This window comes from Myxocyprinus asiaticus, chromosome 2, assembly GCF_019703515.2.
Source record: "Myxocyprinus asiaticus isolate MX2 ecotype Aquarium Trade chromosome 2, UBuf_Myxa_2, whole genome shotgun sequence".
NCBI classification, from domain to species: domain Eukaryota; kingdom Metazoa; phylum Chordata; class Actinopteri; order Cypriniformes; family Catostomidae; genus Myxocyprinus; species Myxocyprinus asiaticus.
Window position 1 is genome coordinate 19086830 of NC_059345.1, and position 288358 is coordinate 19375187.

General features: G+C 38.3%; 5 protein-coding genes and 1 pseudogene across 6 annotated transcripts; 5 read left to right on the top strand and 1 right to left on the bottom strand.

Moving 5' to 3' along the window:
* Window positions 1-40253: 40253 nt before the first annotated feature.
* Window positions 40254-114717, bottom strand: mllt3 (MLLT3 super elongation complex subunit). Of its 2 annotated transcripts, XM_051649972.1 has the most exons (14): window positions 114587-114717; window positions 113946-114126; window positions 82010-82092; window positions 79922-80065; window positions 78644-78682; window positions 74798-74926; window positions 69105-69683; window positions 46778-46850; window positions 46546-46605; window positions 46229-46367; window positions 45870-45969; window positions 45572-45640; window positions 44286-44357; window positions 40254-42068 (listed from the first exon to the last, which is right to left on the bottom strand). In XM_051649972.1, the coding sequence occupies exons 1-14, from the start codon at window positions 114596-114598 to the stop codon at window positions 41937-41939; spliced, it is 1812 nt and encodes a 603-aa protein (XP_051505932.1). In that variant the 5' UTR covers window positions 114599-114717; the 3' UTR covers window positions 40254-41936. The 2 variants fall into 2 exon arrangements, with proteins under 2 accessions (XP_051505932.1, XP_051505938.1); XM_051649978.1 differs by lacking the exon at window positions 46546-46605.
* Window positions 114718-127942: 13225 nt separating this feature from the next.
* focad (focadhesin) lies at window positions 127943-227356 on the top strand. Its single transcript, XM_051654093.1, is given in 41 exon segments — window positions 127943-128173; window positions 129805-129892; window positions 130586-130792; window positions 131476-131735; window positions 149010-149114; window positions 150061-150119; window positions 150121-150160; window positions 150510-150544; window positions 150546-150626; window positions 152732-152858; window positions 153712-153846; window positions 154378-154428; window positions 154535-154618; window positions 154714-154852; window positions 155543-155634; window positions 155636-155732; window positions 155871-155992; window positions 156831-156923; window positions 157374-157462; window positions 162234-162291; window positions 162405-162479; window positions 162481-162644; window positions 163267-163356; window positions 163586-163736; window positions 164981-165100; window positions 168048-168170; window positions 170310-170387; window positions 172049-172065; window positions 172067-172118; window positions 172501-172603; window positions 173967-174047; window positions 175988-176116; window positions 176976-177091; window positions 177439-177699; window positions 179049-179138; window positions 179583-179760; window positions 225200-225297; window positions 225583-225745; window positions 225748-225827; window positions 226713-226788; window positions 227283-227356. Coding segments are annotated over 41 exon segments (4512 nt in total).
* Window positions 182689-188511, top strand: LOC127413195 (putative C-type lectin domain family 20 member A). Its single transcript, XM_051650075.1, has 2 exons — window positions 182689-182813; window positions 187378-188511. Exons 1-2 carry the CDS (start codon window positions 182798-182800, stop codon window positions 188043-188045), a joined length of 684 nt encoding a protein of 227 aa, XP_051506035.1. The 5' UTR covers window positions 182689-182797; the 3' UTR covers window positions 188046-188511.
* Window positions 208585-209283, top strand: LOC127413202 (lymphocyte antigen 75-like; annotated as a pseudogene).
* Window positions 227357-230337: 2981 nt separating the features above from the next.
* On the top strand, window positions 230338-231090 carry LOC127413201 (secretory phospholipase A2 receptor-like). The gene has a single exon (XM_051650089.1). The coding sequence runs from the start codon at window positions 230338-230340 to the stop codon at window positions 231088-231090; it is 753 nt and encodes a 250-aa protein (XP_051506049.1).
* Window positions 231091-285964: 54874 nt separating this feature from the next.
* LOC127415381 (snaclec 5-like) lies at window positions 285965-286708 on the top strand. The gene has a single exon (XM_051654100.1). It carries the CDS (start codon window positions 285965-285967, stop codon window positions 286706-286708), a length of 744 nt encoding a protein of 247 aa, XP_051510060.1.
* The last annotated feature ends 1650 nt before the right edge of the window (window positions 286709-288358 follow it).

Below are 288358 nucleotides of genomic sequence, written 5' to 3' on the forward strand. Positions count from 1 at the left end.
CGGCATAAGAGTTTTATCGAGAGCTCCTCTATAGGCACAGTCATGTGGGAATTATGAATAGAGAATATGTTGCTCTGCCAACGTAAACCGTTTTGTATCTTATAATTCAGTCTGTTTACGATATAACTTTTATTTTGTTTGTTTTTATAACGTTCTAACAAAACACCATATGTTTTAATTCCCCCGCTCTGTGGAAGGGTAAAACATTTTCATGCATAAAACATCTTTTTTGGAGCAAGATCAGAACCACCTATGTGGACAGCTCCTTGGCAATAGACAATGCGTCATTTGTTTGTGGCTCTTAAAGCAGGGTAGGTATTAGTGGTTTGGTTAGGGATCGGTCTTCCCTTCCTTTAATCCCCCTTTCAATAACCATTAAAGTTAGATTACAAGTTAGTCAGAGCGCGTATTTTTACCTGATGCCAAATAGACGCTCCCTGAGGAGATATCAGTGGGCCGTTTTCGATAATAGGCCTATCAGTATCGCAGTACTGTCATTATTTATCATTTGACTTTTCTATAATTATAAAATTGTATCACTATAACAGGGTAACTATAAGGACAGCATTTGACACGTTTAGATTTTAATAATAATAATAATAAAAAAAGATGGACTGGTATAGTAGTGCGGCTATCCTTATGAGGACTCTCCATAAACATAATGATTTTTATACTGTACGAACTATAGATTATATCCCCTAAACCCTAACCCTACCCCTAAACCTAACCCACGCAAAAAACTTTCTGCATTTTTACATTAAATAATAATAATAATAATAATAATAATAATAATAAAATCATAGTTTAGTATGTTTTTAAGCAATTTGAACTATGGGGACACTAGAAATGTCCTCATAAACCACATTTATAGCATTATACCCGTGCAATTACCAGTTTGTAACCTAAAAAAGTCCTCGTAAACACACACACACACACACACACACACACACACACACACACACACACACACACACACACACACAGTCTATGACAAAATTTAAAGGAATATTCTGGGTTTAATACAAGTTAAAGACATAATTCACCAAAAATGAAAATGATCTCATCATTTACTCACCCTCATCCCATCTAAGATCATGTTTATGCTTTCTTTCTTCTGCTAAACACAAACAAATATTTTTAGAAGAATATCTCAGATCTGTAGTTCCATCTAATGCAAGTGCACATTGATTAGGCCTTTGAAGCTCCAAAAAGGAGATAAAGTCAGCATAAAAGTAATCCATACGACTTTAATCAATGTCTTAAGCGATCCAGTTGGTTTTAGGTGAGAACAGACCAAAATATAACTCTTTTTTTCCACTGTACTTCTTGTCATAGCAGTCTCTAGAGTCTAGGCACAATCGTGATTTCAAGCTCGATTACACTTCCTAGTGCTTGACACTATGACGCTATAAGAAGTGTAATCGAGCTTGAAATCATGATCGCCCAAGGAGATTGCTGTCAAGATGTCCAGTGAAAAAGGAGTTATATTTTGGTCTGTTCTCACCAAAACCAGCTGGATAGCTTCAGAAGACATTGATTAAACCACTGGAGTCTGATGGATTACTTTTATGATGACTTTATCTGCTTTCTGGAGCTTCAAAGGCCTAATCACAATTCACTTGCATTGCATGGACTTACAGAGCTGAGACGTTCTTCTAAAAATCTTCATCTGTGTTCAGCGGAAGAAAGAAATTCATCCACATCTTAGATGGCATGAGTGTGAGTAAATGATTAGAGAATTTTCATTTTTGGGTGAATTATTCCTTTAAGCATAATTGACAGCATTTGTGGCAGGTTACAGTGAGGCACTTACAATGGAAGTGAATGGGGGCCAATTTTTAGAGGGTTTAAAGGCAGAAATGTGAAGCTTCTAATTTTATAAAAGCACTTACATTAATTCTTCTGTGAATCTCATTTATTATTTGTGCTGTAAAGTTCTTTAAAACATCATTTACATGGATCACTGGCATTACAGAGTTTAAAGTGTTATGTCATCATGTAAAATTGGATATAATTTTACACAGAAAAGGCTACTTTGTTATCACACTAAAATCATGTTAACATGCATGTTGTTTACATCTTGTGTCTATACTTTTGAAACAGTGAGTAATTTAACGTTTATGGTTCAGTCCCCATTCACTTCCATAGTAAGTGCCTCACTGTAACCCAGACTTTTGCTTCTTTAAAAGAATTTGACGGACAAGTCAAAATGATTTTTTGTGGTATGCTGCCGATTAAGCCTAACTTGTATTGAACCCGGAATATTCCTTTAATGTGTTTACTCGTTATCAGTTAGCGATCATTCATATGTGTGTTTGTGTGTGTGTGTTGTCTTCATCTGTTTGCATGCATTAATTCTGCTTTGTTGTGTTCATTGTCAAGTGTTAAAATGAGTTAACTGATACATTCACATTGCTGTTATTTTAAAAGATAAAGTTATTAATTGCTTTGATTGACACATAGCCTAATATTTTAGTTTAACTTGTTTTTTAATTAGATCAGATTAAAAATGTTAGAGGGGGATTTTAAACTGTCATATGGTCATGTTACAACGTGCCCTACATGAGCCACATTGTAATATTTCACTTCCCTTCTTTTCAGGAAGAGAACAAAAAAAGTATGCACTTATGAAACTAGACTACATTTTGTAAAAGACGTGTAAAATTAATGCTAAAAAAGAAAAATATTTTGAACCCCAAATGCATTTACACAAACTTGAGAAAACCAAAAATTTTTTGATCCATTGTTTGATAATGGGGGAAAGTTAGATAGAGAGACTTGAAAATGTCTTGCAAAATGGTCTTCTGACACAGCCTGTGTTTGTGTTTTTGATATGTCTCTGAAAAGGTCTCATACACGTATGTGTGGAGAACATAGCATACTTTAAAATTATTCAATGGGACTTGTATTGAAAATGATAACCTGTGCTTAAAAAAACTAAATATTAGGCTGGTACCAAATTAAAGTCCTGCTGCTCAGCTTTTGTGAATTAAACTAAATGGTAGCACTTTACAAGATTCCATTTGTTACCATTAGTTAATGCATTAGATATTATGAACTAACAATGAACAATATATTTTTACAGCTTTTGTTAATCTTTGTTAATGTTAGTTAATAAAAATACAATTGTTCATTGTTAGTTCATGTTAGTTCATTGTGCATTAACTAATGTTAACATATATAACTTTTGATTTAAAAAATGTATTATTATGTGTGGAAATAAACACTAACCAAGATTAATAAATGCTGTAGAAGTACTGTTCATTGTTAGTTCATGTTAACTAATGTTAACAAATGGAACCTTTTATAGAGTTTTACCAACAAAACAATATTCAAAGCTGTAAGCCTGTCCTGTACAGATTGTTTTTCCATTTTTCAAATTTCCAAGCACAGTAAACTTATTGTTTGTTTTTGCTGGCATGTTATTTTAGTGACCTTTTACATTTGTTTTACAACCGTTGACATAGGTCAGAGTTCAGACAATATATGAGCAGCATGACATAGCCTACTGCCCTATTGAACTGTTAAGCTTATCACACACAGACAATTATCACTGCATGCAAGGAAAATATGAAGGGAAAGCTTATAGCCTGTCCACCTGACTATATGCATCATCAAAGCCAAGGTTTTTACATGTTTGAAAACCATATACTCAAATGTAAAGGAATAGTTCACTCAAAAATAAAACTTCATTTATTGTTTACTCACCCCTGTTTTGTTATAACCCCATTTGACTTTCTTTCTTTTTCTTAACACAAAGGAGAAATTGTGAAAAAAAAAATCTCAGTGATGTCATACAATGGCAGTTTATGGTGACTACCTCTTCAATCTTCAAAATGATGCAAAAGTATAATTCAGAAGTCTAATAAATTATTCCATGAGACTCACGATTGTTATGAAAGCAAACTATAAGGTTTGGTGAGAAACAACCTGAAATCTAATGTATTATTTAGTGAAACTTTTGCCCGACCGCTGATCTCCTGGGTGCGTTCATGATAGAGCATGAGAGCAACAGTTCACGCAGCCCTCGCTCGCGACATGAGGCATTCAAGCAAAAACTCAATTTGTTTATCTAAAACAGGTCCGCCACAGCGATGGTGACAAAAGAACACAACACAGCTGCGCAAAAACCAGAGAACAGAACTTACTAAACATGTCTGAAGAATTTGTAGTCGAAGAATTGATGCATTTCTATGTCCAGCCTTATTTTTTTGAATGGAGTATTTGGAAATCAAACAGAAACATAGAGGAGGCTACAGGCAGCCACAGTCACACTGTGTCCTAACCTGAGGGCCAACGATATAAGATTGCAATATAAGGTATCTTTACTCTGTTAATCATAGTTTTTATCCTAACCAGCCATGACTAGCGACAGTGTATTCTGTCGATTGCTTGTTTTCTATTTTTTTTCACGGGTAACCGCCGTGAACTGGCACCGGTCCAAAAACGTTCTTATCACAATATATTAAAGCCAGCATCTCATGAAAACTACATGATTTTGGCAGAGAAAGTTACACCTACTGAATGTTTTTGTGGAGGTCTCACTCTCTTCAGGTCTGTCCATCTCTCTCTTTGATTGAGGACTCTGGTTCAAAAAAATAAGGCTGGGCATAGAAATGCATCTATTTTTTGACTACAAACTCTTCAGACATGTTTATTAAGTTCTGTTCTCTGGATTTTGTGAAACTGTGTTGTGTGCTTTTTATCACTATCACTGTGGCGGACCTGTTTTTAGATAAACAAAATTAGTTTTCGATTGAATGCCTCATGTCGCGTGTAGGGGCTGCGTGAACTGTAGCTCTCGTGCCCTATCGTGAACACGCAGAGGAGATCAACGGTCGGTCAACATTTTCACTAAATAATACATTAGATTTCGGTTTGTTTCTCACCAAACCTTATTGTTTACTTTCATAAAAATCACGAGTCTCACGGAATAATTTATTAGACTTCTGAATTATACTTTTGTGTCCTTTTGAAGCTTGAAGAGGTAGTCACCATGAACTGCCATTGTATGACATCACTGATCACAACATTTTTTCACAATTTCTCCCTTTGTGTTAAGAAAAAGAGAAAGTCATATAGGGTTATAACAACACAGGTGTAAGTAAAAAAATGACTGAATTTTAATTTTTGGGTGAACTAATCCTTTAATCTAAATTTGGAATTCATGTCATATGCTGAAAACTGAGTTATGAAGACATTAATATTTGTTTCACCATTCAAATTTTGAGTTTTGTCACCATCATCTTATGGCATATAATTATATATTGAAATGGAACCCAGATGTGATGCAAAAACTTGTGTGAAAAACTAGCCACTGTGAACTCTCTTATAGCGCTCTGGAACGTGCAACTGACGTCAAGTTTTTCACTAAAAATGTTTTAAATTTCTAGCTGTTTCCCACCAAACCTATCGTATGCCTTCTGAAGACTTGGAATATGATGCACCAATTGCATGGACTACCTTTATGATACTTTTAGATTCTTTTTTAAACTTTAAAATGAGACACTGTGGACTGTCATTGTATTGAAAAGACTGATATTAATTAAAACATCTACTTAAGAAAGGTTTAAGGAGGTTTCAACAATATGAGGATAAATTATAATAGAATTTTCATTTTGGGTGAACTTCTCTTTTTAAATTCTCGCAAATTCCCAGATATCATTATCTATTCAATAAAAATGTAATTTATTATTTCACTTTAGCTGTCAAACTTACCATTGTAAAGAATCCAGATGTGTTTTATTTATGCGGTACATACTGTACAGTAAAACCTACTGGAGACCTGAAAAGCCTGGCAAATGTTTTAGACATGTCATATCACATTGCATGCCAGCAGCAGCTGTAGGCTGAATGTGAAGACCACTGTCAAGACTGACTGAGTCTGAGAACTGACCTAGTTTGCAATATTAAAGACTCTTCTTTGCCAAGTCAATGTCAGCTGCCATGTTGTGATATTTTTTGTTAGATCTCTTTACTACAGTATATTGCTATTTGGGAATGTTGAGTTATTGCATTCTCTTACATTTGAAAGACTTACCTTTCTCTTGTATTTTCCCCCCAGATACTCACAAGTGGATAAACACACACAAATGCACACATATGCATACGAGACAGCCACAAACAGGGTAATTTTAGTGTGCTATTTAAATGGCTCCTGTCTCCCCAAGTGTGGTCAGATACAGTTACATTCAGTGGGTGTATTAATCCAACAGGTGTTAAATCATGTCATCTATTAATCATCTAACAGGCAGTTCACACAGTTTAGGCTTGATTAGTTATACACACGCAAATAAAGTTTACTTTCTCAGCCAATTTTGCTTGATTAATTTTTGTCATAGTATTCAGCAGTGTAAACAGCTGTGAATTCTTAAATTGGATTGCAGTGTCTTAATCTACTGGAGGTGAAATACATCTTCATGGTCTGTTAGGGCTCTCCTTTACAGTCTTCTTTAACATACAATATAAGAACTCCTTTTAAAACTGTCGCCTCTTAATGGTGGTAAGACATCTTGTTTATCACTCACTCAAAATGTTAAGGGTTTATTAGTAGAGTTCTGCACCCCTTACACTTAAACACTGAGTTCATTAGCCCTGTGATCTTAGATATACTGGATCTCACTGATAACCCTGAAACCCATCCTGAGTATTCTACCATCTGTACGTAGTCATTTATCACTTATCCGTGGCCTTGGTTAGAGCCATGGCAGGTACTTTCCAGCTTGTTCTGCCAATTATGCCATTAATGTCTGATAAATTATGTCCAAGGTAAGGTAAGGTTTGTCTGCAGGTCAGTTGAACTCAGGTCAATGCAACATTATATGGCTTTTTTTTTTGTCCTTTTTTTAGTCCATGTAACAGTATACGTTCAATATGTTTGCTGAATAGACCGTTTGTAGAAGATAAATGAGTAATAATTAGCAGTTCTTTACTATGTAAATGGATATTACAACTTAAGTCATTTTCTCTAGATGGAAATGAGAGTGGTGTGAGTGAAACTTGCATGACCCCCAGAATAGACGTTTGGTTGAATTCGAAGTGTCAGTTGCAAAAATTCCTTTGAGGCCTTCTCAGTCTAAAAATTCTAGTTAGGTGTAGACAGGATACTCATAGAGAGCATATATTACTTTAATGGCTCTAAAGTAACTTTTCTGGTTTTGAGAATGGTTATGTTGACTTATTACACAGCTGTCTGGATTACTTGATGATTATTGGTCAATTCTGTATTTTAGTGTATAATGACTGCTAAACTGTATAACTGACCATTGTTCCAGGCAGTCAATTTCCAACATACAGTGGTTATGCTACACTATAAACAGTTTTTTGCATTGCTTTTGTACCTTAACCCTTGTGTTGTGTTCATTGTGCTAACACCTTTTGTGTTTCCAGTAAAAAAAATAAAAAAACCCTCCCATGAGATAAAGATTGTTAGTAAATTTTGAATATATTATCCCAAGATATTGCATTAGATCTTTTTTTCAACTTATTTTTTAGTAACTATGACAGGCGTTGTACTTCTTTTGTAAACATATTTTAAAAACTATATTTTTACAGATAGAAGGATTCATTTAACTGATTTATACTGGGCAAGTGGGGGGCAATCCCTGCTGAAAAAATTCAAAATAATAATAATTATGTTATAAATTAATAACCACTGGCTTGATCTAAACAAAATAGGTGTCATTTTAAAGCTTAGAATCTGGACTTTACAATGCAAATAGCTGATCCAATTCTTAAATAATCCTTTTTAATTTGCTGACAAATTTAGAACTGTTTTGTTCTCATAATTTGTAAATTTGTTGTCAGAGTTGGTAAAAACATAAAAAACAAAAGATGAGATAGCCATGTGTTATATATTGTTGGAAAGGTATCAATTAGTAAAATGCAATGAGCAAATTTGTTTCACTCAGAGACCAAACTGCAGTGAGTATGAAATCCCACTGACACAGAAAGATAAAAAACAGGAGTGTTTTTTTGTCACGTTTTTACTTATTACTTCAATACATGTTTTGTGTGTGTGTGTGTGTGTGTGTGAGTATGTGAGTGTGTATGTGTGTGTGTGTGTGTGAGTGATTGATTGAGTGAGTGAGTGTGTATGTGTGTTTGTGTGTGTGTGTGTGCACATGTCCGAGATCTTTGTGTGTGTGTGTTTGTGTGTGTGTGAGTGCGTGAGTGTGTATGTGTGTGTGTGAGTGAGTGATTGAGTGAGTGAGTGTGTATGTGTGTTTGTGTGTGTGTGTGTGTGTGTGTGTGTGTGTGTGTGTGTGTGCACATGTCCGAGAACTTTGTGTGTGCAAACACATCCACATGTGCTCATCTAAAGGATTGGTATGCTCCTGAACACTGAATATTTCTTTATTTTGTAGACTAATCCATTCATTTCCAATGGCCGGTCACTTTAGGCCGGGAATACCACAGGTGTAACAAAGTGAAATAAAACCAATAAAATTTTATGAAAATGATCTAAAAAAAAAAGTGTGCTCATATGCACTGTGTGAACAAAGTAATGGAATTTTATTCCAATTGGATGAAATAAACTACAGTTTTCAGAAAAAAATGTTAATCGGTCAGTTTTGACCGGAACACAATATAAGGGTTAAGGAGCTATTTCTTCCTGATCTAACCCTTAAATGAATATTCTGGGTTTAATACAAATTAAGCTCAATCGACAACATTTGTGGCATAATTTTGAATACCACCCTCCTTTTCTTAAAAAAAAAAAAAAGAGGTTACTTACAATTGTGAATGGGGCCATTATTACTATTATTATTTTTTTAACTTTTAAAGGCTGTAAAGCTTATTATTTTATAAAAGTACTTACATAAATGTTTCTGTTAAAACTCATGAATTATTTGAGCTGTAAAGTTGTTTAAAATGTTGTTTTTATGGTTATTTACGTCGCCATGTCAACAAAGCTGCAAAATTCTATATAACTTTATAGAAAAGGTTAGTGAGCGATTTACATATTGTGGCTATACTTTTGAAACAGTGAGTATTTTAATGTTTATGGATTGGCCCCCATTCACTTCAAGTGCCTCACTGTAACCCAAATTCTTGCTTTTTTAAAGAAAAGGAAGGATGAATTGAATTATGCCACAAATGCTTTTGATTGAGCTTAACTTTATTGAAACTGTAATATTCCTTTAAAATGAGTTTTGTTGGTGTAACCTAATGTATTTAAGTTGCTTCAGTAATGTTAAGTAAAATTAATATAGATGTTACCACATGAAGCACATTTTTTAATTTATATTTCTTTTCAATTTATAAAATTGCATACATATCTAATTCCCATTTATTTATTTAATTGGTATGTTGCTGTGTAATAAGCAGGATTATGTAGAGTCAGCCAGTCATTATCGCAAAATAACTCCCTTCAGGGTGATATACTGTAAGACCCCTCTATTTCTTTTTTTTTCGATAATGACTGGCTGACTGTGCATTATCCCTTACATATTTTGATAACAGTATTTTGTAAAAAGCATTATTTTTGTCCTTTAAATAATAATAATAATAATAATAATAATAATAATAATAATAATAATAATGTTAATAATCCTGTTTTTCTTTTTTTTTTAGTTTACTGCCAAATTATTGAGACTGGTCAGCAGTCCCCTTAACAACTCAGTTTAAATTTGGACCACCCTGATGTCCTGTCAGTGGTCCCCTTCATTTGTGAGCAGTGGTTTTAACCAGTCAACTCTTGGCACATAGCCTTCCTGCCAGAATGCGTTGGTTGTCTGGAGGACTATATTAAGTCCGGCTTGCAACCGAGACTTTGTTTGCACAGAAACTCTATTCTGTGAGCAGTGCCGTAGCTAGTGGGGTGAAAGGTGGTAATGATTCTAGAGGACCAAAGGTACAGGAGGAGCCAAAACAAATTCAAAACTGTATTTCTTTAATATGTAAGGGGCCCAGAGCAATATACAGTCAGGGGGCCCAGAATTCCTTGTTACAGCCCTGTCTGTGAGTAGCCATGTTGAGCGAATGCCACAAAATGTGTCTGCAATTTGATAGTAAAGTCGATGGACTGGACTTGTCATCAGTGTCCCATTTCACAACTTTTTGGCAGCTGCATGTCCGCTGTGTATCTGGAGGTCCCTTAACCAAATTTACAGCATTAAAGGGTGAACTGGTGTTAATGCGTATAGCTGACATACTGCCTGCAAAATGTCTGAGGCTGAAAAACATTACAGTCTTGCTGTACAATGTGCTACAGCCTAACTTGGTCCTCATTTGTTATCTGTGTAAGAGTAGAGAGGACAGGAATCTGAAATAGCCCGCCTCTTTCATTTGAATGTGAGGCATTTATTATAAAAGACAGAGACACTAACAAGACATATTCATTGCTCATTTTATTGTAATAGTCTTTTTCCCATGTAATAAATGATGTGACACATATGATTACAGCTACATCTAGATTAAATGTAATTTGGCATCTCTACACAAGGCATACAAAAGTTAATTTAGATTTTTAAGGTTTAATCGGAGATCTTATACAGTGCCAGTCAAACTCTTCAACAAGGCTTTAGACTCAATGCAAATACCAGGTGTCATATAAGTGTCTGGGACTCCCGCTATTGTTGTTGTCTGAAGGCATTTTCAGTTGTTATATCAAAGGGATAGTTTACCCAGAAATCTAAATTCTCTCATCATTTACTTCAAAGTTCTGGTCACCATTCACTTGCATTGTATGGACCTACAGAGTTGAAATATACTTCTAAAAATCTTTGTTTGTGTTCAACAAAAGAAAGAAGTCATTCACATATTTTTTACTCCCCTTCGTGTTGTTGCAAACCCATATGACTTTCTATATTTTCTGGAACACAAAAGGAGATGTAGGCAGAATGACAGCCTCAGTCACCATTTACTTTCATTGCATCTTCTTTTCCATACAATGACAGTGAATAGTGACTGATTATGTCATTCTCTTTTAGTGTTCCACATGAGAAATAAAGTCATATGGGGTTTCTTACAACACACTGGTGAATAAATGATGACAAAATATAAATTTTTTGGGTGAACTATCCTATTAAATCTGTGACATTATAAAGCACGCTAGTTACAGTATATCTACAATAAACAAAAATAGATATTACATTGTTGACTATCTGGTCCACTAAAGCATGCTAAACCTGCGGGTGTCCCTAAAGGGAGACAGAAAGATATAGTGAGCTGTCATCAAATCTCAAAGCAATGGCAGGAATGCTTCATCTTGCCTTTCAGAAACTACAAATACACACATGTACACAGGTTTTTATTTATTTATCTCATTTTTATTTATTTATTTTTTTACTATAGACCTTTTATTTATTTATCACAAAATGCTACTATAAGGAAATATAATAAGGCCTATAATGGCAGAGCTTTTGAGTACTTTTATGTCTAGAGTGTTGAATAGATTGTACTGATTGTGCTAGAATTAATTTTAACAGTAATTTAATTAGTAATTAAATCTTTCAGTTTTATGACTAAATGACATGAAACATACCCTTTTATAAATAATTGTAAATAAATAAATAATTGGAAAAAAAATAGGGGAAAAAAACGAAAGAATTTTTGATGTGTAAAAAGCAACATGTGGATGACAGCTTAGGGCTGATACTCTTTGAATTTCTTTCAGCTATACGTAATAAAACACATATACATTTATTGTTCCAATTCTATGCTGTCTTTTAGTTTGACTACAGAAAACAATTTGTTAACAGGACACAATATTAGAAATAAGTGGACCAAGTATTATTCTCTTTTCACCACTAGAGGGCAGTCGAACTTTAAGGATTTAACGCTTATACCAGAGAGTTCTCAAAGTGTCGCGCTTTTTGTTGTCCATATATTAGCATTGTACAAATGTAGCTGTGACGAGCTGTTAGCTTAACCCTTGTGCGTCAATAAAATAAAAAAAACGGGGGTGACACAAAAAATTAATTATTTTCCATATACTAAGTGCTAAGGGTTTTTTTGGGGGGGATTATCACAGTCTGTGATATGTCAATGATTAGCAACAACATTGATTTGGATGCATTATTGTTTTTTGTGCATAATGCCACATAATGTCACTGTTGTTTTTCACACACACACACACACACACACACACACACACACACACACACACACACACACACACACACACACACACACAATTTTAGGTGCATCATTTATTCAATTGGCCTGCAGTGCTCTATAATACAGCAAACAGAAAATAGAAAAAAGCATGTAATTGCTCCATTGGCTAAACATGAGAAAAATGGCGCCATCTGGTGGAAAATATAAAAAAAATTACATTTTGAAGCCAGGGCTCCAGAATGAAAGCATAATATCGTAGAATTCGTAATTTTATGCTTTAATGGCACTGGGATCAAATACTGCAGTTTTAATGGGTTTCAATGAGGACATTTTTGTCCTGAAGGTCCTGAGTGTAACTATTCTGTGTACATAGTGTATTATAGATATATTATAGGAACTGAGGTTGAAATATCAAAATTCCCCCCAAAATACACACCTTTGGCAAAATATATGCAGTTGGCATTAACACAGCCAAAATGATCGAAAAAACAAAAATGAAAAAGACAAAAATGTCCCGAAGGTCACACAAGACATAAACAGTTGTATCTCTGTTCACTTAGTTTCCTGTTATTGAGACTTAATGTACTGAAATTGAGATGGGTAATGAGTTTTAAATGTATTTAATGGCATGTTCTGCTACATATTTCATAGCAACATTCACCAAATCTAAATAAATAAATAAATAAATAACTTGACAGTTTTCCTATTTTTATTATCTTTACATTAATACAGTGATTAAATTAATCAGTAATACAAAATTAGATGAGATTTACAAGATTTCTCAAACATATAGGCTGTACTATGAGCCTTAATGTGAATTTATCCCAGTCAGTAGTGTTCACAAGAATCGATGGCACTCACTCCAGGCAAGAAAGTTCTATGTACTTTGGGCACGCCAGCTCTTTTTGTGAGTGACAGGGACAGATTGGCTCAGGTTGAGACCGCATTAGGGAAGAGAGAGTACAAATGTAGCACAGGTGTGGAGGATGATGGCTACAGGCCCTGACTTGACTGCTGACTTTTCTTGTGCCATTATCTTTGTCTAGAACATTTGTTTTGTGGGAGATTGTCATTAGAGAGGGATTAATTTGTTTAAGGTCATAAGTGTTTGCAGATCCTATTTGTGGGCTTGCAGTTGCCCACAGAAATCACTTGTTACACATGAAAGTGTATAAGATTGAATGTTTACTTTACATTATGTCTGCAAATAGAAATGGGAGCACAACACACTTTTGAGAGGATGTAAGTCATTCATGTCACAATATGTTTGAGAGAGGTTTGATGTGTGAGCAAGCAAGCTGGAGCAAGATTTTATAGACAGTAATGGGCCACATTCAATCAGTCACTATTCATAAAAACAAGTCTTAAGGTGCTGAGATTCATGATAAAATAAAAATTTATAAAAGGTAGCCCCAGTGATAAAAGATAAATACTAAATACCCAGTAGCTCTCTGGAGCTCTCACACTCATCCCCAGTAGGACTATAAAAAATTATTGGAAAATTGTTGTTAGGCTTGGTACTTACCCGTTAACCATTCATAGGGGACACTCTTAAAAGTCTCTGGCAAAATGTCCCACAAATACAAGTATATCCATAATTATTTTCTAAGCACTTCTCAGTTGCACATTGTTGTTGTTTACTATTTACTATTTATTATTTGCTATAAATTATTAAAAGAAATAATGTGTGTCATAGATAGCGGAGCTATAAAGAAGTGTGGCAATATGTGTTGAAAACAATAGAGCGCAACAATGCCTGCCCACTTTTTCACCCTCTTCGGTTACGGAGGTATTTTCCCCATTAATTTCTTCCATAGGAATTTCATAAATCCTTCATAAAAAAGTTTTAATCCATGGACCAAACTAACCGGCTCCAAGGTGAATCACATAAAAAAACTTTAATTCGAAGCAAAAAAGTATTTGAAAATCAGACAAAAAGTCAAAGCTACAAGACTTTAATAAGGGCATGAACTACAATGCTATGTATTATTGTGAATGATGTAACCACATTAACAATGATGGAAAATATAAAACTATTGATTTAACCTCCTGAGACCTGAGCATGACTGCTATGTGCATTTTCCATTTCCCTTTTTGATTTGTAAATAGTAGCACCTAATAAACATGCAAAAAAAAAAAAAAAAAGAAAGAAAAAAAAAATGTGTGGATAGCTGGACTAAGTTGTGAAATTTTAAATAATTCCAAGGTATAGAAAATCTGATTTTTCTTATTAAACTGTTTACAGGTGCATCTCAATAAATTAGAATGTCGTGGAAAAGTTCATTTATTTCAGTAATTCAACTCAAATTGTGAAACTCGTGTATTAAATAAATTCAATACACACAGACTGAAGTAGTTTAAGTCTTTGGTTCTTTTAATTGTGATGATTTTGGCTCACATTTAACAAAAACCCACCAATTCACTATCTCAAAAAATTAGAATATGGTGACATGCCAATCAGCTAATCAACTCAAAACACCTGCAAAGGTTTCCTGAGCCTTCAAAATGGTCTCTCAGTTTGGTTCACTAGGCTACACGATCATGGGGAAGACTGCTGATCTGACAGTTGTCCAGAAGACAATCATTGACACCCTTCACAAGGAGGGTAAGCCACAAACATTCATTGCCAAAGAAGCTGGCTGTTCACAGAGTGCTGTATCCAAGCTGGTTAACAGAAAGTTGAGTGGAAGGAAAAAGTGTGGAAGAAAAAGATGCACAACCAACCGAGAGAACCGCAGCCTTATGAGGATTGTCAAGCAAAATCGATTCAAGAATTTGGGTGAACTTCACAAGGAATGGACTGAGGCTAGGGTCAAGGCATCAAGAGCCACCACACACAGACGTGTCAAGGAATTTGGCTACAGTTGTCGTATTCCTCTTGTTAAGCCACTCCTGAACCACAGACAACGTCGGAGGCGTCTTACCTGGGCTAAGGAGAAGAAGAACTGGACTGTTGCCCAGTGGTCCAAAGTCCTCTTTTCAGATGAGAGCAAGTTTTGTATTTCATTTGGAAACCAAGGTCCTAGAGTCTGGAGGAAGGGTGGAGAAGTTCATAGCCCAAGTTGCTTGAAGTCCAGTGTTAAGTTTCCACAGTCTGTGACGATTTGGGGTGCAATGTCATCTGCTGGTGTTGGTCCATTGTGTTTTTTGAAAACCAAAGTCACTGCACCCGTTTAAAAAAATTTTGGAGCACTTCATGCTTCCTTCTGCTGACCAGCTTTTTAAAGATGCTGATTTCATTTTCCAGCAGGATTTGGCACCTGCCCACACTGCCAAAAGCACCAAAAGTTGGTTAAATGACCATGGTGTTGGTGTGCTTGACTGGCCAGCAAACTCACCAGACCTGAACCCCATAGAGAATCTAAGGGGTATTGTCAAGAGGAAAATGAGAAACAAGAGACCAAAAAATGCAGATGAGCTGAAGGCCACTGTCAAAGAAACCTGGGCTTCCATACCACCTCAGCAATGCCACAAACTGATCACCTCCATGCCACGCCGAATTGAGGCAGTAATTAAAGCAAAAGGAGCCCCTACCAAGTATTGAGTACATATACAGTAAATGAACATACTTTCCAAAAGGCCAACAATTCACTAAAAATGTTTTTTTTTTTTTTATTGGTCTTATGATGTATTCTAATTTTTTGAGATAGTGAATTGGTGGGCTTTTGTTAAATGTGAGCCAAAATCATCACAATTAAAAGAACCAAAGACTTAAACTACTTCAGTCTGTGTGCATTGAATTTATTTAATACACGAGTTTCACAATTTGAGTTGAATTACTGAAATAAATTAACTTTTCCACGACATTCTAATTTATTGAGATGCACCTGTATTATGTTTCCAGGAGTGTTGGTTATTCAGGTTTTTGAAACTTTACATCAGAAATTAGCATAATTAATTCTGATTCAGAGTAATAGTTAGCATCATCCAATCACTGCCAACAATGTTAAAATAAAATGATACATTATAAATTCTAAATCTATGTACTGTCTGCCAAACATCTTGATTGGTCGAAACATCATCTGCAGCCTAAAACTGAACTTTTGGTTGGATTTTATGTGAGTGAATGCACTTAGCTGCATAGGAAAGTGATAGGATGCTGATGCTCCCTTGCTCCCTATTTACTGAATTACTTAACCTCCAGTGTGCTGTCTTTCTGCACTGGTCTCAGAACAGTTCGAAATGCAACTTCAGTGTGATAAAGGGAAATATGTGCTAAAGTTCACATTAGTGTACATTATGTTTAGCAGTGTGGCATTTCGCAATAAATCGCTCAAATTTAAAGAATGGCATATCAGATTAAACTAGAGACTCAAACAGGTTTTAATGTAAAAACTTAATGAGATTTCTTACCAAATGTAATTTTGTTGGCATTTCTCCCAAAGACAAACTCCACTCTGATCAGTGCCATGTTGTTTTGTCACATGACTTGGTGCGTCAAAAGTTTAACCCTTTACTGACAGCACAGATTCTTCTGAACTGAGATTGGAATCAGAATCAGAATCAGCTTTATTGCCAAGTATGCTTACACATACAAGGAATTTGTCTTGGTGACAGGAGCTTCTAATGTACAACAATACAAAAACAATACAAAAACAGCAGCAAGACATAGATAATAATAAAAAATAAAAAATAATCCTCTCAGCAGTCTGAACTGTCCTTTGTAGACTTCTGATGATGTAGCTGAACCAAACCAGACAGTTACTGAACTGCAGAGGACAGACTCAATGACCTGTGGCAGGTTGAACTTCCTCAACTGGCGAAGGAAGTACAACCTCTGCTGGTCCTTTTTCACAATGGAGTCAATGTGTGTCTCCCACTTCAGGTCCTGTGAGATGGTAGTGCCCAGGAACCTAAATGACTCCACTGCTGCCACAGTGCTGTTTAGAATGGTGAGGGGGGTCAGTGTTGGGGTGTTCCTCCTAAAGTCCACAATCATCTCCACCGTTTTGAATGTGTTCAGCTCAAGGTTGTTTTGACTGCACCAGACAGCCAGCTGTTCAACCTCCCTTCTGTATGCAGACTCATCATCATCTCGGATGAGGCCGATGACAGTGGTGTCGTCTGCAAACTTCAGGAGCTTGACAGAGGGGTCCTTGGCGATGCAGTCGTTGGTGTAGAGGGAGAAGAGTAGTGGGGAGAGCACACATCCCTGGGGGGCACCAGTGCTGATTGTACAGGTGCTGGAAATGAGTTTCCCCTGTCTCACAAGCTGCTGCCTGTCCGTCAGAAAGCTGGTAATCCACTGACAGATAGACATAGGAACAGAGAGTTGGTGTAATTTATTCTGGAGTATAGCTGGGATGATGGTGTTGAAAGCCGAACTGAAGTCCACAAAAAGGATCCTTGCATATGTCCCTGGTCTGTCCAGATGTTGCAGGATATGATGCAATCCCATGTTGACTGCATCATCCACAGACCTGTTTGCTCAATAAGCAAATTGAAGGGGATCTAGAAAGGGTCCAGTGATGTTCTTCAGGTGGGCCAACACCAGTCTCTCAAATGATTTCATGACCACAGACGTCAGGGCGACAGGTCTGTAGTCATTAAGTCCTGTGATTTTTGGTTTCTTTGGGACAGGAATAATGACTGAGCGTTTGAAGCAGCATGAGACTTCACACTGCTCCAGTAACCTGTTGAAGATCAGTGTGAAGATGGGGGCCAGCTGATTAGCACAGGATCGAAGACACTCTGGTGAGACGCCATCTGGGCCTGAAGCTTTCCTCGTATTTTCCTCGAAAGACGCGGCCCACGTTCTCTTCACAGATCTTAAGTGCAGGTTGAGTAGCAGGAGGGGGGTTGCAGGAGGTGTTGGTGTTTGTGTGAAGTGAAGGTCAGAGTGGGTGTGGGGTGTGAGATTGGGCCTTTCAAATCTGCAGTAGAAAACATTCAGGTCGTCAGCCAGTTGTTGGTCCACAACAGGGTTGGGGGTAGGAGTCCTGTAATTTGTGAGTTGTTTCATGCCACTCCACACTGATGCAGGGTCGTTAGCTGAAAACTTGTTTCTTCTTTTAGCCACTCTGATTTCCTTGTTCAGTGTGTTCCTGGCCTGATTGTACAAGACTTTATCTTGTTGGTTTAAATTAATTTAAATTATATGTTGCATATAGCAAAGCCATAATACAACCTCCACGCCTGTGTATGCAGGGTCGCATATTATGTTAAGAATGCTGGCCAACTCTGAGAGCCTTTATTCACTATGGAGTTGTGAAAGTCGAATAAGTCAGATGAATGGGATACGTATCTGAAGACAGTACACAATGTTTCAAATATCCTACATCCTCCTCAGATAGAAGATATCAATATAACTGCAAAGGCAAAGAAGACATAACACTGCAATAACACTTTTATGTAAAATACTTCTAAGTGTGCACTGACCTAAATCATCCTAGGTTAGCAAATGACAGGCTATCTACACAGTGGAACTTTGTGTGGAGCACAGTGGATTCCGCAAGGCAAAGTAAAACAGTAAAATCCATCTCTATGTTTCCAACTTTGGTGTTTTCCTCCAGTTATAATTTTTATTCAAGACACATTTGCCCCACAACCACCTTAAAATGTTTTATCATGTCACTCATGATATTAAGATAGTTTGTCTTTATGGCAGCCACTTTCTTATGAGATGACCAAAAGAACACGACTGATTCCACATATCTTGTCGTCTGTGATTCATAGAACTCCTAAAGAGAATGAAACTTGATGGAAATATACTATATCAATGATATGAACATTCTACACCACACTGTAGTGCAAAGGCAAAATGCAGTAACTACACATTTTGTCCAAACTGAGTGATGACTGAAATGGGTTCTCTTAGAGTATGATCTGTCCAGTGACAGACAGGTTTGGCTCAACTAGCTCATACTCAGGGAAAACAGAGTGAGTGAAAGGTGAACTTGGAAGCCATCACACATAACTTTATTTTAAGATTATTTTACTATCTTCAGTGAGCTGTGTTACCAATTGGTGGCATATTACATATGTTTCAATCCCAAAATATGAGGCTTTGTAGCTAGGAACTCTACTCCACTTAAACTCAGTGAAAGGTTCTTACTTCTTGGGCTTTGAACTGAAATCAACCTTTTTTTTTTTTTTTTTTTTTTAAGTAGTTTCATGGAAAACACATACTAACACAATAACTAAACATTAAAGAAAAATATCAATATTTAAGTCATTTTTTACTATTAATTCTCCCTGCCCAGTAGATGGCGATATGCACGAGGAATGTGAGTCGCTAAAAACAAAAGAAGAATGTGAAAGTGAAAGTGGAGATTTTTAATAACAAAAAGGACTTAAATATTGATCTGTTTCTCACAACACCTGTCATTTCACTTAAACCATTGGAGTCATGGATTAATTTTATGCTGCCTTTATGTGCTTTTTGGACTTTGAATGTTTTGGCCACCATTCAATTGCATTGAATGGACCAACAGAGGTGAGTTATTCTTCTAAAAAGTTAGTTTGTGTTCAGCAGACGAATGAAAGTCATACACATCTAGGATGGCATGAGGGTGAATAAATGACGAGAGAATTTTCATTTTTGGGTGAACTATCCCTTTAATTATAATCTCAAGCAAAGGTGTGCTTATTAAAACAGATAAAGATTGATGTGTTTGGGTGATTATCTGGACAAATACTGTCAAACTATACTTGTTGATTAGAGCATGGCCTTTCAGAGGCACAGCAGGAGGGAGGTGATTAGTAATTCGAGTTCTGGCAGGGATGACAGCATGTATGAAGATTTTGATACACAGAATAAAAATATTATTTTGTGCCATGTCACAGAGCCCATATTCTCAATAGGCTTGAGGAGTATTCCAGCTGGCAAATGGCATTCGTTGGAAAGTTTAGCAGCATTTTAGGAGAACAATATCAACATTATATTTGTTCAAATTGATTTCTAGCAGTATGAACCAGAGTACAGTAAACAAACTAGATTTTAGATACTACTTAGAGGAATAATTTCATGTCTGTAGTATAATAAGTTACATGCCCAAGTTTAACACATAATACTTATGGCTTTGTTCAAATCCCGGAGTCTTTGTATGAGCAATAGTAATAGTGTTGTTTGCCTTAGAATTTACATTTCAAGAACATTCAGGAGACAGAAAACTCCAGACAACATGAGTTGTGGAAAATCAGGTGTGATCTAGGAGCTTTTTACGGCTTTATACCATGCGTGCCACTGAAGAGGTGTAGGTTTATCCCTCACAGCCACGTTGTCAGTCCCATTAAAAATCAAAGATGGCGCTATCGTGAATAAGGTCTATTCAGCGAGGTAATGATCTGCACACAGATAATAAATAATTCTAATGTTTTTTTGTTTGTTTTTTCAGATATCTGCAAGAGAATAAGAAGAATACAGACGTTTCGGCTCTTAGGTCTTCCTCAGTGCATAAAACAATTAACATGCCTACCCTCTTATATAGACAGCCTACGTTCACAAACATGATTTGTCACAGAATACACACAAAACAATTAGTACACAAGTGATCACATAATTCAAACATGATTAGTCATATAATATGAACAATTAACATAAACATAAAAAAATAAAAAATAAATAAAAAAAAAACATTAAAGGATGATCTGGTCATTGAGACATCAGGCTTACACCATCATAAATCAACATTAGTCCTGACAATTCAGGTTTTTATTGATTTCCATTGCCACAAGTATGTACCTGTAAACTCTCATTAAGGCCAGACTACTTGGATAAATATCTAGCTATAATGATTTTATGATTAGAGAAATATTGATAGATTTAGTTCTTCATATAAATTAACATTTTAAAACCTTGGTAAATTTTATATGTACTGTCTGCCACCTGAACCGCATCGAAGTGCCCTTTGTTTGATACCTGTGCTGTGTCCTACCCATGACGCCACGTGGCGTGGTGCTTCTTGTCCGGTGTGTGACCGCCTTAATCGGTTAATGGCTTAATCGAGTTGATGGCAGTTAAAGGCTTAACCAAGTGATAAATGAAACTCTTAAGGAAACTGGTCTCCAAACAGTTTGAAAAGCACCATATTTCATCCTACCTCCTTATTCAGCCTCCAAAGGCAGCATTTTCCAGTTTTGGATGAAGCATGTGTCTCAGAGGTTGCTTGTGCAAAGTGCTATCAGTAGTTGCAAGAAGGTAAGGTGATCACTTTAGAATTAATGCAAAAATATCTGTTGGGGATGGCGATTGTCAGTATCCCTGCGGAAATGACCAGCATTGCTGGTCACCAGCTTATATTGTGTTTTGGGTGTTGTTCCCCCAGCATGGGATGCTGGTGTGCTGGTGTGCTGGTGTCCCAACTAGGCTTTTAAACTAGTTTAAACAGCTTCATCAGAAAGAACATCTTGGTTAACCAGTTTTACCAGCTTGGTTTTTGCTGGTGAAAAGCATGGCTATGCTAGACCAGCACTAGCCAGAATAAAGCAGCCAAGACCAGCATGGGAATTGCATGCTAGTTAAACTGGTCTTTTTAGTAGGGTTATTAAGCAGTATGGGGCTGATATCAGGATACATGAACTTTCTGAAGCTACATGTTGCTTTCTCGTGTGATCGTGATGATTCCCATCAGTATTGAAGGAGCATTTCAGCTTAAAATTGCATCCAAATGCTTGAGAATTTTAGCAGCATTTTGGGGGTGCCATATCAACATTGTTAAAACAGTAAACATGCAATTCTGACATTTCATTTATTCATTCATTTTTATTTTTAATGAACCTGCTTTTGTTTGTTCAGTATAGCTGGATGTTTCCATCACACGCTTGCTTAATGTACACAAGATAAAATTATTTTCTCAGTATTATTGTACAAGGCACATGGAATAAGATAATGATAGAACTGTTAAAAACTGATTTAAAGCAAACCATTGCACACTAGTAGCAGTGTGGATTTGATCTCTGACAAGAGGTTGCAACTTATGACATGATTGAATCACACCGTATTCCTCCTTTAATCTTAGCTGCTGCTTGACTTTGTAATGAAATATATCAGAGCAGTCGAGGTGAAGATAAGGCTGGACTGAAGTTTGAGCCAGTGAGCGAGAGGCCACGGACATGCTTGTAGTGATTGATGGCACGTGTCAAACTGGCTTAACTGAAACAGCCTCTGTCAGTTTTGCCCTCGTCAGCCTTTCATGCTTTGAAAATATGACTACAGCCACAGAGAGAGTCCATCACATCTACATTATTGTACCTTCCAGCAGATTCCAGGAGAAATGATTGCTTCCATTTGGTGGTAAGTCTCTGACTTTCATCTGATGCGTCGCTGACTTGAAGCACAGATGTCCTCAATTCATTAGGTAGCGAGCCCGCCCAATAGAGTAACTGGCAGTGGTTAGCATTTCCTGTCAAATCTGTTGTTCTGTGCAAGAGGGGATAAGAAGAGAGAGCAAGCTTGAGATCTGCCATTTGTCAGGTTACTGGGAAAAGCTTTGGATGGGATTCAAGAAGAAGAGATTGTTCCTTTTTGGATCCTTTCAATAGCTAAAAGGAATGTTGTTTTTTTTCTACTTGCTGTATATTGGATTTGAGCATTTACCACATTTCTGCATTCGATTAATGTTAGGAATGGACAATGAAGCAACTTTGCTCCTGCTCTAATATACATTCTGTCAATATGCAGCATCTGTAGTGTAGATAGTGTAATTTCCAGATCACATTATGAGATTCATAGTCAAAGTACTCACATGATGTCATTGAACACTGAACAAACTCTTTTCTTTTAATTTGACAACTGTGATCAATATTATGGAATTAAGAACAAAAAACAAGTTTAAAACCAGCCAGAGGCAATCAGACTGAGCCATGAAGTCAATTAGAGCCTCTGTAGTAAGTACACTTTACATTGCTTTAAAGCTGATGTCTTTTTATCGCTTTTTAAAATCTTTCTCATATAATTTCTGTTTGTACAACCAATTAAAATTGCAGGAAGTTTTCTGGAATCTGTTTAAAAACAGTTATTATTTTTGCAATTCCGTCTGATGAACAGTATGCAACAGTGCACCACCCACCCCCATTTATTTTTTTTATTTTTTTTGCCATTCCTTGGTTCTGGAAGTATTTTTCCCATTAATTTTCTAATAAATTTTTCTTAGCAAAGAACTAACTCAACCAGCTCCAAGGTGAATCACAACATTTTGATTGGAAGGAAAAAAATATTTATTTGAAAATTGGACAAAAAGACAAAAATACAAGACTTGAAAACGGTTTAAGTGCATTGAGAAGGCAAAGTGCTGCAGATTCAACCATTCGTACAATTCCAAACATTTGAAGCTGCTTAGTAGTTTTCCACCAAAATTAAAACTCCAGGTGAAGGTGAAATAAATATGACAGAAATATACAGTATTACTATTGTATAAAACAAATCCTCAAAATAATAATAATGATTCACATTCATATTATAATAATAAACTTGACAAGACAATAATACATTATATTCAACTGTGTTCCAAATTACAAGTGAGTAAAGTTGTAGTTTTTGCACACGGTTCATTTACAAAAAATATAAATATGTAGGTAAATATTGCTTTTTTATTACTGTATTTTTATATCGTGCATATAAATTACAACTGCCTGGCCAATATTTCATTGGACTGCCTTTAGCCTTGATTACGGCGCACATTCGTTATGGCATAGTTTCGACAAATTTATGCAACGTCACAACATTTATTTCCATCCAGAGTTGCATTCATTTTTGGTCGAGATCTTGTATTGATTATGGGAGAGTCGAACCACTCTGTAAAGTCTTCTCCAGAACATCCCAAAGACTTTAAATGGGGTTAAGGTCAGGATTCTGTGGTGGCCAATTCATGTGTGAAAATTATTTCTCATGCCCCCTGAACCACTCTTTCACAATTTGAGCCCAATGAATCTTGGCATTGTCATCCTGGAATATGCCCGTGCCGTCAGGGAAGAAAAAATCCATTGATTGGATAACCTGGTCATTCAATACATTCAGGTAGTCAGCTGACTTCATTTTATTGCTGCATAACATTGCTGAGAATAGACCTGACCAACTGAAGCAACCCCAGATCATAGCACTGTCTCCAGAGGCTTGTACAGTGGGCACTATGCATGACGGGTGCATCGCTTCATACACTTCCCTTCTTACCCTGATGCGCCCATCGCTTTGGGATAGGGTAAATCTGGACTCATCAGACCACATGACCTTTTGCCATTGCTCCACAGTCCAATATTTATGCTCCCTAGCAAATTGAAGCTGTTTTTTCTGATTAGCCTCACTAACAAGTGGGTTTCTTGTGGCCACACAGCTGTTTAGTCCCAATCCTGTAAATTCACGTAACATTGTGCGTGTGGAAATGCTCTTACTTTCAGTATTAAACATACCTGTGAGTCCTACTGTGTATATTTTACGATGTGACTTCACCAAGCGTTTTAGTGATCTCTGATCACGATCATTTACAATTTCTTCAGCGAAGCTGACGGTACAACTATCCTTCCAGGTTTTAATAAAGCATTGGACAGTTCTTAACCCAATTCCAATGATTTCAGCAATCTCCTTAGTTGTTTTCTTTGCTTGATGCAGGCCAATAATTTGCCCCTTCTGAAACACAGTAACATCTTTTCCACGACCACGGGATACGTCTTCCAACATGGTTGTTTAAGAAATGAGAAGCTACACACTGCATCAGTTAGGGTTAAAAGAATTGTTGCCAGATGAAACATATTAATCACTGCAGTAATGATCCAATCATAGACTTTTAATTATCTGCTTATTATAATCCAAATGGCAAAAAATGTTGGGCCGGGCAGTGTAGTTCATTATATTAGAAATTAAAAACTATTCTTATTTGTGTTGATTTAGTGAAAAACTCTGGAAAACATGCCTTCATTATCGTTAACTAGATTTTTATTTTATTTAACATTTTTAATTTACTTGGCTACAATGGGTGTTAGGATGAATTATAAAAATTATTATCATCAACAGGCTAAAAAATAAGGAGATATAATTTATGGAGCCATATTTTCCCACCCCAGTTGGACAGTAAAACTCTCAAGGGGGATGCCAAAAGGGGGCCCTGGTTGGACGGTTGCTTCAGGCCTCGGAAATCGTTACCCCGACCCTGGCGATCGCTGCAGAGCTTTTCTGGCACGCTTTGTTAGCCACAATTCTCTGATTGATGTTTTTTCTCTGCAGGATCATGGGTAGTGTATTTATTGACCACATATTCCACTATTAAACACGTTAGCAAAGACTGATGTCTTCAACAGAAGCATATACCTTTAATGAACAACCTCAGAGCTCAGGGTATATCTTTCTTTAAAGATGTATGCTTTATTGTTAATAAATTCCCATACAGAGAAAATGAATGGGATTTTTACTTACGAAACCATCAGCACAGAAATTACACACTTCAGCTTTAAGTTAGCTCAGAGGAAAACAGGCAAATCTCAGGTTCATCTCACTTTCCCTTGATTCAAAACAAATCGTTTTGATGAAAGGTGTCATGTTGGATATTCTGCGACACAAAACCTACTAAAGATAAAGAAAGACAGCACACATATGCAAGGCCTGTGCAATCTTTTTGAAGAAAGCCCTCTATTTCCAGTCTTAACCAGATTGTCTATGTACAAGCATTTTTGGTCATTCTCCCATGGCCCCCCATCCCCTCCTTTGAGGAGGATTTAGCAAGTGCAGCTTTGTGAGTGTGCGAGGGAGAGTGTCTGCGCACTCTCACAGCCGGGTGGGCCGTCTGAAGGTCACGGGTCACTGGCCCGCCCAACTTCCATCAAGGAGAACAAAGCCACCCCCAGCCCAATGAAAGAGCAGGTTGAAGCTGGGCTCAAGTCCAAGGGTCCTAGCTCTCACCAGGGGCTGCTATACGTAAAGAAATAAATAATGAAATAATAATCAAATCCTTAGCCGCCTGGAAAGCCAGTCATGTGGGAACTGTCGGCATGCCCATATTCGGTTCCTCCCATGAAGCTTGAATGAAGATCCGCCCCCCTTTTCACGTTCCTCTCTTTTTCCCTATCACTTTGAAGTCTGCTTACTTTTGTTCTGTACATAACTCAAACTGATTTTTGTGAAACAGCTAATTTGTATGCCTTTCCAGTGACATTCAGAAGTCTTCACAAGGAGCTGGCAGAGAGGTCAAACCAAACAGACATCTGAAGAAGGGGCCAAGGTATGACTAAGCTAAAACATATAATAAGAGACCTTTGAATAATTGTTACTGTGTGCAAATTTGCGCACAATGGGGGATTAAGGGCTGGCCGGACAAAATCACTCAGAGAATAGGAAGTTGGGGGTGGGGCTTTTTGTGGTTTTCCTGCCTTAATCACTTACTCTCAACATGACGACCATGTAGAGTGAGCAGACAGATTCAATAGATGGACAAATATTTGCTCTGGTTTTGTTCCTAGGCTTGAATGTTCTTCAGTTCAAACTTTCACAGGGAGGTACAAGAATTGTTCCAAAGTAGAGAAATTTCAAAATTCAATTTGAATGAGCATGATTTTCTTTCTTTTTTTTTTTTTTTTTTGGCTTTAATTTAAAAATCCAGATTTTTGGGACATTTCACCAACCTTCCATTTTAATGATAGTTTATGCCATTTGAACATTCATAAATGCTCTATTGCCCCTTGTTTATCATCCTTGCTCTTGTGCTAGGATGATGACAAATGTACTGCTATGTTTTCTGTGGGAGCTGATATGTAATGTCTCTTCTATTTTTTTTATAGGATTAAATGGTATTTGAATGCTCAAACTGGATGTCCCACTGCTGGTCCTGACTGTGAACCCCCACCCAACACTGTGAAATGTCTTAAATTAATCCAGGATACTGAAAGTAGTGTGATCTTTTTTCATCCCCTTGTTCTTCGTCATTTAGAAGACTTCGGTAAAAAAAGAGTGGGACACAATGATTTCCTTCTGGTTTGTCTCAAACACAGACAGACTGCCTATGGAGCGAGACTATCTCAAAGAGTGCTGACTATGAACATGAATGGCATTTGTGTCAGGCCCAGCATTTGGGGTGGTGTTAAAGTAAAGGAGACACTGCTCAAAAAACGTTTTATATCAAATGAAATCTGTCTGAGAGTAAAATACTGTGCCCCCCAAAAGTATTTGTCCACTTAAAACACAAGTGTTTTTTTATGAATGTCTTTGCATTAGATCAGGGCTGGTCAACCCATTAGGCGACACAGGCGAGCGCCTAAGGCAGCATCACATCGGGGGCGCCGATCTACCGAGCCAATAAGTATGTGTTCAATCTATGTCGAACAAAATGCGCCCTGTGTGTTCCGATGATGTGTTGTGGTGCCCCACACGGAACAATTAGACCGTGTACTACATGCCTTACTACCATACTACTCTTACTGTTTCTGTTATACCTGTATTTGGCAAAAACAGTGAGAGTAGTATGGATAGTATGGCATTGTGAACACAGCCATAGAATTGTCAGGGTTCGTGAATCGAAGTGATGCCCGATGCGTGAATTAATCAGTCTTTTGAGTCGGTTCTTCTCAATGAATTTGTCTAACGTGCGGGCTGAATCGCTTGAAGCTCTTTGTCATGCAGTAAAAGAGTAACGGGATGCTTTAGAAGACAGAGAACAAAAACAACACTGAATGAAGTGAATATTTACTTACAGTTCATTGAAACAAAACTTGCAGCTGCATTCAATCATTTGCCAGTGATGAAGATCATGTGTGAGTGCAGCCTGTGAACGATTGTCTACTGCAGGTAAAGATACTTTCTTAATAAAAGTGTATCAAAACACTTACATTACATTAAAGCGCTTAAAAGTACCAAAACCAAACCAATTCCATGTTTTTTGGACATGTTCTTTGGAGTAGCCTTCCATATAAATACCATGATATAGGCCTACTGTATATAATACAAATACCAAGGTCTTACCATATTGTACCATCACCGTACCATGATACTGCCACAGCAGGCTTTTGAGAAAGGTAACTTTGATAAACTTCATCTTGTGCTGTGTAATGTGAAAAGGTGACAATATGTTTTTAGTCCATTCATTAATGCTACACAATATATATAGGCTACTAAAGAAACTGTTCAAATGATGCACCTAAAATCACCAGAAATGAATGCTTTGGTGCTGTTTTTACAAAATGAATAAATAAAATAAATTAATGTAAACCCCTCTAGAACATCCTTGTACAATAGATTGTGTACTTGATGTGCCCCAGACTCTCCAGTAATGATGAAAGCCTATAAATGTGCCTGCTGTGAAATATACTGTACAATGTGCATAGATCTTTAGGGCAGTGTGCCTTTTATTTTTTTTATTTTTTTGTTTTTTTATATCTTAGACCACTTGACATGGTTTATGTGCACTTTACATTAAAGGGGTCATGAACTGAGAAATCAAAATTCCCTTGATCTTTTGACATATAAGAGGTCATTATACTATTAAAACTTCCTGTAAGTTTCAGAACTCAAAACTTTCTCATTAGTCTAAAAACAGCTTATATTGAAGCCAATCTGCCAAAACAACAGGATGTGGAATGTGCCACTTTATTAAGTAATAGTGTGGCTAAACACTGCCTCCGCAGAAGAAGATCAATGCCTGCTTCTACATCACTGCCTGTTTAGCCCTGCCCACTGATTCACGCATGTAGTAGGTAAATAACGAGAAAGGCAAACACAGGTCTACACAGAAACCAAACGATAAAGATGGCTCCGAAGACAACAAGACGCTGTGCATTGTCAAGTTGTGGAAAAACACAGTCTTTGCATTGCCTTCCTTCTGATCCCAACATTATGAAAGAGTGAATGAACTTTATTTATAATGAAATTCCAGACCGTGTCAGTAAGAACTTGGTCCTTTGTTCATTTCATTTAACCGCGGATTCGTTTACAAACAAGGCACAATTCGATGCAGGATTTTCAGAAAGATTGAAACTAAAAGACGATGCTGTGCCAACTATATTGGATCTGACAGTAATGTCGCACCACACAAGTGTGAGTAACTGTTTTTATTACGTGGTCACTATTGCTTTGTCTGTTATTACAGATTGTTTGATATGTACTGAGTATTTATGTGTTTTTAACCTAAATCACAGCAGTGTCCATCTATGAAGGATGTAGGATTTTTAAATATGCAAAACTGTTAGCCAATCATACCAGTGGGCGTTTACTTCCAAGTCTACAATCCGCCACGCCTATTCAAACGGTGTGTTACGATGAGGGGGGTCAAAACAGGACAGATAATAGCCTATTACTTCTAAATTATGATGTTTTTTGATGTAAAAATCTTGATAACATTATAAGTGGACCTCAGAGAACAGTACAAAATAAAAAAAGGCAGTTCATGACCCCTTTAAAGTTATTCCTATAGGGGCCTGGGTAGCTCAGTGAGTATTGAATCTGACTACCACCCCTGGAGTCGAGAGTTCGAATCCAGGGCACACTGAGTGACTCCAGCCAGGTCTCCTAAGCAACCAAATTGGCCCAGTTGCTAGGGAGGGTAGAGTCACATGGGGTAACCTCCTCATGGTTAATATAATGTGGTTCTCACTCTCGGTGGGGCACGTGGTAAGTTTTGTGTGGATGCTTCGGAGAATAGCGTGGGCCTCCACACACGCTCCGTCTCTGCGGAAATGCGCTCAACAAGCCACGTGATAAGATGTGTGGATTGATGGTCTCAGATGCGGAGGCAACTGAGATTTGTCCACTACGCTACCACAGTTCTTAGAGCGCATTGGGAATTGGGCATTCCAAATTGGGGAGAATAGGGGAGAAAAAAAAACATTTATTCCTATATATAGTGATACCCATTTATGATGTTGATTTAAGAAACCATAACACGCAGTTGCATATTTCTTCCCAACATTGTTATAATTAATGTTTTGCTAGTTTGGGTTTATACACATTAGGATGTATTATGTGGTAATTTGTACTTTTTTTGTGTAAAAAGTAATACATAGCTCTCTAATAATTTTGGGGTAATCATTTTAGATTGCAATTGCATTGAAAAACATTTTACAAAAAGAAGCTTGTTAGGTTTAACGACGACGTTTTTGTTCAATGTTACAATAAAAAAAATAAAATAAAAAAAAATATATATATATAAGCTTTTGAGAATAAAGTCATAACATTTTGAGAATAAAGTTGTAATGTTCGAAGAATAATCTCATAATAGGCAAATATAGTCAAAGCTTTGCAAATACAGTCGTAACATTTTGAGATTAAAATAGTAATATTTTGACAATAAAGTCAAAGCATTATGAGATTAATATATTAATATTATGAGATTAACATTGTAATATTACAAGATTAAGTAATAATATTTTGAGAATAAAGTAAAAATGACAAGAATAGTCGTTGCATTATGAGATTTAAGTTGTAATATTATGAGAATAAAGTCGTAACATTACGAGATTAAAAGAAGTTCCTAAACATAAATTTGGGAGGAGCGAGCCCATCTAATCTTTCAATTAACAGCCAGGGTATATAAGCAGCTGTTTATCTCTGTTCGGTCTCGGCTGTTTCCAGCATTTGGCCCTGCCCACCCATGACAGATCCATGCGATGTCCTATTACTCCACTTGAAGCATTCATCCTCCTTATCAGATAAGCTATTTTATCACAATCATTATGTTTTTCAACGGAAGCTGCCACAGCAGCTCACTGTTTGCATACATCGTGATAATGGTGGCTGCCACTTTAACTTTGGTTTTCTACCCTGCCTTTCTTCATTTTGAATCATTACTTGCTGAAGCAGATCCTATTGCGTTGAGGCTGCCTCCGCAAGACCAGCCACTGCTTCGCCGTATACCAGTGCTACCGCTTTATATGGCCGTGCACAGGTCCTTTCATCTTAACTTATTCCCATGCGCTTGATTGTTTTAATCCTGTTCTAGTGCACAGGTGGTTCCTCTTAGCTTAACTGCGGCACTTCAGCTGTCTCCTCTCTCTCACTCTCTCGCAACTCCTGAGAAAACTCCTCATGCACTGGAGCTTGAAGAGCCCAGTGTGAAAGCTGGAGGAGCTTAACACGCAGTGCCAGCAAAAGCCTGGGCTCTGATTTCCTGGGGGGTAGGGCGGAGTATCTCCTCACAAAACTATTGCAATTCAGATGCATCACCCATGCAAGACGTATATTGGCGGACATACTCCTAAGGAGTGAATGGCCACAAGTGAATCCTTCAATAATGATCGCAAGTCCATTTCCCCTGCATTTCCGTATGTAGTGCAGAGCTAAAGCACTTTTATTTCTCAGATCATTTTATGCTGTTGTTCACATTGTTTCTAAAGCTGTATTTCCCAGCAAGACCATTTCTCTTTCATTTCCATATGCATTGCAGAGCTTCAGCTCTTTTATTTCTCAAATAATTTTATGCTGTTGTTCACATTGTTTCTAAAGCTGTATTTCCCAGGAAGACCATTTCCTCCTGCATTTCCATATGCAGTGCAGAGCTGCAGCTCTCTTTATTCCTAGATAATTTTATGCTGTTGGTCATATTATTGTTTCTAAATGTCACTAATATGTATTTTGTCTTCTCTCTAGACTTATGTCCCCAAACCGTCAACCACATGCTTTCCCCTCAAATGTTATTAGCAGTCTGAAGTTTTCCCTCTACCGGCGCAAGTTCAGCCCACACTCCAGTGGGCATGGAGCTAACTTTTCACAGATTATTTCATATTTCACAGGGTTGTGAAATGTCTTCCTAGAATAAGTTTCACCTAAATATGACTATTTTGTCTTTTCAACAGTAACGCCTGAAATTGCGCTATTCGTAGGGGTTTCAGCAATATTACTTCCAGCAGGTCTCTGCGAGCACCCATTTAAATTCTTCCCACTGGACTGTATGCAGGTTTTCCTCTCGCTTTCTCTATCTAGGTGTCTTTCCAAGACTTCACCGTTACCTCAGAGGAGCCAAAAGATGGCAAACATTTTAGTTGTTAGAAAGCACAACTGCGGTGCTCCCGCTATTGGCTCAAAACATCCCTAAGCAGCACAAATGTGCGACTAAACCTCCCACTACACCGCAAAACATTGCAAATGCGCTGTCCAAATGCCGCAACAGTGTCAACTATCGGGCCATGCGACAAACTCCCATGACACTGCAAAGTAGCACAAATGTGCTGTCCAGGTGCCGCAACTGCAGAACCTTTCAGGCCATGCCACTAAGCCTCCCACAACAACGCAACCTTTGGCATGTTTTCCCCTTATTAAAAGTCTAGGGGCGTAGCTCATAAATATATACCCATTACAAACTGCAATTCAGCAAGGTTCTTTACTCTGCGCCACCCGCCATTGGAATGCAGTGTGGGCTCTCGCGTTCGGACACAGTGTGAGCCTACACAATTTGGCCACAGATTCTCCTGTTTGAATCACAGTGTGGGCCCTTCCGTTCAAACGCTATGCAGGCTTTCCCGTTTGAATTGCAGGGTGGGTTCTCCCGTTCTAATGTAGTGTGTGCCTCAGCGCATTGGTCGCAGGCTCTCCCATTCGAATCGCAAAGTGGGCCCTCCCGTTCGATCACAATGCAGGCTCTCCCGTTTGAATCGCAGGGTGGGATCTCCCATTCAAATGCAGTGTGAGATTTCATGTCATTCATTCCGTAGGCTCTCCCGCCAGAAACACAGTATGAGCTCTCCCGTACAAGTGCAGTAATCTTAAGAGCCTTTTAGCATTTCCCGTTAGCCTTTGCATTGGCATTTCTTTCGCTCATGGTTAAAATGAGTCTTTTGCTTTCCTTACAGGCATGTATAAATGTAATAAATCTACGTGTACCTCACTTGATACTGCTACAGCAGTGCCCCACTTGATACTGTGCCACAGCACCCACCTACGCTCGATACTGCCACAGCAGTATCCCTTTCGAATATTGATACTGCCGCAGTAGTGCCCCGTCATGACAAACATAATAAAGTTATGTATTCTTAACTAACCTTTTGCTTCCCTTACAGGTGTATATAAATGTACATATTCCTAACTAACTTTAAACTCTGCCCCCACAGGAGGCCCACATTACTCTACTGCCACAGCAGTGTTTTAGCATGCTTCCGCTGAGGCCCTTTGTCTTCGCTACACAGCAGATGTAACGAGCATTACAGCTGCAGTCACCATCTCCTCCTGTTCATTTCAAGCAACATGTTTCCCTGTCTCTGGGTAGACCATTAAGTGAGGCTACATCCGCAATCCATCTGATCTGACAGTATACCTATGGTACAACTCCCTATGGTCATACACAGTTCCTTTAATCTAAACCTTCCACCTGGATTGGGCCCTCCGTAAACTGGCTGATCAAAGTCAGAAGCATTCTGAGATTAAAATAGTAATATTATGAGATTAACATTGTAACATTACAAGATTAAAGTAGTAATATTTTGAGATTAAAGTTGTAGCATTACAAGATTATAGTAACAATATTTTGAGAATAAAGTAAAAATGACAAGAATAGTTGTAGCATTATGTGATTTAAGTCAAAATATTATGAGAATCAAGTCGTAACATTATGAGATTAAAGTAGTAATATTTTGAGATTAAAGTCATAACATTATGAGATAAAATAACAATATTTTGAGAATAAAGTAAAAATTACAAGAATAGTTGTAGCATTATGAGATTTAAGTCAAAATATTTTGAGGATAATGTTGTAACATTAATCTTTAATCTCTTTATTCTCATAACATTACTACTTTAATCTCATTATGCTACAATTTTATTCTCAAATCATTACAATTTATAATCTCACAATGCTATGACTTTATTCTTGTAATTTTTACTTTACTCTCAAAAATTATTTCCCTGTTCAGTATCATCACTGAATACGCAAATGCGATTACTTCCTGGTTTCAATGTGGGATCCAAACCGCTGTCTAGGAGATGACGCTTGTCGGTGAGTCGACATAATATGCCCAATCTTAAGGTACCAGAACTCTCAGAATCATGTTGGAGCTCCAGTTGTCGGGTGAAATGTCCACAGATGGGCACCAAAAGTGAGTTGTTTCTAGTTGTAAAGTATGTAATACAGTGAAGAGTAATGCATATTTTATGACCTCTACCCCCAAACCCCAACCCTAAACCTAACCGTCACTGGAGAAAAAATTTAAACTTAGAGGGAAAATGGAACCTCCAAATTGCGCTCATCACTGATTATACAAACTCAGTTACTTCCTGGTTCTAACGCAGAACGAGAACTTAGCTGACACAATGTGCTTCAGGTCCCAGCACTGGAGAAGGTAAACACACTTGAACCAATGTAAAAATGTCTGTTAGAGATGCCGCTTGTCAGTAACTCGGCATATTGAGTGGATGGGGGGACAACTGGACTTTTTGTCCCAAGCCCAGTCTTGAGGGTGGCCCGGACTGAAGGGGGTGTCCACAAAAAGGCTATTCCATATTGTAGAGCACATCTAAATGCGTTCAGCGGAAGACACGGATATATATATATACATGTATATATATATATATATCTGTGTCTTCCGCTGAACGCATTTAGATGTGCTCTACAATATAGAATAGCCTTTTTGAAATTAAGTTAATAGTATTTAGACACTTTCTGGTTGTCAGACTTAATTCCATAGTTATGTCCATAGTTATGATGAACAAAACCTATTGTTTCTCTTCTTGGGCACCTGTCTGAACTTGAGGGGAAATTACTTCATACATCCTCTAACAATGTCCTTGGGACCAGGTGGCTAGAAGTAATTGCAAAATGGCAAAGAAAATAAGTTAATTCTGAGGAAAGTTCTAGCATAATTTGTTTGCAGATGCCACTTGTTTTGTTAATTTGTTATCTGTTCTAATGCAATTACATTATAAGTGTCTTAAGTGTACAAATACTTTATAAGGTAACTGAATATGATAGTCATTTATTGGTAGCCGATTTTTGACAAAGAGCAAAAGACTTTTCTGTGTGTTAACAGATAGATTGTACCAAAAGAAAAGCTGTTTGTCTTAAAATTACGCTTGGGATATATATTTTTTTATTTTATATTTTATATTTTTTATATTTTTATTTTTTTTTGTCCTTAAACCCATCAAAGCTGTGGCATGTATTGCTGTGGTTCTTTTAATTGGCTATTGCCACATATTTAAGAAGTAATGAACAGGTGTTAAGTGGGAGGGACAGCATGACATGGATTATAAAGAACCCCCACCACCCCATCTCTCACACTTTTCTTTACTTCTGTAGTTCTTATGGGCACTTTCTCACTCTATATTTGTACATCAGCCAAATAATCCTATTTGTCATGCAAGATCAGGGTATTGTATTGAATTTTCGTGCACATGATACTTTTCTATGATTCAGAAACCAGATTTTACTGGTAATTCTGCCCAGCTAAAGATTAAAGTTCAGAATGACCCCTATTATTACTGCTTCATATGCCATTTAAAAGGGAAAATTAATATATTATAATATAGCACATTTTACAGCTTTTCATCTCTATATTGCTTGCTTGCTATTATACTGTATATGCTTACGTGTGTGTATATAGATATGCTACCTGTCAAAAGTCACACCTACTCATTCTTAAATATTGCTATTGCCTGTAGTATAAAAGATTTTAAAAAATCATCAAAACTACTGTACATAATATAACACAAGTGTAAGTATGGGAATTATAAAGTGACCAAAAATTGCAACAAAAATCAAAACTTTCTAGCTTCTTCAAAGTCGCCACCCTTTGAACTGATAACAGCTTTGCACACTCTGGTCACTGGCTCCACCAATTCAATAGATAGGCCCACCACTTGGGTTAAATAATAAATAAATATTTTTTGTTTTGTTTTGCAAAGAAATGTGAAAGTATGTACAATTCATATTTGTCTACATAATAAGTTCAAGCATGTATAAGCCTTCAGATCAAAAGTTTCTTTCTTCAGAAAAGGTTTTAAATGGATAGTTCACCCCAAAATTACAATTCTCTAATCATTTACTCACCATCATGCTATCCCAGATGTGAATGACTTTCTTTCTTCTACTAAACACAAAGAATATCTTAGAAGAATAGAAGAATAAAATTAGGAGAATATCTCAGCTTTGTAGGTCCATACAATACAATTGAATGGTGACCAGAACTCCAAAAGTTCCAAAAAATTGGCACAGTCAGCATAAAAGTAATCCATACGACTCCAGTGATTTAATCAATGTCTTCTGAAGCAATCCATTTGGATTTGTGTGAGAACAGAACAAAATTTGTCTCCTTTTTCACAGTACTTCTTTTCATTTCAGTCAGCTGGATCACTTAAGAACACATTAATAAAAAAAAACACTGGAGTATATGGATTACTTTTATGCTGCCTTTATCTCCTTTTTGGAGCTTTTGGAGTTCTGATCAACATTCACTTGCATTGTATGGACCTACAGAGCTGAGTTATTCTTCTAAAAATCTTTGTTTGTGTTCTGCAGAAGAAAGTAGGCCTAAGTCATATCTCATTCATTAATTGTGAACTATCCAACTTGATGCATGTTTATGTAAAGGTTTGTGCACATCTAAACCCCATCAAGCTCTTGGAACAACTGTAGAAGAGTCCAGTGCAGGATGTTGGATTCAGAGCCAGCTGCTCTCCCATGAACCGTGTGGAATGATGCTAAGTGAAGTAGCTTAGCTGTAAGCCTGTTAGAGATGTGCTCACACTTCCCATCCCTTGGCCTGTGTGAATCACTGAACAAAAGAGGCTTTGTAGAGCCCAAGTCCGAAATGGGACAGCATAGCTTAACAGTACAGGCATTTGAGGCATTTACTCATCTGGTTAAATGGAAAATCAAATAAAATCCTGCCATCCTTTTGTTCCAAACCCATATAACTTCCTTTATTCTGTGGAGATGTTTGGCAGAATATTAGGGTTTGACCTCAGTCAAATAAAGAAAGTCATATTCACCAAGGTGCATTAATTTGATCAAAAATCACAGTAAGGACATTTATAATGTTACAAATGTCTTTCTATTTCAAATAAATGCTGTTCTATCAGGAAGACTCGCAGACTTGAGTGAAATTTAATATGACATTTATTTGATGGATATAAAACAGAAATGTAATGTCTCTCTTTGGCGTAAGCCCTGACTGGCGGTCCGAAGAAGTTGTACTCAGAACCATCATATCCTGCCGGAGATAGGAGGCAGGGGCGAGGAGTCTACCCCCGTGTAGGACGGGACTCACCTGGGGGAGGTGGGGTGGTGGAGGTTGCCGTGTTAGCACACTGAAATGCAATGTGATAGATTGTGAGCAGACATATAAAGCAATGGCTTACATGTGATTGACTAGGAGTTACCTAGCTAATGGTGCGTTGATGTACAGCTGCTAGTTTTCCCGTTAGAACTATGCTGCGTTTACATTTCTTTGAACTCTCTCCTCAGTAAAGAGTCATTGCAGCAATGATAACTGTTCAGACCTCAGGCAATCTGCTTCTCATGGACAGACTTTTCCGCTAAACTTAAATTCATTCATCCATAAGTCTTTTCTAATCTTTTATCATCCCATATTTATGTTCTTTTACCCATTCTACTCTGGGCCGTCCACTTCTCTCTGTCCTGGATTTAGATCTAGTTTGTTTTCTTCTTTTAAGACAGTAATGCATAAAATAGCCTTCATCTCTCAAAAGAAGAATAGACAGATGAGTTTCTAGAGAAATGTTTGTTTTTGGTCATTTTTAAAACCTAAATTTGACTTGCAAGTGTACGGTGACTTGCAAAAAATGCAAAAGTCCTGAACACTTAAGCATCCAAAAAAAAAAAAAAAAAAAAGAAACACTGTATTGTGATTTCCACACTTCATTAAGCAGCACAACTGTGATTTCTCATGGATTATGTAGCACAGTGGCTTCTTAGTACACTAGAGAAATGGCTGATGAAAAAAGGGTCTGGGCCATCACTGGTAAAAATTGAATTTTATATTTACAATATATTATAAAAATACACAATTTACAATATTACTTTTTTCATGCTTTAAAAAAAAAAAAAAAAATGTTGTAGTTTCGATCAATTAACTGCTGAATCAGTGAACAGGAGCACCAGTTTATTCCAGAATTGTAAAAATGGCTTAATGATTCCAAACTTTTGAAAGGTAGTGTAAAATATATTAATGCTACTATAAAATAGGCTTCACTTTCATGCAAATTATACATTTTAAATTATTATTTTTACGAGGGCGTGCTAGTGCTTGCCAGGGCCAGTTGCATTCCCATTGTCACTTCCGGGGCTTTCTCAGGGCCAAAGGCCATGCCGATAACCCTTGGTCCAAAGAAGGCCATCTGGGGATTGAGGTCAATGTCAAAGGCGGAGTTTTGCTGAGTCATGTCAGAGGTTTCAGCACCAAGATACTCATTTCCAAATTTTTCATATCTATACCAGCTAACCTTAACAGATCAATGGAGAATGGAGAATCGTCAGTACTGGTCAGTAGACGAAATCAGGGCTCTTCTGAATATTTAGGCTGATGAAAATGTGCATTGTCAGATCGACACCATCTGCTGAACGAAGATTTAAGTATACTGTCGCCAAACTTGCCAAGTTGTGTATCCAGCGCACAACGGTATCGGTTCAGGAAAAATAACAAAAAATTGGGGGCACAGTACAAATCCGTGTGCATTTCCAGGGCTAGCTTGTCTCCAGAGTCTCATACCTCAGCTTGAGTTTCCCTCTTGCTTGTGAATTAGGCAGGGTGTGAGATGTTGGCACCAGGGCTGGTTTTAAGGCAATGCTGCGGGGCTATTGGCCCAATGGTGGGAATGCAGATTAATTTTGGTCTTGTGGCTCAAGGTCCAAGGCTTTTGGCCCTGGCTGACCAGTTGATAGCCCTGGGTCGTACTGGCTTGATAGTGGAAAAGCGGCCAATAATTTGATTTGAGAGTGAATAATGACTTCAATTTCAGTCTGTTCATCATTAAAAGTGATTGTATGTCTTTAGAAGACTTGGAATATGACACATGAGTCACATGGACCCCTTTTATGACACTTGGTGCTTTTTTTAAGCTTGAATATAAGTCACTATCAACTGCTATTATATGGAAATCAGCTATTGCTAATTTTTTTAAAAATATCTCCTTTTGTATTCTGCAGAAAAAATAAATTTGGACTCACTTTATATTAGGTGTCTTTAACTACTATTTACTAACATTATACTACATACAATACAATGTATTTATTATGTAACTACATGTTGTTCTGCAAAAATTCTCACAAAATTCACATTTGCTGCTTTTGAGGTTTAGGTGGGTTAGAGGTTAGGGTAAGGGTTGGGGATAAGGTTACTACTGTAACTACAGATGTAATTAAATGCATGTATTTTAAATGAAAGTACAATGCAACAACACATATTTATATAACAAGTACACTGTAGCAAATGCTTAATTACGTAGTAGTTAAAGACAACGAATATAAAGTAGGTCCAGAAAGTCATATGTTTGGAACAACATGAGGGTAAGTAAATAATGACAGTATTTTCACTTTTGGGTGAACTATTCCTTTAACATTATTAACAACTATATTCTTTGGGAGATCATGAAATCCTTTTGTCCAAAGAGCAGATTGCATCCTCCTGAATCAAACATTCAGTTGAGGGCTAGCAGTTCCCCAAACAACAATCTTAACATTCAAAATTGGTCGGATTTCACCGCAGAAATCGAGGAATATCTGCTTTAAAGGTAATGCCTTTGGGATGCCTCCACAACTGTAAAGGAATTCTGATGCTTCTTGTCTTCCAAAGCTTCAGTGCACACTTCACCTTAGGTTGCCTTTGAGGATTACATTTTGTATAAACAGAATTTTTGGAGCACTACTAAGCAAACATCTATAATCCTTAACCCAATTTAATAAAGACAGATACCCCCTTCCGATAAAAGGCAACTACAGCTGACACCAAGCTACTTTAGGAATGGCAACGTTTTGGAGCGCCTCCCGATTTCATTGTAAGACCACCCACACTGGCAAACATAAAAAGCTTGAAAGCACTGTTCCTGTCCTTAGTATGAGATCACAGCTCTGAACCCAGGCTAACTAATATATTAATAAACCATGTTCATGAACTTTTCCCCTTGTGCTGTTGCTTTTACATCCAGAGTAGGAGGGTAAAATAATATATACCTTTTGCTAGTGGAAAAAAATAAGTTAAGGTTTTAGACTGCACATATTTTTTCACACAAATTACCAACATGTTATCCAATAAACTTGGATGAAACTCACCATTATTTTTCAAGTAATATACTTTTTCTATCTTTTGCATTTAGTATATTTTTATGTGACATACTTCTTGCAAGCTATCTAGGTCAATTAACAAAAGCAATTATTTTCTGTCAATTTAATGGCATGGATAAAATGTTCACTCGCCAGTAACTGCACATCAATATCAAATCAATTTTGAATTTATATTACGATCAAGAGCTTTCGATTGGAAGCAGGTCAGTGCCTTCCAAGAAAGCAGATAAAGGTAAGATGATTTTTTTTTTTTATATCACATATAAAGTTTATATACACATAAACATTATACGATGATAACTAAACTAAAAGCTCTTTGGGCTGAGAAACTGAATCTGAGAAAATAAACAAAAATAAAGTGTACAAAGCATGATTTCATTCAGAAAAACAAATCAAAACAAATTCCAAAATGTCTTTTTTTTTTTTTTCTTCTGAAAACTGTATACACTACACATAGTGCCAATTATTCAGTCTGCCCTCTCATCCCTCCACCACCCTCGGGTTTCCCAAAATATCTATATGTCCAGAAGACTGGCTAATCGGATTCAACATTATAAAAATAATGAAATTGAAAGATATTACTCTTGTTCTATGCAGAGTTTGTGGGCTATAGCTCAACTGCACAATCTGCTTAATTCGGCCTCAATTAATTAATTCAGTTATTTTAAAAACATCAATCAATTGACCTGAAAAGTCAAGTTCGATACTTTTGATTTCCTCAGTTTAACAAATAACTACCAAGCTACAGTTAAAGAGTAAGCACTTGGCTTGTTCCCATTGGTTTGAGGACAACAAATAAAGTCTTGGGATTTGTGGTCCCCAGAAAAAATAAATAACATTGAAGATTCAACAATACACATTTCTATTCAAAACTTTAAGTGAAACATTTGGGTCAGAGGTCACTGGTTTTTGTTGAAGATATATCCTGCCTTCTTTTTCATAATATCATTAATTATTGACATATCAACAATTTACTGTTGATACCGACTAGAAATAATTAGCTGACAATCTGCAGTTCATTGAATAATAGGGCTGAAAGTCATCCTCACGGTTCATATCAAAGTACAGCTTGTTCTAAAACCATTCATTTTACCTGATATACAACATTAAAGATAAAAAACAAACAAAAAAAAAAAAAAAAACAGTTTTCCACAGCACCAAAATCTGATCAATAAAAACAGTGAAAGAAACTCTCATCTTTTCACATTTAAAGTGAAAAAATGATTTACCAAAACTTCTGATGTTCCTTTACCATTCCGTACCAATGAGATGATTGTTCCCAAGTGCTTGCACAAGTTTAATATCATTTGCTCTAACACACACACACACACACACTTGAAACTCATACTCAATAAATAGACAATGTGGTAAGGCAGTGTTGAAACATGCATTTGTCACAAAAAAACAAAACACAAAAAAAAAAAAAATCTATCAAACATTCATACATAATAACAATATACACAATTGTATTTTGTTTTAGACCAAGAATTTTTGTTTTGTTTTGGCAATGCTGGATTATCAAGGCGTTTTGGGTGAAGTCCTGGTTGACCATAAGAACCTCCAGACTCAAGTCATAATGTTTTGTCAAATTCTGAGGCATACAGAGAAACCAGCGGAGCTCTTGGAAGAAATAACATCCTTTCCATTGCCTTATAAGTTTTTATGCAAGAGAAAAACAAAACGATGTCAAAAAGGAGGTCTGATTGTCCTCCTCATTGCAGCCAGCTGCACAAGTCTTCAAGATGATCCAGAAGTCGCCAGGTAGCTTTGCAGCTTCCGAACTGTGGTTTTGTCCAGAGAGCAGAGATCAAAATCAAACGTTGTGTTTGTGATGTGAAAGTGTCCTGTTTCTTCAATGAGGTTTACAATCTGAAGGAAGAACAGAGAGAGAAAAAAAAAAAAAAAGATCATGAGGGGGCCAAGCAGCAAACATTAAATGATTTAGTGTTGTTTGCTAATGCAATCATGACTATTACTATTACTCATACATAAGGTTAGGGATTGATTTAGGGGCAGGGTTAAGGTTAGGGTTAGCCTTATGGGTAGGGTTTCTTTGGGAGTCCAAATAAACACAATAAACAGTGTATGAATGTCGCTTGTGAGTCTAATGAGACCTACACGACCACCCAGAACACACTGGCAACCGCATGACAACATGCTAACAGCCAACCAGAACATCATGGCGGTGAGTTTTGCCAAAGTCCATTTAAGGAAAGACAGGTCACTCAGCGGCCATGTCCGTAATACTCTTTTCTCTGGATACAAGTACAGCTCTTATCTACTTGAATGGAACAGAACTCTCCAAAGCATTTGGTCAAGATTACGAGCTGATAACATATTTCAAAATCAGCAATAAAATCTTAAACAAACAGATCATAAACTGTGCGTCTTTGGCTCACATCATGAAAAAAAATAAAAATAAATAAAAAAATAAAAAAAATAAAAAAGCTATTTTTCAGGCCGGTCCAGCTACTGCACATGAACGTTATCGATGAAAGCTGACAGATGATGTCACTATCAAAAAGGTGATTGGCTCTTTTAACTGACGAGACTTCCATTCATAGAGCTGCCAAATTCAGTGCTATGATTCTCCCATTCATAAGTACTGTATATCAGTGACCTGTCTCACCCTATACCCATCACTGGTTTTGTATTGGAAATTTAGTTTATTTGGTTACTCTTCATCTCAAAATGCAAGGCAAAAAATGTATCATTGAGTATGTTTACACACACCAATCCACTGATTACTCCCAAAAATCAGCTTATTTAAAAAATCTGACAAAGCGAAAAAAACAGTGTTTACATGAGATTTGAAATAATCGCGTTATTCTCTGCTTTTGATGTCAACTGTGAAGAGACATGCGCTCAACCCATGTGCACATTGGATAAGCCGGTGAGAACACCGGTAAAGGTGATGGGCAATAATCTACCCGTGTCGACCGGTTTATTCATACGCTGATCATGACCTTTCATTTATGACTTGGGTTATATATAGATGTCCCAACACTTTTCTTCTCCTTTGCATCTATACAATGCTTCATTGAGAACACCCCACACCCCCCCCCACATCACACCCCCGCTTTTCCACCAAATCAGTCTGTTATTGGTTCCAGCCCTCGCTGGTTCAGAAGGGGACTGCATTGGTGATTACAGATAGAGGGGGGTGTAGAGTGGCCACGTAGATTAAACTGTGGAGTAATGGGACCCAAACCTGATCCGTTTCACATTACAAAGCAAAACCTGCATATGGAAGGAATTTCTTCCGTTTCACCTGAATGCGGGCCAGAAACATAGGGAGACCCAGAGGCCTGTTATGACATTTTAGATAGAACTCAGCTGTTTCATTGCCCATACTGCTATCTGGAGAAAAAATTAGTGCCATTTTTAAATTTTTCATATGTTGATGTGGACAAAAGGCAGTAAAAAGTTTGTTTCACAGACAATTTTTCGTGGCAGGCTATCAACAAATAAAGCTCACCAGTGACAAACTAATTTTCTAATTAGCAGTTTTTGAAGGAGAAAGGGAAATCATGGAAGGTAATCAATGCCATATCTTATGGCTGAGGAAGTGGAATGTTTGCAAAACTCTCAATGATTAGCTTGATTAAGATGTAAGTTTGCAATGTTTGGACCTCATTTGGGCTGTCTTCTAGACTAAACCACGGCAGGCTTTGCAACAGAAGGGCACAGTAAACCCTTGGAACGAAAGAAGTACTGTTCTGTCAAAGCAAATAGGCCTCAAAGAACATAATCAAAAGAATTATAAGCCACAAATATTTTACCTGGCTAGCACAAGGGGTGGGGGGACCTACTGTTACCAGTATGATTTATTACACCAAGATATCCATTGACATGTTAATGCTGTGGGTAATATCTTGAAACTTTACAGGTTTCTAAACTTTAAGGTGAAGTGCTCCATGATCTCAGCTTCCTTGGAGGGGGAATTTGAGTGTCCTCGGCTCACGTTCCCTCATAAAGGTCATTATATGTTAATGGGATATAACTCTACTGCTCACGTGCATGTGTTCTTCCCTGCAACCATCTGGAAAGGAATCATCTGACTGTACATGTTCACTCATTCTTTACCTGCTGTAATATGTGCCTCTCCCGTAGTGTCATTAGCCTTCTGTGAAGCTCAACTAGTTCATCCAAGTATGCCTGCGGTAATAGACATTACATTAATCAATAGAAAAAGAGATGTAATTCAGATTGATCAATAATACTTTGGCTAAAAGTAGCATGTCTAAAAATGGTCTGGTTTCCTACTCTGGTTTCAAAATGGTCTTAGCAAAAATTTGTATTTTACTACAATCAATTTGTGCTTTACTCCACCACTTTTGCTGATGATTTTCAGAACATTTGCATTTATATGCCATTTTTATAATTTATTGCCTGCTCTGAGGGTGTTTTTAAGGGGGGTGGGGGGCACAAAAAAACAAAACAACGAGGGTCAAGGGTTTGGTATAATTTTAATTAAAACCTTTCACATTTTTAATGATATAGATTATGATAAATTCTGAGACTCTCAGCCTAAGAATCCGCTGAAAAAAAAATATATACTTCAGCAAAACCTTTTTTCTTATTTTTCTTAATTTACATTATATATCTCAGAGCAATCAAAAGTAGGGTTACAAAAACAATTTATTAGTGTCTAAAAACATCAAGGGTCCAAAACCTTTCCAAACAAATAAAACACAATAACTGTTCCTTTAGAACTAAACTTCAGGTTTAATCAGACATGATTTTAGTTTCAGAGAATGTTTCATTATGTGCCATTTGAGTCATCGAGTCTGTGTCGTGTACTTGGCGCCATCCTCTGGTGGCCATATGTAATTAGAGTGATTGATCACATGAATCTCTGCCCAAATATGGAGGACTATCATCACTGGTTGGAGCAATCTGATTCAAATCAGATTGGTTTAGCGTTCCATGATGCTTTAGCATTTCCGATGGAAAGCTAGTGTGTTTGTAGCCAGATAGCAAATTGCCAGATAGCCAGATGCTGTGTGCACATTGTGCTTTGTGTTTGTTATCTAATGACCTTTGCATCCGATTACTTTGTGTGGGGGCTCGTTTTAAAGATACTCACCTCCTCTAATTAATGTTATTTGATATTTCATGTTCTGTTTATTTTTGTGAAGTTATAAGTTTATATTTAGATAATTGTTTTTGTTTCTTGCGGGCCCATTCGAGCTTAAAGTGTTAATCAGTATAAAACCAGTAACACAAAACCAGAATATAATGCAACATAAATGCAATTCATTTATTAAGGCCTAAATTTAAGAAATCTTTTTTTTTTTTTTTTTGTATACTATAACCCCTTTAAAAACATCATAAAAAATTTTTAACAAAAATTAAATACAACTGCTTACCTTGTCAAAATCAATGTTTTTATTTTTGTCTGCCTTTGCTTGTTTCATGGGACTCTTTCCTTCTAGTATCTGCAAAATGTTTCATTATATTTAAAATTAATTACAATTATAACATCAACACTGGTCTTTGTATTTCCAGTTTAAAGTGCACATACACCATTAATCAGGCAATTCTATAGTAGTTCTCAATTCATTGTCCTTTCTTTTCTTCCAAATATGACTGAGAAGAGTTGATGAAGAACAGATCAAAATCACAACTACAGAAATTATTGAGAGGAATATGGTAATTTCAACTAACCTGGCTATTGGTAGCTTTCAGTAGAGGTGGGGGGTCATTATGGGGTAGTGGTGAAGAGGTAGAGCTGTTTTCACTGTTGCTGCCATCACTTAAACTCACCCTATAAATATATGACATTCACCAGTTATTAGTCCCATATGAGCATCTACTGAACATGTCAGCTTAAAATACTGGAATGGACTTTTTTGGATATCTGGTTAAAAAATTTTTTTTCGGTATCTGATATTCAATGTTCTCTGCGACAAATAACAAGTTCACTGTGTCTTTTTGCTGAAAGAAATAAAACAGATTTTACTCTATTATCAGTTATGTGGCGGTGCCAATTACAAACAGGAATAATGTTTTTCAAAGACTTTCACCTGCGGTGGCGATGTGTCATTTGCATGTGTAATGGTCGCTCCAAGTCTGAGTCCATGTCATTACCATCCTCCTCTTCTGATTCCTCTTCATTTTCATCTGAGTGCAAATCTGGGATTACCGTCCGTAAAGGACCCAGCACTACGTGTGGATAAAAGGGAGAATGGCAAATGTCAACAAAAGCAATGCTTTCTCTTGTGTGAAAGAAATTCAGTCAAGTGTGTCCAGATTTGTGTATATATTGACAACCACAGTCCAAGTTCATTAATGTAAGTAAATTAAACTTTTGCATTAGCATTGCATTAAAAATTTAACATACTTCTTGAAACTGAGGCAACTGCCAATATGGGCTCTTTCTTGAAAGTCGCTGTGATCAGATCTGTGTAAACATAATGTCAATGTAATAAGGATTCTGCTTATTAAAATTAAGGGTTCAGGAAGCCTCAATGAATTTTAGTTCTGTCTAGCTGTGTCTCTGACACACTGACCCATAATATGCATCTTTAACCGAGCCAAAAACAACAAAATGTAGTGAATGCTGGGGAGGATACCTTGCCGTTTTTGTGTGCGTCCAAAGCCTGAGCTTGAACTGGAACTGGAGCTGGCTGGGCTGGGTTGATCAGACTAAGAAAGGAGGAGAAATACTATTATGAACAACGGTACCAACACCAAACTGTGAGATGCATACTTAAACAGTTCACACAAACAATAACAAAATTTGGTCTTTTTCCTCACACAAAGGATTTTCTTCAAAATTCCACAGAAGGAAATCATACAGTTTTGGAACGACATGTAAATTGGGTTGTAAATGATATTTAAAAAAATAATATTTTTTTGGGGGTATACTATTCCTTTAATGAGTTTAGCCATGAGATTATGAGGGAAATCTGCAATACAAGACTTCCTACCACCTGCTGTTTCACAGTATAAAGTGAATCACATGCCATTATCACAATCAAAAAGACATTTGCAACACATTGCACATTATTGCTTTATTTCCCCTCATGATACAAAGTTAGGTTTGTAGCATTATAATTGCAAATCCATCTGAGCAGCTTGATTCACACTCTTCAAATGCCATATGTAATACAAGATTACATCTAAATCGGCCTGTGAGGTCTTTTGACACCTAGCAACATTGGTTTAATACAGACACTGAAAAAGAACCAAATGTAGTTACTTATGTGGCCATTTCCATGATCTTCTGCTTCACACTAGAGGCTTTAATATGTCCTAGTGTCACTTCCCTACTATAAATCACTGGGTTCCACCTCCACAAACCTAATGGAGGCTGATATATGATGGCACACATCCCTTTGGGGCAATATTCACACTAAACCTTCCTACTCACACGTCTCCATTCTTTGAGTTCAAAAAAGATATAGAAAGTTAAATATTCACTAATGCTGTGAGTCGATTAAAATTTTTAAATTGCAATTAATTGCAGATTTTGAAAGTGATAAAATTTTACTCTTTATATATACTTTTCCTGTCAAAATGCATTTATTCTCTTCTTAGGAAAGAAAACAAAACAATATGTAACAATAATGTTTTATTCACATTTTCCAAACAAAGCCTTGTATAGTATAAAGATAGAAATGTACTAAAACTGCACCAATTCAAGTAACATTCAAAGTTTCCCAAATTTCAAGTGGGAGTTTGACTGACTGAAAGAACTAGTCGTCACAAGTTGCGTATTCACTGCAATGCGTATTAAATCTCTTAAACTCTCATCCTCACCAATATCTATCAGCTGGCAGACTGTGGCTATCCGCTTTGTTACAGCAATCGTGAAGCCGCGTTCATGATTAATTCAGGGCATCAACTCTATTGTCACATATTGCTTTGAACTTCACATGAAAAGTGCTACAGATGCCTTGTTCTGCTTTTAGCGCTGGCACTGCACACAAATGATACATAATCAGACTATTTTTGTGATATTTAAGAATTGGTGTGCTTCTGTGGTAATTAAATTGTGCCCTACAGAGGTTGCAAAGCACTTGATTTTTGTCACAAGTCCCATCTGGGTTGATTTTGTACAACAAATAGCGTTAAGAGGTCCTTTCCCCATCACTTGATCACTGATTCAGAATAGCTGTGTGTTTGTTTGTGGTATGCATCAGTGTAAAGCTCTGCGTATACTTCCAATTTAATGCGAACGCTCAGCATCTGCGTACTGTCGAACAGGGGTGGACTGGGACTAAAAAGTGGCCCTGGACATTCTGGTCCAGAGTTGCCCACCAAACCCGGCCCGCAACACCACACCATAACACACCGGCTCATTGATTTCATTTTCCAGCTCAATTTCAAGTTGGAAAAAAAAAAAAAAAAAAAAAAAAAAGACATTTCTATTGAATGCTTGTCAAGACAATGAACCCCACCAGTGCAAAAATTGTCATAATTGTAAAATGTATAAAACCACTGTAAATGTGATGAGTGGATTTTTTAGAGAAAGCACTAAAATAAGCACTTTATTGCTCAGACAAATAACTTTTTTATAATAATAATATATTATATATGTATATATAGCTATAAAAGATCATAAAATGTTGTTTAAAATAGTTAGATGAAGAAAGTGACAAACAGCAGGACACTGATGACAATACCTAAAATTTCTTGTAAATTACTCGCATAACTGTGTAAATGTTTATTTAAAAAAAAAAAAAAAAAAAAAAACAATCAATGAAAACAAATTTGGCCAGAAACTTTACATATATAAATATACAAATATAAATATATGTAAAACAAAATAAACATACCTCTTAAAGTGTAGAACTTTACAGATATTTTGCAGATGAATGGCTCATTTTTTCACTTTATGAGAGTTTGTTGCATCTTTATATCTGCAGTGTTTTAATTCCTTCCCCAGATAATTCTTGAGAAAAAATGAAAAGCCCTATGGCTTTGACAAGTGCTGTTTCTGCTATCCTTTAAACAAAGTGAGCCTCAAAGACTCAATTACCTACAAAGTAATATTTTTCATGACTTATTTTGGGCATTTTTATCAGTTGTGAGCATTATTCAGCAAGCCGCACTTCAGCTCCCTGCAGTATGAAGAAATTATGCAAATGACTATGTACTGCTTATAGCTTTACTGTATGCAGATTTTATATACGCTGCTGTTATTGTATTTGTTGTAACTTGCAGTTATTTGTCATTTTGTGATTATTCAGAGCTCATCTTACACTTAATATATTGTCTTTGGTTGCCACCATTATTGTGATTTGTATATCAAATGATGATATCCACTCGAGGTACAGAGTTAATGGCTGTGTCTCATTTGGAAGGATGTGTCCCCCAGAGGTCGCATTTGTCAGCCGCATACGTCATCAAGGCTGCCTCGTTTCAGAAAAGCGAGTAGGACACTTCGAATTCAGCCTTCGAATGCGACCTTCTTTCACAGGAATTCGGAGGATGCATGAGGTGTATCCTTCGTGGGCACTCATAACCCACAATTCTTTGCTTCAACAGAAATGTCTAAAAAAAAAAAAATGGCACCAATTTGCCTGAAAATATGATGTTCAAACACAAGTAATATTAATTCCCAAGTTGAAGTACCTCAGTAGATGGTTGCAGAGTATATACTATGTACAATTATATTGATATAATTAAAATAAAAGTATTAGACTAAAAGTACACCTGTAAAATCTATTTTCTTTTCTCTTTACATCATTATAACTCTCATAAAATGTACCTCATACATTCCCTTCCAGAGGGACTTTGTTCCATTGTCACTCAAAGCACTCGTGCTTGTTTAAGAGTGGCGTGCTGTCATAGCAACCATGTTATGTTGCGTTTCCGTTTGTCCTACGAAGGTTTAAACGAGGCTTGTTAAAAGGAGGACGATCTGTATACTGCAGCCTTCAAAGGATGCGTCCTACCTAGCATGTAGCCTTCCAAATGAGACACAGCCCATGTTCACATACGGAAATGTGCTACGATGTGTAATTTCAAAATAAAAGTAATTTCAGTTTTTCAAAATAAAAGACATTTTATGAGCTTTACCTTACATAGTTTTTTGAATATTCACTCCGTAATGGGGTCCACACGAGCATGTTGGAGCCCAGGGCGGCCGCCTAAATATCGCCAGTAGGACGGGCTGGTACTTGCGCAGCAAGGGGCTGGCCCAAATTACCCAGCGGCCCCAGGGAAAATGCCCAGTGCTCCCGATGCCAGTCAGCCCCTGCTGTCAAATGCCAGCCTGTTAAAAGTATACCCCATATAACTATGCACACAAGCACATACACAGGCGGTTGACGCATGCATGCTACCACTGCTATGAGACACCGGATCTTCTCTTCAGGAGTTTGAGTCAGGACCCATAAAGATGTCTTTATATTCATTCAGACTCGAGTTATATAAATGCAGGTACCTCCAGACCTCTCTTGACTTGCTTTTACCTTCATCTCCTGATGTTCTAGCACTTCTTCGTGACAGCAATGGCTCAAAATGAAAGTGTTGCCACCTTGTGAACCCACTAATTAGTGAAAATAACTCCAGGCGCATGCGCATTCTGCGCGTTCAAAGATGCACTGTTATATTCAGCGTTCACACATTCTGCTGATGACGAGATTTGTCTCACACGTCCCTTTTTGTCTGAGCGAAGCATACTTTGTCTGGGGATTTTCAAGTCCACACCGCAAAGGTTCTGCCCTACTCCAACCAGTGTTCAGAACTCAGACGGAGTTGAATAAAATCTCAGAATATAATGTCAAATTAGTAAATGTGTTAATCATGTTAAAGAACAAACGTGTTAAACATTTAAAATTAATCGCATGTTAATTTTGACAGCTTTAATATTTACACAATACGACATTATCAGAGCAAACAATGTTGCTAAAAGACACACATTTTAACGTAAGAAATTTTTAGTTAAAGGGATAGTTCACCCAAAAATAAATATTTTATTTACTTACCCTAATGTTGTTCAAACCTCAAACCCGTATGACTTTCTTCCATGGAAATCAAAAAGCGATATTAGGCAGAATGACAGCTAAAGTCACCATTCACTTTCAATTTCTGGAAAAAAAAGGCAGCTTAACATTTCCTTTTGTGTTTTACGGAAGAAAGAAATGGGTTTGGAAAAATATGAAGGTGAGTAAATAATGACAATTTTCATTTTTGGGTGAATCATCCTTTTAAGCAGTGACGTCTTTAGCTATCTTTAATGGCGAAAAGACTTCACAGAACCCAAGTAGTAAATGAAAACAAAAGCGAAGGGTATGTATGATACTTATTCAGTTAGTAAGTCCATCAGGACTGGCTTAAACTAGATTTAGTGGAGGCCTTTTTAAACTGTTGCATTTGTAGATTAATTGTTGAGGATGCCACAATTTACGAGGCATCTTTAAACTCATGGGCAATATATCACTACAGACTGAAGCATCTCAGAACAATGGGACTGTGATTAATTTGATCCTATGGAGGCAAAGGAGCAGATGTGTTTTTAAAGGGCCCCTATTTGCTTTTAGAAACACATGCGCCATGTTTACTGAAAATACCATCAAAATGTAACTAGTCAAAATTTGCGCTCATGTGCTGCATGAGCAGTTTTCCTTGTTAAAGCCGAGACATTTGTTTAGAGAAGAATTTTTACCTAATGGTAGTGTTGGGTTAGAGTCCACCTTAGTCAAGTCCGAGTCAAGTCTGAATCTTTAAACAATCGAGTCCAAGTTGAGTCCGAGTCCATAACAGGCAGAGTCTGAGTCCGAATTAATCTGTTCATGAATCTGAATTTAAACTGTAACCGTAAACTCGACATCAATATTTTAAGCTTATTTTAAACTTCACAACTAAGAAAAACAGTTTGTCAATATAAATGTAACAAAAAAACACCTCTATATTTTATGATTTAGTTCCCTGCTGAACAAACTTCAAAGTGGTTTCAGAATGAAAGCATATGCTTTAGGTGTATGAAGACAAAACTGTCCTTCAGCACACTTCTTATTGCGTTCTGTTGACATTTTAATTATTTGTTGCTCCACTCAAACATAAACTAAAGAAAGTGAAAGCTGCATTAGTTATTATGTTTCAAATTTTAATTTGGTTTTTATTTCTACTTCATTTTCAATTTGTTCTTTCAGTTTAATTTACTTTTATCTAAAATGATCCCTATCTAAAGAAATAATAGTCTATACAGAGATTTCTTTCTGAATCTTTTTTCTCTATCTGCTGACTGGTTTGTGAAAATATATACAAATGAGTTAACACAGTAGTACTTAGCACTCGCTGAGAAGTTACATCTCACGATTTGACTACAAATGCTACATCGAAAAACACTGGAAAAGACCACTGCTAATATTAGGGCCATGTCGTCACGGACATGGTTTTCTAGTTAATTTGCAGGAAACCGCACAATGCAGGACAGTTATGTGTGCTGCTCATGTACCTAAATCCCTGATGCATCCGTGTGCGTCTCGCAGCAGCTGCCGCAGAGATAAAAAAAAATATAAAAATTGATATTTACTTGAGCGTCAGCCGCGTTCGTCTGCAATCAGTCTGAAACCTTTAAATACCAACCAAAGAACATTTCATTGAGCTCTTCTTTAACCGCAAAAACATGGAGAATAATAATTTTGAGCCATAAAATTAACATAATTGTCCTTCAAAAGTGTCAGAAATGTAGGCTAAAAAAAAAAAGATGTGCATAACTTACCCAGTGGTTTACAATAAAAATAAAATAAAAATTCAAAATAAAAAAGCCATAACCAAATAAATTCATCTTGCAACATGAAGTTTAGCTTCAAACACAAACTCTGTCATCAAATAATACATTTATTTTACAGTCTATAATTAAATTATAAACAAAAAATTTCACTGCCCGAAATATCCTAATATTTTATTGTGCATGGTTGAATGTTATGAATGGTGGACAAATTCTGTAAAAGAATGTATTTTAAGCAGCTCGTCAATGCTTAAAATATAAAAAGAGTCAATCAATAATAAATAGGTGCTGTTTATCTGTTTAGAGCTGCTGTCTGCTTTAGCAATAACGCTTTTTCCCCCGACTATTTAAAAGGTTACACAGTAAATTCATCAAGCTATTATGGACCAGCTCAAGCCGACAACACTGCGTGGACCACAAGAGACTACGGAAGCCTACATGTGTAGATCCATTACGCCTAAAAAGACTTAATATCCAATATTAATACTATTTTTATGTATTTTTATTTCAATATGCTGTTTTTACTAAACTGTGAGAGACATGATGCGGGTGACTTGACTCAAAGTTTTTAACCATAATGAAACCGCAATGCGAGCACCGTCTTGGCTGCACAAATGCCACATGCAATTTTACTAGTTGTCAGGTCCTGTGTCTTGTGAAACTGCCTTGTTTAGTTTCTATTACATTGGATATATATACCCTTCTTTATGTTTTCGTTGTGCCAGCCACCCTGGCAGTTGATGTTATACAGTAGTCTCTGTAGTAACATTCAAGCGTATTGGATGACTGATGAATGTGCCAGTGCATGTGCACAGTGAAACAACTCTGGCTACGTCTACGAATTCAGGGGCTAATACAGCTGCATGCAGACAGAGATGTGTTCATTAATTTTTGTTATTTATTTATTTTTCATTGCATCACAAATGTCATGGATCGGCTGATCTCCAATTCAAGTTCTAGTAAAAATGCATCCAAGTCCATGACATGTCCAAGTCCATTAAAATTGGACCCATGACTCGGACTCGAGTCCAAACTCGAGTACCCCAACTCTACCTAATGGTGCTGACACTCTAAACAAAATTGTATGTATTGTTAATTATTTTAGATTGAATTAGCGCTTTATTCAAAAGAAAAATACAACTGTTTAAAGTCAACATGAAAAGGCATTTGCAACCTATTTTACTTCCATAATGTGACACATTTCTGAGTGAAACAGGAAATTCAGTGGAAAAAAGTAGGGCAGGACTTGATTTTATCCATTAGGAACCAATTGGATTGTGAAAAGTGGGCAATTAGTTTGCAGTCATTTGTGGAGGACTCCTCTCCTGAAACACAGCCAATAGCTACTGGTTGAATTATGCGCCTTTGTGACATCAGCCAAAAAAAAAAAAAAAAAATCAATTCAGAGACAGAGCAAGTCATGCACTTTGTAATAACATGCACTGATGAATCTTGCACAGTAAGACCATGTACAATATAAATGTGGATTAGTAAAGTAAAAAGGGTCATTTTGGAACTCATGTTGATACTGGTGGTTCTGTTCTGTATCAATGACCCCAATTACGCCCGGTTTTTAGATGCGTTTTAGATATGTTAAATACAGGTGTAAACTGGGTGCAAATCATTTTGTAATTGTGTCACAAAAGCCATATATGGAGGTAGTCAAAATCCCATGTGACCACATCACATTTGAAGTGAAAATGCTAATTTGTCCTGAATGCATCCTGGACAGCAGTGAAGCACTACCACACACCTGTCAATCAACCAATCCGCTAAAACAAGTGTTTTAACTTTGCCAGTTACAAGTGGCTTTAAAGAAAATAACCCTCCGATCGGAAAATTTAAAAAAGGGAATACAACAAGCATGAGAACCTGACGGATCTTCTTCAGTTTGTCTGATATCAACAAGCGAGACAAATTAGAAAAAGCACAAACATCTGAAGATCAGGTTAATACAAGTAACTACACCAAAACGCTGGATAATTCTGCTCGAAATGTTGCGTTTGTGAGTAGATTGAATTTCAACTGCATCTCAGAAAAACAGTGTGCCAGTTTTATTTACGCTTCCTTTGTCTATGACTTTTTTTTTTAGGTTTATGGTAATGCTGTACCACACTGACATATTAATCAGAGACCATCCCCTCGAAATCCGAACACAAGTGGTCACAGGAGATGCATTAAAGCGACCAGGTATAAACAGCGATCTGTCTCGCCTGTGGTCGGATCATCTGAGGAGCATCTTAATATCAGGTGTAAACGGGGTCAATGAGACAGTATGGATGTTATGTAGTAAAACACCAGGGTTGGAAGGGTTACTTTTAAAATTTCCATTACAAATACTGATTACTTGGTAAAAAAAATGTTTTAATCAGTAACCTAATCAAATTACTATTATATGAAAGTAATGTAATCACATTAATCTTTAATTACTTTTGGATTGCCTCAAGGTCACATACAGTATGTGAATAAAGTCAAGAGAAAAGCAATATGATCTTAAAAGACTTTTAATTATGCCTTCTGGATGCAAACAAATCACATTAAATTTGAATAAATAGGACCCTAATAACACATTTTAGTTAACCTAGCTAACATGATTTCCATCCGAGTCTTACCTTCAAATGCATCTTCAAATTATACACTCACATAGCACTTTATTAGCAACATCTGTACACCTACTTATTCATGCGATTATCTCATCAGCCAATTGTGTGGCAGCAGTGCCATGCATAAAATCACGCAGATGCGGGTCAGGAGCATCAGAATGGGGACAAAATGTGATCTCAGTGATTTCGACTGTGGCATGGTTGTTGGTGCCAGATGGGCTGGTTTGAGTATTTCTGTAACTGCTGATCTCCTGGGATTTTCAGGCACAACAGTCTCTAAAATGTACTCAGAATGGTGCCAAAATCAAAAAACATCTGGTGAGCAGCAGTTCTGCGGACAGAAACGCCTTGTTGATGAAGGGTCAACTGAGAATGGCCAGACTGGTTTGAGTTGACAGAAAGGCTACGGTAACTCAGATAACCACTCTGTACAATTTTTAAGAGCAGAATAGCATCTTAGAATGCACAACTCATCGAACCTTGAGGTGGACGGGCTTCAACAGCAGAAGACCACGTCTGGCACTTTATTAGGACCATAGCTGCTAATAAAGTGCTCAATGAGTGTATGTCGGGTCCTTGGAAAATGACAGCATCTTCACAGCTGGAAGACATAAACTGCACTGAACTGTACTGTTGTTTTCCTTTTCTCATCTGAAGAGACAATAATGCATTTTCTCCAGTGGCCATCGCGATGAAGCTGCCCTTTTAATGGCTTGACCATGTTTGCCTCGATAGCACAGTGGTGATGTGAGACAGGGGTTATTTGCGCATGCAACAGTAAATAGCACTCCTGACTCTTGTGAGTCACGAGAGAGAACCTGAAGAGATGTCAAGCATGCATCTAAGCCACTCTAAAGCAAGCAGCAGTCTATATCACTTTATGGCAGTAGGGTCTGTTTAAAAAAATACAATATTTATTTAATAATGCTAGTAAGCCAAATTTTTACAAAAAGTTACTATAATATGATTACGTTGATTTTTTTTTTAGGTACAGTAACTGTAATGGATTAGTTACACATTTTTGTACCCTGATTATGTAACACTGTTACAAGTATTGCGTTACTCCCAAAGCCTGTAAAGCACAAATGCATAGCTAAAATGTCTGTGATTATAGGCCACCACTGTGCCACTATGAAGAGAAACACAAGAGCTTGAAGGGGCTACAGTATTTACAACCTTAATAAATACCTGAGGATTTACTACCATATGCACAAAGGCTCAAAAATATAGTATAAAAAAAAAAAAAGGGAAAAATGGTCCGTGTCAAAATAACTCTGTGCATACAGAGTTCTCTAACAAAGTAAAATTAGCGTAATTGCCTCCTTTTACAACATGGATGCGAACAGTCAGTGGAGCAAATTGGGCCGATTAAATGCAATCCACAAAGACTTCCCCAGCAAATTGAGGTATAATAATAATCAGGCTTACTGTGGTAAATGGGAGCGAGGATAAAAGAGGAAGAACCCAATGCGCTCTGTTACAATTGCCTCCTTGACTCTCCACTTGGCTGAAGTTCTAGTGTTTAAAGTTACATCAAAGTCCATTTCTTATTTATTTATTTTTTTTATTTTTTTATTTTTTTTTTTTGCTGTGTAGCCCTCATGTTAAATTTGAATTTGTCCTCTAGCTGGCTACACATTATACAGGCTTCCAAAAACCTTATGAGGTGGAGAAACTCAGCACACACACACAAAAAAAAAAAAAAAAAAAATTACAGCAAGGAAGTTAAATGCGATACTATTAACCTAATTCCTCTTGGAGAGCAGCCTGAGAGGAAATCTAAAGAAGCTATTAAAGTTAATCTAAATTCATTTGTTTACATTCTTCTCTGATGAGCACTTGGTGAAAAGGAATCGGCTCTCTTGGACAAAATGTTCATGAAGAATTAATTCAGCTCTTCAGCCAATAGGGAAATTGACTCACATGGTGATTATGGCTAATAGCTAAGAAAGTTTTTTACAATACACAGGGGAAACGTTCATTACCATGTTGTCTATTCAATCGAAATGGGTAGACAGAATGGAAACGTGGTGACTAATATCTATCCAACATCGGTTATGTAAACAACAGGTTTTTCAACAGTAATATTTGTAATTTTTTTCTTACCTCTTTTCTTCCTTACAATAATTTAGCACGTTTTACTGTAGTGAATGTGGTTCCTTAAAGGGATAGTTCAACCAAAAAAGAAAATACCAGATGTAAATGTTGAGAGAATTTTCATTTTTGGGTGAACTATCCCTTTAATGGTTCCATTAATGATTCTTTTAATGCTTCTGAGGAAGAAATATTTGGAAATAAGAAATGCAATTCTTATTGGATTTACCGCAGCCTGTTACGAATTGATGAGATAAATTTTTTAATAGAACACACTTTGTTTACACAGACTTAATTAAGATATTTTCTTAATTCATTATTATTATTATTATTTTTTTTATTTTTACAAAATACCACAAATTACATTAAAACTCAATGTGTATCTTTAACTACACATTGTAATATCATCAACCACTCTGAAGGCTTGTAAGATATAAGTCTTACAAGCCTTCAGTACACATAAAATGTTACTACTTTTACTACTAACAATACTACTTTCTTGCTAGAAATGGAATCAAAAGTTGGAAAAAGTAAATAAAAAATGTACATTACTAGTCAAAAGTTTAGGGTCACTTATTCTTTATTATTATTATTTTTCACATTTAAGGATAATAGTAAAGTCATCAAAACTATGGAAGAACAGAAATGGAACTATAGGAATTGTGTTGTGACTAAACAAAATCCAAAATAAATCAAAACTATGTTATATTTTAGCATCTTCAAAGTAGTCACCCTTTGCCTAGAATTTGCAGAAATGTACTCTTGACTTTTTCTCAACCAGCTTCTTGAGGTATCACCCTGGAATGCTTTTTAAACAGTACTGAAGGAGTTCCCATCAAAGCACTTATAGATGCTTTTTTTTTTATTATTCAGTCCAAGTCATTCATTAAAAAAATAAATAAATAAATAAATAAATAGATAAATAAATAAATAATATATATATATATATATATATATATATATATATATATATATATATATTTATTTCTTTATTTTGTTTTTTTTTTAATAAAATATTAGTTTTGTAATGAAATAAATTAATATGTTGGCACAATTATATTTTTGTCTACAAAACTAATTTCATACATTTAAGCATACGCTTTTAAATCAAAAGGTTTTTAAGAGCATGAGAAACATTTTAGTCAAGTGACCCCAAACTTTTGAACGGCAGTGTATATTTATACACAAATTGGCTATCAACTGCCTCTTTGGCTGCCATTTTTTTTGCTTCAGCTCAACCGCCATTGATTCGGGAGTACAAGATTGTGGGATTTCATAGGCAGCGAAGGATACATCTATGCTGCCTTCAGAAATTGATCAGATGAAGGTATCTCAGTAGACAGGATACCTAGCAACATGCCTTGATCCCTTCCTACCACCGTATACAGCCTACGGAGGCAGCATTTTCATTTTAAGTTGCAGCCTATATGTTTCGTGCTGCTAATTTAGTAGTGGTGTTGCAGTGCCGCTGAATTTTAGCACAGGAAGCATTGTACAATAAGTGTATTTAAGTACAGTGTTCCATCCGCATTGGAAGAATACACGTTCGACGACCAAAAGATGTGAAAATCATTCGGTTCCATTGAAAGAAGGACCTAAGCCATATCTAAGGACCAGAATAGATCAGAGACTTGGTGGTGGGCTTTTTTTTTACTTTTTCTGAACCACCGTGCAACCACCCAGAACACCCTAGGCAATGCACTGGCAACCACATAGCAAATGCCTTGGGACAACACCCTAGCACTGTGACAGTAACTTTTACACAGGCAAGGACCACTCACATTTTCTGTAGAAAATGTAAAAATTTCCAAATGTCTTGAGGCTGCACTTTTTTATTGCAAATACACAGTTTGTCTATCAGAAACCATAGTTACAATGTTCTAGCCATGCTGTTAAGGAGTTCTAACAGGTTGAACTGTGGTTATTACAAATACCACAGTTAAACTATGGTTACCATGCAATAACTATGGTAAATTACAAACCCTAAATGGCAGACCAGAATCGACATTCAACCAGACCTTTACAAAAGGCCCTTTCCCACTGGCAGTACTAAAGCCTGTTTTAAGTACTTTCCCCCAGGACCAGTACTTTTCGTCACTTTTTGGGGGGATTTTTAGCTCCTACTCTGGAGCAGGTACTTTGGGGGGATATAGGGAATGTGGGAGATTGTGTGAGGTGCTGCAGCCTGTGATTGGTCAAAACCTATGATGCACAAAGCACCGAGAAAGGAGAGGAGTCCACAGCTACCATTCGTAAACAACTAGCTGCTAGCATGCTACTCAGAGGATTTTACAATTCCCTTAACAGAAATAAAACCAACAAAGTATACAAAAAGAATCACCCGTTTCACATGTGTGTGTGTGTGTGTGTGAACTTCATCGGGAGACACGCTTTGCGTTTTCATCCAGCTGAACTGTTTGTCCTGTGTGACTACAGAAAATAAAGTGATTTCTGGATTACTACATCAAATTTTTCCTGGGATGACGAATATAAATAATCAGATGTTTATCGAGAGTGGGTTACTGAACTCTATTATACACTAAACCATCATGAAATCTAGTTTACATGAGGGAAATATTGCGTGCCTGTTACTGTATGATCACTTTCATCAAGACATATTTTTAAGACAACAAGTGAGTATTTCAGTACAGTAATTTATGTTGAGTCATAAAAGCCTTTATTGTATAAGATTGTGTTGATAAATAGGTTTATAGTGCTTTCAACATGTTGTCCGCTGAGTTCAGTGCATGCTGCTTGGTAGTCTGACCGCTCATCTCTCACTGCGGCTGCAGCAGCACGGAGCTCTGCATGCACAGCTCTCGCGCCCAGATTAAACTGTAAAATGAAGACAGACTGCATCCGAAAATGTGAAAATGCAGCCTTCAGGGGCTGTATAAGGAGGAAGGATGAAATAAGGACCTTTTGAAACTGTTCAGAGACTAGTTTCCTTTAGAGTTCCATTCATCCAAAACGCTGTCGTTTGTAACTGATTAGGCAACTGCCTACATTTTTGGATGCAGCCAAAGCTCATGTAAAACAGCACTAACTAAAATGTAACTCCGATCCCGATGTTCCACGTCAGAAGAAAAATGGTCGATACTAGATTACGTCACTACGGTGGCAACTTTTGGCAATGTGAATGCAACAGGGGAAAAGTATCCTTGGGTGTTCCGTTCCTCAAAAGAGTTCTCATCTAGAAAGTTACTAAAGGAAAAGTACAGGCCTGTAGGTGGGAAAAAAATACAACCACATTCACCATTTCCTCAACAGCACCCACCCAAAACTATTCACCACTAGCATCCTCACAGCATCTTAAATCTACAGAAATACAGTGCCGAATCGATGGCTGGATATAAGAGTGCGCTATAAACATGTTACGGCTCACTCACTCAACTGGGGGTGACGGTGCTAGTGAGAGTTGCTGGCAGGGGGCCGGTGCTAAAAATCTCCCATGAAGTGAGCTGACAATAGGGGCTGCCAAAAGTCCCACAAGCAGGGTGGTAAAGACACTTAACTTCTATCCCTCACCGAGTCAGTGGAAGAGCAAAGTTGTTTCTTTGAAGTTCCTTTCCTTTCGTTCACACTGTTTTTTTCCTTTCTTTTTTCTCCAGTCTGCATTTTATGGCCTGTTTGTCTGTCTGGGAGCCTAGCTGACATCAAACGCATGGTCAGGGTCCGGCGCTGTAAATCAAGCCTCCTTTCTCTTATGAGCACACCCCCTTCCCCTAACTTGACACCTGTAAAAACTCATCGAAAAAGCCCCACACCCCTTGACAATAAAACAGATGTCATCACTCATTGGGGAAAGGCTAGCAGATCTTTAAGTATTAAGATCAGCTTAAGTGTTTGGGCTTCTCAAAACCCTGAGAACTTGAAGTGGGAGATAGAGAAAGTGAGTGAGTGTGTGTGTGTGTGTGTGTGTGTGTGTGTGTGTGTGTGTGTGTGTGTGTGTGTGTGTGTGTGTGTGTGTGTGTGAGAGAGAGAGAGAGAGAGAGAGACAGAAAAAAAAAAAACTGTGCTGTCACCCATACTTGAGTAATGGTAGAGCTGTGGCTAGGCAATAAAATGCTACATTACTCCTTTTTAGAGCTAATGAAAAAGCAACTTCCATCCATGTCGACATGGTTTGCAGTTTGTGGTGATGTGCAGACCACTAAATGAAAACGTTGCGCTAAACCACTTAAGCTCTAAACAACTAAATTATTAAACAAGGAAATTGTCAAATTGCTTTTGCACAAGACAAGTAAATGTGGTGCTTAAACAATATGCTTTTGACAGACAAATGAAACATATGGCATAGAAATAGTCACATTTTGCACTATGATTTAAAATTATAAAAATATAAATATATCAAAGTTTATTTTAAAATTTTCTGAGGAAAATTAGCAACATGAAGTTTTTGCATACACAAACAATGGTTTAGGGTTGGGGGTTGGGTTAGGGGCTAGGATCAATAAAATATGCATTCCTCATTTACTAGGGTGGACAGAAATATACATTTTCTGATTCATCACGATCTTGATTTGAACGACTTCGATATCGATTCTTAAATCCCAAGATTGATTCTTTTACTCTATGCGCAACCCTCCACTACGATGAGGAAATCACTCGCATTTGCAACCAATTTCACACTATGAGATTAAAAATGCACATATATTTGGCAACTGGCTGGTAAATGTTTAGATTTCACTCACTATTGAATGAATTGTGTAGTATAGTGGTGGAGTATTCAGCAGCGAGTGTTGATAGTAAAAGTTGCTCCATGTAATGTGTATACAAAGACGAGAGCCATGCAACCGGTTTGTCATTGAATAATGTCTCTTAATACCCTTTCTGTTCTTTACAGTCAGTTATTGATAAAAAAAAAAAAAATAAAAAAAAATAATTTTTTAATTCTAATCAGGCATTGCACAGATGTGATAAAGCCATTTGAGTCTCTCTTATTCACATGCGCTCATTTACAGATGCTGTTTACAAAAACGCCGGGTTTCCTTAAAGAGACAGTACCAGGTTTTAGCATGTGTTCAACAAATCAATGTAAATACCTGTAAATAGTACAAATTATGCAATAAAACAATAAACATTTAACAAAATATAATACGTGTGCAATATAAATCATATTTATTGATTGAATACATTGATTTGTTCATTTTTAAAAAGCTAAAATGTGACCAAAATGATGAAAAATGAATAAAATATAATTAGTCAAATTAATATTTTCATAATGTACCTAGTTAGAAGGTCCCCTGTATAATTCAAAGCATTAGCGGAGAGAGAATTTATTTTATATGTGAGCAAAAGGGACATTATAACTGAAATATACCCACATGAATCAATATCGAATTGAATCAAAATCGAGAGCTTGTGAATGAGAATTAAATCAGGGAAATTTGTATCAATACTCAGCCCTATCATTTACAACTAAAAATACAACTCGCTTTTAGCGCCACCCTGTGGACATTTCACCCAGAAACAGGAGCTCACATGAACTCATATGTTCAACAATGCTTTCGGCTTCGGCCACTGGGGGCAGCGATTCTAATTTTGGTAAGCGTCGGCCGATTTTTAGCATCAGAACTTTTGACCCCCTATCGCTGAATCACAGTGGGTGCTTCTCACTTCTTAAATTGTGCATCCTCGTTTCCTCACTCCTCTGTCCTCAAGCTCGTGACCCAGAAACTGGTCAAAGTTTCCACCATCATGAAGGACGTATCAATCTCTAAATGCATCGTGAGGAGGCGAGGACGGAGGAAGCTTACAGAGGAGGCTTGATTGTGGAAGCACAGGAGCATCCTATGCGGAAGACTTTTTGGTAGAAACACCTGACGCACGGATAAATCCACCTTCACAACTGACACAACCGTCATTATCATCATGATGGCACAGCGGATGGCTGCCTCGGTGTGGAGCTCCTCAGTTCTTTTGTTGTTTTTGTTTGTTAATCTTTTTCCAGTCAGTTTTACCAGAGAAGAACTGCTGAACATATGACAGCATATACCAGACAATCTTTTCCCGGTTTTCGAATATTCAGACGTTCTGCTGGAAATTTTAGTTGGAGGTGCAGCTCTGCTGTTCAAGAGATGCAGGCGAGGGAGACGAGCCGGTGCGCTGGTCAAACTCTGTCGGCACGGCTTTCGAACAGTGCTGCCGAGTATTCACTTAGTGAATCTCTGCTCTCTTCCTAAAAAAAATGGATGAACTACATCTCCTCACCTGCACAAACAAGGACTTTTCAACCTCTGCTGCCTTGTGCTTCACAGAAACCTGGCTGAGTGAAGCCATTCTGGACATCTGCCGGGCTTTCAGCTGTTCAGAGCGGATCGCATTGCGGAGATAACAGGGAAAACGAGAGGCGGTGAGGAAATTCAACCTGCCACAGGTGCTGCTGAAACAGTTTTACTCAGCAGTCATTGAGTCTGTCCTCTGCACTTCAATAACTGTCTGGTTTGGTTCAGCTACGAAATCAGACATCAGAAGACTACAAAGGACAGTTCTGACTGCTGAGAGGATTATTGGTTGCCCCCTACCCCCCCTTCAAGAACTGTACACTTCCAGAGTGAGGAAAAAGGCTGGAAAAGTCACTCTGGACCCCACTCACCCTGCCCACTACCTTTTTGAACTGTTGCCTTCTGGCCGATGCTTCAGAGCTCTGAGCACCAGAACCGTCAGGCACAGGAACAGTTTTTTCCCTCAGGCTAAAAAATGAACAGTTAAATTGTCCCACTGAGCAATAACTATGTGCAATACACAGTTTAGTCTTTTTTATATTTATCCAACACATCCAGCCTCTTCTGCCATTTCATTCCTCTGAGAAAATTAATAATAATTTGCACTGTACATAAATGATAACAGATTGTATTAGATTTGCACTACCTATGTGTATGCATATATGTGTTTGTCTGTACATATGTGTATAATTATTTTCTATTTTTTATTTTTATCTATGTCTTACTGCTGTTTTTGTATTGTTTTTGTATTGTTGTACACTAGAAGCTCCTGTCACCAAGACAAATTCCTTGTATGTGTAAGCATACTTGGCAATAAAGCTGATTCTGATTCTGATTAATTCATGTTAATTCACATGAGTGAGCAGGACATTCCATTTTACAAATCCGTCTTGCTTTGATTCCTCCAAAGGAAGCAAGGAAAGGAAACGAGGATGCAAAAATACAGAAATTAGAAGTATCCAGTGTGATCAGTCTGAAATTATGGCCATTTAAAAGTTGCTTCCACAATTCTAGAGGGTTATGGGTGGTTGCCAAGGTGTTGCTATGTGGTTACTTACTGGTCCAAGATCACTTAGAAAAGTAATAGCACATCTCTCCTCAACAAGCAGAACAATTTGAAGTATCATTCATGTCCACAAACAGTACAGGACAAGTTATGCAAAGAAGATTAACACTTAGGTTTAGGGATTTGAACAAACCCCCAACCCCCACTAATAAATCACTTAACCGCCTTTTATGTGTAAAAATGTGGTTTCAACTGCTAAGTCTCACCACTGAAGTCTGAATTTATGGTGAAGTGCTTTGTAAAAACGCAAAACTCAAATGACCCTCTTCATGCTTCATGAGTTTAGCAGAGACAAACACACAAAGCAGGTAGTCAGTACTGCCACCACACAGCTGCTCTGTGGCTTTACGACCACTGCCTCTGCTGTGGTGCCATAAATCTAGCAGTGGCTCTGAAACTGGCAACTTCTCTGCTTTAGAGCTATTGTCCCATTCCCTTCAAGTAAAGCTCTTGTCTTATGGAGGACATCATAAACAGATTTTAGGATTGAGTTACATCCACCCCCCACCAGTCTGTTACTCTTCCTGAGGTAGTGTTGCTAGTTGAAACATAAGCTTTAGATTTGGCTAGTGACTGTGGCACTTAACACGGGATACATTTAAAATAAAGGTTAAAGTAAGTATAGTTTGGATGGATAGTTATCAAAGGAAAGGAAAAAAAAGGGGAGAGTTTTAAGTGTAAGGTCTCATACACGATTCTTGGCTAAACACAACAAACAAACCTGTACTTCCATGTGCCCATCAGTAATAACAGATGTCCAGTGTCAGCTTTAGTGCTGCTTAAAATAATGTGGGACAAATACTGTCATATCAACATCGGTTGTATGACAACTTACAAAACAGGAACATATATGGCTAAGAACAAAAATGTGTATATTACTCATCTACCTGTCCATACAATGAAAAATGTACAATGTACAATTGATAACACCCTGACATGCAACTGTTGTAAGAGAAATTACTGCATTTATTCACTTGCTGTTTTACTTATTCTTAATTTATTTCTGACATACTATCTCCTCTATTTATTCTGTTTACTCCAATTGAACTCTTCACCATTACTTACTTATATGTGAGTACAGAATGTATATTATATTGTATACTACATATTGAATTGTATTTTGTGCATTATGTTTACACATTCTATATTATGTGCAATTACATTAGTACTTGATATGGCATGATTACTGTGTTCATTGGAGCAAATCACCATCAAACTCCTTGTAAGTCTAACTTAAGTGGCCAGTAAACTGAATCGGACTCATTTAACCAACCCACTCATTAAAATAAAAGTCCATGCTTTGTAGTTATTAATGTCCCAAAGATATTTATTCACTAATGCTTGTTACAGTGTTCAGGTCTAAAAGTCTGGACAAAAGCAGCAACTTCCTCTACCATCAAAGAATACTTCACCACTAACATTCACAATGTATTTGAGTCTTTTGAAGAGCAGTAGGCTAATGCTTTCAGACTTGGTAACCCAAAGAGAAAAGCACCTGGTATTCGTCAGTTGTCATAAACACTGAAGTTTCTTCCCGTCCCTCTAGTTTTAAAGTGGGGGATTAAAGGAAATCTCTTAGCTATTCATTGTGTCCTTTCTTCATTCTCCTCGGGTGCCATAAAACCATAAATCTCATCTCAGCACTTGCTTTTTTACCAATAAAACAGCCCTGCTTTATGAGCTGAAGGTAAATGAACCTTCTATATGAACTCCTATATTTCAAAGCAAGGATCAGCGACAAATGAAATCAAGACTAATTCAGTGACTTGGCAATCAGCAGTGGAGTCAACGAGGTGTGGATCTCACCTAAATTGCAGTGCAATTTTGTGACTTGCCTTGCAATTTAACTCCCCATGGCTGTCGGTGATTCAGTCTGAAACACATGCAGTCTAATGTTGAGGGACAAGCCAATCTACAATAACATGAAATTAGATTGGTATTACATCAGCGCTTTTGTTTTGAACAAAAGCCTAGCAGTATAAACGTTGTATGCCTTCGTCCAGATACCAGATTTCCTGAGAGGTCTAGCAATGGGCGGCACTGATTTCCTGTATCCAACCCAGACAAATGGGGCCTCAGCTCCTGGACACCCACCAAGTTTATTGGCTCCCCTCTCACACCAGACCTCCATTATCACAGTCCTCTTAGAGCCAGTCTCAACTTCTTTGTTTGATGTTCACAGAGAAGCCCGTGTCCCAAGAACACTCTCCAGTAATAGCCAAGCACATTTCAGCAAGACCTCATCTATCGAACACAAGAGCTTATACCAAATACAGTGTCCTGAAATCCATTGTTCTTTTTCCTTTAGAGATAAATCTGTGCCAACTTACAAGGCACTTTCAAAGAATAAGGTACAAAATAGGGCCCAAAACTCAGAGTAAATAGTCAATGGTAAGTATTCTTTTTTTCTTTTTCAGCAAATGGTCAGTGAAATGGAGATGCTTAACCTTCAGGAAATGTTGATTGACAACGTAAGTCAAACTAAATTTCACCTTTTTTTTTAAGCCATTTTTCAACTGTGTTACCAAAACATGTCTACTTACAGTTTAAAACCTTGATTTGTGTGAATTTGTAATTTTCCAGTGAGAAATGTTAAGCAAACAGCTAAATTATTTAAAAACATGGGATTGGTGCCTGTAAATCACCAATGTGTACCATAATCGTGCTAAGTGCCACACATTAACCTTGCAAAATGCCTTCAACAATCATTATGAAATCCTGATTTTGGTTACGCCACTGTTAAATGAACTGTATTCCAATTAAGAACAAATGCTCTTTTGATAAGATAGTTGATAAACAGCTCATCAGAAGCCAACATACTGTAAACTGGAGAAACATCATGGTTAAAGACACAATAGAGTGCAACAGTGCCCGCCCACTTGCCCATCTTGGTTCCAGAAATATTTTGCACATTAATTTTTTTTTCCATAGGGGATTTCATAAAATCCTTTATAAAAAGAGTTTTGAGCCATGAACCAAATCAACCAGCTCCGAGGTGAATCACAACATTACAAACTTTAATTTGAAGCACAGAAGTGTTTGAAAATCGGACAAAAAGACAAAATAAACAAGACTGATTACTTAACGTCTTTAATGAGGGAATGATCTACAATCCCATGAAATATTGTGTTGACGAAATCAAATTAAAATCAATGTAAAAATCGAAAACTATTGTTTTAAATTTGTTGATTATAAGTATATAAACGGAATTCAAATTTTTAATATACTAAAAAAAATCAGATATATGCAAATATACACTATATGGCCAAAAGTTTGTGGACACCATATGTGCTTGATGAACATTTGATTTTAAAACCTTAGGCATCAATTTCCCCCTTTGCTGTAATAACAGCTTCCACTCATTTGGGAAGGCTTTCCACTATAATGTATGTAGTAACATGGCTGCAGGGATTTGCTCTCATTCAGACACAAGGCTATCAGTGAGGTCAGGAACTGATGTTGGTCGATGGGGCCTGACTTACAGTTGCTGTTCCAGTTCACCCCAAAAGTGATCAGTGGGGTTCAGGTCTGGGCTTTGTGCAGGCCAGTCAATTTCTTCCACGCCAGACACAGTAAACCATTTCTTTATGGACCTCACTTTGTTCACAGGGGCATTGTCATGCTGGAACAGAAAAGGGCTATCCCCAAACAGTTGCCACAAATTTGGAAGCACACAAAGCCCAAGCCATTACATAAAGAAACATTAAGATTTTTCTTTACTGGATTTAATGGAGTAACCAAATTCATTTATTAGAAAGGGGTGTCCACAAACTTTTGGCCATATAGTGTATAAGTCATTTAAGAGTGTAGGGAGACAGAATTGGTTCTGTCCTTCACAGTGTGTCATTAGAGTTGGTGGTCGCTGCAGAGCTTTTTGGTGCACTTTGTTTGCCTTGATTCTCTGATTGGTGGTTCATTTCCCTTTAGGATCATGGGTAGTGTAGATCTTCACCAGAAATTCCACCATTAAAAACATGTATTTTTTAAATTTTTTTTTGAAGTTGAAATAATGCAGACTGGTGGCTTCAAAAGGGGCATATACCATCAATTAACAAGCTCGGAGCTCATGGTAGGTCTGTCTTTAAAGGTTTATACCTTTTCGTTAAAAATCTATTCCCCTATGGAAAAAGTGAATGGAATTTTAACTTTAGTAAAAATCAGGGAACAACTAACAAACTCGACCAGTCTTTGTAGCAAAAGTATGATCATTGGTAATGCACTTACATCTGATCTTGTGAACATGCTGTCCTCCATGTCTGAGTCATTTGGGTCCAACACATCCTGGAAGGGAGGTAATACTGCTGGTTTCCTCTTTTCTGAAAGTTCACTATTTTGTAATTTACTCTGCCGGATTTGTGACTTGTCCTTCAGAACTTTTTTGTCCAAATGGTGGTGCTGGATCAAGGTGGGACAGGCATGCAGCTTTTGCGAGCTCTCAGAAAAACTGCTTTTCCGCTTTTTGGTAACATTGCCTTCACTGTCCAACACAGGCCGCCGTTTACTCTGTCCCAAGTTTGAGAAGCTGACCTCTGATGGCTGCTGCTCCTTTGACAAGGCCTTGGGCTCCTTGAATCCCATCTGAGGAACGGGGTGATCTTCCTGAAGCGGTTGATTCTCTTTGGGTTTTTTAGAATCTTTAGAGAGTTTTCCGGAGTCCTTGCTGAAATCTCTGAAGGCACTTTTGGACTCCTTTGAGTCTTTGGAAGGCTTGTCCTTGTGCTCCTTGGATGGTTTGTGGAGCTTTAGGGAGCTGCTGCTGATATTATTTGTGGTAGTAAGAGCACTGCTGCTTTTGGACCCATCCTTTAAAAGAGAATATTGCAATATTAAGAAATGCATATGCAAATATACTAGTAAATCTGGTTCTACAGTTGCAATCGAAATTATTCAACACCCTCAAGACGGTAAGGATTTACAAAGTTAAGGTTTTCTGATGACCCAGAATTTTTAAACTTTACATCTATATCAGTTGAGTGACACATTCAAAGTCATTGTGTGAATATATAACCTAATATTTGTAAATAGCAGGATTTTTTTTTTAAATACAGCCATGTCATAATTATTCAACCCCTATTGCATGTAGCTGTTTCTTAAATATGCAAGGTCATGGCTAAAAGTACATTTCCAAGGCACTTCAATTTCCAATAGACAAAGTTTTCAGCACCATTCATAATTTTTTTTAAATATGGTACCACAGCAACCTTCTTGGGGTGTGGAAGAAAGGGAAATGTTGACTTGAATATTCAAGAAGTAATAGGAAAGAATTAGGTAAGACCTGTGGAGTCCTGGAAGTAGGGTTTATAGACATATGACACTAAACTGAAAATGTGTTTTAGACCCATGGGTCAGCAGTACGTCTGGAGTAAGATGACAAGAATGACACCATCCCCACAGTCGAGCATGGAGTTGGGTCAGTCCTGTTATGGGGGTGTTTTGCGGCTGCAGGAAACAGCTATCTTTCAGGTATCAGGCCATTTTGGCATGAAAAATGTGATGCCTTCAGTGTATAAATTGAAGCTTGGTGATAACTGGACTTTCCAGCAAGACAATAACACCAAGGATACATCCAAGTTGTCCAAAATCTGGTTCAGGGATAGGTCATGGAATGTCCTTAAATGGCCCATTTTCACACACCAATATAAAATATCAATGGTCCCTCATGTTCACCTACTTGCACTGGGGGAATCCCGGATTTTACGTAAGAGGGAAACCCCACTTTTGCAGCACAATTCAGCTGCAGGTCGAGATAGAAAGTTAAGAAAACAAAGTAACAACTCTGAAATATCTGGAAATAAAGCAATGGGGAATAAAATAGCAAAGTCTTTCTTGGACCCTATGTTTGTTATTTACACAAGCATTGCGGGGAAATTACGTTGCTGTGGAGAAAGCTGCTTACTGACCAAGCCAAATGTACGTATATGGGAGTAAATAGTGTGCCACTTATACAGTGCATGTAAACGGGAATGATACTTTCTCGCAATATGCCACTTTCTCACAATAAGCTGCTTTCTGGAGTCCATGTAAACGTAGTCAATATCATCATGAGTTTTTCAGAATGATCTGGAAAGCGGTTGGAAAGGCCTTACTTCCACTAAGGGATGGGTAAATATGAAAAACTCAGAGCTATCTGGCAGGCAACCTGGAGATGGAGCAAAAAGCATTTCCTTAACTTTAATGAGAGGGTTATCCTACCTGCAGTTCAAGCTAACTGGCCCCTGTCAATAAGTCATTGATGCAGTCAAGTCATTGAGCAGTCTAGACAGAGGTGGTGTTATAAGCTGCCCAGACTACTTTTAAACCTTTTATTTGGTCTTATCTGCTAAGACCACAAACACACAAAAGAGCTTGTAACAGATGTGCCTAAAGACAAAACATTTTTCCCTCTTCTTTGAACTTTTAAGGCTTTAACTGAACTTAATGCAGCCATTTTAACAACAACCATGAACTATTAAGGGACAGCAATGTAATTGTACACCCGTAACCATTAGCTTTTAAGGTAAACACATTGAGAACACAGGTGAAAGTGTACTCATGGGCTTTAAACCTATACAAATGTCATTTAAATTGTTATTTTATTAGAAGTGCAATCACTTTCATTGTACGGAAAACAAAAGCACCGTCTGCATTCTTTAAAAATTGCTTCTAGAAGAAAGAAAGTCATACGTATTTGGAAAGACATGAGGGTGAGCACATAATGACAGAATTTTATTCTTTTGGGTAAACTAACCCTTTGATAAACCAGTGCATTTTGATAATGCCAAAATGCTCAAAATATCTTGCAAAGAATCAAACGATCTGCATTTCTTCAAGGACAAAAAAAGACTTTTATGAAGACCATTATGCATTACAATTCATCAACCTAGCTAAATTAAACAGAGGAAGGGGAGAAGGGCAGCAAAGTGCAGATTGTTATTTTTGTTTTTGCTGTAGAGACCGGTATATTAGCGCAGCGGAGGCTGGCTGCGAACGACCCTTGATCTGTCAGTAATCCATCACGAATGAACAGTAATCCAATGAAACGACCTGTTTAGATTGTGAACCGTTTCCATGTGCACCATGGGCTCTTGTAACTTCACTGTAGCTAGCTAGCGTACAACACAAGCCGTATAATGGCTGTGATAATGCACAGGAAACTAAAAATAAATCTAAATTGGAAAAATGTGGCAATGTACAATAATGCGCAATTTGCTAGAGTAATAGCTAATGTGGTTTAATAGATGTGGGTATAAAAAGCTCCAGTGTCTGAGGTTTCAGCGCAAAACTCCAGGAAACTGCGCTAACCTCCTTGTTTCTTGTAAAATATTATCTTTTTCTCATTAAAACTGGCATTTCAGACAGATTAAAGAAAAAACTTCAGAAAATGCAAAACGTGTTATGTCTAGAAAAGAATCTCGTAGCTAGGGGTGTAACAGTATTACATTTTCACGGTATGATAACCATCACAAAAATGACCATGGTATTACGGTATCACGGTATTGAGGTGCATTGATGATATTATTAGCAGTTAGTTTTGGTTATGGAATATGTCTGATAAACACACAGATAAATATATTTCAGTTATAACCAATTCTTGAACTTTATTTTGGATTTCTTCAACGTTAATCCTTAAACTTTTGATCTTGAACATCAGGATGCTCTTAATCTGGCAAGGTAAAAAAAAAAAAAAAAAAAAAAAAAAAAAGAGAAAAAAAAAAAGGGGAACAATAAAAACTTTACAAATATAAATATATATATATATATATATATATATATATATATATATATATATATATATATATATATATATATATATATATATATATATATATATATATATATATATATATATATATATATATATATATATATATTATGTACAGTAGTCAGATGATTATAATGAAAAAATATTTTGTTATTTTATAATTTATGAAATTGAAATCTTTAATGATTTCACTGTGTAACACATTTATTTTTTTGTTCCTGGGTAGTATGTGTTATTTCCTAATTGCTTATGCCTCAAAAGTATAGAAAATGGTGATTGTTCCCCACAATCTTTGCTTTTGTGACCAGGACAGTGATATATTGAAATTTACCTATTTCCAATGAGAAAACGGGTGAACTTGTGTCTTTCTGTTCACAAAAAGTCAGAAACACAACAACATGTGAATCCAAATTAACATGTATTTATACTAAAGTAATATTGAAAGCCGTGCTGGTCCATAATGGTAACAAGTACCCGTCTCTTCCCCTGGCTCACTCGGTGCACCTCAAAGAGGATTACAACAGCATCAAGACCTTGCTGAACGCCTTGAAGTATGATGACTACGGCTGGGAGGTCATAGAAGACTTCAGAATGGTGGCATTCCTGATGGGTCTCCAAGGTGGTTTTACCAATAATCCCTGCTATCTTTGCCTTTGGGACAACAGGGACACCAAAGCACACTACCACAGGCGGGACTGGCCACAGCGGACCGAGTTCTCTGTGGGGAGGAACAACGTCAAGTGGGAGCCACTGGTGGACCCCCGGAAGGTGCTGATGCCACCAATGCACGTCAAATTGGGCCTTATGAAACAATTTGTCAGAGCTCTCGATAAGGAGTCGGCAGCCTTCAAGTACCTTCAAGACTTCTTCCCTCAGCTGTCTGAGGCAAAGGTCAAAGCCGGTGTCTTCATTGGACCACAGAAAAAGAAGGATTTTGAATTCATATGTTGTATTTTTCTGACTTTGTGAACGAAAAGACATAAAGTCACCTGTTTTCTCATTGGAAATAGGTAAATTTCAAAATATCACTGTCCTGGTCACAAAAGCAAAGTTTGTGGGGAATAATAGCCATTTTCTATACTTTTGAGGCATAAGCAATTAGGAAATAACACTTACTACCCAGAAACAAAAATTGTGTTATATAGTGTTATTGCTTAGGTTAACACTTCAGATATGCATTTGTATGCATTCAGTAATTTGTTGCATTTGTGATTTAGTTTAATTCTAAACAATACCTACTGAAAAGTTGGCACACTGTAATGTTGAATGATTGCTTAAAACCGTTTGCTGCATTTGTGAATGTGACAAAGCATAAACATAACTTTAGCCAACCTAGTCATTACATATCATGTAAAACTACACTGAATCTGGTGTTTTTATGAAACAGGGGCTATAATTTATTATCCTGTATACTGTATTTCCACTTACATCATCTCCACAAATTCCGTGGGATGGTGCTCACAGAGATGGTGCTTAAGGATTGAAGCATTTCCCATCTGAACCGTTCCTTTTTTGCGACAAACTTTACAGACTGGGTAACAATCAACATTGCTTCGGTGGCAGAAATAAAGGTTCTGGCTCGGACATGTCTGTATGATGCGCTCGTACTGCACTCATGCTGTGCTCCGCTCGTACCGCACTTCTGACGTGCTCTTGATGCGTTGCACTCGCGACACCTGCACGTCACCTTTAAAACTGAGTAACAGTCGAATGTAACATGAGGAAGGCACAATTAAAATATGTATTTTGTCTCGGCAAGTTTATATGATGCTGTAAATTTCGCAGATTCTGTCTTCATTAAAAAATAAAAAGTTCTGAAAAAAAATGTCTTTATATTCATGCAATACCATCAATGAGAATATTTCAACGGTATGATAACCGTCCGTTTTAAAACCGAGGTATATTGTGAAACCTTGAAACCGTTACATCCCTACTCGTAGCACATGCAAAACCCTGTCGTATCGGGACAACCAGTAAGTCAGTTTACGTCACTGGAATGCTAGCATGTGCTTTCTCAGCAGCCATAAATACTTGACTTTAGCAGAAGTTTAACATCTCTAAAATCCTCAGCATCAAATACCCTTAACATCTTTCAACTTGTCAAATATGCAGGATTAAGTAGGACTCCTTGAGGAACTGGGAAGTTTTGCAGAAAATGTTGGAGATCAACACTCACCTTTGACCCTGGGAAGGACTTGCTCTTTTTCACATCAGAGAAGGTCAATGTTAATGAGCTGCTGGGTAATGTGGGCAGCTTGAGATGCTGACCGAACAGAGAAGTGGAGCCTTCCTGCATTACCATTACCTAACAGATAAAAGATGAAAAATACTGATGACCAAACAAACTGCAGGTTTATTGATTTGCATATTTATCAACTGCATAACTGCAGGTGTATTCTAAGTTCTCTGAAGTCAAACAATATTTGTGTGAGGAAACAACCAATATTTAATCATTGTTCGCTGAAAATCTCTACCACGATCCTAGAAAATTACATGACTGTGGCAAAATTTTTGCAAAATGATATTATGATGGTTCCTTAAATGTCAAGTCATTTTTGCATTTCACTTTTCACAACACACATCATTTCAAAGCAGCTTTACAGAAAATTATGCTTTAACAGAAAAAGCTGTAATATATTAATGTCTTGTATAAATGTATAGCGGTAGTTCCAAATTGCTACTGTGCAATTTGATCACATCCGCATAAACTTGTAAATGTAGTTTATTATGTAATGCAAATGTTAAAATGCGTCGCCTTACAAGTCATTCACTACAGTAAAAGTGCTTTGATATAATAAGATAACATTGTGTGCGGAACAAGGCAAAATATAAAAGTAATTGTTGGTGTAGTGCCTCATTTTACCAGGAAACTGGTGATACATACTGTAGAATGAGCCATGTAAAAAAATATTTTGCAAAACTAAATATAGTAATGTGATTCAATGTCTGTCACTGACAGCAAAGCTGCAGTGACATGTCTTGACATTTACATTTACATGTATACATTTAGCAGAATCTTTTAACCAAAACGACATACAAAATGAGAAAGCATACAACATAAGCGATTCATCTCGAGGCAGTAACATGAAAATTGCTGCAATACAAAGTTTTAATTGTATTAGAAAAGTACAAGTCAAGACAGAGATTAGAGTGCAAAAAACAATAATAATAATAATAATAATATATATATATATATTTATTAAGTGTGTGAAAAAGTTGTCTTTAGCCATTTTTTGAAGACCATGAGGCACAATGGTCTTGAAGCACCATGTTTAAATGCGATACAGTGAAGGGGAAAATTTTCAGAGAATAACGACTTCCTCACACAAAGCTATAATATAACTTTAGAAGACTGGGAATCTATTGAATGAATCATATGTACTATGTTTATGGTTCTTTTTGTCCTTTTTCGGACCTTGATAGCATCAGTAACCATTATTTTTCATTGTATGGAGAGACAAACAGTCATACAGGCTTGGAATAACAATGAGAGTGTATAAATGATGACAGTTTTAATTTTTGGGTTAACTATCCCTTTAAAAGAAGGGAACATTTTTCAACTATAAAAATAAAGAAAATAAAGTAGAATTTCTGTTGAATAAACATATTCAACATGGTATAAATAGATATAGTATAAGGAAAGTCCTCTGTTATAAAAATCCTTAATTTAATTGGCTTGTCACATTAACAATAAAAAAGTAAAAAATCTGTACCCTTACAAAAAATCTAGAGTTCTGGCAAACTAGCTGCAAACTTCCCACAAATTTACCTCTTACTATTTTCACATGCAAATGAGCTTGTGAATTGATGCAAATGTTTGGCAGAAGTTTGCAGCTCTTCACCGGAGTGGTAAACCTGCAGCAAACCTTTCGCAACAATGGACAATTTGCCGCAAGTTTGCCGCAAAGGTTGTTTGCATATGAAAATTATCAGTGCTGAATTTGCAGCAGATTTGTGGTAAATTTGCAATGAACTCTTGATTTTTATAAGGGTAGCTGCACAGTAACTGATGCATTTTGCCCAACAGAGCATTCCTCAGAGTGTGTCAGGATACCAGTCGGCTACAGGTGTAGGTGTAATTAACTAGTCTACGAAGCGGAGAAAGTCCAAAATATAAAAATATTAACATTAGAATCAGAATAAGCTTTATTGCCAAGTGTCCTCATGTACACAAGGAATTTTTTTGGTGATAGGAGAAACAAGTGCACACACAACATTACATTGATACACAGAATATAAAACAAGGTAGGAGTATAAATAGACATACAAATAATAGGACATACATGTATAACAGAATGGCGTATATACATGTGCAAGTGGTAATGTATGTGCAAGGTAGGGGTATGTACAGTTATTGAATTAAATGTGAATTTACATATGTACATGAGATATGTATTTACTGAGTCCTGAGGCAGTTTATGAGGAAGTTGTTCATGAGGAAAATGGCCTGAGGGTAAAAACTGTTCTTGTGCCTGGATGTCCTGGCGCTGAGTGCTCTGTATCGCCGGCCAGAGGTCAACAGTTCAAAGAGGGAGTGGGCATGGTGTGTGGGGTCCAGAGTGATTCTACCTGCACATTTCCTCACTCTGGAGATGTACAGGCCATGGAGGGTGGGCATGGGGCACCAATAATCCTCTCAGCAGTCCTGACTGTCCGTTGTAGTTTCCTTCTGTCTGATTTGGTGGCTGAACCAAACCAGACAGTTATAGATGTACACAGAAAAGACTCAATGATGGCCGAGTAGAACTGTGGCAGGTTGAACTTCCTCAGCTGGGTGAAGGAAGTACAACCTCTGCTGAGCCTTCTTTACAATGGAGTCTATGTGGGTGTCCCACTTCAGGTCATGAGAGATGGTAGAGCCTAGGAACCTGAATAACTCCACTGCTGCCACAGTGCTGTTCAGGATGGTGAGGGGTGCGGGGGGATTTCTCCTGAAGTCCACTATCATCTCCACTGTTTTGAACGTGTTCAGTTCAAGGTTTTTGTGACCGCACCAGACAGCCAGCTGATCAACCTCCCATCTGTATGCAGACTCGTCACTGTCACGGATGAAGCCGATGACTGTGGTGTCGTCTGCAAACTTCAGGAGCTTGACAGTGGGGTCTTTTGCAGTGCAGTCATTCATGTACAGGGAGAAGAGCAGTGGAGAGAGAACGCATCACTGAGGAGCACCAGTGCTAATATTGAGGGTCCCAGATGTGAGCTTCCCCAGTCTCACTAGCTGCTGCCTATCTGTCAGAAAGCTGGTGATCCATCGACAGATTGGGGTGGGCATGGAGATCTGGGTCAGTTTGGTTGAGAGAAGATCAGGCATGATGGTATTGAAGGCTGAACAGAAGTCCACAAATAGGATCCTTGCATAAGTCCCAGGTCTGTTGAGGTGTTGCAGGATATAATGCAGTCCCATATTGACAGTATCATCCACATACCTGTTTGCTGAAAGCCTGGCAGATGTAACACGCTGTCCGGGATGGCTTCACTTAGTCAGAAAAAAACATGACAAACAAACAAAAGTAACACAAACTCTAGAGAGCTCCACACCGAAGCAGCCATCTGTGGTGCCATCTTGAGATTCTATATTCTATTAAAATGTTTCTATTAAGTGCTACCACATTACCATTACCATGCAAGCATATCCACACATAGGTTTACTTATCCATATACACATATACAGACATGTATGCATGCACATTCACCTACATACATAAACCCCAGTATAACTAATACAAAAGAGTCAATACAGACATATCCAATATACATACTATTAAAGAAAATAATCCTTATTTAAATTCAATAAAATTGGTATTCTTCCTGACAAATTTTTATTGTAAATGTGATGAGCCAATTAACAAAGGATTTTTCATTTTTATACCAGAAAACATGTCTTGGACTATTTTTGTATATGCTATGATGGAAACTTAAAGACCACCTGTGTTTCAACTTTCTATGAAACAAGGCCCTTTCAGCAAGTAGTGCTTCAAAATGTATTCTTTCAGATATCGAATATGGTGTTTGTTCTTACTTTAGAGTCCTCCGAAGATCTTTTGTGAGGATCACGTTGCTGTTAAGGAGGAAAAGACAAATATTACAGTTCGAAAGTAAGAATCACCTTCAACCCCCGTTGCCCATTCACACACACACATTCTAATACACATTTTGGCAAGAGGAACCATGCTTGGCCTGATGTAATGACAGAAAGCATTTCAACAGCCAACAATTCAACAATTTAATCAGGTAAATTGGACCTTTCTCGGTTTCCACCAAGCTAAATTGATATTGCTCTCGCTTACGGTTCTCACTTAATTAAAACAACTTCCCGCACCACTGAACTCTTTGCCAATAAACTATTTTGATTCCTGCCATGCCTCATCTGTAAGCCAGACAAGCACCAAAGGATACGGTGTCACACTCCCTGTCACACTCCCTGCTGTAAACCATTAGAATTACTGGAATGGGGCAAGAGAGGGTGAACTAAAGCTACAGAGGTGCCCTTCACAAGAAAAATAATTTCTTTGAATATGTCTAAGGGGACTGAACCATGGTTACACTCTTTTATGTGCTGAGGGAACTCAAAATGCATCCAAGATCAGTGGAACATAAATACAAGCCAGTTGATTCATAAAGAGTGTGGATTCCTTTGGCAAAGGGCTAAGGACAACCGCACCTTCCTGTAGTGATAAATGGTCAGGTTAAGACTAGCCCAATCAAATCATGTAAAGTTACTTATTGTCTTGGTTGATGGGAAGAGTAATTCCATTAGGACCAACTGCCTGAAAATGGCTTTCATCTCTAAAGGGCTATTTAAGAGGACAAGCAGCCTAAGGGGACGTCATTGCGTTTTTCACCTGTGAACGTAGGACATGTATTTTAAACCCACATGAGGCCAACTATTAATTTCTCTTGCAAAAATACCTTTCATTTTTAAATGGCTCCAACACTGAGCAAATAGCCGTCTCTGAAAACTAATGAGGCTAATTGTACGACAATTGCAAAATAGAAATGTGTTCACTACCTTCTACTCTTGTTTATCAACTGCATAACTGCATAAAATCAGTACTTTTAAACTGATAAAATCAGTGCTTTTATTAGAAGGGTGCATTCAGTTTAGGAACCTATAAATGGAAGCCACATGGCAGGGACAATCCTCCATTGATAAAGATCATAATATCTCAAGTTTTGATTCAAAATTCACTAAAATTAGTATATTGTTTCAATACGTCAATATAATCACACTGTGGCCTGTATTTATAAGTATAATAAATGTCACCAGATTCCCACCCCTAGTTCATACTGTACGTACCCCTCCGGCCTTGACCAGCTTCTTGCGGAACTCTTCAGTAGGGTTGTTGAAAGTGAGCTTTTCACAACGCAGGTGATTGACAGGTGGGTGGCCCTCCAAGTGCAGGAACAAATCGTAGTCAAAGCGCACCTTTTTTGGTTCTTCCTAGCGTAAAATGACAAAACATTTGAAAAAATAAATACAAATAAATTACACTACCGGTCAAAACAAGTTTTGTTGATGCGCACGCTCACGTGCTCAGTAAAGTTGAACGGAGACTCGCTTGTGGTTGTGTAGACAAACAGTTTTGAGAACTGGAAATACGCACCTGATTTTGAATTCATAACATGTATACATTACAAAACATAGAAAATGGCAGTAAAATATAAGTTATGCACTGGAGAGAAACAAGTCTTAAGCGCATGAAACAGCACAAGCCCTCTTTCAATGCACCTGATGCAGGTAAAACTGCTCCACTATAAACTGTATGCTTATTATGGTCTTCTTTGAAGTGTTTATCAAGTGCTCTCGTGCGATGGGCATCTTAGGTCATGTTTTTTCCACTTCAACTTGTCTCCGTTGTTTTTCAAACAAGTTATTATGCAACACATTTTTCACTGGGCGGTAAAGTGATGTCACTGACGGAGCTTCTCCGTGCTCAACGCAAATATCCAGTTAATCGATAATGAAATTCGTTGTCGATGATTTTCATTATGGATAATAACTGATTTTAGCGATTAGTTGTTGCAGCCCTAATTGGATGCCAGGTTTGCCAACTCCTAACTCTAATTAGCTTTTGTTGACGTCATTAGCCTAGGGGTTCACATACTTTTTCCAACCTAAACTGTGAATGTTTGAATGATAAATTAAATGTGAGTAAGAACAATACAATAATTTGTGTTATTAGTTTAAAAAGATTGTTTGTTCATTATTGTAACAATGAAGATCAAACCAGATTTTAAGCTAATTTATATATAAATGCTGGTAATTCCAAAGGATTCTAGTGCTGTCAGTCAGATACAAATTTGAATCGCAATGAATCGCATAACTTTTTGTAGTTATTCATGATTAATCAAAGATTTTGAAAGTGCTGAAATTTGACACTATATATACTTCTTTTCTTGTAAAAATTTATTTTTTCCATCTAAGAAAACAAAACAATATGTAGCAATATAATGCTTTATTAACATTTTCCAAACAAAGCCTATAATATAAGCATAGAGATGCACAAAAATATCACCAATTCAAGTCACATTAAACATTTCCCAAAGTCCAACTGGGAGTTTGACTAATTGAAAGAACTTGTCCTCACATAGGTTGTGTATTCACTGCAATGCGCATTAAATCTCTTAAACTCTCATCATCCACAATATTAATCTGCCGGTAGACTGTGGCTATCCGCTTTCCTACAGCAATTGTGAAGCTGCATTCATGATTCGCGTCAGGGTGGCAAAGTCAGCATAGAGCATCGCTTTGAACTCACCATGTGCCTTACATAGGCTGAAAAATACTTGATTTCTATCACAAATCCCATCTGGGCTTGTTTTAAACATCAAATAGCGCTAAGAGCTCCTTTCTCCATTTTCTCACTGAAAGGGAAGCACTGTCAGAGATTATTTTATTTACTGAGATAACAACCTCCGCAGCTATATCGTAGAAGAAAGCGTAACAGTCAACCAGGGGGTTTACGACACTACCTATGTCTATGGGACTGCCGCATTATGCTATTTTATGCCAAGATTGTAGGCTTCTCTTGGTAGACTGGCTCAGGTGCTGGTGTGTGTCTGTTTGTGGCCTGTGCATCAGCATAATGACTCCGGGCGGACACATTACAAAGGTTCTGCCCTTCACACCAGTGTTTATACAGTATTAATGGTAAATGTGTTAATCGTGATTAAGAAAAATTTACGTTAAACTTTAATAAATCGCATACGTTAACACTTTAATTCTGACAGCCCTAAAGGATTCTTGCCACTGTACAGTTTGAAACCATTTTATTTGATGCAACTTATTGATTAGGCTACATCTAAAGTTCATATGTTCATATTGCTTATTTTGTGCATTTAATTACAGGTTTCCACAAAAGACAGAAAGAAAAAACAAATGTACCTTGTTTTTAAAGTAAACTTCAATTGGCAAGATGAAGCCAGCATATCCAGACTCTTCTACTTTATATGGTGGATCTTTACACACTGTGAGACAGAGAGAGATAGAAAAAGTGTTAATAAAATTCAAAATTAACTTCCATAATATGACCTTAACCCAATAAACAAAGTATTTTTTCCCACCATTATAGGAACAGGTTCAAGCTCCATCGACAGCATGTGTCACATCATTTTAACTCGCTACTTATTCCATCAAATCAAATGAAAATCAAATGCAACAACAAAGTAATGCAATTGCGATTAAAGTTTATTTGGAGAAAAATAAAAATTATGTGGAGGAAGAACACAAAAACCCATCATGATGCAAACTCACAAGCAGACAGTCAGCACTGTCATTATTTAGGCAACTTTATAAGATTCATAGATACATCAAATTATTCATGATCAAAGCATCATCTCCTGTTAGGACAAAATTCAGTGTGACGGGGGAGAATGAGCATCTCTAGAGACACAGACAGTTGGAAATGTTAAACCTGCTAAATAAATAAATAAACCAACCCAAGCTGGTATGCTTGTTTTAGTTGGTTTAAGATGGTCTATCAGCCTGGCTAAGCTGGTGTTCAGCTGAAAAGTGCTCAAAACCCCTCTAAAATGAACTGACCAGCTAAGAGCTATTTTTAGCCTTTTTTTTTTTTTTGTTTGTTTTTTTTCAGGACATGTGTACAATATGCACAATTCAATATGCCCATATTCTATACATTTTCAGTAAAAAGAGGAATACTCCTGGTTAAACTAACAAACAAAATGTATTTATTTAATTTTGTAAAAAAAAAAAAAAAAAAGGGAATGGTATGGGATTAATCTGTATGTAAAGTTCATTAAGTTGTCCACGTGCATAGTAAGTGTTGCTTTGTTAATGTTGCTTTTTATTATGCAGTTGATTAAAACCTGAGACCATTTGCTGGTACAATATGGTGAAAATGTTCGTTTGCTTGTTTGTTTTTTAACGCCATGCCAACTTCTATGGCTATTTTCATGCCCAAACCAGGTTAAAATAGTAGGGAGAATAAATAAATAAATAAATAAATAAATGTTTAAGATCCATTTTTACTAAAAACTCTCAAATTAAATTTATATGGTGAAAATGTTGAAATAAAATCCTCATATCCACTATGATTCAGGGAGGCATTCTAAAGAGGTTCACAGGCCCTCGTGGGAACTTATTAGTGTTTAGACTTGCAGCTTAAATGACCTAGAAATCAACGTGCATGTGACATCTTTCCTGATTAACTGTATTATTTACATGACTTTATGGACATATCCTTTGAGCAGCATAAAAGCAACGGGCTTCCATCTTGTTTATTGTCATTTTCTTTTATGGCCTTCATCAAGAGACTGTACTTTGAAAAAATAATCAACTGCTTACATCTGTTCCACAAAGATGCATATTTGGTTTTAGACATTGCAGCTATTAGACAAATCATTCATCTTTCAAAACATTAAAACTCCTCATTTGGCATATTGTCTACTTACAGTAGTGCCTTCATAATTCAACCACAGATACATTTTATATTCTTTTTCTACCTCCTTCTCCTCCTCTTTCTCTTTCTCTCTCACACACGAAAGGAAGAACAAGACAAAACAACAGGCTTGGTCCCAATTAGACATTTCAGGATAAACAACCAGTACTTTAGGTCAGGTGACACCCCATGGGAACACTTGTTTGTCTCACTCTTTAAATCACAAAAGAGCCTCTTAACAGTATCTCCAATTAGTGAACATGTACTGTTGTGCGTTTATGGAAACAAGGACACCTGCAGAGAACTTGAAATAAAACCAGAACCATTTCTTTATTGTGTTTTAAATGTAATAAAATTCACACAATATTCACCGACTACAAATAAAATGTTACCATCATTTAAATAACTGCCTCACTAGTTTGACCTTAGAGTGTCAGTTTGTTAAAGAGTTGTTTGCCGATTAACATTTAAAATACTGTACGACAGTAAAAACAAAATAAAAACGTAAGAATTTACTTAAAAACGTAGGTAAGAAAAGACTGTATTAAATATCTTCTAAGGCTTTTTGATGATCAGCATCTGTAAACATAGGACTTACTGAAACAGCCAGTGGAATAAGCAAGACCCTCTTGTTATTATCTTGACATCGCCCTCGATGGGAATACCTCAATAACAATTGGCATACTCAGGTTACATAGCAACCAAGCCCCTTCCCCCTCAGGCTATGTGACAACTCTAATGGCTAGACGATGACTGACCTCAATCCTAAGGTCACCAGATCCCAAAACAACATCCGTTGCACAAATATTACAGAGATTGATTGCGGTGCCAGGCCACATTTAGTTGTCACCCCTTGAAATGGTCTATTTAATGGTGCATTTGTGCAGTCCTATAAAGCCACGTGGCAGTGGGATGGGTAATAACACTATGAATTGTAAAGGGTGCTTTAAAGGATTAATTGACCCAAAATTTGCAGTCAGTCATCATTTACTCAGCCTCGTGTCATTCCAAACTTGTATGACTTTCTTTCATGGACCACAAAAGGAAAAATTCTGAAGAGTTGTACTAGTTGTACACAAAAGTGGTCCATTCGACTAGTGCGATTTAAGTCTTTTATACTTTGACTTTGTATAATGACTGATATTATAACTCTCCAGAGAGCTTTTAACCACTGCAGCCAAATTAACCAATTTACTGAAAAGATCAAACTCTAAAGAATCATTACCATGTATACAAGTCTTACGAAGCTAGGCGATAGCTATACAACAACACTATACAAGTTATTTGGACTACTTTTATGATACTGTTATGGTGCTTTTGCATCGTTTTTGAAGGAGAAAACAACCAGTACATCCTTCAATATTTCTCCTTTCAAGTTGTTTCCAACAGCATGAGAGTAAGTAAATTATGAAAAAAAAAAATATATATATATATATATATATATATATATATATATATATATATATATATATATATATAAAGTTGTGCTCAAAAGTTTGCATACCCTGGCAGAAATTGTGAAATTTTGGCATTGATTTTGAAAATATGACTGATCATGCAAAAAAACTGTCTTTTATTTAAGGATAGTGATCATATGAAGACATTTAGTATCACATAGTTGTTTGGCTCTTTTTTTAAATCATAATGTAACAGAAATCACCCAAATGGCCCTGATCAAAAGTTTACATAAACTTGAATGTTTGGCCTTGTTACAGACACACAAGGTGACACACACAGGTTTAAATGGCAATTAAAGGTTAATTTCCCACACCTGTGGCTTTTTAAATTGTAATTAGTGCCTGTATATAAATAGTCAAAGAGTTTATTAGCTCTCACGTAGATGCACTGAGCAGGCTAGATACTGAGCCATGGGGAGCAGAAAAGAACTGTCAAAAGACCTGTGTAACAAGGTAATGGAACTTTATAAAGATGGAAAAGGATTTAAAAATATATCCAAAGCCTTGAAAATGCAGTCAGCACTGTTCAATCACTTATTAAGAAGTGAAAAATTCGGGGATCTCTTGATACCAAGCCAAGGTCAGGTAGACCAAGAAAGATTTCAGCCACAACTGCCAGAAGAATTGTTCAGGATACAAAGGAAAAACCCACAGGTAACCTCAGGAGAAATACAGGCTGCTCTGGAAAAAGACGGTGTGGTTGTTTCGAAGAGCACAATACGACGATAACTGAACAAAAATGAGCTGCATGGTTGAGTTGCCAGAAAGAAGCCAATGGCACAAAAAAGCCCGGTTACAATATGCCCGACAACACCTTGACACGCCTCACAGCTTCTGGCACACTGTAATTTGGAGTGACGAGACCAAAATAGAGCTTTATGGTCACAACCATAAGCGCTATGTTTGGAGAGGGGTCAACAAGTATTGTGCTCCTTGAAACAACCATACTGTCTTTTTCCAGAGCAGCCTGTATTTCTCCTGAGGTTACCTGTGGGTTTTTCTTTGTATCCCGAACAATTTTTCTGGCAGTTGTGGCTGAAATCTTTCTTGATCTACCTGACATTTTCACCTTGTGTGTCTGTAACAAGGCCAAACATTCAAGGGTATGTCAACTTTTGTTCAGGGCCATTTGGGTGATTTCTGTTACATTATGATTTAAAAAGGAGCCAAACAACTACGTGATAATAAATGGCTTCATATGATCACTATCCTTAAATAAAAGACAGTTTTTTTTGCATGATCAGTCATATTTTCAAAATCAACACCAATGCCAATTTCTGCCAGGGTATGCAAACTGTATATTTTAATTTTTTTGGTGAACTATCCGTTTCAGAGTGAAAGAGTATTATTGGATGTTCTGCTTTTATACTCAACAGCTTCACCAATTGGGATTTGAGATTTAAAAAGGGGACCCACATGAGGTTTCTTAGCCATTTAAACCTCAACAAGCATCACTTCCCAAATACAAAAGGCTGTTTACAAAAGTCATGTTAGCATAGTGCACTATTACACTGATAGACTGTCAAAGCTATTTTGGAAATTTAGCAAGTAACTCTTTTAATTCCAATGGACAAGTGTATCTCATTTCAAAAGGTGATTATGGTGAAACATTTAAAGATAAAGGGGACCCAGTATGATCACTGGCCACAATCTCCATCCAACAAAAGTGAGGACTTCTGACCTACCTTGCTTAAAATAGATTTTTGAGCATGGAAATATGATATATTGGTGGTATGATTTTTACTCAGACATTTATGCTAATGTTGCTAATGCTCCAGCTGTATAAGAACTAAACGTAATCAAATTAAAAAGTAAACAAAAAATGTAAAGTAACTTTGACGGTTTAGACTTAAAACTGATGAATGTAATTTGATCAATGGTAAAATACCTTCATATCACAGTTTATCTGTACAGAGACAACTACTGTATAAGCCAGCCATTTGTAAAGCATGTAAACACTGTCCACGTTTACATGCACGTAAGAAAACAGTTTATTCCAGGGTATTTGCAGAAAGTGCCGTTCTGAAACATCATGTAAACGAGAAAGCCATTTTCCTTATGCAGTTTAAGGGATTAAGAAAAAGCGGTTGAACACACCTGGGTTTCTCCCAGAGAACGTGGCTTATATGTCCATGTAAACGCATTAGCGGCATTCTTACAGGTTTATATGGAGTGTGAATATGCGTGAACACATTGGATAACAAACGTCATAGGATGAAGCCCAACAACAAACACAGCAGAAAGAATTCAACATTTCAGGGAATACAGTGGGAAAAGCAAATTCACTATACCCATTTATTCACATCAATGTAAAATATCACCTGTCCATCAAGTTCATGTATATGCGCACAGGGTTTTCACAAGAGGGAAACCCCACTATTGCAGCGCAATTCCTCTGCAGGTCACAATGGAAAGTTAAGGAAACAAACACAGCAACAACTCTGGAATATCTGGAAATAAAGCAAAGCAACGGATAATAAAATAGCAAAGTCTTCCTCGAATTCCATGTTTGTTATTTACACAAGTGTTGCGGGGTAATTACCTTGCTGTCACTGTGGCTCTACAGCACTTTAAAACATCGGTCTGATTGAGACAACTTTTGATTCAAACAATAGTGTGAGTTTGGGGTAGGACCACCTGTTAAAGTGAACAATGAAAGACGGAGGGCAGCATGGAATGGATGGAAGAGGCGGAGTGTTTGGAAAGGATAATTTTCGCAATTCCCTTGCGCTAGTGTTGTCAAAATTACGTACTTCACATTTTAAAGTAAATTTCAGGCTATCTGTCTAAAGCTACATGTCCTTACAAGGGCTAAAATAATCTTCTGTAAAATTCACACTCAGGCATCAAATCACACAGATATGCTAAATGTGAACAACACAAACTGAATGTAAATTACCCAAGAAAAATCACAATATGACATTCTTTTTGAAGTCTGGAGTCCTTGCCACAGTCACCTTTGGCTCTCTCACTGGAGCCTTTAAAGCACAGTGGTATGTAAAGCTGCTTTGAAACAATATGTATGGTAATTTGACTTAATTTGATATTTTTGCAAGTTGGTAGCTAGAAATACTGTCCTTTGAAAACTTGAACACGCTGTTCTTTTCTTTATCAGGTCTGTAAATCAGAACAAAACTTTGATAGACTTTGCAGTTCTCATGGAAACCTCTAAGCTGGCATACTTAACCACAGGAAACCTCCACCTACATGCAACACATTGAAGAGGGTAATGAAAATAATTGAGATTTGGGTTGTATTGGATCCACCTTGACTGAGAGAAAAGCAGAAGTGAACTTGGAAACTGTCTGGCTTTTATCTAGGCTCTAGATCTTTTGCTTAAGTTGAAAAGGTCATTTTACATGTGGGGGGTGGGGTAGACACACTGTACGAGTGAAGTGCACAATACACTCATTGACCTTCCACAGGAACTTGGCCAACAGCTACAGAAGAACCAGCACAGAGAATGAACTCCACACTCTTATTGGAAAAGGCCAAGAAGAGTTTTTCCTCCACTATTTGCACACATACACTCACAGCATGCCAATTATAAAACAATGCCAGTCAGAATGCATTTGCCCTTTTTCTGAGACTGGGTCATAACAGGGCAAGGCCAGAAGACACTGAGCCAAATTGTAAATGGGAAAAAGTAAGGAAAGTTCCATCCGGAAAAAAAAAGATATTTAAAATTACTGCATAGCTTGAATGCCTACACTAATAGACTTAATATGTTTAACCTCCCTTGCAGAAACATTAATGCAATAAAACACCACTGATTCATATTATCTTCCTCCAAAATATCCATCTACGGTAGCTCTGGAGGCTTGTGGGAAGAGAATTCCACTCTATAGCAAGTCTCAGATTACAATCTTATATACGACCCAAATATATATGTCAGCAGTACCCGGAGTATATACAATCCCTCTGTACAGCAGACCACCTGCATGCAGTTCATCCAAGGCCAAAAGCATGGAGTTAAAGCCATAAATCCCCCTTAATGCTGATAAAATATGAAAGTAAACTATTAATAGGGATTTACTGCTAAAAACCAGAATCATCGCAGTAAGGTACAACATTTGTGCAATTTGAATACTCTAATCTTAATAATTACATATATAGACAGAATTTTAAGGCATCATAGGACACCCATGATGAAAAAGTGCCCACTAAGTATTTTCACATGCAAATGAGCTTGCGATTTACCACAAATGTTTGCAGCTCTTCACCGGTAGTGGTGAACCTGCAGCAAACCTTTGAGAGTTTGCCGCAAAGCTCATTTGCATGTGAAAATAATGAGTGATGAATTTACAGCAAGTTATCAAGTAGTTTTCAGCTGTACAGGATGCAATACAGTAAAGAGGAATGTTTTTTTTTTTTTTTTTATAATAAAAACCCCAAACCTAAACCTAACCATCAGGAGTAAAAATGTAATGTTAGTGGGAAAAATGCAACCTCCGAATCCCGAAGTATAGGAAACAACATACCGACCTCCAATGTGATCATTTTGATACGTAGGCTATATTTTTTTAATACTCATTTTTTTTTATTTTTATATTTGATAATTTAAGTAGATGGTACACACAAAAACTGGGTCAAAAAGAAAACAGTCCCATGTATTTTTGTGAATGGTGTATTGCTTTATTAGCTAAGCCACATGTGCTAAAGCCAAACTCTGTGAATAAATTGTGAATGTAGGGTCTATTTGCACTTTGCAAGAGGAATGCTATTTGTGTGGCACTCGTAAAAGACTGTTAAAAGAGTTGCTGCCATGAAGAGTGTTTCAAATCAATTACTTATGCGGTTCAATTTTGGTTAGGATGCTGCTTTAAAAAGGTACAATAGCTGTCAATGCAGACAGTAGGTTTAGTGAGGCAGCATAGAAGGTTTTGTAACAAAGCCATAGTGTCACCTACACAGCAATATCCACCAATCAGGCACATTACAAAATATTCTGTAACATGTGCATTAAATAAGTGCAATTATGATACTGCGTTCCTGAATTTTCATTTGGGAAAAGCACAGTTTTTGCACATCAAAATTGACAGCCATTTGTATCAAACAAATAAAACAGTAGTACATATTCTGGGTCCTCAATAAGTTTACCCACTTTTTTCAGATAATAACCTGCTTGTGTAACTGGGTCACTGTGCTTCATAGATCACTAAACCATTGAAGAAGCAAGTCAGGCCAATTCAAGTTTTCAGGAGCCAAGCTAATCAAGCCAGTGGCTTAAGTACAAAGGATGTGGCACTGAGTTGTCAAAACAGCTAACTGTTTTAGGAGGTTATTCCAGAATTTATCAAATTGCCCAACAAGAAAGACCAGAAACATTAAGGTGGTCACTGCCTCATTAAAGAAGAGATGGTAGCTTGCAATTGCAGCCCCCTTGGTGTGACTTAAGACCCATGAAACCCTCCTTTTTATTTTCATTTGAGTGCTGGCTAACCTAGAATAACAAATAATTTGTGAAGTAAAATAGCTTGGTGCATAATTGGTCCCAGACTTGAGCACCATATTGACAGCAGGCAAACTCAGGGTAAGACCCTACCTCTGCTCTTAAAAATAATGGTGACCTAAACTAATAGCAAGTACTTGAATGGAAAACTTTGCCTCATTATTATTACAGGACACCATTATTATCACTGTGAACAGTTTGCTGTATTTTCCAACAAATTATTTTAGATTATAGCAGGTGTCAAGAGAAAACTGGACAGAAAAGGATATTGAAGCTGTACTGCTGGTTTAAACAAATTATTTTTAGACCATATTAAATGACGTTTTTTGAGAAATTATTGATACCTTGAGAATTTGTACAATGAAGCTTTAATGTTACAGCAAACCACTTTCGCAGACAAATCTTTAGCAGTTCAATACAGGGCTCCCATACAGTTGCTCAACCTTAAAGTGTGCTCTTTATCAGTGTAATACACTGATACCTTTTTTGAGAAATTAGGACAAAATTTAGGATAACACTTTGAGGATCTAATCCTATGGTCTGGATAAAAAGAAAAAAATAACTCAATATAGCAAAGATGGCGCTTCTTGCCTTCCCAGTCTGCCCAGTAATTCAGCCAACATTACCATTCAGCTATGCTCTTCAACAATAACACATTCCAGGACAGACAGTTACTTGGTGGTAAGAGTTTAACAACCAGCTACACTTCTCAGAACACATTGTGAAGACTGCCTTGTCATGCAGATTTGTGTTTTACAATATCAAAAAGATCAGACCCTTCCTATATGAGCATGCTGCACAAATCCTTGTCCGAGCATTTGACATCTCTAGACTGAACTACTGCAATGCTCTTCTAGCATGTATTCCTCATTTGTAGGTCGCTTTAGATAAAAGTATCTGCTATATAGATAAAATGCACACATTGCTCTAAAAATGCATAGCTACGCAAGCTTGATTTTATGTGTTAGTGTTCCGAAATGTATCATTCATAATACACTGCATGTTGCCAACTATTCATTACACAAATACAGGATGCTTGAGCATTTTAAGCACTTCAATATGGGGCATTTCGTCATCATTTTGACAAAAATACAGGATGTCCCAGCTAATACGGGACTACTGGTTTTTAGGATGCTTTGTCAAGTTATACATAGCTTGAAACTTCAAAAAACACATCTTGAGATCCCTGCATTCGGAGTTGTGCTTTGTCCAGTTGTTTTTGAACGCAAGAAGGCATTCTCAACTTTGTGCTATCTGCTAACAGTAAGTGTGATTTGTTGTCTATACAACTGCATGTTGCCTGTATAGCTGGAGTTGTGCTCATCAATAAAAAAAATAATTAAAAAAAAACGCACTGAAATGATGTGTAAATTAACAGTCCTAATTATATTCTGTGTGTAGAATATAAATTAAATTCGTTGGAGCCTTTCAGCTACAGGTATGACATGAACACAGAGTGTAAGACATGCAAAGATAAGGTAACACAGCATCGCTTGCCATATGTTTACACAAAGGTCCCGATTCGATATTACAGCGATATTTAAAGTATTACGATTTTGTAAGTATTGTGATATAATGTTATAATATATATAGCCATGTTAACCCTTTTTTCTTAGAATTTTTTTATTTTTATTGAAGAACAGTTGTGTCTGACATGACATTTGTTTCACTCTGTACAGAATTTGCAGGTAAAAGGTATGTGCAAAACTACACATTTTTATAATCAGCTAGTCAGTGCATTGTCTGAACTATTATTTGACTAGTCACTATTAAGGAAACCATGTAAAATTAGGCTGCATTATGTCCAAATGACACCTATCAGACATGTTTTAATAGGGATCTAAAGACGCTAAGCATAGCCCTTTAACGGGGTAACAAATGGATATTCAACCATCAAATAGGCTAAATAACTATAACTTCTTATCACACAAAACTAAAAGAAATCTAAGAAACAAGGCTCCGATACAGAGCAGCACAAAACCGCTTTTGTGCATCTTGGATGCAGAATGACATGCTAAACCAGATCACTTGGAGTACCAGGGTGATCCTTGCTGCACATTCAAAAGTTCAGAACTGTTTATAAATATTGCGTTTGATGAGCCTTTTTCACGGCAACTATTTATTAAGGCAGGTATCAAACAAAATCTGCAGTATGTCTCCTGCTAAATACTCCATATTCCATAACACCTCACAAATAAACCTGTGGATTACGCATAATAACAGGCAGTGAACAAGCAGCGCTTTGATGGCTGTAGCAGCGATGCATTAAAAGAACTAAACGTAAAGAAGAGACAAAACCTGTTGGTGTGGAACTCGGGAACTAATTGAATTAGTATATAATGCTAAACATCTATTAGAAAAAAAATTAAATTAAAAATACATTTTATCATTGAGACAATTTACAAATCATAACAGGTTTAAAAATAAAAAGTATCAGAATCATTTTTCCCCATCCCTATCGGCAACCACATGTTACAGACTCTCTCAGGTCGTTTTGGTCATGTGGGGCACTCTCATCCTTCATTTGCATGGCACATGCTTAAATACATGGTAAACTGTATGGCTGAAAATGACAGACTATAGCAATTTGTCATCATTGGCAAAAAACGCGAGATTTAGCATCATGGAAGCTTTCTTTCGACCCCCATCATCCAAAACCACCACGTTAACATCTGCTCCTCAAGTCCCCTGCCCCCATGGAGTAACACTTCAGCCTGCCATTCCCCAGCTGTGCTTTCTCAAACCCTCAATTCATAACAGGGGGAAAACTGCCCCTGGATCTTTGCTCACTTCAAGGCATGTTTTCAATCCATTTTAGCAGTGCCAATGCACCATGGGTCAAGGAAAACCTCCAGCTTTTAGGCTTCAGTAGAAATTCCCCAGATGCAAACTTGAAACAATGAACGTTGACCCTCTCCTTTGCACTTTTCAACAAGCGGTCCACTCTGTTGAATTCCAATGAGCTTCATCCTACTCTGTCAAATGAGTTCTGGTACACAGTGAAGAGGAGCTCTGCTTGCAATTACAGCTGCTTAAGGCCCTTGCTCAAGCATTGAGCTTTGACACTAGTGCCATTTGTGCATAGTGCTACGTGCGGGTCTGTTCAACATTTACCGCTGATAACTGGGTAGGTGATGAGAAACGTGATGAGAAACTAGTCAATAGCCCCCATATGTTGTGACAATGTACTGTATATAATGTTAATGTCTGTGTGTTATGACGATTCAAGATTTCGGACTGTCCGAGCCATTATGCAACTGATAAAATTATGTTTTTTAACACAAATACACATTCCATATGTACATATATGTACACACGCAAACAATGGAAAATAATTACAGTTAGGCCAGAAACACTACGCAAATACACAAAGGTGGACACAACTGCTTGGCCAACATATTGCAAGTGCGCTGTCCCAATGAACATATTTAATGTAAATTTTTGTGTAATCGTTGTGATTTAAAAAAACAAAAACAAAAAACAGTAGCCAATAGAGTTAACTTTAGATGTCAGTGTCATTAAACCAGATATGTTATTAATCTGGTAGCTAGCTGAAAGTGACTCTCAGTGCATTCAAGGTATATATTTTGACAGTACGTGTTCCCTGGAAATTAAACCCACGACCTTGGTGTTAATAGCTTTATGCTAGTGCTACACTAAACAGTTAAGCTACAGGGAAATGTTGACACTTTAGGAGTGTGTGCTATTGTATTTTCTAAATAAGCAAAAAAGAAGCAAAGACATCATAGGAGGTGGTATGTGTGGCCGCTCATTCAGCAAGATTTTCAAACTGTACCGCCATGACAGCGGTTGACCTGAAAGAGAAAACTGCCCTTATGACAGTTAAGCTAATACAGCCCATACTTGCATTGTGTTATAAATTGCAATCAGACACATTTTGGAACACAACAATGGATGAAATCGAGATTGCGTAGCTACAAGTATTTGTGTTCATGTACTTGCATAGAGTATGTTTCAGGCCTGAAGTTGGCTTAAGCAGATTTTTAAACTTACTTCATAGAGAGGGCAGTCACTCAAACATTTAGTGTGAGGTCCATATTCATCCCCTTGAATGGGATGTTCATTGCCACAAAAAATAATCCAAATTGCATCGTATTGACTAGAGTGCTTAACTTTGCAAAAAGTTAATGAAAAATGCATTCATATAAATGGGGGCTAGTTGCAATAAGACCAATCTGTGATGCTACAGATTTTGTCCTGGAAATCACCTTGTTTAATTGTAAAATTTGAAGAAAACTGAAAAGTCATCCATCTGCCAAGCTATGGAAATTCAATGGAAATTTACGGCAATGGATAACTTTGTATAAGCATTACAATAGCGAGTTTCCACTGTCGGGCAAAATGAGGGCATGCTAGTGTGTGCCAGGGCCAGTTGCATTCCCACTGTCACTTCCGGGGATTCATCATGCCTCCTTGGGGCTTTCTCGGGGCCAATGGCCCACCAATTACCCTTGGGTCAAACAAGGCCAACTAGGAATTGACGTGGGATCAATGTCAAAGGCGGAGTTTTGCCAAACTTGCCAGGTTGTGTATCCAGCACACAATGGTACAGGTTCAGGAGAAATGAAAAAAAAAAAATTGCAGGAAACAGTACAAATCCGTTAAAAAGCACAATGGACAAAGCGGTGCCGAAAGAAAGAACTTTCCATGGTTTAAAATCATGGACGTTGTGCTGGGACATTTTGTCAATAGGGATGCCGTGATTGTATGGTTTCACTATTAACCGCGATTAAAAATGTCACATTAAAAACATCACAATATCATGTTATTTTAACCACAAGATTTTGAATCTACGGTTAAAAACTGTGAAATGTGTTATTTACACGTGACAAAAATATGATATATATATATTAGTTTTTGGGTGTAAAATCTCTTTTGCTTGTGCCTGGGCAGTTAGAGCAGCTGATAATTATGGTTACGGATGGCAGCCGCGTGGTGCTTAGTAGGTGTCGCGGACTGAATATGAACTTTCAAAATCACGTGAAACTGGGCCTTACACACAAACTCCAAAACCAATCTATCTACCAGACTTAAAATCGGCTGTGTGGGACCATTTGAATGACTGACTGAAGACAACGGATGGAAAACATGCTGACAGAAGTCAGAAGTTACACATCCTACAAATGGGACAGGATGTCATCCAACAACCAACCAGTTAGTTTAATATTTTTTTTTTTTAGCTGTGGTCCTTTTAAAAGGATGAACTGAAAGATGCAACTTTTTGTACTGTTCAAGCATGCTGACAGCGTACATTTACATTTACGTGTAGTTACTATTGGGTCTTAAATCAACCTCATTATTTAAAGCATTGCTTGAGTACAAATTCACCACATTCAACAATAAATGTACATTTTATTCATTATTCTTTAAGCAATGCCCCGTTATTATGCATAGTCTACAGTTTAATTTGTGAGATTTTGTGGACAGATTAAAGGACAGTATTTTTATGGAGTCTGTTGCCAATTCTTTATAGTGGGGTGTTTGACAGACAACGGGTCATTTTACTAAGCTGTCGCAGAAGACAAAACTGTTGTAGGGCATAAACTACATGTTGTGCACCCACAATAATCTTACAGTTATGCAGTTCTGAAGCAACTCCAAGTACTCTAGTTACACTGAAGCGCATTTTGCACCTGGGATGCAGATAAGCGGTGTTGCGTCTCTTATTATATACCTTCTATTTATTTATAGTGTATTTAGCAGTTTTTCTTTTATATGGCTGCGCTGCATGTCCATGTACCCCTAGGAAACACGTCTACTTACACATTCAATTGTGATATATGTCTTTTTTGCCTCAGTACTGTTGCATAAAATAAAATTGCAAATAATCGTAAAACCGGTTAACCGCGATTTTTTTCTTAGATGTTAATAAATCTAAACCGTCAAAATCTCACACTGTGGCATCCCTAGTTGTCAATGCTAATTTATCTTCCTTACTAATGTGTGACGTTGACACCAGGGCGGCGTATTAAGGGCGGGTTTTAGGGCAATGCTGCGGGGCTATTGGCCCGATGGTGGAAATGCAGATTGATTTTGGCACCGGCTGGCCAATTGATTGACCTGGCTCACACTGGCCCGACAGTGGAAAAGCGGCTAATGATTTTGATTCACAAAGTGGCTACACAATAGTTCCAGGAAGCAAAAGAAATGGAATTTTAAGTATGCGCAGACCTTGAAGCGCCCAATTTATATATCAAAACCTGACATTTATAAGTATATTCATGCAACAGAAAACAGAAAATCACAAACCTTTAACAAATGCCATTTCAAGCTTTATCCATACCCATAATGTGTGTTTGGGGTATAATTTTACTTGCAGAAATAATGAGTCAATAAAATGCACTGTGGTCCGAGTAGTATTCTAAGATCACTATAAACCTTTACCAGCCAGACAGGGTAAATAAATAACAATAAAACATTTCTACCCTTGACTAAAAGATAGCACATTTACCATTTGCTTTTTACAATTCAACAAAAGCAAAGCCTTGAAATCAAGGTCTAAAGCAGAGTAATTGACCATTAGGGGCTGCGAAAAGCAACACCAATGTTTTTTTTTTACCCTTCGTAGTAGTCAAAGGCATTAACTAAGCAACATTAACAAGAACCAAACTAATGTGATCACATCTGTTAATATGCACCATACTACGGTGATAAGTTGCGAGGTAAAATTTCACTACATCTCTCATTAAAATGCCATATATATTACCGTTACTGAAACAGCTCTGCCTTGACTGATTTGGACTGTTTTATTTCCTGCGTTTACACTTTCAACTCTCAGCAGAAATCCCTCTGCAGCTTGTCAAGGCTTTGTTTTCCAAAGGTAGGCTATATTTTAGCCTGCCAGCTCAGCTGTCATATACCCATCAGCAGCAAGAAAAAGGCTGTTATGCTCCTATACTTGTTATTGTGATTCATTCGTTTTCTAGTCTCAAATCACTTATTACTTTGAACTTATTTATTGCTTCCAGGAATCCTGTTTAAAGAAAGCAAAGAGATCTATAACAGACTTTTCAATATGAAAGATAATGAACAAATTAAAAGCAACTTGGGACTGGTAAACAGTGGCTAAATATGATAGACTGATCTCACAGTGAATTAGGAAACAGTAGGTTGATTATTCTTGAGCTAAACTCAGGCCTTTTCCCCAGTGGCAACCTACATCCTTGCATGCAGATGAATCTCACAGTGAAATCGGCAAAAGTAGGTTGACTTTTCTTCAGCTGACATTGGTCTGTGCTTACCGAAATTTGAAACGGCAGTGTCAAACATTATCCAAGGGTGAAAATGTCCACGGAGTGGCACCAAAAGTGAGTTGTAAAGCTAATTGTTTTCAGATGTACAGAGAAGAAGAATGCATATTTTACAAACTTAACCCCCCAACCCAAACACCAAACCTAAACCTAACCATCAGTGGAGTAAAACTATAATGTTAGAGGGAAAAATGCAACCCCCGAATTGCACTCGTCACTGATTATGCAAATCAGATTACTTCCTAGTTTCAATGCGGAATTTGAACCTGGGTCTCCCATGCTCCTGGTAGACATAATGTTTCTTTTTAAATAAATATAATAAATCTTGCAAGCTACAGCTATGAGCAGGAAAGTACTCTCTCATGTTCTAATATTTTAGAGACAATAATTCTAAAATCCTCTTTGAAACTACAATAGCACATTTTATTTTACGTCAATAATTACGTCCAAAAGTTATTTTATTAATTTTTATTTTATTTATTTATTAAGTTACTTTTATAAATGCAAAAAAAAACTATTTAATATAAACTGAATACGAGTGACTAAGTAAAACAATGTTTTTAAACCAGTTACACAAATTACATCAAAAAGTGATCATACATACAAAAGAAATGCAAGAGATCCATCATTCACAATCAGTGAAAACAATTATTGAAATCTATATTAAATCCACACTTGATATCATCACGTCCGCCAAGATCTTTCCTCCGGCACAAAACTCCGGTCCGCTGTGACTGGCCAAGAGTATAAGCAGCAGAGAATGTACAAGAATGCTGTGGAGATCACACCAATGCGGGCTCAGCTGAAAGGTGCATCGAGGGCACAAAGAGGTGCTCGTGAGCACTATTCAGAGCCCTAAAATGTCAAATAGGACACCCTACAGTATCGTGGACTTTGCAGGCATGCACAAATGAAAGCCACAAGACTGCATGTCCACATCATGTGTGTCATATAGCCCCGGACTGTGCTTACTAATGTTTGGAGCACTGCTCCCAGTGGCTGAAGTGAAAAGTGTTTTTGAAAGTAAAGGCACATGTGAGCTCCAGTTTCTAGGTGAAATGCCCACAGAGGGGCGCCAAAAGCTATTTGTAATTTTTTAAGCTGTGAAGGATGTAATACAGTGATGAGGAATGCATATTTTGTTAACTCAACCACCAAATCCCAACCCTAAATCTAACTGGCATTAGAGTAAAAATGTAAACTTGGAGGGGAAAATGGAACCTCCGAATCGCACTCATCACGGATTATGCGAATGCATATATGTCCTGGTTTTAACAACACTGCTGACGCAACATGCTTCTGCTCGCGCCACAACCGATGCTTAAACCGATGCAAAAATGTCATAATGGGTCCAGTGTCAGGATACTGGAACATTTGCGACTAACATTTCAACCTCCTGTATGATCAAGTTGAATACAAATAATCTAAAACATATATAGACTACGAAATAATGCATAGCATATGCTAATGCCTCTATTTCTTGTGACCTGTATACTCTATTTTTGTAGTTTTCTTTGTTGTATTTTGTTTTACTTTACGGTTTTACTTACTTGCAATTAATGTGCTATTGTGCAAGTACCCTGAATGCTTTGGTAATATTGTAATCCTTTCAAGTCATGCCAATGAAGCTTTGTTAAATCTTGCTGAATCTAAAGAGAAAGAAAAAGAGAAAGATGCACACATCGTTTAGATTCTTCTAGGGTTCATCTAAATGAATGATCAATTCCCTTTAGCTGTCTTAAGTCTTTGCAGGTGGAAGAATGTGTTAGACTTTACTGAGATAAATGGGGATATTGTTACTTTGTACCACATCAGCCTTTCATCAGCAAACTTAAAAAACAAGTTCCACTATTTGATACTCTCTTAAACTGTCTTAAGAAGCTCCCCTCCTCTTTGCGGATCAAAGGTTCTTCCCAAGGCATGACTGCAAAGGAGGGTGGGAATGGATGGATGATGAAATCATTCAACCCACTTACCCTGCATTGATTTTAGTCTACAAGAAATGGCCCTGTTAGAGAAGTCATTTGTAATGTAATGATGATGATCAACTTTGAATGTATGTTTAATTTATAAAAAAAACAGGACAGACTTCAAAGTAAAATGACACAGGCAATTTTGTGCCTTTATATACTTAAGACATAACTTGTTTGATGTTTTCTTTGGGAAAATTTAGTACAAGGTTGAAATAAGAACACAAAAAGCTTGGAATTTAGTAAAATTTCTCCCTATAGCAAAGTTCACACAAAATCTCTCAGCTTTAAAAAAAAATAAAAAAAAAAATAAAAAAAAAAGTACACCACGTTTAAGTTAATTCAGCTGATTTTCACCAAAAACTCAAAATAGTTTGCAGATTCCATCTCGGCCTTCTTAGCCTTTGAAGACTGGTCTAAAAATCAGATACAGATGCACCACAATATTTTCTTATCGGTTGGAACATCTCCCACCGGTTCAATAGCCATCTTATTAAAATGGGGCTTGAAGAGCCAGAAAAACTGACTATTCATACAGTATAAAAAAAATGCATGAAAAACAAAATATCTGAGCATTTAAAAGGTATTACTGACCCCAAAATTACAATCATTTACTCAAACTCCCTTTATGACTTTCTTTTTTTTTTTCTGTGAAACAAAAATGGAGTTGTTAGGCAGAAAGTTATGGACGGACAGCCTCAGACACCATTAACTTTCAATGCATCTTTTTTCCAAACAATCAGTACATTTAAATGCCCAGTTATAATCAAACGAAATTGGTTTTGAGCAGTTGAGCTACAGTCTTCATCTGTCTGTCCAAGTATACACAGCATAATGCTTAATCGAATATCTGAACGAAGAACGACAAATACGGCGTGTTAAATGCACGTCACGCATCACCTGTCTTTCAGAGCATGTATGTGCATAACACAGAGGCCAATTGTTGGTCTGATTAAGGTGTATGAATGCTGGATGAATCCGAGTTACAATTACATTAACTAGATCTGCTAGTCCGACTTTGCAATAATCATGTTTACATGACATTTTAATAGAGGATTAGTTTTGTAGTCCAACTGAAATCAAACTCTTAAAGTGTATGCAAGCATTCTGAATTAAAGTGAATGGTGACTGAGGTGGTTAGTCCTTAACATTCTTCCAAACATCATCATTTGTATTCCACAGGAGGAAGAAAGTCAGAAATCAGATCAACATATCATTTTATGAAAACCTATGATTTTAGAAGGGTAAGAGGAAACAACTAAAAGTCTTAATGTATTGAGTTTCTGTTTTTGTAAATGTGTGGAATTTATGACAATTTAAACAGTAAACAGTTTTCCCAGCACATGTTTTTGGGTCAACTTAAGTTTCTTGCTTTCTGCCAAGTGGACAATGACCATATCAGGATTTCCCATGAGTGAGAAAAGAGGATTGTGGGTCAGATTTCAGTCTGACATCCCTGCCAACACAACTGTTGCAAATTAAAATCTCCTTATGCTAGAAAACCAACAAAACATTTTGGGCATCCTACTTTTGCCAAAAAAGTTTTCACTACAATTGATTTTGAAGCTATATTTGTTGCAATTTCAGAGATGGCAGGATGGAAAGTGAAAATCGATCCTATGTTTACAAATTCACACGAACTGACCACAGTGACCAATTCAAAACTATGACCATGCCAAATGTTCATGGAGTAATTTTTTATTAAGGATGGGAATAAATCATAGCCAATGACCTAGTTATGTTGTGATTCTAATCTTTTCTAAATTCAACCTTGATTCAGAAAATAAAAATAAAAAATAAAAAATAAATAAATATTCTTCGTGGCCCCTGAGATTTCACTAAACTACTTAACTTGCATCCTTAAGATATCCGAATGGCAAGAGTGACTTTGTGAAAGTGAAAATGCATTATACTCTATGTACTATGTTTGCATTCTGCCAAGAACGTAAACTCCAGCTTACAGGAGTGGAGTAAAGACAGAGCCAAATGCTTTATGGCATGCACACCTACAAGTCAAAGGAGTGAAAGAATTGCCAACCGACAGGCCTTATAAACCATGCTTCAATAAACCACTTCCTCCTCCTCTTCTCCCCCTCACCCCCTTTGACTCACTAAAACACCAGGGGAAAATCAGCATTTATGGCCCAGTTCCTGTTTTGGACTGCTGCTCACAAGACTTCCCCCCCTCACCGTCCATTCTGTCTCTCCATCCCTCCTGTCCTCCATCCCTCCCTCTTCCACTCCTTTCATGCCAAGAGAGAAGGCAGTCTGGAGTTTCATGACTGCAGAGCCCTTTGTACATCACCAATACAAGAAGGTATCAATTCTACAAGTAAAATAATTACAGGGCAGTTTATGCAGCTTTGTTGTGACTGTGGGTGTCTGATGTTTTGTTGCAGAGTTCTCAAACTACTGCCTGCCTTAATCTTCTTCAATGAGCAGTGAGATCTTTCTATTTTGAACATTTTTAAACAGTAGAGAAAGCATATGTTCTGTGAAAAGGTCATATTTCAGTGGATAAATGGAAAGGCTTTATATGGCCACACTATAGCTACGTCATCACTAACACGTTTTTTTTTTTTGAAAACTCAGTTGGTTTCCCATTTCCGAATGTTATCATTTGGCAAAGTATGCAGTACTAGAGAGTATTTCTAAAGTCTTGTAAATGTAACAAAATCAATGAGTTTTACAATGAAAATTTATTAGCGTGGACCTGGCCTATTAATGGACCCCATTTCACGTTGGGATTCCTGATCAACAAAAGAGGTTTATTTCGCAATTATGACTGGCTGATTGTATATTATCCTGCTTATTATACACCTACTTATAAAATAAATGTACATGGACATAAAAAATTGTTGCAAGAGTTGAATTAGTTGAGATTACTTCATTATATGAGAAGAAAGATGGTGGAATAAAACAAGAGAAGTGAAACTATGTAGGTTCAATTATATTGCCCTATAATGGCAAAACACAGCAACTATGCACACATTAGCCATTTTTCAATCCAAGTAATGAATTTGGATGCAAAATTGGAATATTGCGAAAACAATTTGGAATAAAGAAGCTTCTTTCCCATTAGTTTAAAATAACAAAATCATCACTAATTACCACAAAATCATAATTAATTACTTGGGGGTTTAGAGCTCGCAGACAAAACGCTCTGATGAACATTATGTTTGCTAGCGTTTAGTGGCAAATACTTCATGCTTGGGAGTGAAAGCGCATCTGACAGTTATGGGAGGTAAAAGTAGCCAATCATTTTTGTCACAGGCTTTGTGTCCAGCATTTATAATAACCATAGCAACATTTGATATGCTATGCGATGATACTGATGATATTCACTGAGCAAATTATGAATTCACATGGCTTGTTGAGACTTTTTCTGATGCACACCTATATTCCTATATAAATTCTAAAGGAACATATTTGGTAGAGCTGTCACGATTATGCATTTTGGCTGATGATTAATTGTCAACCAAATAATTGTGATTATGATGATTAATTGTCATACAAACTGTCATAGGAGTATGTTGCTTCCTAAGCCTTAAGAAGTCATTTATTCATACTTAACTTTTACATGATTTTTTACATTTCCTTTAAGGCTTTAAAGAGCACCTATTAAAGGTCTCATACAATAGATTTACATGCATCCAAGGTCAAAAAACTTTAATTTGCTCATAATTTAAGTTTCAGCATTGCCTTTTTTTCCCAGTGTCAAAAACGACTCGTTCAATGATCCGTTCTAAAGGATTCATTCTAAAACCCTCCTTTCAGAGATCCTACTCTGCTCTCATTGGTCAGATGTCCCAGTCTGTTGCAATTGGTCTACCGCTTAGTGTAGTGTTTGAGGGTGGGTCAAAAGGGTGGGAAGTAGGTCTAGAATTACTAACGACTTGTTTCAGGTGTTCAGAATCGTTCTTTCTTTTGGAAGTCAATAACTCCATTTGTCGTGCACTTTGATTTTTGAAACTATGCAGACTTTTTTTACATTCACAAACAGCTATGTAACACACTACATGAAAGGTAATATTTGTAAAACCATAATAGGTGCTCTTTAAAAATGAATGAATGGCGTTAAAAATATGTTTAAATGTCAAAATATTTCAAAATACTAAAAATAATATATATCGGTTTCTCTTTTTGGTCAACTTTAGTCTTTGTCCATTTTGCATTTACACTATTGCTGTTGTTGGAACCCAGCCAACCTGAATAGCTATTATATTATAGCAAAATATTTCTGTCCAAAATTCTTCACTTTCACAAGTTATTTTAAGGCTCTCCAATTAAAGCCACGAGTCCTTCTCACACATGAAGAAAGATCTTTTAGATTCTGTGTTTCATCATTCTATCATCTTGGGCATGACACAGGGCTCCTCTGTGTCACTGCGCATCATTAACACTGCATGTATGAACCCACAATGACAAATAACATTTGCCATTACACGATCATTTAAAGTGAAACTGGAGTGTTTTATGTTTACTAAAATCCTCGTTTATATTTTTGCGGGAGTTTGGCAGCAGAAAACGCTGCATCACAGTGTTTCAAGTACGATTCAGAAGAGGCTAATCTTGACGCACTTCTAAGAGTCTCCAGTGCGGCTCAGTGAGACAGTCAGTGTTCAATTGAATGAGACACTCAATCGAGACAATTCATTCTCTTATTTGGACAGAAAAATGTGATTGGAATATAAAGTGCACAATAAACAGTTAGATCAAATAATCACAATCAGACGATTATTTAATAATCGTGACAGGTGTAATATTCGGTATATGTGTTTACAGTTTATGCACATGACTTATTAATGAATCAAAAAATTATCCACTTTGAAGGAGCACATTTGTTTCCATCCAACACTTTTTATGCATTAACCCTAAATTCATAAATAAATATGTGGATAAAAACCCAGCAATTGAAACTTAAGTTTCAACATTTTTTGACTATTATAAAATAGTCTCACTATGATTTCCTTGAACAGATAGGTCTAGTCATAATATGTAGTTATAGTGTAGTGCTGTTTGCCCTTGCAGGGCCATATATAGTTAGGCAGTTCACACAAAAATGTTTGACCACAGAATGCCACAATTAAATAATTGAAGGTTAACTGCTTTATAACAAGGCCTTATTTGTTCACATTGTGCCATAGTGCACGCAACATATTCAAGATTTTTTCAAGTTACAAACATGTTAAACAGGTCAAAGTATGAGGTGCCAGCAGCCATGCCTTCACAGTTTAATGATATGTGCATGGTTAAAAGATCACTCCTTCACAGGGAAAAGATTTGACAGTCAGGCATGGGAAATAGAAACGTGTGGCAGAACTGGCAGAATGTATTCCACATGTGTGTGTGTGTTGGGTGGGGGGGGGGTACATATCATGCAATCCAGCCAGAGAGACCCAATTATTTTATCTGTATGTGTTTGTGTGCAAGTGTTTGTGTACGTGTGTGCGTGCTCCTGAACAGGAAAATGACAAGACTGCAAGATGCTCACAGCTCACCATGCCAGAAATAAAATCATAGTTAATGACTCTTTCTAAAATGAACAATAATTTTGAAGATTATATTATGAGGAGGCAACCACGCATGAAGATATATTCCAAAAATGGAGATAAGATTAATTGCTCATATTGTAATTGGAAATCTGTTAAATGTAATGTGCACACAGGCAGTGGTTCTTTTTCCAACAAATTGAAACAGACACTGAGAAACAAAACAGACAGTTTCATAAATCAAGCAGTTAACCTTGACATAAAAAGAAGTCATTTGGCATTAACCCTTTTGGGACACAGAGCCCATTCCTCAACAGTAATATTGTGTAAATAAGGTCTGCTTAAACCTAAACCTGTATGGGATGACACTGATGTAGCGATTTGGATCATATTTTTAAAACGACGCCATGACAAATTTTCAGAAAGTGTCCTATATTCACCCTATATATTATCCACCCCACTCAGTAGTTATTAGTATCTGCATCAGCCATTTGAAAGTCCATCAATGAACCACTAATGAGCAGCATTTATCCATGTGTATACATTAAAGTGGTTTCATACATTTTCACAATTAAGTTTACCCTCATCACCATCACAAAGCATTTTGTTGCATGATTTTACTAGTTAAACATGCAGGTTTTAGAGAACGTAGCACTCTGTCAATCTGAGACAAAAAGCACTCCCCCAAATTCCACCCCCACATCTACAATTTCATAAATCACACTATCTGTCAGAATCAAATTCCTAAGCTCCTAAATTCCACTCCACGGGGAGTCAGTTCATCTCCCTCTCAAGGATGGATCCATTTCCATCGAGGGGGAAAGAGGTCTGGCAAGCACACAGAAGAATGGGGCGGAAAGGAAGGCAGTCCCCACTGACGTCTAAGCCATACTTTGCCTGAGGAGGCCTCATACTCTGTGGTTTCTGTGCATGTGCAAGATAAGACACTGAAATAACCCCAACTTCTGATCAGCTAAGCCAATGAGAGGGCTCAAAGTTAGAAGGCTTACAGATTGGACTACAGACGTCTCAGACAAAGATGCCTACATGCAAACATGTTGACCTGATCATTATGGGACCACAAAAAGGAAGAACGAAGTGGTACTGGTGAATGACTTTTATCAGCATCAATAAAACATTAAAAAGAATGGCTCTCTGATAAATAGTGTCAAAATTTTTTGGAAAACATGTTTCAAACCATGAATGATCTCATCCAGTTCTTGGAAAATAGTGGTTTTGCTAAGGCAAGCATCTCTATTACAATTGCTCATATTTGGGGTTAGAGATTAACAAAGCCCTAACCCTGAATATTAAAAGGTATTTTCCGGGTTTAAAACAAGTTACGCTCAAACAACAGCACTTGTGGCATGATGTTGATTACCGCCGAATATATTTTTGACTCGTTCTTTTTTTGTTTTGTTTTTTGGTTAAATAATCAATGCAAGAATTGCGGTTACAGAAAGGTGCCAACAGTGGAAGTGAATGGGGCCAGTCAATAAACATTAACATACGCACTGTTCCAAAAATATAGCCACAAGATGTATACATTATACATGTTAACATGATTTCAGTGTGATAAAAATTATAGCCTTATCAGTGTAACCAATATAACGTTGTTGCCATAACGATGCAACCATGGTAAACTTTGTAAGCGATTTTATCAAACTATCATGCAGAACAGATATTTTAATCCCACTAAAATCATGTTAACATGTATAATGTTTACACCTTGTTGCTATAGTTTTGAAACAGTGTGTAATTTAGCATTTAAGGACTGGCCCCTTTCACTTCCAATGTAAGTGCCTTACTATAACAGCGATTCTTGCGATTCTTTTTTTCTGTGGTAATTAGGGCTGGGTATTGATACGGATTTCCTGATTCAATTCGGATTCACAAGCTCTTGATTCGATTAGATTCCGATTTCAATTTGATTCGATATCGATTCATATGGGTATCTTTCAGTCATAATGTCCCTTTTGCTTACATATGAAATAAATTCTCTCCCAGATAATGCTGTTAATTATACAGGGGACCTTCTTACTAGGTACATTAAGAAAATATTAATTTTACTAATTATATTTTAGTAATTTCATCAAATGGGTCACATTTTTTATTTGTTAATTTGTAAAAAGCTATGTATTCATTTAACAAATATGATATTATATTGCTTACAGTTGAAGTCAGAAGTTTACATACTTGTTTAATATTAGCAAACTGTAGTTTTGGCAAGTCATTTAGGACATCTACTTTGTGCATGACATGAGTCATTTTTCCAACAATTGTTTTCAGACAGACAGTTTCACTTCTAATTGACTATATCACAATTCCAGTGGGTCAGAATTTTACATACACTAAGTTAACTGTGCTTTTAAGCAGCTTGGAAAATTCCAGAAAATGATGTCAAGCCTTTAGACAGTTAGCCAATTAGTTTCTGATAGGAGATGTACTGAATTGGAGGTGAACCTGTGGATGTATTTTAAGGTTTACCTTCAAACTCAGTGGCTCCTTGCTTGACATCATGGGAAAATCAAAAGAAATCAGCCAAGACCTCAGAAAAAAAAAAAAAAAAAAAAACTGTACCAAATTCATCTGTACAAACAATAGTACGCAAGTATAAACACCATGGGACAATGCAGCCATCATACTGCTCAGGAAGGAGTCGCATTCTGTCTCCTAGAGATGAATGTAGTTTGGTGCGAAAAGTGCGAATCAATCCCAAAACAACAGCAAAGGACCTTGTGAAGATGCTGGAGGAAACAGGTAGACAAGTATCTATATCCACAGTAAAACGAGTCCTATATCAACATAAACTGAAAGGCTGCTCATCAAGTAAGAAGCCACTCCTCCAAAACCACCATAAAAAAGCCAGACTACAGTTTGCAAAGTGCACATGGGGACAAAGATCTTACTTTTTGGAGAAATGTCATCTGGTCTAATGAAACAAAAATTAACTGTTTGTCCATAATGACCATTGTTATGTTTGGAGGAATAAGGGTATGGCTTGCAAGCTGAAGAACACCATCCCAACCGTGAAGCATGGGGGTGGCAGCATCATGTTGTGGGGGTGCTTTGCTGTAGGAGGGACTGGTGCACTTCACAAAATAGATGGCATCATGAGGAAAGAAAACTATGTGGATATATTGAAACAACATCTCAAGACACCAGTCAGGCAGTTAAAGCTCAGTTGCAAATGGGTCTTCCAAATGGACAATGACCCCAAACATACCTCCACAGTTGCAGCAAAATGGCTTAAGGAAAACAAAGTCAAGGTACTGGAGTGGCCATCACTAAGCCCTGACCTCAATCCGTTAGAAAATTTGTGGGCAGATCTGAAAAAGCGTGTGCGAGCAAGGAGGCCTGCAAACCTGACTCAGTTACACCAGTTCTGTCTGGAGGAATGGGCCAAAATTCCAGCAACATACTGTGAGAAGCTTGTGGAAGGCTACCAAAAATGTTTGAGCCAAGTTAAACAATTTAAAGGTAATGCTACCAAATACTAACAAAGTGTATGTAAACTTCTGACCCAGTGGGAATGTGATGAAATAAAAGCTGAAAGAAATCATTCTCTATACTATTATTCTGACATTTCACATTCTTAAAATAAAGTATTGATCCTAACAGAGCAAAGACAGAGTTTTCTACGATTAAATGTCAGGAATTGTGAAAAACTGAGTTTAAATAGATTTAACAAAGGTGTATGTAAACTTCTGACTTCAACTGTATATTATATTTTGTTACATGTATGTTTAATTGCATAATTTGTACTCTTTACAGGTATTTACATTGATTTGTTGAACACATGCTAAAAACCGGTACTGTCTCTTTAAGGAAACCTGACATTTCTGTAAACAGCATATGTAAATGAGCGCATGTTAACGAGAGAGACTTGAATGGCTTTCTCTCATCTGTGCTATGCCTGATTACAATTAAATGTTTCTTTTTTTTATGGTTTTTGATCAACAACTGACTGTAGAGAACAGAAAGGGTATTAAGAGACATTATTCAATGACAAATGGGTCGCGTGTATCTCGTCTTTAGACACACACACACACACACACACACACACACACGGAACTTTTACTTTCAACACGCAGTGAAAGGATCTTGCTGCTGAATACTTCACTACTATACTATACAATTCATTCACTTGTCAGCGAATTCTAAACATTTACCAGCCAGTTGCCTAATGTATGAATTTTTAGTCGCATAGCACAAAATTTGTTTGCAAATGTGATTGATTTCCTTTCATTGTATTAGATGGTTGCAAATACAGATTAAAAGATCGATCTTGGGATTTAAGAATTGATATCGAGATCGTTTAAATTAAAATTGCAATGCATCGGGAAAATCTATATTATTACCCACCCCTAGTGGTAATCAACATTACAGTATGCCACAAATGCAGTATGCCATGATTGAGCTTCACTTGTATTGAACCCCGAACCTTTCTTAAACTTCTGTCTGGCGGATGATATATGGGAGAAAAAAAGCCAATCAACTTGCACTGATGTAGGGAACAGAGATATATCTAGCTGCCATAATATAATACAGACTTGGAGGTGGGCTTTTTTTGACTTGGCCAGTAAGCAACACCCTAGCAACCACTTAGCAATGCCCTTAAAACAAAAAGAAGACCTTGGAGTACCAATGGAGTAGCAAAAACTGGGCAAGCCCTACTCACGCTTTCTTCAGTAAACTTAAAAAAAAAAAACAAAAAAAAAAGATTTATTTGGCTATCTGTCGCTAAATTACCAGAGCTTCACTTTAAGAATCTAACTTGAGTACACCCTGCTCATAAAACAATAATGAATTCTCCTTCAAAGTACTATTTTCTCCATAATATAGCACCTTGAGTGCAAAAGCAAAGTTGTACAGGATTACTGTGGTAAAATTTAAGGAAGAAGCTATTTTAAGCTCTTTCTACCTATTAGGTGCAAACGTACTGCCATGGCAAGCAGAGGCATATTGGCATGATCCACTGATGTCATGACACAATTCCATTTTATCAGTAGTAAAAAGGCTATAAATTCTGCTGTGTAAATATGAAAATAATTTACAGACATAATACGGACTGTAGCCGCTCTGTGTGGGCATACGTTTCCTCTGGTTTACATCTGAATGGGAAGCTTAATTGACCTTGGATTGTCAGCCAGTGCTGGTCTGGTTGTGGGTGACAGCTTTGAAACACCAAACTTTTCACTGCTAAATTATAGGTAGCCACTTGTCACAAGCCAAAAGCCAGACATTTTTATTTTAGTGTGTACTTTTCAAAGCTGGCATAGATGGGTGCAGGTGAAATGATCGTTCATGTTCCACTCCATTTATTTTGGGTTTGTTACCCCCATCAAAATATCAGGTTTCCAAGGCTACACAGCATGGCTGCTAATCATGGTATTCTCTCTCTTTCTCACTCTCTCTCTCTCTTTGTCCCAGCCAAACATATCCCACCTTTGTCTACATGATTTTTGAAATTGGGAAACATCATATGCCATGTCCACAAAAGCACCCCTAGTGAAATGGAACCTCATCACAAGACAGCAAAAGAATTAAATTAAATTCTGTGTAACTGTGAGAAATGCATATGAGAAAGCAAGTAACCCTCTAAGTGAGACAGAGGGGCAACATGTGTAATCTACAACAGCTGTGAGAGGGCTAATATCAATAATACTAAGTCTTCAAAAAAAAAAAAAAAAAAAAGAGAAAGGAAAGGCACTTAATGCCACAGAACACACCCTCTAGAGTAAAAAGTTTTGGAAAACTGTGTGTGTGTCCAGCTGTTCCTTTTGGGGCAGTATGGTGAGACTGTTGGTATTAAACTGTCAAACACATGCCCGTCTGTGCACAAGGTTTCCCTCCAACTTCCCCTCAGCTCGTCTCAACACCGGCTAGCACTGATCAAAGCCCTGAGGAGGGAGGGCGGGGAAAGAAGGGGGTGGCGTAGCCTCGTGGGACCCCAAATAATAAGCCTTGCTGTTTACCTTACAAGCACACCATAAATTCTGCCTGAGACCAAGTCTAAGAAAGCATGTTTTCTATATTCTTCCCATCCACAGAGAGTCCTGTTGTCAATTATCTGCGGAGTATGCAGAAGGCCACATGGGGTGTTTACTGAAGCCTATTTTTCTCAGCTTTAAATAAAGAATACAAATATTCAAACTGTTATTTTAACCAATGCTTTGACTTACACAATGCAAACATAGAAGACATCTGACAAATAAATTTCAAGTGTCTGTACCATAAAGTATGTACATCTATCTACATTAACTTTAATGCTTTAAACCCTCTTAACTTAGTTCATCCTGGACCAAACACTTTGTCAAATCCATTATAAACATCTCTTAACTAAACACTTTGAAAAAGGCAGAAGACCTCAGGAAGTACTTAAGACTTCTAATTTGTCACAATGAAAAAACATTTTAGGGTGTGTACCATATCTAAGGTGGTGGTTTGTAGAATCTCTAAAAGCTGATGTCATAAGGCCAGGATTAATTAGAGGTTAAGCATCCCCCTGTTGCTTTTACATTTTTTTTTCCTTCTGCAAACCTGGTTAGACATATGTCAGAGAAAAGGGAGAGGGGCAATAAGTTAAAGCAAACCTACATTTGGTTTAACTCTTGTCATCATAGACCTTTAGAGCATGTTTCAAGGAATTTCCAAATTAGGACTGGCCACTGATTTATGGTCCGTTTTAAAGTTTTGAGAAAATAAATATAGCGGGGGACATTTTCACTGCAGTGTCACCACACACATACAGCTGGTGAGCCCCCTTCCCTTTCTGTTCTTACATAAACACAAAAAACTTATTTCTGTGACATAAATCAAACCTGTGGCAGTGAACATATAAGCCCCATAACCCAAAGGAGTTAGGAAAGTATTAGCATATATTTATTTGAAGCCATGCATCTTAAAGGAATATTCCAGGTTCAATACAAGTTAAGCTAAATTTACAGCATTTGTGGCATTATTTTGACCTGCCCTTCTTTGTCTTTAAAAAAAAGCTAAAATCTGATTCCAGTGAGACACTTACAATGGAAGTAAATGGGGCCAATCCATAAACATTTAAATACACAGTTTCAAAAATATAGCCACGAGACGTCAACCATGTGTTAACTTGATTTTAGTGTGATCAAATAGCTTACTAACCTTTTCTGTGTAAAGTTATAGCCAATTTTACAACTTCGTTGCCATGACGATGTAATGTCAAGGAATCCTAAAATGACTGTAAAAATTATGATTTACAGCTCAAATAATACACGAGTTTTAACAGAAGAAATAATGTAATTGCTTTTATAAAATTATAAGCTTCACGTTTCTGCCTTTAAACCCTCCAAAAATTGGCCCTATTCACTTCCATTGTAAGTGCCTCGCTGTAACTTTTTTTTGCTTTTTTTAAAGAAAAGGAGGGATGAGTCAAATTTTTTTTTGTGATAATCAATACTATGCCACAAATGCTGTTGACTGAGCTTAAATTGTTTTGATCCCAGACTATTCCTTTAAGATGTCCTCAGAAGCACAGCAAACCTAAGTTCTTCAGTGCAATTTTCCAAACTCTGTGGCTTGATATCCCACTGCAGCAATAAAACAATCAGCCTTACAATTCTAAATGTGTTCATTATTACAATTTTAGTTATAGACTGCAGTTCTGTTATGCAAGGATGCAGGAAAATTATTTTTTTTTCCTGACAGTTTTTACTTATGCATGATGCATCCACTTATTGACCTGACAACAGCGTGTAATAAAATGTTGTTGCAAAACTATTTGCGCAACTTGCGCAAAACACGCAATAACAACATAAAAAAGAACAAAAAAAAAGAAAAAAAAAGAAAAGAAAAGAAAAAAAAAAAAAAAGAGGCTACTGAAGGAAAATATTTGCCCTGAAACCAGCAATATCTTAAAACTGTTCTTTAAAAAGTGCAAATGTTCGCCTGCAACCTGAGTGGCGTGTAATCATGACACGTAAGACACCGACATTCTCAGGCATTTCCCCCGCACTTATCGTCACAGCAAACCAGCAAATATTTAAATTTATTCCTTCCTAGGCTTTTCATCAATCCGTCACGATACCTCCTCTATGTTCAGTCAACTAAAGCCACTTTCATCCGCTCTCGCTTACAACACTTCTGCTCTTGCTTGGTGTGTTGTAGTTATTATCGTTAATAGCTTATGAACTGTAATATCAGAGGAATCACTTTGGTAACACATACTGTCATATAAGCTTCGGCAACACATTTATGAATAGGTGATACGCGCTTCAGCGTCTTAGAACCCGGCGTTATGACATTTTAAAATGAAGGTGAACTGACATGTCCTAAATGCTTTTAGTAATGAGAAAATTTCTTAAAAATAAAAATAAAATAAAAAAGTCAGTTGACAACATTTTAAAGTGGCGTTATTTTCGCGTTCAATGTGTAACAATTTTTGAAGCTTTTAAGAAGTTGTCGCGTATTGCTAAATGCGCAAAAAAAAAAAAAAAAAAAAAAAAGAAAAAAACAATCACAATAAAACCACAATAATTCAAGTAGCCTAAAAGATTCAAAATGTGGCCAGTTTAAATCCAAAACACGTCTGATACGCATCTTAAAACAGTTTCGGAAATGACAACTGACAACTTTTCCCAATTTTCCCTCGTGTAACTTAGAAACCGCATGCATCAACCTTATGTTGCCAAGGTGCGTTCATGGAAGAATCACAAATCATTCCAGTCCTTCTATTCAAGTCAGTCCACAATGATTCATACTAACAAATAATTCCAAATAAATTCACCCCTCTTGACCTACCTCTTTTTGGTCTTGGGAAACTTTCATGGAGATGAAACACGACTTTCTCCACAAAGTGCTGAATGTTGCTGTGTTCGGGTCCGCGAACAAACACCATCCAGTCGTGCGTAAAACCTTCCACGGTGGGTTTCTTTCGGACCTGGGCACGGTGACCGAGTTCCAGTTTCACCTGAACGGCACCCTAAAACCCAAAATATTAACTTAATAATAACGTCGCCGATTATAAAGCATAGAAACAACATTTTACAACCTTAGACACCACTCTGTCGCCAAACGAATGCAAAGCAAAACAGTATAGCCTAGAAAATAAATTCAGTAATAATATCACAAGCTATAGTGGCTTGTTTAACCTGGTTCAATAAAGCAGATCATTTCTGTGCATTCTGTACGATTTCTTGATCTTTGTTATTGGATGCACTCCTTTTGTTTGAAATCTTTCAAGCGCATCACTTTTGTAGACATGCACAAATTCATTGGAAACGCACGACTCCACTTGTTCTACTGTACTTGAGTATCCCGATGGAAATATGGCTGGAAAACCCTCATATGCGTCTGATCGCTTTTCTAAACCAGACGACAACGAGCACAGGCACTGGAGACCCAAAACAATGCACCGCTTTAGCAGGTAAAGCCCTACTCACCGAACTGGCCATTGCTGAGGCCACGGGATAATGCTATTTCATGGAGAATTTGGTTTAAATAAGGACACCGAGGACTGTCGACGCCCGATGGCGGACATGGTCTTTTAATTGAGCTCTCTGTGCGAGTTTTGAAAGGCTGAGGAGTAAAGTGAGACGCATGCGCGTGAGTGTCAGCGCGTGCACTCCAGTCTCAGTGTGTGTGCTGCACGAGACGAGCCAATGGCAGCGCGAGCGAACCAAGAACCACTTTTAACCCGTGTAAAACCAAAGTTGTCATTGCGCAACGACTTCCACTTCCACTTACAGCACTGTATTCCACTTATTAGATGCATTTATATACGGAGTACTTGCGTTGTTATTTTATTATTATTATTATTTGTATTATTTTGTATTGTATATCCTCTGTATTTACTGTAGGCCTATATTTAGTATAGATTGCTATATATTTTCACTATAATTTTTACTGATTTGTGTGACACTGAAATCCCCTCCCCAGTCTACTTTTGGGTTAAACTGAAATGACGGACTGTTGTTACATTTTATATATTAAACATTATATTAACATATTTTATATAATAAATCACTCACAGTCTTTTATCACACTGTGGCAAATTTAACCACTGTCATCTCTGCATGCAAATTAAATTTTCTGAAACCAACAGTACAATATGTTTTCAGTCTCTTTTATTATTTAGGGAACAAAGTTATACAGAGGACACAAACCGTATTTAAACATCTGAATGTAAGAGATGTATATAACGTAAATGTTTGTAATAAATAGTTAATGAAAAATATTTAACAACAAAGAAACAACAAAAAATATGCACATTCATTGCTCACACTTTGACCATGTCAAAGACTGTAGGAAAAGAGTGCGAAATGAGTAATACTTTAAAAGTTAAATCTTACAGTGTCATAACGTAGGCCTACTTAAATGACATAATGTACCTAATTAAAAATGGAATAGCATAATAAAAATGGCATTGGATTAACGTATCGCTTTTTAACATGTCTGGTCCACCACGCGCACCGTAGAAGCATGTTGTCTGGTGGAGGATTTTACGAAAAAGTTAGCAAACTGCATTTAAATCTAACTGCCATATAGGATATTTTTAGCTAAGACTATCACGCATATTACTCTACAAGTTAACTTAAACCTGAATGTTTATGTGATGGCAACAGCAATGACTCATTTATAGAGCAGGCTGTGCTGCATTAGAGCTATATAGAAAGATGCTCCTTCCAAGACTAAATATATATATATATTTTTTGTTACAAGTTTTGTATTGAACACTTCTTTTTATTTCATTGTACACTGCACAAATACAGGATAAAAATTAAACTTTAAGGTCCGCCGCTAACTATCCCAATAAAAAGTTATGTGGCGGGTGGTACCATGGTACAGTAATGAATGATATCAAATGACATTACCCTGGTACTTTGATATATACCATAGTATTCATACTAAATGAATACCATTTTCATGCATCATATTATTTACATCTCTCTCCCCTGTACTTTAAGGAATACCATGGTAATTTGGTGCAGAAAATATGCTTGTATTATGGTATTATACTTTTTCATTTTTTTATTTTTTTAAAAAAATTTTTTATTTATTTTTTTGTGTTAGTGTGCATCTGTTCATGTGTTCTATGGCCTGCTTTTTGTAAGTGTAATTGATCTACTTTTCAGTTAATGGACACTCAGGCTGTCCGTCCAGCGCCAATCTATCATGCCTTAAAAGTAGCCTACTTTAAAAAATGTCACGTTATACCAGGTATGCCAGCTAAATTAGTCTAGCCAGTATCTTTACACAGTGTCACTTAAACAATAATGTATTATTGTGAACACACAAGCAGTGCAGAGCAAGCAGTCCAGAGCCAAAGCCTTTGTGTGTCTGGTTAAGTAGCCACAGGCTGGAAATCCCTGGAATATTTTCAGTTCTCCGTTTTGCTGACAAAAGCTCAGCTTCTGTGTAAAAACTATCCCATAAAACAAGCAACTAGTTTGCCAGCATAGTTACACAAACGTCTACCTGCAATTTATTTTAGAATGTTTGATGAAAATCTATGTCAAACAAAAACTAAAGACTGCTTTATTACAGTCAGTGTGGGCATTTAATTTATGCACTGTCTATTATGTGACAATATTGAAATATAAAATTAATCTCAGACTAGAAAATTTAAACTTCTTATTCTTGGTTATTGTTAACTTTGTTTCCACAATATCACCAAGGAACAAAGTTACAATCTACTGCAACACAACAATGCATCCTAATAGTTGCAAAGTAATACTACATGGCTTGTATAGTTTGGCATAAGTCATAAACTGTCTAGAGTGTATGAATTCAGAAGCCTACCTGATTTGCCCGAGCCACTCGTTGCTGTCAGTAACGGCGCTGTAGTAAAATTGTCATGCTGTATGGAAACACAGCTGGTATTTCATCACAGACACAGTGCTGGCTTGTCAGATATCCCAGGAGGGTGGGGCTTACATTGTCTCTTTCTCCCTTATAAACCTGAATCTCCAGTGGCCATCAGCCAATGTCAGTCAAACCAACGGCAGGTAATCCCATTACTCTGCACCGGGAATCCATACGAGACAACCTGAGATGCCAAAACTGGCAGTCCGCAACTGGACAACTGGTGAAAGTGACTTGTGAATAATGCATCCCATTGATGTGGATGCCTGTGTCATCTGTCAGATGGTTGTAACCTTTGAGTTTAGATACAGTGGGGCAATGTGTGTCATAAGCCATTATTTAATTTCACCTGTTGGTTTGAAATGGTGTTGGGTTATTCTAATTTAACTAATAGCATCACTCTGAAGGCAGGTTTTGTCCTGTAACACCTGTTTGGCATGTTGGATCTCGTAACCTGTGATCTGAGAGATTTTAGATAAGATGCCTGTATCTCAGTCTGTTGATGCACAGCTGTGTTCTTGTTTTAACAGATGATGTCAGTTTGCATGTCAGTCTTTTTCATTTCAGGAAATTAGGGTTGATTCTAATTTGTGCTCTGAGGTGTCCATGACTTAATTTTTCACGACTTGATGATTTCCAGTTGAATACAACATTATTAAACTATAGATATACCTTTTCTAAAGAAAATGTGAGTGGTGCGTGTTCATGCCACAATGCTAGGGTGTACTGAGTGGTTGCTTGGCCATTGCTTGGTTGCTAGTGTGCTGCTGGTTCATTGCTTGCTGGCCCTTGTCAAAAGAGCTCCGCCCCATGGCTCTATGTTATTTCGTACATTTTTATTGCCCTTTTTTTGTCTGTCAGGTAAACATTTGTTTGGTTTGTCCATAGGGCTGTGCTGGGTATTGATACAGATTTCCCGATTCGATTCGGATTCACGAGCTCTCGATTAGATTCCGATTCGATATCGATTCAAATGGGTACATTTCTGTTACAATGTCCTTTTTTGCTTACATATGAAAAAAATTCTCTCTCTTCTACTTCTCTTAATTTTAAAGGAAACTTCTAGGTTCAATTCGAAAATAGTAATTTTACAAATTACATTTTATCATTAGTTTTTCATCAAAACTCATGGTCACATTGAATTGTTTGAATATAATTGCTTATGTTATATTGCATAAATATTTTTGTTACATGTTATTGTTTACTTGCATAATTTGTAGGCCTCCTTGTTCGTACACGTTTTTTCAGTTCTGCCCACAAATTTTCTATCGAATTGAGGTCAGGGCTTTGTGATGGCCACTCCAATACCTTGACTTTGTTTTCCTTAAGCCATTTTGCCACAACTTTGGAGATATTTTTGGGGTCATTGTCCATTTTGAAGACCCATTTGCGACCAAGTTTTAACTTCCTGGCTGATGTCTTTAGCTGTTGCTTCAATATATCCACATAATTTTCCTTCCTCATGATGCCACATATTTTGTGAAGTGCACCAGTCCCTCCTGCAGCAAAGCACCCCCACAACATGATGCTGCCATCCCCATGCTTCACGGTTGGGATGGTGTTCTTCGGCTTGCAAGCCTCACCCTTTTCCCTTCAAACATAACGATGGTCATTATGGCCAAACAGTAAAATTTTTGTTTCATCAGACCAGAGGATATTTCTCCAAAAAGTAAGATCTTTGTCCCCATGTGCACTTGCAAACTGCAGTCTGGCATTTTTGTGCCAGTTTTGGAGCAGTGGTTTCTTCCTTGCTGACAGCCTTTCAGGTTATGTCGATATACGACTCGTTTTACTGTGGATATAGATACTTGTCTACCTGTTTCCTCCAGCATCTTCACAAGGCCCTTTGCTGTTGTTCTGGGATTGATTTGCACTTTTTGCACCAAGCTACGTTCATCTCTAGGAGACAGAATGCGTCTCCTTCCTGAGCGGTATGATGGCTGCGTGGTCCCACGGTGTTTATACTTGCATAGTATTGCTTGTACAGATGAACGTAGTACCTTCAGGCATTTGGAAATTGCTCCCAAGGATGAAACAGACTTGTGGAGGTCCACAATTTTTTTTCTGAGGTCTTGGCTGATTACTTTTGATTTTCCCATGATGGCAAGCAAAGAGGCACTGAGTTTGAAGGTTAAAATACATCAACAGTTTCACCTCCAATTCAGTACACCACCTCTCAGAATCTAATTGGCTAATTGTCTAAAGGCATGACATCATTTTTTGGTATGTAAACTTCTGACCCACTGGAATTGTGATATAGTCAATTAAAAGTGAAACAATCTGTCTGTAAACAATTGTTGGAAAAATTACTCATGTCATGCACAAAGTAGATGTCCTAAACGACTTGCCAAAACTATAGTTTGCTAATTTTAAATCTGTGGAGTGGTTAAAAAATTAGTTTAAATGACTTCAACCTAAGTGTATGTAAACTTCTGACTTCAACTGTGCCAGCTAGTGGCTAATCATAGACTTTTTTAATTGCATAGCAAGAGATTTGGTCTCATATGTGAGTGATTTACTCGCATTGTAGAGGGCTGTGCAATGTATAGAGTGAAAGAATGATTTTAGGATTTAAGAATCTACATCGATAATCATTGAAACGAAGATCGCGATGTATCAGAAAATCTGTATTTTTTACCCACCCCTATCTGTCCATAACCCTGAGTATACATAAAAATACAAAAAAATACTGTGCTTTCCACTTCCGTTAAGTCAATTTAATTCAGTGAGATGTTCATGTTTTTTATCTTTATTTTATTTTATTAGTATGAGTCTTTAGCAATGATGTTGGAAGATGACAGAATTTGAAGACAAGATTTGAGCTCCCCAGCTCCCTTATTCAAGCTCTGGTAAAGCACTAGTCCTACAGTGTTTTTTACAGAGTTAAAAGCAGATGAATGAAACATTTAGAGGTAAAAAAAAAAAAAAACAAATTCCACAGCTATTCCGTGAGATACTTCTTTACCATCAAACATGTCAGGCCTGCAGTTGGAATCCCTTCCTGTGAACTTTTGATATGGATTAAATCTACTTTTTGTTTGGTTTCCATTAAAGCATTTGAATAACCAGTTTTACGGCCTTACTAGTCAGGAAGGGCTGTTGATGTTTTAACCCATTTTGCTTATTAATTCTAGGCTGTGAGGACATTGGACACCAGTGCTCAAAGAGAAAGGCCAAAATGAAAGGATTTGTCAGACCTTGACTGAAGTGAGTCCTCACAATCATTCTTGCTGATACATCAAATTAAAAGGGTCATATCATGAAAAGATCAAATTAAATATTAGATACATATTATATTAGAATATTAGAAGATTAAATACATGTTTAAAATAAGAGTTTGATGTACTATGAAAACATACTATAACTTTTTACAACTTTGTTCTTCCTAGTTCAAATAGAATATTTATGGAAGCTAAGTAACTAAAACATTTTGTTTTTCAAACTTCCTCAACTTTCTGACATGAGCTAGATGAACACATTAATAAACGACCACCCAAGTCAGAAACATGGGCTGTCCACTCACTGTGTGCAGCACCTGCCGCTCTGCATATTTTTCAGAAGGATAACCGCTTCTCTGAAGTAATTTGATTGTTATCACTTGACTCTTTTGTCTTATACAGACTTAAAGGAATGTTCTGTGTTCAATACAAGGTAAACTCTATTGACAGTATTTGTGGCACAATGTTATAAAAAATAATTTAGACTAGTCCCTTGTTAATTTAAAAACAGCTAAAATTTCTTATATTGGTTTTTCTTTTTCTTTTTTTAAATAACAGGGGATGAGTCAAAATTATTTTTGTGGCAACTAATATTATGCCACAAATGCAGTTAATTAAGCTTAAAGGGATAGCTCACCCTAAAATAAAAAATTCTCTCATCATTTACGCAACCTAATGCCTTCCCAGATGTGTAAGACTTTCTTTCTTCTGCTGAACACAAACAAAGATTTTTAGAAGAATATTTCAGCTCTGCAGGTCCATACAATGCAAGTGAATGGTGATCAGGCATTTTGAAGGTCCAAAAAGCTTATAAAGGCAGCATAAAAGTAATCCATGTGACTCCAGTGGTTAAATCCATATCTTCAGAAGCAATATGATAGGTGTGGGTGAGAAACGGATCAATATTTATGTCCTTTTTTTTTTTGTTACTATAAACTGATCAGCCACAACATTAAAACCACTGACAGGTGAAGTGAATAGCATCTATTATCTCGATACAGTTGCACCTGGATAAACTCAAGATGGCGTCGAGTATGGCTGCTGCGTTGCGAGCTCCGACACAACATTGCAGTTTTTTGTTTGTTTTGTTTACAATTCGTATGTTTTTTTTGTCTTGGATGTTGTCTGCCTTACTGTCTACGACAGAAAAACACTTTTGGACATTGATTCTGCAATTGCACACCGTAAACCAGACTTCAAATTACTCAATGCCAACCCGCTGTTTACAAACACGGCAGCGGAGCCCTTTGTCTGGGCAGCCCGGCCGCAGAAGGAAAAGGGGAAGAAGTGCCGGCGTTCTCATCAGAGTAAGACATCGCACAAATCGACCCCCGCTACTTAGCATTCTGCTGGCACATGTTCAGTCTCTGGACAACAAGCTCTGAGAGCTGAAAGCGTGGATCTCTTTCCAACGAGAGACGAGGGACTGCTGCATTATCTGCCTTATGGAAACTTGGATGTCTGCAGAGATTCCAGATTCAGCCATCGAACCCGCAGGGATCTCCATGAACCGAGCGGACAGAGCGAAAGACCTCTCAGATTAAAGCAAAGGTGGTGGTGTATGTTTTATTATCAACAAATCCTGGTGTGATCAGAGAAACGTACATTCTATCAAGTCTTTCTGCTCTCCTGATCTGGAATTTCTCATGCTTCTGTGTCGACCATTTTGGCTACTGAATGAATTCACAGCAGTCTTTATCACTGCTGTGTACATTCCCCCACAAGCCGACACAGACCGGGCACTCAAAGAACTGTATGGGAGTATAAGTGAGCAGGAAACCGTGCACCCTGACCGCGTTCATTGTGACCGGGGACTTTAACAAAGCCAATTTCAAATCAATCGCACCAAAATACCACCAACACAGTTTCAACACACGAGGGGACCGGGTTTTGGACCATTGCTACTCTCCTTTCCGGGATGATTTATATATACTATAAATACTATTTTTATTGTATAATGTGTATTCTATATTGTGTGTATGTGTATTCTATATTGTGTGTATTGTATACTGTACATTGTATATTATTATTCGTATATTGTGTTGTGTAATTATGTGTATATTAGATATGTAAATTGTGTTGTGTAATCTGATATTATTGTAAATTGGTATATGTCTCATCACTGTCATGACTGCTATGTTGCTCGGAACTGACTTTCACCCACTGTTGTGTATATGGTTGTGTGACAATAAAGTGATTTGAATTAACTGATTTAATATAAAGTCATAAAAAGCTGCATGTATAATAAGCCTAATTACAAAACAAATAAATAAATAAAAAATATATTAATGTAAATGTTCACGGTACCTAGTCTTTTTTTTTCATAATACCTTCAATTCAGACTGAAAACACAATGCTTGAATAAAATATAATAACTCTGGTAAAATAAAATGTATTTCTTTTGCCTTTAAGATTCATACTGGGTGGCTTTGGCTCAGGTAGAAAGAGCGGGTTGTCCACTAATTGCAGGGTTAGTGGTTCAATTCCCAGCCCACATGACTCCACATGCCAAAGTGTCCATGGGCAAGACACTGAACCCCAAGTTTCTCCCAATGGCAGGCTAGTGCCTTGCATGGCAGCTCTGCTGTCATTGGTGTGTGTGTTTGTGTGTGTGTGAATGGGTGAATGAGACACATTGTAAAACACTTTGTAGAACTGCTAAGGTTAAAAAAGGCACTATATACCTGTAAGTGCAGACCATATTCTGTATGTTTGTATTGTTGTGGTCATGTCCAGTGTTCCTGGTTTTGTATTGTGTAGGTCTTGCTTGGTAGTCCAAATTCTGCAGACTCAAGCCTCTAAATTCTTCCTGACTCCCAAAGTTTTAAAGGTCTCTTCTGATTGAGCAGCCTCACTTTTAACTTTCTGTTTAAATAAGTGTGATGGAGGTCAATGTGTCAGCCAGCCATTGTCTGGCAGATAATGTTGTGGCTGTCTGCCGAAAACCGCCCCTGATGGATGAGCCCTGATAATGTGAAGTCTACACCAGTTGGCCGGGGAACAACTAGAGATAGATTAGACCATATTTAAACTGTGGGATGACTGTGGAAGGAATAGTGAGCTTTGTTGAAGCACTAACATCTGGCAGGAGGTGACCCAGACCATAAATTTAAGTGTTGAAGGACTGTTTACCATTTGGAGGATTTTCAAGGTAGCTTAATTAAACATGAGCCTTCCTGATCAAGTGCAAATGCTGCACACTAGCAATGTGGTCAGGAATGAGATGACTGAATCAATCACTAGATCAAAGAGCATGTGTACTTGTGATTATCAGGGCCTTAATTTGTATGTTTGCATTAAGGTTAGACATAAAAGAGATCTTAAAGTTTAGAAAAACTAAAGAAGGGATCTGATGCCAAGAGTGTTTAAGTCAACATAAACTCAAAATTGACCCTATTTACTTTTTAAATACACATTCCTGGTTCTATTGTGCACGATTCATCAGTGCAGCATCTAAGGAAGCATCCTTACTGTTAGGGAACCTCATAAGTGAGTGTTTTGGAATGCTCTACATAGGTAGCAATTCCATGCACCACACAACTATTGCTCATCATGGGAGATTTGACTCGAGATGCTCACAACTGATTTCAATATAAAGTGGCAAGAAAAAGTATGTGAACCCTTTGGAATTAGCTTGTTTTCTGCATTAATTGGTCATAAAATGTGATCTCTTCTTCAAAGTCACAAGTTGAGACAAACACAATGTGCTTAAGCTAACAACACACACACAATTATAATCTTTCATGTCTTTACTGAACACATCCTGTTAAACATTCACGGTGCTGTGGAATAAGTAAGTGAACCTTGGATTTAATAACTGATCGATCCTCCTTTGGCAGCAATAACATTTACCAAGCATTTCCGGTAGCTGCAGATTAGACATGCAAGACGTTCAGAAAGAATTTTGGACCATTCTTCCATACAGAACTGCTTTAGCTCAGCCATGTTCTTAGGATGTCTGGTTCGAATGGCTCTCTTGAGGTCATTCCACAGCATCTCTATTGGGTTAAGGTCTGGCCTCTTACTGGGCCAATCCAAAAGGTGAATTTTCTTTTTTTGAAGCTATTCTGAAGTGGATTTACTTTGATGTTTAGGGTCATTGTCCTGCTGCATCACCCAACTACTGAGCTTCAGCTGGCACACAGCTACCCTGACATTGTCCTGTACGGTATCTTGATAAACTTGGGAATTAATTTTTCCCTCGATGATGGCAAGTGGTCCAGGCCCCGAAGCAGCAAAGCAGCCCCAAATCATGATGCTTCCTCCAATGTACTTCACCGTTGGGATGATGTTTTCATGTTGGTTTGCAGTGCCCTTTTTATGCCATATGTAGTGCTGTGTGTTCTTCCCAAACAATTCAACCTTAGTTTCATCAGTCCACAATATTTTTTCCCAGAAGCATTTGTGGAGTGTCAAGGTGGTCTTTGGCAAATTTCAGGCATGCAGCAAAGTTTTTGTTGGAAAGCAGCAGCTTCCTTCGTGGTGTCCTGCCATGGACACCATGCCTGTTTAATGTTTTCCGTATAGTAGACTCATGAACAGAGATTTTAACCAGTTCCAATGATTTCTTCAATCTTTAGCTGTCACTCTAGGGTTCTTGTTTACCTCACTGAGCATTCTGTGGTGTGCCCATTGAGTCATCTTTGCTGGACAGCCACTACTAGGGAGAGTAGCCACAGTTAGAAAAATTGTCTCCATTTATAGACAGTTTGTCTAACTGTGGACAGATGGATATCTAAGCTCTTCCAGATAACTTTGTAATCTTTTCCCGCTTTATGCAACGCAAGAATTTTTGATCATAGGTCTTTGGAGGTGTCTTTTATGCGAGGCGTGGTCCACGTCAGCAGATGCTTCTTGTGAATAGCAAACTCAAAATATTTAAAACTTTTTTAAAAATTAAAGAAGCTCTAACCCACACCTCCAATCTCGTTTCATTAATTGGATGCAGGGCTTGCCAACTCCTGACTCTTCTTCTTAACTTAACAAAAGACCTGAAAACAGAAAGCCTTAAAGGGGTCATATCATATATTTTGTAGTCATTTTTTTTTTTTCTACTTCGAAGTCCACTTAGAATGTTAGTTGAGGTTGTTGTACCAAAAACAGTCCAAATTTAAGTTGCATTTAGAATTATACCCTTAGAATTAACTCTTTTATAATTGGCATAAATATAACAAAACTTTGGAGTTGTGGGTTTTTTGTCATTTTTACAGTACAGTTACTGTTTTGAATTCTGAAAGTTACATTATGTTTCATAGTACATCAAACTTTTATTTCAAAAGATATGGGAAAATTCGAAATCTCTTTATTTGGGCCCTTTCAAACAGCTAATGGATAGATAGAATAATGGTTTCAGGAAATGTTAATGTAGTGCAGCAGCAACATCAAATATGAAGTCCATTAAAAAAAAAAAAAAATAAATAAATAAATAAAAATAATATTTGTGAAAATAATTTTTGTGGTAATCAATATTATGCCACAAATGCTGTCGATTGAGCTTAACTTATTTGAGCTTAATGTATTGAACCCGGAATATTCCTTTAAACAGTTGACAATTCAAAGCATAACAAGGGTAATTTAATTATAATACACAAAGATATTTCATCCAACAATCATAGAGTTTTTTTTGAGGCATGTACTATGGGTGTTTTTTCCCCCCCTTTTACATTTTAAAAATCTGTAGAATTATGTAAACTTTTGGGACATTACTGACTCTAGTGCACACTAACCAAAATGTATAGTGAAATGAATATATATATATATATATATATATATATATATATATATATATATATAAATGCAGCAAAAAAAGAAACGTCCCTTTTTCCGGACACTGTATTTTAAAGATAATTTTGTAAAAATCCAAATAACTTTATAGATCTTTAATGTAAAGGGTTTAAACAATGTTTTCCATGCTTGTTCAATGAACTATAAACAATTAATGAACATGCACCTGTGGAACGGTCGTTAAGACACTAACAGCTTACAGACGGTAGGCAATTAAGGTCACAGTTATAAAAACTTAGGACACTAAAGAGTCCTTTCTACTGACTCTGAAAAACACCAAAAGAAAGATGCCCAGGGTCCCTGCTCATCTGCGTGAACGTGCCTTAGACATGCTGCATGGAGGCATGAGGACTGCAGATGTGGCCAGGGCAATAAGTTGCAATGTCCGTATTTTGAGACGCCTAAGACAGCGCTACAGGGAGACAGGAAGGACAGCTGATCGTCCTCGCAGTGGCAGACCATGTGTAACAACACCTGCGCAGGATTGGTACATCCGAATATCACACCTGCGAGACAGGTACAGGATGGCAACAACAACTGCCCGAGTTACACCAGGAACGCACAGTCCCTCCATCAGTGCTCAGACTGTCCGCAATAGGCTGAAAGTGGCTGGAATGAGGGCTTGTAAGCCTGTTGTAAGGCAGGTCCTTACCAGACATCACTGGCAACAATGTTGCCTATGGGCACAAACCCACCTTCGCTGGACCAGACAGGACTGGCAAAAAGTGCTCTTCACCGACAAGTCGCGGTTTTGTCTCACCAGTGGTGACGGTCGGACTAGCGTTTATCGTCGAAGGAATGAGCATTACACCGAGGCCTGTACTCTGGAGCGGGATCGTTTCGGAGGTGGAGGGTCCGTCATGGTCTGGGGCGGTGTGCCACAGCATCATCGGACTGAGCTTGTCGTCATTGCAGGCAATCTCAATGCTGTGCATTACTGGGAAGATATTCTCCTCCCTCATGTGGTACCCTTCCTGCAGGCTCATCCTGACATGACCCTCCAGCATGACAGTGCCACCAGCCATACTGCTCGTTCTGTGCGTGATTTCCTGCAAAACAGTAATGTCAGTGTTCTGCCATGGCTAGCGAACAGCCCGGATCTCAATCCCATTGAGCACATCTGGGACCTGTTGAATCGGAGGGTGAGGGCTAGGGCCATTCCCCCCAGAAATGTCTGGGAACTTGCAAGTGCCTTGGTGGAAGAGTGGGGTAACATCTCACAGCAAGAATTGGCAAATCTGGTGCAGTCCATGAGAAGGAGATGCACTGCAGTACTTAATGCAGCTGGTGGCCACACCAGATACTGACTTTTACTTTTGATTTTGACCCCCGCTTTGTTCAGGGACACATTATTCCATTTCTGTTAGTCACATGTCTGTGAAACTTGTTCAGTTTATGTCTTAGTTGTTGAATCTTTTTATGTTCATACAAATATTTACACGTTAAATTTGCTGAAAATAAAAGCAGTTGAAAGTGAGAGGATGTTTCTTTTTTTGCTGAGTTTATATATATATATATATATATATAATATCTCACACTCTCTGCCAAATTGAGCCTGGCCATTGTAAAAAGCCATTCTAAATATGTAAAAAGGAACATTATTACTTTTCAAGTGAAGTGTGTAATTTCTGCACCACTAGAGGCACAAAAAGCTCTCTTCCATTATTCATGCAAACAGATTGTCCTGCCCCAAACTCACGCCATTGTTTGAGCCAGAAGTTGACATGTCGAACTACTCAAACAAACAGAGCAATGATATGAAGGCACCACAGTGCAAGTGTTTACACTCTTCTGGGAAATATGAATGACTTACTTACAGTTGTCTCATGCACTGAGATAAGAGAAAGTATTTTAACATTGGATAAGTTACTTCATTTTTAAAATTGTATGTGATTTTCCCTCTACAGTATACCCCTCTCATATACAGTCTGTATGCAACTGTCCTATCACCTGTAGGTGGACAGTGTTACAGCATTGGAGGAGTTCAGCTCATTTGCTGAGTCTCTGACCTCAGCTCTGCTCACTGATCCGGGCTCCTGGAGGAAGGAAATGACCCAGCTCGTACTTCAGCTTTTGTGTGCCTGTCAGCTCAGTGTGCAACTGGGAGGAGAGCTCATGTCTCTCCTTCACACACTCCACCAGCTAATACCTGCCCATGTGGATGTGAGTGCAAATCATCACAAAGTTATTTTCTAGCTTACTCTCATACTGGTAGTACAGTGAAAAAAGTAAAGGAAACAAAGGAGATCAAGACATATCACAGGCCAAACTGAAATCTGCATCTCCAGGTTGTGTCTTGTTCTTATACGCTGCCTGACCAAAAAATGTTGCCGTTTGGATTTAAATAAGCAGATACTTAAGAGCCTATGATTGGATCATTACTGCAGTGATTAATATGTTTCAGCTGGCAACAATTCGTTTAACCCTAACTGATGCAGTGTGTAGCTTCTCATTTCTTATACAACCTTGTCGGAAGACGTGTCCCGTGGTCGTGGAAAAGATGTTACTGTGTTTCAGAAGGGGCAAATTATTGGCCTGCATTAAGCAAAGAAAACAACTAAGGAGATTGCTGAAATCATTGGAATTGGGTTAAGAACTGTCCAATGCATTATTAAAACCTGGAATGATAGTGGTGAACTGTCAGCTTCACGGAAGAAACATGGTTGGAAAAAATCTTGAATGATTGTGATCGGAGATCACTAAAACGCTTGAAGTCATATCGTAAAAAATTGACAGTAGAACTTGCGGCTATGTTTAATAGTGAAAGTAAGAGCATTTCCACAAGCACAATGCAACAAGAATTTACAGGATTGGGACTAAACAGCTGTGTGGCCACAAGAAAGCCACTTGTTAGTGAGGCTAATCGGATAAAACTATTTCAATTTGCTAGGGAGCATAAAGATTAAACTGTGGAAAAAGTGAACAAGGTCATGTGGTCTGATGAGTCCACATTTACCCTACTCCAATTGGTCAGGTCTAGGCTCCACAACATAATGCGGCAATAAAATGAAGTCAGCTGACTACCTGAATGTACTGAATGACCCGGATATCCCATCAAAGGATTTTTTCTTCCCTGACGGCACGGGCATATTCCAGGACGACAATGCCAAGATTCATCAGGCTCAAATTGTGAAAGAGTGGTTCAGGGGGCATGAGGAATCATTTTCACACATGAATTGGCCACCACAGGGTCCTGACCTTAACCCCATTGAAAATATTTGGGATGTGCTGGAGAAGACTCTACAGAGTGGTTCGACACTCCTGTCATCAATACAAGATCTCGGCCAAAAATGAATGCAACTCTGGACGGAAATGTCACAGATGTTGTGACATTGCATAAGTTTGTTGAAACAATGTCACAAGTTTTCCTAAGTAATCCTTTATAGTAATTTTCATTAAAACCTTTAACTAACATGTTTATATTATATAATGGTTACCAGATCATTAGTTAGTGTTTATTTTAATTCTACTGAATTGTCTGCATTGAACAAAGAACTGAAAACGTAGGAAACGGTAATTCCTGTTCAACCCAATGATTGCGTATTCACATAAATTGTTATTTTAAAAAAAAAAAAAAAGGATCAAGATTATTTGTTTCCCTCAGGTTGTGTTTGTTACAGTTGACATGACCTGAAAAACATTTATGTGATGATCTCATCAAAGCTTCTCCTCTTGTATTTGTAATGGCTTTTCTTATACATATCTCTTTCTTGCCCTAAAGTGATTTTCATCCAGTTTTCTCTCAGAGATTCCATCTGCTTCAGCCCTTGCCTGACTGCTCTTTCTCTCTGTAGGACCTTCCATCTGAGCAAGTGATAATGGGAATCTCCCTACTTCTGCTAAGAGCCTCCACCTCTCAGCAGACTGCCCTCTTAGAGCTCGGTACAAACCCCTCTCCCCATCTAAACACTTCATAATAAAACAGCTAGCTTCATTTCCTTGAAAATGGCAGCATTCTAATAATAGGCAGAAATTGCACAAAATGTGTTGACTTATGTTATTTCATCTTGCTGAGTTTTGTAGCAACTGAAAGATGTGCAAGTAAAACACAAGGAATGAAGAGTTATAAGGCATAATTTTATATAGAAAGCTTGGTCTCAAAGAAAAGCTTTTGTGTCAGAAAGAATTGGTCAGAAAATGACTTGTCAGTGGACTTAATAGCATAGAGATTTCTGTTTTTAATACTACGAGTTAGGGATTTAAACAAACCATAAGTATCAAACTTTGGCACATAAATTGGTCTGCAGTGTTTGTGCTACAGACATGGATGGTACGTCAAATCATGTGGCTTTTTAACGAGGCGTGTGCTTTTTCTTCTCTAAACAATCAGACTTCTGCAGTCATCTGACAATTTGGCCCAGCAGACTATGAAACAGGCAAAAAAAAAAAAAAAAAAAAAAAAAAAACATTTATATAGACTTGCATCGTATGTGGTATCAGATTTGCAAGAAAATGTAGAAATCTAGTTTAAAATTATTAATTATATTAAATTGAATGTCATTATAAATATCATTATCAATTCAATATCATTCATATTGAATTTTGTGGAATAAATTGTCTTTCTACCCTTCTTAGCTGTGAAGATTGTCCCACCTGATATATCACCTCCCTGGGGCATATCTTTGTTGTTAATGCCATTGTTGCAGGTGCTGTCATGCTCCACCCTCATGGAGGCTGTGACAGACATCCAAATACACTTGAAAAACCTTAAAGTGGCCAATTCGCTGTTGCAGACGGTCCAGAGAGAACCCTCCATTCGAAAAGAGGTGACTCATCTAACTGGCAGCCCATTCTCCTGAAAACTACTGTGACCCCAAAAAGCATCTTGACACCTACAGTAATTGACACTTAAAGCTGAAGTATGTCATTTCTGTGCCACTAGCGCCACCGAACGGAATTTCTAAAATAAACAACGTTTTCAAAACTTTCCAAATACGCCCCTCATCTGCAGTTGTTCAAACAGTCAGGTAGTCCCACCTCCAACTCACGGCATTGGTTGAGTAACGTTGTTGGGTGGGGTCTAAGCGGGTGGCTTAAAACAAACACAGGAATTTTTATAGCACCACAGAGACACAGTGTTTACAGTTTTTGAGAAAATTTCCCTTTGAATGACGTGCTTATAGTTGTCTCTGCATATTAAGCGGGGATAGGAGAAAGTATTTTAATACCGAAAAAGTTACATACTTTAGCATTGGAAATTTTTGGATGTTTGAACTGACTTCAGACATCCACTAAAAATATCTTTGACAACAGTTGGTAAAAATAACGAGACAAACGAAAATAGTTCTGAGAAACGTTCTGGCATAATTTGTTTGTTGATGCCATTTGTTTTGTGGTTTTGCTACCTAATGCAATACAAATTATTTTTAAATATGACTTGAGTGTCAAAATAATTTTTTAGGCCACTGTTTATTCAAACAATGGTGAGCATTTATGAAGAGCCCTGTCTTTGCCTGTCTTTACAGAACTCTACACGATTGAGTTTCCTCTCAGCACTTGGTACAGTGAAATTCAGGTGGCCACCAGCACCTTACACCGAATTTCCATGGACTCCATGTCTTCTGTTAAATGGCTTTACTCCCTCCGGTCTTCACTCTCTGTCTGCGAGCACATCCCAGATACTGTTTGTCTCCTGGTCGACCACCTTATAGTCAGCACTCATGGGGACTGCTGCAGATTAGCTATGGACACAGCTGCTGCTATCGCTGAGAGTGATCCTGCAAAGGTAAAGGTCTAAATACAGTCATTGTTTAGTGCTGTATGTCTGTTGTATTGTAATTCTGTAATATTTAGTAGGAGGTGGTGTAGCCAAGTGGTTAAAGATCTGGGCTACCTAGTTACCAAAAGGTTGCAGCTTTGAACCCTGTAAGGGGTTGATCTTAAGTAAGGCATTTAACTCTGTTTGGTCCAAGGGAATTGTCCCTGTAACTTAAAGGGATAGTTCTGCCATCCCAGATGTGTATAACTTTCTTTCTTCTGCTGAACATAAACAAAGATTTTTAGAAGAATATCTCAGCTCTGTAGGTCCATACAATGGAAGTGAATGGTGACGAGACCTTTCAAGCTAAAAAAAATCACATTTAGGCCACATAAATGTAATCCAAAAGACTCCGGTGATTAAATCTGTGTCTTCTGAAGCGGAATTGCTGTAGGTGAGAAACAGATCAATATTTAAGTCCTTTTTTTCTTTTTCACAAGTGAAAGTGGAGAATTATAGTAAAAAATGATTGAAATATTGATCTGTTCTCACACAAAGTGATTGCATCGCTTCAGAAGACATTAAAACACTGGAGTCAGATGGATTACTTTTACTACGACTGTCTATGCTTTTTGGAACTTAAAAGTGCTGATCACCATTCACTTGCATTGTATGGACCTACAAAGCTGAGATATTCTCCTAATAATCTTTGTTTGTGTTCTGCAGAATAAAGAAAGTCATACACATCTGGGATGGCATAAAAGTAAGTAAATTATGAGATAATTTTCATTTTTGGGTGAACTTTAAAGGGAAAGTTAACCCAAAAATTGTAATTCTGTCATCATGTACACCAATCTCAGGTTGTTCCAAAACTTCATAACTTTCATTTTTCCATGGAACACAAAAGGGGATGTTAGGCAGAATGACAAACTCAAGTCACTATTCACTTTCATTAAATGCATAAAAAAATATGAAAGAGAATGGTGACTGAGACTGTCAGTCCCTAACTTTCTGCCTAATTTCTCTTTATACAAATTTGGAATGATATGAGAGTGAATAAATGACAGATTTTTTTATTTTATTCTGGGTGGACTATCCCTTTAAAAGTGTGTTTTTCCTTGAACAACAGGCATTTAAAAACAAAACAAAATTGGAAAAACAATTTCCCCCTCATCTTATGCTTCCATTTAAACCATTATCCAGATGTAAGTGTTACTAGACAACATGCACAGCCTTAGAATCTAGAGCAATAATTACTTTAGCTTAATTCTACATGAAGCCATATCATAGTACAGTTACTGTGACCTGAACTTTCCACTTACATCCTTGGGGCTCACTTGGGCACAAAGTCATTGAGGCAAAAAATATTGGTAAACAAGAAAATCAAATGTACTCTATGACCTGAGGAAAAGAGCTCAACCATGCAGGACTGTTTTAAATGTATAGATGTGCTACTGATTGAGGTTATGGAGATGTATAGAGGTTGAAGACTTTACATTTATATCTTTTGCCCATTGTGAAGTCACAGTGCTAAACACCAGTTACTTGCCAATAAATAACACATTTGATTAATTCTTTTTTAGTTTTCAGACATAGGAGAGAAAGCAAAAGTGTAATTTAAAGAGTGGTGTCATACATATGGTTCCCTAACTGTCACTCACTCGATGTTGTGTCGATGTAGTGACACTAGGGGTCACTCTTGGAAGCCCAAGACACCTCTGGTCTTTGATAAAAGGCCAATGAAAATTGGTGAGTGGTATTTGCATGCCACTCCCTCAGACATACGGGTATAAAAGGAGCTGGTATGCAACCACTCATTCAGATTTTCTCTTCGGAGCCGAACAGTCATGCTCATTGAGCTGAATTTCTACTGTTCGTTCACCTCTGCTGGATCTGACGGCGCATTTCAGCGGCTTCTCCCTCTTCCGCACTGATGCACTGCAGAGAATGCCCCTGGACGCTTCGGCAGAAAAAAGAGAGTATATTTTCTGAAAGAGTTTAATTCTCTAAAAGAGTATATTTCTCTAAAAGAGCGGCACACACGGAACGTCTTTTTAAAGATGCCTTTCCGATTGTGTGTTATTCCTGGTTGCGGTCGTTATCTCTCAACTTCGGATGGTCATGATCGCTGTCATTCGTGTCTAGGCGCGACCCACATGGAGGCAGCGTTCGTGGATGGTTCATGTTCTCACTGCGAGAACATGACCATGGCAACGCTGCGGTCGCGGCTTGCTTTCGTAAGAAAGCAAGCCACCCCAGTGGCTCCCCGCCTCGGTCCTTCTACCTACGGGTATGAGGCCAGCGCGGCTAGCACTGGGGGCGATTTGGGGACCCCAATGGGATTGCCTCCGCCGGGTATCCCCCCATGGACCTCCCATTCCCCAGCATGCTCGTCTGCCCCAGTCGGGCTTCCGGATGAGTCCGCCGGCTCGTCTCATGGCGAGTCTGGCCTCTTGTTCGGCCACCTGGTGTGGACGCCCAAAGCTCCCGTCCAAGCCATGTAGGTTCACGTCGTCCCTGACGGCTAAAGCCTACAGCGCTGCTGGACAAGCCACCTCTGCCCTGCACGCCATGGCTCTCCTGCAGGTCCACCAAGCCAAGGCGCTAAAAGAACTGCACGAGGGTAGTTCCGCCCCAGATCTGATGCAGGAACTGCGCTCGGTGACCGACCTCGCTCTCCGAGCGACGAAGGTCACGGTGCGGTCTCTTGGGCGGACAATGGCCACATTAGTGGTCCAGGAGTGCCATCTTTGACTCAACCTGGTCGAGATGGGTGAAGCCGACATGACACGGTTCCTAGACACCGTCGAGGACTTTGCCAAGCAGTTCTCGACAGTGAAGCAGCAGACGGAGGCCATCCGGCATATCCTGCCCCGGCGCGGCTCAAGATCCCGCACCCCATCTGCTCGTTGCCCCTGTGGTGACTGCACCAGCTCCTCCGCAGCCCGCCCCTTCGGCCCGGCCCTGGCGTGGAGCCCACCACAGGAAGCAGACGCCACCCGTCTCACAGTCTGCCGCTAAGAACCCACGGAGGTCGTCAAAGCACCCCTGAGACGGGCGAACCAGGGTCGAAGAAACCCACTCACCTGGAGCTGGTAAGAAGACCACTCCATCCCCTGGTGGAGGGCCGGGTGGAGAATCTTTTTTTGCCTTTTTGTTTGATTTCAAAGCATGCCCAAGTGGCTGCGGTACCCAACAGTTCAGCAAAAGAGTGGTTTCCTTCTTCCCTGGGTCACATACCCAGTGTGCATGGTCGTCATCACGACTATCGTCCACGGGTTTTTCCTTGCAGGATTGGCGCTCCAGCGGTGGTCTTCCCGCCCCTGAGTGCCCAGCTGTGGCACACAGCTGCCCCCGATGTGACAGTCTCCACAGGTTACGAGGACAGGCCTCTTCCTCCCCTGTCCCAGGCTGTTCCGGGGTGGTCACAAGGAGCCAGGTAATTGCTTTGATGTCCCTAGACTCAGCACGACCACGACGTGGTGTGGCACCTCGAGCTCCGCCCCGCCGTGAGGCCCCACCTGCTGCTACGTCCAACGACTTTGTCCCCTTGGTCCCCCTTGCGGGGAACTTGGATGCATGGCTTGCACTTTCCAATCCATCGCGATGGCTGGTCCGGACCGTCCGACTTGGCTACACGATTCAGTTCGCCAGGTGCCTGCCCAGGTTCAGCGGTATCCACTTCACCTTGGTGAAGAACGAAAACGATGCTACCTTGCACGCGGAGACCGCTACCCTCCTATGGAAGGGCGCGATAGAAACTGTCCCTCCGGCCGAGATGAAGAAGGGGTTTAACAGCCCCTACTTCATTGTACCAAAAAAAGGCGGTGTGTTGCGGCCAATCTTGGACCTGCGAGTACTGAACCAGGCTTAACACAGACTCCCGTTCAAGATGCTGACACAAAAACGCATTCTGGCGAGTGTCCGGCATCAAGATTGGTTTGCGGCGGTAGACCTGAAGGACGCGTACTTCCACGTCTCTATCCTACCTCGACACAGACCCTTCCTGCGGTTTGCATTCGAGGGTCAGGCGTATCAGTACAAGGTCCTCCCTTTCGGCCTGTCCCTGTCTCCTCGTGTCTTCACGAAGGTCGCAGAGGCAGCCCTTGCCCCATGGAGTGGCATTCGCAATCTCAACTATCTTGACGACTGGCTAATCCTAGCTCACTCTCGGGACATATTGTGAGCACACAGGGACTTGGTGCTCTCACAGCTCAGCTGACTAGGGCTTCGGGTCAACTGGGAAAAGAGCAAGCTCCTCCCGGTTCAGAGCATCACTTTCCTCGGTTTGGAGTTGGACTCTTTGACAGCTTTGTTTGAAGGCGTTCAAACAGAAAACAGCGGTTCCACTGAAACTTTATCAGAGGCTCCTGGGGCATATGGCATCCTCAGCGGTAGCCACCCCACTCGGGTTGATGCATATGAGACCGCTTCAGCACTGGCTTCAGACTCGAGTCCCGAGATGGGCATGGCGCCGCGGGACACATCGCGTGGTCATCACGCCAGTCTGTCACCTTCTTTTCAGCCCTTGGACCAACCTCTCATTTCTACGGGCAGGTGTTCCCCTAGAACTGGTCTCCAGGTACGTCGTGGTCACGACAGATGACTCCAAAATGGGCTGGGGTGCTGTTTGCAACTGCATTGGCACATCAACTGCCTCGAGTTGTTGGCAATTCTGCTCACCCTGCAGAGGTTCTGGCCGTTGATCCAGGGCAAGCACATGTTAGTTCGGACAGACAACACGGCAACGGTAGCATATGTCAACCACCAAGGTGGTCTGCGCTCTCATTGTATGTCACAACTCGCCCGCCGTCTCCTCTTCTGGAGTCAGCATCACTTCACTTCAAGTCGCTGTGAGCCACTCACATCCCAGGCAACATCAACACTACAGCGGACGCGATGTCACGGCAGGTTACCCTCAGGGGAGAGTGGAGACTCCACCCTCAGGTGGTCCAGCTGATTTGGAGTCGATTCGGACAGGCACAGGTGGACCTGTTCGCCTCCCAAGAATCCTCCCACTGCCCGCTCTGGTACGCCCTGACTGAGGCCCCCCTCGGCATAGACACACTGACACACAGCTGGCCCCCTGGCCTGCGCAAGTATGCGTTTCCCCCAGTAAGCCTACTTGCACAGACCCTGTGCAAGGTCAGGAAGGGTGAGGAGCAGGTCATCCTGGTAGCACCCTACTGGACCTCTGGAAACTCCATGTCTGGCCCCTGGATGGGATGCGGAAGACCTAAGCGGTCTACCAGCCGTGGTGGTAGACACGATCACTCAGGCTAGGGCCCCCTCTATGAGGCGCCTGTATGCCTTTAAGTGGCATCTGTTTGCTAAGTGGTGTTCTTCCCAACAGGAAGACCCCCAGAGATGCGCAGTCGGATCAGTGCTTTCCTTCCTGCAGGAGAGGTTGGAAGGGTGGCTGTCTCCTTCCACCTTGAAGGTGTATGTTGCCGCCATAGCAGCACACCATGACACAGTCGACTGTAAGTCCTTAGGGAAGCACGACCTGATCATCAGGTTCCTGAGAGGCGCCAGGTGGCTGAATCCCTCCAGACCGTGCCTCGTTCCCTCATGGATCTCTGTAGTTCTTCAGGGTCTACAGAGAGCCCTCTTTGAGCCTTTGCAGTCAGCTGAGCTTAAGGCACTCTCCTTGAAGACTGCCCTCCTGACTGCACTCACTTCCATCAAGAGGGTAGGAGACCTGCAAGCGTTCTCTGTCAGCGAAACATGCCTGGAGTTCGGTCCGGGCTACTCTCACGTGATCCTGAGACCCTGACCGGGCTATGTGCCCAAGTTTCCCACGACCCCTTTTAGGGATCAGGTGGTGAACCTGTGAGAGCTGCCCCAGGAGGAGGCAGACCCAGCCCTGTCATTGCTGTGTCTGGTGCTTGCTTTACGCATCTATTTGGATTGCATGCAGAGCTTTAGAATCTCTAAGCAGCTCTTTCTACCAGGGGTGTAGCGGCCTCCTGGGCCCTGGCCAGGGGTGCCTCTCTAAAAGACATTTGCAGAGCAGCAGGCTGGGCAACACCCAACACCTTTGCAAGGTTCTACAACCTCCGGGTGGAACCGGTTTCATCCCAGGTAGTGGCACGCAATACAAGTGGATAAGCCCGGGATAGCCGGCCGGGTGTATCGCTTGCACATAGCGCCTTCCACCTCTTTTGAGCTGAAGACGTTCACCATTAATTCCCAGTAGAGTTCACAAACTATGTAACCCTGGTTGACTTCCTCCGAGCCCTGTGGAAGTCGAGTTTTCGGAGAGACTCACTGCCGGCCCAGTACACATGCTAACTAAGTGCCCTGTTCTGGGGCAGGTGCTCTGCATGTAGCGGTTCCCTGTAATGTAACCCCATGCGATGTATATCTTCCGCTAATTCGTTTCCCTGTTGGCAAACTGCGTCTTCCTTGGGCAGAGCCCCTCTGCCCCAGTCTCTATGTTTGTAGTAACTCCTCCCCCATTGGGTAAGATCTACCTTGAGACTCTCCACATGGTCATCAAGACCATGTGACGTATATTTTTCCACATAAATATCCCCCCCTCTTTGGGCAAGGTGTGGTCTCCGCGGTGTCCTCCCCTTGGGAGGGACACCCCCCCAACTAGACCTGGCGGCCCAGTCGGATAATCCCCCTTCTTTTTTAGGGAGTGGAAAAAAAGAAGGGGAAAAGAGGCCACGACTGGGTTAGCCTGTCTCTATCTCTTGGGTAGTCGACTTGTCCCCAAAAAGGGCCGTTTGACACTCATAACTATGTTGGGGGAGGTTACGTGTTGGCCTGGTGTGCTGGCTATGAGACACACAGTGGTCTGCCCGTCACACACCGCCAGTTCACGTAACACTGTTCAGCCAGTTGTGGCATTTCGTATAGGGACCCCTAGTGTCACTACATCGACACAACGTCTAGTGAGTGACAGATAGGTAACGTCCTGGTTACTTGCGTAACCTCTGTTCCCTGATGGAGGGAACGAGATGTTGTGTCCCTCCTGCCACAACGCTGAACTACTCGCTGAAATGGCCGGACCTTGTCTCGGCTCCTCAGCATAAAACCTGAATGAGTGGTTGCATACCAGCTCCTTTTATACCCGTATGTCCAGGGGAGTGGCATGCAAATACCACTCGCCAATTTTCATTGGCCTTTTATCAAAGACCAGAGATGTCTCAGGCTCCCAAGAGTGACCCCTAGTGTCACTACATTGACACAACGTCTCGTTCCCTCCATCAGGGAACGGAGGTTATGCAAGTAACCATGACGTTTCCAATCTTCCTCGTCTTCAGTCTTGCTTAGTCATTTTTTTTAGATAATATTCTTACAGTGCATTTTTAAATCCATCCTTAGGAAAAAAACAACACATCCTTCCACTGTTTAAAATGAGCCCATATTACTTCCCCTCCCCTCATAATTTGAAACATGTCTCTGAAAAGTCCTTCTCAGTAACTTTACATCCAAACAATACAAATGTATGCAACTTATATAAGACTTGCATAATAATTAATAACACTAATAAACATGGAAATTTAGTCTACAAAACTATATACATCGTCTGTCAATGGCTATGACAGCAAGTGTGTCAATGATGTTCTGGTCACCATATGCCCCCATCAGAGGCCCTGGCTAAATGTTAATGGTTAATTTATCACCGCTCAAAGTGGTGTTCAGATCTGGCAACAGACCAGGATCAATCTCTCCACCGGCACTAAAAGAGCGAAGGCCTCAATTGCCCTGAAGGCACAGCACCCATTCACTAACTGTGATTCACACAACAATGGGTCTCATTCACTAATAATTGCGTACAAGTGTTCTTCACAACACGGATTCACAACAGGTGCGTGTGTACATAAACTTGTACTTACCCTTCGTTCTAATGTTGATGTATTTGTAAAATTCTAAATGAGAGAGCACATGCTCACAGTTAATAATTGGAGTAGTACATGCCCAGACATTTTCCGCACAACCTCTCCTGTTCAGCCATTATTCACTTTCTGAAAATGTGTCCTTCTACTCTATTAAAGGAATAGTTCATCCAGAATTGAAAATTCTCTCATAATTTACTCACCTTTATGCCATCCCAAATGTGTATGACTTTCTTTCTTCAACAGAACACAAATGAAGATTTTTTGAAGAATATTTCAGCTCCGTAGGTCTATACAATGCAAGTGAATGAGTGCCAACATTGTGAAGATCCAAAATTCACATAAGTCAGAATAAAAGTAATCCATATGTCTCCAGTGGTTTAATCAATGTCTTCAGAAGTGATATAATAGGTGTGGGTGAGAAACACATCAATGTTTGTCCATTTGTACTATAAATTCTCCTCCCTGTTCAGCCAATCTCCACTTTCACATTCTTCTTGTGTTTTTGGTGATTCACATTCTTCTTGCATACATTTACATTTATGCATTTGGCTGACGCTTTTATCCAAAGTGACTTACAGTGCCCTGATTACAGGGACAATCCCCCTGGAGCAATCTGGAGTTAAGTGCCTTGCTCAAGGACACAATGGTGTTGGCTGTGGGGATTGAACCAACAACCTTCTGCTTACCAGTTCAGTGCTTTAGTCCACTACACCACCACCACTCCATATGCCCCCTACTGAGCAGGGAGAAGAATTTCATATCGCTTATATGATAAAAATTTAACTACTGGAGTCATATGGATTACTTTTATGCTCCTTTATGTGCTTTTTGGAGTGTCAAAATTTTGGCACCCATTCACTTGAATTGTGAGAACCTACAGAGCTAAGATATTTTTATAGAAGCCGTAATTTTTGTTCTGCAGAAGAAAGAAAGTCATATGCATCTGGGATGGCATGAGGGTGAGTAAATAATGACAGAATTTTTCTTTAAGATGCACTTTCTCCTCAGAGCATATGAAGCCAAGTGTGTCACACAATGAACACCTTTGAAATAGGCCTACACTACATGTGAATGGCTCGAGCTGTACTGTATCATTGTTGTTACTCTAAAATGAGTAAAACTTATTATAGGGTTAGTTGTATTCAGTTTCTAATAACAATATACTGTATATAAACAGTATATATAGAATTTTGGCTTAACACATTCCATATTTCTAACACCCTGTCTACACCGGACGTGAGCATTTCGTCGTGTCAAAGGCAGGTCACTCCCCTTATAATCACTGATTTCTCTTGAAAATAAAGTAGTAAGTACTGTAGGTTATTTACCCATTAAACCATTGCTCAAGACTAACCTTGAGCTTATAGCTGATTGGTCCATGTTAATTAGTTAATTAATGAATGTTAAAGGATGTTTGCATGAAAAAATTTGCACATAGGTTTTACGCACAAATGCCAGTGTCATATGGGTTTGAAATTACATGAGAGTGAGTAAAGAATTATGAATTTTTATTTCTGAGTGAACAATTTCTTTGTTGTTATTTGCTGAAAATTTCCCCCTCCACTGTAGCTCTCAAATCACATTCACGCTTGCATACATTCAAACTTGGTGTGGCACAATCAATCACTATTCAAAAACCAATGTGTTTGACATCACTGACACCAAACCTGCCACGAAAAATGTTCTAGAGAGTGTCAGAGAGTGTCAGCCAAATAAATCAAAATAGTAATTATGTTGTAAATGCATCAAGAAATGCAGCACACCAACTTGTCATCCTCCTTGTCCAGGCTGCTGTTACCTTATGCTTCCAATCAGCCACTATCATCAGTGCCAATGTGATGTGTGCCAAAGTGTGTCACAGTGGTTATTTCTCCATTGCACTAACTCCAGTTATGTCGTGCTCTGAGATGCATGTCATGGCTCTAATTAAAAGTCACAACTCCAACCACTTGAAGCCCCACCAGTCTGCTCTAAAGAAAACAACACTTCTGCAGAACACCAGGCCAAATCAACAAGACTACAGAACAGAAACTGTTAGAATACCAAACCCCATCTGACAAAAATAAGCAGTATTGTTCTTTCTAGTAAACCATTAACCCTTATTTTATATTCTGTTTTTAATGCTGTCATATTTTAATTTGTTGTCCTTTAACTATGTTGAATCTTTGTATACTGCCTTTCAAAACTAATATCTTTTTTTATTAATTTTTTTTATGTTGCACCATAGTTCTGGATATTTCTTTTTATTATTATTGTCAATATAGTTAAATTAAATAATTTATTTGAAAAAGAGAAACTGTTTATGAAATAGTACATCTGTAATAGTTAAGTATATTTTTTACATTTTCTGAAGAAAAGGTGAGTGATGCCTGCCTGTCTAATTTTGCCATTTTTTTAATCATTTGACAGGCAAAAATCATTTGTCTGATCCCTTAGAAAAGTAATACCACACCTTTTCTCAACAAGTCGCATATTTGAGGTACCATTCATGTCTGTGGCACATACAGGACAAGTTTTATTCTTGCGGTTAAGGGTTTGTATAGATCCCTATTACCGGAAAATTCTGGGTTCTAAACAAGTTAAGCTCAGTCAACAGCATTTGTGGCATAATGTTGATAACCATAAAAAAATATTTAGAGTTTTCAGCATTATGTTGTCATGGCATCGACGTTGCTAAATTGGATATAGCTTTACACAGAAAAGGTTAGTAAGTGATTTTATCACAGTAAAAACATATTAACATGCATATTGTTTACGTCTAGTGGCTATACTTTTGAAACTGAATATTTTAATGTTTACAAATTGGCCCCATTCACTTCCACTGAATGTGCCTCACTGTAACCCATATTTTTTTTTTTTTTAAAGAAAAGGAGGGATGAGTTGAAATTTATATTGTTATAAACAACATTATGCCACAAATGCTGTAGATTGTGCTTAACTTGTTTTGGAACTGGAAAAATTCTTTAAGTACATGTATTAGAGAACTTAAAAATCTCTTATTTGATACATTTGCTTCTCTTTCCATATTTTCTTGTTTCTAATATGATCTATTTATAACCGATCTTTTTTTAAATTTTCTTATCATTGTCCAAACTTTTTGTGTTTTCCATCAGACTCAATCACATTGCATTTTACCACCCTTTTATCTCCACTCATTAAGGATGTTAATTGGCTTAATCTGGGGGTCAGAGGTTGTGCTGGTTACAGGTGGCCATGCCTCCCCTCTCGGCCTTTCAGCAAAGGGTGCATGATGGGGACACTGAGGGGTTAATCTCCAATTAGAGGTTAGAACAACTGCCATGGTTTCCCTTCTCTAAGGGTTAAAAATCTGTTCAATGGAGGGAAAGACCTGCTATTCCGGTTAGTGGGGATCTATTAGGGAGTGGCTCATCTGGGGAATTGTTTTACAAATCCCACAGATTAATTAGACGAGACAGTATGCTTGAAGTAGTTTTTGTTTTTGTATTTCTATCTTTTGCTTTTTTATGTAGTAAAATCTATGGTAACACTTTACAATTAGGTTGTATTTGTTAACATTAGTTAACATGATCTTACAATGAACAATACTTTCACAGCACTTAATCTGGGTCAATATTAATTTTAACATATACTAATAAAATTAGAAGTTAACATTAGTTAATGCATTATGAACTGACATGAACTAATGTTGAACAGCTGTGTTTCTATAATTTAATATTAACATTTAGCAAGATTAATACATACTGTTGTTCATATTGTTCATTGTTAGTGCATGATACCTAATACATTTACTAATGTTAATGAATAGAACTTTATTGTAAAGTGTTATCAAATTAGACTTCTTATTCTCATTGCTATGTATCCCTCTTGAGAAATTAAGATGCTTGAGATGCTCAAGATGGCGCCGAGTATGGCTGCTGCGTTGCGAGCTCCGACACAACATAGTAATGTTTTGTTTGTTTTGTTCACAATTCTTATGTTTTTTGTATTGGATGTTGTCTGCCTTATTGTCTACGACAGACAAACACTTTTGGACATTGGTTCAGCAATTTCACACCGTAAACCGGACTTCAACTTCCTCAATGCCGACCCGCTGTTTATAAACATGCAAGTAGAGCCCTTTGTCTGGGCAGCACGGCCGCGGAAAAGCAGGAGGAAAAGGGGAAACAGAGCCGGCGTTCTCATCAGAGTAAGACGCCACACAAATCGAACCCCCGCTACCCAGTATTCTACTGGCAAATGTTCAGTCTCTGGATAAAAAGCTCTGCGAGCTGAAAACGCGGATCTCTTTCCAACGAGAGACGAGGGACTGCTGCATTATCTGCCTTATGGAAACTTGGATGTCTGCGGAGATTCCAGACTCAGCCATTGAACCCGCGGGATTCTCCGTGCACCGAGTGGACAGAGCGAAAGACCTCTCAGGTAAAAGCAGAGGTGGTGGTGTATGTTTTATGATCAACAAATCCTGGTGTGATCAGAGGAACGTACATTCTATCAAGTCTTTCTGCTCTCCTGATCTGGAATTTCTCATGCTTCTGTGTCAACCATTCTGGCTACCGAGGGAATTCACAGCGGTCATTATCACTGCTGTGTACATTCCCCCACAAGCCGACACAGACCGGGCACTCAAGGAACTGTTTGGGATGATAAGTGAGCAGGAAACCACGCACCCTGAGGCCGCGTTCATTGTGACCGGGGACTTTAATAAAGCCAGTTTAAAATCAGTCGCACCAAAATACCACCAGCACATTAGTTTCAACACACGAGGGGACCGGGTTTTGGACCATTGCTACTCTCCGTTCCGGGATGGCTACAAATTCCTCCCCCGCCCAACATTTGGCAAATCGGACCACTCTTCCATTCTGCTTCTGCCCGCTAACAGGCAGAAACTGAAACAGGAAGCACCCGCCCTCAGAACGATCCAGTGCTGGTCGGAACAATCAGATTCTACGCTACAAGACTGTTTTGATCACACGGACTGGGAGATGTTCTGGTCCGCCTCTGATGACGACATCGAGGTTTACGCTGATAGCATAATGTGTTTCATCACAAAGTGCGTAGAGGACATTGTTCCGACCAGAACAATACGGATCTATCCGAATCAGAAACCATGGATAAATAATGATGTCCTCGCGGCACTTAATGTGCGGACCTCCGCTTTTAATTCCGGGAACGCGGAGGAGCATAAACAAGCCAGAACCGCAAAACGCCAGTACAGGAGCAAGATTGAAGGACAGTTTAACACCACCAACTCTAGAAGCATGTGGCAGGGAATTAACATCATCACGGACTTTAAAGGGAATAAAAACTCCGCCATGAACACCGCTGCCTCTCTCCCGGATGAGCTAAATACTTTTTATGCTCATTTTGAGGGAAATAACACTGCCCTCGCGGAGAGAGCTCTCGCGGCCGAAGCTACAGAGGTTAGTTCACTCTCCGTCTCTGTAGCGGATGTAACCCGATCCTTCCGATGGGTGAATATCCGCAAAGCTGCGGGCCCAGACGGCATTCCGGGCCGCGTCATCAGAGCGTGCGCGAACCAGCTGGCTGGTGTTTTTACGGACATTTTCAATCTTTCCCTCTCTTTGTCTGTAGTCCCCACATGCTTTAAAACATCCACAATCTGCTCTGTGCTGCCTCTCTCTCTTGACCCGTTGCAGTTTGCTTACCGCAACAATCACTCCACTGATGATGCCATTGCATCTACAATACACACTGCTCTCTCCCACCTGGAAAAAAAGAACACTTATGTGAGAATGCTGTTTGTAGACTACAGCTCAGCATTCAACACCATAGTGCCCTTCAAGCTTGATGTGAAACTCCAGGCTCTGGGCTTAAACAGCTCGCTGTGCAGCTGGTTCCTGGACTTCCTGTCAAGCAGACGCCAGGTGGTTAGAATAGGCAGCAACATCTCCTCATCACTAACCCTCAACACTGGAGCCCCACAGGGCTGTGTTCTCACCCCACTACTGTATTCCTTGTACACACATGACTGTGTGGCAACACATAGCTCCAATGCCATCATTAAGTTTGCTGATGACACGACGGTGGTAGGTCTGATCACTGACAATTATGATACAGCCTACAGAGAGGAGGTGCACACTCTGACACACTGGTGTCAGGAGCACAACCTCTCCCTCAACGTCAGTAAGACAAAGGAGCTTGTGGTGGACTTCAGAAGAAAAGACAGAGAACACAGTCCCATCACCATCAATGGAGCACCAGTGGAGAGAGTCAGCAGCTTCAAGTTCCAGGGTGTCCACATCACTGAGGAACTCACATGGTCCATCCACACTGAAGTCGTTGTGAAGAAGGCTCATCAGTGCCTCTTCTTCCTGAGACGGCTGAGGAAGTTTGGAATGAACCGCCACATCCTCACACGGTTCTACACCTGCACTGTAGAGAGCATCCTGACTGGCTGCATCTCCGCCTGGTACGGCAATAGCACCGCCCACAACCGCAAAGCACTGCAAAGGGTGGTGCGAACTGCCAGACACATCATCGGAGGTGAGCTTCCCTCCCTCCAGGAAATATATACAAGGCGGTGTGTGAAAAAAGCTTGGAGGATCATCAGAGACTCCAGCCACCCGAGCCATGGGCTGTTCTCACTGCTACCATCAGGCAGGCGGTATCGCAGCATCAGGACCCGCACCAGCCGACTCCATGACAGCTTCTTCCCCCAAGCAATCAGACTTCTGAACTCTTGATCTCCCACGATCAAAATACATCAGCACTGCACTTTATTATCCTTACTCTTACATCTCACACTGGACTGTCATAAATTATATTATTATTATATTATATTCTCTCTTAACAACTGACTATCAACCGACAGCCTGAATGTCAATACAGTAAAATACAGCCTACTGTACATTCTATATTTACTACTATATATACTTCTTTATATATTTTTAGTTTTTATTTTTATTTAATAATGTGTATCTATATAGTGCGTATTGTATACTGTACAGTGTATGTTATTATTTGTATATTGTTGAGTGTAATTATGTGTATATCAGATGTTTAAATTGTGCTGTGATAATTTGATGTTATTGTAAATTGGTACTGTCTCATCACTGTCACGACTGCTATGTTGATCGGAACTGCACCCAAGAATTTCACACACCATTGCACTTGTGTATATGGCTGTGTGACAATAAAGTGATTTGATTTGATTTGAATTATTATTATTAGTAGTAGTTTTATTTAAATTTTGTTGGTCCTCTTAAGTAACATTATAAAATGTGAGTGGTGCTTACCTGTTAAAACTTACGCTACAATGCTAGGGTGTTGTAGGGGGTTTTCAGTGTGTTGCTAGAAGGTTGCTATGGTGTTGTTGCTTGCTTGCTTGCTTACTTAGGGTTAAAGGTTTTTTCAGATCCCTAGCACTAACTCTGAACAATACTAATAGCAATGCCTCCATAGGAAGCACTAAACAGTAAGGAATTTAATTGCTCAGGATAGCTTTTTACATTACTCTTCTCTCAGCACCATTTTCAAGTGACTCAGGTTGAGTTTGCATGAAGAGAGGCAGTAAACCAAATACAGATGCCTTCAGAAGTCATCATCAGTCTCTCGAATAAAATATGTCTTTTTAAACAAGCCTTGGACAAGTCTGGGCAGAGTTTTCTTGGTCACTCATTTACACACAGCATTCGCAGCGTGATGAATGTAGAAATGTAAGCAGGCAGCACTGGCTAGGAGCAAGAGACTACGATATAAACCAGCAGACCCCTTCAATCATTGCGAAGCATATCGTTTGATGCCCAAGACATGAAATACATTAGTAAATGTTGGACATGTACCACAGTCCTCAGTTGTGCTCTGTTTTCATATCAAGAAATTTTCTTGTCCTTCACATGGTTCAATCACTGTTTTGTTAATCATCTGGATCACTGTAGCCTCTCAGCTTTGCCTCAAGCAAACCTTTCATTTTTTATTTTAGTTGGGGAAACATTGGCCTTGGGCCATTGTTTTAGTATTGTAGAGACTTCTCAAGTGGTGTTTATGCTACAGAAAACAGCTTGAGAAAATAAAGAGAAAGAAAGAGACAGGGTGTTAGTCAGACGGTTGGAAAGGATTGAGGGAACTTTTGGAATTAACTTCAAAGCCGAGGGCTCTTTGGAGTTTCTGACCCACTGCATGAGATGGATAATTTGTGACAGTCTTGTTCGGCTTAACAGAAGCCTGAATGAGGTGGGTGAGGAGAATAAGAATGTGCCCTCCCACCCCTCCTCCATCAGCCCCTCGCTGTGATGAGCTCTCACAGAACTTGTCTCGTTACGTTATGGGTCCTGTCATTTCTTTGTTTTAGCCTCTTTATTTTCTAACCTTAGAAGCATGTTCTTCTCTATGCTCTGTGTGCCTGGTCACTTCTTCAACACGGCACTGATTTGATGCTGATTTGATACATTTCTTTCTTTCCTTCCTTCCTTCCTTCCTTCCTTCCTATAAACCCACACCTGGTAAAACAACCTATGTATTAATGTGCCAAGTTCATGTTGAATAGCAACCACAAACAGCTTACACTTATTTTCATATTATTACTAATAACGCATTGATCTGCTTATTACAAATTTGTCTCTTTAATCATTTTGCTGTTGCTGACATTACAGTGGTTTTACCATAGTTAATGAGGTTTTAGGACACCCCTTACCTGTGGTAAAATCGCTGTAACCCATGGCCTTTAAAGGGATAGTTCACCCAAAACTGAAAATTCTCTCATCATTTACTCACCCTTATGCCATCCTAGATGTGTATGACTTTTTTCTGCTGAAAAACAAATCTGCTGAAAAAAATGCAAGTGAATAGTGACCAGAACTTTGAAGCTCCAAAAAGGACATAAAGACAGCATAAAAGTAATCTATATGTATCCAGTGTCTTCTGAAGAAATATGATAGGTGTGGGTGAGAAACAAATCAATATTTAAGTCCTTTTGACTATAAATTGTCCTTCCTGCCCAGTAGGCAGCGATATGCATGAAGAAGAAGAAAGTGGAAATGGAGATTTATGGGGGGAAAAGGGCTTTAATATTGATCTGTTTTTCACCCAAAAACTATATATATATATATATATATATAATTTTTTTTATTTCTTTATTTATTTCTTTATTTATTTTTGTTGAAAATTTGGTATTTGTGGGTGCTGTTATTTTATTTGTCCTCCATTTTAAACTATCTTATTTGGACAGCTCTTCCAAATTTTACCATAGGTTTATGGATATTAGGAATGTCCCTAGAGCAACTGATTGTGATTCATTCACTGTCTATCAACTGCTCTTTTTGATTAATCTTTATATGTGTAATGTAATGGTGCAACATGCAAAGCAGATCTTTTGCTTGTTTATACGAAGTTTGTGGAAATATATGTTTGAAAGTAGGATCTTTTTGAATAGGGCCTAAGGAGTTAATGGATTAAGAATCTAAGTCTCTTTCTTTCATTTGCTACCTGGCTACTCCTTAAATTCTAGGTTCCAGGTCTACTTCCTGTCCTGATGTTTAAACTGGGCAGAGTGTCTGATTCAGCTTTGTCTCGCTCTGTCCTCTACACTCTTCCAAGGCTGGGAACTCACAAGGTAAGAGTCATTAAGGTGCACAGCATGTACTGATTACCTGTGAAGGAGGAATATTAAATCAAAAACCTAACTAATAACCAATGTTCAGTCTTGATTTTAATCATTTGGAAGGATTATATTTAACCAAAATATTTGTATACTGTATACTGTTTATATGATTTTTTTTTTTAAACATTTCTATGTTGATTTGCATATTATTGATTACTCACTGTTATTAAATTATATTAAAAAGTAAAGCTCTCAACAATTACATTAATAACATAGCACCATTCCATGTGTATTACAGCTCAGTTGCTACCACAGAATACAGAAATATGAATGTAGTCCATCCACTCAGATTTGGGTTATTTTGCGGCCCCTGTTGCCATGGCAACAGCACACCTGCATTATATGCAACTCCAGCCATTAACCCGGCCATTGTCTGTGCCATCATTATTTATTGTTTCCGCTCACAATAGATATTATCCATAAATCTTGTATGCCAAGTGTGTGTTTCTCTAACATTTTGCTTGCTGGTAAAATGCCAGATCAACATAAATGTGTTCTTTAGGTTGCATAATGAGCATACACTGCCATAGAGCATAAATATGGATAGATGAGAGAAAAGCTGTTTTGTGTTTTTGCTGATGTATTTCCTTTATTTATTTATTTATTTTTTATGATTAGACACTCCATTCTGCGTTTGACCTTTGAGCGATTTTTGGTCCTGTTATGTAGTCTTATTTTAGCTTTTTGTAATCTGTGGTGTACATTGCTTTCCCTTTTAAAACACAGCCGATGGCCTATAGATCGCAGCCAAAGCATTTAAAGCTTAAAATCAAAAGCGTTACTTAATTTCTCTGAAATTGTATGCACATATATGCAGTCCTTTTCATAAATGTTTCAGCATTAGGTGGATGTGTCCTCTGCTTCTTGTCTTTGTCCTGACTGAATTCTGTCCTCTTAGTTCTGTATCCTGCAGGTTCTTCATGTACTTCAGACTCTGGGTAGCTCACCCAGACTGAGACCTGGATCTGTAGCTTCTCTCTCTCTTATGGCAAAAACAGGTGTAGTTCTCACTGACCAGTCATTCTCTTCATGTTTTGTTAGATCTCTATGTACATGCATATATTTAAAAGTTTGTTTATCATCTCTCAAAATTATTTTGTTGAAAATTGATTATCTATTGTAAATCAGTATCATAATGTATAGCAGCTACTGTATATTGCTATTTATACTACATTATAGCCAGGAGTTATATTGGGCCAGAATATCCAGAATGGTGATCCAGCACCTTCAATCCAAGCTCCAGTCCAGTACATTCACATACCTGGGACTGTTCACATCAACTGCAAGAGTCATACCACTAGACCAACACATACCATACATATCTAAGGCTTTTGTCCTTTTGTAAAGGACCGTGTGTATCCAGACCTGTTGAGACTGATGTCACTCTGTGGTCATTGGTAAAGAGACTCAGTGGGAGCAGATATTGGCTAGGGCAGCCTGTGTCAGGGACATCTGCAGGGAGAGGTCTGTTTCTTACTCTTGTCTATTGCTGTTAAATCTCCCTCTGTGAAACTAGGGCTGGGTGATATGTACATTTTTTTTTATTGATAAGCAGCTTAAAAAATATCCCAATATCCAATTATATCATCAGCCACCCTGCTGAGGGTCATTGAATATTTTAACTTTATTGATTTTGCTTTAAAAAATTTATTTCATTTATTGAAACACAAAAAACATAAAGGATATTTCTAAATTTAAATGGCACTTTAAACAAATTTTTATATATATATATTTTTTTTAAATAAAGTGATCAAAAAATCATATATAATCACCTTCCCAAATCCAAACATTTACCGTCTCCAACCGGCCCATTTGCCATCACACAAGTATTTGTCTACGACAACAGGTGGGAAATTACAAACAGCCTAGAAATTAAGAACTGAAGACAATTATAAATATAAAGATAATAATAATAATAATAATAATAATATTAAAAAAAGAAATAAACCATTACCTATAGAAAGTTCAACATATTACAGTTACATATTAGGTGTAAGCCTAATAAATTCCTTGTGTTCCCAAAATAATGTTGCCTAAAGACAATAAAATAGAACTAAATTTTAGGTTCATGGTGATCGTGGTCTTGTATTATTTTATGATTTAATCACTTTCATCTTTGTTTTAAAGATATATTTGAGCAAACCTGCAGAATTGTGTTCACAATGTATGTTAAGCACAAACTGCTCCGTGAAATAAATATCTAAACTTCGAGCACATCCAGAGATGGTCTTAGGTCATTTGCAGCATTCTCATAAATGACTCTATAACTGCAAACAGTTTTCAGAAGACTAAAACAGAGAAGAAAGAGTGAGAACTCTTTATATACGTGTGTTCCATGAGACGCCTCTGAACAAACAGCGCATCAGACACTATTGTGGGTAGATGAGCTGAGATTTTCCAAAACCCCTAAACTTAGACCAAAATTATCAATTGTAACTCCTCTTAGAGCTTTCTAGCTACATCCACCACACTTGGCACAGATCTTCAGACTGTTATGAATCAGGTTGCCATACCTTTTCTAACTTATCAGAATTATGATTTTCGTTCAACAGACTATCAAAAATCTGAAAAAAATCCCCATGATCTACATTGACGAAATGTTCAAAACAGGCTAAGATTATTAAAACTCAAACAATCAAAAATGTAAACAAACCCATTTAATCTGCTTTAAAGGGATAGTTCACCCAAAAATAAAAATTCCCTCATCATTTACTCACCCTCATGCCATACCAGATGCCATACCGTATGACTTTCTTTCTTCTGCAGAACACAATTAAAGATTTTTAGAAGAATATTTCAGCTTTGTAGGTCCTCACAATGAAAGTGAACGGGAACCAAAATACTGAAGCACCAAAAAGCACATAAAAGGCATCGTAAAAGTAAACCATAAGACTCCAGTGAATAAATTCATATCTTCAGAAGCGATATGATAGGTGTGGGTGAGAAACAGATCAATATTTAAGTCCATTTATTTATTTTTTTTACTATAAATTCTCCTCCCTTCTCAGTAGGTGGCGAAATGCACCTGAATGCAAATTGCCATTTACAAAAGAAGAAGAATGTGAAAGTGGGGATTGATCATAAACAGGACTTAAATATTGATCTGTTTCTAAGCCACACTTATCATATCGTTTCTGTAGATATGGATATAATCACTGGAATCTTATGGATTACTTTTATGCTGCCTTTATATGCTTTTTGGACCTTCAAAATGTTGGTACCCTTTCACTTGCATTTTGAGGACATACAGAGCTGAGATATTCTTCTAAAACATCCATCCATTCATCCAATATCTGTATAACCATCAAGGTTAAAAACTACTTTAAACTTTAAGGCAAGACTTTGTCAAGCCAACATCAAAGTTTTTCTTGTCAGACTTTACGTATCTAGTTCCAAATGGGACAAAAATTCACTTCTGTATTAGCTCCTGAAAGACAGGGCTATTAAAGACCTCAGTGACCATTCACCTTTAAAGGCTTAATTTCCAAAATTCCCTGAGCATTGCTGCACTTGTGTGGACACATTCATTTATATCTCTTTATTCCCTAATGCTTTACATGTGGTTCTAGGCCATACCAGCATGGAGGAGACATGCTGGATGCCATCACTGAGACACTGACTCAATTCTCCAGGAAGGATCAGGCCACCCCAGCTGCTCTGGCACTGCAAGGCTTACAGGAGCTCTGTAGAGCTGAGGTCAGAGTTCTTTGTTTTGTTTTTTTTGTTTTTTTGTTTTTTTGTATCCCGATAGTTCCATCATTAAGCAGTCTCACAGAGACAGACATTTGACCACCAGCACAAAGTCTGGTCCAGTCCACTTTGCAGCTTATTCTGGCCAAGATCCGGCCACTTAGACATGAAGGGCCCATTTCTCTGACATGAAAATTGACTAACCAGAGTTAATTTATTCTTTGATGTTATAATAACAGAAACCATTTTGATGTGCTGCTGCTAAATTAGACATAAAACATGCTGCATAGAGCATGTAAGACATGCTGCTGCTGCACAATTAGACACATAGAATCCCCTTGAAGCAGATCTAGACAAGTGGTGCTGGGGAGTAGGAGGGTTTCAGTGAGATGACTTAAGTTCAGTTTCATGGCTGAACTTAAAATCATACAATATATATTTTAAAGACTCTGTGTCATGAACTTTTACACTTCGGCAAATTCAGCAAATAGCTTTTTCACTGAAATTAAAGTAACTTGCCCTGTAACCTTATATACAAGACTTTGTTTCCCAGTGTAATGATATAAACCTGTGCAGCCATTCTCGGGAATCGTGTAAAGCCAGCCAATTAAACTGGAGCGTACATTTTTAGGAAGCTCTGGCAATTTTTGTGTGCAATATGGTTTAGATGGTCTGTGGGTGTGCTGTCTGAAGCTAAGATTTACATTTAGTGAATTTCATTTCATGTTTGATTCAACTTCTGCAGATTTGGTTATTTCTGTTCGATGCTGACTACTGTATTATTGTAAATATAACATCTTATATTGTGAAGCGGCTGAAATGATAATGATTTGTAATTAAATGTCTCTTTTCTGTTCAGGTAGTTGATATCAGCTCTACATGAAAAGCTATCTCTCCTAAATTGTGCTGTGACACCAGACCCCTGGTCCTTAATGCCACTGCTGAAGTGCTGGCATTGGTAACTGCTTTGAATGTCAAAACAGACGAATATGAGGTATGAGACAACCATCCCTCAGTTTCTGTGAGCTCAGCTGGACCGCTAGGTGCATCTTGACATTTTGAAGCGGTGTCTGAATTCCAAGATAAAGTCAGCGTGAAACCCTGTTTACAACACATTTCACCTCTGTAATGTTATGTATTTCTGCGTGAAAGAGAATATTCAGTAAAAAAAAAATGTAGGGCTTGACTTTCATACCAGAATGAAGCCACACCGTAATGCGAGTTGGCTCAGATTTGTTCCCATTTTTCCAACATGATCCAACTGCCTGCATGGCCTAAGTGATGTCAACAGAAAAGGAGAGTTTCAGATGAAGAGCAAGTTACTAGAATTTGTTGAGAGATTACAAGGACACTTCTTTTTGTAAATAATGTGCAACATTGTTCACAGTAAGAATATGTACATGCATTACCTAAAAGTAGTTAGGGTTCATTTTCATTTCATCTGGACTTGATAAAACAATGATTATTTTTTTCACATTTTATATGAATATAAGAGATGTGATATGATATGTCCTTAATGTTACAGAAATTCAAAAATGAGGCAGTCATTGTTTTATGGGGCTATGCTCTTAGTCAGGTGAGTGCTGACATTTTGAAATGTTAAATAATAAAATGGTATTTTTCCAACACCATGACTGAACAGTAAAATTTAAAGCTTTTTTCTCCTCCAGTGGCTGTGCCAGGACCCAGAAGTTGCAAGCCATGGTTTCAAAGCTCTCTCAAAATACCCTGAACCTTCCCACACCATTCTACACTTACCAGAACAGGTGAGAACATTTGCAAAATATCTCCACATTGTTTCTGTTTGTTTCATGAATCATAATGATGATGATGATGATGATAATGTTGCTAATGCTAACAGGTCAGGCCTGATCCAAAGCAGCCGGACGATGAGGACAAAGGGAAAGAAAATGAGAATGAGGAGAAGGACAAAGATATTTCAGTGCCAGGGTCATCATATGTGAAGCTAGTTCAACTCACCGCAAGACCTGTTTTACCAGGTATGATTTTAAGATTGCAGTGACTGTGTGACTGTTTGTAGTCAAACAACCTGGAGTACTTTCACACAGTGGTAGTTCCATTTGAATAAACGTTTTAAACCACTAGGCTTTCATTTCAAGAGCTCCTTATTGTGACCACAATGGTGATGATGAAGCACTGTTGGTCTTTGTTTAAAAAATTATGTTAAAAGTGAAGCCTTTGTAACACAATTGTTCAAGCTAAATTAAATGCTAATTTGACTCAACTTGAAACTATCTGGAACATTAAAATTACATACAGACTTTCCAACAACTGTTCTGAACATTGATGTCATTTAGAAGTAATGCTTAGCATAGTTGTGCCAATAAGTAGAAATCTAGAAATAAGAAAGCGTAAAACGAAAGTAAAATTGGGAAAGCTGTTTAACCTAAAATTGGGATCAATGTAATTTTTACATTGTCTGTTGAAAGGTATTAGGACAGATATGATGACCTGAAATGGTTTGCTAATATGTAACATAGCATAAAACCCAAGGTGTGATCTTTTCACATCGACTGTTAAGTAATTTTAACATGTTACCATAATGGGTTAGAGTTTTAGTGGATTGCTGGTTATGTTGACTTCTGCTGCTTTTGTAATGAACTGACCATTTTAGAGACTGTAAAAAAACAAAAACCTACTTAACCCATGAATTCTATTCTTTAATACAGCCCTTGAAACGTTCCTAGCAGCACTAGTGAGGCAAGAGATGAGCCAGATGCCCCGTGGCATGTACCATTCAGCCCTGAGTGGGGGAAATTTGTGATTTGGACCAGGGAAAAACTGTGTCTGGAATTCCTTCTTTCATGCTGAAAACATATGAGAAGAACAAGCAGCCAGGTCTAAAACCTGGTTTAGCAGGTAAGTTACATTTTATACTGCACGTTTGCCACAGCTGAAGTTTTTTTTTTTTTTTTTTTTAACACATAGTGATTCTCTATTTACAGTAATTAAAGTAATAATAAATGTAAGTTTGTGGTCTTGATTGATCTTTTTCAGCTGGACTTCTGCTCTGTTATGACCTTCCTGTTCAGACTGACAAAGATGGATGGCCAATCACCTGCTTCCTTGTCAGCAAAGGTCGAAGATTTCAACAGATGTTAGCCAGCCTTATTCATGAGGTACCTGCCAGCCAATACTTAATGGGATAGTTCACCCAGAAATGAAGATTCTCTCATTTACTTATCCTCATTCTATCCCAGAAGTGTATTACTTTCTTTCATCTGCAGAACACAAACGAATATTTCAGCTCTGTAGGTCCATACAATTTAAGTGAATGGTGACTAGACTTTTCAAGCTCCAAAAATCACATAATGCCTGCATAAAAGTAATCCATAAGACTCCAAACCCTAACCTAACTCTAACCCATGACTTTCTTCTGCTGAACACAAACAAAGATTTTTAGAAGAATATCTCAGGTATGTAGGTCCATACAATGCAAGTAAATGGTGGCCAGATCTTTGAATGTCCAAAAAGCATGTAAAGGCAGCATACAAGTAATTCATATGACTCCAGTGATTAAATCCATATCTTCAGAAGAGATATGATAGGTGTGGGTGAGAAAAAGATCAATATTTAAGTAAATTTTTACTATAAATTCTCCTAGTAGGTGGCAATATGCACAAAGAATGCAAACCGCTAAAAACAAAAGAAGAATGTGAAAGTGGAGATTTATAGTAAAAAAAGACATAAATATTGAAGAAAGAAGAAGAAAGAAAGTCATACACATCTGGGATGGCATGAGGGTGAGTAAATGATGAGAGAATTTTCATTTTTGGGTGAACTATCCCTTTAAATTTGCATAAATGCGTAAAGCATAAGTTTCAGTGTAAACGCAGCACTGGCCCAAAAGGGCAAGTGACATTTCCAACTGACCTGAAACTCTCTCTTACTGCCCTTGGGCCATTCTTATTGTTGAACCCACCTTTTTTTATTCTCTCTCGTTCTTTCTCGTCTCAGGTGAACATCCAGCCATCTGAGTGGCACCGCCCTCTGCTCCTCCCTCAGGCCTGGCGGGGCTTCATGAGCAATGCTTACCATGCAGTTCTCCAGGTGTGTGTGTGTGTGTGTGTGTGTGTGTGTGTGTGTGTGGTCTGTGTATTTCAAACCTCAGTCTGAATATATCATGCATTGACCTCCAGTGAAAGGATCTGACAGCACTTGGTCAGTTACATCCACTCTTGTTACAAAAAAAACAAAAAAACATACTGACACACTTTGACATAAACCTCTGCAGTATGACAGTAAGACTGGCTTTCAGTAAGACTGATCAGGGGTTTGAGCTGTGGTGCAGTGGTTAGAGCATGTGCTCATGACACATACAGTATGAACCACAGTGCTTCTGTAGATATGGGCCTGTATCATGTCCCAATTCTGCTCCACCTTCTCTTTCCCTTCTGTCAAACTGTAAAAGTGTTTTGTGTTAAATGCAAAATAACCATTAAAAAAAGATTTATCATACATTATTAGCTGACATTAAACTGTGATATAATTATTGTCCAGGGTCGAAAGGCAGAGCTTGAGATGCAACAGAAACAGGGTAAAGAGAGTCCAGAAGAACTGCAATACAAACAGCACTGTGCCTGGCTCTGGTAAGATAGGCACATCGACACCCGTCTACAGAATTCCCCGGTCCTGGAGTTTATATTAAATATACAGTAGCATGCAAAAGTCTTAGGCACATAAGATGTTTCACAAAAACATTTGTCCTTAGATGGTTATTTATATCTTCAGCTTTAGCGTGTCAATAGGTAATATACATTTTAGACTCCCAAACATTGCTTTTGCAAATAGAATAGAATAGGAGAACAGAGAGCCCTTCAACAGATAGCATGGCCCCCACAGAACCCCCCACTGAACATTGAGTCAGTCTGAGATTACATGATGAGAAAGAAGCAACTGAGACAGCCTAAATAGATAGAAGAACTGTAGCAAATTCTCCAAGAAGCTTGGAACATCCTATCTGCCAACAACCAAGAAAAACAGTGTTCAGGTGTACCTAGGAGAATTGGAGCTATTTTGAAGGCAAAGGTGGTCACACCAAATATTGATTTAGCTTTTTTATGTTTACTGGATTTTGTATGATGTTAATTGATAAATGAAAACTATTAATGGCTTTTTTTTTTTTTTAAGAAATCATCACGATGCAACATTTTTCACAAGTGCCTAAAACTTTTGCACAGTACTGTATGTATACACACTTATCATACATAGTCATATGTGAGTGTTTCTAGTTTGCTAGTTTACAGTATGTACATTGTCTACTTATAATCTCCAGCAGTGTATGTACTTGTATCACAGGAGATTTGACATTTTTGTCATTGAAATTATGTCATTGTCAGTGAAATTTCCTCCACATTTCAAACTCTATATTGTGTTTAACACAATTGGTGGAAACGATGCTGACAGAAATGACATTTTTGACGTTTTTTAAATAAAACGGTCCTTTGTTTTGCTAATGCTTTAAATTTTATAGCTAACATTTTCATTTCATAGCCAACATTTTATGTATCCTAAATACACACAATTAAATTAAATAATATTTACAGACTTTTTGCATAATTTGGCAAAATTACAGATGTGCTCACAGGTGATATTTACCTTGATTTTCTTTGTTTTCTCTTAACATCACTTTTCTCTCATTTAATCTCAACATGCTCTTTAATAAAACTTTTGATATCACTGTCGTAATTTTGGAGAAAATTATAGAAATCATTTTCACACAATAAATATTGAAATGGTTTGTTTATTTCACTTACACCAATCAGCCACAACATTAAAACTACTTGCCTAATATTGTGTAGGTCCCCCTCGTGTTGCCAAAACAGCTCTGACCCGTCGAGGCATGAACTCCACAAGACCTCTGAAGGTGTCCTGTGGTATCTGGTACCAAGACGTTAGCAACAGATCCTTTAAGTCCTGTAAGTTGCGAGGTGGGGCCTCCATGGATCGGACTTGTTGGTCCAGCACATCCCACAGATGCTCAATCAGTTTGAGATCTGGGGAATTTGGAGGCCAAGTCAACACCTTGAACGCTTTGTCATATTCCTCAAACCATTCCTAAACAATATTTGCAGTGTGGAAAGGTGCATTATCCTGCTGAAAGAGTCCACTGCCATCAGGGAATACTGTTGTCATGAAGGGGTGTACGTGGTCTGCAACAATATTTAGGTAGGTGGTACGTGTCAAAGTAATAACCACATGAATGCTAGGACCCAAGGTTTCCCAGCAGAAAATTGCCCAGAGCATCACACTGCCTCTGCTGGCCTGCCTCCTTCCCATAGTGCATCCTGCTGCCATCACTTCCCCAGGTAAACGACGCACATGCACCCGGCCATCCACATGATCTAAAGAAAATGTGATTCATCAGACCAGGCCACCTTCTTCCACTGCTCCATGGTCCAGTTCTGATGATCACGTGGGCACTCTGAACCATCTGCAGCTACACAGCCCCATATGCAGCAAGCTGCGATGCACTGCGTGTTCTGACACCTTTCTGTAATGGCAGCATTACGTTTTTCAGCAATTTGTGCTACAGTAGCTCTTCTTTGGGATCAGACCAGACGGGCTAGCCTTCGCTCCCCAGTGTCCTTCCTTGGACCACTTTTGTTAGTTACTAACCACTGCATGCCGGGAACACCCCCACAAGATCTGCCGTTTTGGAGATGCTCTGACCCAGTCATCTAGCCATCACAATTTGGCTCTTGTCAAAGTCACTCAGACCCTTACGCTTGCCCATTTTTCCTGCTTCCAACACATGAAATTCAAGAACTGACTGTTCACTTGCTGCCTAATATATCCCACCCTTTGACAGGTGCCATTGTAACAATATAATCAATGTGTCCATATAAACCACCTGTCCATGATTTTAATGTTTTGTCTGATCAGTGTATTGTTTAAAATAGAAAAGTTTTAAACATAAAATAATTTGTATTTTATAATGGATTTTCGTAGTTTAATATTGAAAGTTTGGGTCTGGGACAAGGCTAATACAATTAAATCTATACATAAAAGGCATTTGAAAAGTAATTAGTTTGGCATGGTAACAAAAGTCAGTTTTAATGTGACCCTCATATAACAAAAAGAAAGAAAGTTGAAATCTTTTAGTTTTAATAAAAAATCAACCGATGGGACATGAAATTGCCCAAAGTTGAATAAACAACCATGTGTAGTTGACACTTTAAGCTGCTGTAAGTGGCGTTTTTTCGAATGCCAAACATAAAATGTCCCTAACTGACAGATATAACTGAAATAGGTGTCCTGAAAAAAAAATTAAAAAAAAGGCATGTCACTTGTAAACAGTAAAAAAAATAAAAGAATCTGAGTATTGCCTGCATGTCATTGCCAGTCAGAAAATTTGGAGGAGGCTGCTCTCCGTCAATGCCGTGAATTTTTGGGCGGGACTACCTTTTTGTCCGAACAGTTGCAGATGGAAGGAGATTTTGGAAAACTTATTTGGAAACATCCTTATTTTTTTATTAGTGTTTACAAGCCATTAGTTTTGCAATTCCGCTTGGGGTGCTCTCACACTGCACTTTTAGTGCACACCCGGGTTTGAATTACGTTAAAGTTCAGTTCATCTGGATGATGTGAACACTGTCCCGAGTCTGCTTGAAAAGGTGGTCTGGGGTACGGTTCATGTGAACCCTGGTACGGTTTGTTGCTGATATTAACACGATCGTACCAAATCGCAGAACAGAACCTCTTGTGATTATGTATAATTCACATCTTTGCAGGCTCACGATCGCAATTATTGTGGTATAATGCATTTCTCATACCTGCTTTTCTCCCCTTCAGAGAGCAGCTCACATTCTTCACATCGCTTACAACGCAGACAAACGCTAACATTCTTCACACAATTGCATATTCAATGCATTCACGGGAGACAAACACAAGTGTCAGTTTGTGCATGGAAAGTTTTGGTGGTTAATTCAAAGAGACTAATACTTCAATAACAGTGAAGCAGTGTCTTCTCGAGTTCTTGCCTAGTTACTGTGGTAAACAGCTGCCGCTTGTACTCACATTGATGACCTAATCGGACCGCAGTTCGGACCCAAATAATATAATGTGAACAGAGACCTGTGGGAGCAGGGGGAGGTGGGAGGAAATTAACTCTGGTTCGGTTCAAGCAATCGAACCCTTAAGCACCCTTGAGGCCCAGGTATACTTCATTTTTCCGCATTCTGGATTGGATCGCGCTCGGCCGACCTCGTTGCCTTTCTGAGTATACTTTTCTGACCGCAAAGGAACAGGAACATATTCGACGCATGCACGCTACAACTGCTTTGTGACACTGTTTTAGTACAATCAATGGCCAGCGCATGCGCAGACGACACACACAGCTGAGGACCACGTGCAAGACTCAAGAAAATCTAGACGGTGTATGTAAAACTTATTATGTACAACAATTCTCACTAATACTACAGACGAACAAGTATAGACATCAACTGACCATAACAAATTTTCTGTAATGAACTAATCTGACCATATTAATTATATTTAGTGGTTTTACAGCACTAAAATGCTTAGCACTTTCAGAAACTAGCAAGACAGACGCTGTATTATAATAAACTCCTATAAAGAGTGAACTTTAATTGGAGCTTGCTCCATAGGAAGCAATCTGAAGGTATTATTTTATACATCTTGCTTGTGTCAAACCATCCAGGGCTGTTAAACTGTGATTGCAGTGGCCTTTTCAGCTAGTTTGAAAAGCTTCTATAGACTGACATTTAAAAGTCCCACACAAATACATGCACATCACCATTACACAAATTCGTATAATCTTTCAATGTAAATTTGCTTGCATATAAAGACCGTGATTGTTCACACAGTCTCTCCCCATAATACACCCTATCACATAACCATGCAGTCTGGCAGAGCACTATATATATAACTCAACCCCCAGGACGCCAACTTGACAGCCTGTCAGCCAATAAGTGATTGACTGAAGAGCACGTTCAGATGGTAGCCAGTTCCCTAATGGCATCACGGATTTTAGTTTTTCTGCTGTCTTTGTGTAATACAGATATTACACAAATTAAGGGCAGTCCATTTGTAGTCACATACCCTAAAGTATGCTTAGAGGGTTGGTTGGTATAACAACATTGGGATTGTTGAGGTACAGGTCTTTGTCCTGGCAGAGAGAGATGTCAAGTAAAGGATGGTTTAGGTCAAATTTTAAAATTATGAAATCTTGTGATGTGTCTCAGTTTTGTCATTGAGGGAATGACATTTTAGGGAATGATTTTAATATTTATGTGGCCCTCTGAGTGTTACCTGGGCTCTTGAATCATTCCCTGAGGAGATGAAAGGCCTTTTTTGTCTTTAAACCATCTCTCTCCCTCTCTCTCCTTCTTTCCTCAGGGTCAGGGACCAACTGACTGATGTGGTCAAATCTGCTGCCAAGTGCGTTACTGATGCTGTTATTTGTAGTTTTATGATAATTTTTTATTTTCTTTATTGAGCTTCACCATAAAAAAATAAATAAAAATAAATTCAGTGTAGTATGATTTATTTATTTTCATCTCAAACTAGCGCTCTTACTCCGGTGAGAACACTGCTAGTGTGATCGCCCAGTCCTGTGCTGCTCTGGGTCTGGCACTGCTGGTTTCCCATGCTGGTGACAAAACACAAAGAGATCGTGCCCGCTATACTTGGCACTCTAGCGGCAGAGCTGCCGGGCTCGCCCACCACAGATGAATCTCAGGCAGTACAGTTCCACAGCGGACTGACTCTGGACATGTTCCTAGCGTGGCTGCACGATGAAAGAGTCAGGTGTGTGGTAGGTTGATTGATGCTTGCTATTGCAGAAAAAGTCAAAGTATAAAAAACTGTAAATAGTGTACTTAGGTAGCATTTTCTCCTATGCCTGGAAAATGTAAATGAAATAAATGTAAAATATACCACTTTACAGTATTTAGTAATAAAAGAATACCATTATTGTTTAAAGAAAAAAAATTCATAAAATGGAAATGCTAGTATTGGCCTCTGCAGATGTTTACTAAAAGGGGTTTATTATCATTTAATGTCATAACTTTGACTCATTGATGTATTTTATTTGCATTTAAATTAATGTTTATCAATAACTGTGTACTGTGGGTGCTACCATGCTTGTTGAATACCGTTCACTTACTGTACTTTGTAGGAAAATCACAGTTGTAGATTTCCACACAAGTTTCCAAGTAGGAAGTCAAGTACTGTTCTATTGGCCTTTCCCAAATAGAGATTTAGGAAGTATGAAAATCTAATTTCCAAGTTGAATGGTATGCAGTAATTTCCATATATTTATACTGACATCCTCATTTCTGAAATAAACTGAAATTTTGACAGGATTTAGCCAGTTGTACACATATATTGTCTGTTATACTTGTTAACTTCTGTATCCACTTTTTTACAGTGATATATCTGGACAGTCTGTGACAGAGCTGTTAATGAAACATCTTGAGCCTCTAGAAGCTTGCTCCTTTAATCCCAATCTGGAGTACAAATTAGTCGAGCTGTCTTAATTTGTTAGTCCTTTCACTAACCATATGACTTTTCCACATTTGTATTATTATTATTATTATTATTATTATTATTATTATTATTATTTAGTGTTAAATACAACTATAACAAAATTTGATATTGGTTGTAGTGTTTTTCCCTGAAGTGTTGCCCTGAAGTGTTGAATGTAAATTCCTAAAATATTTTATTTGTTCTTTGTGTGTGCTTGTTAGTGCTGGTTGTGTGTTAGGTGTTGGGTTGGTGCTGAGTTCTCTCAGCTGCAGTAGTCATTCTGAGCATGATCATGCCCATGTGTCTCAGACTCTGGACAGACTCCTGCAAACACTGCAGGACAGCAGCAGTGTAGGCCGCATGCTACAGGAGGTCAGTCACGTCACTTATGCTAAGATAGTATCTAGTATCACAGACAAATAACAGCTTAAGTAACTCACTTGGCAACAGATTTGACCACATCAGTCAGTTGGTCCCTGACCCTGAGGAAAGAAGGAGAGAGATGGTTTAAATTACACTAAAACGTTTGTTTGTTAAGGATAACACAGACAAAGTAATAGTCCTATTTTAATTGCAGTCTTTATTATTAAAACAACATCAGTGGCCCCTGGTATCTAACATTGGCAACAAATGACACGTAAATACTTTATAAACAACCTATTCCTCATCCTACTTATTAGGTATGCTTTGCCTGGTTCTGTAACGATGCCTTTCTCTAACATGTGGAAAATGATTGCACAAAACAGACTGGAGCTCTGTTTTTGTTATTCTCTCTACCAATATAAGTTTTACCTACATAAGTTTGAAAATTTAGAACCAGTCTAATCAGTAACAAAAATTGAGTCTAGCAAAGAATTTAGCCCAGGCGTTGACCTTACTTCGAACTTTCATGCCCATTCACATTCCATTAAACTGTAATCAAAAGACACAACAACTAAAATTTACCTACTGCCCCAGTGTGGATTAAGTAGGCCACATGCTCCTGAATAAACACTACTTGACATTTGAGAGGTTTTCTTTTTGCTTCTGTTTGTATGCTGATCTGTTTTGAGCATAATGTCTGGGGTGTGGTGCTTGTCAGGTGGTGTATTAAACCTTTAGTGAAGAAGTACCTTGGCAATTTGCCTCCTCTTTATGCTTCAGCTGATCAGTGTTTACAAATGGCTAATCTGATGTTCACATAAGACAAGTGTGAACATGTCCACTATTAACATGCCATTCACTTTTACAGAACTGGGTAATTGGATATCTTATATTCCAGTAAGTAGTCATGTTGCAGATGCTTTAATCCAAACCTACTGGAGCAAAGTCGGACTAGCTGCCTTGCTCGAAGAAAAATGGTGATGGCTTATTGCTTGCTCCTTGTGGTGGTCGAACCAGCAATCTTTAAAATACAAGCTCTGAGCTTTAACAACTTTGCCACACAATCCCTACAAAGAGATTCTGCGGGTGCTTTTAAACACTATTTCGCATTTCAATTCCAAAATAATTTAAGTGCTATGTTTTGCTGTGTTTTTCTTTCAGATGAACATCGTAATTTATTTCCATTCGACACATTTAGTGGAATATTTTCAGTGGTCATAATTGCTTACAATTCTCTGTCTATTCTGTCTCAGGTTTTGGCCTATTCTGTCGCTTGTGTTGGAGTATCAGCATTCAGCTCAGGTATTATTGAGGCCAGTAAGGCAGAGGAAACCATGAACACACTTCGCTCTCTGACAGAGGAAAGCCAACAGGTGAGAGATGTTTTTCTGAATGATGGATTTATGATACACTCGGATAAATGTGAGTCCATTTTTAGTTGTGCTTCTAAGGGAAGCAACACTATTACTATTGCTCATAATTGAGAATTAGGGATTTGTTCTAAACCCATAACTCAAATTATTAAACTTTGTTGCAAAAGTTGTACCACACCATTTGTGCTAAGGACATGAATGATACCACGAATCACATGCGAAAAATCCCATATACTGAAACTGAAAGAGAGACTTAAGCCATATGTAGGGACCAGAGGCCAAATTCATGAAAATCTTCTTTAGAAAATTTTTTTAGATCTTAGGATAAAGTATAAGAAAACCTCAGTACTCAAGGGGGCGATAGAGTTACCTTCAAACGTCTGTGCCATTTAACTGAATGTGTGTAAGTTGCTACAAATATATTGACTTTAACATACTTGCTCAGCAGTATTCTGTTCAAACTGTTGCTCTGCCATGACAGTAGTTGACTTCAAAGAGAAAACTCACCTTAGAAGCGGACAGTTCACATTAATCTTGCTATAGCACCCCTGCGGCAATGTTGAGAATGCAATGCATAGTTGCGTTGAGTTATAAATCGCGATCTGCACATTTCAGAACGCAACCAAGCGTGAAATCGAGCTTATGTTGCAAGATGTGTCTGCATCTTACTTTTAAGCTTAAACATAAAAAAATAAAATATAAAATAAATAAAAGCTTTAAATACAACACAGATCAGCAGAAATTATACATCTGGAACACCTTCTATGACTTTCTCAACTTTTTCATCACTCATGAGTTTGCATCCCTGTGTAATAAAATAAATCCACAAAAGAGTGGGGTCTTTGTGCACCTGTCAGACATACAGTTGAAGTCAGAAGTTTATATACACTTAGGTTGAAGTCATTACTCATTTTTAACCACTCCACAGATTTCATATTAGCAAACTATAGTTTTGGCAAGTCGTTTAGGACATCTACTTTGTGCATGACATGAGTAATTTTTCCAACAATTGTTTACAGACAGATTGTTTAACTTTTAATTGGCTATATCACAATTCCAGTGGGTCAGAAGTTTACATACACTAAGTTAACTGTGCCTTTAAGCAGCTTGGAAAATTCTAAAAAAGTATGTCAAGCCTTTAGGCAATTAGCCAATTAGCTTCTGATAAGCTAATTGGAGTCAATTGGAGGTGTACCTGTGGATGTATTTTAAGGCCTACCTTCAAACTCAGTGGCTTTTTGCTTGACATCATGGGAAAATCAAAAGAAATCAGCCAAGACATCAGAAAAAAAATTGTGGACCTCCACAAGTCTGGTTCATCCTTGGGAGCAATTTCCAAATGCTTGAAGGTACCACGTTCATCTGTACAAACAATAGTACACAAGTATAAACACCATGGGACCACACAGCCATCATATTGCTCAGAAAGGAGACGCATTCTGTCTCCTAGAGATGAATGTAGTTTGGTGCGAAAAGTGAAAATCAATCCCAGAATAACAGCAAAGGACCTTGTGAAGATGCTGGAGAAAACAGGTAGACGAGTATCTATATCCACAGTAAAACAAGTCCTATATCGACATAACCTGAAAGGCTGCTTAGCAAGGTAGAAGCCACTGCTCCAAAACTGCCATAAATAGCCAGACTACAGTTTGCAAGTGCACCATACTTTTTGGAGAAATGTCATCTGGTCTGATGAAACAAAAATGTAACTGTTTGGCCAAATTGACCATCGTTATGTTTGTAGGAAAAAGGGTGAGGCTTGCAAGCCGAAGAACACCATCCCAAACATGAAGCATGGGGGTGACAGCATCATGCTGTGGGGGTGCTTTGCTTTAGGACGGACTGGTGCACTTCACAAAATAGATGGCATCATGAGGAAGGAAAATTATGTGGCTATATTGAAGCAACATCTCAAGACATCAGCCAGGAAGTTAAAGCTCAGTCACAAATGGGTCTTCCAAATGGACAATGAACCAAAGCATACCTCCAAAGTTGTGGCAAAATGGCTTAAGACAACAAAGTCAAGGTATTTGAGTGGCCATCACAAAGCCCTAACCTCAATCCGATAGAATATTTGTGGGCAGATCTGAAAAAGTGTGTGCGAGCAAGGAGGCCTACAAACCTGACTCAGTAACACCAGTTCTGTCTGGAGGAATGGGCCAAAATTCCAGCAACTTATTGTGAGAAGCTTTTGGAAGGCTACCCAAAACGTTTGATCCAAGTTAAACAATTCAAAGGCAATGCTACCAAATACTAACAAAGTGTATGTAAACTTCTGACCCATTGAGAATGTGATGAAATAAATAAAAGCTGAAATAAATAATTCTCTCTACTATTATTCTGACATTTCACATTCTTTTTTTTAAATGTTATTTTTTTTTTTTTTTATCCCCTTTGCTCCCAATTTGGAATGCCCAATTCCCACTACTTAGTAGGTCCTCGTGGTGGTGCGATTACTCAACTCAATCCGGGTGGCGGAGGACAAGTCCCAGTTGCCTCCGCTTCTGAGACCGCCAATCTGTGCATCTTATCAAGTGGCTCATTGTACATGACACCGCGGAGGCTCATGCAATCTCGATCCATGCACATATTACCACTCGCCTCATTGAGAGTGAAAACCACTAATCGCGACCACGAGGAGGTTACCCCGTGTGATTCTACCCTCCCTATCAACCGGGCCAATTTGGTTGCTTAGGAGACCTGGTTGGAGTCACTCAGCATTTGAACTCGCGACTCCAGGGGTGGTAGTCAGCGTCAATACTCACTGAGCTACCCAGGCCCCGACATTTCACATTCTTAAAATATAGTAGTGATCCTAACTGACCAAAGGCAGGTAAGGTTTTCTATGATTAAATGTCAGGAGTTATGAAAAACTGAGTTTAAATGTATTTGATTAAGGTGTATGTAAACATCTGACTTCAACTGTAGATGTATTTGTGTTCTGTAGACAACAGGTTTTGCTGTGGCATTGGGACTTACAGTGTATGGTCTCTCTTCCTGTGGTCATGGTAAAGCTGTGGACATCCAGCCTCACCTGCTGGCAGCCTGGACCAAGATCCTGCTGGCGGAGGTGATGTATACTTTTTAAAGTGATGTCATATTAATCTAGTGACATCATATAATCTAAAAATATTTCCATGTCATATGCATATTTATCGTTTACATGTGTGTGAAGGCATACTGATTATAATTTTATGTCATCCTGACATGTAACGTGACATTATATGCAGTGGTGGATTTTTAAAAAAATTTCAAGGGGGATGGTGGGAGGTGTACTTGTAAAGATTGTTTACAGCCTTGCGATCGGTATTTTCAATTAATGCATGGTATTGCAATTCAATTATTATTTAATCGTGAAAACTTATGCATCATTTCGAAATTTGCAATCCAGCTTTGATATTTTGACACAGTTTTAATATGTAAATGTTACAGTGAAAGTAATTTCTCTATTTGTGTCAACATATTAAAACATCAAAACAATAGTTATGAAAGGAAAACGTAATAAAGACGCACATACCAATTTAATGATGTAGCTAAACTGTCTTTAGCAAGCTTCAGTAAACAACATCCAAAAGCCAAATATGGACTTTAGAAGATGATTTTACATCACGCATACCTCACAGGCCACATGACAGGGACTTCCACATACCATGGCATATTTTCTTTTTTACTTCCTCATAAAGCATATAAATATTACTTTGACCAATGAAACATGTACTAAATAAATAAAAGAGTATGACAATATATAGTTTTTTCTATATTACCAAGCAGTCTCTTGTGTATTTGTATATGTTTATTATAGAGAAAAGACAAAAATGTCACTGCAGCTGTCATTTTGTCCATGCTGCATATAAAGATGCTTTCTACCTCATACTGATCTCATGTAGGTTCTGTACATAGATTAAGTAACTTTTGTAAGCACTCGATGATGATTGAAAGTTTATAAACTGTATGCAGTAGGTTATGTGTAATTTGTCATTTTTGTATTGTGCATTCATGGCAAGATTCATGGCGCTAATGCTTATATATGGCCATTTTATGCACCTGTTACCCTCTGTTATTGGATTTTTTTATGCTGAATTTAGTAAAATAATAATAATAATAATTACGTCAAAACCATGAAAAAGGTTTTCTCTCTCAATTGCTCACAGACACACACACATCTTTCTAATAGAAGTTTGTGCTGTCTCTATGCTTGATGCTTAAACAGTTGTTTAAGAAAGTTGTTCTACACAAAAGCATTTTTTGGGATGAAACCTGAAAAAGTAAAAAAAAAAAAAAAAAAAAAAAAAAAAAAAAACATGTATATGTTATTCTAATTCTAGTCTCTGAAAATGTCTTAAACACTAGTCACAGCAATATCTTTCCTTTCATTCTCTTCTTTTTAAAGAAAGTCAAAAGATTTCTTTGAACTTGTAATCTTGGCCATTTTTGAAGGTGCACAAAACTGTTGCAAACTTGCATTACCTTCAGTGGCGCAAGTTTCATGTATACACTTTTTTTCTGAACACTGTCGCCTTTTCATAGTGGAGAGAGAGCTTGCATACTCGGTTGCCAGATTGTGCAACTAATGCATAACATTGGCAGAATATTCCAAATTGTGCAAGTGTAAAACCTGATTAGTGGATGGATCTCTTGATATCTGGCAACCCCAAATATGTCAAAATCTAATTCTGATCAGCTAATCGCCATTATTAAAAGTCTGTTTTTTATCAAATGTAGAGAATTAAAAAAATTTTTTTTTGCGTGATTAGTTCTAAGTAATACATGATATAGTTAATCTAAAGGGGATGGTAAGGGGGGATGGTGGTTTTACTAGAGGGATGCTTTTTGTAATTCCTTTCAACAAGGGGGACGGCATCCCCCTGCATCTTGAGCCCTGATTATATGCCTGTTTTATCCACACCAAAGTTTTCTTGATGAAAAAACAGTGGTAATGAGAAAGTAAAGGTACAAATACTGTATGTAGTGTATCTCTCTGTTCACAGACTGGCCAGAAACAGTGTTTTTTGTTTTTTTTGTTTTTTTGTTTTTTTTGCCAAAGTATGTGAGCTACTGTAAATCAAGGTCTGATCTAGGCTCAATTCCTGGTTTTAAGGTTGTGCCTTTGTCTGCTCAAAGCTGGTAGGTCTTGGTTTTGGTCTTGAAAGTTCAGATATCCACACTGTATCTTGATGGGGAAACTGAGCTCTATATAAATGCTTCTCAGGGATGTCCCACAATGCAGAGGCTGTCTGCCCTCAATGGACTTTTCACATTAGTGGGATCAGAGACTGCTCTCATTCAGGTAATTTAATATGTAATTTATGTTCACCATTATTATGGTGACTTTTTCATTTGACAAATTGTGCTTTATTGTTACATTCTGTGCAAGTCTTATATATAACACACTTATAATGTAATAACTTTTACTTCTACAGTTAGAATGGCTTTTTTCATTTTGGTGAACATTAAATATCACTAAACATCACTGTGCATTCTCTTTACTACCCTATATTACATCCATTATTTTGTCGAAGTGCCTTTAATGATGCCAGTTAAATGCCAGTCTCATATGGGCACTGCCCTTTCTGCATCCCACACTTATGCCAGGCTGGTCTTTGTACGGCAAATTATACTCCTCCATGCCCACCACTTTCCAGACACTTATACATACATACACATACACACACTCACAGATCGAATGCCGTCTCGCCTTTATAAATGCAAATGCCACCATACTTGGAAGGTGGCCAGAAAGTGTCGCCATAGTAACGATGGAACTTGACAGCGGTCTGGGAGGATTTGTTTTTTTTCAGTGCGAATTGGAGCCTTGTGAAACTCTCGGATTACTCTGCCGCCCCTAAGATGAAAAGATTTGTCTTTAAGCGACTTAGTCACTGAATAAACACTTTAAAGCACATTTTAGTGCATTCAAACACCCACATCATTAGGTTCTTGAGGTAAAGCCCGGAATAAAATCCTGAAAGTAGCTCTAGCTGGTGACTGTTCCTTTCAAAGCTTAACTCAATTAAATCCACCAAAACCAGTGTTACTAATTGCCAAGATAAAAAAAAAGAAAAGAAAAAAAAAATGCTTATTTGAGATGAATGTCCTTCTGTTAAACACTGTTTAGTAAGGACACTTAGGGGATATTCTCCACAAAATAGAAGTTAAAGGTGAAGTGTGTAGTTTCAAACGGAATATTTAAATGGAAATTTCCAAACAGAATAGATCTTAGTAATATTTAATTACTAATGGGCCTGTGAAGGATAGTTCAATAGCTTAGTTTTAATCTTTCAACTGATGAAAAACTGATGAGAGAATAAAATTCCAGTAAAAAAAAAAAAAAATTGTGATATACTGTAAATCTGTCCCTTACTGCTTTGTTTTTAATTGAGACAAAAGTAATTTAGCTACTACCCTGACTAATATCTATAGCAAAAATTTGCTTGAAACAGGTTTCCCAAACACTCCCCGCCTTCCATTGGTTGATTAGACAAATAGTCACATTTCAGACTCAGGTCAGTGCTGATGTGCAGGGCTAGACGGAATGCTCAAACAAACAGAAAACACAAAAAGGTACACACAGGCTTTAATATGGAAGGAACAGTATTCAGCCACATGAGGGCACCATAGGGTTAAAATAATCCAGTGAAATAAATCCCCTTGAAAGGCCACTTGATTAACGTAAAGGCAATTAATGGTGAATTCCACTTATTTGATTCTGAGTGTTTCATTTAACATTCTTTAGAAAGGAAGCATCTGTAGTGCAAAATATAATTTATACAAAAAATAGAATGATTGAAAAAGAAAATACTCTTAAACTCTAAGGTTTACCACGTATATTATGAAGGACTGATATTTACGTTAGTTCTTATAATTAAATAAAAATTTCATAGACTTTTTGAAGACTTCATTAAGCCAAAATATTCTGACCTTCAGAAATTGTGTTTTTACCTTCATTAGCTAAAGAGTGAATCTGCAATCCTCACTGCAGCAGGGCAGACTGAATGAGGGCCTACATGCTATTACACAGGTATGACTTTAGAAACATTAAATACAGCAAATAGAGAATAGAAACCTTTATTTTGGTCACACATTATACATACATTTTTGCATACATACAGTGAAATTTATTTGTTTTCACATATCTCAGCTAAGCTGGGGTCAGAGCGCAGGGTCAGCCATGATACAGTGCCCCCGGAGCAGATGGGGTCAAGGGCCTTGGTCAAGGGCCTTGTGGCATCATGGCAGTGTTGGGGCTTGAACCCCTGACCATCTAGTCAGTAACCCATAGCCTTAACCGAAAGCCACCACTGCCCCTTCACAGAACACTTGATAGCAAATTAGTGGTCTAATTAAAGGTAAGTGTTAAAATTGTAAAAATTGCTCTCTCTTTCTTTCATCCTCTGCACTAGATCATCACTTTCTCAGGGACGATTGGACTGCAGTCAAACGGGGCATGTCTTCTTGGACACCTGCATCTGGCCCACATGTCCAGTAGCCACTGTCGAACTGCAGGTAAGATGGCAGTAAAATTCAACATTCTCCTAACTCTGCCTTCTTTATTAGTACTAGTGTTAATGGCATAGCTAATGGTCCATACTAGAGCCAGACCGATATGGGATTTTTGAGACCAATACCGATTTTAGAGAGGGAAAATTCACTGATTACCGATATGGTGGCCGATATATTTAATTTTTGAGCTGGAATGAAAACAGACCTTTTCTATGTGGATTTTTCACCAATATGATTATGCAAAGGTACTCAGAAGGCTGCTTTCTTAAACAAATATTTTTATCAAAGAATATTTGACATTATTATTGTACATTACACACTGAGAAAATAAAGAATAAATAAAAATACAATAAATAGCTTAATAAACATCAGTACTGTATGTTTAGTATCAGTCAATTGCTGACCATTAAAATAAAGAATAAATACAAATAAAATAAATAGCTAAATAAACATCAGTATTACTGTTTACTATCAGTCAAATGCTGAATATTTTAATACTATAGAGTCAAGAGATAAACAAATAAGCAGCGGTGTTACACCATATTCTGCTATACAAGTTCAGGGGAAACATTCAACGGTGGAAAACCAGACTTTTAAATATTACATTTTATAAATGCAACAACTGGAATTGTTCGGTTGAAGGTGTTACCAAACTGTGAATCCTGAACAAAACAGTTTGGTGAATACATGTTTACTCATTAGCTTCCACTCAACTGACAAGCAATGAAAGTAGCTGCATGATTAGCTAGTCAGCTATAAGCTCGTTGTCACAGAGATTAAAAGACGGACTTTTTTATTTTACTTTCCAGCATTGTGTCTCAGCAACTAAGTAACAACATTGCATGAAATCAACATTCACCACACACAATCCACCACCGCACCGTTGTCTGCTGAGCTGCAAAAAGACGCTCTGATGTTTACCTTTCAATCTGCTACATTACTGACTGTGCTGACAAACTATAGCTGGCTAACAGCAAACAGACATGAGTGACATGGTTGTTAGGGACAAGGTTAACGTTATATTAGTTATATTGAAAAGGGAAAATGATGGGGTCATTGTTTATTAAGTTTCCAGTATGTATTTAACACCGCTGAACTCCGCCCTGTCTGCAGAGCCACCCTCAGCTCAGCTCTGTAAACAATGGAGTCGGAGCACGCTCTGCTGGACAAACTACGCTATGACACCAATTCTAAAGCATTGTTTTCTACATTATATGTTCTGAAAAAAAGTTTTCATATCGGCGCATATCGGTAAAATATACGCCGATACTGATATATCGGTCGGGCACTAGTCCATACTGATATAAATGGTCATCTACTGGTGAAGGAGACAGATAAAAAATGCTTTTCCATCCACTTGTCACAGTTCCTCAGGACTTTGGTTACCTCCCAGAGAAAAGTGTCATCTGAGCGAGTATAGACTTCATCACTGAAGCAGGTTGGAAAGGTACTATATATTAGCAATTTTTTTTTCTGTATCAATTTATGCCCTAGCCATAGCTGGGAAAACCAGCAAAAATGCACTCTAGGCAAATCCACAAGATTTTACTTTAAATCAGTTTTAAATGTGAGAGCCATGTCACAGCAGATAATGCATATTAGGTTCCACTAATCAGGCATCGGCACATATTTGTCCGTAAAACCTGTGCAATAATTATAATTCATAAATAGTTTTTAATAGAGCTGTCAGTCGATTAAAATATTTAATTGTGATTAAGCGCATAATTTTGTCAAACGCTTTCAATTCCAAAAAAAAAAAAGCAGGCCTGTGTGTAATTATGTTCGTCAATTTTTTTGAATAATGCTCATAACATTGGTTTGTCTCACAAACTAAAAATAGGCCACAACAGATTCTTCATTTCTCAAACTGAATAAAAACACCAGAAAAGGAAACATGGAACTGATACCTGCAATAATTCAGTAGTAAAATAACTTTTCCCACACTTTATGGATGTGTCTTGTGTGAAGATACCACTGGCCTGCACAAGGTCCTCTGCTGGTGTTTGCATTTCTATATCTAGAAAGCCCTTATATAAATAAAGTTTGGGTGTGAATTAAGCTAATTTCTAGGTTTGGGATCGACGCCTTTTTCACCCATCGATAATCCAAAAATTTTCCCAATGATTATCGATATATATCAGCATTTTTTTTTTTTTTTTTTAGATATATATAGGGCTGCTCATTGTAAAATAGTTCTCTTCAAGCATATTTCTCAACACAACTTTGTGTGAATGGCAGGGTAAATTAAAGTGAGTTGCATACCGGACATGTCTGGCGGATGACAAGGCTCGTTCTAAAATTAGAAACTATAATTTTCTATAAAGGTAGGCACACATACAACACACCTACGACTCCTGAGGCTGCTCAAAATTCTGCAGAGCCACGGAGCGCAACTTGCATAGTTTTCCATTAAATTGGACCCAAATCATTATCAAAGGGCATATATTATTTACACTAGCCATCACTGGATGATCTATTGTGTATATGTTTCTTTCATATAGCCCACACAATATATTTTCAGTTACAAGTATGTCTTGTTGTGGTTTGACAGCTTGAATGAAACCTCTTCAAAGCTACATACAGTGGAATTGCATAAGAAACGCTGCCATTTCTAATCCTTAATTTTGCGCATTTACACCAGTTTCATACACTAACCTACAAACTCATCAACATCACTTTGTTCATTCATGAAAAAGTACAAAAACCTTCATAACTTTTGTATGTATGTTGACTAGATTCACAACTTTGGACTGCCACCTGTCCTGCACCGCATTGATGCATCCTTCAGTATTTAGAACAGTAAATGTTATATCATCCTCTTGTGGTCTCCCAAAGCTATTACGCCTGACTACATTAAACGCAAGGCAAACAGACAGTGAATTGAAAAGCACACAAGTTAGGCTTCTAATTTAAATGTTGGCTTATGTTAACAGAACGATGCCTCAAAAACGTTTCGATAAAATAATGTGCCAATCGATAATCGATATATCGATATTTTATGACATGCCTACTAATTACTAACTGTGGGCATGTGCTTCCTCAGTGAGAACATTTCAGATTAATAAACAACTTATATAAATAGAACAATAGTAAAACAAATAAAGCAAGGGTAGAACATATTTATGTGTGTACACACCTATTGTGAATCCACCGGAAATTTTGCGAGAGCACCTTTTCTTTATAAATAAACAACTTTTTAATGCATTTGTTAGTGAAGGAGACCCATTCTCCTAATACATTAGGGCCGTCATGCTCCCAGGAACATAGGTTGGGGTGAGGTCCTCACCATGTCCCAATCCTGTTTCCCTTGTCTCTTAACAATAATTTCTGGTCAGCTTACACTATGCTATCTAATAAAAAGTGTACTAATGGTATGAATGTGTGCAGGGCCTGAGTTCACTCCTCCACACTTGGTGAAGACGGTGCTGGCAGCATTAGACACAGCTGGCGGAAGCTTCCAGTATCCTCTGGTCAATTGGAGTGCCATTCTCTCCCCGCTGATGAGACTCAACTTTGGTGAGCTTCCTGTTAATCACTGAAATCTTTTTAATTAAACTGATAGTTTCAGCTCTAAAATCTGACTGGATGAGCTATTTTGTCTATTTTTGCTCTGCTAACAAAAGGAATTCCAACAAAAGCCAAACAAGGATCAACTGTTGTGTGTCAACTTGCAACACAAGAGACTGAGGCTACGTCCACACTAATGTGTTTTCATTTGTAAACGTTTCGATTTAGTGACGTTAACACCTCTTAACTCTGCCAAACTTAAATGCCGTTTTCCTCCAACATAAATGAAGCACTTTGAAAATGCTTTCCATTACAGCATTCTTTGGAAGACAATGCCTTTAAAAGAAAACATGGCCTGAAAGTCTGCTTAGATTTCTGCGAACACAGACAAGTGAAGAAATAAAAACAGTGAAGTGTCTCAGTGCTGTTATACTAAATATTAGCACTCTTGGAACACTGCTTGTCCAATCAGATTTGAGGACTGGAACTAACTGTTGTTTTATAATTATTTTCTGAACATAAGTGTCTTATCAGGTTGCTGTTGCTGACATTTTATAAAAGCAATATGCCACTCAAGGGTGTTAGTTTTAGAGATTTTTTTAGGGGTTTTAACCACTTTGTGTAGTGTTGTGCCTTGCAACACCCCTTGACTATGGTAAAATCACTGTAATGCACAGCTTCTCATCACTTCTCATTACTTTATTTTACAGGTGAAGTGGGTATTATGAAAATAGATGGACATATTACCATCATCATTAGACAGTATTATTAAAAGATATAGTAATTTTATCAACTGCCTCTTTGCAAGTGTTTGTCTCACCTTTTAGGAATGTATGATGTTTTAAGTGCTCAACTGTGTCTGCTGTAGGTGAGGAGGTGCAGCATCATTGTTTGGAGTTAGCCATCAGTCAGGTCCAGTCCTCCCAAAGTGCTTCACATTTCCTTGGGATTTGGCTTGCACCTCCCTTGGTTCATAGCTTGAGTGTATTTTATAATCTCTATGTATAAAATGCTTTAATATGACTGGAGTCTTCATCTCATGGGAGTATACATGCTGGTGTAATATGTTTCAAAAGCACTACTCATTTGTTTATGTCTAAAACATTTTTAATGAGGGGAAAAATTACAGAGAGCACCATTAAGTTGAATGTTACATTTAAGGTAGTTTATAATAATAAAAAAAATGTACTGTTTTATAATTACCTCACAGTCTTGTAATATTCTCAAATCCAAATCTCCTCTTTTCCAATTTCTTCTGTACAGTATGTCCTGATGCACTATACATATTATGTTCTGTTTTGTATATTCTCTTTCATGTTCACTCTCCACAGCTCAGCACCAGGGCTCATCTGTACGAGTGCATGAGCTCCTGGATGAAGCATGTGGCTGAAGACAAACTGCAGGTGTATGTGGACAGTCTGGCATCCCAACAGTTTGATCCAGACACACGTCCCCAGCGCCTCCCCCTTTGCCTCTCCATCCTAAATGGCTTGTCCAAAGCCATGGCTGTCCCCAACCCTCCCCAGAACTGCTGGACCACCATGTGCTCTACAACTGGAAAGATCTACAACCTCTTACCTGACAGTATACAGGTACAGTATATCCCAACAGTTACCTTATGTAAGCAAGAAATGTGACACAGTCATTGTGGTTTAAAGACACTATGGCATGTAAATTGGAGCTTTGTGGCTTTTAGTCCATGTCTGTTAGCTTTTAGGCCATGTGCCTGCTAGTATATTGCTAAAATTTGACAAAGTAACTTTTAGCAGAGATACACACATATTCTGGGAAAATGGACCTCCCCTTGTACCAGCTGCCACTGACTAGTAATAGCAAGTAGAAAATCAATGAAAAAAGGGAAAGCCTTTTTTAAATACAATAACACAGGACAGAAATTTGAATGGGATAGTTCACCCAAAAATGAATATTCTCATCATTTACTCACCCTCATGCCATCCCAGATGTATGGCTGACTTTCTTCTGCTGAACACAAACAAAGATTTTTAGAAGAATATTTCAGCTCTGTAGGTCCATGCAATGCAAGTGAAAGGTGGCCAGAACTTTGAAGGTCCAAAAATCACATAAAGGAAACATAAAAGTAACCCATAAGGCTCCAGTTGTTTAATCTATATCTTCAGAAGCAATATGATAGGTGTGGGTGAGAAACAGTTCAATATTTTAAGATGAAGTATGTAACTTTCTCAGTGTTCAGATATTTTCTCCTATACCAGCTTAATATGCAGAGACAACTATAAGTAAGCCATTCATAGGTTAATTTTCTCGAAAACTATAAACTGTTTCTGTGGCGCTATAACAATTCCTGTATTTGTTTTGAGCAACCTGTTTAGACCCTACTTAACCAGTGTGTTATTTGGGGGCTGTGCAATTTTTTGTTCACTCAATGGCAGATGAGGGGCGTATTCAGAAAGTTGTTTGAAAAACATTGTTTATTTTTGCAATTCTATTCAGTGGCACTAGTGTCACAGATATTACATACTTCAACTTTAAGTCCTTTTTTACAATAAATTCTCCTCCCTGCCCAGTAGGTGGCAATATGCACGAAGAATACAAATCACCAAAAACAAAAGAAGAAGAATGTGAAAGTGAAATGGAGATTTATAGTAAAAAGGACTTAAAAATTGGTCTGTTTCTCACCCACACCTATCATAACACTTCTGAAGATATAGATTTAACCACTAGAGCCTTATGGATTACTTTTACACTGCCTTTATGTGCTTTTTGGAGCTTTAAAATTTTGGTACCCATTATCTTGCATTGTGAGGACCTACAGAGTTGAGATATTCTTCTAAAAATCTTCGTTTGTGTTCAGCAGAAGTTATTTTCGGTGAACTATTCCTTTCATTTCATGGGGTCTTTAAAGGGACAATTATGCATATAATATGTCTAGTTTTACATGCCATGTTTTTCTATTTTTCTGTAGGCTGGCGAGGTGGACCTTTATGAAGGGATATGTTTATGTCTGTCTGAAATGAGTGACTCAGAGATAGACTGCATAGTCAAAGTCACTGAGGTGCGTCTACGCTCATCACACTAATATTCATGATTTTCCTCATGGAGTCGTGAGTTGTAATTGATAATTTTTGTTGATTTTTGAGTTGTGTTTTAATGAGTATGGAAATGTTCTGCCAGTACCTAAATAATAAGCATATACTCTTTAAATGTTTATAGTGATGAATAGATAGACTTTCATCTGTGGAAGGTTTTCTTCTTTTTCATTATAATGAATGGTACTGGTCATAATTCATAAATTATAATTCAAGTTGAAAGCATAGAGCAGCCTCTGCTGTTTTTAAATTTATCATGTAATGTTACAGCCAACCCAGAGCAATTTCCAAGTTAAATGACCTGCTCAAAGGGACACTGACAGTGGCTGGAAACATTGAATCAGCAAATGTACTGTACAACCCAAAATCAACTGCTCAGTGTTTCCCTTGTTCTTGTAGGCCCTCTACAGGCTAATGTGGAAAAGACAGCTTTCATCCTATCCTACCTGACTTCTAAAGGCAGAGTCCCTCTTCTTGGTCTCAGTGACGTCATTAGTACTCTTCTCCTGGTGTGGAATAAGAAGCAAATCAGCTGGCTTCTCCTGCAGTGCCTCCACCAATCACAGTTTGCCTCTAGTCCCAGTACAGGTACATTATTAAAAATATTAATGTAGTGATAAAGAAATATTATCCGGTGTTAATATTATAGGGTTACACTAAAACACTTATGCACCTCCATATACTGTATATTGCAAACAGGGTCAAACATTAACACTCACCCAAGCCAATTGATGCTCTCATTTGTTGCTTGGTGAATTTTGGACCCTGCTCGCCAGTTGTCTTGTAACTTTATTAAGAACTGCAACATACTGTAATACATCATTTTAATCATATTGTTTTGAATCATTAATCATTTTAATCATATACACTGATGAGACAAACATTATGACTACCTGCCTAATATGCAGTTGGTGCCACCAAAACAGCACCAAACTGCCAAAGCATGGACTCTACAAGACCCCTGAAGGTGTCCTGTGGTATCTGGCACCAAGAAATTAGCAGCAGATCCTTCAAGCCCTGTAAGTTGCGAGGTGGAGCCACCGAAGATCGGACTTGTTGGTCCAGCAAATCCCCCATCACACCCCACAGATGCTCAACTGGATTGCGATCTGGGGAAACTGGAAGCCAGAGCAACACCTTGAAGTCTTCTTCATGTTCCTCAAACCATTCCCGAACAATGTGTGCAGTGTGGCAGGGTGCATTATCCTGATGAAAGAGGCCACTGCCATCAGGGAATACTATTGCCATGAAGGGGTGTACCTGTTCTGCAACAATGTTTAGGTAGGTGGCACATGTCAAATTGACATCCGCATGAATGGCCGGACCCAGGGATTCCCAGAAGAACATTGCCCAGAGCATCACAGTACCTCCTCCGGCTTGTCGTCTTCCCACTGTGCATCCTGGGAGTAAAGACCTGAGTGACTTTGACAAGGGCCAAATTGTTATGGCCAGAGGACTGGATCAGAGCATCTCTGTAACAGCAAGGCTTGGTCTGGTCCGAACTGACAGAAGGTCTACTGTGGCACAAGTCACAGAAAATGTTAAAGATGGTTACAGGAGGAATGCATCACAACACATAGTGCATCGCATCCTGTTGTGTAGGGGGCTGCATTGCCGCAGACCGGTAAGAGTGCCCACGATGACCCATGTCTACCATCAAAAGCACCTACAATGGGCACACGAGCGTCGGAACTGGACCTTGGAGCAGTGGAAGAAGGTGACCTGGTCCGATGAGTCCCGTTTTCTTTTACATCACGTGGACGGCCATGTATGTTGCGCCGTTTACCTTGGGAAGTGATGGCACCACGATGCACTGTGGGAAGACGGTAGAGGGAGTGTGATGCTCTGGGCAATGTTCTGCTGGGAAACCCTGGGTCCGGCCATTCATGTGGATGTCAGTTTGACACGTGCCATCTACCTAATCATTGTTCCAGACCAGGTACACCCTTTCATGGCAATGGTATTCCCTGATGGCTGTGGCATCTTTCAGCAGGATAATGCGCCCTGCCACACTCCACACATTTTTCTGGAATGGTTTAAGGAACATGATGAAGAGTTCAAGGTGTTGCCCTGGCCTCCAAATCCGACTGAGCATCTGTGGGATGTGCTGGACCAACAAGTCTGATCCATAGCAGCTCCATCTCTCAAGTTACAGGACTTGAAGGATCTGCTGCTAATTTCTTGGTGCAAGAACCACAGGACACCTTCAAGAGCCTTGTAGAGTCCATGCCTTGGTGCTGTTTTGGCAGCACGTGGAAGACCAACAGCATATTAGGCAGGTGGTCATAATGTTTTGGCTCATCTGTATATATTTATATATATATCTGCTGAAGAAATTCATGCACGTTTGGAATGGCATATATATATATATATATATATATATATATATATATATATATATATATATATATATATATATATATATATATATATACATATAGTTTTGTTTTTTTACCAGAAATAATGCAAAATACAGTTTCATGGCCAATAAGAAATATTTATGGCCACTGAGGTATGGCAGAAATTTAGTTTTTGAGCCGGGTTGCAAGTTTTTCCTTTGATGTCTGTTTCAAATAACTATCTTAAGGGATAGTTTACACAAAAATGAAAATTCTCTCATCATTTACTTACCCTCATGCCATCCCAAATGTGTATGATTTATTTTTTCAGCAGAACACAAACAAAGATTTATTTAGAAGAATATTTCAGCTCTGTAGGTCCATACAATGCAAATGAATGGTAGCCAGACCTTTGATGCTCCAAAAATCACATAAAGGAAACATAAAAGCAATCCATAAGACTCCAGTTGTTTAATCTATATCTTCAGAAGCGATATGATAGGTGTGGGTGAGAAACAGTTAAATATTTAAGTCCTTTTTTTACTCTAAATCTCCACTTTCACATTTACATTGAAAAGTCACATGTGGTGCCTGTTTAGTTTCATTTTCACATCTTAAAGTGAAAGTTGAGATTTAGTGGATATGGTCTGGCCACAATTCATTGTAAAGACCTACAGAGCTGAGATATGAGGGTGAGTATATGATGAGAGAATTTTCATTTTTGGGTGAACTTTCCCTTTAAATGTTGCTTACGGATCTCCCACTGTCAAATGTGTCAATTGTTGTTTGGAGGTGTGTATTTTTAGACTTCACTGCACTGTTAACTTGAATTCATTGGGTATCATTTTAGTTTGCTTAACAACTGTATGCATTCACCTCTCAGAATAGCAGTTAATGCCATTTATTTGTTGCCTTGCAGTAGGCCTAATGATATAAACAGTTATTTTCTCTATAAAACTCAATACCAGAAACAACGGGCAAGATTTCTCCTGAGAAATAGAAAACTGTAAACTGTACTTTTTTGACACAATTGGTGTAGTTTAACATCATGTCCACCATCACTTTGCAGGGAACAGACTTCCTCCTCAGTGTGTTTGCAGCAGCAGTGGTGACTGACCATTGTGTGCATCTTTTTGCTGGCATCAGAGCCCAGTGGTTTCCATGGCGACAGTCCTCTCAGACATCAGAACTGTCCCATGATCTGTATGTCAACCCTGCTACAACTGAGCTGTACAGTGCTTACTTGATATTCCCTACAGCATGAAGCAACTACTTTCCAAAGAGCCATGGATGTCACAGAAGGTATGACTTGTCCTTATCACAGATTGACATTTTTTATCTTTTATTGTATTTTATCATTTCAATATATTTCTGAGAAAACTTTGTGAACCCTTTGAAATTTTCTGGAGTTCTTCCTTAGTTGTTTCTAAAACGTAATTGTCTGGTTTTCATTTAAAAGAATAGTTCGCCCAACAATAAAAATTCTGTCAAAATCATTTACTCAAGATCACATCATTCCAAACCTGACTTTCTTTCGTGAACACAAAAGGAGATTTTGCAGAATATCTGAGAATATTTTTACTGCCAAGCTCCAAAAGAGGAAAAAACAGTATCATAAAAGTAGACCATATAACTTCCAAGACTTCTAAAGTCAAAAGGTAGCTTTTTGCGACTGAAAATCTTCCCCCCTGCCATAGCGCTGAAATCTCATTTGCACTTCCGCATATTCAAACTTGTGGTGATATGACCAGTCAAGTGACACATGAGCCCCAATACCATTTGGTATCAATGATGTAAAAACTTGACGCAATAAGTTAGAAATGACGCATGTCCCTCCTTCAATATGTGTATTGGATTTTTTTGTTTTTGTTTTTTTGATGGCCAGAAAAAAACAAAAAAAACAATTCTGATCACTTAGAAAAGTTATTGCACATCTCTCCTCAGCAAACCATTCAATTTAGGCTTCATGTCCGTTGCAACAGCCATGCAGGATGAGTTATGTGCCAAAGTTTAATACTTTGGCTTAAGGTTTGTTTAAATCCATAACACTCAGTATGAGCGATTTAGTATTTTTGTTCTGTTTATGTATAAAAAGTTTATATACAATCCTTACACTTATATGTACATGATTCACTATGATGGAATACTTAATGCAGGGAAGAGTCAGTTTGTTTTTCATAATATCAGTTCATTGACTGGCTCTTCAGTATAACTGGAGGTCCTGTGCAGAGTTTCTCCAAGACATCCATCCTCACAGCCAAGGGTGAGACACTTAAGCTTGATTTTGTTTTGGTCAAATGACTATTTTTTTGGAGTTTCATCAATTATGCAAAAATTAACATTCACCAAGATTAATAAATTCTGAAAATGTATTGTTATTTGTTAACTCATGTTAAATACTGCATTAACTAATGTTAACTAATACAACCTTTTTGTAAAGTGTTTTAATTTGAAGTTTAACACTTTATTTCTAAGACTAAGACATTTTAATTTGATTTTCATATGACAAAAAGAAAAAAGTTAAAATCTCTTAGTTTTAATACAAATCAACCCCTGGTACAAAATGTGTTCAAAGTTGAAGAAACTCCCTCTTATTATTATTTTTCTCTTTTCCTCTAAACAGAATTGTAGGAAAAATACTTTGTTGTTTTTTTCCGAGCATGATAACAAAAGGCAAGTGATTGTCAAATGATTTGCATGCTCTGTCTCTCATTTGGTTTCATTCAAAACCATCTTATTTGACTAAGTTGTCTCCCATTCTGTCTTAACAACCTAAATGGCTTTGAGATCCACCCCAGAGTTTAAGAAGAAGTCTGTGTGGACCAGAGCGTACAGCTGGTGATCTTAATCGTGCGTCATTGTCTAACTCAAAGCTTTGGCACAGAGAGGACACATTTATTGAATTGCCTGCTTGAAGAAATATCTAGAGAACAAAACAAATGTTTGACTAGTATATGAACTGTTATAAAAACCAAAAAATTGTGAAGTGCATAACAATAACAACCAACATCCCATTATGTACTTTAATGCATTACATGTTAAATGTATGACTGTTTTTGTGATCAAACAAGTAAAAAAGATAAATTACTATATTTGTGCCACATTAAGTTTCTAGGTCTAGTGTAATTATGCGTGTTCTGTTTGCATAAGTTTCCTGTCATTACAGACCTGAAATCGAGATCAGTATAATTTGTTGAAACTTTCTGGAATTCATTGCATCTTTTAAACAAAAATATGCTCATTTACTGTACATTAGCCCAGTAGATTCTGAAAACAATATGGACATTCAACTCTTGGCATAAAGTCTGGTCCACATTGTTACTCAGTCTGATCAAAAATGGCCCACTGAAACAGGGATAAAGCCATCTGACCCCAAAGCATTTTTTTTTGTTGTTGTTTTTTTTTTTTTGTGGTGTTTAAGGGCAAATAATTTTTAAATTGGCAGTTGTGGAAAGAGTACTAAAATCCTGACTTGAGTAATTTACTTGAGTAAATTGACAAAATAATTTGCATGAGTACAAGTACTGAGAAATAATAAATAAGAGAAGTAATAAGAGTAAATAAGTAAATAAATAAGTAGTTTGCTGATAAACTACTCAATTAATTACTTTAAAATTACTTTCATGAAAGTTTACCATAGTTCTTCCATTGTTACAATAACCAGAGGTAAGTAAAAATGTATGGCTTCTCATTACCATTGTTAGCTCAGTATAGCTTGTTTTTATAAATAAACTTTAATATTTGTTATGAAAACATCCAATAGCCTAAACACATGTACAAACTTTAATTACAACATCTACAGTTGTTAAAGCTGAAGTAATTTTTGCAACAATAGCGCCAACGAATGAAATCGCAAAAATAAACATGTTTTCAAAACAGCTTTCTGAAAATGCCCCTTGTCTGCTGTTGTTCAAATAGTCCCACCCCCAGCTCACGGCATTGGTTGAGTAATGTTGTTTGGGTCTAAGCGGGTCACTTAAAACACTTTAAACACAGGAAGTTTCATATGAGAGACACAGTGTTTACAGTTTTGGGAAAAAATTTACCTATGAATGAGCTGGGAATGTATTTTAACATTGAAAAAGTAACATACTTGAGCTGATATTTAGGAGAACATTTCAGCTCTGTACGTCCATACAATGCAAGTGAATGGGAACCAAAATTTTGAAGTAATCCATAAGACTCCTGTGATTAAATGTATATCTTCAGAAGTGATATAACAGGTGTGGGTGAGAAACAGATCAATATTTTTACTATAAATTCTCCTCCCTGCCCAGTAGGTGGCAGTATGCACGAAGAATGTGAATCGCCAAAAACAAAAAAAGAAGGTGAAAGTGGAGACTGATAGTAAAAAAGGACTTAAATATTGATCTGTTTCTCATCCACACTTATCATATAGCTTCTGAAGATATGGATTTAACTACTGGAGTCATATGGATTACTTTTATGCTACCTTTTGTGTTTTAGGAGCTTCAACATTTTGGTACCCATTCACTTGCTTTGTGAGGACCTACAGAGCCCCAAATGTCAAAATGTCCCCCTTTTGTGTTAAAGTCATATGGGGTTATACAAACACATGGGTGAGTAAACAATGACTGAATTTTCATTTATGGGTGAGCTATCACTTTAATTACTACTGTGGTGGGTCTTCCCCTTCACTGTCCGGGCTTACCAGTGTGTGTGGCTGGGAGGCTCATCGTGTTAATTTCTCACACCTGATTTTGCTTTAGAAGTATTGGGTTCTGTTAGTTTGGCTGAGTCTTCCAGTGGGTTTTGTTTGTTTGGTTGTTTTGTGTGTGTGTGTGTGTTTTCAGATTCTGTTGTTTCTATATGTTATTATGGTTTTCTGCTTATGTTAATGCTACACCCTATCTTACACCCATGTATCTGCCAACACCACAGACAAATACACTGTTTAAAATTATTCTTTATTTGATTAAATAAACATGTTTCAACTTACGTAAGCCCCACCAATTAATTGTCCTCCTTTAATTTGTTACGGCTCTGAGCCGATCATGACACTACTCAAATGTTTCCAAAAATGGATCGATGTGCATTGAAAGAACTCTGTGTTGGTCTTTGTACTGTTGTGTATGCGCACTGTATTCCCAGCTTTGGCCACTGTGGGGAAATTTGGAAATTCAAAAAACATACACTGGTTTTAGAAGACCAAAAAATCGACCTCCTGTCACAGATTTTAGCCCCGCTAATGGGAAATAGTTTAATTTAGGCTAAATTTGTAACCCTGTTTAACCATTCTTGTTTTTAATTGCGAGCTTTATTTTGTACTCCATTCATGGAAAGAGCCTTTTACAGTGTTCAATGTCTTCCAGAGAAGAACTGTGTAACTCAAGTGGAGATGACATTATGGTGATTCAAAAAGCAAACAAAGAATTTTTTGCATTTGAATTTTTATGTTAGTTTTCACCTCCTCTGGACAGTTCCAAAGCCATATATCATGTCAATTTTTATTTGTCCTCGATTTGTTTGAAGGGAATGACCTTTCTTTGAGTCATCTGATTTGCCTTCAATTAATCTGTTTTCCAAATATTGAGCAAAAAATTTGTTAATGTAATTTAATGCTGGAGGAGCCTAACATTCTCAAGGTCACTGTCAATGTCCAAGCCTTCCTGATTTTTATTGGTCAGTTCATGTCAGAAATTTGTGAAAAGGTGTGGTAACAAGTCACTGATATCAAATAAATGTGGAGCACCATTCCCATCTTCAGTTCAGGAATTTGGTTTACTGAAAAAGCTGCATTGGGAGATCAACTATATCAAAATGAAGACAACTGTCACTGTGCTCTTTTTTATGAGCCTCTTTGGACTGAATTCCAGTTTCTATGTATATCACTTTTATGTGACAGAGTCTATGACTTGGGATGGTGCACAGATGTACTGCAGAGCACACTATGATGATCTGTCCACTGTCAGCAGTCAAGATTTACAGCAACTCTCTAATAATGCCCAAAGTAATTATTGGATTGGACTTCAAAAACTGGATCACAATAAAAACCTATGGAAGTGGTCTGCTGGTGGGATGGCAACAATTAATGAATGGGACAGTGGAGAACCAAATTTTGACTCTGAAAAATGTGGTTATGTCAAAAAATCCAATTCTAAATTGCATGATCTGCGGTGCTCTGCTAGTTTACAATTTTATTGTATGGAGGTCTATGAGTTGATCCTGGTGCAGCAGACAAACACATGGGAAGAGGCTCTGGACTACTGCAGACAGCACTACATTGATCTGGCTATTATAAACTCTGAAATTATTATGGTAGAGGCGAGAAACAAGACCAAACCAGCCCAGACAGAAGATGTGTGGACCGGCTTGCGCTTTTTAACTGGTCATTGGTTCTGGGTAAATGGAGATGATGTTGACTATACAGCCTGGTCTGTGGAGGGAGATTTCCAGTGTCCTGCTATGAATCAGCGCTGTGGAGCTTTTGATAGAGACAATAATGATTGGAAACCCACAGATTGTGATCGAAGGCTCAGCTTTCTCTGTGTCAAGAGGGCAAACATTAATTAAGTCAATGTTAAATTTACTGTGCAGATATGTGAAGGGAATTTCTGAATAATGGTGATTGGTGACTGGTGATTTTTAGTTTCTTTGCTTAGTTTAAAACTGCTGTACATTATGATGATATCAAGATTCTGCTATTATGTAAGGATTTAAAGAAACAGTAGCCAGTTTTCAGTAAAATAGCCTATTACAATGAAGTAATATACTGTATGTCAGTAGAGTGCAGTCTCATATGTTGACCTGTGTAATTTGGGTTTATTTGAGGTGTTCCTTTCTTTGGTCACATGGTCGTATTAGACACTATTCTTTGAGTGAACTTTAAGTCACTGGATACACAGTGGTTACATTAGTGCTAATTATGTCTGTGCTCTCTGTCAGGTCTGCTTTTAGGTTAAAAACAGTAGCTCTATTTGGCAGACTAATGATTATTTCTCAACAAATCTTTGCCTCCAAATGCATGAAGTACTATTACTGTAACAATTACTATTATAAAATGTTGTGAATTGTTTCTCTACATTCAAATAATAAATCTTTTCTCAAATTCTTTTTCTGAAAATGTGACTATTGTAGCTTGTGTTCCTTAAAGTTCGGTTTATTATACGTGCAATTGTGGCAGTTTTACACTAACATTGTTGTCTTTACAAAATACAGAAGGAACATAAGATCACTGCCTGCATACATTTGAAATTTTCATATTGATTATTTTATATTAATTTTCATGTAAAAAGTTCATTTTGGTGACATGCTCCCCTGCAGTAGAGTCCCGTTCACACTGTCAGTGTCTTTATGTGGTCTGTCTCTATATTGTTGGTCAATATAGCTAGTAGGCAATCGTACTGCTGGTCTTTCAAACGTTATTGGTTGGTTGCACAGCTGACCATAGTTTTTTGAAAATCTCATTATAAGTGAGATATATTTCTGGAAAAAAACAAGATTTCATTTTAATTTTACAATGAATCGGTTTTCTGACTAGGAATGATTCTTCTCAGTGGCTTGTCCAGAATTGTTTGACTGGGGTGGCCCATGTGGGGCACAGACTCATTAAAGGGTGGCATGAAGCATAACTAAACATCCCTGATAATACTAATAATAAGAAGAAGAATTTTTAATAGTCAGTGTTATATTTTTTCAGTATGTTTATGTATGTAGTGTCTCTTTAAACTGCATAAATGTTATGGACACTGCTAATATGAACAAATTAAGAATAGAGCATCATTGAACACACGGTAGTTCTGTGTAATTTTGTGGAGTTGGAGAGATGACGCTACTGTGGCGTGACATAATACTATCAAGTAAGCTATTGTTTTATTTTGAGACAATAAAGAAGATATTGAAGATATTTCTTAATATGATCATGGGCCTACACATAAAGAATGTGCATGGATTTCAGTTTGTGTAAGCTACTCAGTTTAGACATATATTGGGACTGCCAAAGTTAATTTGATTATTTAATTAAACAGTGCTTTAACTTACTTCATTTGATATTAAAACTGTTCTCCTGATCTCCAAAAAAAAAATAATAATAATTTTGCATCTTTTCTTAAGAGATGTGTTATGAATTAAGACTGAATGCATTGCATTACGAAAGGAAATAAATATAGGCTATATGAGACTAAAATTTCTGCTAATTAAAAAATGGATAGGTTTATTTATTTAATTTTAACTGCAACACATAATTATGATAAAGAACCTACCAAAGTTTACAAGGTTCATGGAAATGTGCATTGCATCTTTTAAAGATTTTTTAAAACTTGGAGCGGGCAGTCAGAAAATATCCTAAAAAAAAACAAAAAACGATGTGGTCTACTTATTATTCTCCTAATGTGGCACAAGTTTTTTTAGAAACCATATTTCTATGGCCTTATGTTATAGACTTTTTCTTCTCATTTCCATTGATAGCAGACATCCTGAAATATATTTAACAGTATTCGTTTTAGGGTTAGGGATGTTGAGTGTTTTATCAGCTGAAATCGGTGTAAGCTTTCCAAATGTCCGACCTGCCCCTCCTGAAGGGAGGCGCAGTTCTTGAAGCTCGAACTACAGTTGTGACACAGTGTGAGCAAAAAAAATCCTATTTTCAGAAACATTTAAGTATTCTTGTTATTACATTTTGAGACTTCTAACCCAAACCCTAAACCTAGCCATAACTGTACTGAGACAAAAACAGCTCAAAAATGAGAAAAGCACCTTAGAAGTAATCCATCATATTTTTGCGCTTTATTCTGGGTCTTCTGAGGCCGTGTGATAGCTTTGTGTGAGGAACAGACCCAAATTTAAGTCTTTATTCAATGATCATCACCATACACCATGACATTCTAATCCTGCATTCATTAAAACATTAAAAAATTGCCTCCTCAAGAAGCATTACAACAGTTTTGAAAACTGAAAATGAACAGGGAACCCGCGGTTAGCACGTACAGTATAAAAGCGCTATGTAAATTCACTAGATATAACAATAAGACAATAATACAAGATAATTAGGGATGTGCGGAACGACTAATTTCACAGATGTTTAAATGTAAATTTTGGAGTCAACTGGTCTAGCAAGTAAGATACCATAAGAAAACATTGTGTGTTTATGTGTCCCATTTAAAATACTTAATCTATTCCAACAGCCAAATCCAACACTAAATTCCACTGAAAAGTGGCATTTATGTGACGTGCTTGCCTTGCATTATGGTCCATTGTACATTAAATATAGAACATGACGCATTCACTGAATCAACGTTAGCGAATACAGGCATATTTATAGAAAACAACTGAATGAATGGTACTGGGCCAATGGAACAAACTTAATAGCCAGTTTTAAATGGAATTCACCAAGTAAAATGATACAGAACATATTAAAACTGCATTATTGTTTGGAGTTAGCCACCAGTCAGGTCCAATCCTCTGAGTGCTTCACTTTTCTTTGGGATTTGGCTTGCACCTCCCTTGGTTCATAGCCTGAGTGTAAGTATTTTAGTACCTCTGTATAAAATGCCTCTGCAACAAATTTGTTGCGCCATAGTTTGGCACTGCAGACTTTGAAGGGTCACATTATGATGCTATTATATTAGTTCATCACAGATAAATTCGATATTTCAATATTCAGTGAGTTCATTGTTTAATTAAAAAATGTATGTTGTCAGTTCCTTGATTTGGTGTGGTATTTGGTTGGTCATGTGATCTTAATTTATTGGCCCCCATGAGGCGACCTGCTCTCTAGTGACTATCCTTAAGTAAATTGTCCTGTTTTAGTCACTTCTTCTGTCTGCTGAGGGGTTTCAATGCTTCTTGTAATAAAATACCATAAAGTCCATGTCCACAAAGTTTGAGTTGAATTCCTTAGTTTATTTAATTATTTTACAAAATATTTGGAAAGTAAAACTGGAAAATCAATATTGAATGAACTAATTAAATTAAACTAAACATGATGCAAAGCACACAAACAGAAGAAAATCTAAAGACCATGAGCTCCCAGCAGGCCACCTCAACAAGCTGCAGCACCTGGGCTTTAAAGCATCACCTGTCCTGCAGTGGGCACACACAACTCAATAAACACAAAAGCATATAAGTAAACAATACATTTTGCAAACAAATAAATGGCTCTTACATGCTCCATATAATGTAGTTTCAGATAAAACTTTTACTGTTGTATAACTATCTCACAGTCTTCTTGTAATAGTCTCAAATCCCAATCTCCTCTTTTACAGTTTCTTCTGTACAGTATGTCCTGATGCACTATACATATTATGTTCTGAAGACAAACTGCAGGTGTATGTGGACAGTCTGGCATCCCAACAGTTTGATCCAGACACACGTCCCCAGCACCTCCCTCTTTGCCTCTTCATCCTAAATGGCTTGTCCAAAGCCATGGCTGTCCCCAACCCTCCCCAGAATGCTGGACCACCATGTGCTCTACAACTGAAAAGATCTACAACCTCTTACCTGACAGTATACAGGTACAGTATATCCCAACAGTTACCTTATGCAAGCAAGAAATGTGACATTGTGGTTTAAAGATACTATGGCATGTAAATTGGAGATTTGTGGCTTTTCAGGCCATGTGTTTGCTTGTATACTGCTCAAATTTGATAAAATAACTTTGAGCAGATATACACACATATCCTGGGAAAATGGACCCTTCTTATACCAGCTGCCACTGACTAGTAATAGCAAGTAGAAAATCAATAAAAATAAAAGGAAAAGCCTTTTTTGAAACACAGGACAGAAAACTTAATTCATCAAACCATTTCATGGGGTCTTTAAAGGGACAATTATGCACACACCATGTTTTTCTGTCCATTATTGAGTTACTCAGAGACAGACCGCATAGTCAAAGTCACTGAGGTGCGTCTACACTCATCACACTAATATTCATGATTTTCCTCGTGGAGTCGTGAGTTGTAATTGATAGTTTATAAGTATTTTGTTGATTTTTGAGTTGTGTTTAAATGAGGATGGAAATATTCTGACAGTACCTAAATAATAAGCTTATACTCATTAAATGTTTATGGTGATGAATAGATACGCTTTTATCTATGGAAGGTTTTCTTCTTTTTTCATTTTAATGAATGGTACCGGTCATAATTCATAATTCATAATTCAAGTTAAAAGCATTGAGCTGCCTCTGCTGTTTTTAAATGTATCTTGTAATGTTACAGCCAACCCAGAGCAATTTCCAAGTTAAATGACCTGCTCAAAGGGACACTGACAGTGGCTGGAAACATTGAATCAGCAAATGTACTGTACCACCCAAAATCAAACGCTCAGTGTTTCCCTTGTTCTTGTACGCCCTCTACAGGCTAATGTGGAAAAGACAGCTTTCATCCTATCCTGCCTGACTTCTAATGACAGAGTCCCTCATCTTGGTCACAATGACGTCATTAGTACTCTTCTCCTGGTGGGGAATAAGAAGAGAATCAGCTGGCTTCTCCTGCAGTGCCTCCACCAATCACGATTCGCCTTTAGTCCCAATACAGGTACATTATTAAAAATATGAATGTAGTGATAAATAAATATTATCCGGTGCTAATATTATAGGGTTACACTAAAATACTTATGCACCTCCATTATATATTGTAAACAGGGTCAAACATTAACACTCACCCAAGCCTATTTTTGCTCTCATTTGGTGCTTGGTGAGTTTGAATTTTGGACGCTGCTCACCAGTTGTCTTGTAACTTTATTAAGAACTGCAACATACTGTAATACATCATTTTAATCATATTGTTTTGGATCATTAATCATTTTAATCATATACACTGATGAGCCAAAACATTATGACCACCTGCCTAATATGCTGTTGGTCCTCCGCGTGCTGCCAAAACAGAGCCGAGCATGGACTCTACAAGACCCCTGAAGGTGTCCTGTGTTATCTGGTACCAAATAATTAGCAGCAGATCCTTCAAGTCCTGTAAATTGCAAGGTGGAGCCACCGTGGATCTGACTTGTTGGTCCAGCAAATCCCCAATCACACCCCACAGATGCTCAATCGGATTGAGATCTGGAGATATTGAAGGCCAGAGCAACACCTTAAAGTCTTTTTCATGTTCCTCAAACCATTCCCCAACAATGTGTGCAGTGTGGCAGGGCACATTATCCTGATGAAAGTGGCCACTGCCATCAGGGAATACTATTGCCATGAAGGGGTGTACCTGTTTTGCAACAATGTTTAGGTAGGTGGCACTCGTCAAATTGACGTCCACATGAATGGCTGGACCCAAGGATTCCCAGAAGAACGTTGCCCAGAGCATCACACTACCTCCACCGGCTTGTCGTCTTCCCACGGAGCATCCTGGTGCCATCACTTCCCCAGGTAAACGTCAGTAAAGTAAAGACCTGAGCGACAGTAAGGTAAAGACGGGAGTAAAGACCTGAGCGACTTTGACAAGGGCCAAATTGTTATGGCCAGAGGACTGGGTCAGAGCATCTCTGTAACGGCAAGGCTTGGTCTGGTCCGAACCGACAGAAGGTCTACTGTGGCACAAGTCACAGAATATTTTAATGATGGTTACAGGAGGGGCCTAGGTAGCTCAGCAAGTAAAGACGCTGACTAGCACCCCTGGAGTCACGAGTTCGAATCCAGGGCATGCTGAGTGACTTAATTGGCCTGGTTGCTAGGGAGGGTAGAGTCACATGGGTTAACCTCCTCGTCGCTATAATGTGGTTCGCTCTCGGTGGGGCGTGTGGTGAGTTGTGCATGGATGCTGCGGAGAATAGCATGAAGCCTCCACACACACTATGTCTCCGTGGTAACGCGCTCAACAAGCCACATGATAAGATGCATGGGTTGACGGACTCAGACGGGGAGGCACCTGAGATTCGTCCTCCGTCACCTGGATTGAGGCGAGTCACTACGCCACCACGAGGACTTAGAGCGCATTGGGAATTGAGCATTCCAAATTGGGGTGAGAAAAGGGGAGGGAAAAAATTTATGGTTACAGGAGGAATGCGTCACAACATATAGTGCATCGCATCCTGCTGTGCATGGGGCTGCATTGCCGCAGACCAGTAAGAGTGCCAATGATGACCCCTGTCCACCATCAAAAGCGCCTACAATGGGCATGCGAGCTTCGGAACTGGACCTTGGAGCAGTGGAAGAAGATTGCCTGGTCCGATGAGTCCTGTTTTCTTTTACATCACGTGGACCTACAATGAGCACACGAGCATTGGAACTGGTCCTTGGAGCAGTAGAAGAAGATTGCCTGGCCCGATGAGTCCCGTTTTCTTTTATATCACATTGATGGCCGTGTACATGTGTGCCTTTTACCTGGGGAAGTGATGGCACAGCTGATGGGCATCAATTTGACACGTGCCACCTACCTAAACATCGTTCCAGACCAGGAATACCATTTAATGGCAATGGTATTCCCTGATGGATGTGGCCTCTTACAGCAGGATAATGTGCCCTGCCACAGTGCACATATTGTTCTGGACTCAAGATGGCGCCGAGTATGCAGTGTTGACACAACATGGCAGTGTTTTGTTTGTTTTGTTCACAATTCTTATGTTTTTTGTCTTGGATGTTGTCTGCCTTATTGTCTATGACAGACAAACACTTTTGGACATTGGTTCAGCAATTTCACACCATAAACCGTACTTCAAATTCCTCAATGCCGACCCGCTGTTTACAAACACGCAAGCGGAGCCCTTTGTCTGTGCTGCACGGCCACGGAAACGCAGGAGGAAAAGGGGAAACAGAGCCGGCGTTCTCATCAGAGTAAGACGCCGCGCAAATCGACCCCCGCTACCCAGTATTCTACTGGCAAATATTCAGTCTCTGGATAACAAGCTCTGCGAGCTGAAAGCGCGGATCTCTTTCCAACGAGAGACGAGGGACTGCTGCATTATCTGCCTTACAGAAACTTGGATGTCTGTGGAGATTCCAGACTCAGCCACTGAACCCACGGGGTTCTCCATGCACCGAGCGGACAGAGCGAAAGACCTCTCAGGTAAAAGCAGAAGTGGTGGTGTATGTTTTATGATCAACAAATCCTGGTGTGATCAGAGGAACATGCAATCTATCAAGTCTTTCTGCTCTCCTGATCTGGAATTTCTCATGCTTCTGTGTCAACCATTCTGGCTACCGAGGGAATTCACAGCGGTCATTATCACTGCTGTGTACATTCCCCCACAAGCCGACACAGACCGGGCACTCAAGGAACTGTATGGGAGTATAAGTGAGCAGGAAACCACGCACCCTGAGGCCGCGTTCATTGTGACCGGGGACTTTAATAAAGCTAGTTTCAAATCAGTCGCACCAAAATACCACCAGCACATTAGTTTCAACACACGAGGGGACCGGGTTTTGGACCATTGCTACTCTCCCTTCTGGGATGGCTATAAATCCCTCCCCCGCCCAACATTTGGCAAATCGGACCACTCTTCCATTCTGCTTCTGCCCGCTTACAGACAGAAATTGAAACAGGAAGCACCCACCCTCAGAACGATCCAGTGCTGGTCGGAACAATCAGACTCTATGCTACAAGACTGTTTTGAACACACGGACTGGGAGATGTTCCGGTCCACCTCTGATGACGACATCGAGGTTTACGCTGATAGCGTAATGTGTTTCATCAAAAAGTGCATGGAGGACGTAGTTCCGACCAGAACAATATGGATCTATCTGAACCAGAAGCCATGGATAAATAGCGATGTTCGCGCGGCACTTAATGTGCGGACCTCCACTTTAAATTCCGGGAACGCGGAGGAGAATAAACAAGCCAGTTATGCCCTCCAGAACAGCAAAACGCCAGTATAGGAGCAAAATTGAAGGACAGTTTAACACCACCAAGTCTAGAAGCATGTGGCAGGCAATTACCATCATGGACTTTAAAGGGAATAAAAACTCCGCCATGAACACCGCTGCCTCTCTCCCGGATGAGCTAAATACTTTTTATGCTCATTTTGAGGGAAATAACACCGCCCTCGCGGAGAGAGCTCTCGCGGCCGAAGCTACAGAGGTTAGTTCACTCTCCGTCTCTGTAGCGGATGTAACCCGATCCTTCCGACGGGTGAATATCCGCAAAGCCGCGGGCCCAGACGGCATTCAGAGCGTGCGCGAACCAGCTGGCTGGTGTTTTTACAGACATTTTCAACCTTTCCCTCTCTTTGTCTGTAGTCCCCACTTGCTTTAAAACATCTACCATTGTGCCTGTTCCAAAGCAATCAAAAATAACTTGCTTAAATGACTGGCGTCTTGTTGCTCTGACCCCAATCATCAGCAAATGCTTTGAGAGACTAATCAGAGATTACATCTGCTCTGTACTGCCTCTCTCTTGACCCATTGCAATTTGCTTACCGCAACAACCGCTCCACTGATGATGCCATTGCATCTACAATACACACTGCTCTCTCCCACCTGGAAAAAAAGAACACTTATGTGAGAATGCTGTTTGTAGACTACAGCTCAGCATTCAACACCATAGTGCCCTCTAAACTAGATGAGAAACTCCGGGCTCTGGGCTTAAACAGCTCGCTGTGCAGCTGGATCCTGGACTTCCTGTCAAGCAGATGCCAGGTGGTTAGAATAGGCAGCAACATCTCCTCATCACTGACCCTCAACACTGGAGCCCCACAGGGCTGTGTTCTCAGCCCACTCCTGTATTCCCTGTACACACATGACTGTGTGGCAACACATAGCTCCAATGCCATCATTAAGTTTGCTGATGACACGACGGTGGTAGGTCTGATCACTGACAATGATGAAACAGCCTACAGAGAGGAGGTGTACACTCTGACACACTGGTGACAGGAGCACAACCTCTCCCTCAGCATCAGTAAGACAAAGGAGCTTGTGGTGGACTTCAGAAGAAAAGACAGAGAACACAGTCCCATCACCATCAATGGAGCACCAGTGGAGAGAGTCAGCAGCTTCAAGTTCCTGGGTGTCCATATCACTGAGGAACTCACATGGTCCATCCACACTGAAGTCGTTGTGAAGAAGGCTCATCAGCGCCTCTTCTTCCTGAGACGGCTGAGGAAGTTTGGAATGAACCACCACATCCTCACATGGTTCTACACCTGCATCGTAGAGAGCATCCTGACTGGCTGCATCTCCGCCTGGTATGGCAATAGCACAGCCCACAACCGCAAAGCACTGCAAAGGGTGGTGCGAACTGCCAGACACATCATCGGAGGTGAGCTTCCCTCCCTCCAGGAAATATATACAAGGCGGTGTGTGAAAAAAGCTCGGAGGATCATCAGAGACTCCAGCCACCCGAGCCATGGGCTGTTCTCACTGCTACCATCAGGCAGGCGATATCGCAGCATCAGGACCCGCACCAGCTGACTCCATGATAGCTTCTTCCCCCAAGCAATCAGACTTTTGAGCTCTTGATCTCCCACGATCAAAATACTTCAGCACTGCACTTTATTACTCTTACTCTTACATCTCACACCGGACTGTCATAAATTAAATTATTATTATATATATTCTCTCTTAACAACTTACTATCAACCGACAGCCTGAATGTCAATACAGTACAATACAGCCTACTGTACATTCTATATATACTACTATATATACTTTTGTATTTTTATTGAATAATGTTTATCTATATTGTGCGTATTGTATACTGTACAGTGTATGTTATTATATGATTGATTTAGTATATTGTTGTGTGTAATTATGTGTATATTAGACTTTAAATTGTGTTGTGTTAATTTGATGTTATTGTAAATTGGTATATGTCTCATCACTGTCACGACTGCTATATTGATTGGAACTGCACCCAAGAATTTCACACACCATTGCACTTGTGTATATGGCTGTGTGACAATAAATGTTATTTGATTTGATTTGATTGAATGGTTTGAGGAACATGATGAAGAGTTCAAGGTGTTGCCCTGGCCTCCAAATTCCCCAGATTTCAATCCGATTGAGTATCTGTGGGATGTGCTGGACCAACAAGTTCAATCCAACACCTTATCCTTGAGTAATCATGCTAAATTGGAAATTTGGTACTAGAAAATCACTTGCCATTATATCAAACACTGCTGAAAGCTATTTGGTTCGTTAAATTAATCTTAACATTGTCTTGGTGTTTGTTTTTGAGTTGCCACAGTATGCAATAGACTGGCATGTCTTAAGGTCAATATTAGATCAAAAATGCCAAAAAAGAAACAGCTTTCTCTAGAAACTCGTCAGTCAATCATTGTTCTGAGGAATGAAGGCTATACAACACTTGAAATTGCCAAAAAACTGAAGATTTCTTACAAAGGTGTACACTAGAGTCTTCAAAGTCAAAGGACAACTGGTTCTAACAAGGACAGAAAGAGATGTGGAAGGCCAGATGTACAACTAAACAAGAGGATAAGTACATCAGAGCCTCTAGTTTGAGAAATAGATGCCTCACATGTCCTCAGCTGACAGCTTCATTGAGTTCTACCCGCTCAACACCAGTTTCATGTACAACAGTAAAGAGAAGACTTGGGTACAGGTCTTATTGGAAGAATTGCATAGAAAAAGCCACTTTTGAAACAGAAAAACAAAAAGAAAAGGGCAAAGAAACACAGACATGAGACAACAGATAATTGGAATAGAGTGTTATGGATCTTAACCCCATTGAGCTTTTGTGGTATCAGCTAGACTGTAAGGTACGTGAGAAATGCCCGACATGACAGCCACATCTATGGCAAGTGCTACAGGAAGCGTGGTTTGAAATGTCACCTGAGGATCTAGACAAACTGACAGCTAGAATGCCAAGGATCTGCAAAGCTGTCATTGCTGCACGTGCAGGATTTTTTAATGAGAACTCTTTGAAGTAGTTTCATTTTTTCAAATTGTAATAGTAATTTTTCACGCTATTAATATCCTGACTATACATTGTGATCAGTTGAATGCTGCTTTGGTGAATAAAAGTACATATTTCTTTCTATAAGAGCATAATCTTTACATTATTCCAAACTTTTTGCTGCCAGTGTGTGTTTGTGTGTACAGGTGCATCTCAATAAATTAGAATGTCGTGGAAAAGTTCATTTATTTCAGTAATTCAACTCAAATTGTGAAACTCGTGTATTAAATAAATTCAGTGCACACAGACTGAAGTAGTTTAAGTCTTTGGTTCTTTTAATTGTGATGATTTTGGCTCACATTTAACAAAAACCCACCAATTCACTATCTCAAAAAATTAGAATATGGTGACATGCCAATCAGCTAATCAACTCAAAACACCTGCAAAGGTTTCCTGAGCCTTCAAAATGGTCTCTCAGTTTGGTTCACTAGGCTACACAATCATGGGGAAGACTGTTGATCTGACAGTTGTCCAGAAGACAATCATTGACACCCTTCACAAGGAGGGTAAGCCACAAACATTCATTGCCAGAGAAGCTGGCTGTTCACAGAGTGCTGTATCCAAGCATGTTAACAGAAAGTTGAGTGGAAGGAAAAAGTGTGGAAGAAAAAGATGCACAACCAACCGAGAGAACCGCAGCCTTATGAGGATTGCCAAGCAAAATCGATTCAAGAATTTGGGTGAACTTCACAAGGAATGGACTGAGGCTGGGGTCAAGGCATCAAGAGCCACCACACACAGACATGTCAAGGAATTTGGCTACAGTTGTCGTATTCCTCTTGTTAAGCCACTCCTGAACCACAGACAATGTCAGAGGCGTCTTACTTGGGCTAAGGAGAAGAAGAACTGGACTGTTGCCCAGTGTTCCAAAGTCCTCTTTTCAGATGAGAGCAAGTTTTGTATTTCATTTGGAAACCAAGGTCTTAGAGTCTGGAGGAAGGGTGGAGAAGCTCATAGCCCAAGTTGCTTGAAGTCCAGTGTTAAGTTTCCACAGTCTGTGATGATTTGGGGTGCAATGTCATCTGCTGGTGTTGGTCCATTGTGTTTTTTGAAAACCAAAGTCACTGCACCCGTTTACCAAGAAATTTTGGAGCACTTCATGCTTCCTTCTGCTGACCAGCTTTTTAAAGATGCTGATTTCATTTTCCAGCAGGATTTGGCACCCGCCCACACTGCCAAAAGCACCAAAAGTTGGTTAAATGACCATGGTGTTGGTGTGCTTGACTGGCCAGCAAACTCACCAGACCTGAACCCCATAGAGAATCTATGGGGTATTGTCAAGAGGAAAATGAGAAACAAGAGACCAAACAATGCAGATGGGCTGAAGGCCACTGTCAAAGAAACCTGGGCTTCCATACCACCTCAGCAGTGCCACAAACTGATCACCTCCATGCCACGCCAAATTGAGGCAGTAATTAAAGCAAAAGGAGCCCCTACCAAGTATTGAGTACATATACAGTAAATGAACATACTTTTCAGAAGGCCAACAATTCACTAAAAATGTTTTTTTTATTGGTCTTATGATGTATTCTAATTTTTTGAGATAGTGAATTGGTGGGTTTTTGTTAAATGTGAGCCAAAATCATCACAATTAAAAGAACCAAAGACTTAAACTACTTCAGTCTGTGTGCACTGAATTTATTTAATACACGAGTTTCACAATTTGAGTTGAATTACTGAAATAAATGAACTTTTCCACGACATTCTAATTCATTGAGATGCACCTGTGTATATATATATATATATATATATATATATATATATCTGCTGAAGAAAGTCATACACATTTGGGATGGGATGCTGTTGGTCCATATTAGGCAGGTGGGCATAATGTTTTGGCTCATCGGTATATATATTTATATATATGAAAGTCATACACATTTGGGATAGCATATGTAATTATATTGTTTTGTTTTTTAACCAAAAATAATGCAAATTCATAGCAAATAAGAAATATTTATGGCCACTTAGGTGTGGCAGAAATTTAGTTTTGGACCCGGGTTGCAAGTTTTTGCCTTTGTTGTCTGTTTCAAATAACAATCTTAAAGGAATAGTTCATCCAAAAATGAAAATTCTGCCTGTTTCAAATAACTATTTTAAAGGGATAGTTCACCCAAAAATGAAAATTCTCTCATCATTTACTTATCCTCATGCCATCCCAAATGTGTATGACTTTCTTTCTTCAGAAGAACACAAACAAAGATTTTTAGAAGAATATTTCAGCTCTGTAGGTCCATACAATGCAAGTGAATGGCAGCCAGACCTTTGATGCTCCATAAATCACATAAAAGTAATCCATAATCTATATCTTCAGAAGTGATATGATATTCAATATATAAGTCCTTTTTTTACTCTAAATCTCCACCTTCACATTTACACTGGAAAGTCACATGTGGTGCCTGTTTAGTTTCACTTTCACATCTTAAAGTGAAAGTGGCGATTTAGTGGATATTGCCACCATTCACTTGCATTGTTAGGACCTACAGAGCTGAGATATTTCTCTAAAAAATGTTGTTTGTGTTCTGCTGAAGAAAGAAAGTCCTACACAACTGGGATGCAGAGAATTTTCATTTTTGGATGAACTATCCCTTGAAGTATTCCCTCCTTGATTAACTTTAAGCATTACTTGTTCAGGTTGTTAATTTTTAAGATGTTGACCTATAGGTGTCTCTAAAAGAATGGAGTGGCTATTGGACTTAATGGGCCACATCAGAAATGTTGCTTACGGATCTCCCACTGTCAAATGTGTCAATTGTTGTTTGGAGGTGTGTATTTTTAGACTTCACTGCACTGTTAACTTGAATTCATTGGGTATCATTTTAGTTTGCTTAACAACTGTATGCATTCACCTCTCAGAATAGCAGTTAATGCCATTTATTTGTTGCCTTGCAGTAGGCCTAATGATATAAACAGTTATTTTCTCTATAAAACTCAATACCAGAAACAACGGGCAAGATTTCTCCTGAGAAATAGAAAACTGTAAACTGTACTTTTTTGACACAATTGGTGTAGTTTAACATCATGTCCACCATCACTTTGCAGGGAACAGACTTCCTCCTCAGTGTGTTTGCAGCAGCAGTGGTGACTGACCATTGTGTGCATCTTTTTGCTGGCATCAGAGCCCAGTGGTTTCCATGGCGACAGTCCTCTCAGACATCAGAACTGTCCCATGATCTGTATGTCAACCCTGCTACAACTGAGCTGTACAGTGCTTACTTGATATTCCCTACAGCATGAAGCAACTACTTTCCAAAGAGCCATGGATGTCACAGAAGGTATGACTTGTCCTTATCACAGATTGACATTTTTTATCTTTTATTGTATTTTATCATTTCAATATATTTCTGAGAAAACTTTGTGAACCCTTTGAAATTTTCTGGAGTTCTTCCTTAGTTGTTTCTAAAACGTAATTGTCTGGTTTTCATTTAAAAGAATAGTTCGCCCAACAATAAAAATTCTGTCAAAATCATTTACTCAAGATCACATCATTCCAAACCTGACTTTCTTTCGTGAACACAAAAGGAGATTTTGCAGAATATCTGAGAATATTTTTAATGCCAAGCTCCAAAAGAGGAAAAAACAGTATCATAAAAGTAGACCAAATAACTTCCAAGACTTCTAAAGTCAAAAGGTAGCTTTTTGCGACTGAAAATCTTCCCCCCTGCCATAGCGCTGAAATCTCATTTGCACTTCCACATATTCAAACTTGTGGTGATATGACCAGTCAAGTGACACATGAGCCCCAATACCATTTGGTATCAATGATGTAAAAACTTGATGAAATAAGTTAGAAATGACGCATGTCCCTGCTTCAATATGTGTATTGGATTTTTTTGTTTTTGTTTTTTTGACGGCCAGAAAAAAATATATTTCTGATCACTTAGAAAAGTTATTGCACATCTCTCCTCAGCAAACCATTCAATTTAGGCTTCATGTCCATTGCAACAGCCATGCAGGATGAGTTATGTGCCAAAGTTTAATACTTTGGCTTAAGGTTTGTTTAAATCCATAACACTCAGTATGAGCGATTTAGTATTTTTGTTCTGTTTATGTATAAAAAGTTTATATACAATCCTTACACTTATATGTACATGATTCACTATGATGGAATACTTAATGCAGGGAAGAGTCAGTTTGTTTTTCATAATATCAGTTCATCGACTGGCTCTTCAGTATAACTGGAGGTCCTGTGCAAAGTTTCTCCAAGACATCCATCCTCACAGCCAAGGGTGAGACACTTAAGCTTGATTTTGTTTTGGTCAAATTACTATTTTTTTGGAGTTTCATCAATTATGCAAAAATTAACATTCACCAAGATTAATAAATTCTGAAAATGTATTGTTATTTGTTAACTCATGTTAAATACTGCATTAACTAATGTTAACTAATACAACCTTTTTGTAAAGTGTTTTAATTTGAAGTTTAACACTTTATTTCTAAGACTAAGACATTTTAATTTGATTTTCATATGACAAAAAGAAAAAAGTTAAAATCTCTTAGTTTTAATACAAATCAACCCCTGGTACAAAATGTGTTCAAAGTTGAAGAAACTCCCTCTTATTATTATTTTTCTCTTTTCCTCTAAACAGAATTGTAGGAAAAATACTTTGTTGTTTTTTTCCAAGCATGATAATAAAAGGCAAGTGATTGTCAAATGATTTGCATGCTCTGTCTCTCATTTGGTTTCATTCAAAACCATCTTATTTGACTAAGTTGTCTCCCATTCTGTCTTAGCAACCTAAATGGCTTTGAGATCCACCCCAGAGTTTAAGAAGAAGTCTGTGTGGACCAGAGTGTACGGCTGGTGATCTTAATCGTGCATCATTGTCTAACTCAAAGCTTTGGCACAGAGAGGACACATTTATTGAATTGCCTGCTTGAAGAAATATCTAGAGAACAAAACAAATGTTTGACTAGTATATGAACTGTTATAAAAACCAAAAAATTGTGAAGTGCATAACAATAACAACCAACATCCCATTATGTACTTTAATGCATTACATGTTAAATGTATTGACTGTTTTTGTGACCAAACAAGTAAAAAAGATAAATTACTATATTTGTGCCACATTAAGTGTTGAAACTTTCTGGAATTCATTGCATCTTTTAAACAAAAATATGCTCATTTACTGTACATTAGCCCAGTAGATTCTGAAAACAATATGGACTCTTGGCATAAAGTCTGGTCCACATTGTTTTTCAGTCTGGTCAAAAATGGCCCACTGAAACAGGGATAAAGCCATCTGACCCCAAAGCATTTTTTTATTTTTATTTTTTGGTGTTTAAGGGCAGATAATTTTCAAATTGGCAGTTGTGGAAAGAGTACTAAAATCCTGACTTGAGTAATTTACTTGAGTATATTGACAAAATAATTTGCATGAGTACAAGTACTGAGAAATAATAAATAAGAGAAGTAATAAGAGTAAATAAGTAAATAAATAAGTAGTTTGCTGTTAAACTACTCAATTAATTACTTCAAAATTACTTTCCTGAAAATTTACCATAGTTCTTCCATTGTTACAATAACCAGAGGTAAGTAAAAATGTATGGCTTCTCATTACCATTGTTAGCTCAGTATAGTTTGTCTTTATAAATAAACATTAATATTTGTTATGAAAACATCCAATAGCCTAAACATATGTACAAATTTTATCTACAACATCTACAGTTGTTAAAGCTGAAGTAATTTCTGCAACAATAGCGCCAACGAATGAATTCGCAAAAATAAACATGTTTTCAAAACAGCTTTCTGAAAATGCCCCTTGTCTGCTGTTGTTCAAATAGTCCCACCCCCAGCTCACGGCATTGGTTGAGTAATGTTGTTTGGGTCTAAGCGGGTCACTTAAAACACTTTAAACACAGGAAGTTTCATATAAGAGACACAGTGTTTACAGTTTTTGAAAAAAATTACCTATGAATGAGCTGGGAATGTATTTTAACATTGAAAAAGTAACATACTTGAGCTGATATTTAGGAGAACATTTCAGCTCTGTACGTCCATACAATGCAAGTGAATGGGAACCAAAATTTTGAAGTAATCCATAAGACTTCTGTGGTTAAATGTATATCTTCAGAAGTGATATAACAGGTGTGGGTGAGAACAGATCAATATTTTTACTATAAATTCTCCTCCCTGCCCAGCAGGTGGCAGTATGCACGAAGAAGGTGAATCGCCAAAAACAAAAAAAGAAGGTGAAAGTGGAGACTGATAGTAAAAAAGGACTTAAATATTGATCTGTTTCTCATCCACACTTATCATATAGCTTCTGAAGATATGGATTTAACTACTGGAGTTATATGGATTACTTTTATGCTACCTTTTGTGTTTTAGGAGCTTCAACATTTTGGTACCCATTCACTTGCTTTATGAGGACCTAGAGAGCCCCAAATATCAAAATGTCCCCCTTTTGTGTTAAAATCATATGGGGTTATACAAACACATGGGTGAGTAAACAATGACTGAATTTTCATTTATGGGTGAGCTATCACTTTAATTACTACTGTGATGGGTCTTCCCCTTCACTGTCCGGGCTTACCAGTGTGTGTGGCTGGGAGGCTCATCATGTTAATTTCTCACACCTGATTTTGCTTTAGAAGTATTGGGTTCTGTTAGTTTGACTGGGTCTTCCAGTGGGTTTTGTTTGTTTGGTTGTTGTTGTTTTGTGTGTGTGTGTGTGTGTGTGTGTGTGTGTGTGTGTTTTCAGATTCTGTTGTTTCTATATGTTATTATGGTTTTCTGCTCATGTTAATGCTACACCCTATCTTACACCCATGCATCTGCCAACACCACAGACAAATACACTGTTTAAAATTATTCTTTATTTGATTAAATAAACATGTTTCAACTTACGTAAGCCCCACCAGTTAACTGTCCTCCTTTAATTTGTTACGGCTACTCAAATGTTTCCAAAAATAGATCGATGTGCAGCGAAAGAACTCGGTGTTGGTCTTTGTACTGTTGTGCATGCGCACTGTATTCCCACCTTTGGCCACTGGGGGGAAATTTGGAAATTCAAAAAACATACTGATTTTTGAAGACCACAAAAAAAATCGACCTCCTGTCACCGATTTTAGCCCCGCTACTGGGTAATAGTTTAATTTAGGCTACAGTGCATCCGGAAAGTATTCACAGCGCTTCACTTTTTCCACATTTTGTTATGTTACAGCCTTATTCCAAAATTGATTAAATTCATTATTTTCCTCAATTCTACAAACAATACTCCATAATGACAACGTGAAAGAAGTTTGTTTGAAATCTTTGCAAAGTAATAAAAAATTTGTAAAAAATCACATGTACATAAGTATTCACAGCCTTTGCTCAATACCTCGTTGAAGCACCTTTGGCACCAATTACAGCCGCAAGTCTTTTTGAGTATGATGCTACAAGCTTGGCACACCTATTTTTGGGCAGTTTCTCCCATTCTTCTTTGCAGGACCTCTCAAGCTCCATCAGGTTGGATGGGAAGCGTTGGTGCACAGCCATTTTCAGATCTCTCCAGAGATGTTCAATCGGGTTCAAGTCTGGGCTCTGGCTGGGCCACTCAAGGACATTCACAGAGTTGTCCCGGAGCCACTCCTTTGTTATCTTGGCTGTGTGCTTAGGGTCGTTGTCCTGTTGGAAGATGAACCTTCACCCCAGTCTGAGGTCCAGAGCACTCTGGAGCAGGTTTTCATCAAGGATGTCTCTGTACACTGCTGCATTCATCTTTCACTCGATCCTGACTAGTCTCCCAGTTCCTGCCGCTGAAAAACATCCCCACAGCATGATGCTGCCACCACCATGCTTCACTGTAGGGATGGTATTGGCCAGATGATGAGCAGTGCCTGGTTTCCTCCAGACATGACGCTTGCCATTCAGGCCATAGAGTTCAATCTTTGTTTCTCATGGTCTGAGAGTCCTTCAGGTGCCTTTTGGCAAACTCTAGATGGGCTGTCATGTGCCTTTTACTGAGGAGTGGCTTCCGTCTGGCCACTCTACCATACAGGCCTGATTGGTGGAGTGCTGCAGAGATGGTTGTTCTTCTGGAAGGTTCTCCTCTCTCCACAGAGAAATGCTGGAGCTCTGTCAGAGTGACCATCGGGTTCTTGGTCACCTCCCTGACTAAGGCCCTTCTCCCCCGATAGCTCAGTTTCGCCGGTCGGTCAGCTCTAGGAAGAGTCCTGGTGGTTCCAAACTTCTTCCATTTATGGATGATGGAGGCCACTGTGCTCATTGGGACCTTCAATGCTGCAGACATTTTTCTGTACCCTTCCCCAGATCTGTGCCTCGATACAATCCTGTCTCAGAGGTCTACAGACAATTCCTTGGACTTCATGGCTTGGTTTGTGCTCTGACATGCACTGTTAACTATGGGACCTTATATAGACAGGTGTTTGCCTTTCCAAATCATGTCCAATCAACTGAATTTACCACAGGTGGACTCCAGTCAAGTTGTAGAAACATCTCAAGGATGATCAGTGGAAACAGGATGCACCTGAGCTCAATTTTGAGTGTCATGGCAAAGGCTGTGAATACTATGTACATGTGATTTTTTTCGTTTTTATTTTTTATAAATTTGCAAAGATTTCAAACAAACTCCTTTCACGTTGTCATTATGGGGTATTGTTTGTAGAATTTTGAGGAAAATAATGAATTTAGTCCATTTTGGAATAAGGCTGTAACATAACAAAATGTGGAAAAAGTGAAGCGCTGTGAATACTTTCCGGATGCACTGTAAATCTGTAACCCTCATTAACCATTCTTGCATTGTTTTTAGTTGCGAGCTTTATTTTGTACTCCATTCATGGAAAGAGCCTTTTACAGTTTCAATGTCTTCCAAAGAAGAACTGTGTAACTCAAGTGGAGATGGCATTATGGTGATTCAAAGAGCAAACAAAGCCTTTTTGCATTTTAATTTTTATGTTAGTTTTCACCTCCTCTGGACATTTCCAAAGCCATATTTCATGTCAATTTTTATTTGTCCTCGATTTGTTTGAAGGGAATGACCTTTCTTTGAGTCATCTGATTTGCCTTCAATTAATCTGTTTTCCAAATATTGAGCAAAAAATTTGTTAATGTAATTTAATGCTGGAGGAGCCTAACATTCTCAAGGTCTCTGTCAATGTCCAAGCCTTCCTGGTTTTTATTGGTCAGTTCATGTCAGAAATTTGTGAAAAGGTGTGGTAACAAGTCACTGATATCAAATAAATGTGGAACACCATTCCCATCTTCAGTTCAGGAATTTGGTTTACCGAAAAAGCTGCATTGGGAGATCAACTATATCAAAATGAAGACAACTGTCACTGTGCTCTTTTTTATGAGCCTCTTTGGACTGAATTCCAGTTTCTATGTATATCACTTTTATGTGACAAAGTCTATGACTTGGGATGGTGCACAGATGTACTGCAGAGCACACTATGATGATCTGTCCACTGTCAGCAGTCAAGATTTACAGCAACTCTCTAATAATGCCCAAAGTAATTATTGGATTGGACTTCAAAAACTTGATAACAATAAAAATCTATGGGAGTGGTCTTCTGGTGGGATGGCAACAATTAATGAATGGGACAGTGGAGAACCAAATCTTGACTCTGAAAAATGTGGTTATGTCAAAAAATCCAATTCTAAATTACATGATCTGCGGTGCTCTGCTAGTTTACAATTTTATTGTATGGAGGTCTATGAGTTGATCCTGGTGCAGCAGACAAACACATGAGAAGAGGCTCTGGACTACTGCAGACAGCACTACATTGATCTGGCCATTATAAACCCGGTGTGGACCGGCTTGCGCTTTTTAACTGGTCATTGGTTCTGGGTAAATGGAGATGATGTTGACTATACAGCCTGGTCTGTGGAGGGAGATTTCCAGTGTCCTGCTATGAATCAGCGCTGTGGAGCTTTTGATAGAGACAATAATGATTGGAAACCCACAGATTGTGATCGAAGGCTCAACTTTCTCTGTGTCAAGAGGGCAAACATTAATTAAGTCAATGTTAAATTTACTGTACAGATATGTGAAGGGAATTTCCTAATAATGGTGATTGGTGACTGGTGATTTTTAGTTTCTTTGCTTAGTTTAAAACCGCTGTACATTATGATGATATCAAGATTCTGCTATTATGTAAGGATTTAAAGAAACAGTAGCCAGTTTTCAGTAAAATAGCCTATTACAATGAAGTAATATACTGTATGTCAGTAGAGTGCAGTCTCATATGTTGACCTGTGTAATTTGGGTTTATTTGAGGTGTTCCTTTCTTTGGTCACATGGTTGTATTAGACACTATTCTTTGAGTGAACTTTAAGTCACTGGATACACAGTGGTTACATTAGTGCTAATTACATATGTGCCCTCTGTCAGGTCTGCTTTTAGTTTAAAAACAGTAGCTCTATTTGGCAGACTAATGATTATTTCTCAACAAAGCTTTGCCTCCAAATGCAGGAAGTACTATTACTGTAACAATTACTATTATAAAATGTTGTGAATTGTTTCTCTACATTCAAATAATAAATATTTTCTCAAATTGTTTTTCTGAAAATGTGACTATTGTAGCTTGTGTTCCTCAAAGTTCGGTTTATTATACGTGCAATTGTGGCAGTTTTACACTAACATTGTTGTCTTTACAAAATACAGAAGGAACATAAGATCACTGCCTGCATACATTTGAAATTTTCACATTAATTATTTTATATTAATATTCATGTAAAAAGTTCATTTTGGTGACATGCTCCCCTGCAGTAGAGTCCCGTTCACACTGTCAGTGTCTTTATGTGGTCTGTCTCTATATTGTTGGTCAATATAGCTAGTAGGCAATCGTACTGCTGGTCTTTTAAACGTTCTTGGTTAGCTGCACAACTGACCATAGTTTTTTAAAAATCTCATTATAAGTGAGATATATTTCTGGAAAAAAATAAGATTTCATTTTAATTTTACAATGAATCGGTTTTCTGACTAGGAATGATTCTACTCAGTGGCTTGTCCAGAATTGTTTGACTGGGGTGGCCCATGTGGGGCACAGACTCATTAAAGGGTGGCATGAAGCATAACTAAACATCCCTGATAATACTAATAATAAGAAGAAGAATTTTTAATAGTCAGTGTTATATTTTTTCAGTATGTTTATGTATGTAGTGTCTCTTTAAACTGCATAAATGTTATGGACACTGCTAATATGAACAAATTAAGAATAGAGCATCATTGAACACACGGTAGTTCTGTGTAATTTTGTGGAGTTGGAGAGATGACGCTACTGTGGCGTGACATAATACTATCAAGTAAGCTATTGTTTTATTTTGAGACAATAAAGAAGATATTGAAGATATTTCTTAATATGATCATGGGCCTACACATAAAGAATGTGCATGGATTTCAGTTTGTGTAAGCTACTCAGTTTTGCCATATATTGGGACTGCCAAAGTTAATTTGATTATTTAATTAAACAGTGCTTTAACTTACTTCATTTGATATTAAAACTGTTCTCCTGATCTCCAAAAAAAAATAAAAATAATTTTGCATCTTTTCTTAAGAGATGTGTTATGAATTAAGACTGAATGCATTACATTATGAAAGGAAATAAATATAGGCTATATGAGACTAAACTTTCTGCTAATTAAAAAATGGACAGGTTTATTTATTTAATTTTAACTGCAACACATAATTATGATAAAGAACCTACCAAAGTTTGCAAGGTTCAAGGAAATGTGCATTGCATCTTTTAAAGATTTTTTAAAACTTGGAGCGGGCAGTCAGAAAATATCCTAAAACGATGTGGTCTACTTATTATTCTCCTAATGTGGCACAAGTTGTGTCACAGGACCACTTTTTTTTTAGAAGCCATATTTCTATGGCCTTATGTTATAGACTTTTTCTTCTCATTTCCGTTGATAGCAGACATCCTGAAATATATTTAACAGTATTCGTTTTAGGGTTAGGGATGTTGAATATTTTATCAGCTGAAATCGGTGTAAGCTTTCCAAATGTCCGAACTGCCACTCCTGAAGGCTAAAGCTCGAACTACAGTTGTGACACACAGCGTGAGCAAAAAAAAAAAAAAATGTAGTTCTTTGAATGGATGTGATGTAAAAGGCACAACGCATCCTATTTTCAGAAACATTGAAGTATTCCTGTAATTACATTTTGAGACTTCTAACCCAAACCCTAAATCTAGCCATAACTGTACTGAGACAAAAACAGCTAAAAAATGAGAAAAGCACTTTAGAAGTAATCCATCATATTTGTGCGCTTTATTCTGGGTCTTCTGAGGCTGTGTGATAGCTTTGTGTGAGGAACAGACCCAAATTTAAGTCTTTATTCAATGATCATCACCATACACCATGACATTCCAATCCTGCACTCATTTAAACATAAAAATATTGCCTCCTCAAGAAGCATTACAACAGTTTTGAAAAATGAAAATGAACAGGGAACCCGCGGTTAGCACGTACAGTGTAAAAGCGCTATGCAGATTCACTAGATATAACAATAAGACAATAATATAAGATAATTAGGGATGTGCGGAACGACTAATTTCACGGATGTTTAAATGTACATTTTGGAGTCAACTGGTCTAGCAAATAAGATACCATAAGAAAATATTGTGTGTTTATGTGTCCCATTTAAAATACTTAATCTATTCCAACAGCCAAATCCGACACTAAATTCCACTGAAAAGTGGCATTTATGCGACATGCTTGCCTTGCATCATGATCATTGTACATTAAATATAGAACATGACGCATTCACTGAATCAACATTAGCGAAAACAGGCATATTTATTGAAAACAATTGAATGAATGGTACTGGGCCAATGGAACAAACTTTTTAAACTTTTTTAAATGGAATTCACCATGTAAAAAGATACTGAATATATTAAAACTGCATTATTGTTTGGAGTTAGCCACCAGTCAGGTCCAATCCTCTGAGTGCTTCACTTTTCTTTTGGATTTGGCTTGCACCACCCTTGGTTCATAGCCTGAATGTATTTTAGTATCCCTCTGTATAAAATGCCTCTGCAACAACTTTGTTGTGCCATAGTTTGGCACTGCAGACTTTGAAGCGTCACATTATGATGCTATTATATTAGTTCATCACAGATAAATTCGATATTTCAATATTCAGTGAGTTCATTGTTTAATTAAAAAATGTATGTTGTCAGTTCCTTGATTTGGTGTGGTATTTGGTTGGTCATGTGATCTTAATTTATTGGCCCCCATGAGGCGATCTGCTCTCTCTCCAATGACTATCCTTAAGTAAATTGTCCTGTTTTAGTCACTTCTTCTGTCTACTGAGGGGTTTCGATGCTTCTTGTAATAAAATACCATAAAGTCCATGTCCACAAAGTTTGAGTTGAATTCCTTAGTTTATTTCATTCTTTTACAAAATATTTGGAAAGTAAAACTGGAAAATCAATACTGAATGAACTAATTAAATTAAACTAAACATGATGCAAAGCACACAAACAGAAGAAAGTCTAAAGACCATGAGCTCCCAGCAGGCCACCTCATCAAGCTGCAGCACCTAGGCTTTAAAGCATCACCTGTCCAGCAGTGGGCACACACAACTCAATAAACACAAAAGCATATAAGTAAACAATACATTTTGCAAACAAATAAATGGCTCTTCCATGCTCCATGTAATGAAGTTTCAGATAAAACTTTTACTGTTGTATAACTATCTCACAGTCTTCATTTAATAGTCTCAAATCCCAATCTCCTCTTTTACAGTTTCTTCTGTACAGTATGTCCTGATGCACTATACATATTATGTTCTGAAGACAAACTTCAGTTGTATGTGGACAGTCTGGCATCCCAACGTTTGATCCAGACACACGTCCCCAGCACCTCCCTCTTTGACTCTCAATCCTAAATGGCTTGTCCAAAGCCATGGCTGTCCCCAACCCTCCCCAGAATGCTGGACCACCATGTGCTCTACAACTGAAAAGATCTACAACCTCTAACCTGACAGTATACAGGTACAGTATATCCCAACAGTTACCTTATGTAAGCAAGAAATGTGACACAGTTATTGTGGTTTAAAGACACTGATAAAGAAAATCAACAAAAAAAGAGGAAAAGCCTTTTTGAAACACAGGACAGAAAACTTAATTCATCAAACCATTTCATGGGGTCTTTAAAGAGACAATTATGCACACACCATGTTTTTCTGTCCATTATTCAGTGACTCAGAGACAGACCGCATAGTCAAAGTCACTGAGGTGCGTCTACACTCATCACACTAACATTCATGATTTTTCTCATGGAGTCGTGAGTTGTAATTGATGATTTATAAGTATTTTGTTGATTTTTGAGTTGTGTTTTAATGAGGATGGAAATATTCTGACAGTACCTAAATAATAAGCTTATACTCATTAAATGTTTATAGTGATGAATAGATAGACTTTCATCTGTGGAAGGATTTCTCCTTTTTTCATTATAATTAATGGTACTGGTCATAATTCATAATTCATAATTCAAGTTAAAAGCATTGAGCTGCCTCTGCTGTTTTTAAATTTATCATGTAATGTTACAGCCAACCCAGAGCAATTTCCAAGTTAAATGACCTGCTCAAAGGGACACTGACAGTGGCTGGAAACATTGAATCAGCAAATGTACTGTACCACCCAAAATCAACTGCTCAGTGTATCCCTTGATCTTGTAGGCCCTCTACAGGCTAATGTGGAAAAGACAGCTTTCATCCTATCCTACCTGACTTCTAATGGCAGAGTACCTCTTCTTGGTCTCAGTGATGTCATTAGTACTCTTCTCCTGGTGGGGAGTAAGAAGTGAATCAGCTGGCTTCTCCTGCAGTGCCTCCACCAATCACGATTCGCCTCTAGTCCCAGTACAGGTACATTATTAAAAATATTAATGTAGTGATAAAGAAATATTATAGTGTTACACTAAAACACTTATGCACCTCCATTATATATTGTAAACAGGGTCAAACATTAACACTCACCCAAGCCAATTTTTGCTCTCATTTGGTGTTTGGTGAGTTTGAATTTTGGACCCTACTCGCCAGTTGTCTTGTAACTTTATTAAGAACTGCAACATACTGTAATACATAATTTTACTCATATTGTTTTGGATCATTAATCATTTTAATCATATACACTGATGAGACAAAAACATTATGACCACCTGCCTAATATGCTGTTGGTCCTTCGCGTGCTGCCAAAACAGCGCCGACCTGCCGAAGCATGGACTGTACAAGACCCCTGAAGGTGTCCTGTGGTATCTGGCACCAAGAAATTAGCAGCAGATCCTTCAAGTCCTGTAAGTTGCGAGGTGGAGCCACCGTGGATCTGACTTGTTGGTCCAGCAAATCCCCCATCACACCCCACAGATGCTCAATCAGATGGAGATCTGGGGAAATTGGAGGCCAGAGCAACACCTTGAACTCTTCTTCATGTTCCTCAAACCATTCCCGAACAATGTGTGCAGTGTGGCAGGGCACATTATCTTGATTAAAGAGGCCACTGCCATCAGGGAATACTATTGCCATGAAGGGGTGTACCTGTTCTGCAACAATGTTTAGGTAGGTGGCACTTGTCAAATTGACATCCACATGAATGGCCGGACCCAAGGATTCCCAGAAGAACATTGCCCAGAGCATCATACTACCTCCACCGGCTTGTCGTCTTCCCACGGTGCATCCTGGTGCCATCACTTCCCCAGGTAAATGTCAGTAAAGTAAAGACCTGAGCGACAGTAAGATAAAGACGGGGGTAAAGACCTGAGCGACTTTGACAAGGGCCAAATTGTTATGGCCAGAGGACTGGGTCAGAGCATCTCTGTAATGGCAAGGCTTGGTCTGGTCCGAACCGACAGAAGGTCTAATATTTTAATGATGGTTACAGGAGGGGCCTGGGTATCTCAGTAAGTAAAGACGCTGACTACCACACCTGGAGTTACGAGTTCGAATCCAGGGCATGCTGAATGACTCCAGCCAGGTCTCCTAAGCAAATTGACTTGGCCCGGTTGCTAGGGAGGGTAGAGTCACGTGGGTTAACCTCCTTGTGGTCGCTATAATGTGGTTCGCTCTTGGTGGGGCACGTGGTGAGTTGTGCATGGATGCCATGGAGAATAGCGTGAAGCCTCCACACACGCTATGTCCTCCACAATGCGCTAAACAAGCCACATGATAAGATGCATGGGTTGAAGGACTCAGACAGGGAGGCAACTGAGATTCGTCCTCCGTCACCTGGATTGAGGCGAGTCATTACGCCACCACGAGGACTTAGAGCGCACTGGGAATTGAGCATTCCAAATTGGGGTGAGAAAAGGGGAGAAAAAAAATTATGGTTACAGGAGGAATGCGTCACAACATACAGTGCATCACATCCTGCTGTGCATGGGGCTGCATTGCCGCAGACTGGTAAGAGTGCCCATGATGACCCCTGTCCACCATCGAAAGTGCCTACAATGGGCATGCGAGCTTCGGAACTGGACCTTGGAGCAGTAGAAGAAGGTTGCCTGGTCTGATGAGTCCCGTTTTCTTTTACATCACGTGGACCTACAATGGGCACACGAGCATCGGAACTGGACCTTGGAGTAGTAGAAGAAGATTGCCTGGCCCGATGAGTCCCGTTTTCTTTTACATCGCGTTGATGGCCATGTATGTGTGTGCCTTTTACCTGGGGAAGTGATGGCACAGCTGATGGGCATCAGTTTGACACGTGCCACCTACCTAAACATCGTTCCAGACCAGGAATACCATTTCATGGCAATGGTATTCCCTGATGAATGTGGCCTCTTTCAGCAGGATAATGCTGAATGCACAGTGCACACATTGTTCAGGATTGGTTTGAAGAACATGATGAAGAGTTCAAGGTGTTGCCCTGGCCTCCAAATGGGATGTGCTGGACCAACAAGTTCAATCCAACACCTTATCCTTGAGTAATCATGCTAAATTATTCATAAGGTACTAGAAAATCACTTGCCATTATATCATACACTGCTGAAAGCTATTTGGTTCGTTAAATGAATCTTAACATTGTCTTTGTGTTTGTTTTTGAGTTGCCACAGTATGCAATAGACTGGCATGTCTTAAGGTCAATATTAGATCAAAAATGCCAAAAAAGAAACAGCTTTCTCTAGAAACTCGTCAGTCAATCATTGTTTTGAGGAATGAAGGCTATACAATGCTTGAAATTGCCAAAAAACTGACGATTTCATACAAAGGTGTACACTAGAGTCTTCAAAGTCAAAGGACAACTGGTTCTAACAAGGACAGAAAGAGATGTGGAAGGCCAGATGTACAACTAAACAAGAGGATAAGTACATCAGAGCCTCTAGTTTGAGAAATAGATGCCTCACATGTCCTCAGCTGACAGATTCATTGAGTTCTACACGCTTAACACCAGTTTCATGTACAACAGTAAAGAGAAGACTTGGGTACAGGCCTTATTGGAAGAATTATAAAGAAAAAGCCACTTTAGAAACAGAAAAACAAAAAGAAAAGGTTAGAGTGGGCAAAGAAACACAGACATGAGACAACAGATAATTGGAAAAGAGGGTTATGGATCTTTACCCCATTGAGCTTTTGTGGTATCAGTTAGACTGTAAGGTACGTGAGAAATGCTCGACATGACAGCCACATCTATGGCAAGTGCTACAGGAAGCATGGCATGAAATGTCACCTGAGGATCTGGACAAACTGACAGCTAGAATGCCAAGGATCTGCAAAGCTGTCATTGCTGCACGTGGAGGATTTTTTGATGAGAACTCTTTGAAGTAGTTTAAGAAGTTCTGAACATTTTTTCAAATTGTAATTGTAATTTTTCACATTATTAATATCGTGACTATACATTGTGATCAGCTGAATGCCACTTTGGTGAATAACAGTACATATTTCTTTCTATAAGAGCATAATCCGTACATTATTCCAAACTTTTTGCCGTCGGTGTGTGTGTGTATATATATATATATATATACACAGGTGCATCTCAATAAATTAGAATGTCGTGGAAAAGTTCATTTATTTCAGTAATTCAACTCAAATTGTGAAACTCGGGTATTAAATAAATTCAATGCACACAGACTGAAGTAGTTTAAGTCTTTGGTTCTTTTAATTGTGATGATTTTGGCTCACATTTAACAAAAACCCACCAATTCACTATCTCAAAAAATTAGAATACATCATAAGACCAATAAAAAAAAACATTTTTAGTGAATTGGCCTTCTGGAAAGTATGTTCATTTACTGTATATGTACTCAATACTTGGTAGGGGCTCCTTTTGCTTTAATTACTGCCTCAATTCGGCGTGGCATGGAGGTGATCAGTTTGTGGCACTGCTGAGGTGGTATGGAAGCCCAGGTTTCTTTGACAGTGGCCTTCAGCTCATCTGCATTTTTTGGTCTCTTGTTTCTCATTTTCCTCTTGACAATACCCCATAGATTCTCTATGGGGTTCAGGTCTGGTGAGTTTGCTGGCCAGTCAAGCACACCAACACCATGGTCATTTAACCAACTTTTGGTGCTTTTGGCAGTGTGGGCAGGTGCCAAATCCTGCTGGATAATGAAATCAGCATCTTTAAAAAGCTGGTCAGCAGAAGGAAGCATGAAGTGCTCCAAAATTTCTTGGTAAACGGGTGCAGTGACTTTGGTTTTCAAAAAACACAATGGACCAACACCAGCAGATGACATTGCACCCCAAATCATCACAGACTGTGGAAACTTAACACTGGACTTCAAGCAACTTGGGCTATGAGCTTCTCCACCCTTCCTCCAGACTCTAGGACTTTTGGTTTCCAAATGAAATACAAAACTTGCTCTCATCTGAAAAGAGGACTTTGGAACACTGGGCAACAGTCCAGTTCTTCTTCTCCTTAGCCCAGGTAAGACGCCTCTGACGTTGTCTGTGGTTCAGGAGTGGCTTAACAAGAGGAATACGACAACTGTAGCCAAATTCCTTGACATGTCTGTGTGTGGTGGCTCTTGATGCCTTGACCCCAGCCTCAGTCCATTCCTTGTGAAGTTCACCCAAATTCTTGAATCGATTTTGCTGGACAATCATAAGGCTACAGTTCTCTCGGTTGGTTGTGCATCTTGTTCTTCAACACTTTTTCCTTCCACTCAACTTTCTGTTAACATGCTTGGATACAGCACTCTGTGAACAGCCAGCTTCTTTGGCAATAAATGTTTGTGGCTTACCCTCTTTGTGAAGGGTGTCAATGATTGTCTTCTGGAAAACTGTCAGATCAGCAGTCTTCCCCATGATTTTGTAGCCTAGTGAACCAAACTGAGAGACCATTTTGAAGGCTCAGGAAACCTTTGCAGGTGTTTTGAGTTGATTAGCTGATTGGCATGTCAAAATATTCTAATTTTTTGAGATAGTGAATTGGTGGGTTTTTGTTAAATGTGAGCCAAAATCATCACAGTTAAAAGAACCAAAGACTTAAACTACTTCAGTCTGTGTGCATTGAATTTATTTAATACACGAGTTTCACAATTTGAGTTGAATTACTGAAATAAATGCACTTTTCCACGACATTCTAATTTATTGAGATGCACCTGTATATATATATATATATATATACAGTGGTGTGAAAAAGTGTTTGCCCCCTTCCTGATTTCTTATTTTTTTGAATGTTTGTCACACTTAAATGTTTCAGATCATCAAACAAGTTTAAATATTAGTCAAAGATAACACAAGTAAACAAAAAATGCAGTTTTTAAATGAAGGTTGTTATTATTAAGGGAAAACAAAATCCAAACCTACATGGCCCTGTGTGAAAAAGTGTTTGCCCCACCTGTTAAAACATAACTTAACTGTGGTTTATCACACCTGAGTTCAATTTCTCTAGCCACACCCAGGCCTGATTACTGCCACACCTGTTCTCAATCAAGAAATCACTTAAATAGGAACTGCCTGACAAAGTGAAGTAGACCAAAAGATCTTCAAAAGCTAGACATCATGCCGAGATCCAAAGAAATTCAGGAACAAATGAGAAAGAAAGTAATTGAGATCTATCAGTCTGGAAAAGGTTATAAAGCCATTTCTAAAGCTTTGGGACTCCAGAGAACCACAGTGAGAGCCATTATCCACAAATGGCGAAAACATGGAACAGTGGTGAACCTTCCCAGGAGTGGCCGGCCGACCAAAATTACCCCAAGAGCGCAGCGACAACTCATCCAAGAGGTCACAAAAGACCCCACAACAACATCCAAAGAACTGCAGGCCTCACTTGCCTCAGTTAAGGTCAGTGTTCATGACTCCACCATAAGAAAGAGACTGGGCAAAAATGGCCTGCATGGCAGAGTTCCAAGACGAAAACCACTGCTGAGCAAAAAGAACATTAAGGCTCGTCTCATTTTTGCCAGAAAACATCTTGATGATCCCCAAGACTTTTGGGAAAATACTCTGTGGACTGATGAGACAAAAGTTGAACTTTTTGGAAGGTGTGTGTCCCATTACATCTGGCGTAAAAGTAACACCGCATTTCAGAAAAAGAACATCATGCCAACAGTAAAATATGGTGGTGGTAGTGTGATGGTCTGGGGCTGTTTTGCTGCTTCAGGACCTGGAAGACTTGCTGTGATAAATGGAACCATGAATTCTGCTGTCTACCAAAAAATCCTGAAGGAGAATGTCCGGCCATCTGTTCGTGACCTCAAGCTGAAGCGAACTTGGGTTCTGCACGGGACAATGATCCAAAACACAACAGCAAGTCCACCTCTGAATGGCTGAAGAAAAACAAAATGAAGACTTTGGAGTGGCCTAGTCAAAGTCCTGACCTGAATCCTATTGAGATGCTGTGGCATGACCTTAAAAAGGCAGTTCATGCTCAAAAACCCTCCAATGTGTCTGAATTACAACAATTCTGCAAAGATGAGTGGGCCAAAATTCCTCCACAGCGCTGTAAAAACTCATTGCAAGTTATCGCAAATGCTTGATTGCAGCTGTTGCTGCTAAGGGTGGCCCAACCAGTTATTGGGATTGGGGGGCAATCACTTTTTCACACAGGGCCATGTAGGTTTGGATTTTGTTTTCCCTTAATAATAACAACCTTCATTTAAAAACTGCATTTTGTGTTTACTTGTGTTATCTTTGACTAATATTTAAACTTGTTTGATGATCTGAAACATTTAAGTGTGACAAACATGCAAAAAAATAAGAAATCAGGAAGGGGGCAAACACTTTTTCACACCACTGTATATATATATATATATATATATATGTACACTACCGGTCAAAAGTTTTGAAACACTTACTCATTCTTTATTATAATTTATTTTCACATTTTAGAATAATAGTAAAGTCATCAAAACTATGGAAGAACATAAATGGAACTATGGGAATTATGTTGTGACTAAACAAAATCCTAAATAAGTCAAAACTGTGTTATATTTTAGCATCTTCAAAGTAGTCACCCTTTGCCTAGAATTTGCAGACATGTACTCTTGACATTTTCTCAACCAACTTCTTGAGGTATCACCCTGGGATGCTTTTTAAACAGTACTGAAGGAGTTCCCATTTATGTTGGGCACTTATTGGCTGCTTTTCTTTATTATTTGGTCCAAGTCATCAATTTCAAAAACTTTTTTTTTTAATTAAATGTTAGTTTTATAATGAAATAAATTAATATGATGGCACAAATTATATTTTTGTCTACAAAACTAATTTCAAACATTTAAGCATCCGCCTTCAGATCAAAAGATTTTTAAGATCATAAGAAACATTTCAGTCAAGTGTTTCAAAACTTTTGACCGGTAATATATATATATATATCTGCTGAAGAAAGAAAGTCATACACATTTGGGATGGGATGCTGTTGGTCCCACGCGGAGGATATATATATATATGAAAGTCATACACATTTGGGATGGCATATATAATTATATTGTTTTGTTTTTTAACCAAACATATTGCAAAATACAGTTTCATAGCCAATAAGAAATATTTATGGCCACTGAGGTGTGGCAGAAATTTAGTTTTGGACCCGGGTTACAAGTTTCCTATCTGTCACTCACTCGACGTTGTGTCAATGTAGTGACACTAGGGGTCACTCTTGGGAGCCCGAGACACCTCTGGTCTTTGATAAAAGGCCAATGAAAATTGGCGAGTGGTATTTGCATGCCACTCCCTCGGACATATGGGTATAAAAGGAGCTGGTATGCAACCACTCATTCAGATTTTCTCTTCGGAGCCGAACGGTCATGCTCACTGAGCTGAATACTACTGTTCATTCACCTCTGCTGGATCTGACGGCGCATTTCAGTGGCTTCTCCCCCCTCTGCACTGGTGCACTGCAGAGAATGACCCTGGGCGCTTCGGCAGAAATAAAAGAGTATATTTCTCTAAAAGAGCGGCACACACGGAACGTCTTTTTAAAGACGCGTCTTTTTAAAGATGCTTTTCCGATTGTGTGTTATTCCTGGTTGCGCTCGTTATCTCTCGCCTTCTGATGGTCACGATCACTGTCTTTTGTGTCTGGGTACTGCTCACGCGGAGACAGCATTCGTGGATGGTCATGTTCTCATTACGAGAATATGTCCATGGCAACGTTGCGGTCGCAGCTCGCCTTCGTAAGAAAGCGAGCCACCCCAGAGGCTCCCGCCTCGGTCCTTTTAACCACGGGTATGAGGCCAGCACAGCTAGCACTGGGGGCGATTTGGGGATCCCAATGGGACCGCCTCCGCCGGGTATCCCCCTGTGGACCTCCCATTCCCCAGCACGCTCGTCTGCCCCGATCGGGCTTCCACACTAGTGGTCCAGGAGCACCACCTTTGGCTCAACCTGGTCGAGATGAGTGAGGCCGACAAGACACAATTCCTTGCTGCCCCCATTTCCCAGGCGGGCCTATTCAGCGACACCGTTGAGGACTTAGATGTAGAGCAGTAGATGGATGCTAGCCGGCATATCCTGCCCCGGCACGGCTCAAGATCCTGCACCCCGTCTACTCATCGCCAGGGGTGTCCCCCTGCGGTGACTGCACCGGATCCGCCGCAGCCCGCCCCTTCGGCCCGGGCCCGGCATGGAGCCCACCGCAGGAAGCAGACGCCACCCGTCTCGCGGCCGCCCAGAACCCGTGAAAGGCTTCAAAGCGCCCTTGAGACGGTCGACCCAGGGACAACGAAACCCACTGCTCTGGAGCTGTTAAGCAGATCTCCATCTTTTTGTTACCTTTTGCATTTAGTTGCGCTGCATGCCCAAGTGGCTGCAGTACTCAAGAGCTCAGCAAGAGCACTTTCCTTGTTCCCTGGGTCACGTATCCGGTGTGCACGGCCATCATCACGACCACTGTCCACTCTATTTGGGCGGTCTCCCGCCCCTTAGCGCCCAGCTGTGGCACAAATCCGCCCCCGATGTGACAGTCTCCACGGGTCACGAGGACAGGCCTCTTCCTCCCCGTCCCAGGCTGTTCCAGGGGTGGTCACAAGGAGCCAGGTAAGTGCTTCTATATCCTTAGACTCAGCATGGCCACGACGTGGTGTGGCACCTCTAGCTCCACCCCGCCACGAGGCCCCACCTGCCAGTACGTCCGATGATGTTGTCCCTTTGGTCCCCCTTGCGCGGAACTTGGACGCATGGCCTGCGCTTTCCAATCCGTCGCGAGGGCTGGTCCGGACCATCCGTCTCAGCTGCGCAATTCACTTCGCCGGGCATCCGCCCAGGTTCAGCGGTGTCCACTTCACCTTGGTGAAAGACGAAAACGCTGCTACCTTGCGTGGTGATCGCTATCCTCCTACGGAAGGGCACGATAGAACCCGTCCCTCCAGCCGAGATGAAGAAGGGGTTTTTCAGCCCCTACTTCATCATACCGAAAAAAGGCGGTGGGTTGAGGCCAATCTTGGACCTGTGAGTTCTGAACTAGGCTTTACATAGACTCCTGTTCAAGATGTTGACGCAAAAACGCATTTTGGCGAGCGTCTGGCATCAAGATTGGTTCGCACTGGTAGACCTGAAGGATGCATACTTCCATGTCTTGATCCTTCCTCGACACAGACTCTTCCTGCGGTTTGCGTCTGAGAGTCAGGCGTATCAGTACAAAGTCCTCCCTTTCGGCCTGTCCCTGTCTCCTTGCGTCTTAATGAAGGTCGCAGAGGCTGCCCTTGCCCTGTTAAGGGAGGTGGGCATTCGTGTTCTCAACTATCTTGATGACTGGCAAATCCTAGCTCATTCTCGAGACATGTTGTGCACACACAGGGACCTGGTGCTCTCACACCTCAGCCGACTAGGGCTTTCGGGTCAACTAGGAAAAGAGCAAGCTCCTCCCGGTTCAAAGCATCTCCTTTCTCGGTTTGCAGTTGGACTCAGTCTCCTTGACGGCGCACCTTACAAATGAGCACGCCCAGTCTGTGCTGGCCTGTTTGAAGGCGTTCAAACAGAAAACAGCATTTCCACTGAAACATTTTCAGAGACTCCTGGGACATATCGTGTCCTCGGCGCTGGCCACCCCGCTCGGGTTGATGCATATGAGACCGCTTCAGCACTGGCTCCAGACTCGAGTCCCGAGATGGGCATGGCGCCACGGGACACGTCGTGTGATCATCATGCCGGTCTGTCACCGGTCTGTCAGCCCTTGGACAGACCTCTCATTTCTACGGGCAGGTGTTCCTCTAGAACTGGTCCCCAGGCGTGTCGTGGTCACGACAGACGCCTCCAAAACAGGCTGGGGCACTGTTTGCAATGGGCACGCAGCTGCCGGCCTCTGGACGGGTCCGCGACTGCATTGGCACATCAACTGCCTCGAGTTGTTGGCAATTCTGCTCGCCCTGCGGAGGTTTCGGCCATTGATCCAGGGCAAGCACATGTTATTTCAGACAGACAACACGACAACGGTAGCATATGTCATACGCCAAGGCGGTTTGCGCTCTCTTCCATCAAGAGGGTAGGTGACCTGCAAGCGTTCTCTGTCAGCGAAACGTGCCTGGAGTTCGGTCCAGGTTACTCTCACATGATCCTGAGACCCTGACCGGGCTATGTGCCCAAGGTTCCCACCACCCCTTTAGGGACCAGGTGGTGAACCTGCAAGCGCTGCCCCAGGAGAGGCAGACCCAGCCCTGTCGTTGCTGTGTCCGGTGCGTGCTTTACGCATCTATTTGGATCGCACACAGAGCTTTAGAATCTCTGAGCAGCTATTTGTCTGCTTTGGTGCACAGCGGAAAGGAAGCGCTGTCTCCAAGCAGAGGATCGCCCACTGGCTCATTGATGCCATAACTATGGCATATGTCGCCTAGGATATGCCGCCCCCGGTAGGGCTACCAGCCCATTCTACCAGGGGTGTAGCGGCTCCCTGGGCCCTGGCCAGGGGTGCCTCTCTAACAGACATCTAACAGTTCACCCAAAAAATGAAAATTTTCTCATCATTTGCTTACCCTCATGCCATCCCAAATGTGTATGACTTTCTTTCTTCAGAAGAACACAAACAAAGATTTTAGAAGAATATTTAATCTCTGTAGGTCCATACAATGCAAGTGAATGGTGGCCAGACCTTTGATGCTCCAAAAATCACATAAAGGAAACATAAAAGTAATCCATAAGACTCCAGCTGTTTAATCTATATCTTCAGAAGTGATATGATAGGTGTGGGTGAGAAACAGTTCAATATATAAGTCCTTTTTTACTCTAAATCTCCACCTTCACATTTACACTGGAAAGTCACATGTGGTGCCTGTTTAGTTTCACTTTCACATCTTAAAGTGAAAGAGGTGATTTAGTGGATATGGATATGGCCACCATTCACTTTCATTGTAAGTACCTACAGAGCTGAGATATTTCTCTAAAAAATGTTGTTTGTGTTCTGCTGAAGAAAGAAAGTCCTACACATCTGGGGATGAGGGTGAATATATGATGAGAGAATTTTCATTTTTGGGTGAACTATCCCTTGAAGTTTTCCCTATTTGATTAACTTTAAGCATTACTTGTTCAGGTTGTTAATTTTTAAGATGTTGACCTATAGGTGTCTCTAAAAGAATGAAGTGGCTATTGGACTTAATGGGCCACATCAGAAATGTTGCTTATGGATCTCCCACTGTCAAATGTGTCAATGTTTTGGAGGTGTGTATTATTAGACTTCACTGCACTGTTAACTTGAATTCATTGGGTATCTTTGTAGTTTGCTTAACAATTGTATGCATTCACCTCTCAGAATAGCAGTTAATGCCATCTGGAAAGTGTTATTGGTTGCCTTGCTCTAGGCCTAATGATATAAACAGTTATTTTCTCTATAAAACTCAAAACCAGAAAAAATGGGCAAGATTTCTCCTGAGAAATAGAGCACTGTAAACTACTTTTTTGACACGATTGGTGTAGTTTAACATCATGTCCACCATCACTTTGCAGGGAACAGACTTCCTCCTCAGTGTGTTTGCAGCAGCCGTGGTGTCTTGGGCTGACCATTGTGTGCCTCTTCTCGTTGGCATCAGAGCCCAGTGGTTTCCATGGCGACAGTCCTCTCAGACATCAGAAATGTCCCATGATCTGTATGTCAACCCTGCTACAACTGAGCTGTACAGTGCTTACTTGATATTCCCTACAGCATGAAGCAACTACTCTCCAAAGAGCAATGGAAGTTCCAGTCACAGAAGGTATGACTTGTCCTTATCACAGATTGACATTTTTTATCTTTTATTGTATTTTATCATTTCAATATATTTCTGAGAAAACTTTGTGAACCTTTTGAAGTTTTCTGGATTTCTTCCTTAGTTGTTTCTAAAATGTAATTGTCTGGTTTTCATTTAAAAGAATAGTTTGTCCAACAATAAAAATGCTGTCAAAATAATTTACTCAAGATCACATCATTCCAAACCTGACTTTCTTTCGTGAACACAAAAGGAGATTTTGTAGAATATCTGAGAATATTTTTACTGCCAAGCTCCAAAAGAGGAAAAACAGTATCATAAAAGTAGTCCATATAACTTCCAAGACTTCTGAAGTCAAAAGGTAGCTTTTTGCGACTGAAAATCTTCCCCCCTGCCATAGCGCTGAAATCTCATTTGCACTTCCGCATATTCAAACTTGTGGTGATATGACCAGTCAAGTGACACATGAGCCCCAATACCATTTGGTATCAATGATGTAAAAACTTGACGAAATAAGTTAGAAATGACACATGTCCCTCCTTCAATATGTGTATTGAATGTTTTTGTTTTTGTTTTTTTGATGGCCAGAAAAAAACTAAAAAATATAATTCTGATCACTTAGAAAAGTAATTGCACATCTCTCCTCAGCAAACCATTCAATTTAGGCTTCATGTCCGTTGCAACAGCCGTGCAGGACGAGTTATGCGCCAAAGTTTAATACTTTGGCTTAAGGTTTATTTAAATCCGTAACCCTAAGTATGAGCGATTTAGTATTTTTGTTCTGTGTATGTATAAAAAGTTTAAATACAATCATTTCACTTATATGTACATGATTCACTATGATGGAATACTTCATGCAGGAAAGAGTCAGTTTGTTTTTCATAATATCAGTTCATCGACTGGCTCTTCAGTATAACTGGAGGTCCTGTGCAGAGTTTCTCCAAGATTTCCATCCTCATAGCCAAGGGTGAGACACTTAAGCTTGATTTTGTTTTGGTCAAATTACTATTTTTTGGAGTTTCTTCAATTATGCAAAAATTAACATTCACCAAGATTAATAAATTCTGAAAATGTATTGTTATTTGTTAACTCATGTTAAATACTGCATTAACTAATGTTAACTAATACAAACTTTTTTAAAGTGTTTTAATTTCTAAGACTATGATATTTTAATTAGATTTTCATATGTCAAAAAACAAAACACAAAAAAAAGTTAAAATCTCTTAGTTTTAAGTCAAAAAACCCCCTGGTACAGAAAGTGCTTGAAGTTGAAGAAACTCCCTCTTATTATTATTTTTCTCTTTTCCTCTAAACAGAATTGTAGGAAAAATACTTTGTTGTTTTTTTCCGAGCATGATAACAAAAGGCAAGTGATTGTCAAATGATTTGCATGCTCTGTCTCTCATTTGGTTTCATTCAAAACCATCTTATTTGACTAAGTTGTCTCCCATTCTGTCTTAGCAACCTAAATGGCTTTGAGATCCACCCCAGAGTTTAAGAAGAAGTCTGTGTGGACCAGAGTGTACGGCTGGTGATCTTAATGGTGCGTCATTGTCTAACTCAAAGCTTTGGCACAGAGAGGACACATTTATTGAACTGCCTGCTTGAAGAAATATCTAGAGAACAAAACAAATGTTTGACTAGTATGTGAACTGTTATAAAAACCAAAAAATTGTGAAGTGCATAACAATAACAACCAACATCCCATTTTGTACTTTAATGCATTACATGTTAAATGTATGACTGTTTTTGTGATCAAACAAGTAAAAAAGATAAATTACTATATTTGTGCCACATTAAGTTTCTAGGTCTAGTGTAATTATGCGTGTTCTGTTTGCATAAGTTTCCTGTCATTACAGACATGAAATCGAGATCAGTATAATTTGTTGAAACATTCTGGAATTCATTGCATCTTTTAAACAAAAATATGCTCATTTACTGTACATTAGCCCAGTCTGAAAACAATATGGACATTCAACTCTTGGCATAAAGTCTGGTCCACATTGTTACTCAGTCTGGTCAAAAATGGCCCACTGAAACAGGGATAAAGCCATCTGACCCCAAAGCATTTTATTTGAATTTTTTTTTTTGTTTGTTTGTTTGTTTTTTTTGGTGTTTAAGGGCAGATAATTTTCAAATTGGCAGTTGTGGAAAGAGTACTAAAATCCTGACTTGAGTAATTTACTTGAGTAAATTGACAAAATAATTTGCATGAGTACAAGTACTGAGAAATAATAAATAAGAGAAATAATAAAAAAAAAAAAGTAAATAATTAGTTTGCTGATAAACTACTCAATTAATTACTTTAAAATTACTTTTATGAAAGTTTACCATAGTTCTTCCATTGTTACAATAACCAGAGGTAAGTAATAAAGTATGGCTTCTCATTACCATTGTTAGCTCAGTATAGCTTGTTTTTATAAATAAACTTTAATATTTGTTATGAAAACATCCAATAGCCTAAACACATGTACAAACTTTATCTGCAACATCTACAGTTGTTAAAGCTGAAGTAATTTCTGCAACAATAGCGCCAACAAATGAATTCGCAAAAATAAACATGTTTTCAAAACAGCTTTCTGAAAATGCCCCTTGCCTGCTGTTGTTCAAATAGTCCCACCCCCAGCTCACGGCATTGGTTGAGTAATGTTGTTTGGGTCTAACGGGTCACTTAGAACACTTTAAACACAGGAAGTTTCATATGAGAGACACAGTGTTTACAGTTTTTGAAAAAATTTACCTATGAATGAGCTGGGAATGTATTTTAACATTGAAAAAGTAACATACTTGAGCTGTTTTTTAGGAGAATATTTCAGCTCTGTATGTCCATACAATGCAAGTGAATGGGAACCAAAATTTTGAAGTAATCCATAAGACTCCTGTGATTAAATGTATATCTTCAGAAGTGATATAACAGGTGTGGGTGAGAAACAGATCAATATTTTTACTATAAATTCACCTCCCTGCCCAGTAGGTGGCAGTATGCACGAAGAATGTGAATCGCCAAAAACAAAAAAAGAAGGTGAAAGTGGAGACTGATAGTAAAAAAGGACTTAAATATTGATCTGTTTCTCATCCACACTTATCATATAGCTTCTGAAGATATGGATTTAACTACTGGAGTCATATGGATTACTTTTATGCTACCTTTTGTGTTTTAGGAGCTTCAACATTTTGGTACCCATTCACTTGCTTTGTGAGGACCTACAGAGCCCCAAATGTCAAAATGTCCCCCTTTTGTGTTAAAGTCATATGGGGTTATACAAACACATGGGTGAGTAAACAATGACTGAATTTTCATTTATGGGTGAGCTATCACTTTAATTACTACTGTGGTGGGTCTTCCCCTTCACTGTCCAGGATTACCAGTGTGTGTGGCTGGGAGGCTCATCGTGTTAATTTCTCACACCTGATTTTGCTTTAGAAGTATTGGGTTCTGTTAGTTTGGCTGGGTCTTCCAGTGGGTTTTGTTTGTTTGGTTGTTTTGTGTGTGTGTGTGTGTGTGTGTGTGTGTGTGTGTGTGTGTGTGTGTGTGTGTGTGTGTTTTCAGATTCTGTTGTTTCTATATGTTGTTATGGTTTTCTGCTCATGTTAATGCTACACCCTGTCTTACACCCATGTATCTGCCAACACCACAGACAAATACACTGTTTAAAATTATTCTTTATTTGATTAAATAAACATGTTTCAACTTACGTAAGCCCCACCAGTTAACTGTCCTCCTTTAATTTGTTACGGCTCTGAGCCGATCATGACACTACTCAAATGTTTCCAAAAATGGATCGATGTGCAGTGAAAGAACTCTGTGTTGGTCTTTGTACTGTTGTGTATGCGCACTGTATTCCCAGCTTTGACCACTGGGGGGAAATTTGGAAATTCAAAAAACATACACTGGTTTTAGAAGACCAAAAAATCGACCTCCTGTCACAGATTTTAGCCCCGCTAATGGGAAATAGTTTAATTTAGGCTAAATTTGTAACCCTGTTTAACCATTCTTGTTTTTAGTTGCGAGCTTTATTTTGTACTCCATTCATGGAAAGAGCCTTTTACAGTGTTCAATGTCTTCCAGAGAAGAACTGTGTAACTCAAGTGGAGATGACATTATGGTGATTCAAAAAGCAAACAAAGAATTTTTTGCATTTGAATTTTTATGTTAGTTTTCACCTCCTCTGGACAGTTCCAAAGCCATATATCATGTCAATTTTTATTTGTCCTCGATTTGTTTGAAGGGAATGACCTTTCTTTGAGTCATCTGATTTGCCTTCAATTAATCTGTTTTCCAAATATTGAGCAAAAAATTTGTTAATGTAATTTAATGCTGGAGGAGCCTAACTTTCTCAAGGTCTCTGTCAATGTCCAAGCCTTCCTGATTTTTATTGGTCAGTTCGTGTCAGAAATTTGTGAAAAGGTGTGGTAACAAGTCACTGATATCAAATAAATGTGGAGCACCATTCCCATCTTCAGCTCAGGAATTTGGTTTACCAAAAAGCTGCATTGGGAGATTAACTATATCAAAATGAAGACAACTGTCACTGTGCTCTATTTTATGAGCCTCTTTGGACTGAATTCCAGTTTCTATGTGTATCACTTTTATGTGACAGAGTCTATGACTTGGGATGGTGCACAGACGTACTGCAGAGCACACAATGATGATCTGTCCACTGTCAGCAGTCAAGATTTACAGCAACTCTCTGATAATGCCCAAAGTAATTATTGGATTGGACTTCAAAAACTTGATAACAATAAAAACCTATGGGAGTGGTCTGCTGGTGGGATGGCAACAATTAATGAATGGGACAGAGGAGAACCAGATGATTACAATCAAAAATGTGGTTTTGTTAAAAAATCCAATTCTAAATTGCATGATCTGTGGTGCTCTGCTAGTTTACAATTTTATTGTATGGAGGTCTATGAGTTGATCCTGGTGCAGCAGACAAACACATGGGAAGAGGCTCTGGACTACTGCAGACAGCACTACATTGATCTGGCCATTATAAACTCTGAAATTATTATGGTAGAGGCGAGAAACAAGACCAAATCAGCCCAGACAGAAGATGTGTGGACCGGCTTGCGCTTTTTAGCTGGTCATTGGTTCTGGGTAAATGGAGATGATGTTGACTATACGGCCTGGTCTGTGGAGGGAGATTTCCAGTGTCCTGCTATGAATCAGCGCTGTGGAGCTATTGATAGAGACAATAATGATTGGAAACCCACAGATTGTGATCAAAGGCTCAACTTTCTCTGTGTCAAAAGGGCAAACATTAATTAAGTCAATGTTAAATTTACTGTGCAGATGTGTGAAGGGAATTTCCGAATAATGGTGATTGGTGACTGGTAATTTTGCTTAGTTTAAAACTGCTGAACGTTATGATGATATCACAATTCTGCTATTATGTAAGGATTTAAAGAAACAGTAGCCAGTTTTCAGTAAAATAGCCTATTACAATGAAGTAATATACTGTATGTCAGTAGAGTGCAGTCTCATATGTTGACCTGTGTAATTTGGGTTTATTTGAGGTGTTCCTTTCTTTGGTCACATGGTCGTATTAGACACTATTCTTTGAGTGAACTTTAAGTCACTGGATACACAGTGGTTACATTAGTGCTAATTACATATGTGCTCTCTGTCAGGTCTGCTTTTAGTTTAAAAACAGTAGCTCTATTTGGCAGACTAATGATTATTTCTCAACAAAGCTTTGCCTCCAAATGCAGGAAGTACTATTACTGTAACAAATACTATTATAAAATGTTGTGAATTGTTTCTCTACATTCAAATATTAAGTCTTTTCTCAAATTGTTTCTGAAAATGTGACTGTTGTAGCTTGTGTTCCTCAAAGTTCGGTTTTTTATATGTGCAATTGTGGCAGTTTTGCACTAACATTGTTGTCTTTACAAAATACAGAAGGAACATAAGATCACTGCCTGCATACATTTGAAATTTTCACATTAATTATTTTATATTAAAATTCATGTAAAAAGTTCATTTTGGTGACATGCTCCCCTGCAGTAGAGTCCCGTTCACACTGTCAGTGTCTTTATGTGGTCTGTCTCTATATTGTTGGTCAATATAGCTAGTAGGCAATCGTACTGCTGGTCTTTCAAACGTTTTTGGTTGGTTGCACAACTGACCATAGTTTTTTGAAAATCTCATTATAAGTGAGATATATTTCTGGAAAAAAATAAGATTTCATTTTAATTTTACAATGAATCGGTTTTCTGACTAGGAATGATTCTTCTCAGTGGCTTGTTTGACATGTGGGGCACAGACTCATTAAAGGGTGACATGAAGCATAACTAAACATCCCTGATAATACTAATAATAAGAAGAAGAATTTTTAATAGTCAATGTTATATTTTTTCAGTATGTTTATGTATGTAGTGTCTCTTTAAACTGCATAAATGTTATGGACACTGCTAATATGAACAAATTAAGAATAGAGCATCATTGAACACACGGTAGTTCTGTGTAATTTTGTGGAGTTGGAGAGATGACGCTACTGTGGCGTGACATAATACTATCAAGTAAGCTATTGTTTTATTTTGAGACAATAAAGAAGATATTGAAGATATTTCTTAATATGATCATGGGCCTACACATAAAGAATGTGCATGGATTTCAGTTTTGTGTAAGCTACTCAGTTTAGCCATATATTGGGACTGCCAAATTTAATTTGATTATTTAATTAAACAGTGCTTTAACTTACTTCATTTGATATTAAAACTGTTCTCCTGATCTCCAAATAAATTATAATAATTTTGCATCTTTTCTTAAGAGATGTGTTATGAATTAAGACTGAATGCATTACATTATGAAAGGAAATAAATATAGGCTATATGAGACTAAACTTTCTGCTAATTAAAAAATGGATAGGTTTATTTATTTAATTTTAACTGCAACACATAATTATGATAAAGAATCTACCAAAGTTTACAAGGTTCATGGAAATGTGCATTGCATCTTTTAAAGATTTTTTAAAACTTGGAGCGGGCAGTCAGAAAATATCCTAAAAAAAAATAAAAAACGATGTGGTCTACTTATTATTCTCCTAATGTGGCACAAGTTGTGTCACAGGACCACTTTTTTTTTAGAAGCCATATTTCTATGGCCTTATGTTATAGACTTTTTCTTCTCATTTCCGTTGATAGCAGACATCCTGAAATATATTTAACAGTATTCGTTTTAGTCTTAGGGATGTTGAATATTTTATCAGCTAAAATCGGTGTAAGCTTTCCAAATGTCCGAACTGCCCCTCCTAAAGGCTGAAGCTCGAACTACAGTTGTGACACACAGCGTGAGCAAAAAAATAAATAAAAATTAGTTCTTTGAATGGATGTGATGTAAGAGGCAAAATGCATCCTATTTTCAGAAACATTTAAGTATTCCTGTAATTACATTTTGCGACCTCTAAGCCAAACCCTAATTCTAGCCATAACTGTACTGAGACAAAAACAGCTCAAAAATGAGAAAAGCACCGTAGAAGTAATCCATCATATTTGTGCGCTTTATTCTGGGTCTTCTGAGGCGTGTGATAGCTTTGTGTGAGGAACAGACCCAAATTTAAGTCTTTATTCAATGATCATCACCATACACCATGACATTCCAATCCCGCACTCATTTAAACATTAAAAAATTGCCACCTCAAGAAGCATTACAACAGTTTTGAAAAATGAAAATGAACAGGGAACCCGCGGTTAGCACGTACAGTGTAAAAGCGCTATGTAAATTCACTAGATATAACAATAAGACAATAATATAAGATAATTAGGGATATGCGAAACGACTAATTTCACGGATGTTTAAATGTAAATTTTGGAGTCAACTGGTCTAGCAAGTAAGATACCATAAGAAAACATTGTGTGTTTATGTGTCCCATTTAAAATACTTAATCTATTCCAACAGCCAAATCCGACACTAAATTCCACTGAAAAGTGCCATTTATGCGACGTGCTTGCCTTGCATCATCATCATTGTACATTAAATACAGAACATGACGCATTCACTGAATCAACATTAGCGAAAACAGGCATATTTATTGAAAACAACTGAATGAATGGTACTGGGCCAATGGAACAAACTTAATAGCCAGTTCTAAATGGAATTCACCATGTAAAAAGATACTGAACATATTAAAACTGCATTGTTGTTTGGAGTTAGCCATCAGTCAGGTCCAGTCCTCCGAGTGCTTCACTTTTCTTTGGGATTTGGCTTGCACCTCCCTTGGTTCATAGCCTGAGTGTAAGTATTTTAGTACCTCTGTATAAAATGCCTCTGCAACAAATTTGTTGCGCCATAGTTTGGCACTGCAGACTTTGAAGGGTCACATTATGATGCTATTATATTAGTTCATCACAGATAAATTCGATATTTCAATATTCAGTGAGTTCATTGTTTAATTAAAAAATGTATGTTGTCAGTTCCTTGATTTGGTGTGGTATTTGGTTGGTCATGTGATCTTAATTTATTGGCCTCCATGAGGCGACCTGCTCTGTAGTGACTATCCTTAAGTAAATTGTCCTGTTTTAGTCACTTCTTCTGTCTGCTGAGGGGTTTCGATGCTTCTTGTAATAAAATACCATAAAGTCCATGTCCACAAAGTTTGAGTTGAATTCCTTAGTTTATTTCATTCTTTTACAAAATATTTGAAAATAAAACTGGAAAATCAATATTGAATGAACTAATTAAATTAAACTAAACATGATGCAAAGCACACAAACAGAAGAATAAGCTCCCAGCAGGCCACCTCATCAAGCTGCAGCACCTGGGCTTTAAAGCATCACCTGTCCTGCAGTGGGCACACACAACTCAATAAACACAAAAGCATATAAGTAAACAATACATTTTGCAAACAAATAAATGGCTCTTACATGCTCCATGTAATGAAGTTTCAGATAAAACTTTTACTGTTGTATAACTATCTCACAGTCTTCTTGTAATAGTCTCAAATCCCAATCTCTTCTTTTACAGTTTCTTCTGTACAGTATGTCCTGATGCACTATACATATTATGTTCTGTTTTGTATATTCTCTTTCATGTTCACTCTCCACAGCTCAGCACCAAGGTTCATCTGTACGAGTGCATGAGCTCCTGGATGAAGCATGTGGCTGAAGACAAACTGCAGGTGTATGTGGACAGTCAGGCATCCCAACAGTTTGATCCAGACACACGCCCTCAGCACCTCCCCCTTTGCCTCTCCATCCTAAATGGCTTGTCCAAAGCCATGGCTGTCCCCAACCCTCCCCAGAATGCTGAAAAGATTTACAACCTCTTTCATGACAGTATACAGGTACAGTAAATCCCAACAGTTACCTTATGCAAGCAAGAAATGTGACACAGTCATTGTGGTTTAAAGACACTATGGCATGTAAATTGGAGCTTTGTTGCTTTTTAGGCCATCTGTTTGCTTGTGTACTGCTCAAATTTGATAAAATAACTTTGAGCAGATATACACACATATCCTGGGAAAACTGACCCTTCTTATACCAGCTGCCACTGACTGGTAATAGCAAGTAGAAAATCAATTAAAAAAAAAAGGAAAAGCCTTTTTTGAAACACGGGACAGAAAACTTAAACTGCTGTTTTTAAATTTATCATGTAATGTTACAGCCAACCCAGAGCAATTTCCAAGTTAAATGACCTGCTCAATGGGACACTGACAGTGGCTGGAAACATTGAATCAGCAAATGTACTGTACAACCCAAAATCAACCGCTCAGTGTATCCCTTGATCTTGTACGCCCTCTACAGGCTAATGTGGAAAAGACAGCTTTCATCCTATCCTACCTGACTTCTAAGAAATTAGCAGCAGACCCTTCAAGTCCTGTAAATTGCAAGGTGGAGCCACCGAGGATCGGACTTGTTGGTCCAGCAAATCCCCCATCACACCCCACAGATGCTCAATCAGACGGAGATCTGGGGAAATTGGAGGCCAGAGCAACACCTTGAACAGCAACACCTTGAACACCTTGAACTCTTCTTCATGTTCAACACCTTGAACTCTTCTTCATGTTCCTCAAACCATTCCCGAACAATGTGTGCAGTGTGGCAGGGCACATTATCCTGATGAAAGAGGCCACTGCCATCAGGGAATACTATTGCCATGAAGGGGTGTACCTGTTCTGCAACAATGTTTAGGTAGGTGGCACTTGTCAAATTGATGTCCACATGAATGGCTGGACCCAAGGATTCCCAGAAGAACGTTGCCCAGAGCATCACACTACCTCACTCCGGCTTGTTGTCTTCCTACGGTGCATCCCCGTGCCATCACTTCCCCAGGTAAACGTTAGTAAAGTAAAGACCTGAGCGACAGTAAGGTAAAGACGGGAGTAAAGACCTGAGCGACTTTGACAAGGGCCAAATTGTTATGGCCAGAGGACTGGGTCAGAGCATCTCTGTAACGGCAAGGCTTTGTCTGGTCCGAACCAACAGAAGGTCTACTGTGGCACAAGTCACAGAATATTTTAATGATGGTTACAGGAGGGGCCTGGATAGCTCAGCAAGTAAAGACGCTGACTACCACCCCTGGAGTCGCGAGTTCGAATCCAGGGCATGCTGAGTGACTCCAGCCAGGTCTCCTAAGCAACCAAATTGGCCCGGTTGCTAGGGAGGGTAGAGTCACATGGGTTAACCTCCTCGTGGTCACTATAATGTGGTTAGCTCTCGGTGGGGTGCGTGGTGAGTTGTGTGTGGATGCTGTAGAGAATAGCGTGAAGCCTCCACACACGCTATGTCTCCACGGTAACGCCCTCAACAAGCCAGGTGATAAGATGCGTGGGTTGATGGTCTCAGATGGGGAGGCAACTGAGGTTTGTCCTCTGTCACCCGGATTGAGGCGAGTCACTACGCCACCACAAGGACTTAGAACGCCCATGGAGAAAAGGGGAGAAAAAAAAATTATGGTTACAGGAGGAATGCGTCACAACACATAGTGCATCGCATCCTGCTGTGCATGGGGCTACATTGCCGCAGACCGGTAAGAGTGCCCATGATGACCCCTGTCCACCATCGAAAGCGCCTACAATGGGCATGCGAGCTTCGGAACTGGACCTTGGAGCAGTGGAAGAAGGTTGCCTGGTCCGATGAGTCCCATTTTCTTTTACATCACGTGGACCTACAATGGGCACACGAGCATCGGAACTGGACCTTGGAGCAGTAGAAGAAGATTGCCTGGCCCGATGAGTCCCGTTTTCTTTTACATCACGTTGATAACCATGTATGTGTGTGCCTTTAACCTGGGGAAGTGATGGCACAGCTGATGGGCATCAGTTTGACATGTGCCACCAACCTAAACATCGTTCCAGATGAGGGAATACCATTTCATGGCAATGGTATTTCCTGATGGATGTGGCCTCTTTCAGCAGGATAATGCGCCCTGCCACAGTGCACACATTGTTCCGGAATGGTTTGAGGAACATGATGAAGAGTTCAAGGTATTGCCCTGGCCTCCAAATTCCCCAGATTTCAATCCGATTGAGCATCTGTGGGATGTGCTGGACCAACAAGTTCAATCCAACACCTTATCCTTGAGTAATCATGCTAAATTACTCATATGGTACTAGAAAATCACTTGCCATTATATCAAACACTGCTGAAAGCTATTTGGTTCGTTAATTGAATCTTAACATTGTCTTTGTGTTTATTTTTGAGTTGCCACAGTATGCAATAGACTGGCATGTCTTAAGGTCAATATTAGATCAAAAATGCCAAAAAAGAAACAGATTTCTCCAGAAACTCATCAGTCAATCATTGTTTTGAGGAATGAAGGCTATACAACGCTTGAAATTGCCAAAAAAAACTGAAGATTTCATACAAAGGTGTACACTAGAGTCTTCAAAGTCAAAGGACAACTGGTTCTAACAAGGACAGAAAGAGATGTGGAAGGCCAGATATACAACTAAACAAGAGGATAAGAACATCAGAGCCTCTAGTTTGAGAAATAGATGCCTCACATGTCCTCAGCTGACAGCTTCATTGAGTTTTACCCACTCAACACCAGTTTCATGTACAACAGTAAAGAGAATGTGCAGGCCTTATTGGAAGAATTGCAAAGAAAAAGCCACTTTTGAAACAGAAAAACAAAAACAAAAAATGTTAGAGTGGGCAAAGAAACACAGACATGAGACAACAGATAATTGGAATAGAGTGTTATGGATCTTAACCCCATTGAGATATTTGTGGTATCAGCTAGACTGTAAGGTACGTGAGAAATGCCCGACATGACAGCCACATCTATGGCAAGTGCTACAGGAAGCGTGGTTTGAAATGTCACCTGAGGATCTGGACAAACTGACAGCTAGAATACCAAGGATCTGCAAAGCTGTCATTGCTGCACGTGGAGGATTTTTTGATGAGAACTCTTTGAAGTAGTTTCATTTTTTTCAAATTGTAATAGTAATTTTTCACGTTATTAATATCCTGACTATACATTGTGATCAGTTGAATGCCACTTTGGTGAATAAAAGTACATATTTCTTTCTATCAGAGCATAATCTTTACATTATTCCAAACTTTTTGCTGCCAGTGTGTGTTTGTGTGTGTATATATATATATATATATGAAAGTCATACACATTTGGGATAGCATATATAATTATATTGTTTTGTTTTTATCAAAAATAATGCAAAATACAGTTTCATAGCCATAAGAAATATTTATGGCCACTGAGGTGTGGCAGAAATTTAGTTTTGGACCCGGGTTGCAAGTTTTTGCCTTTGTTGCGTGTTTCAAATAACAGTCTTAAAGGGATAGTTCACCCAAAAATTAAAATTCTGCCTGTGTCCAATAACTATCTTAAAGGGATAGTTCAACCAAAAATGAAAATTCTCTCATCATTTACTTATCCTCTTGCCATCCCAAATGTGTATGACTTTCTTTCTTCAGAAGAACACAAACAAAGATTTTTAGAAAAATATTTCAGCTCTGTAGGTCCATACAATGCAAGTGAATGGTAGCCAGACCTTTGATGCTCCAAAAATCACATAAAGGAAACATAAAAGTAATCCACAAGACCCCAGTTGTTCAATCTATATCTTCAGAAGCAATATGATAGGTGTGGGTGTGAAACAGTTCAATATATAAGTCCTTTTTTTACACTAAATCTCCACCTTCACATTTACACTGGAAAGTCACATGTGGTGCCTGTTTAGTTTCACTTTCACATCTTAAAGTGAAAGTGGCGATTTAGTGGATATTGCCACCATTCACTTGCATTGTTAGGACCTACAGAGCTGAGATATTTCTCTAAAAAATGTTGTTTGTGTTCTGCTGAAGAAAGAAAGTCATACACAACTGGGATGCAATGAGGGTGAGTATATGATGAGAGAATTTTCATTTTTGGATGAACTATCCCTTGAAGTATTCCCTCTTTGATTAACTTTAAGCATTACTTGTTCAGGTTGTTAATTTTTAAGATGTTGATCTATAGGTGTCTCTAAAAGAATGGAGTGGCAATTTGACTTAATGGGCCACATCAGAAATGTTGCTTACGGATCTCCCACTGACAAATGTGTCAATGTTTTGGAGGTGTGTATTATTAGACTTCACTGCACTGTTAACTTGAATTCATTGGGTATCATTGTAGTTTGCTTAACAACTGTATGCATTCACCTCTCAGAATAGCAGTTAATGCCATCTGGAAAGTGTTACTGGTTGCCTTGCAGTAGGCCTAATGATATAAACAGTTATTTTCTCTATAAAACTCAATACCAGAAACAATTGGCAAGATTTCTCCTTAGAAATAGAAAACTGTAAACTGTACTTTTTTGACACGATTGGTGTAGTTTAACATCATGTCCACCATCACTTTGCAGGGAACAGACTTCCTCCTCAGTGTGTTTGCAGCAGCAGTGGTGACTGACCATTGTGTGCATCTTTTCGCATCCTCTCAGACATCAGAACTGTCCCATGATCTGTATGTCAACCCTGCTACAACTGAGCTGTACAGTGCTTACTTGATATTCCCTACAGCATGAAGCAACTACTTTCCAAAGAGCCATGGATGTCCCAGTCACAGAAGGTATGACTTGTTCTAATCACAGATTGAAATTTTGTATCTTTTATTGTATTTTATCATTTCAATATATTTCTGAGAAAACTTTGTGAACCCTTCGACATTTTCTGGATTTCTTCATTAGTTGTTTCTAAAATGTAATTGTCTGGTTTTCATTTAAAAGAATAGTTCACCCCAAAAAAATAAAAAAATAAAAAATGTTGTCAAAATAATTTACTCAAGACCATTCCAAACCTGACTTTCTTTTGTGATTACAAAAGGAGATTTTGCAGAATAACTGAGAATATTTTTACTGCCAAGCTGCAAAAGGGTAAAAAATATATCATAAAAGTAGTCCATAAGGTAGCTTTTTGCGACTGAAAATCTTCCCCTCTGTCATAGCGTTGAAATCTCATTTGCACTTCCGCAAACTTGTGGTGATATGAGCAGTCACGTGACACACAAGCTCCAATTCCGTTTAGTATCAATGATGTAAAAAAATGTTTTTGTTTTTTTGGTTTTTGGATGGCCAGAAAAAACATAATTCTGATCACTTAGAAAAGTATCTGCACATCTCTCATCGACAAGCCATTCAATTTAGGCTTCATTCATGTCCATAGCACCAGCCGTGCAGGACAAGTTATGCGCCCAAGTTTAATACTTTGGCTTAAGGTTTTGTTTAAATCCGTAACCCTAAGCATGAGCGATTAGTATTTTTGTTCTGTGTATGTACATAAAGTTTATATACAGTCCTTACATTTGCATACCACTCCCCCGAACATATGAGTATAAAAGGAGCTGGTATGCAACCATTCATTCAGGTTTTGTGCTGAGGAGCTGAGACAAGGTCCTGGCCATTTCAGCGGGTAGTCCAGCGTTGTGGCAGGAGGGACACAACGTCTCGTTCCCTCCATCAGGGAACGGAGGTTATGCAAGTAACCAGGACGTTCCCTATCTGTCACTCACTCGACATTGTGTCGATGTAGTGACACTAGGGGTCCCTATATGAAACACCACAACTGGCTGAACTGTGTTACGTGAACTGGCGGTGTGTGACGGGCAGACCACTGTGTGCCTCGTAGCCAGCGCACCAGGCCGACACGTAACCTCCCCCAACGCTGTTATGAGTGTCGATCGGCCCTTTGGGGACAAGTCGACTGCCCAAAAGATAGAGACAGGCTAGCCCAATCGTGGCCTCTTATCCTCTCTTTTTTTTTCCTCTCCCCAAAAAAGAGTGAAATTTGTTAACCGACTGGGGCCACCAGGTCTACGTCGTGGGGGGTGTCCCTCCCAAGGGGAAGATACCGCGGAGACCACACCCTGTCCGGGGGGGGGGGTATTTTGAGTGGAAATACATCACATGGTCTTGCCAAGCTTTGTCGGAAGTTTGTCATGTGGAGAAGTCCCATGGTAGGTCCTACCCTATGGGAGAGGAGTTTCTACAAGCATGGTGACTGGGGCAGAGGGGCCTTGAGTTTCTCTGCAAACTCGTCTGCCACAGGGCTCGGAGGAAATCATCCAGGGAACACAGTTTGTGAGCACTACTGGGAGTCAACAGCGCACGTCTTCAGCTCAGGAGAGGTGAAAGGAGCTATGTGCAAGCGATACACCCGGCCAGCTGTCCCGGACTTACCTGCTTGTGCCTGCCACTACACCGGACGAAACCGGTTCCACCCGGAGATTGTAGAACCTCGCAAAAGTGTTGGGTGTTGCCCAGCCTGCTGCTCTGCAAATGTCTGTTAGAGAGGCACCCCTGGCCAGGGCCCAGGGAGCCGCTACACCCCTGGTAGAATGGGCTGGTAGCCCTACCAGGGGCGGCATGTCCTAGGCGACATATGCCATAGTTATGGCATCAATGAGCCAGTGGGCGATCCTCTGCTTGGAGACAGCGCTTCCTTTCAGCTGTGCACCAAAGCAGACAAAGAGCTGCTCAGAGATTCTAAAGCTCTGTATGCGATCCAAATAGATGTGTAAAGCGTGCACTGGACACAGCAACGTCAGGGCTGGGTCTGCCTCCTCCTGGGGCAGCACTTGGAGGTTCTCCACCTGATCCTTAAAAGGGTCGTGGGAACCTTGGGCACATAGCCTGGTCAGGGTCTCAGGATCACGTGAGAGTAGCCCGGACCGAACTCCAGGCACGTTTCGCTGACAGAGAACGCTTGCAGGTCTCCTACCCTCTTGATGGAATTGAGCGCAGTCAGGAGGGCAGTCTTCAAAGAGAGTGCCTTAAGCTCAGCTGACTGCAGGGGCTCAAAGGGGGCTCCCTGTAGACTCTGAAGAACTACAGAGAGGTCCCATGAGGGAATGAGGCACGGTCTGAAGGGATTCAACCTCCTGGTGCCTCTCAGGAACCTGATGATCAGGTCGTGCTTCCCTAAGGACTTACCATCCACTGTGTCGTGGTGTGCCACTATAGTGGATTCATACACCTTCAAGGTGGAGGGGAACAGCCGCCCTTCCAACCTCTCCTGCAGGAAGGAAAGCACCGATCCGACTGCGCATCTCTGGGGGTCTTCGCATCGGGAAGAACACCACTTAGCGAACAGACGCCACTTCAAGGCATACAGTCGCATCGTAGAGGGGGCCCTAGCCTGAGTGATCGTGTCTACCACTGCGGGTGGTAGGCCACTCAAGTCTTCCACGTCCCGTCCAGGGGCCAGACATGGAGATTCCAGAGGTCTGGTCGCCGGTGCCAGATGGTGCCCCATCCCTGAGAAAGAAGGTCCTTCCTCAGGGGAATTCACCGGGGGGCGGGGGGGGGGGGGGTAGCTGTCGCGAGGAGCGTGAGGTCCGAGAAACATGTCTGGGTGGGCCAGTAGGGTGCTACCAGGACGACATGCTTCTTGTCCTCCCTGACCAGGGTCTGTGCAAGTAGGCTCACTGGGGCCAGCTGTGTGCCAGCGCGTCTATACTGAGAGGTGCCTTGGTCAGGGCGTACCAGAGCAGGCAGTGGGAGGATTCTTGGGAAGCGAACAGGTCTACCTGTGCCTGCCCGAATTGACTCCAAATCAGCTGGACCACCTGAGGGTGGAGTCTCCACTCTCTCCTGAGGGTAACCTGTCATGACAGCGCATCCGCTGTAGTGTTGAGGTTGCCCAGGATGTGAGTGGCTCGCAGTGACTTGAGGTGCTGCTGACTCCAGAGGAGGAGACGGCGGGCGAGTTGTGACATACAACGGGAGCGTAAACCGCCTTGACGGTTGATGTATGCCACCGTTGCTGTGTTGTCTGTCCAAACTAACACATGCTTGCCCTGGATCAGTGGCCGAAACCTCTGCAGAGTGAGCAGAATTGCAAACAACTCCAGGCAGTTGATGTGCCAACATAGTCGCAGGCCCGTCAAGGAGCCAGCGGCTGCGTGCCCATTGCATACAGCGTCCCAGCCCATTTTGGAGGCATTTGTCATAACCACGACATGCCTGGAGACCTGCTCTAGGGGAACGCCTGCCCGTAGAAATGTGAGGTCAGTCCAAGGGCTGAAGAGGCGGTGACAGACCGGCGTGATGGCCACGCGATGTGTCCCGCGGAGCCATGCCCATTTTGGGACTCGAGTCTGGAGCCAGTGCTGAAGCGGTCTCATATGCATCAACCTGAGTGGAGTGGCCACCGCTGAGGATGCCATATGCCCCAGGAGCCTCTGAAACAGTTTCAGTGGAACCGCTGTCTTCTGTCTGAACGCCTTCAAACAGGTCAGCACCGACTGTGTGCGCTCGTTCGTGAGGCGTGCCGTCATCGAGACTGAGTCTAACTCCAAGCCGATAAAAGAGATGCTCTGAACTGGGAGTAGCTTGCTCTTTCCCCAGTTGACCCAAAGCCCTAGTCGGCTGAGGTGCGAGAGCACCAGGTCCCTGTGTGCACACAACACATCCTGAGAGTGAGCTAGGATTAGCCAATTGTCGAGATAGTTGAGGATGCAAATGCCCACTTCCCTTAATGGGGCAAGGGCTGCCTCTGCGACCTTCATGAAGAAGCGAGGGGACAAGGACAGGCCAAAGGGAGGACCTGGTACTAATACGCCCGACCCTCTAATACAAACCGCAGGAAGGGTCTGTGTCGAGGTAGAATTGAGACGTGGAAGTACGCGTCCTTCAGGTCTACCACCACGAACCAATCTTGATGCCGGACGCTCACTAGAATGCGCATCAGCATCTTGAACGGGAGTCTGTGTAAAGCCCAGTTCAGTACTCACAGGTTCAAGATTGGCCGCAACCAACCACCTTTCTTCGGTACAATGAAGTAGGGGCTGTAAAACCCCGACTTCATCTCGGCTGGAGGGACAGGCTCTATCGCACCCTTCCATAGGAGGGTAGCAATATCTGCGCACTGAGGTGAAGTGGACGCCGCAGAACCTGGGCGGACACCTGGCGAACTGAATCACGAACTGCTGGGCAAAGTCCTCGACGGTGTCGCCGAACAGGCCAACCTGGGAAATGGAGTGCCAAGGAACCGTGCCTTGTCAGCATCTCCCATCTCGACCAGGTTGAGACAAAGGTGGCGCTCCTGGACCACCAAGATGGACATCACCTGCCCGAGAGACTGCGCCATGACCTTCTTCTTCTTCTTCTTCTTCAGAGGTGAATGAACAGCCGTGGGAATTCAGCTCAGTGAGCATCGACCGTTCGGCTCCGAAGAGAAAATCTGAATGAGTGGTTGCATACCAGCTGCTTTTATACCTGTATGTTCGGATACCACTCACCAATTTTCATTGGCATTTTTTCAAAGACCAGAGGTGTTTCGGGCTCCCAAGGGTGACCCCTAGTGTCACTACATCGACACAACATCGAGTGAGTGACAGATAGGGAACAGTTCATCGACTGGCTCTTCAGTATAACTGGAGGTCCTGTGGAGAATTTCTCTAAGACTTCCATCCTCACAGCCAAGGGTGAGACACTTAAGCTTGATTTTGTTTTGTTCAAATTACTACTTTTTGGAGTTTCTTTAATTATGCAACAATTAACATTCACCAAGATTAATACATTCTGAAAATGTATTGTTGTTTGTTAACTCATGTTAAATACTGCATTAACTAATGTTAACTAATACAAACTTTTTGTAAAGTGTTTTAATTTGAAGTTTAACACTTTATTTCTAACACTAAGACATTTTAATTTGATTTTCATATGACAAAAATAAAAAAGTTAAAATCTCTTAGTTTTAATACAAATTAACCCCTGGTACAAAAAGTGCTCAAAGTTGAAGAAATTCCCTCTTATTATTATTTTTCTCTTTTCCTCTAAACAGAATTGTAGGAAAAATACTTTGTTGTTTTTTTCTGAGCATGATAACAAAAGGCAAGTGATTGTCAAATGATTTGCATGCTCTGTCTCTCATTTGGTTTCATTCAAAACCATCTTATTTGACTAAGTTGTCTCCCATTCTGTCTTAACAACCTAAATGGCTTTGAGATCCACCCCAGAGTTTAATAAGAAGTCTGTGTGGACCAGAGCGTACAGCTGGTGATCTTAATGGTACGTCATTGTCTAACTCAAAGCTTTGGCACAGAGAGGACACATTTATTGAATTGCCTGCTTGAAGAAATATCTAGAGAACAAAACAAATGTTTGACTAGTATATGAACTGTTATAAAAACCAAAAAATTGTGAAGTGCATAACAATAACAACCAACATCCCATTATGTACTTTAATGCATTACATGTTAAATGTATTGACTGTTTTTGTGACCAAACAAGTAAAAAAGATAAATTACTATATTTGTGCCACATTAAGTGTTGAAACTTTCTGGAATTCATTGCATCTTTTAAACAAAAATATGCTCATTTACTGTACATTAGCCCAGTAGATTCTGAAAACAATATGGACATTCAACTCTTGGCATAAAGTCTGGTCCACATTGTTACTCAGTCTGGTCAAAAATGGCCCACTGAAACAGGAATAAAGCCATCTGACCCCAAAGCATTTTTTTTATTATTATTATTTTGTGGTGTTTAAGGGCAGATAATTTTCAAATTGGCAGTTGTGGAAAGAGTACTAAAATCCTGACTTGAGTAATTTACTTGAGTATATTGACAAAATAATTTGCATGAGTACAAGTACTGAGAAATAATAAATAAGAGAAGTAATAAGAGTAAATAAGTAAATAAATAAGTAGTTTGCTGATAAACTACTCAATTAATTACTTCAAAATTACTTTCATGAAAGTTTACCATAGTTCTTCCATTGTTACAATAACCAGAGGTAAGTAAAAATGTATGGCTTCTCATTACCATTGTTAGCTCAGTTTAGCTTGTCTTTATAAATAAACATTAATATTTGTTATGAAAACAACCAATAGCCTAAACAAATGTACAAATTTTATCTACAACGTCTACAGTTGTTAAAGCTGAAGTAATTTCTGCGACAACAGCGCCAGCAAATGGAATCGCAAAAATAGACATGTTTTCAAAACAGCTTTCTGAAAATGCCCCTTGTCTGCTGTTGTTCAAATAGTCCCACCCTCAACTCATGGCATTGGTTGAGTAATGTTGTTTGGGTCTAAGCAAGTCACTTAAACACAGGAAGTTTCATACAAGAGACACAGTGTTTACAGATTTTGAATAAATTTACCAATGATTGGCTTACTTTTAGTTGTCTCTGCATATTAAGCTGGGACAGGAGAAAGTATTTTAACACTGAAAAAGTTACATCAGCTGTAACTACATTTTTTAACATGAACTAACAGTGAACAATACTTTTACAGCACTTATTAATTTTGGTTTATGTTAATTCCAACAAATACTATTACACTGTTACATTGTTAAAAGCTGTACACATTAACATTTGTAATGCATTATGAACTAACATGAACTAACAATGAATAACTCTATTTTTGTTAATTAACATTAACCAAGATTAATGATACCACAGGCACAGTATAACATATAAATGCAATTATTAAATCTGTATTTTGAATTTTATGTATGAGGGAACCAACTGAATTCTGATCATTAGCTAATAATTTATATTTATTATTTCACTTTGGTTGTTCCTTCTAATATGTAAATGTGGATGGAACATATGATGTTTACTGCTTTGAAGGACATTTTTCAGTGTCCTTAAGTTTAATATTAGTGCTGGAGTGTTACCTTTAAAAATAAAATGTGCCAAAGTTTGAGTGAAAGTCATCTGTGTTCCGCGACTGCTCTCGGGTCCTTGAATAACATGATGTGTGAGTATGGGCAGCCGGTGGAGTTTCTGGTGCCTCCCTACGGTAAGATGGTGCCCCCCTAGGGAGTTGATGCCCTACGCAGTCTGCGTAATATGCGTGTAGGGCGCAGCAGTACTCTGGGCGTTCAAGCGAAAACTTGTGTAGTTTATCTAAAAAGTGATAGTAATAACTAATAACACAACAGAGCTGCATACAAACCAGAGAATAGAACTTACAAAACATGTCTGAAGAGGAAATGCAATTCTATGCCCAGCCTTACAGTATTTGTTTGAATCGGAGTACTTGAAAATCAAACAGCGAGATAGAAGAGGCTGATGCGGCAACAAATACACACTCAGAAGCTACAGTCAGACAGAGAGTACCGGAGGTCGCAGTGTTTTGGATGTTTCACTTACCAAAAGTGAACAGGAAGAACCCATTTGTCTCCATTTTAAACAGGTGTGTGTGTCATAACTCCAACTGAAGAGCGCGAGACCTCAGTGAAACAGTCAGTAGGTGTGACACCCTCGGCCAAAATCAAGTAGTGGCTAATGAGATGCTGGTTTCAATATACTGTTTTGAGAAAGATTTTGGACTGGTGCCAGTTCATAGCAGACGGGGCTGCATGGCATTATGCGCAAAAAGAAACCAAGCGAATGTTCTGTCTTTCATCTCAGCTGGTTAGAAAAAGAACTTCTATTAAAGGGATAGTTCTCCCAAAAATTAAAATTCTCTCATCATTTACTCACCCTCATGCCATCCCAGATGTGTATGACTTTCTTCTGCTGAACACAAACAAAGATTTTTAGGAGAATATTTCAGCTCTGTAGGTCCATGCAAGTGAATGGGAACCAAAATTTTGAAGTAATCCATAAGACTGATGTGGTTAAATGTATATCTTCAGAAGTTATATAATAGGTGTGGGTGAGAAACAGATCAATATTTAAGTCCTTTTTTACTATAAATTCTCCTCCCTGCCCAGAAGGTGGCAGCATGAATCGCCAAAAACAAAAAAAGAAGAATGTGAAAGTGGAGACTGATAGTAAAAAAGGACTTAAATATTGATCTGTGTCTCATCCACACTTATCATATAGCTTCTGAAGATATGGATTTAACCACTGGAGTCATATGGATTACTTTTATGCTGCCTTTTGTATTTTAGGAGCTTCAAAATTTTGGTACCCATTCACTTGCTTTGTGAGGACCTACAGAGCCCCAAATGTCAAAATGTCCCCCTTTTGTGTTAAAATCATATGGGGTTATACAAACACATGTGTGAGTAAACAATGACTGAATTTTCATTTATGGGTGAGCTATCACTTTAATTACTACTGTGATGGGTCTCCCCCTTCACTGTCCGGGCTTACCAGTGTGTGTGGCTGGGATGCTCATCATGTTAATTTCTCACACCTTAAAGTCCATGTCCACAAAGTTTGAGTTAAATTCCTTGGTTTATTGAATTATTTTACAAAATATTTGGAAAGTAAAACTGGAAAATAAATACTGAATGAATTAATTAAATTAAACTAGACATGATGCAAAGCACACAAACAGAAAAAGTCTAAAGACCATGTGCTCTCAGCAGGCCACCTCATCAAGCTGCAGCACCTGGGCTTTAAAGCATCACCTGTCCTGTAGTGGGCACACACAATTCAAGAAACACAAAAGCATATAAATAAACAATACATTTTACAAACAAATAAATGGCTCTTACATGCTCCATGTAATGTGGTTTAAGATAAAAATCTTACTGTTGTATAACTATCTCACAGTCTTGTAATAGTCTCAAATCCCAATCTCCTCTTTTCAATTTCTTCTGTACAGTATGTCCTGATGCACTATACATATTATGTTTTGTTTTGTATATTCTCTTTCATGTTCACTCTCCACAGCTCAGCACCAGGGCTCATCTGTACGAGTGCATGAGCTCCTGGATGAAGCATGTGGCTGAAGACAAACTGCAGGTGTATGTGGACAGTCAGGCATCCCAACAGTTTGATCCAGACACACGTCCCCAGCACCTCCCCCTTTGCCTCTCCAACCTAAATGGCTTGTCCAAAGCCACGGCTGTCCCCAACCCTCCACAGAACTGCTGGACCACCATGTGCTCTACAACTGAAAAGATCTACAACCTCTTACCTGACAGTATACAGGTACAGTATATCCCAACAGTTACCTTATGTAAGCAAGAAATGTGACACAGTCATTGTGGTTTAAAGACATTGTGGCATGTAAATTGGAGCTTTGTGGCTTTTTAGGCCATGTGTTTGCTAGTGTACTGCTCAAATTTAATAAAATAACTTTGAGCAGATATACACACATATCCTGGGAAAATGGACCCTTCTTATACCAGCTGCCACTGACTGGTAATAGCAAGTAGAAAATCAATAAAAAAAAATTAAAATCTTTGATCAGCGGGGGGAGGGGCAGGCCGCGGGTGGCACGAAGCTGACACGAGCTAGCGTCTACCTCCAACTTCCAATGAGTTGACAACATCGATTTGTGGTCAAAAAGAAAGCTGTTATTTGAGAGGTATGTTCATCTAATCTAACGTTTAATTTATCCCGAATTTCCATGTGAATGTGAAAATATTTTTTCATTGTTACAGTAGCTAGGTTAAAGAGTAAGCTAGACCCTACACCACATTCAGCATGTTATCTTTATATTGACATGAAATATGAAATGCCATGTTTTCTGATTTAATGACGGAGGTGTGTAAAGCGTTTTACAGATGTATATGTTCAATAGCTAAAGTTATATATATGGTTAACCTGTGTGTGAAATGGAAGGGTTTGTGCTGTGACTGTACTTTAAATCTTTACATGAGTTATTTATGAGCTCTTTATGTGTATTATTGGTCAGACAGACCAATAAAATCTTCAAAGTTTTTATACCTTATTTGACAATTTTAAATATGCAGAGGCAGGGCAAATTGCTCTTAAATGCCGCAAAGGATTTGACTATTTTATTTGGTAATATTCAAAGTAATTGAAGCTATCAGAACATGTGGAAAATAAACCTGAGTAGACACTGTAAATAGAGTTTTGTTTTTTACTGTATTCAGAGCTCAATCTGCAATTTTGGGGTTTCCAGACAGACACCTATAAGCCCTCATAGCCAATTTCACACACTGATTTGTACTCAATTTAACAATATTTCTGCTGGACAGTGCAGTTATAGCTAATAAATGAATGAATAATTGATTGAATGATTGATTGAATTGTGCCTCAGTCAGTTATCACCTGTACTTGTATCTTTTTATGATTATACACTATACCTGATGTTATTCTCTACAATGAGAACAGCTCTTAAAAATGTGTAACTGACTTTTCCTAAACAATTACTGATTTAAAAATGGATGTTATTTTAAAATAACCAGAGATTCCAAGAAACTGTAATAGGTTGAAATAGAACAGGAATTGAAAACTGTCAAATGTCAAAACAACAGTCTGATATTGAATACAAACAATTCAGTGAATGCTAACATGAGTTTAAGAATTAATTTATTCTACATGTGTAGATGTTGAAGCAAAGCAATGCGATATTTACACATTTTGATCATGTGCCATTCATAAAGGTTCTCCCCGTATCGCCACCCCACACTAGGTCTGTGCCCCATCTTGGCCACCCCAGTAAAATTGTCCTGGATACGCCACTGCTCTGATTGTGCTCTGTTGTTTTTTGTTCCGTATGAGAAATATCAAACGGCAAACGTTCCAAACGCGAAAGGAAACAGCTTTACCCGGATCAGTCAGCGCTGCTCAATGGACAGATCAGCGCAGAGACGTGCATTTACACGTGGACCGGTCTTCAGCGCTCAGCCGCGCAGATCATCATAAACAGAGCTGCAAGAAGCACGGTCTGGGTCACGAATTCGGCATTGATTTTTGTTTAAAACCTCTATGAAAGCCCATAATGAGTCGATGATTAAACCAGGTTAAAATTATATTAAACGGCCCCAACATTCTAAACAGGAATAAAGGAGAAATCTGCACAATAAACAGACAGAAATTGTAAGGTTTCAATCCACACATCACAGATATTTAAAAAAAATATATATTTACCATGAACTTATATCAATATAGTAGTGAGAGAATACAATTTAATTTCTGGATGTGTTTTTCTTATGAAAAATGCCATAATTTATTTTATGGTTACTGCTAATCATGGTTTTACTTTTACTTTTGGTTACTATGATCTTATTGCAAATGCCACAGTTAAAACTATGGATACAATGGAAGTGTAAAATCTTTTCTAATGCCCTCTGATTGTAGAAAAAGGCTTTGTTTGTCTTCAGATGACTGTATTTTAATCATCAAGATCCTGATAAAAAAGAAAGAAACCGGGAAAGAAAACAAATTTTCTTTCAGTTGGACCAGTGCGGCCAACTCCAGTGCTGGTGCGACCATTTATAGAATTTAACACTGGTGCTACCACTCTTAAATGTTGGTCTGGAGCCATGTAAATAAATAGATAAATAAAATATTATCTGCTGTGGCATTGCAAGAATTAATCTGAAAGAACAAATCTAAAAATAAGAAAAGATGCAAATTTGTTGTTTTATTCATTACCCAATTAGCACTCTTGCCACCTGTGATCTCATTATACACCGTACCTACTGACTTGCGTTTTTTGCATAGCCGAATTTCAAACATTACGAGTAAACACGCAACTATATGGAAAGAAAACATGGAAGTTCTTGAAAAAGAAAACTATCAACGATGGTTATGTGGGACAGTGGGATAGAGGTGTGCCATGGGATTTGTTTAATTGTAAAAAGTGTGCCGTGGCAGAAAAAAGGTTGGGAAACACTGCTTTAAAGGGACAATTATGCACACACCATGTTTTTCTGTCCATTATTGAGTGACTCAGAGATAGACTTTATAGTCAAAGTCACTGAGGTGCGTCTACACTCATCACACTAATATTCATTATTTTCCTCATGGAGTCGTGAGTTGTAATTGATAGTTTATAAGTATTTTGTTGATTTTTGAGTTGTGTTTTAATGAGGATGGAAATATTCTGACAGTACCTAAATAATAAGCTTATACTCATTAAATGTTTATAGTGATGAATAGATAGACTTTCATCTGTGGAAGGATTTCTCCTTTTTTCATTATAATTAATGGTACCGGGTATAATTCATAAATTATAATTCAAGTTAAAAGCATTGAGCTGCCTCTGCTGTTTTTAAATTTATCATGTAATGTTACAGCCAACCCAGAGCAATTTCCAAGTTAAATGACCTGCTCAAAGGGACACTGACAGTGGCTGGAAACATTGAATCAGCAAATGTACTGTACAACCCAAAATCAACCGCTCAGTGTTTCCCTTGTCATGTAGTCCCCACCAGCCGTCTACACGACAGCTTCTTCCCCCAAGCAATCAGACTTTTGAACTCTTGATCTCTCACGATCAAAATACATCAGCACTGCACTTTATTACTCTTATTATCTCACACCGGACTGTCATAAATTATATTCTCTCTTAACAACACACTGGCAACTTACTATCAGCCGACAGCCTGAATGTCAATACAGAACAATACAACCTACTGTATATATTATATATACTATATATACTTGTTGCAGCGGGGGCGTGGTCGAGCGTCCGTCCGGAGAGAGAGAAAGCGGTAAGGGCGCTTACACCTGAGCTAAATTATGTCTAACACCTGTCTCTAATTTCAGTGAGCACGGGGAGAGCGGCATAAATAGAGACACACCGCAAATAGAAGAGCGAGAGAGCCTGAGCACGACAGACCCGAACAAGTAGCAAAGAGTTTTTATTACAAGCGATGAGAGTTAATTTTGGCAATACTATTATACTATTTAATTATACTATTTTTATTGTATAATGTGTATTCTATATTGTGTGTATTGTATACTGTACATTGTATGTTATTATTTGTATATTGTGTGTGTGTGTGTGTGTGTGTGTGTGTGACTTTGTGTATATTAGATCTTAAATTGTGTTGTGTAAATCTGATATGTATTGTATATTGGTATATGTCTCATCACTGTCACGACTACTATGTTGCTCGGAACTGCACCCAAGAATTTCACACGCTATTGCAATTGTGTATATGGTTGTGTGACAAAAGTGATTTTGATTTGTTCTTGTAGGCCCTCTACAGGCTAATGTGGAAAAGACAGCTTTCGTCCTATCCTATCTGACTTCTAAAGGCAGAGTCCCTCTTCTTGGTCTCAATGACATCATTAGAACTCTTCTCCTGGTGGGGAATAAGAAACTAATCAGCTGGCTTCTCCTGCAGGGCCTCCACCAATCACGATTCGCCTCTAGTCCCGATACAGGTACATTATTAAAAATATTGATGCAGTGATTAAGATACAATCTGGTGCTAATATTATAGGGAAACACAAACACATTTGCACCTCCATTATACTGTATATTGCGAATAGCGTCCAAAATTAACACTCACCAAAGCCAATTTTGGACTGGCAGTGTCATGCCTATTTGATATTCCCTACAACATGAAGCAACAACCTGCCAAATTGCCATGGAAGTTCCAGTCACAGAAGGTATGATTTGTCCTGATCACAGATTTACTTTTCATCTTTTCTTTTATTTCAATATATTTCTCAGAAATCTTTGAACCCTTTGTAATTTTCTAGCTTCATTAATTGGTTCTTATATTTAACTGTCTGGTATTCATTTAAAATAATAGTTCACCCAACAATAAACATTGTCAAAAACATCTACTCACGATCACATAATTCCAAACCTAACTTTCTTTCGTGAACGCAAAAGGAGATTTTGCAGAATATTTGAGAATATTTTTACTGCCAAAAAGGGAGGGAAAAGTATCATAAAAGTAGTCCATATAACTTCCAAGACTTCTGAAGTCATATGGTAGCTTTTTGTGATGAATAAACCAAGATTTAAGCCATTGTACACTGAAAATCTTCCCTCTGCCATGGTGCTGAAACTTCATTTGCACTTCTGCATATTCAAACTTGGGGTGACATGGCCAGTCATGACACACGGGCCCAATACCATTTGGTATCAACAGGGGCACACTAACGCACAGGCTTATACGGGCTGGAGCCCAGGGGCCTACAACCCCATTGGGCCCTGCGGGAGGAGTGTGTTTAAATGTTTTCAGAAGGAGACGCGGTTGTTGACATGGAGACAGTGCACTACCGTTAAAGGCGTCCATGTAGTGCTTGTTCAATGCAGAGTAGTTCCTGCTTGGAGAAATATCTAGAAAACAAATGTTTAAATAGTATGTAAACTGTAATAAAAAAAAAAAAAAAGTGAAGATCAAAATAACAACCAACATCACATTATATACTTTAATGCATTACATGTTAAATGTATTGACTTTTTTTTTTTTTTTGACCAAACAAGTTCATAAGATAAATATATACATGTCACATTAAGTTTCTATGCTTTTCTAGGTCTACTCTAAGCTTGCTCTGTTTACATAAGTTTCTTGTCACTATAGATCTGAAATCAAGATCAGATTCTGAAACCAATATGGACATTCAACTCTTGGCATTAAGTCTGTTCCACATTGTTACTCATTCTGATCAAAAATTGCCCACTTAGACCGGGATAAGACATCAGACCCCAAACAAATTTTTTTTTTTTTCTTGTGATGTTTGGGGGCAGTTAATTTCAGAATTGACAGTGGTGAAAATAGTAATAAGTCTGACTCGAGTAATTTACTTGAGTAAAAGTATTGCCATTGACAAAATAATTAGCTTGAGTACAAGTATTGAGAAATAATATGACTGATAAATAAGAAGAGTAATAAAGAGTAAATGAGTAGTTTGCTGATAAACTACTCAAGTAATTACTTTGGTAAATTTCATAAGTGATTTTTATAGTTCTTCCATTGATGCAATAACCAGAGGTAAGACAATGGATGGCCCCTCATTACCATGGTTGGGTCAATGCACTGTACATGTATGTAGCTTGTCTTTCTAAAAACTAAATGTTGGTAGGCTATTTGTTATGAAAACAACTAATATCCTAAAACATGTACAAACTTTATCTACAACATCTACAGTTGTAATAAAAAAATTAGGTAACACTTTAAAATAATGAACTAACAATGAACGATACTTTTACAGCACATTAATCTTGGTTGATGTTACAGAATATACATTTTTACAATTAAAAGTTGTATCCATGTTAACATTAGTAATGCATTGTGAACTAACAAAGAATAATCTACAGTACTTTTTATAAATTAACATTTAACCAAGATTAATGGTACCACAGGCACTATATTATACTTAAATGTAATTATTAGATCTGTATTTTTATTTTACATATGAGGGAACCAACTAAATTCTAATCATTTAACTAATCATTTATTTTCTGTTTTTGTTCCATTTTTCTGTTTCTATTTTCAGGGACAAAAGCAAAGAATCCCTATGCGGTCTCATAAGAATTTATTAAAAACCTGTTGAGGCGCAATGAACCGCACATGGTACAGTGCGTCCTTTTTGTTTACATAGTTTACATGTACTGTATACAGGGTTGTAGTAACAGAATACATGTAAAGGGATTATGTATTTAAAATGCAAAATATTAGTAACTGTATTCCACTACAGTTACAATTTAAATCACTGGTATTTAGAATACAGTTACATTCAAAGTATTCTGATTACTGAAGAGATTACTTTGCATTTTTTTTTTTTTTTTTTTTTTTTTTTTTTTTGTCATTTGTTTCATTTAATATTTAGTCCTTTTCAGATGGAAAACATTTATACATATAAATGATGTGATCCAAAGTGCATTTGAACAGCGGTGAAACACTTTCTTATGATGTGTTACATTCATACGAGCAGACCGAGACGAAAGTTTGTAGAAGAAATGGAAATAAACCTTGTGTAAATTGTCAGCTTTATGCTAAGCTAAAATGCTATTTCTAGCCATTTTACATGCACATGTTACCAGGCACAATGTTTTTTTTTTTTTTTAATCAAGAATTCAATTTTTTTTTTTTTTAAATTCACATTGGATAATTTCTTATTTTCTAGTAAGACCTTTTGATATTGGGGCAAAAATTGTTTTCTTTATTATGATTTTTTTTTGTGTTTTCCTGTAAAAAATATCAAATCCTTTCCGGACAGTCCCGGTTTTTGACGGTCTGTCCCTGAATGGAGCTGTCCCTGGAAATGTCCCCGTTTTTACTGAAGACAATTAAAAATGATCAACTTTACCTCTGTATCAGAATTTAATTGAGACATATTCAACAGAGTATGATATACCATAGTTAATGACATTACTACATTCACCATGTTCAAAATGCATAACATCCAAATTGTCCCCCTTTTTTAATTCATAGATAAGTATGTCATTGAAATTTCAATGACATATTTACCACTGAACTAGAAATGTCCCCGTATGTCATTTCAGATATCTGGTCACCTTACTGGCCTAAAGTGACATGGTGGTGCAAAAATGAGATGGGGAGGAAAAAATATTTTTCAAAAGTTTTGCATACTATCACAAAACCTGTTGTGAGTTCGAACAAACAGTACTTCCGGTTTAATTTCACGCTGTCAGCCGAGCAGTGGTTCAGACATCACACGTTCACAATGGAGCGGTTCATAGAGTTTTAATTTGAGCTTGGACAAGTGTAAAGAAATAAGGTTGGTGCTAAGCTCAAGGCATGGTTTTCACTTAAGTGAAAGATTACATGATAGAGGATTATCTCGACTGAAAAATTACTCTAACTTAGTGGATCTTGTTGAGTTCATCTGTAGTCAGCTGCAGTACTCTAGACAACTTCATGGGTACCGATGGATGTACGCCAAATGCAGAGAAAAGGGTCTGCGTGTGAGAAAAGAGGATGTGCGCTTGGTGCTGAAGGAATTGGACCCTAGAGGAGTTTCCGTGAGGAGAGCCAAATGTTACATTTTGCTGGATGACACTGCACAGGTTTGGAATGCACACACCATTAGGCCATCAAAGAACATCAGCAACCCCAGTGGACGACCCAGTGTGATGTATGGACTGCCTGAACTCTACCTCTCCAGAGACTTCCACACCTCAGCTGACACTGAAAGTGTTGTGCAAGAATGAATGCACTTTCTGACGCCCCATTCCACGTGATCCAGATGTAAATGAACTGTGCAACGTTATAATTTCTGAGTCTCAGTTGAACCTTCCAAGAGACCCATATCAAGCTGTGAACTTATACATGCATTTAAGAGATGTGATCAGGGCATTACTGTAACAATTGCAAGTTTTTTTTTATTTATTTTTTCTGAAATGTGCTTACATGGCTAGTAGACAATACTCCTGCAGAAATCCTGCAATATCGTAGAATGTATTTATGAAGAATTAGAATTTACCACATTACAATATTGATACATAAAACTCAAAGAATGAAAGCAACATTTGCTAAATTGTTTATTGTTCACAAGGTTTTGTATAACTGGACAGAAAAGCTACTGAAGAAATCTGTCCATTTCAGCCAAATTTGAACATGTAACACCATATAAACAGACTTTGTGTTAAAACTTCATGGAATAAACAAAGAGGTTAAAGATTCTGAGTTATTTCCTTACTAACAACAAACCTGGTATTGCATAGAATGGAAAACAGATTGAATTCAAAAACTTTGCAAAGCCTAAAGACCATTAATCCATATTTCAAAACAATATACTCACATTTATCTTTTTGTCTGTTTAAATAAAAATACATAAAATTAAATTAAAATAAATCATAAAAATGAAATAAGAATAATATAACAATTTATCAGTATTAATGGCTGCAGTGATGTGTTTTGAATGAAAACAACCTGACCACTTATTGTTTGTGGTTCAATGTTTCCTTTTATGGAATTAAAGGGATATTTCACCTTAAAATGACAATTCTGTCATTTACTCACCCTCAAAATGTTTCAAACCTGTATGAGTTTCATTCTTCTGTGGAACATGAAAGATATTTTGAAGAATGTTGATAACCAAACAGTTGCTGGTCCCCATTGACTTCCATATATACTATGGCAGCCTCCATGGTGTTTTTTGGAGGGATCCAATGAGAGCCCATTCTTGTAAAGAGGTCAAGCAAGTCCTCCATCACATTCCTCCAGTGTGTCTTGAAGAGCTTTTGCAACGGCAGATCGTTCAGTTGAAGAGAGCTAGTTTTGGAAGGATAACATTAGGACATCAACATTGACGGAGTCAATTCCATGCATGCACGCTAAAATGAATGCACTGGAAAGCCTCACTGGCAGTACACCGAGATCAAGTAATCCTTTTACCCAGATCCTTCCTACTGCTTCCCATTCAGCTTCAGAAAAGTCTGGTCTTAGTCTAGGAACCCACCCATCTTCCCCTTCACACTGTTCAAGGAACTGATCCCAGAATGCAGTGTAAACTTCTCTGGACACTCCAGCATCATCTACAGCATTCTCGTTTACAAATTTCATTGTCAATATAGATTGCATTATGCTGCTATCCATGAACACAGCCACAAGATCTTCTACAACCTTTACCCTGTGTATTAAAGTGTGTACATCTTTTGGATTTGCAGACTTTTCAGATGAAATTGTAGGAGATAGGTGGTTTCCTGAATGTGATGGCAAATGTTCTGGTGGTGAAGGCATTCTGCTATCCATCTAGAAAAAGTAAGGTAAAAACAATTTACAGCAGTTATTCCCACCTAGTGCCAAGCATAATATATGTACAGTATTATGTATTGTGTATATATGACCTATACAATCTTTGTCCCACCTTTACTCCTTTTAAAAATTTTATAAAACCTTTATAAAAATTGTATTTCTCTAAACAAACAAAAGCTGAATCTTACACAAAAATATGCAATTGTGTATTGAATTGACAGTGCAGGTCTATTAGGACTGATTATCCAATAAGAAACAATAGCCGTTTTCTAAAAGGCTTCAACATGCAAAACATGTTTTTAGCTCTTACCTGCAGTACAGCATTGCTATTACTTGAGGGTGGTGATGGTGCCTCAGTTTCAGCTTCATTCAGCTCTGCATTCTAGAGGATCAATAAACATGCATAAAATCAATGTGAGACACATTGTCAAAGCGAAAGTAAAAAAGTAGTCACTAATGATAACAATTGCCTAATAAGTGAGAAGCAAAAAGCAGACAAAAAGACAATTAATATCCAGTAATATTATTGATTTGACTGCACTGACACTTGGATGAGAACAAAACCTGAACTGAATTAAGCTGAATAATGACATTATTGTCTTCTTTAGAGCTGCATTTGAAGTCGCTTCATTATTGATGAACTGTGCAACATCTACACTTATTGAACTGAATTGAATTAGCACAGAACTGACTTAAGCTAAATATTGACACTATTGTCTGCTATAGAGCTGTTTTACAGTTGAAATTTAATTCATAACTGAATAATTTTGACATTATACATTATACAAATAACATTAACACTGTTATTTTCCTGTTTATTACTGTGAAGCTGCTTTGAAACAATCTGTATTGTATAAAGCACTTTATAAAAAATATGATTGACAATAACCAAACAAGAAAAACACATTACCAGTATGATGTTCTCGTTGTTCAAATTCCATGTTATCACAATTGCTCTGTCTTCTTCTGTTTGTCCATGGTCAACTATGTTGTTCTGAAGCAGAGGAATCTGATTAGTCAAGTCAATGAACTCATATCCTCATTGAATATCACAGAGCTCATGTGAATGCTGTGGACTCTTTGGATGCAGCACACTATTATTCCACAAGTCATCAGTCTCCTCATCACTTGAGCTGCTTATGAGCCTTTGGACTGTGTGTGTTCTTTTGGTATCTTTCAATGGAGAAAGAGAGTTGTGTGAAGTGCTGGGTGTCTCCTTATCCATGGTCTTTGAGGTCAAATCAGTCTGTGGAACATCCTTCATTCTCCTTGTTCTCTGTGCGCTAGTTCTTACTCATTTCTGAAGAACATCCAACAAAATGTTCAATGATTAACTCATTTTATGAGCCATTTTAAATTACATTATAATTTACAACTCTTCTATCACTGTATTTAAAAATGATGCCAAAAATGCATTCAAGTAACTAAAAGTTTAAACCTAAAGTCAAAGCCTTCATGATCTTACTAACCTTCCTCCTGGTGTCTCTGTTAGATGAATGTCTGTCATCTAATAATTATGTCTTTGAATCCTCAGCATCACTATCAGATCCATGGCTGAACAATCAGATAAAGATTCTAAGTCTGAGAGACACAACTCTTGTTTAGTGCAAATGTAAAATCTCAACAATTTCAGTTTGGTTTGTTCATACAGATTTCCAACAGTGCTATCCAAAGGAATTTGTTTTCTTTTAAAATCACAGACATGAAAAGTGAAGTCTGTTTCTGGACCTTTTGGTGACTCACCATTTGGGACAAAAAAGGTTCTTTCCCATTTCCATGATTTGTAAAACAGTGGTCTTTTTTTGAACTGTCACATGTCTTGTGCCATCAACATTACTGGTCCTCACTTGTTGGTATCCATTACGGCAGCATTGAAGCCATACAATTTCAATTCTTCAAGAGGTTTTTTCTGCAGATACATTTTTGTGTCTTGCCATCGAATACTGTTGCTTAGGGAAGACACAGGCTTTACAATGCAAAGCTTCAGCTGACTTTGATCCCAGCTTCCTTGCTTCAATTTTCTCTCTCAAATTCTATAACAGAGTTTCTTTATCAGAGCAGGCTGCTGTTTGTTGACAGAAGGAGAAGACAGCCAGTCGGTCACCATATGAACTGATATACTTTGCTATTTGCTCATCAGTCATAACAGAGAGCACAGATTTGTCAATCTGAAAATATAAAGAAGATCAGATTTTATATATTAGTTCTTGAAAGAACACAAATGCACCCATGAATTCATAATACATGAATTAACAGTCTAGACTTATTAATGTGTAACTTGTAAATGTGTAACACTTACAATAAAAGTAACTCTTCATCTACATGCCATGCTGAAAAACTGCAGATATTATGCCAATATTCAATATTATCATTCAAAAATTAGTTAATCTTTTTTTTTTTTTTTTTTTTTCCAATTTGGAATGCCCAGTTCCCAATGTGCTTTTTAAGTCCTCGTGGTCGCGTAGTGATTCGCTTCAGTCCTGGTGGCGGAGGACGAATCCCAGTTGCCTCCGTGTCTAAGACCGTCAACCTGCGCATCTTATCACATGGCTTGTTGAGTGCATTGCCACGGAGACATAGCACATGTGGAGGCTTCACGCCACAGAGATCGAACCACATTATAGGATCATGAGGAGGTTACCCCATGTGACTCTACCCTCCCTTGCAACCGGGCCAATTTGGTTGCTTAGGAGACCTGGCTGGAGTCACTCAGCACTCCCTGGGTTTCGAACTAGCAAACTCCAGAGGTGATAGCCAGCGTCTTTTACCACTGAGCTACCCAGGCCCCAAAAATTAGTTAATCTTAACTTGTAATTACAGTTAAGTGCATTGTGTGGTCCACACCCTGCAGACCTCAAGAGTTTAAAAATAAGAGGGATCATCAGAATTACTAAAAATTTAGAACTGCCCAGATAAAGCTATTTCACACAACATATATTTACATCTATTCCCCAAACATAATAACAATAACTAAAAAAAAAATTAATAATAATAAAAAAAATAAATTAAAAAAATACAATTATACAATGGTTCAAAATGGTTATTTTAACACAAAATGTTATTTTGATATGTTGCTGGATTAATGATGATCAATGATTGTTTGTTTTTTTTCTTTTTCTGTTACACGTCAAACCCTACTTGTATCTGTCCACTAGTTACCTGTAGCTGCTTACATCAAATTTAAAGCTTTTAAGCTGACCTTCAGGACTGCCAATGGCACCCTCTTACCTAAATACACTCCTATTGGTGTATGAAACCTCTGAACATCTATGATCAGTGAACGAGCAGTGTCTGGTTGTTCTTCTAGTCTAGAACAAGGGACAAAATCACTTTCAAGAACCTTTACTCTCCTTTATTCCTTTATGGTTTCCAAACTGCACCCGATTTGCTGTGATTAACACAACTTTCAAAACAGCTTTTAGACACACCTTTTAAACAATCAATTAACTGATCAAGAACAAACACAATTCTTTGTAATTTAAACCCCTCTTGTTCATTCTCATTTCTGCATTTTTAAGTGTGCTCTAGCCTAGTCTAATTTGCTGCTACACAAACTTGTACTGCAGATATTATTAATAGCTCTTATGATAAATTAATTCATTGTTTCTCATTTTGTAAGTCACTTTGGATAAAAGTTTCTACTGAATTAATAAATGTAAATTTATAGTGGTGCATGAGTCTTTCAAGTAGTGCCTGTATGAGGTTGAGATGCAGCTTACACACTTTAAGGGACGCATGCACTACTATTATAAAAGGTGCAAACATTCATTGATGCTCAAGAAGGCAACACATTATATAAAACTATGGTAAAATAAAACTTTTCAGTATATGATTTGTGTAATTTATATATGAGAAAAGTTATTATATTTAGTACTGTCCTTCATATTTCCCACAAAAAAATAGGTTTACACAGATCATATCCTGATAATAATGTACCCTTGGTTGTTAAAATACTGTGCTGCCTTCTTGAGCATCAATGAATGTTTGTATTGTTTGTAATAGTTATGCACAAGTCTCTTAAATTGTCCTAAGTGAAAAGCTGGTTATCAACATCATATAGACAGTGTAGAGAACAGCTAAACTGTGCAGAAGATGCTGGAAATCCAAACAAAGTGAAGTAGCTGGAGGATTTTTCTTAGGAACAGTAAGCATTTTTACTTCTCAGGACAAAGTAGGGACACACACACACCAAAAAAAAAAATACAGTCACTGACCATCCAGGAAGCCAAACATAACAATAACCAGGAGGATGCAAAGTTTTGAACAGGCTCATTTGTGTCATTTAAGTTATTGTGAATTAAATGTAAGTATCTCATGTGAAAAAGCTTCATCAGGACAGTACTAAATAAGAGTGCAATTTTAATGATCCCTCTTATTACATTTTGCAAGTACACCATTATGACACCATTATTAGTGAACCAGTAAAGTATTTAAGGTATGTAAATCAATTCTGATTTAAAAACAAAGATGAGACTTAAGAAGTGGTATAGTTATGCGCTAGCTTTGGTTTCCTTGGTTAGTAATAACAATGCAAATGTGTACAAATGTGGTCATGGTTTTTAACAATAATATTAAAACCTTTACACACATAGGGATACATGTCAGCACATTTGGTTACATCATTATCATTAACATATCAGCTAAATGTAGGCCCATTGAACTATAATGACACATTACCCACCTGGTCCCTTTTCATGTGAATGATGTCCTCTTCAGGAACATGCCGTGACCTTAAACACTGTTGAAGATCCTCCTACATCGTTGAACTACAACATTTAATTGTTACAGCGTGTTGAGTATAATCACATGGAAGTTTGGTTTATTCTTCTATATACACGAGTTAAATATATATTAACTTACTGTGAAAGATGGGCGACGTCTTTCACCAGTGCAGGAGCCACCAGACAGGAATGCGATGATCATTCAGGTGATGCTGTGCAAATAGAGGAGCAAAGTACACCGCAAAAGTCTTTACCTTGACTTTGTTGTCCTTAAGCCATTTTACCACAACTTTGAAGGTGTGCTTGGGGTCATTGTCCATTTGAAAGACCCATTTGCGACCGAGCTTTAACTTCCTGGCTGATGTCTTGAGATGTTGCTTCAATATATCCACATAATTTTCCTTCCTCATGATGCCATCTATTTTGTGAAGTGCACCAGTCCCTCCTGCAGCAAAGCACCCCCACAACATGATGCTGCCACCCTCATGCTTCACTGTTGGGATGGTGTTCTTCGGCTTGCAAGCCTCAACCCTTTTCCTCCAAACATAACGATGAACATTATTGCCAAAAAGTTCAATTTTTGTTTCATCAGACCAGAGGAAATTTCTCAGAAAAGTAAGATCTTTGTCACCCTGTGCACTTGCAAACTGTAGTCTGGCTTTTTTATGGCGGTTTTGGAGCATTGGCTTCTTCCTTGCTGACAGCCTTTCAGGTTATGTCGATATAGGACTCATTTTACTGTGGATATAGATACTTGTCTACCTGTTTCCTCCAGCATCTTCACAAGGCTCTTCACTGTTGTGCTGGGATTGATTTGCACTTTTCGCACCAAACTACGTTCATCTCTAGGAGATAGAATGCAACACTTTCCTGAGTGGTATGATGGCTGCGTGGTCCCATGGTGTTTATACTTGCATACTATTGTTTGTACAGATTAACGGGGTACCTTCAGGTGTTTTGAAATTGCTCCCAAGTATGAACCAGGCTTGTGGTGGTCCACAATTTGTTTTTCTGAGGTCTTGGCTGATTTCTTTTGATTTTCGCATGATGTCAAGCAAAGATGCACTGAGTTTGAAGGTAGGTCTTAAAATACATCCATAGGAACACCTCCAATTCAGTACACCTCCTATCAGAAGCTAATTGGCTAATTTATATCATTTTCTGGAATTGTCCAAGCTGCTTAAAGGCACAGTTAACTTAGTGTCTGACCCACTGGAATTGTGATATAGTCAATTAAAGTGAAACAATCTGTCTGTAAACAATTGATGGAAAAACTACTTGCATCTTGCACAAAGTAGATGTCCTAAACAATGTGACAAAACTATAGTTTGCTAATATTAAATCTGTGGAGTGGTTAAAAATGACTTTTAATGACTTCAACCTAAGTGTATGTAAACATCTGACTTCAACTGTATATAGTGGTGTCCAAAAATATTGGCACCCTTGGTAAATATGAGCAAAGAAGGCTGTGAAAAAAAATCTGCATTGTTTAACCTTTTGAGCTTTCATGCAAAAAATCACACAAATCTAACCTTTAATTGAAGTAAAATAATTGAAACAGGGGAAATATCTCATTATTAATAAATGTGTTTCTCCAAAACGCATTGGCCATAGTTATTGGCACCCTTTTATTCAATACTTTTTGCAACCTCCCTTTGCCAAGATAACATCTCTGAGTCTTCTCTTGCAATGCTTAATGTGGTTGGAGAACACCTGTCAAGGGATCTAAGACCATTCCTCAATACATAATCTCTACAGATCCTTCAAATTCAGAGGTCCATGTTGGTGGACACTTCTCTTCAGTTCACCCCACAAATGTTCTATGTGGTTAAGGTCAGGGGACTGGGATGGCCATGACAGAACCTTGACTTTGTGGTCAGTGAACCATTTTTGCGTTGATTTTTATTTTTGTTTTGTATCATGTCCTGCTGGAAGATCCAAACAGGGCCCTTTAAGCTTTCTGGCAGAGGCAGCCAGGTTTATATTTTTTATCTGTTGGTATTTGATAGAGTCCATGATGCCATGTATCCGAACAAGATATCAGGACCTCTTGCAGAAAAACAGCCCCACAACATTAAAGATCCAGCACCACATTTAACCGTGGGCATTGGGTACTTCTTCATCTTTGTGTGCGCCAAACCCATCTCTGGCGTTTGCTGCCAAAAAGCCCTTTTTATTTATTTTTTTCATCTGACCATAGAACCCGGTCACATTTGAAGTTCCAGTAGTGTCTGGCAAACTAAAGAAGCTTGAGTTTGTTGTTGGATGAGAGCAGAGGCTTTTATTCTTGAAAGCCTCTCAAACAACTTGTGGTGATGTAGGTGATGTCTGATATTTATTTCTTTTTTGAGACTTTCTGACCCCAAGACCCAACTAATTTCTGCAATTCTCCAGCTCTGATCCTTGGAGATTATTTGGCCACTTGAACCATCCTCCTCACTGTGCGTGGAGACAATATAGACACAAGTCCTTTTCCAGGCTGATTCTTAAGATCTCCAGTTGATTGGAACTTGTTAATTATTGCCCTGATGGTGGAAATGGGCATTTTCAATGCTTTGGCTATTTTCTTACAGTCACTTCCCATTTTGTGAAGCTCAACAACCTTTTGCCACACATCAGAACTATATTCTTTACTCTTACCCACTGTGATTGATGATTAAGGGAATCTGGCCTATGTGTTACCTCATATTTATACCCCTGTGCAACAGGAAGTCATGGCTGAACAATTTCATGTTCCTACTCACCCAGGTGCACTAAAAAATGTAAAATATGAATGGGAAAATACTTCAGATATATTTTACTCATAAGAATTTCTAGGGGTGCCAATAATTGTGGCCAACGAGAAAAATATTTATTTCATAATGAGATATTCCCCCTTTTTCAATTGTTTTACTTCAATTAAAGGTAAGATTTTTGTGATTTTTTTTTAAATGAAAGATCAAAAGGATTAACAATGCAGATTTTTTTTTATTTTTTTTATTTTTTTATTTTTTTTTTCCACAGCCTTCTTTGCTCATATTTACCAAGGGTACCAATATTTTTGGCCACTACTGTATATATATATATATATATATATATATATATATATATATATATATATATATATATATATAAGTTTAAGCACTCTACCTATAGTTAAACGTTCTAAATTATTAAAAACTAATTGTAGAATTAATTAATGATAAGAAGTTATAGAAAATAATTGACATTATTATTATTATTATTATTATTATTATTATTATTAACCAATTAAAACTCACATTGAACTTCGAATTTAGTGGCTGTTTGTTTTTCTGCAACTTATAGATATGATGTCCCTCTGTTTACTATGGTTAGTAAGGCTATATGAACAACCTCTCAACTGGAAAATCGCAGACCACTTGTAAGTAGCTCTTAGAAGCCAATCCGAACACAGGAGGCGGTACCTACCAAAATAGGGGTGGGAAAAACATCACACGGAGTCGGGTCTGAAAATGCAACTCGAGTCCCCATCTTTGCTCTGACGCCATCTCGTGTTGCACTTAAAAGCAAAGGCACATAATAAAAAATAAAAAAAAATAAAATAAAACAAAATCAAACAAAGAGGGGTGTTTTTACTCATCTAACAAATCGAGGTCTTTTACAATTTTGGAAAATGTATTTCTCATACACATTAAAGAAGGTAAATAAAATCTCTTTTAAAATTTGAAAAGTAAGATTTTGTCTTCATACATATGCACTTGAATTTTTTTTGGCAGAGGACAAACCTTACATTAACAAAATATTCTTCCTTCAGCAAAACTCCAAAATACAATTAGAGTTCTAGAACAATGTATTAGGTAGCGATTGGATCTTTGTTTCCAATCAAGTCATTTTTATTTGTATAGCGCTTTTCACAACACACACCATTTCAAAGCAGCTTTACAGAAAATCTTGCATTAACAAAAAATGAAACTGTAAATATGATTGTAAATTGTGTAGAACAATTAAATAATAATTGTATTTAGAACCCCTGTGAACAAGCAGAAGGCAACTGTGGCAAGGAAGACAAAACTCCATAAGATGTTGGTTAATGGAGAAAAATAACCTTGGGAGAAACCAGGCTCACTGTGGGGACCAGTTCCCCTCTGGCTAACCAGCATGAATATAATGCCAATATTAATTATTTATGTGCAGTGCAAGTCATGGTTTAAGATTAGTAAACTAAGTAAATGCTAAGCTCCAGTGTTTAAAAAAGAAAAAAAAAATTATGAACTGTAAGATCAATGACTAATGTCTTTGAGTTCCATCCTGGATTAACTGCAGAAGTTCACAGTGATGCATTGTCCTTTGTTAGTTGGCTGATGAAGGCTTGTGTTGGCAGTTAAATGATAGTCTGTGTATTCCATTTCAAGAGTGTAGTCCATCAATAGACAAAGGTGATGCAGGCAGAGATCAATGAGGTGCATCAGTTCAACCGGCAGGTCATTTTGGTGAGGTTCGGTGTGGTCCATCCTAAATCCAAGGTTCAGGCAGTGGCATATGAAGTATCCAATGTCTTACAGTTGGAGTTGGCATCAGTTCATCCTCTGAAGTCCATCGTAAAAGACTGAAGTGAAGTCTGGCTAGCACCGGCTGCAGTTAGTCATCATCACTCAGAGACACATAGTAGGAACGGAGCTGGATCTGGTCACCTCTGGTAACCTCAGGATATGATATGGTTGAGACATGGAAACAAATAGAATAATATTAGTGTAGATGTCATAGATTATGACATCTACGGCTAATTGATTGGCTAATCAATCGATTATGTTATAGATCATGATAGATGTTTCTGATTCCGGTAGACCTTTTTTTTCTCAAGTTTGACCTTAATCACATTTTTTCTAAATTATTTAGTGAGGGGTTTGTGTTTGATAGTTCGGGGAACAGTCACAGTCTCTATATGATATCTAGGTGATACAGTTTCTATGTGTTGTAGTTTATGTGACCTCTGTGATGTCTCAAGGCAACTAGCAGACGTTCGGATTAACCAGTTTGCCTGCTTCCTGACCTGGGCCACAATTAGTCAAATACTATCTCTATTAAGACTATGAGCCAAATTACTAGAGAGGAGAGCGGCACCTTCCCTGCAGGGATGGAGTCCGTCTCTCTTTAGCAGGTCAGGTCTACCCCAAAAACTCTTCCAATTGTCTAAAAATCCTGTGCTATTCTCCGGACACCACTCAGACATCCAGACATTCAGTGACACTAATCTACTATAAACCTCATCACCACGATGAGCAGGGAGGGGGCCAGAGCATATTACGGTGTCTGACATCGTTTTTGCAAGTTCACACACCTCTTTAACATTATCTTTAGTGATCTCCGACCGGTGAAGCTGGACATCATTAGTGCTGACATGAATAATAATTTTAGAAAATCTACATTTAGCATTAGCTGGCACTTGTAAATTTGATCTGATGTCAGACGCTTGAGCCCCGGAAATGCATTTAACAATGGTGGCTGGAGTCTCTATTTCCATGTTCCTTACAATAGTATCAACAATTATTAAGGCTCTTTCAACATGATTCTCAGTGGGTGCATCACTGAGTGGGGAGAATCAATTGGAAACCCTAACAGTAACAGGAGAGTGGTGTCGCTCTGCTAAGCGAGTATGCTGCCGAGACGTCACCCAAACACCCTGCTGCAGGGGCTGTACAGACGGAACCAAAGTGTGTGTGTTGCTCGCTGTACTTCCCGCATCCGAAACAGTATCTACCGGCTTCTCTTTCTCACTGACCTCCACAAGTGTTTGGATGCGTGTCTCTAACTCATTAACCTTCTCCGTCAGCCTGACTAATTCCATACATTTATCACATGTGAATGCCTCACTACTGACGGAAGATGCTATAGCAAACATGTGGCATGCAATGCAGGAAGAAATAACATGAGCAGATGCTATGACTTCCCACAATTGCTTGTTGTTGTTGTTATGGTTTTTCTTGGAGGTGATGGTTTGAGATCGATGTGGTTTGATGTGGTTCCTGATCAGCAGATGTTTGAGATTGATGCAATAATCCATGCATTTAATTCCACACAGTGGAAAAAACGAATGCACACAGTCGAGACACGAGGTGTAGACAAGCAGGAAAAGAAAAAAGAGAGAAAACGGGTGTGCGTGGTAAAATACACTCAGTTGAAACAGTAGAAAGTGAAAAAACCCGAAGCACATGGTAAAATGGCAATGGATAAAATGATGAATGTATAAGAATAAGCAATGCTAAGCAAGGCTAGCAAGCTACAAACACTTGTGCAGCATGCCGGCCGTAACTGGAACAGGGAGTCAACAGGAACTGTCAACCATTGTCCCACCTGGAACTGTCAACCTTTCCAGACAACTAAACATATTTTCCCAGAAAATATTTTGAGTGTGTACAGAAAAAGAAAAGATGATTGGTTGTCTCTACATCAACTTGACAAAAAATATTTTAAAGTGAGTTTCCTTTGTTTTAGGAGCCACTAGAAACTAATATAATGGGTTTGCAAATTTTTTTATAGTTTGTTTGTCATAAATTCGTAGAATACCATTGCAGTATGGAAGTGTAGGATACAGCATAGAACTAAAACAAGAACAAATACATTTCTTGGGAAGCATTGTCATAAGGTCATTACCATTAAATAGAAGGGATGGGAGTTCGCATGAACCATCAAGGGAGTTTACAAAGGAGTTTTGTACTAAATGAAGAAAACTCTTTGGAATGGCACATAAAACACGCTCAAATTTTTTACATTCACAATATAGATTGTATTTGATACAAAAATCCCTGAAAGTTAACAGATTTCCATCCCCATCCATTAAGTGGACCACTGACCAAATACCTTTTGTAAGCCAATGCATAGAGACTTGTGCCTAGAGAGAATGAAACGGTTATTCCAAATGGGGGTTCTGTGTGGAGTAAAATTTTGATTATACAGTAACTTCCAATACAGCAAAATCTGTTGGTGAAAAGAAGATAATCTGATTAGCATTTTATCCTCTCTTTTAATGTCAAATCAAGGTGAAGTACCAGTTTGCAAGGCAACTGAGCTATTAATATCTGTATAGAACATCTGAACAACCTTACAAAAGTTTTCAAGAAACCTGTATGCTTGTAAACATTTAAAAATAAAAGAGTGTTCCAACATATCAAATGCTTTATAGAAGTCTAAAAAATAAAATAACTCCATCATCCTCTATCTCATTATTATAATCAAGCAAGTCTAAAACCAGTCGAATGTTATGTATAGATCCTCTAAAAAATCCAGTTTGTGTCTCCCCAAGTTAAACCAACTTTCAAACGATTATTATATACTGTATATGGGTTAACAATTTGTAGCCACTATTCAATAAAGTGATAGGTCATAGATTGTCCAGCAACCTGGAATCCTTCCCCGGTTTGGGGATAAGCATGATTAAACCTTGCCTCATTGAGCAGGGCAGTACCAGATTTTACCGGAAAAAATATCTCAAAAGGATGTTAGACCATCTGGGTCAAGTGATTTATCTAATGACAAACACATAACAGCAGAAACAAGCTTTTCAATTGCTAACCTTGCATCACAGGTCCTTTCAAGTTGTTCATCTATTTGAGGGACGAATTCACCAATTACTTCAAAAAGGGCATGCAAGTCTAAAATTGAAGGAGAGGATGAGTATAGATTCTGATAAAAGTTGGCAATTTTGTTTTTATTATTATTTTGTTAATAATTTTGCATCAGAACACTCTACACCATTAATAATTAAAGTCTTAATAGCATTTCTTTCTTGAAGCCTTTTTTATAACCTACAAAAATAAGCTGAGCTTTTCTCCCCTTTTTCCAAGGTCACTGTCAATGTGAAAGGCTTCATGGTTGTTATTGGTCTGTTCATGTCAGAAATTTGTGAAAAGGTGTGGTAACAAGTCACTGATATCATCAAATATACATGTGGAACACCATTCCCATCTTCACTTTGGGAATTACTGATGATCTTCCAGATAAGAAGCATTGGGAGATCAACTATATCGAAATGAAGATTACAATTACAGATTTCAATTACAGTCACAGTGCTCTTCTTTTTGAGTCTCTTTGGACTGAATTCCAGTGTTTACAGATTTCACTATGTAAATCAGGCTATGAACTGGAGCGACGCACAGACATACTGCAGAGAGCACTATGATGATCTGTTATTATTTGTTTATTATTGGATTGGACTTCATAGAGATGATTACAACCTAACTAACTGGAGGTGGTCTGAAGGTGGGAATGCAGCAATTAATTAATGGTTTAGTGGAGAATCAAATCATGACTATGAAAAATGTGGTGCTGTCAGAATAAGCATTTCTGAATTGTATGATCAACATTGCTCTGATTCTTATTACGTTTATTGTATGGAGGTCTATGAGCTGATCCTGATGCAGCAAAAGAAGACACAGGAAAAGGCTCTGGACTACTGCAGATAACACTACACTGATCTGGCCATTATAAACTCTGAGATGATTATGGCAGAGGTGAACAATATGATCACAGCAGCCCAGACAGAAGATGTGTGAATTGGTCTGCGCTTTTTAGCTGGTCATTGGTTTTGGGTAAATGGAGATGATGTTGACTCTGTGGCCTGGTCTGTGGGGGGAGTGATCAAGTGTGAGGTTTTGGATGGTAACAAAAACATTTGCAAACCCTCAGATTATGATCGAAGGCTTAATTTTCTCCATGCCATACGTTAAATAAGTCAATGTTAACTTTAAGTTAACTGTGTACTGTAAATGTGTAAAGGGAATTTCTAAATATTTAAAACACTGGTAAAATAATTTCCAATAATATTCTTTAACTGAACTTATTGATGAAATTAGAATTCTGCAGTCATGTAAGGTTTTCAAGGAACAATAGCCAGTTTTGTAGATAAAGGCAACATGATCATACAGGAAATTAGCATGTTAGTTCTAAATGTTTTTCAAGCAAATGTGCTAAATTCCTGACAAGCGGAAATTCAGAAAGCATAGACCAATTTTAGCTGACAAAATATTTGACCTTGTGTTGCAGATTTTCCTGTGAGATCTGAATAAATGAGCTTATTACAGTACAGAAATATACAGTACATATATCAGTAGAGTGCAGTCTCATATGTTGACCTGTGTAACATGGAATATTTAAGATGTTGTTCCATCTACTGGCAGGGTTGGGGAGTAACGAAATACATGTAACGGGAATATGTATTTAAAATACAAAATATAAGTAACTGTATTCCACTACAGTTACAATTTAAATCATTGGTAATTATAATACAGTTACATTCAAAAAGTATTTTGATTACTGAAGAGGTTACTTTGCATTTTATTGTCATTCGTTTCATTTAATATTTAGTCCTTTCAGATGGAAAACATTTATACATATAAATGATGCGATCCAAAGTGCATTTGAACAGCGGTGAAACACTTTCTTATGATGTGTTAAATTCATACGAGCAGACAGAGAAGAAAGTTTGAAGAAGAAATAGAAATAAACCTTGTGTAAATTGTCAGCTTTACACTAAGCTAAAATGCTATTTCTAGCCATTTTACATGCACACGTTACCAGGCACGATCATATTTTTTTATCAAGAAAATTTATGTTGGATCATAATTTCTTTTTTCTAGTAAGACCTTTGATATTAGGGCAAAAATCGTATTCTTGATAATAATTTTTGTATTCTTTTACTGTAAAAATATCTAAAAATCTTTAAACCAAGATCAATTTGATTGATCTTGTTTTAGAAACAAATACAGTGATAATACAGTGACAGATGCAGTTTGTTTTTTATTGTTGTTGTCACCGTATTTCTGGTTTGCTTGTTAAATGTTGAGGACCATACACGCCCATACTGACACAGCACTCTTACTTGGACAGCATGTTTCTATGTGTTAAAGTTAAATGGGACCTTCTCAATGATTAATAATGGACCAAAAATAGACTAATAATTTATTAATTGACCTACTTTGCTTGCACAATTACAGTATTACAGTATACACTCACTGAGCCCTTTATTAGGAACACCTGTACACCTACTTATTGATGTGATTACGGGCTGGGACGAGTATTTTTGTAACTCCTGGGATTTTCACGAACAACAATCTCTAGAGTTTATACAGAGTGGTGCCATAAACAAAAAAACATCCAGTGAGGGGCAGTTCTGTGGATGGAAATGCCTTGTTGTTAAGAGAGAGGTCAACAGAGAATGGCCAGACAGATTCAAGCTGACAGAAAGGCTACAGTAACTCAGATAACCGCTCTGTACAACTGTAGTGAGTGGAATAGCATCTCAGAACACGTAGAACCTTGAGGCGGATGGGCTACAACAGCAGAAGACCACGTTGGGCTCTTTATTAGGACCATTGTGTTTCTAATAAAGTGCTAAGTGAGTGTATATCTCTGACTGTATACGTCAAGGTTTATTTTATTGGACTTCACGAAAGAATTGTTTGCAAAGATTGGCTGTGATATGCTTGTTACCTTCAAAGGGTTTTTTTGTAGGCTGTTATTAGCAAATAAATAAATAGATAAATGATGAAAGTTCTGGATTGTTGTACAGTAGCTTTTGGATGATGCAAATGACTTTAGTGGTTATCACAGAATTACCATCTTCAGTTCAGGAATTACTGCTGAGCAGAAAAGATGCATTGAGAGATCACCTATATCAAGATGAAGACTACAGTCACTGTGCTCCTGTTTTTTAGTCTATTTGGACTGAACGCCAGTATCTTTAGAAAACACTATTATGTGAAATTGGAACGGCACACAGAGGTACTGCAGAGAGCACTATGACAATCTGTCCACTGTCAGCAGTCAAGATCTAGAACAATTCTCTAAGAATACAGAAATCATATATGATTATTATTGGATTGGACTTCAGAGAGATGCTATCACCCCAGAGCAGTGGAAGTGGTCTGTAGGCAGCGCGACAACAATTAACGAATGGTTCACAGGAGAACCAAGTAGTTTATCTGAAAAATGTGGTTGTGTCCATAACAATTTGCTAAAATGTTTGATAGTTCTTGCTCCAAATCATTTTATTGTATGGAGGTATATGAGCTGATTCTGATGCAGCAGAATAAGACATGGGAAGAGGCCCTGGACTACTGCAAACAACACTACACTGATCTGGCCAGTCTAACCTCAGATGTGATTATGGAAGAGCAATGACTCTTAACACAGCAGCTCAGATAGATGACTTGTGGACTGGTCTTTGCTTTTCAGCTGGCTGTTAGTTTTGGGTAAAAGGAGATGATCTTCAGTATAAAGCCTGGTCTGTGGAGGGAGAGCCCCAGTGTCCTGCTATGAATCAGCTCTGTGGAACTCTGAAGAGAAACGAGAAAGTCTAGAATCCCATAAACTGTGAGGATAGACTCAACTTTCTCTGCATAGACCAAAAAAAAAAAGTTTTAAGTGCTAAACATGATGATGAAATCATAATTATGTTGTCACATAAGGTTTTCAAGAGAAACCAACCAGTTTTGTAGATAAAGTGGCTTATTACAGAAAATAGATGACTGTGGAGGTATTCTGTAGCTATGTGAAGGCAATTGCCTAATACTGAAAACACTAGCAAACTTATTTTCGGAAAATGTAAGTTTCTTTGATTAGTTTTAAGCTGCTGAACATGATGATGATTTTCAAGAAACAGCCACTAGTTTTGTAGATAAATTAGTTTATTACAATAATATGCATATATCTGTAGAGTGCATTCTCATATTTTGACCTGGGTAACATGCAATAGTATCCAGATGTCGCTTCTTTTTCTGGTCACTAGGTTGTGTATAATAGTTTAACAATTAGTTCTCAACCCCCCCTTACGTTACATTGTGTTTGCCATAGGAAGTATCTCAGGCTACAGTGTCCCAAAGAGAAAGTTTACTGAAGACAAAGTTCTCCACATTTCCAAAGGCAAAAGACGGAAACAGAAAATGAGTCGAGGATATGGTAGGATATGATATGGTGAGCTGTTGATCTAAGCAGAAGATGTTATTTAGAAACATAATATTGATTAGCTGGAACCACAAAGTCTCAGTTGGCAAGCAGATAATTGTAAAAGTGTCAAAGGTAATCGTAAAACAAACAGAACTCTTCAGGTGCCAGAAGGTGACTGACCAACGTCGAATCACCTGGCTCCAATCACTCCAACAATTACTGTAATCAATTTAGAGAAAGACTATAGGAGATATTGAGAAATACAAAGAAGGAAAAAGAAAAGACTGCATCTTAAGAGAAAGTAAGAGACTGTATCTTATTAATGCTGAATATCATTGAGACCCAGGCTGAATGTTTTCCATTTCTTCTAGAACAAAACATTGAGATAAAACACAGCTTGCACATACACACTTTTAGAGCCTGCATACTCAGAATATTTCTAGGTAAAAGGGTACAGAAGTTTTATTCTTGATCTAAAATTTAAATATATCTTAATTTGATCAATGATCAATTGATTAACTACAATGCACATGTATAGTTGTTCTCTGAGAGCCGGGCTAAATGAGTAAACACTGTTATGGTATTCCTGACATGGGTCAGACCCTCAGTCACACCTCAGAGGTCAAATACATGAAAGACCTGTACCATTCATAATTATAACCTGAATAAATATGCATGATTAAAAATACTTTGATTACCTTTTGATTATAGCAATTGCTAGTGAATGTATTCAAATCATCAATAGGCCAAAGAGTCAATAGGCCAAAGAGTCACCCACTGAAGGGGCAATGGATGTAAGTTTTCAAAACTATTACTCTTACAGCATGATTTAAAATGCTGCAACAGTGTGTTGTATAGTGTAACCAAACCGTTTTTTGTTTTTTAAAGAAAGATTTGCACTCAGCACACATAACTCTGAGGCAAATCATTCAATTTGTTTGTAAGGTACACAGTTACCTGATTTGCCTCTCAAGTTGTGTTTCTGAGAAAGGGCATCACTCATGTATTACTGTGAAACAAATTTATAGCATCATAATGTATTTTGTTTGGTTATCTCTTATCTCAGTGGTCATGGTTTATTTTTATTGGACTTTTGAGTAAGATTTTTTCTTAGCAAAGATTGCTTGTGATTGGCCTGCTACCCTCAAAAGCTTTTTTTATTGGCTGTTTCTATCATTTCTAGCTGGGGAACACAGTAACAGATAAATATAAAATAAAGCTGAAGTACCAATCACACATTCCAGAGAGTTCATTATTTCTACACACAAACAACCCACTGAAGAAGTAGAAGAAGATGATGAAGAAGAAAAATTGAGAAAAGGCTAACTGTGCATCTCTTTGTGCCATATTTTTGGGATTACAAGACTGTAGTAGGTAGACTGTAGACAGTAGTTCATCGAGTCGGGAATTACTGCTGAGCTTGCAAAAAGGCTGCTTTGAAAGATCACATATATAAAGATGAAGACTACAGTCACTGTGCTTCTTTTTCTAATCTCTTTGGACTGAACTCCAGTGTCTATAGATTTCACTATTCTTACATTATATCTTTGTATTGTATGGAGGCAAATGAGCCGATCCTGGTGCAGCAGGAAAACACATGGGAAGAGGCTCTGGACTACTGCAGACAACACTACACTGGTCTGGCCATTATAAACCCTGAGATGATTATGGCAGAGGTGAGAAATATGATCACAACAGCCAGGACAGAAGATGTGTGGACGGGCCTGCTCTTTTTAGCTGGTCATTGGTTCTGGGTAAATAAAAACCAGGACGTTTCTGACACTGACAGTGACCTTGAAAATGTGCAAAAAGAATTCCTCAATGGAAAACAGGAAAATCACATGACTCAAAGAAAGGTCATCCCCTTTATTCAAATTTAGGTAAAAAAAAAAAAAAAATGATTATGGAATATGGCTTTGGAAATGTTTGGAAGAGGCACAAATGAACATGTTTGTAAAATGAGTTTGTTTACTTTTAAAATCATCATAATGTCATCCCAATTTCTGCTAAACCATTTTTCAAACACAAGCACCCCCATAGAATGGGGGTTTGAATCTATTGATTAAAACAGTTTGAACTGATTCATGGAAATTAATTTATATTACCAGATCTAATGCAATTTTTCTACTGAAGTTTTAATCAAAGGTGCTATTCATTAAAAACATCTCTGTCTCAACACTCTAAAACATGCAAGTCGCAAGACAAGGAAGGATCACAAAACTAGTCTAATTACACAGTCTTTGCGAAACTTAATGGCCAAATAAAAAGCCAATTAAAATCATCACGATATTCAAAGTGTTGCTCAATTTTAGCAAAGTCATGGCAATTACATTGTAAATATGTGATGTATTGCCCAAACCTAGTGGTGTTATGTATGTATAAGCTTTTTTACATTTTCAGACCCCGTGGTTAATTGTGGAGGGAGAGCTAAAATGTCCATCAATAAATCAGCGTTGTGGGGTTATGGATAGGTACAAGATGGTTTGGAAACCCACAGATTGTGCTCAGAGGCTCAATTTTCTCTGTGTCAAGATGGCACAACTTAATAAAGTAAAAGTTAACTCAGTCTAAGAAGGTTAGCAGATAAAGTTCAAATGTGTGAAGGAAATATTCACAAAAAATGATAGTTTTTAGCTACTGAACATGATAAGAAAATCAGAAGTCTGCTATCACATAAGGTTTTAAAGAAACAATAGTCAGTTTTCTAGTTAAAGTAGTGAATTACAGTATTGCCTATATGTCAGTAGAGAGAGGTACAATATTTTGACCTGTGCAGCAGGGATAAGCGGTGTCTTTCCTTTTTCTAGCCACTTTGTTGCATTATGATTGTAACTGGAAATTGGATTGTATTAATTATCAAGTCAATGACCACGTTTTCACCTGGTATTGCGATGCATTTCAGGTGATCCGATCACATGTGGTCAGGTGAGACACATCGCTGTTTACACCTGGTTACTTAAATACGTCTCCTGTGACCACTTGTGTTTGGATTTGGAGGGGAGGGTGTCTGTTTCATGACGATGTACATCAGTCACTATGTGAGTGTGGTACTGCATGATAATAAAGTGCAACAATGTAAGAAAAGACAAAGAAAGCATGAAAAAAAAACAACAACACATACAGTATAGCATAAATATATTCAAACATGATGCATAAAAGTACATTAAAGCCAGTATGATTTAACCTCTTTATTATTAATCATATAAAATAATAACAATAATAATAATAATAATAGTGATCTATTTGTTAAGAAGACCTATTGCATATACAACAAACAATTTTTTATAGTTTGCTTTCATGGCCTTTTGTGTCCTATAACTTCGTCCTGATGGAAGGAGCTGGAATTTACCATTGAGATGGTGTGTTGTGTCATTTGTAATTAGCAAGGCCTTCCTGTATACCGCCCTTTTATAAATAGCATCTAGTGATCTTTATTTGACACCCACAATTTTCCCTGATGTTTTACAATTCTGTCCAGTTTAATTACATTTTTTCAAAGTTAACTGTCTGTACCAAATTGTTATATTAAAAACCAGAATACTTTCAATTAAATTGGTATAAACCGTTTGCAGAACACTTTGGCTGACAGCAAACCCCCTCAACTTCTGCAGCAAAAATAACCTCTGGTTTGATTTTTTACAAATGAAGTCCACATTTCTTCAAACAGTTTGCTGTCAGTCATGGTTCCCAGGTACTTGAAACAGTCAACAGTATCCACCACTTGACCACATAGCGTAATTGCCAATAGGGGTATCTGAATGACCTAAAATCAATTCCTTTGTTTTTTCAGCATTTATTTGCAATAAACTCGACTCACTCCATTGTTCCAACTTAGAGACCTGCTCATAGTACTTATTATTAAGAGAATTCCTATTTAAAAGTCATTAATATCTTCTCCATTGTTATCCACATCAAATCTCCCATAAAACGTATTCAAATCGTTTACAAATTTAGATATGTCAGTTTCAATAATGTTGATATTGATATTCTGGTCCCTTGGAACCCTGCCCATCATTATGTTAAGACCTTGCCATGCAGCTTTAGGATTTTGATTGTGTAGTTTACTTTCAACCTTATTTTTAAAATAAGTTTTTGCTTAACTCTCAATTCCTTCTTTATAACATTAAAACTTTCCTGATCCTTTTTAAGAAAGGCTGCCTTTTTTTCATTGAGACAGAACTTTAAGTCTTTTGAGAGCCACGGTTTGTTATTAGAAAACACTTAAACAGTTTTAGTATCTATAACAGACTCTTCACAGAACTGTATATAAGAAGTAATACAGTCAGTTAACTCATGAGGGTCTCTACAAGTGTGGAAGAACACATCCCAGTTTGTTGTACAAAAACAGGCCATTTGCATATCCTCCTTGTCCTTGTTCCAAACCTTGATTTCTCCCTTCTCACCCACTGTCTATATTTAGGTAATAAATTAATAACATTATGATCGGATCTTCCAGTAGGAGCTCTGCATACTGCCTTATACGCATCCTCGATGTTCCCATAGCACAAATCCAGGGTGCGTGACAAGCGGGTTGGGAAGTCAATGTACTGTTGCAAATTTGGGAGATGCTCTGTCAATGAAAGACTGTTAAAGTCTCCCAATATAAAAATTGGTTGGTCAGCTGATCGCAATAAACATTATTAAAACACTCTGTAATGTACTCCGCTGCTTCATTATAATTAGGCTCAGGTACATACACGAGAAGTATGGTTAATTTACTAAACTCCCGGGGCAGATAAAAAGGTCTAAAAGACACAGCTAAACCCTCATAGTCTGGAGTAAATGTCTGCTCAATTATGTTAATTAAACTGTGTCGCCCATTTCTTGTCAACATACACACAGAGTCCCCCGCCCACAGATTTATGTGATTTTACCTTATCTCTGTCTGCTCTGATAGTCAAAAATCCTTCAATATCCACATTGTGATTCTCACTTAGCCACATATCAGTAAAACAAATGAGATTACTGCATCTGAATTCCTCTTCCCTCTTGATGTGAAGTAGCACTTCATCCAGTTTATTGATGAGGGATCTAACATTATGATTAAGACAGCGTGATCACTGGGAGAGGGTGACGGCTTCCCCGTTTCTGTTTACGAATTCCCCCTCTGGATCCACACTTTTAGTCTTAAATCTCCTTTTCCTGGAGGGGCCTGCAATAGGACAAATGCCAGGACCGCTGTTGTTGGCACTGTAGTGCAGGAAAAGCAAGAAATCCCTTGAATAGTCCGCATTGGCGGAACAGGAACAGACTTGGCGTCCGCAGCCATGCTTGCCAATATCAATCCAGCTAGGACTAACACGATAAAACAGGTCGCAAGGGCATTCATACTGTCTAAAATAAATAAACTTAATCTACATCTGTACTTAAAATAATATGCAAAAAACACAACTAAATCATCAAATGACACTGACAGACAACGACAAACAGTGAGACACTGGGTCAGCGACAGGCTACACCCCTTTTGATTTTTGACTCCCCAAGAGCGAGTCTAAAAATCTAAGCACAAATGAAACATATCAAGCAGAATTATCCATAATTTTAGTATATAAACCTGTACTAAAGGAGCTTCAGGTGTTCGTGCTTGTCATCTGTGTTGATATCAAACACACAAAAGAAGATCCTTGAAGCTCTCATGATTGTGTATGTATTGGCTTTTTTACATTTTCCAATTGGATGGTTATTTCCTTTTAAAGCCACTTGTAAAGGCAAACTTTAAACTCTTGTTTTAGCGCAGCAGTTTATTGACAGGTGAGGGGTGGTGCTTCGCTGCTGCCAGGATGCATACAGGACGGGTTAGCATTTACACCTCAAATCAGATGTGGTCACATCCATTTTCGTATGTGTTTTTTGTGATCCGGTCACAAAACGTTTTAGACCCTGTTTGGACCTGTATTTACATATATAATCGGGTCACCCGAAACGCATCACATCTCTGTGCAGGCCCAGTTCTACGGGGGTGCTTGAGGGTACTAAGCAGTTTGAAAAACCATTTAACACAAATTGGGATGTCATTATGATGTTTTTAAAAGTAAACAAACTCATTTTACAGACATGTTCATTTTTGCCTCTTCCAAACATTGCCAAAGCCATATTCCATAATCAGTTTTTTTGTAGCCTAAATTTGAATAAAGAGGATTACCTTTCTCTGAGTCATGTGATTTGCCTGTTTTCCATCAAGGAAAAAATTTGTTAACATAATGTGAGAGGAGCCTAACATTTTCAAGGTCGCTGTCAGAATCTTACTGGTTTTTATTGGTTAGTTTGTGTCAGAAATTTGTGAAAAGGTGTGGTGTGTCAGTGATATAATCAAATAAATGTAAAATACCATTCCCATCTTCAGTTTGGGAATTGCTGCTGAGCTTACAGAAAGGCTGTGTTGGGAGATCAACAATATCGAAATGAAGACTACAGTCACTGTGCTCTTCTTTTTGAGCCTCTTTGGACTGAACTTCTGTGTCTACAGATTTCACTACTTTGTAAAACATGAACTGGAGCAATGCACAGTTATACTGCAGAGAACACTATGATGATCTGTCCACCGTCAGCAGTCAAGATCTACAAACGCTTCCAAGCAATGCTGAAATAATGAAAATTATTATTGGACTGGACTTCAGAAAGAGGTTCAAGAACAGTGGTGGTGGTCTGAAGGTAAGAGGGCAACAATTATTGAATGGGAATTTCAAGGACCACATGATTAGGACTGTGGTGATGTCTGTAGATTTCACAATAAATTGCATGATGCTCCGTGCTCTTGGACTTTACCATTTTATTGTATGAAGGTCTATGAGCTGATCCTGGGGCAGCAGGAAACACATGGGAAGAGGCTCTGGACTACTGTAGACAACATAACATTGATCTGGCCATTATAAACTCTGAGATGATTATGGCAGAGGCGAGGAACAAAATCACAGCAGCCCAGACAGAAGATGTGTGGATTGGTCTGCGCTTTTTAGCTGTTCATTAGTTTTGGGTAAATGGAACAGACATTTAATATACGGCCTGGTCTGTGGGGGAGATCTTCAGTGTCATGCTATGAATCAGCGCTGTGGAGTTTTGAATAGAAATGAGAAGGTTTGGAAACCTACAGACTGTGATTGGAGGCTGAACTTTCTCTGTGTCAGGAGGGCATAATTTAATTAAGTTAATATTAAATGAATCTTAAAAGGATTGCAGAAATATTTAGTTTGTTTGCTTAGTTATTAACTGCTGAATATGATGATGAAATCAGAATTTGACTTTCACATAAGTCATTGGTTTCATCTGTGCTAATTTGTTTTACTCGCTTTGTTTTAGTTCATGGATTTAAAAAAAAAAAAGTAATTTTTTGGCAGTCTAGTTATTAGTTCTACCAGAAAGACTCTGATAAAGCACTGCATTTAAAAAGTTTATTAAGCATTAACAAAACAGAAATATGATACAATTCTTTGGCATAAGCCCCCATCCAGCAGTCAATGAAAGAATCTTGAGTGAACCGTCAAAACCTGCCAGGAAGATGGCAGGGGTGAGGAGCCTACCCCCTCACAGAAGGACAGGGACTCAACTGGTGGTGGAAGGGGTGGAGGAGGTTGCCACACAGGCACACTGTAGGCAGCAGTATGGTATGGTGTTCACAGACCTATAAAGCGAGAGGTGTGAAATGATTTTGTAACATTTTGGAATTCAGTTGTTATTTATTAATATTATAACCCAACAATTATTTACTGTTGTCCAGTTTGTCATTATAATATGATACAGTATTATTATTACTTAGAGGATTTGTTGTATACAATAGTAATATATCCCTGTCTTATTTACTTTACTTTCACCTAGAGTTTATATTCTGATGCTGAGGCTGTATTTTATGTACGCATCGTAGGCAACGTTCGTATTGTAACAATAAACATACAAGGCACAGCGGCCCCTCAGCACACTAGTTTTTTTTTTTTTTTTTTTTTTTTAGGGGAAAAAAAAACTGCCGTTTATCAAGCGCTGAAACTTTGCTTGTTGCAGAACAATCTGAAGAAAAAATAAATAAAATCTAGACAGTGCAACGGCATGCATTTTTGAAACCTGTAGCACTTCTTAACTTGACACAGTGTCTAAAAATGTGCCAGTCCTCCGTGAGACACTGAAGAAACAGCGAGACGCGGTGCAGTAGGTATGGACGTTCGTCCAGCGAGTGTTTACACAGGAAAACAATGATAAAACAGAGCAGACGCAGACAAAACACGTTCTATGTCATCCGTTCGCGTGTATCTGCGAGTGAGAGCGCGTGCGCGAAACAAGTTCGGACAGCCTATATAGTTGCATTATGATGTGCATCTGGTCTAATACTTCATTGTGTGTGCGCGCATATTTGCATTGCTTTAACCCCTCTTTGTAAGTCCCGCCTTCTCGCACACCAATTGGTCAATTATAAGACGCTTGCAGCAACTAATGGCCAAATTCCTGCCTGTCAATCTCTCTGCGAACTTGCGAAGCGCTGTTGTGTTCGGCATCAAACAGTTGCTTGACAGTTGCAGCAAATGACAGCTGAGTGGAAACAATGCCCAAACGAAAGTGCAAATTTACAGAAGATTTGCACAAAAAATTCCCATGCTTTTGTCCAGGTCGAGATCCGTGGGAAGTAGAATGTATGGCATGTAAAGCTGGCACTTATGTGTCAGTTGATAATAAAGGTGCAAGTGATTAGAAACACACATTAGCTCTGCCAAGCATAAAGTGTCAGCAAAAGATGAAAGTTCATCAGGTAAATTAACGGACTACTTTTTGCGACCAGGTAAAATGATCATATTGCTTCATTTTCCATTGCCATTCAAAATAATAGTAATAATAAATGAAGGTTACCCCCACCCCCCAAGGAATTTTTTTTTTTATATTGGTGTAGCAAAAATAAACAAATTAGCTGGCTATATTGTGTCTGATATGTCATTTATTAAATATTTGCTTAGGTATATTTCTTGGTTGACTTTGGTTGTTCCTTCTACCCTGATATGCAAATGTGGAAGGAACATGTAAATATGTAGTGCACTGCTTTGAAGGAAATGTTTCTTTTTTTGCAGATTTGGTTTTCACGTCACATCTCTGATGCAAATCAGAATTTTTTGTGTTACTATATTTGTTTATAATGTAAACAATAACCTGAATAGCATCTCAAGAAGGGCTGGTCGGTGGAGTATTGGAATCTTTAGGCGGGATCATGAAATTGGCTCATCCCGTGTAAAATAGTTTTTTGATAAAAAAATAAAAAAATAAAATAAAAAAAAAAATCCAACCATTGCAGACATTACAAGCAATTTCTTTCTATTTGAGTAAGCTATTAAAAAAAGCACATAGTGTATGTGTATTCATTTTGATGCTATGTAAACAAACACAGTTGGGGCATTTGATAAATATACTGTGACAGATTTGGTGCAGTACCCAACATTACACAGCAGTATGAATAAATTAAGCGGGATACTTTCTATTTATTAAGTTAGTGTTTTGCTGATTTTATTTTTATTTATGCTATCTGTGTTGTATTTTTGTCACTTTCAGTTATCTGCATGTGGTGATTATTCAGAGCTCATCTTTTACTTAATAGGCTTTACATGTTTTTTGGTTGGTTAGTTGTTTGTTTTGTTTTTGTTGTCATTGTATTCTGGTTTGTGTGCTAGGTTATGTCCACATAATCCGGAAAAATCTGAAAACGTCTTTTTCGTTTACGAAACATTCTCCATCCACTCTGCTTCTGATGTTTTCAAATGTTTTCCAAAAGTTGCTCATCCACACTGAAACATACGACACTTAAATTATCTTACTGCAAATTCGAAAAATTCGAAAAATACATAAGAAGCGTGGCCCTGCATCATTTCCATGTATGGTCTAAAACACAATTCCAAGCAAACTACCCATCGTCTTCAAAGGAATGCAATGTGAAGGTTGTACAAAGTAAAAGTTATCTTTAACAAAGCTGTTAAAGTTGATAGCAGGCACAACAATGCCGCTACAACATGGGCTGCCATCTTGATTATTTTCGGCTGAACGGATCACATGACTGCGTAACATGACAACAAATACATCATCATTTATCTCTGTTTTACCTGTCCACACTACAACACTAAGATGGCATTTTGAAATGTATCCACTTGGGAGAGCGTTTTTGAAATGTTTTTGCTGGACAAATACGCCGTCTCAGTGTGGATGGAAGGCCAAAACATAGCGAAATTAATGTGCTTTCAAACGAAAACGTATTAGTGTGGACGTGGCCTTAAACGTTGAGGTCCATATATTTTGCAATCTCCATCATATGGAGACTGCATTGGAATTTATGATTTGCTCTTTTATTATGGACCGTCTTGTGGGGCTCACCCCTCATGTCAAGGCTCTAGGTGACCACTTTTCCTGCAGGATGGGCCAGCCCTACTCTTCATGTTGTTAGCCATTGCTAAATAAAACATACAAATACTCAATTCATTAAAATAACAGAGATTGGCATCAGATTATTCTTTCTAATTATGTTTGGCAGTTTACTCTGAGCATTTCTACAAAGTTATTATCTTTTGATAAAGAACTGTGTAACACAAATGGTGAGGACATCATGAGGATTTAATATTAAACAAACTCATTTTACAGACTTTTGAGTTTTTCCCTCTTCAAGACAGTTCCATGCCACATTCTATTTTTCCTAAATTTGTTTGAAGGGATTACCTTTCTTTGAGTCATCTGGTTTGATCAGCAATATCATCATGTGGAACACCACTCCCATCTTCAGTTCAGGAATTACTGCTGAGCAGAAAAGCTACATTGGGAGATCACCTATATCAAGATGAAGACTACAGTCACTGTGCTTCTGTTTTTTAGTCTTTCTGGATTGAACACCAGTGTCTTTAGAAAACACTATTATGTGAAACAGAGTATGGCCTGGAATGATGCACAGACATACTGCAGAGTGCACTATGATGATCTGTCCACTGTCAGCAGTCAAGATCTAGAACAATTCTCAGAGAATACAGAAATCATATATGATTATTATTGGATTGGACTTCAGAGAGATGCTATCTTCCTGGGGCAGTGGAAGTGGTCTGCAGGAGGTGTGGCAACAATTAACGAATGGTTCACTGGAGAACCAAGTAGTTTATCTGAAAAATATGTTTCTGTACATAAAAACCTTTCTAAAATGTTTGATAGTTCTTGCTCTGAGTCCAAATCGTTTTATTGTATGGAGGTATATGAGCTGATTCTGATGCAGCAGAATAAGACATGGGAAGAGGCCCTGGACTACTGCAGACAACACTACACTGATCTGGCCAGTCTAAACTCAGATGGGATTATGGAAAAGGCAATGACTCTTAACACAGCAGCTCAGACAGATGACGTGTGGACTGGTCTGCGCTTTTTAGCTGGCCGTTGGTTCTGGGTAAAAGGAGATGATCTTCAATATAAAGCCTGGTCTGTGGAGGGAGAGCCCCAGTGTCCTGCTATGAATCAGCACTGTGGAGCTCTGAAGAGAAACGAGAAAGTCTGTAATCCCAAAAACTGTGAGGAGAGACTCAACTTTCTCTGTGCATAGAGCAAAGAACGAGTTTTAACAGCTCAGCATGGTGATAAAATTAGAATTCTACCATCATGACAGTTTTTCAGGAAACAACAGCCAGTTTGGTTTATAAAGTGGCTTATAACAGAGAAGAAATGGTTTGTAGACTGTGTGCGGAGGCTTTCTGTGTGTCAGCATATGATAAATAAGTAAATGTTAAATGATTATTAGAAGGTTAGCAAATGAAAGTAACTCTGTGAACAATGCTTTTATGTATATATTTTGAAAACAGATTTTAACATTACTTGATTCATTTTAAGCTACTGAACATAATGCTGAATTAATGCTAAAACAATATAAAATTATTAAATAGCAATACCATGTTAAAAGAGTTTTAATGAATGTTAGTTCTCAGGTCTTTCTCCTGTAATATTCTGAAGCAGATTTTCAGCATCACAAAGTAAGTTGATTGGTAATCTCTGATATCAGAGGTCATGGTTTATTTTAATTGGACTTAAAAGTTGGAAAAGTTTTGTTTAAAAAGATTTTTAAAAATTAAAAAAAGTTTGTTGTGTAGCAGTAGGGTGTCAAGTAGAAGAAACCACTTTTAAATTCGTCACAAATTCTTCCATTATAATTACACAAAAGCATGTAATTGTGCTTTGACAGAGGAAACAGTTCAATTAGGCACTCAGCCCCACTTCAGACCTTAGTTAGGGTAGATATTTCTTACAAAAGGCATTTTTAATGTTTCATCAGCTGAATCACTGACACCAAGGTATGAACCTAGACTGATCTCATATGAAAATCTGCAATATGGGGTTGAATGTTTTGCCTGCTAAATTCAGACAATGCTTTTCACATTTCTGAAGCTTCTGCAAGCATTCTTTCGCTTACTGTGCTTCTTTGTGGATGTGTTATGGATGTGATGTGAAAGGCACAGCATGTCTGATTTTCTGAAACATTTCATTGTAGTTGTAACTACAATGAATTACAACAAGTTGTAATTACATTAATATCATGTAGGTGGCTGATCCAGAACGAGAAGTAAGAACTGTCCGACTTGACAGCACTTATTTCCCTCTCTGACTAAAGCCGCCTAATCTAGTCAACTTTTTTTCTCATCTAGGCGTTTGGCATCTCAAACAAGCCTAACGTTAAAGTCGTAACCGAGACGTTAAGATTACGACGGCGTTTTAGTGCCACGTAAAAAATAAAACATTTAGAGACTATTGTAGGTTCTACTGGTTGTTTAGATCAGTGTTACTATCAGAACTAATTAATAATTATTTCTTTAGTTATTAATTAATATTTAAATTAAATAATAGAATCTAACTCATTAAAACCTCATATGGGGCTCCAGTAAATGTAGTACGCTAAGTTTAGGAGCGAGTTTGGTTATTAGCAATAATTAATAATTATCAAAGATAGTTATTAATTATTAAAATCAATAGAACATTGATTTGAATCAATGTTAGCTCTTTTAATCCTTCACATCAACAATCAAAGAAAACAATCAAATTCAATAGAATATTAATTGTTATCAAAGATAATCATTAATTATTAAAATCAATGGAACATTGATTAGAATTAACACTAGCTTATTGATCCTTCAAATTCAACAATCATCAAAGATAATTATCAATTATCAAAATCAATAGAATATTAATAAGGATTAATATCGCC

Bases quoted from the DNA above. Each gene is read 5' to 3' on its own strand.
- mllt3 (XM_051649972.1), bottom strand. The intron at 80,066-82,009 runs GTACATTTGTTT...ATTTTACGCTAG, and splicing joins AAGTTTACTTTAAAAACAAG to GAAGAACCAAAAAAGGTGCG. The intron at 46,368-46,545 runs GTATGTTAAATT...ATCCACACGTAG, and splicing joins AGTTGCCTCAGTTTCAAGAA to TGCTGGGTCCTTTACGGACG.
- LOC127413201 (XM_051650089.1), top strand. From the start codon at position 230,338: ATGAAGACAACTGTCACTGTGCTCTATTTTATGAGCCTCTTTGGACTG.
- LOC127415381 (XM_051654100.1), top strand. From the start codon at position 285,965: ATGAAGACTACAGTCACTGTGCTTCTGTTTTTTAGTCTTTCTGGATTG.